We start from the raw sequence: 277383 nt of genomic DNA on the forward strand, positions 1-277383 counted from the left end.
TCTCTCCTGCCCAGGATGATTTGAATGTCATCAGTGGCCAAGAAGAGTGCTTTTTCAGTGCTATGGTTCTTGCTAAATCCTGATTGAGTGTCGTCTAGAAGATGGTGAAGTTCGAGGTGGGTTATGAATTGCTTGTTGATGGCCTTCTCAATCACTTTGGCTGAATAGGGGTGCCGTGAGATGGGTCACAAGTTTCTCAGTGAATTCGGGTCAGAGCTGGACTTCTTGAGGAGGCAGTTGATGTCTGCAAGTTTCCATTTATCACGGAAAGTGTCAGATGTGATAGAGGTGTTGGTGTGGGTCAGGGTGGTGCCGATTGGTGATGTTCCCACGTTGTAGATGCAGTGGTGGCATAGATCCGTTGGGACCACTGAGGAGATGGTCCGCATGATTGCAGCTATCACTTCTGGTGAGGATTATTCATTCAGTCAGGTGGCCATCTTGGTTTGTGGTGGCTATGTTACCAACAAGTTTTCCGTGGTTGGGTTAGTGTGCCAAGTTGCTGTACATATTTGCGAATTTGCTGTGCAAGACGATTTTGCCGTAGAAGAAATATTTAGCACTGATAAAAACCTTCCAATTGCACGTTACATCAACATAATGCATAGCAATTAAACAATTGGCAGCTTGTGTACAGTTGTGAATTCTATTTTTTTTATAACTTGATTTGAAAATGCCTTTCGTTGCAGCAATAAATATAGTCTAGCACAATATGAGCTATATAACACTGTATTTAAATCACATGTGCATTTTCTATTATTAACTGAGATTGCTTTCATTACCTTTGGACACAAACAAAAAAAAAAAAAAAAAAAAAAGAAAAGAGGTTCAAGCGTATTATAAGTTTTAACACTGCTTTGTCTAAAGGCAGTGTCAGGAAAGCCAGAATATGGACAAATACAACTACTTTGCCATAAATCCCTTATAAAATGTGTATATAATTTAGTATTCAAATACATTATATCCCTTTTCCTACAGCATAATTTAGTTACAAGTTGCAACTCAACCTTCCGAGCATCACTGAAAAATTTGTTTTTACAGATTTTATGGACATGTTCAGTACCTCTTTTATTAATTACTCTCCTGACTTCCTGTGCCCACCTTAGATCACTACAATCTCCTTTCTGAAAAGTGTGGCAATTTTATAGTGTACAAAGTTTGCCACCCTTGCACAAAATTGTTATATTTCGGAGCAAGCTAAGCAGACCCAGGCTGTTAAATTAGTTTCCATACTTACAGCTTTGGAAAGGAACATGTTCTTGCTTTTAGAGGCTCGACGTGGTCATTCCACTGCAGGTTCTTACAAAACCATAACCCTAAGTACTTACACATACAGACCTCAACTTCAATATCACAGTTTTGCTACAGTAACCACTGTTGGAGAGCTGACCTCTTCTGTAATTACGAGGGTTTTGAATATTGCAACGCATGTGGTGGGTGAGTTAGTGGCACTTGGAAGCACGCTGGCACCACAAGTTAGCAAATGAGGAAAAACATTAATATTTATATGTACATTTATATATACACTGGAGACAGAGTTTTCACTCGTGAGCAATGGACACTGTTGGGCTGTGACACTGCTTTGGAGGCGGGTGTGGTGGGTAGGTCTGTCAGACTTCTTGTGGCTCGGGCACAGGCTCTCTGGTGGATTTTATCTTAGTGAGGAATCTAAGCAATAGCCACGTGACTCCATGACACACAGGACACTCTTAGCTATTTAGCCAGCACTTAGGATTTTAGGATTTATGGTTACATTTTTAAATTCACAACTATGGGCTAACAAATTCCAGCATGAAAATGGTGGTTGGGTTAAAAAGACAGGAATCCCTCAAATGATCACACATGACTAGGGACACTTGGCAGCTAGGCATTGGCATTGGACACTATTTGACTCCTATGGTTTGGGAGGGTGTCAGCGCTAGAGTGCCTTGGAGGAAACTACTGTACCGCCCGGAAGGAAAGCGCTCTGTTTATGGAAGCTTAGTTCATTTGGTGCATTCAACTCCAGAAAACACTTTTAGCTCCTCAAGGTAGCTTCTCGATATATTCTGTCTTTACTCATGAGCTGCAAGTGCCTTCCAAACATGAATCCACATATGCACACATACAACATTCATGTCTTCAGAAGTACCCCTTTAAACACAACATGCCGTAGGACAATGCTCACCCACTTAGGTACAGTACAGTCTCTTCACAACACCACCATCATTTATCTAGTGATAGTCATCCATTCTGGACTGGAACCTACTGATCTAGTGAGACCTGATTTCACTTCACTCACTACACAATTGCTAACTGACATTAGTGCAGTTTCAGTACCATAAGATGTACTTTGCTGGCCCACCCTCATTTATATTAACAGCATAAATGCGTTAGGGACTGACATCACTATGTACACAACTTTGAAACACATCGCCTTGCTCCTCCACTGTCTATCATAACCCCATTACTTGAGCCACAGCATTTCTGCCGTCTTCATAATTTCCATGCCTGTCTTGCAGTTGCACAGAACTGTTGCATTAAATAACTACTTCATAAGAATCTGACCAGGTGGAGCAGCTATTCCCAGCGGTCCTTGAATCCTCATATGTACTTAAACTAGTTATGCACTGAATTGCTTCCATAGGCCTAACTACTTCCTGCCCTGCACCCTGCATTTTTCCTAACCTGATTTTTTGACACTTTGTTATGTAACCCCTTGAACTGGTCACACCTCTCATCACTCATTGCCTCTGGCAAGCAGCTTGGCAGGGCACAACCTCAGTGATTGCCACCTTCCCTGAACAGATCAAGTGCGGACCTCATGGTGACAGAATCAGCAGAGATCCTGTAAGTTATCAACGTTGAGTGCTTCTCCTTGTTACAAAACAGAGCAGACTTGATACCAATACCACAGACTGATTTACGTGCTTCATACACTGTACGCAGATAACCTCAGTGGTGCACTCCACACCACCACCAATAAGAACTGAACCGTAGTCTCAAACACTTCCAAAAACCAGAGGCTACGTGTGAAAACAGAGCAGCAACACCAGTGCAATTCTAGAACTTCAGGCAAACTGTGATCCTGTATTGTCTTGGTTTGAAACTACAGCTTAACAACAACAAAATGCAACTTTTACAGGAATTGTTACATTCAGTGTAAAATTAACAACTTTTTATTTTTTTATTTTGTCCTCATTTCGCCATCCATGCTTTGGTTAACAGGAAAAAGGCAAAAGCCGAGGCACTTATGGTATGAATCCAGGTGTGCGGTCCACAGCATTGCTGGGCCGCCCCACCTGTTCAATATTTTGCTCTTTTCCCAATCAACTGCCATCAACCAATTCTTACTATTTTCTTCGAGACCTGGTCATAACCAAAGCAGCACCCAAAAAGGTGAGGGGAGTTCTAATCACTGGACTTAAATTCCAGGAGGAGGAGACCAAACAAAGAAACCGCAACGCATGAGTTATATGACTGAGACTACTCCACATATGTAAGCTACTGATAAACATTTTGCCAATCCACCCAAAAATTATCTCTTCTAGTAAGAGGACTACATTGTTCCAATTTACACAATCGATTCACTGATGCTTGCCAATCTTTAACAAGGGGGGGAAATGGATCCACCCATTTACGACATATTTCCCGTCTAGCCAAAAGCATTAATACAAACAACAAGTGCTCCTGTTGTGCTGATAATTTCTGGTGGTCTATGCCCGGGTCACAAACCCCAAACACCACCATAAGAAGGTTTATTCTTAAATTTACATCAAAAATTACATTCAGAGTATTTCCTAAATCTTTCCAATACTTAGTCAACATTGAACATTGCCAAAACATGTGAACATCATCTGCATTGTCTTCCCCACACCGCAGACAATTTTTCTTGAATTTCCCAATAGCTGTTAATCTAGCAGGTGTCCAATAAACCCTATGTAGTGTAAACAAATGGTTTTTCTTCAACCCCGCAGGTTTAGTAGTAAACCATAATTCTGAGAAAGACTTCTGCCACAAAGCTGTAACTTCTAGGGTTGGGAAGATCCTTCCCCATTTCGACAAAGGGAGGGAGGGGGCGTCGTCTACTGATTCCAACAGGGCATGATACCAAAAGGCTACTTCTTTTTTAATATTTATCTGGTTTAATTTCCCTTCCCATGAGCTCCTCCTTAGTTCTCCTGCTCGTCGAGAATTAACCCAACTAGATAACTGAAGATACGTAAAATTAACAACTCTTGTATTTATTCATGGCTGTACTTGCCAAAGCATAGAAAGGGTGATGGAGGGAAGCTTGCAATAAGTCTAACCACTGACAATCATTCAAAGTAGCATTCCAACCCATCATTTCTTTGCACCCTATGCCAGCTCAGATTAGAACCAGTCATCTGCATATCAGTCTTAGTTGTTGGCCAATGGAGTCAGTCCAGCCAGAACTCCTAAGCACTGGAAGGACTGTGCCGTCTTTTCCATCTTAGCAGTGTGCAGGGGCACTTATAACCAAGATCTCCTAGATCAGAAGAGCACACGCTTCCACAATTCTGTGTGGTGGAGTTCTCTCTCTCTCCTTTTTTCCTCTCTTTCCTAGTAAGGGAGGCCACGGAGTAGGTAAGCAGTGTTAAACATGTTAGCAGTCCTCAATGCTTCACTGCTCACTCGCGTACTTGAGGAACATGTTTTTCTGCCCCACTTTTGCACCCTCTCGTAGCAGTCTACGAACATCTTCAGTGAAAAGTCACTCTGCGCCAGGAAGTGAACTCCCTGGTGGCACACAACATTTGTCCCAACATAGCCCCTTGTGAGGCATTGTTGCTTCACAGGTAAGGATTAGGGTCTCTCCATGTATTGTAGATACTGTATTACTGACTCGCTGTAAGGAAATGCCTCCTTGGCATGGTTACCCCCCAATGTTTTGCCTTTTTCTGATGCTAAGTTATGATTTGAAAGTGTGCTGGGACCCTGCTAACCAGGCCCCAGCACCAGTGTCCTTTCCCTAAACTGTACTTTTGTCTCCACAATAGGCACAACCCTGGCACTCAGGTAAGTCCCTTGTAACTGGTACCAAGGGCCCTGATGCCAGGTAAGGTCCCTAAGGGCTGCAGCATGTCTTATGCCACCCTGGGGACCCCTCACTCAGCACATGCACACTGCCTCACAGCTTGTGTGTGCTGGTGGGGAGAAAATGACTAAGTCGACATTGCACTCCCCTCAGAGTGCCATGCCAACCTCACACTGCTTGTGGCATAGGTAAGTCACCCCTCTAGCAGGCCTTACAGCCCTAAGGCAGGGTGCACTATACCACAGGTGAGGGCATATGTGCATGAGCACTATGCCCCTACAGTGTATAAGCAAAACCTTAGACATTGTAAGTGCAGGGTAGCCATAAGAGTATATGGTCTGGGAGTTTGTCAAACATGAACTCCACAGTTCCATAATGGCTACACTGAACACTTGGAAGTTTGGTATCAAACTTCTCAGCATAATAAATGCACACTGATGCCAGTGTGCAATTTATTGTAAAATACACCCAGAGGGCATCTTAGAGATGCCCCCTGAAAACATACCTGACTTCTAGTGTAGGCTGACCAGTTCCTGCCAGCCTCCCACACACCAGACATGTTGCTGGCCACATGGGGAGAGTGCCTTTGTCACTCTGTGGCCAGGAACAAAGCCTGTACTGGGAGAAGGTGCTTCTCACTTCCCCCTGCAGGAACTGTAACACCTGGTGGTGAGCCTCAAAGGCTCACCCCTTTTGTTACAGCACCCCAGGGCATCCCAGCTAGTGGAGATGTCTGCCCCTCTGGCCACTGCCCCCACTTTTGGCGGCAAGGCTGGAGGAGATAATGAGAAAAACAAGGAGGAGTCACCCACCAGTCAGGACAGCCCCTAAGGTATCCTGAGCTGAGGTGACCCCTGCCTTGAGAAATCCTCCATCTTGAGTTTGGAAGATTCACCCAATAGGATTAGGGATGTGCCCCCTTCCCCACAGGGAGGAGGCACAAAGAGGGTGTAGCCACCTTCAAAGACAGTAGCCATTGGCTACTGCCCTCCCAGACCTAAACACACCCCTAAATTCAGTATTTAGGGGCTCCCCAGATCCCAGGAAATCAGATTCCTGCAACCTGAAGAAAGAAGAAGGACTGCTGACCTACAAGCCTGCAGAGAAGGAGGAAGAGGACAACTGATTTGGCCCCAGCCTTACCGGCCTGTCTCCAACTTCGAAAACCTGCTCCAGCGACACATCCGACAGGGACCAGCGACCTCTGAAGCCTCAGAGGACTGCCCTGGACTAAAGGACCAAGAAACTCCATTGATCAGCGGCCCTGTTCAAAACCTGCAACTTCTTTGCAACAAAGAAGCAACTTCCAAAGCCTTCACGTTTCCCACCGGAAGCAAGACTTCACACTCTGCACCCGACGCCCCCGGCTCGACCTGCAGAAAACCAACACCTCAGGGAGGACTCCCCAGCGACTGCAAGCCCGTGAGTAACCAGAGATGACCCCCCCCTGAACCCCCACAGCGAGGCCTACAGAGAGAATCCAGAGGCTCCCCCTGACCGCGACTGCCTGTAACAAGGGACCCGATGCCTGGAACCAACACTGCACCCGCAGCCCCCAGGACCTGAAGGAACCGAACTTCAGTGGAAGAGTGACCCCCAGGCTACCCTCTGCTTAGCCCAGGTGGTGTCTGTCCCGAGAAGCACCCCCTGTGCCTGCCTGCAACGCTAGAGTGACCCCCAGGTCTCTCCATTGTTTTCAACCTAAAACCCAACGCCTGCTTTGCTCACTGCACCCGTCTGCCCCAGTGCCGCTGAGGGTGTGCTTTGTGTGCCTTCTCGTGTCCCCCCCGGTGCTCTACAAAACCCCCCTGGTCTGCCCCCGAGGACGCAAGTACTTACCTGCTGGCAGACTGGAACCGGAGCACCCCTGTTCCCCATAGGCGCCTATGTGTTTTGGGCACCTCTTTGACCTCTGTACCTGACCAGCCCTGAGCTGCTGGTGTGGTAACTTTGGGGTTGCCTTGAACCCCCAACGGTGGGCTGCCTATGCCCCAAACCTGAGATTTGTAAGTGTTTTACTTACCTTCAAAACTAACCTTTACTTACCTCCCCTAGGAACTGTTGATTTTTGCAGTGTCCACTTTGAAAATAGCTTATTGCCATTTTTACAAAGACTGTACATGATATTGTTTTCATTCAAAGTTCCTAAAGTATGTAAGTGAAGTACCTTACATTTAAAGTTTTTCAATATAAGAACGTATTGGCCTGGAGTAAGTCTTTGAGTGTCTGTTCCTCATTTATTGCCTGTGTGTGTACAACAAATGCTTAACACTACCCTCTGATAAGCCTACTGCTCGACCACACTACCACAAAATAGAGCATTAGAATTATCTACTGGTGCCACTATCTTACCTCTAAGGGGAACCCTTGGACTCTGTGCACGCTATTTCTTACTTTGAAATAGTATATACAGAACCAACTTCCTACACCCTATGAACACCACGCAAAGACTGCCTCTGTGGGACCACGGAAAACTGTGTTTTCCAGTTTTTACCCACTTGCTGTTCATGTTATTGAGCCTGAGATGCAAAGTACAGATGATCTCCTGACTTTACATTCACTCTTTACAAAGGTGACAAATTAGTCCTTTGAATCTGTGGAAGCTAACAGTGCCCACAGTGAGTATGCTTTTTTGTTCTGTGCTGCTTTCGTGTAATGCCCAGCCCACCCCCACCATTTGCAGGATTGCAGGGGAAACATGCCAGGCAGGTCCCTGATTCTCACATCTGATTGTTGCACTGCTCACGACCTAGAATACAGATTGGGCTGGAGAAAGGGTGCAGACGGGCACGATCACCAGTGCTCTCACTGGTGTGTGCTCAGTTGTGGGCAGAAAAACTCTGCATTGCATGGGAATCCCACATTTCTTCAGGAGCTAGTGAGTACAGGACTGCTTCCCCCAAAACCTCAGGAGGGTGAGAGCGTGGGCTAAGGTATTCTGTTAACCCGGGAAACCGGCAATTGTAATAAAGCACAGCACTTATGAGTCCATCTGTATCCTACACCAAGCAACACCCCTTCGAGTTACAATTTTAGCAGGAGTTAGGGTTTGTTGCAAGATAGCTGTGTGTTGTACCTTAATCTGAATATGAAAATCATGAAATTGATGATTCTTCTTAAAGTGTCTTTAACAAATAAAAGCAAATAAACTGACCTTTGTCTGGAACAGCAAAAGATATCGAAAGAATTATATAAACATAACTTTTTATCTGTGCTTTTCCATTTTGACTTCATTTTCCAGCTAGTTGTGAAACAGCTTTATTGTTTACATTAAAATGATTTAGTGGAGTCAATCCATTATCATGATTTAGTATAAAAATCTAGGTTATACAACACATCTGGTCAGTTCCAGAGGGAAGCCATGAAACATCTTACCAGAAAGGTCAACAAGTCTATCTGTCAGAAAACTACACAAAATAAGGTCAACGTTGTTTTTACAAGATAGCATGTTACACCGGGTTCTGAATACATACATTTATAAACACTTCACACCAAAAACTAGAACTTGTGAATAGTTGGCCAAGTTCAGAGGTAGAATTGAGATATGGTTGACTTTCCTCTAGCCTGCCTGCCTTAGAAAGAGAAAACCTTGGAAGAATACTCAACCACATGCTGCTTATGTCAAGATTAACTCCCACCATGCAAACATTCAGAGGCAGTCACACATTAAACAAGACTCAAAAAGGCTAGTGCGGGTGGGCATAGTCAACAACCACCAAGATAACCTCTGAAATGTAGACTGGTCGGCTTCGCTTCTGAAATGCCTACAGAGGTGAGATAAAGTCCCAGCCTTACTGCATTATACTCTGAAAATAAAGCATGCAATATTTGTGATTAATACACCTGACTTGTAATAAAATGAAAATGTCACTTACCCAGTGTACATCTGTTCGTGGCATCAGTCGCAGTAGATTCGCATGTTCTGCAATAGCTCGCCATCTGGTGTTGGGCCGGAGTGTTACAAGTTGTTTTTCTTCGAAGAAGTCTTTCGAGTCACGGGACCGAGTGACTCCTCCTTTTGTCTCCATTGCGCATGGGCGTCGACTCCATCTTCGATTGTTTTTCCCCGCAGAGGGTGAGGTAGGAGTTGAATTGTAGTAATAGTGCCCATGCAATGGAGTGACTAAGTATGCACTTATTTAAGGTTGAGATGATACATATATAAATAATTGAAGGTAACTTCCAAACTGCTACAGGCTCCCGGGGAGGCGGGTGGGCACATGCGAATCTACTGCGACTGATGCCACGAACAGATGTACACTGGGTAAGTGACATTTTCAGTTCGATGGCATCTGTCGCTGTAGATACGCATGTTCTGCAATAGACTAGTAAGCAGTTATTTCCCCAAAAGCGGTGGATCAGCCTGTAGGAGTGGAAGTAGTCTGAAATAATGTCCTTAATACAGCTTGACCTACTGTGGCTTGTTGTGCGGATAACACGTCTACACAGTAGTGCTTGGTGAATGTGTGAGGCGTAGACCATGTGGCTGCCTTACATATTTCTTGCATTGGGATGTTTCCTAGAAAGGCCATGGTAGCACCTTTCTTTCTGGTTGAGTGTGCCCTTGGTGTAATGGGCAGCTGTCGTTTAGCTTTAAGGTAGCAGATTTGGATGCATTTAACTATCCATCTGGCTATACCTTGTTTTGAAATTGGGTTTCCTGCATGAGGTTTTTGAAATGCAATAAAGAGTTGTTTAGTCTTTCTGATGTTCTTTGTTCTGTCAATGTAATACATTAATGCTCTTTTGACATCTAATGTATGTAGTGCCCTTTCAGCTACGGTATCTGGCTGTGGAAAGAACACCGGAAGTTCCACTGTTTGATTTAGATGGAACGGTGAAATAACCTTTGGCAAAAATTTAGGATTGGTCCTTAGGACGACTTTATTTTTGTGTAGTTGTATAAAAGGTTCCTGTATAGTAAACGCCTGAATCTCGCTTACTCTTCTCAGGGAAGTAATGGCGATGAAAAATGCCACCTTCCAGGTTAGGAACTGTATGTCGCAGGAGTGCATGGGTTCAAAAGGTGGACCCATAAGTCTAGTTAGGACAACATTTAGGTTCCATGAAGGAACAGGTAGTGTTCTTGGTGGTATAATTCTCCTAAGGCCCTCCATGAATGCTTTAATGACTGGTATTTTATATAGGGAAGTTGAATAGGTAGTCTGCAGGTATGCAGATATTGCTGCAAGGTGAATCTTAATGGAAGAGAAAGCTAGGTTAGATTTTTGTAAGTGAAGCAAGTAACCCACTACATGTTCTGGAGTTGTGTGTAATGGTTGTATTTGATTAATATGGCAGTAGCAAACAAACCTCTTCCATTTACTTGCATAGCAGTGCCTGGTGGATGGCCTTCTTGCTTGTTTTATGACTTCCATACATTCTTGGGTAAGTTGTAAGTGCCCGAATTCTAGGAGTTCAGGAGCCAGATTGCTAGATTCAGCGATGCTGGATCTGGGTGTCTGATCTTTTGGTTGTGCTGTGTCAACAGATCTGGCCTGTTGGGCAATTTGATGCAGGGTACCACTGATAGGTCTAGCAGCGTTGTGTACCAGGGTTGCCTTGCCCAAGTTGGTGCTATCAATATGAGTTTGAGTTTGCTTTGACTGAGTTTGTTTACCAGGTAAGGAAGGAGAGGGAGAGGAGGAAAAGCGTAAGCAAATATCCCTGACCAGTTCATCCATAGGGCATTGCCTTGGGATTGTTTGTGTGGGTATCTGGATGCGAAGTTTTGGCATTTTGCGTTCTCCCTTGTCGCAAACAAGTCTATCTGAGGTGTTCCCCAGAGTTTGAAATAAGTGTTCAGTATTTGGGGGTGAATTTCCCATTCGTGGACCTGTTGGTGATCTCGAGAGAGATTGTCTGCGAGTTGATTTTGTATCCCTGGTATAAACTGTGCAATTAGGCGAATTTGGTTGTGAATTGCCCAATGCCAAATTTTTTGTGCTAACAGGCTTAACTGCGTGGAGTGCGTCCCTCCCTGCTTGTTTAGATAATACATTGTTGTCATGTTGTCTGTTTTGACGAGAATGTATTTGTGAACTATTATTGGTTGGAAAGCTTTTAGTGCTTGAAAAACTGCAAGAAGTTCTAGGTGATTGATATGCAGTTTTGTTTGATGTACGTTCCATTGTCCTTGTATGCTGTGTTGATCGAGGTGTGCTCCCCACCCTGTCATGGAAGCATCTGTTGTTATTACGTATTGTGGCACTGGGTCTTGGAAAGGCCGCCCCTTGTTTAAATTTATGTTGTTCCACCACAGAAGCGAGAGGTAAGTTTGGCGGTCTATTAACACCAGATCTAGAAGGTGACCCTGTGCTTGAGACCACTGTGATGCTAGGCATTGTTGTAAGGGCCTCATGTGCAGTCTTGCGTTTGGGACAATGGCTATGCATGATGACATCATGCCTAGGAGTTGTAATACCATCTTTGCTTGTATTTTTTGTGTTGGATACATGCGTTGTATGATGGTGTTGAAATTTTGAATTCTTTGTGGACTTGGAGTGGCTACTCCTTTTGATGTGTCTATTATGGCTCCCAGGTATTGTTGTACCTTGCGTGGCAGAATTTTTGATTTTGTGAAATTGACGGTGAACCCTAGTTTGAAGAGGGTTTGTATGATATGATTTGTGTGATTTGAGCACTCTATTAACGAATGGGCCTTGATTAGCCAGTCGTCTAGATATGGGAACACATGTATTTGCTGCCTTCTGATGTGTGCAGCGACTACCGCTAGACATTTGGTAAAGACTCTTGGTGCGGTTGTTAATCCGAAAGGCAGTACCTTGAATTGGTAATGTATTCCTTTGAATACAAACCTTAGGTATTTCCTGTGCGATGGGTGTATTGGTATATGGAAATAAGCATCCTTGAGGTCTAAAGTTGCCATGTAGTCGTGCAGCTTTAGCAATGGCAATACTTCTTGTAGTGTGACCATGTGGAAGTGGTCTGATTTGATGAAAGTGTTGACTACTCTGAGGTCTAGGATTGGTCTCAGTGTTTTGTCCTTCTTTGGTATCAGAAAGTACAGTGAGTAAACTCCTGTGTTTATTTGTGTGTTTGGCACTAATTCGATTGCATTCTTTTGCAATAGTGCCTGCACTTCTATCTCTAGGAGATTGGAATGGTGTGTTGTTAAATTTTGTGCTTTTGGTGGTATGTTTGGAGGGAACTGTAGAAATTCTATGCAGTAACCATGTTGGATAATTGCTAGAACCCAAGTGTCTGTAGTGATTTTCTCCCATGCTGTGTAATAATGACCTATTCGTCCCCCCACTGGTGTTGTGTGGAGGGGGTGAGTGACATGTGAGTCACTGTTTAGTAGTAGGGGTTTTGGGGCTTTGGAATCTTCCTCTATTTCTAGGGAATTGCCCTCCTCTATATTGTCCCCGAAAACCTCCTCTATACTGTCCTTGGTAACTGGACGGTGTGGCTTGTGAGGTGCTGGCTTGTGTGCTTTGACCCCGAAACCCCCCTCGAAAGGGCGTTTTACGGAATGAGCTGTAATTCCCTCTGCTCTGCGGGGAGTAGAGTGCGCCCATGGCTTTGGCAGTGTCCGTATCTTTTTTGAGTTTCTCAATCGCTGTGTCCACTTCTGGACCGAACAGTTCTTTTTCATTAAAAGGCATATTGCGAACTGCTTGTTGAATCTCTGGTTTAAATCCAGACGTTCGGAGCCATGCATGCCTTCTGATAGTTACAGATGTATTAATTGTCCGTGCAGCTGTATCTGCAGCGTCCATGGAGGAGCGGATCTGGTTGTTGGAGATGGCCTGTCCCTCCTCAACCACTTGTTTTGCCCTATTTTGGAAGTCTTTGGGCAGATGTTCAATGAGATGTTGCATCTCGTCCCAGTGGGCTCTGTCATAGCGCGCAAGTAGTGCCTGGGAGTTCGCGATGCGCCACTGGTTTGCAGCTTGTGCTGCGACTCGTTTACCAGCTGCATCAAACTTGCGGCTTTCTTTATCTGGGGGTGGTGCATCTCCAGATGTGTGAGAGTTGGCCCTTTTCCTAGCTGCTCCTACAACAACAGAGTCTGGTGGCAGCTGTGTTGTGATGAAAGCCGGGTCCGTAGGAGGCGGCTTATACTTTTTTTCCACCCTTGGTGTGATTGCCCTACTTTTGACCGGGTCCTTAAATATGTCTTTTGCGTGCCGGAGCATACCAGGGAGCATAGGCAGGCTTTGGTAGGAGCTGTGGGTGGAGGAGAGTGTGTTGAACAAGAAATCATCCTCGACCTGTTCTGAGTGGAGGCTTACGTTGTGAAATTGTGCTGCTCTAGCCACCACCTGAGAGTACGCGGTGCTGTCTTCTGGTGGAGATGGTTTTGTAGGGTATGCCTCTGGGCTGTTATCTGACACTGGGGCGTCGTATAGGTCCCATGCGTCCTGGTCTTGGTCACCCTGGCTCATGGTGGTGTGAGCTGGGGAGTGTGATGGCGTTTGTGCTGGTGAAACGTTAATCACGGGCGGAGGAGAGGGTGGTGGTGTAACTCTTTTCACCACTTTTGGTTGTGGTGCTTGTTCCGTCTGGAACTCCAACCTTCTCTTTCTCCTAATGGGGGGAAGGGTGCTTATTTTTCCTGTCCCCTGCTGAATGAAGATACGCTTTTGCGTATGGTCCGCATCAGTTGCTTGTAGCTCTTCCTCAAACCTATGCTTCTGCATTTGGGAGGTTAGCGAGTGCTCTTCTGTATAAGAGCCTGAAGCTGGGTCGCTTGCAGTTTGTTTCGGCATGGAAACTTTGTCTGCGTGTTTTTTCGGCTCCGAGGTGACTTTTTTTCTTTTCGGGGCCGAAACCTCTCGGCGTCGATCTGTTTCGGTGCCGCTGTCTCGGCGTCGAGCCGTGTCCACACCGGCATCTCGGTGTCGAGGCTTGTCTCCAGCACTTTCTCGGTCCCGAGAAGGCTGCGTGCCGGTGTCTCGACCGGAGTCGGACGATCTCGGCACCGTTTGGGCCTTTTTCGGTGCCGACGGTCGGTCACCGATTTTATGGGTTGAGCCATGGCCTGGTGGCAGTGGCGTCCCCTGGGCCTTGTAAATGTTTCTTTGTGTGGTTTTCGACGTCTTACTCACGGTTTGTGTATCGTCGAATCCTTCGGAGTCTGAGTCTTGGATCGAGAAGGTACCTTCCTCTTCCTGTTCCTCGAACTCCCGTCGGGCTGTCGGTGCGGACGCCATTTGAAGTCTTCTGGCTCGACGGTCTCGGAGTGTTTTTCGGGACCGGAACGCACGACAGGCCTCGCAGGTGTCTTCGCTGTGCTCAGGTGACAGGCACAGGTTGCAGACCAAGTGTTGGTCTGTGTAGGGGTATTTATTGTGGCATTTGGGGCAGAAACGGAAAGGGGTCCGTTCCATCGGCGTTCCTCAGCACGCGGTCGGGCCGACCAGGCCCCGACGGAGGATCGAAAAACTACCCCGAAGGGCACCGGAGCTCTTCGATCTTCGATGCGGTGTTGAATGTAAGTACGCCGATCCCGAACGCAACAATACCGACGAAAATCTTCCGAAATTAACTATTTTTTCTGTTCCGAAACTCGGAGCGACAGGAACACGTCCGAACCCGATGGCGGAAAAAAAACAATCGAAGATGGAGTCGACGCCCATGCGCAATGGAGACAAAAGGAGGAGTCACTCGGTCCCGTGACTCGAAAGACTTCTTCGAAGAAAAACAACTTGTAACACTCCGGCCCAACACCAGATGGCGAGCTATTGCAGAACATGCGTATCTACAGCGACAGATGCCATCGAACATATTAATCGCCTAAATAGAAACATTACTCCTACTTAAAAAAAGACAAGATTAGCTAGAGACAGAACGGGTATAGTAGTTTCACCAATTTATACAACACATGGATTTCTTAGACACTTGTCTACTTCTGAAGTCCTGAATTAAATTAGAAAATACGTCCCATTTGATGCTGCTTATTTTTAATACCACTGATGAATATTTATAGACTTGCATAGCACTGAAGTGGTCCTCGGGGTGCTTAAAGAAGCAATTATTATTTAGGAGGTAAACAGTGGCACCAACAGAGATGGTAAGTGAAGACAGAAGAGCAAGGCACATAGGAAAGTGAAAAAGCAGAGGGTTTGTTTTATTTCAATGAAGGGTCAGCCTGCTGGTGTCTCGTGTGTGTCTCCATATGTTTAACAAGAGTCTCTTTTTGGCCGAAACATTTCATGCATGTTGTGCACTGATATGGTCTTTCTCCCGTATGGGTTCTATAATGTCTACGAAGACTGTCCCTCCACGTGAAGGTTCGGTTACATTTGACACACTGAAAAGGTTTCTCTCCAGAATGCGTTCTCTCATGTCCCAAAAGACGATGCCTTTGAGAAAAGCTTTTATCACAGACAGAGCAGTGATATGGTTTCTCACCAGAATGTGTCCTTTCGTGAGAAATAAGATGTCCCTTCGACCTGAAGCATTTCTTACATTCTTTACACTCATAATTACACTTAGGAGATGCATTATGTCCAGAGGTTTTTTCAGCGTTAGGCATATTGTCTCCAAAATATATTATTTGTTTGCAGATTCCTTCGTAGTAACTAGAATGCGTTTTGTTCACAAAGTCACTGTCAGATTTACTAGCTTTCACGTCTCCTAAGTTCCTACTACTTGCAGACCACTTGCCAATCCTGGAGTCGGAAGCTGCCTCGGAGATTAGGACCACTTTCACATTTTCTGATGAATCTTTACGTGGGAGGCTTGTTCCATCATACGTTACAGATTCTTCATTCACGAATGTTCTAGCGTCCTCACCTGTTGCATTAAAATGGGAGTCAAGTCATTAGGTTTTAAATGTGATACAAAGCCCAATATTATCATGTTGTGAGAATAATCTAAGCAATGGTAATTCAGAAGCAAGCTCAATACCATAGTCTATCATTTGATAATAAATATAATTTCCAACAATATTGTAAACAAGCTGCCAGTGAATTCAATAACATTAAATACAGTTATGAAATGCTTGAGGTATTCCCTCTGTTTTCTCATCTCTGTTTAATTAACCAAATGTTCATGGACTCTTGAGAATCCTACTTACTGAGATGGCAGACCAAGCAATGCTGCTTAACTGACTGTTTTCTATTTTCTTTCTCCTCTGTAGGAAGTTGGCTCTGTATGCACTATTTCAAAGTAAGGAATAGTATGCATAGAGTCCAAGGGTTCCCCTTAGAGGTAAGATAGTGGAAAAAATAGATAATTCTAATGCTCTATTTTGTGGTAGTGTGGTCGAGCAGTAGGCTTATCAGAGGAGTAGTGTTAAGCATTTGTTGTACATACACAGGCAATAAATGAGGAACACACACTCAGAGACAATTCCAGGCCAATAGGTTTTTGTATAGAAAAATATATTTTCTTAGTTTATTTTAAGAACCACAGGTTCAAGATTTACAAGTAATACTTCAAATGAAAGGTATTTCAGGTAGGAACTTTATGAACTTTGAATTAGCAAAATAGCATATACAGTTTTCACATAAATGACATATAGCTATTTTAAAACTAGACAGTGCAATTTTCAACAGTTCCTGGGGGAGGTAAGTGTTTGTTAGTTTTTGCAGGTAAGTAAACCACCTACGGGGTTCAGGTTTGGGTCCAAGGTAGCCCACCATTGGGGGTTCAGAGCAACCCCAAAGTTACCACACCAGCAGCTCAGGGCCGGTCAGGTGCAGAGGTCAGAGTGGTGCCCAAAACGCATAGGCTTCAATGAAGAAGGGGGTGCCCCGGTTCCAGTCTGCCAGCATGTAAGTACCCGCGTCTTTGGGGGGCAGACCGGGGGGGGTTTTGTAGGGCACTGGGGGGGAAGGGGACAAGTCAGCACAGAAAGTACACCCTCAGCGGCACGGGGGCGGCCGGGTGCAGTGTGCAAACAAGCGTCTGGTTCGCAATAGGATTCAATGGGAGACCAAGGGGTCTCTTCAGTGATGCAGGCAGGCAAGGGGGTGGGGGGCTCCTCGGGGTAGCCACCACCTGGGCAAGGAAGAGGGCCACCTGGGGGTCGCTCCTGCACTGGAGGTCGGATCCTTCAGGTCCTGGGGGGCTGCGGGTGCAGAGTCTTTACCAGGCGTCGGGTCTTTGAAGCAGGCAGTCGCGGTCAGGGGGAGCCTCGGGATTCCCTCTGCAGGTGTCGCTGTGGGGGCTCAGGGGGGTCAACTCTGGCTACTTGCGGTCTCGTAGTCGCTGGGGAGTCCTCCCTGTGGTGTTTGTTCTCCACAAGTCGAGCCGGGGGTGTTGGGTGCAGAGTGCAAAGTCGCACGCTTCCGGCGGGAAACGTGTGTTGTTTCAAAGTTGCTTCTTTGTTGCAAAGTTGCAGTCTTTGGGGAACAGAGCCGCTGTCCTCGGGAGTTCTTGGTCCTTCTAGATGCAGGGTAGTCCTCTGAGGCTTCAGAGATTGCTGGACCCTGGGAACGCGTCGCTGGAGAAGTGTCTTTAGAAGTGGGGAGACAGGCCGGTAGAGCTGGGGCCAAAGCAGTTGGTGTCTCCGTCTTCTCTACAGGTTTTTCAGTTCAGTAGTCCTCTTCTTCTTAGGTTGCAGGAATCTCTCTTGCTGGGTTCTGGGAGCCCCTAAAAACAGAATTTAGGGGTGTGTTTAGGTCTGGGAGGGCAGTAGCCAATGGCTACTGTCCTTGAGGGTGGTTACACCCTCTTTGTGCCTCCTCCCTGAGGGGAGGGGGGGCACATTCCTATCCCTATTGGGGGAATCCTCCATCTGCAAGATGGAGGATTTCTAAAAGTCAGAGTCACCTCAGCTCAGGACACCTTAGGGGCTGCCCTGACTAGCAAGTGACTCCTTGTTTTTCTCATGATCTCCTCCGGCCTTGCCGCCAAATGTTGGGCCGTGGCTGGAGGGGGCTTGCAACTCCACTAGCTGGAGTGCCCTGGGGTGCTGTTACAAAGGGGGTGAGCCTTTGAGGCTCACCGCCAGGTGTTACAGTTCCTGCAGGGGGAGGTGAGAAGCACCTCCACCCAGTACAGGCTTTGTTACTAGCCACAGAGTGACAAAGGCACTCCCCCATGTGGCCAACAACATGTCTGGTGTGTGGCAGGCTGCTAAAACCAGTCAGCCTACACGGGTAGTCGGTTAAGGTTTCAGGGGGCACCTCTAAGGTGCCCTCTGGGGTGTATGTTACAATAAAATGTACACTGGCATCAGTGTGCATTCATTGTGCTGAGAAGTTTGATACCAAACTTCACAGTTTTCAGTGTAGCCATTATGGTGCTGTGGAGTTCGTGCATGACAGACTCCCAGACCATATACTCTTATGGCTGCCCTGCACTTACAATGTCTAAGGTCTTGCTTAGACACTGTAGGGGCACAGTGCTCATGCACTTATGCCCTCACCTATGGTATAGTGCACCCTGCCTTAGGGCTGTAAGGCCTGCTAGAGGGCTGACTTATCTATACCTATAGGCAGTGTGAGGTTGGCATGGCACCCTGAGGGGAGGGCCATGTCGACTTAGTCTTTTTATCCCCAATAGCACACACAAGCTGGCAAGTGCTGAGTGAGGGGCCCCAGGGTGGCATAAGACATGCTGCAGCCCTTGGAGACCTTCCCTGGCATCAGGGCCCTTGGTACCAGGGGTACCAGTTACTAGGGACTTACCTGGATGCCAGGGTGTGCCAATTGTGGAAACAAAGGTACAGGTCAGGGAAAGAACACTGGTGCTGGGGCCTGATTAGCAGGCCTCAGCACACTTTCAAATCATAACTTGGCATCAGCAAAGGCAAAAAGTCAGGAGGTAACCATGCCAAGGAGGCATTTCCTTACATCCTCTCACTCCGGTTTCTCTTTCTCCTCGCACTCCTCTCTCTCACTCTTGAGCTCCCCCTCTCCCTCACCGCTGCTCCCCCACCTCTCTTTTCTCTCTCTCATGCTGCATTCCCACCGCTGCTGGCCCTGCCCCCTTTTTTTGCATCGTTTTCTGTCTCTGCTCCCGCCTCCCAGCTGTCCTCTCCTCCCTCCTTAACGGCGGCCGCTGCGCAGCGGGCATGCCCAAGGCAAGCCTGTCTGCGGCCATCCATGCCTGGAACGCGCCTAGCGCCAGAACCCCTGGGTTCTGGCTCCCCACACCGCCGTGACACAAGATGCCGCTACGGCGCCATCACCCTCCACGCGCACAACACCGTCCACTCATCCACCTGCCATCAGGCCTCCTCGCACCTCACGCGCGGACCCTTCTCCTGTCGGAACTGCACCTGCAACCCACCCACCCACGAGGCAGGACGCAACCATCTCAGATGCATCCTACTCAACACCCGCTCAGTCCACAAACACGCCATCGAACTCTGGAACCTACGCAACTCAGCCTCCCCTGATGTCGCCTTCCTAACCGAACCTGGATGAACCCCTCCTCAGCGCCCGACATCGCCACAGCCAACCTGGATCCGTAGGGACAGCACCAACAGCCCAGGCGGAGGTGTCACCCTCGTCCACAGGAATACCCTAAGAATCACACCTGCACTTCCAGATCCACACAAATTTAAACACCATCCTCAGAGGGACCCTCGTTTACAGACCCTCCTGACCCCTACAGCAGTTCAGCGACTCCATCTCCGACGTCATCAGCACGCACGTCCTCGCATCCACAGACTACATACTCTTCTGGGACCTGAACTTCCACCTCGAGAACACCAACTACAACAACCCCACCACCCTGCTCGTCTACCTCGCCAACCTCGGCCTCAAGCAGCTCGTCACGACACTCACCCACTCCGCAGGACACACGATCTACCCCATCTTCTCTGCCAGCAAACACGTCTCCTTCAGCCACACCACCGAACTCCACTGGACCAACCACCACTGCATCAACTTCACCTTCGAGAAACCCAACAACGCACCAACAACTGCAGCAAATTCCCCACCACAGATGGAACAAGGTCACAGAAGACCAGCTGATCACCACCCTCTCGCAGAACCCACCAATTGACATCACAGACACAGCCACCACACCCTCAGGCAATGGATCGACGACTGTGCCAACACTCTCGCCCCGATCAAGAAACCTTCAAATAGACGCACCAACAGAAAGGCCTTCTCATTCACCGCCGACCTCCAAGAATCCAAGTAAACATGCCGAAGACTCGAGAAAAAGTGGCGCCAGGAACAGACACCGGAAAACCACACAGCCTTCAAGAACGCCATCCGCAGACACCACCAACTCATCCGAACCGCCAAAAGAACCACCTTCAAAGAACATATCGACAACAACACACACAGCTATAAGGAGCTCTTCAACATTGTGAAGGAACTCTCCAACCCCGGTTCCAACGTCGACATCCCACCATCGCAAGATCTCTGCGACTCCCTAGCCATCTTCTTCTATTGCACGATCCCAGCCATCCATGACAGCTTCAATTCCCAGACCCTCCCCCGTCAACTACCAACACCACAGACTCACCACCCCACAGCCACACCAACCTCTTGCTCTCCTGGACCCACATCAACAACAACGACACCATCAAAATCATGACCACCATCCACTCCGGCTCACCATCCGACCCCTGTCCTCACCACATCTTCAACAAGGCGAGCTCCGTCATCCCAACTTTGGAAGGTCATCAACAGTTCCTTCGAGACCGCAACCTTCCTGGAGAGCTGGAAACACGCGGAGATCAAAACCCTCCTCAAGAAGCCCAAGGCGGACCTAAAGAACTTCTTGCCCATCTCCCTGCGCCCCTTCCCGGCAAAAGTCATAGAGAAATTTGTCAACAAACAACTGACCTGCTTCCTCGAGGAGAACAACACTCTGGACTCGTCCTACTCCGGATTCCGCAGCAACCACTGCACCGAAGCCACCATCATCAGGATCCTACTTGACAACGGTGAAACCGCGGCCCTCATCCTCCAGGACCTCTCGGCTGCCTTCGACACTGGCTGCCACCACACCCTATTCAGACACCTCAACGACGCAGGGATCTGCAACAGAGCCCTGGACTTGATCACCTCCTTCCTCACCGGCATAACCTAGAGAGTCCGCCTCCCTCCATTCCGCTCTGAAGCCACCAAGATAATCTGCGGCGTACCCAGGGGTCGTCCCTCAGCCCGACCCTCTTTAACGTTTACAAGGCTCCACTCACAAACATTGTCCGATCACACAACCTCAACATCGTCTCATACACCGATGACACCCAGCTGATCCTCTCCCTCACCAAGGACCCCCCACTGCCAAAACCAACCTCCACGAGGGAGTGAAGGCCATCGTCGAATGGATGAAGAACAGCTGCCTGAAACTGAATTCTGACAAAACTGAGGTCCTCATCCTAAGCTCCACCCCCTACGCCTGGGACGACTCCTGTCTGGCCTGCCACACTGGGATGTGCACCGACACGAATCGACCACGCACACAACCTGGGGTACATTGTGGACTCATCGCTATCAATGACCCAGCAAGTCATCGCCGCCTCTTCCTCCTGCTTCAACACCCTCTGCATGCTTCGGAAGATCTACAAATGGATCCCCACTGGAAACAGGACGGTCACCTAAGCCCTTGTAAGCAGCAGACTGGACTACGGCAACGCCCTCTATGCAGGAACCACGGCCAAGCTCCAGGAAAGACTGCAACGCATACTGAATGCCTCTGCACGCCTTATTCTGGACATCCCCCGCCACAGCCACATCACAGCCCACCTGAGAGACCTGCACTGGCTCTCAGTCACGTTCAAGCTCCTCACCCATGCTCACAAAGCGCTGCACAACACCAGACCAGAATACCTCAGATGACTCCTTCTACACCCCGACCCGGCAGCTTTGCTCCGCTGACCTTGCCCTCTCTACCATTCCAGGCAATCCACAGAACGACTGCCGGTGGCAGATCGTTCTCCCACCTTGTCGCCAAGACATGGAACACTCTTCCTATCCATCTGGAACAGACACAGGACATGATAACCTTCAAGGGACACCCCAAGACCTGGCTGTTTGAGCAGTAGCAGCCCACCCACCCCCCATAGCGTTGAGACACTCATGGGTGAGTAGTGCGCTTTACAAATGCTATGATTGGTTGTGAGTGGGCTGGGCTGGTAAGTTTAGTCTTGGAATGGTTCCAGACATTTCTGTACTATTGATTCAATGAATATGTACGTGCTCAAACTTCTCCGTTACTTCCAGGTTCCACAACTCTCTGCATTGTCACTGATCCCTTTGGTGGGCATGTGAAGGGATGTTAACTGGCAAGGTAACAGACCTATCACAACCACACATGCCACAGGTGCAAATCTACGCCACTAATATTCGAGCCCTCCTGTGGCTGGGCAATGGCTTAGCCAACTATGGCAGTATAGAACAATGTCTCAAACAGCATTTGCTTTGGACAGAGGTGAACTGCTTTTGGTGATGAGCTTTCTTTTCCTGAATGGATTACAAGCACAAGTTCTTACCCTAGCACTCCCAGTTACCTCACCTAATGCACCATGTGAGGCTCACACTCAAAGTACAAACACAAGTAAAAATGTGTGATTCAGATACTGGCTTTGTTTGAGGGTTGTTTAGAGGACTTCATGTTAAACAAACACGTTTTTTAATCTCCACACTAAAACCCACCAGAAACCTCAAACACAACCTTTCATGTAAGGCACAGTCTAGAGAACAACTTCAAGATCGCACTAATATAACTAAAAATGCACTGCCTTCTATTAGGGCCTTATGACTACTTTTTAGGCAAGTCTTATGATCATATCTCATGTCAATGGCACAGCACACTAAAAAGGTACAGTTAAAAGGCTAACCTGAAAGAGAGCAAAATGTGGTCTAAAAAAAAAAACTACAGAACCAAAAAAAAAGGAATTAGACATTTCAAATAAAAAATCTGTGTGTCCAATGTCAATCCTCCCAGCTGAGAGTGAATAATTCAGAAGAAACTCATTTTGTGTGCCAGAATATGAGATACAAGTCTAGGGTTAGAATGGGTTAAATATATGGACAGTACTACATGAAGTGAACAGACCATTTCAGAAGGGATACTCGTTCAATTAGTCATTGAAATAGTTCTCACTGGGACTGTGCTGTTCTGAAAAAGCTGCCACCTGCATTCAGGCAGAGTCATCCTCTGGTTTAGGTCGTACCCATATCCAGAGGTTATACTCCAACCCTTGTGGAGAGCAGCAGTGGCATTTTATAGCTCATGGAAAAAGATAACTAAAGTTTCAATGTACCCTTCTTCTAATTAAACATTAGGCTCCATCATTCTGATTTACTGTGAAACCACACTCCCAATAAAAGGCAGGAACACACAAGCCTTCCTCGCATCATGTGTTAGTAAGGACAGAAGGGGATAACGCTAAAGCCAAATAGAGATAATGATCCATTACAGCCCCCAACAGGTAGAAATTAAATTGGCTCAGCATTTAAAGACTGTGATGCATTTTATAAATGATGCAAGGATATGGGTGGCAAATGATTCTGACTACTTGATCCACTAAATGTACCATATCAATACGCTGAAACTCTTTCTGACAAAGCAGTTTAATTAACCAGAACTGTGCTTCATAACCTTCTGACTTCTCTGGACCCCACACTCAATAAATACTGTAAGTGTGCTACCACCGCCCACGCAATGTCTACAATTTGCTCTCAAAACAATACACAAAAAATACAGAAACAAATACACAAATCATGAACTTTTTATTTTATTCATAAACAAAAAATAGGCAGGAATTTGAATTTTATGTGGAAAGTTGAAACTTTTTAAAATGCAATTTTATCTCTAAAAGACAAAGCAATGTTCTAGGCTCCAATATATTGCTTTGTCTTTGCTCCTAGCGTGTGTTCTCTTTTAGTTGGCTCATACCAATGCTTCATACATACTAGGTTCAGTTTACGATACCTGCGCTGCTCTCACAAGGAAGAGAAGGTTATGACTTCATTTTTAACCTCCGATTTCAAATTCCTTCAGATTGAAAGCGTTTAGATAAATTCTGCTTTTTTTATCCCCATATACTTTACTAATCTGCTAATATTATCTAACTTTCAAAACAGCCTCCCTCCATCCCCATGTAGGCCTATGGTACCCCAGGTTAATAACCCAGAAAAAGAATGTGCGACTTCAGTCGAAGAAATGTGCTTATGGTGGCTTCATGAACCTAATTCAAAGTAATGCACATGCAGGAGACTTCGGCCCCAGTGAACACCACCTCCCCGAAGGAGAACTGGTCCAGAGACCATGCGGGTAAAGCTAAAATGGCAGGATATAAATTCAGATTACACTGGACAGCATTAATATGGAATGAGAGTGGTAGATGAGTCAACAGCTGAATTTAATAGGTATCAAACTGGGTCTACATGTTAGATTAGAGGGCTAGGTTCTAACCTCTGATGTTTACCTTCTAAAACTGGATATATGAAGTTATTATAATGTGGAAGGAACAGCGTTGGTCAAGGTGTATAACCTACGACACCATCTCAACCAACAAAGATTCCAACAAAGCAAGGTTCTCCTCAAAAGAATCAACTACTGAGTGCATCACAGCTCAGCTGTTCTTTCAGACCACTTGACAGATAAATCCTCATAAATCAAGTTATAAATGAATTATGCACAAACAAGCTGGGTAAAGTCGGAAAGCATATCCTCACTTCAATCAACACCCACTCTTTCAATGGCCTAGCCTACTTTCTCCATCTCTGAAAGATGAAGTCATCCAAACAACCCTTATAAAAAAAGAAGAAAAAAAAAGGTGATTGGCAATGCTCCAACTTTGCTTCTCAACATTAATCCTTCTATTTTCCACATTTCACTCCACTCAGAGCTGGACCAATCCTTCCCTTACAAAAGGAGCCCAACCTGGAGCAGAGGACCTCGCTAATTTATGCCCAGTCACCGTTCCCTTCCACAAGAAAATAAAAATAAAAATGCAGCCACCCATCTAGACAAAAAAATTAAGGGTGCGTGGTAATGTGTGGGCCTCCAGGCTTTGAAAAAACAAAAATGGTACTAGACCTGGAGGATGAGTAACTTGAATAATCCACTCGACAACTGTAATGTACTTGATCTATAAACGGGCCTCAACTTTTGTGATCCTAGGCAAATATTTTAGTTTACAGAGTCACCTTTTTCTCCATCCTCGCGAGTGCACCTTCAAATATATGAGCTCATCATTTCTGCTGTAGAAAAAAAACTCTTTGATTACACAGACTAAATGTTTGCTCCATGTATGCTAAGCAACTAGCCCACACATAGAGGACACATGATCCATGACTTGCCTCTTAGTTTACTAATAGCATTACGATCAGGGCAGGAGTGTTTCTCAGTTTAAATTTAAAGGAGGATTCTTAATATATATATACATATATTATTAATCATGATGTGGTAGCGCACTGTCATTTACACACTGTAAATTTCCAAGAAATGCCCAGAAACCTTCCCACTAACTTGCAGCTTTACTGATCAAACTATATAGGGCCTGATTCTTACCTTGGCGGTCGGCGGAGAGGCGGCGGTCGGACCGCGAACAGACTGGCGGTCCAAAAAATGGCATTCTGACCGCGGCGGTCACCGCCGCGATCGACCGCCACTTCCCCACTCCGACCGCCACGGCGGTCATGACCGACGGGCTGGAGTTCGCACACTCCGGCCCGGCGGTCGACCCAAGACCGCCAACCGTATCATGACCCTGCTTACCGCCGCGGTTTTTGGCGGTCGGGAACCGCCATGCGAACCATGGCGGTAGGCACTATCGGGGCCAGGGAATTCCTTCCCTGGCACTGATAGGGGTCTCCCCCACCCCCCACTGCCCCCCACGAGTCCTCCCCCCACACCCTCCACCCCCCTGCCACCCCCCAGAGGTGGTACGAACCCCCTGCCCCCCCCGACATGCACATACACGCACCCCGACATGCACGCACCCCCAACATGCACATATGCACACCCCCTACACACACACATACACAACGGGGGCACATACCCGCACACATACATGCCGACATGCGCACCCGCCGAACTACACACATTGCCCAAAGGCACAGCAGCACCCCCCGCCCGCATGCACATACACGCACCCCGACATGCACGCACCCCCAACATGCACATATGCACACCCCCTACACACACACATACACAACGGGGGCACATACCCGCACACATACATGCCGACATGCGCACCCGCCGAACTACACACATTGCCCAAAGGCACAGCAGCACCCCCCCGCCCGCATGCACGCACTCACACACCCCCTCTACACACCCCCATGCACGCACACATCACACAACACCCCCCCACCCCCTCCCCTCACGGACGATCAACTTACCTTGTGCGTTGGTCCTCCGGGAGGCGACGGGAGCCATAGGGACGTGACCGCCAACAGAAGACCGCCAACAGAAGACCGCCACACAGAAATGTGGGTCGTAATTCTGGGGGCGGTGTTCTGCTGGCGTGGCGGTGGAGGTTGACCAGTCTCCACTTTCCCGCCGACCGCCAGTGTGGCTGCTGGCGGTATTCCGGCGGAACGCTCCCAGCGGTCCGAATACGCGCAGCGGCATACCGCCGCGGTCGGCGGTCTTTACCGCGGCGGTAACTCTGCGGTCTTGCGAAAAGACCGCCAAGGTCAGAATCAGGCCCATAGTGTATTAACAATAATCTGTGAAAATTGGGTTTCAGAAAAACATTTATCATTTGCACATCACCAAGTAAAGTGTTCTGATTTGTTTTCATCCTATGAATGTATTTTGTGATCACACAAGAGTACAAAAATGAGCTTTCACAACTACTGAAATATATTTTCAAATGTTTGCACAGTTGACTTATACAAATGTGTTAGGAAAACCCTGACACACTGTAGCTATTATTTCACACTCTTTGTAAAGCAGGTCAGAGAACTCTGCAGTTGGAAGGAAAATTAATTGTACGACAAAGTGACTTCTGACCTCTATCTCTGAACACAGAGCAAATGAGACAGGATTGGAACAAGATTAAGGGCCTCTTTATTGCTCCTTTACTTTCTAACTGAACAGAACACAGCACTTGTTCTTTGCTAACTAGCCAGAAGTGTGAGTAGGTCCTGAAAATAGCTCAACCTGATGAAATATCACTTGCCATAGTGCATGAGCGAGTAGCTTTTTCAAGGCCTGGACTCTCCCACAACATCACAAGAATAGAACAAAGAGATGCAAGAAGCAAACTACCAAACAGCACGCCTTCTCCTGACAAACCCTGAGAATGTGATTTGAAACAAGAACCCACCCTATATCTTATAAGCACCTTCTCCTCTTCCGCAGCCAAATGTGGGCCTCTCTTTACAAAGCCTCTCACCACATCAAAATATCTCCACAATGACCACTCTTCTGCACTCCCAGGCCCTCTTAAATCCGCACTGCTGTACTACCACTAGTAGAGGCATCCGTCCTGTAAATCGCCTCCTTTTCATGCCACCTCCTGTTGCTTTCTAGCTAGTGTCCATAAATCCCATACATACTTACTTCACAATGCAGAAGAATTAGTATATAACATGGTAGAAAAGCTATTCCTATGTTTATTACGTAACCAGCAACAATTGTAATAGTAACAACAAAGAGAGCCTCAGTGCACCAATAGTTTAATTATAAACTCAAAGAGTTGTAAAATGATTCCTACAGGAATAATTCTGTCTGAAACATCACAAGCTATTCTTGACTGTGGTGCACAATCCAAGGTTGTGTTTAAATGAGGCATTTGTATGAGCTACACAATGGCAGGGAACAATGGTTTTTGCAAGAATAAAACTGAGATTAAAAAATATATATGTTTGCAATTCTTGCTCTGCTCACATAATCAAACCAATCCTGGGTCTACCCTCGACCTCTTTTGATGCTTCAAGTGATGCAGACAGAATCCAATTTTTGTAAAGTCTCTCCTCAAAGACGTTTACATTCGAAATAGAATGTAATCTTAAAGGCAGGCATCAAAAATGAACTAGGGAAACTCATGATATTACTAAGGTTGTGTAGACAGCAAGACCTATGTAGGAAAAACAATACATATGAAATGCACTGTAGAAACAGGACACCTCTTGTGGTCAGGCACATGCTATATCTTTCATGAGACTGCCCTGAGGCAGAAAACTAGCATAGACGACTTAACAGATAAAACCGTGTTTGACAGAAAATGCACGTCAGTATATTTTCCCAGAACTGATAATGGTCGGAAGAAATGCAAACGTGTGTGCACCTTAATCTGCTAAAGTAGTCTGCAATTTCCTGCATTCTCCCTAATAAAAACATTTCTCAGACATGTATTTTAAGTATCTGAACTCCAAAGCGTGACCTTTTTAAGTGCTGTCTTATGGTACAATGTTGTCTTATGGTACAACAAGTTGTCATTCTGTGCACAAGTGACTAATTAAAGTTGGAGAAATTGTTTGAAACGAGTCACACTGGCCTCCCTTACAAATATATATATTTTTAAATGTATGCCTCCCCACCACGCCTCAGTAAAAGTTCTATTTTATTACCAACTTCAAACTAATTCTAGCTCCCACAAAAATGTTTAATTTTCTAGACAGACATGACTTCAGCTGCCTGACAGGCTGAGAAAAGAGCATTAGAAACATTTAAAAAGTCACAATGGCATTTTGGATATGGCCCCAAATAGTGAAATGTAGAAAGAAGACCAGGGGCATGAAAGCATAGGGATAAAAAAAAAAAGATTACTTGGTTTACAGGGGGAAATTCAATGGCGTGAACTCCTGTTTATGAAGTGCGTGTGTCTTCAGGTGTCTAATAACACCCTCCTTTTGGCTGAAGCACTTCATGCATTTAGTGCACTGGTAAGGCCTTTCTCCTGTATGTGTCCTATAGTGCTTGAGAAGACCGTCCTTCCAAGTAAACCTTTTCAGGCATATGTCACACTGAAAAGGCCTCTCTCCCGAGTGTGTTCTCTCGTGTCCAACGAGCCGATGCTTTTGGGTAAACCTTTTATCACATACAGAACAATGATAAGGCTTCTCGCCAGAATGTACTCTCTCGTGACAGATAAGACTTCCCTTTTGTCGGAAGCCTTTTCCACATACTTTACAGTGATAATTAGGTTTACGAGAAACACTATTTTTTCTTATATGAGGTTCAATAATTCTGATGTGCTGCTTCAGGTCGCCATCACTCCCAGCCACTGTACACGGTTTACCGGTGTTCTCCAAATCTGACTGAGCTGCAAAAATCTGCACATTAAATAGACCCCCATCACGCTCAGAGTGCCCCATGGATAGCATTTCTTTGGGGGTCCAGTGATGTAAACTAGATTGAGTACTGTCATCAAAGTCACTTTCGTGTTTTTCAGATTTCATTTCTCTTTCGCTCCAATCACTTCCTGGCCACACATAGCTTCTAGAGCCTGGATCCTTCTCAGATGCCGGAAACATGTGGATCTTTTCTGATGAAACTTTGTAAGGAAGCTTGTTTTCAGCACCTGCAGCCTCGTGACCTGTTGTATTAAAACAGGAGTCAAGGCATTAACTTTTATGTCCAAGAAAAAGTAATCAATGGCACATTTTATCGTATTCCAATCAATAAAAGCAGAAGGAACTCAAACCCTGTGCAAAGAACACAGTCTGTATGATAATGTAGCATTATAACCCTTCTGCCATGTGATATACTAGTTGGTAAATGCCTTCTGACCTAGTTATAAACCGGAATGGCAGGAAAGGGTCTGTAATCTACAGTGAGGCTCTCAACAACTCGCACTGACCAAGGCAGAAGGGTTATAACGCTACATAAAGATTTAAAGTAAATAGGAACAAAATGCCACACACTGGGATGTTGGAGCACAGGGCCTACAACCAGTTATAAAATGATACTCTGATAGTTATTATCACATGTTATGTCTTCTGCACAGATAATGTTTAACAGGCACAGCCCACGGCAGAAGGCTGGATACATTATTGCCTACAGCTTCACAAAGAAGTCTCCAAAAAGTCAGTGCCAATAATTTTCTATAATGACACCATCATTTGCTCTGGGGACTCGAACTGGCGACTTAGAAAGACGCTAGCTCAGCTGTCCCCAGCAGCAGGGGCAGAGGAACCACGCCGCCACGCCTGGCCACTGCCAACAATTTTGAAGATATTTCCCTAGCTCTATGTGTACTTCAGTTTCTGATTTTAAATAAAAAAATGTTCATTAAGCTTTCCATAGCACCCCCTTGAATATTCTCCCCTCTTCTTTTCGCTCCTTAATTTCATTATATGTATTGTAATTTAGCAAAGCTCCTGGCCAAATCCAGATTAGTTTCTTCTGTCTGGCTTTGATTCCAGTAGTATTCCAATGTTCTTCCATTGTTCTGGGTGCCAGGTTCATACGTACATCAGTGGAGGTACAAGGTGATACCAATTACTTGAAGGGCAGTGAGCAAAGCAGGGAGAGCAATGCCGCAAAGGTGCCACGTTATACTCGCTTCAAGTGTAGCGGGTCGTGCAAATAACGTGGATTGTGGCTCTTCAGGGATAGTAAGAAGACTGGGAGGCCGGCTCTGCAGGCTACACCCCGCGGGAACAGTACAATGACATGAGTGGAGGACAGGGTGTAAGCAGGTGAGGCTTGTCTGGGGGAAAGGCCCAAACCAGCCCCCTGTACAATAAGGGTACAAAGGCACCCTAAGGAAGGTGCCGTACTTCAGAGAGAGACCAGAGCGCCTAAAAAGGTGCATCAGCATTATTCCATTGTCGTCACAATCCGGTAAAGTTAAGAGAAGGAAAACTTTGCAAGTTATTCTTACTAGAAACATAAATCAACAGTAAAATAAAATATTCCAGGCGAGTTGGCCTGTTCAGAAAACATTGACCTCTCTAAAAATAACCCCCAAGAAAGACCCCTTTCCCTAACTATTTATGGTGAAGGTTCTGGAGTGGATTCCCAGCAGCCTTTGACTTTGCAGGCACTGCTCCCTCACTTGCAGCCTTTGACTTTGCAGGCACTGCTCCCTCACTTGCATCCTTTTGTTTGCCCTGACTGTACTAACCTTTGATTTGTTTGCTATAGAAGAGGTGCGAGTGTGGGTCTCCCCGCCCGCCCTGCTCCTCCGGAAGAGAGAACAGATTCATAGCAAGCTCCGAATAGAGGATGACACTACCATAGTTCATTTTCTATACTAGAAGATCTGCCTAACGGAACTTGGCCATGCTGTTATCATAAAAAACGAACATGTCAACATTCTTCGGGAGAGCTGAAATGGGCCCTAGGCCTCTAGAGAACTTTGTTATGGCTACAGAAGCAGCATGTAACCTGAAATCTCCAAGTTACTCCACGGACCTGCACAATCTGGCAATGAGATCTAGAATGAGCACCCATACAAATGACACATTCTAAGAGCCATAGGGAGCGAGATCCAGGAATGGTTAGGTTCATGCCTCTCGTGAATAGGATAGCTGGTGCCTCTGGGCATAGCTCCACTGAGCCCTTGCTTTGTATTCACTGGTCTCCATTATAGCACCGTCACTGGTTTCCAACTAAGTCGGTAACTACCTTCATGGTGATCCAAACGCTGCTCAGCTTGAACCACAAAGCAGATGGTTTCCATATCACATTTTTACAACAGGCAATCACTTTGCTACAATGATGCATCTCACTGCAATGTCAAAGAAGAAAACCAGAATGCAAGGCTATCAATGCGTACACAATTCGACCCACTTATATAAACCTGTTCTTCAAAGAATACCTTGGCTCTCCTTTGGTAACATGGCCTGAGCAAGCAAGGCACCCTAACTGTGCAGCAGCTACTCACACAACAATGGAATAAAAACACTAAACTGGTGTTAGATACAAGAAAAAAATAAACTGTCTCCCATACTGGGAAGAGATGGATAAATACTTTCAAAAAGACATGAAATAACAAATCTAAAATTCAACAATGAAATAATTTGTACCAAAAATTGCTCAAGGTGGCCTCAAAGTAGAGTTCAAATTAAATCAGTGAGTCAAACAACATGGTCTCATTCGCAAAACCAAAGCTGAAACACAGCAAGCTGGCTTGATAGCTAGATGATGCAGGCCGAGGCACTGATGCTCCAGCTGGGAGAGTTGACCTATGTATTTGGGGGTGTTTAATTGCGTGGCAGGAAAAGAAGCACCAAGAACATCTGATGTAGTCAGATCTCAAGACTCAAACTTTTGGCAGTGTCAGTGGTGGTCGAGGCAGGGGTGAACCAGAACCAGGATGAATGCAGCTCAGACTCCTGGAGATGCTGTGCAGATCCTTGGACCACACAGAGGTTACCTCTGACAGGCCTGTCATAATGCAGTTCCAAGGGCACAACTTCAAACTTACTGACAGGCATGACACAGGAATTTAAAAGAATATATACAAAACCGGCACAATAAATCCCTTTGTTCAATCTCACCGAGCATCAGCTCTCTTTCCACAGGACCGCTGGGGCAAGTGCTCCCAGAAGGCAGGTTTCCTCCTTAAGGCAGGCTCTTAAGGCAGGCTCTTAACGCCTCAGCATTCAGGCTTCTGGGAACAACTTCTTCCTGCCGACAGGCCAGGCTCATCTAAGCTCCACAGAATCCAGACGTTTTGAAGAATTATGTTCTAGCTCCATTGTATATAGGCATTTTGAAAAAAAGATCCTCCAGCAGGCAGGTCTTCTGAAGGTTTGTATATCTATGTGGAATCCCAAAGATGCTAACATGGCTCTCCATTTCTGAAGACAATTGCTCGAGGTTAACATTCTAATCAGTGCAGTATCTGTCAGGCAGAGAAGGATTCTTCCCTAGGAAAAAAGGTAGTTCTTCTTTTCCTTTACCGTGAAGCAGTAGTTCAAGTATGGATTTTTGAATGGTAGATCTAGTTTATATCTGACAGAAATCCCCAAACGAATGTTTATTCAGACCTCCCTGCCCGGGACAGTATGATCTATGCTCTCGAAAGTTTCACTGTTACAAAATAAATTCCCAGAACCTCTTGCACATAACATCCTAACACAGTTTTACCATGGCATAACTGTTGTGTGGCCCTATCTTGGACTCCCATATCCCCTTTTGTCCCTCCCAGTTCAGCCCCCTAAGCCACAGAGCAGACACTCTCTCTGCTAGTTCCTAGTCTATGCCTCTCATGAAGGCATGGACGTGAAATGAGAAAAGTGTTACAGGCGCTACTCAGAAACAAATGCCTGCCCTCCAGGGCCAAACAGGAGAGTGACAGAACGTGTGGCACACCGAGGACTCCAAATCAAAATGCGTTTTTAATTTGAATATGCTATACTTCAGCCCAAGGACTTAAATCTCATGTTCCATAACTGCTACAAGTGTTCACCATAATTGGACTATATGTTGAATAGCCATCTTTTCAGACCAGAAATCTATAGATATAAATCAAATTAAAAGTCACTTTATGTTTAGAAAATGCTCCAAATTTACAATAAACTGGTTAATCCAGACATTCTCAAAGGCAATCCAAATGCATATCAAAGAGGCTGAAAAACCTTGAGTTCTTTCAATACAAAATGGCCAAATCTGTGACTCTGGCCAAGTTTGGCCGAAGGGTTACTCTGTAACAAATGTGATGGAAACAAATTTGACAGATGTCCTGTCCGCCATATTACAAGTTCCATGGGCTATAACAGAAATATAGTACGGCGGACAGGATATCGGTCACATTTGTAAACCCCCTCCCCCCCAAAAAACCTAAACCAGGCCATCAGTGTCCAGGGCATTTCTTCAAATCTCTTCTGTAAATGGAGCCATCATTCAGTTTGCTAGCAACTATGGCAATGTGTGTAGTCTTCTACTGGTGGCGAGTGGAGTCACTCATTATGCAACATTTCTGGAACAATGGGAGATGTAGTTATTCGCATGTTTCTTTGCATGTCAATTTTTTCAGTGGATGCTTTATAGATAATGGACCCATTGTGGTTCTGAGATAATGAAGCAACTGTTTGCTGTAGACGCCAAAACAAGTAACTGTATGACGGCTCAATTTACAAAAGAACACTAAAGAAATGCTTACCGCACAGTCCAGCTTGTTTGAATTCTGAGCACCAGGGATGACACATCTGCCCTATTCACTGCCCTTGCCGCAGTAAAAGCTGTGGAGCTGCATTCCGCCCGCATTTAGGAACCACGACTCACACAATAAAAATCTGTCCCTGCTCACTCATGAAGCTGGGTACCCTCTGACTGTAGTGCGCCAACTTCCACAGTGCTTATATGTGGTCGGACACGGGGACACATACCTGCAAATGGGGCCAAGACTTTCCTAGAGAGGAGTCTTTGCCTTAAACTGGATAACTTCTTGTCTTGGCGTGCCATCCAGGACAGGCTCATTAGTCACAACTCGGGGCACAACTTACATGCATGACGATACCATGACCACAAGGCACTCCTGACTTGGGAAAACGGACCACGGCCGCGCGTTTAACATTTTGGGCCTGATTACAACTTTGGAGGAGGTGTATATCCGTGACGGATATACCACCATCCGTATTACGAGTTCCATAGGATATAATGGACTCGTAATACGGCTGGTGGTATATCCGTCACATTTGGGACGGATTAACACCTTCCTCCAAAGTTGTAATCAGGCCCATTGTAATCTTTTTAAACAGGTACTGAATGATTCCAAAGACAATATCAATGCTAAAGTAGATCAGAAATATTGAACAGAATACATGGTTCCCACCTTTCAGTAGATTCTGCCAAAATTATGTGAACAAGGGAAATCAATAACACTGACTGCCACAGGTTAACTGTGGTGGCGGATCACCATGATGTGTCACTGATTTTTGTAGGGTATTTCCCCAGTGTTCATCCATCTCCAGGAAAGGATACCCGGTATGTGTGGTGACATCTTTTGTCTCAAGACTACTGAAAAATAGTGAATAATTGTGTGTACTGTTTTCCCCTTTTCACATATTGTCCTATACTAATTATAGGGTATCGCCATGATGAAGACCTCATTTGAATCCAGTCCCACCTCTCAGGTCGAAACGTGTCTGCATGTCACATATTCATGAGGAGTTTGCACTTACTTGAGTTTCATTCTTAACTGGTTGCCTTCACCAAGGCTCTACATAAAGTGGTCCCAAAAATATTTCTTTCACACTAATCTTAAGATTGTTTTCAGGACGTGACTAAATAAGACGGGTTATTGTTGCATTTTATTGTAATTTTTTTATTTTTTGGGGGTGGAGTTTGACATGTACATTGTCAAATGTATGTAAATGAGTGGTGCTAGGATAAGTGAGGTTAGTATGTGCACTCGTACGTGGTGTTATTGAACACAATGAATTAATTATGTGCATTCACAATACTTAAAACATTACAGTAATTTATGGCTAGTGAAGACTTTGCTCTTTGACTGAAGTTACTGGCTTAGCCAGTGCTTGTTTAGAGTGTATTGTGTTAAGAGCAATGAGGAAGAAGGTGCAACAACATGTGATTGGAAACACCAAATAGTGTAAAGTGAAAAGGGACACGTGCATGGCACTGGTCCAGTCACAACCCTTTTCAATGTCTATACGACATGTTTACTTATTGTTGTACTATGGATTACACAAATAACATACAAAAATGGTTCCTTTTCCCTGTGCGTCTCTACTCTACTTTGATAAAATTGTACTAATTTGGTTAGAAATGATTTTAATCTCCTAGGCAGTCATATTCTGCAGCTGACAGTACCATCACTGAACTTCTTTGTACACTCCAAGGGACAGCCAGGGATCAGAGTTTGAGGGAGGTTGCAAAATGGTCTATTGTTTAGGGCAAGAAAATAGCAGAACTAGGAAACATTACAGTGTTTCTCTTGCGGTGGCCTTTAAGGTTGAATTTTAGTTCATGGAACTATGCAGATTTCAGACATTAATTTATGACCAAAGTTAAAATAGATAAAAGCAGACTATGGGCCTCATTATGAGGCTGTCGGTCTTGAGACCATCAGCCTCATGGTGACGGTCAGACTGCTGTACTAATGGCGGTCCAAACACAACATTATGATGCTGGTGGTTGGACCACCAGGAATATGGTTCCCGATGGACTGATGATCAGCCACGGTGATACCGTGTTGAGCACTGCTGTGCTGATCACGAGTCCCCTTTACGCCAGCCTTTTCAAGGCGGTTTAACCACCATGAAAAGGCTGGCAGAAAAAAATGTTGGGGGCACAAGGGGGCTCCTGCTCTGCCCACGACCATGTCATGGGCAGTTCAGCGCCCCCATACCCAGCACCCTCGGAATGCGAACTGTCTGTTTTGCAGGCAATGCACACCACGGAATGCTTAGCAGACAGTGCGCATTCCGAAGTTGCTGTTGTGCTATGGTATTGGCCTTAGTTCCCTTAAGGGAGCCAAGACAAAAACTGTAGCACTGTTCCAGCCGGGCTGACCAGCGGGAACGTTGTAATGCGATGTGCCTGCCAGTCATCCCAGTGGGAACATCGTGATACAATTGGGGGTGAGGCTGCCGGGCTGACAATGGTCTCATCCCCACAAGTTTGGTGGTCGGCTTGTACGACCGCCAAACTCGGAATCAGGCCCTATAAGTAAGCAGAATGTTCTTTGCTCAGTTTCATAACATTAGACTCTCCATCAAAGTTTAAAAAATTGAAAATTATCTTGCTTCAGAAACCAAAATTCAACAGTTATGAACCCCATAACATAATGGAAACAGGTTTGCAAGACCAGCTATTTCCATTAAACAAAACCATTATGTAAAAGTGTTCGGAAATATGGTCTACATCTATAACTACCAAACAAAGTGCCCCTGATTGCACAAAAAGACGTTGGGTGATGGGTAACGCCTACTGAACTATCTTACTGCTACAGTGAATAAATTATACTTCTAAACAAATGACGGGGGACTTCAGATTTCAGTTATGTAAAACATTTCATGATGGCATACATCAGTGCCTAATACAGCAATAGTTACATCTGTGATGAGGAAAGTTAAATAGAAAAGGATTGTAGGTATGGAAATGTCCTGGTTATTTTCAAACACATAATGCTGCATCCATTCTGCGTTGCTTTATGTAAGGAAATGCCTCCTTGGCGTGGTTACCCCCTGACTTTTTGCCTTTGCTGATGCTATGTTTTGAATTGAAAGTGTGCTGAGGCCTGCTAACCAGGCCCCAGCACCAGTGTTCTTTCCCTAACCTGTACTTTTGTTTTACACAATTGGCACACCCTGGCATCCAGGTAAGTCCCTTGTAACTGGTACCCCTGGTACCAAGGGCCCTGATGCCAGGGAAGGTCTCAAAGGGCTGTAGCATATCTTATGCCACCCTGGGGACCCCTCACTCAGCACAGACACACTGCTTGCCAGCTTGTGTGTGCTGGTGAGGACAAAACGAGTAAGTCGACATGGCACTCCCCTCAGGGTGCCATGCCAACCTCACACTGCCTATGCAGTATAGGTAAGTCACCCCTCTAGCAGGCCTTACAGCCCTAAGGCAGGGTGCACTATACCATAGGTGAGGGCACCAGTGCATGAGCACTGTGCCCCTACAGTGTCTAAGCAAAACCTTAGACATTGTAAGTGCAGGGTAGCCATAAGAGTATATGGTCTGGGAGTCTGTCAAACACGAACTCCACAGCACCATAATGGCTACACTGAAAACTGGGAAGTTTGGTATCAAACTTCTCAGCACAATAAATGCACACTGATGCCAGTGTACATTTTATTGTAAAATACACCCCAGAGGGCACCTTAGAGGTGCCCCCTGAAACGTTAACCAACTACCTGTGTAGGCTGACTGGTTCTAGCAGCCTGCCACACTTGAGACATGTTGCTGGCCCCATGGGGAGAGTGCCTTTGTCACTCTGAGGCCAGTAACAAAGCCTGCACTGGGTGGAGATGCTAACACCTCCCCCAGGCAGGAGCTGTAACACCTGGCGGTGAGCCTCAAAGGCTCACCCCCTTTGTTCCAGCACCGCAGGGCACTCCAGCTAGTGGAGTTGCCCGCCCCCTCCGGCCACGGCCCCACTTTTGGCAGCAAGGCCGGAGGAAATAATGAGAATAACAAGGAGGAGTCACTGGCCAGTCAGGACAGCCCCTAAGGTGTCCTGAGCTGAAGTGACTAACTTTTAGAAATCCTCCATCTTGCAGATGGAGGATTCCCCCAATAGGGATAGGATTGTGACCCCCTCCCCTTGGGAGGAGGCACAAAGAGGGTGTACCCACCCTCAGGGCTAGTAGCCATTGGCTACTAACCCCCCAGACCTAAACACGCCCTTAAATTTAGTATTTAAGGGCTTCCCTGAACCTAAGAATTTAGATTCCTGCAACTTACAAGAAAAAGAGGACTGCTGATCTGAAAACCCCTGCAGAAGAAGAAAGAAGACACCAACTGCTTTGGCTCCAGTCCTACCGGCCTGTCTCCTGCCTTCTAAAGAAACCTGCTCCAGCGATGCTTTCCCAAGGACCAGCGACCCCTGAATACTCAGAGGACTGCCCTGCTTCAAAAGGAACAAGAAACTCCCGAGGACAGCGGCCCTGTTCCAAAAAGACTGCAACTTTGTTTCAGAGGAGCAGATTTAAAGACCCCTGCAATCCCCGCAAGAAGCGTGAGACTTGCAACACTGCACCCGGCGACCCCGACTCGACTGGTGGAGAACCAACACCTCAGGGAGGACCCTCCGGCGACTCCAAGACTGTGAGTAACCAAAGTTGTCCCCCCTGAGCCCCCACAGCGACGCCTGCAGAGGGAATCCCGAGGCTCCCCCTGACCGCGACTGCCTGACTCTAAAATCCCGACGTCTGGAAAAGACCCTGCTCCCGCAGCCCCCAGCACCTGAAGGATCGGAACTCCAGTGCAGGAGTGACCCCCAGGAGGCCCTCTCCCTTGCCCAGGTGGTGGCTACCCCGAGGAGCCCCCCCCCCTTGCCTGCCTGCACCGCTGAAGAGACCCCTTGGTCTCCCATTGACTCCCATTGGAAACCCGACGCTTGTTTGCACACTGCACCCGGCCGCCCCTGCGCTGCTGAGGGTGTACTTTTTGTGTGGACTTGTGTCCCCCCCCGGTGCCCTACAAAACCCCCCTGGTCTGCCCTCCGAAGACGCGGGTACTTACCTGCTGGCAGACTGGAACCGGGGCACCCCCTTCTCTCCATTGAAACCTATGCGTTTTGGGCACCACTTTGAACTCTGCACCTGACCGGCCCTGAGCTGCTGGTGTGGTGACTTTGAGGTTGCTCTGAACCCCCAACGGTGGGCTACCTTGGACCCCAATCTTAACCCCGTAGGTGGTGTACTTACCTGCAAGAACTAACATTACTTTACCTCCCCCAGGAACTGTGAAAATTGCAGTGTCCACTTTTAAAACAGCTAAATGTGTTTTATGTAAAAAGTATATATGCTATTGTGATTATTCAAAGTTCCTAGAGTACTTACCTGCAATACCTTTCAAATGAGATATTACATGTAGAATTTGAACCTGTGGTTCTTAAAAATAAACTAAGAAAATATATTTTTCTATAACAAAAACCTATTGGCCTGGAATTGTCTCTGAGTGTGTGTTCCTCATTTATTGCCTGTGTGTATGTACAACAAATACTTAACACTACTCCTTTGATAAGCCTACTGCTCGACCACACTACCACAAAATAGAGCATTAGTATTATCTCTTTTTGCCACTATCTTACCTCTAAGGGGAACCCTTGGACTCTGTGCATACTATTCCTTACTTTGAGATAGTGCATACAGAGCCAACTTCCTACACTTTATAACAGACTTAACTACATTCATGATTAACTCACTGCAACAGCAGACAATGAGACATTCAAGAGAGATATAACAAAACAAAAAAAAGTCCCAACCAAGGAAGGAAGGCCAGCAAAAAAAAAAAAAAAAAAAAAAGATCTGCTTTTATTGTGAGAGTGACTTGTTCAGGAGGCACAGTGATATCTAGTAGAACCGGTCACCGCGCTGTCCCTATGAACGATTGTTTACGACACAGGGTGCTGCTTGTGCCGAAAAGGCCGACACGTGATACTGCTCTATCAACTGGTATGAAAGACAACAAGCTAAATGATATATGTCCTGATCGAGAGTACAATCAAGGAGCGACTGATGAATGTGACTAACACACAGCACCACACATGAAGGGGAGGTATGGCCCTCCATCCCTTTTTAGGGTCGAGCCTGCGTTGCATGCGCTCGCGCATGCGTTTCGCAGGGAGACTCTTTTGTATTTAGAAAAGGGCTCGGAGCCCTGTCAACTTCACGTCAGTGTTTTTTATTGGTTGGTGGGCTTCCCTAATAAAATCTGCTTGCTTTCATTAGTCGAAGACACACATATGTCATGCCTTTTCCGGTGGCTAGCCCTCCTCCAGCGCAGTGACCAAGTACAGAAAACATGCGAGACTCGCTGTTTTCCATCAGGCTCGTGGACTTTTTTTTCTCTAATTTACTAGCCCGATCTCGCTTGGCAGAAGTCGAGAGCTTTACATACTTGATTTCACTTTTTCGGGTTATGTACATAAATGCACTTTTGCCCGATAGGTGAAAAGTCAGGTTAGGAGTTTACAACGCGATCAGCTTTAACATGAGCAAACGCGAGACCCGATGCATTGTAAATGCTTGTTCTATAGTGTAAATGACAGGGCATTTGTTAAAAATAATTTTGGAAAGGTGTTTCCCCACTAAACATCTTAGAAACAGCATAAAACAAACAAAACATACTAAATAATCTAGTATTAAAGTATCATCTGACAAAATATATAAGGAGGCTATAGTATTTGTCAGATTAAAATAATTTATTTTGTATGTTTTATGTTTGTTGCACAAAATAAACCAAGTGATTTTATTGAAAAACAGCACCTTAGGCATTAAGAATCACAGTATGAATAATCCCTAGTAGCCATAGTAAACTACAGGTAAACAGACCTCTTTTATGGGAAGATTTACTTACATATTTTGTCAGTGTGCTTCAAAACATAGTCGATTTACTCACCTACATAACTGCTAGTGCCTTCACTCTTCCCGTAGTCCTCAATGTCAATGGGGTAGGTCTCTCCTTCTTCATTTATGCCCATTGGTACATATGGCATGGCATCTCCAGGCTCTACAGAGAAAGGAAATAACGTAAGCGTGTGTGCTTGACATATGCACTGTGAACGGAGACAAGTGCTTATGAGTTTGAGGCAAAAGGTTTTGGATGCACAGGCAGCATATGCAACCCTTAAACCAAGGTGGGAAAATAATTCACTGGTAAACAAGCGGATTTTTGAGGCGCTATGCACTGGAATGTAGTAAAATTCATTTTATGTCAGATGCAGGCCATCTTCCAGCACTGACTATTGTTGTCAGATAGATAAAATCCATATCTCAAGTAATTAGAGCAATGCGTGCCGCCAGAGTCGACATCAAAAAAAAAAATGCAAGAAATAGAAGATAAGCCGCCTACTGCTACCACGAACTGTAACAGAAATCTACAAGTATCATGTCTCCTGCACTGCAGATAGGAAACAAAGACCCATCTCTACAAAGAAAGCATCCAATGCTAGAGGTTTATTTGTCTTAAGATAACCAAACCTACTTATGCCTAACCGCTCTACGATATATAGCTCCTCCCAACATATGCACATCCCTATTGCTTTAGAATCAGATACAATCTACAAAATGTAACCTACAGACCTATATACATATGTGGCCAACGAGTGCAAGGCCCTTCTCAAAACTCTACAACAACAGGATCCAAACAAAAAGGAAAAATCAGAACAGGGCCAAACAGCTTGGTGCAGGTAGATGGAATCATCAAGCCAAACACTCCACATTATGTCCAGCCCAACACAACTGTTACGCTTACAGACTGAAGAGTGCTTGACTGGGAGTCACACTCTAGAATACTTACTCCTCAAGCAGGCAAAACTCTCCCATTTGAAGAAAGTTACAAACAAACTAGTTTCATAAACATGCAACTCTTTCTAATGCTGTGATCATTATGCTTTGAAATGATCATAGTCACAACTGTCTGAGCCACACAACTGCCAGGTGCTCATTGTGGGACCTGAGATTAGGGATAAATGGGAGGTTGCAGTGAAAGGGAACCAATGGTCACGATACACATACTTATTGTTAGCAACAAATGAGGATGGATGAACTCAGTTTAGTTAATGAAACGGAGGACAGGAGTTAGCAAGATTTACTCACCGACAGGACTAGAAACATCTTCTTCTCCATAGTCCTGTGTCTCAATGGCATAAGACTCCTCATCGTCTACAACACTGACTGACACAGCTGGCCTCGTAACTTCAGGGCCTGGGATGAAAAGATACAGATGATTTGAATACTCACTTTTGTTTCTTAACTTGCCTTATTGCTGTAAGAAGGATCTATGCACAACCTTATAGAATCTCGTCACAGTTAATGTTATCACACATGATATACCAGAAAGAATCTTCCAAACATCATCTCCCAGATTTTAAAGACTGCAGTTCACCACGGAGTCAGAATTGTACTATAAAATAACATCTGCATTTGTAAATAGAACTTGAACCCCGGGAATATCCCGGCACAGCTATGCAAGTGTCCTCACATGGTTAAACTGCATCACACACATCTGTCACTGATCCCACAGCAAAGTTTCAGAATACAGATCTAGGCTTGGTCTTTCAAGTCTGGCGATGCTATGCTCGCTTCACCCATCCGGCCACTCCCCTTGCCCCACACACGTGTAGTCATTCATCCCACTTTCCTTGCACACTAAGAGACACGAAAGAGAAATAAAGTGTCAGGTCGACATTCAGTAACTGAGCCACACACACTCCATTATGCCACTGGGGAGAACGAGTAGGTGAGTAGATTTCTCACAGTATCCATCAGAAATATGTTGTTCCCAGAAGAAACAAATGATGACCAACAGACGGAAAAGTTACTTACCAGCGATTCTGGTTTCCCTTCAAAGGAATATTTATTGAAGACACAAGTGTGGAATAATCCTGCTCATGTGCGGGATGCCAGAGCAATATATATATCCAAGCAAATATGTGAAGACTAACAAATTAAACAAGTTAGAAGTCCTACTCAAGACTCCATTGGTAGAATTGTTTATTTTTCATTTAAAAAATGTCCAATTATGTCTAAGACTGTCCCAAACAAAATAAATAAATAAATAACAGACAAAAATAATCTTTCACATACCGATTTGAAAAGAAAATGAGACAGAAACAGAGGGTAGGTTAGCTGCTGCAGCTTCTAAAGGGTAAAGAGGACACTACTTTGAGAACACCAGCAGCATCCCCGTTTCTTGCAGTGGCAGTTCAGTTCCTTTTTACAGGGCATCAGGATCCTCCATTGAATTAATAATAATAATACCTCCTGGGAGACCTATCGTGGCTTGTCCCGATAATAAAGATTCCTATGAATTAACACAATCATTTTTCCTTCTCATTCGTAAGATCTTTGACACTTAAAGCACTGAATAGAATAGCCGGCCCAAGCCTTATAGAGTGACAGAACAAACATCTAGATGATCAACCAATAAAGGAGAATTTCTTTTAAGAGGTCCTGCAAGAACGCTGGCCCAGCCCTTGCATTCATTTTGGACGCTGAATTGAAACATTAGTGCCCAGAGAAAGCAGGAACAGATCTCCACATGGTCACCTAACAAATTTTATAACCCAAGTGACATCTTGATGCTATCAACAAAAAAACAGACTATTTCAAATTGTGTAAATCCACTAAAGGGCACGCAGCGAACAAATAGTTGTTTGGATTTCAAAATGTTTTAGTTCTAGCTAGCTAGAAATGCAAAAGTCTTCTTGCGTGTAAGATGTGGAAGGATCGTATGCTGGAGGTGAAGGATTTCGGAAGATGGAGTGTGAATGTACAGCTTGAGGAAAGCATATTATTATGGTGCTGTTGTGCGACATTACCTTGTAATAAACTCGCAAATCCATTCTTGGTCCAGTCTGGCTTGTTTGAAAAACCTTAGCCCAAGCCTTGGTAGCTGTGGCTTTGAGTGGTCAGGCTTTAGCAAAAGAACAGATGCAAAGCATTGAGAAATACCAAAATGGTTGAATAAGAAACACAATACAAAGGATATCCGACACCAATTTATAACAAGAATTTGCAATGCAACAGGTCTCGCATTTGTGAGAGTTGGGGGACTAAATGACAATGTCTTTTACCTATGTGTTTTGTTTTGGAGTGTAGTGGATATATGAACAGATACGCGGCTGTAGCACTGCCTAGAGGACTCAGAATGGACGAGTAACTGACGGAACCAGAGAAGCAGCTGCAGCACTTTCTAGGAGACTAAGAGTGAAGAATTAACACTGGTAACAGAGACACAGCTGTAGACCTGCCTAGAGGACCGAGAACGGGGGAGTTACTGACGGAACCGGAGAAGAAGCTGCAGCACTGCCTAAAGGATTTAGAATGGGGGAGTTACTCACGGGACCAGAGAAGCAGCTAGCGTCACTGCCTAGAGGATTTAGAATAAGGAATTACCAACAAGACCAGAGAAGCAGCTAGCAGCACTTTCTAATGGACTAAAAATGAGGAATTACTACTGAGACCGGAGAAACAGCTGCAGCACTGTCTATAGGACTTAGAATAAAGAATTACCATTAGGACCACAGAAACAGCTGCAGCACTGTCTAGAAGACTTAGAATGAGGAATTACCACTGCTTATTGAGAGAACTCTTTATGGGCTAATTGACGAAATGTACTTTTCCTGACTTACACAAGAACTAGAATAGGGATCAGGTTTATGGGACACCCTTTATGCTATGTTCTGTATTGACTAAATAAAGACTAAAAAAAATACAAAAAATATGTTGAACTAATGACTAATAAAAAGTATTAAAATCAAACTATAACTCTCATTGACTCGAAGAATAGAAAGATTGAAGAGTGCGATGAATACAAATTGTAAACAGCACAGTATTGGTAGCGTTCATATAAAGCACTATCTGTTGGAGAGAAATAGCATTTTACTGGAGTTATGAACATACCAACATAGACATGGTCCCTACAACAACAGTCGTACCATTGGAAGGCTGCTTTAGTTTTTCTTCCCTCTTCAATGTTTATGTTGGGGCTGGAATCCTTCGCTTTTTAGCCCACCTTCCATGTACATGCCAGCAGTGACGTAACTCAGGCTGTCGCCCTGAACGAACGCAAAATGTCTATAAAAACAAGCAGCGAGGAGGGTGTTTGTTTTATGATCTCAGTGTTTGACTGCTTAGCAAATGTGATCAAGATAACAGCATGATTTACTGCCCTGTTTCTTGAAACAGGGTTGCAGCGAAGAATGCTCTGCAAATGAAAGGGGAAGCTTTGCCAAACAAGAGTAGGAAACCAAGAAAAAAAAAGGTTCCCCAAAGAACAGATAAACAAGACAAGGTGTAACTATACAGTACTTAGTCCCAGCTCCCAAAGAGAAAAAAGAGGGACAAAGAGGCATGTCTGACCACTAGCAAGCAAGGATTTTTGAATGACACTGAAACGAACACATGAAATGGCTTTAAACCCACAGAAGTATACCTAAAAGTATACAAGAGGTCGCTTACACTGGACCTAAAAACAGGTCCTATTTTTATGACTTTTTAGATACAAAAATGAACAAAATCCACCAGATGGTTCCAGAGCTAGAAATCATTAAGAAAATAATAAGTCACTGCTTTTCATTCAAATTGCAAACAAGCATTGCCAACTACTGCGGTTAGCTGTTTCTTTGAAAACTTTTGTGTAGCTCCCTGCTAACTCTGGCAGGGAGCGAGTCATAGAGGACAATGAGGCTTGGCAGGACAGTTACTTTTCAGTAAAAGCAGCCTCAAATCCAGTTTCAGGTTCCACGGGCAAACCGCCATAGATTTCATTGAAGTGGTCCTGATGCAAGGGATACAGGATACTGATCCTGTGACAGGGGTCTTCCTGGAGCTACTCCTCGGTCCCGGTCACAGTTGGGGGACTTGGGCAATAGAGATCAAGGTTCAGTCTTGGACGCAGCCTCTCTTTGCAAGGTCCAGGGAACAACTGGACAATTCTTCGGTCCTCTCTTCAGTGCAAACTTGATCTGAGGTCTGGGTGCCAGTTCTATGACCAGAACTTGCCTTTGAAGATGCAGTGACAACTAGCCGCTGGATCACAGGTTCTCCTGCGACCTGATGACGACTTCCTTGGAAGTGTTGCGTCTGGATATCTCAGACTGAAATATTCTGCACACTCCCAAGATTGGCAGGGCCCCCCTCTCTTTGTGTGGAGCTCGGTAGCACACCCTAGAGGTGTGGGTACCTGAGGGCTACATGCCCACAGGAAAATGGGTTTGGGAACATTTGCCCTACTCTCTCTCTGGCGCCAACCTATGTACCTCTCACGTGTTTCCACCATTTGACTTTCAAAGACAGCTTCCCTTCTGAAGCTTACCTTTTGGGCTTAAACTCAGTTTAGCCTTTGAGGCAGGCTAAGGTAACACCTGTTCTGACAGCAGGCCCTTGTGTTCCTTTGTGCCCTGGGAGGGGAGAAGGCTGTCGTGCGGCCAGCAACAGCAAACGGACACTGGAAAACATTGTGTACTAGAGTTTCAACTTTCTAAAGTTGCCTTTTACTTAAAAAGTTATAATAAATTTGGCTTGAACATCAAGTAAGGGCTTAATGTGAAGATTTTTTGATACCTCGAAGCACCAACTTTAGCATTCCCATTAAGAATTGCTGAGTGGTCAGGGTGTAACCTTGTACTCGCCAATTGGCTACTAGACGTTTTACAGAAGAAACAGGTTGGGGTTTTCACTGTTAGAAAATGTAAAAATATGTGTTCCACTTTTTAAAATACAACGCCCTGCCCTGGAGTTTGACAGGCCTGTCGTAGTGGTGAATTCAGATTTTAAAAAAGAAGGTCTAGAGTTTGTCATTACTTTAAATGGCAAAGTCAAGACAGCAGTTTGAAAGCTGCTCTACCAGCAAGGAATGGCAGACTGGGAGTCATCCTCGTGGTGGCACAATAAGTGCCTCTGTCCACGAAAGACACTTTAACTTACAGGCCTTGGTACCACAAACTAGGGACTTGTATGTAAGATGAATGGTTCCAAATGTAGGTGAGCCAGAAACACACATTTTAATGGCCGGAGCACTGGCACTGAGGCCTGTTTGGCAGGACCTGGTGCACTCTCAGCTTTGAAAAACCAGAATGAGTTACATAGACATAAACGTGGGGGTTGAGGTTGTTTGCTATGGTGTTCTGGGGTCTTTCCTAATATAGTTCCGCAAAGTGGACCAAGCACATCCCTTCAGCACTTGATTATTAGGATACTGAGGTGTACTGGGCAACTAGTTTTAGCCAGCCTGTCACCAACAGACATGTTCTGACCCTCAGGCCTCGAATGGTCAGGAACAAAGCCTCCAAGCAGGATGACCTCAAATCTGCATTCCAAGTTGGGGGACTTCAAAGAAGCCCACTGCCCTTGGTATGCAGATCTAGCTTCCCTCAAGCCAAAAGGTATCCACCCCTTCGGTCAATTCCACCCCAAAGGTAAGCTGCCTGATATGGGCACAACATTTAGAAATCTGTCATCTTGGTGATGGCAGAATTAGGAACTCTGGGACAGGGTTATACCCACTTCCCACAGGAAGTGGTCATATCGGGTGCAGTTACCCCAAGGGTAAGTAGCCCCTTTGCTACTGCCCTACATTCTCCTAAACACCCCTAAATTTAGTATTTAGGAGAGCCCTTGGTACCAGAAAATCAGATCCTGTCGATCTGAAGAAGGACACTGAAGAGATGCAAAAGTAAGAACTGAAGACCAGTGACTGACTTGGCATCAACCCTGCTAGTCTGCCTGCTGACTTCAACAATCGTGCAAAAGACGCCAGGTCCTGCAGCTGCCTGTGCCCCCAAAAGCTTGGGAGGGTTGCCTGAAGTGACCCCTAGGTGTGGCCGAGGACCCTGTCCTGTACCCACCTTAAGTCTGGAACATTGGTCCTGTAAGTTGCTGTGGAGTACCCGTTTGCCGTATATGTTTTCTCTCCTATTGGGTAACATTGCAGCGTCAGAAAAATTGCACTGTCGGATTTTTAACCCTGTGATAAATCAATTGCAAAACATACTTACCTGATCGTAATAATTCTGGTACCTAAACATATATAAAGATACCTGTTATTTTTATAAATTGGCGTGGATCTCCTTCTTGAATTGTGTGTCTCATTTACTGACTGTGTGCCTATGGTAAGTGTCTAACACTCCTTTCTGATAAGCCTATGGCTGCTAGACCACCTTATCCCCTAAGAGGGCACCCTTGGATTGCTAGAGCACGCCCCTGTCCAGTAGTAAGAGAGCTCCTGGACTCTTTACACAGTATATCTCATTTTGATATTCTTTGTAAAGAGCCAGGTTTCTACAATAAGAAATTAACCTCAGATCAGTCTGATGTTTAGACCTGCGTTCCCCAAATACGAAGGTGCAGCCTGTGCAACGATAACAGGTGTGTTCATTGGACGTGCCACCTCAGAGGTGGCTTCACAGATGCAGGAGCATGGTGACAGTCTTGTTCTTGGCTTGAACCGCTGGGTGGGTTAGCAGTGTGTCAGGCCTGCTTAACAGGCACTTGCATCAACAGCTCCATTAAGAGGTACTGGGTGTGCTGTACAGCACAATGTTGCTTTAGAGCTTGCCTTCCTTATTTGGTCTGCTACAGGAACCATACTGGAAGACCCCTCACAACAGGGGTCAGCTCTGACTTTGCTACTGATGGCAGTCTATTGCTTCTGGGTGTTACTAATACTGGGAACACAACTGGGATTCTTTTCCTGGGCAGCCTTGCCTCTTGCTGCTTCAGACAAACGCCTTCCCTCTCTAAGGAGACAGTCAGCCTTCTAAGCACTGGACAGCGTCCCAGTTTCTCCACCGATTCACTCAGACTTCAGATGATGTCCCCATATCTCTTGGAGAGTGGCTGTCTCGCTGACACCAGAGCTGGTTACACATTAGTCCTTTGAGTACTCTGTGGTGCACTCCCATCCTTGTTTGAAAAGAAGCTGGAAATAGAACAAAGTGTGATGGTTTGGTTACCACTTTTATACTCATTTTCCAGACAGAGGATGTGGACCCACTATCTAGGATTTTGGGGTGGTCCCTCTTCAAATGTCATTTTCTATCTGTACTCCGGACACAGCCTTTGTGGGAAGTGATGGCTCCCACCGGAGGTAGTAAGAAGACTAGTTACAAGCAGGAGTATTCAAAACAAGGCACAGTTAAGTGTGAGATCATTGTACCTGGCTGTCATCAGCCTCTTTGAAGCAATATTCAGGGGAGGACAAAGGGGAGCCATACCTTGAAATTCCTGGTGTGTGCCATTCTAGATCAGAGGCATACCTAAATGTATTCTACTGGTCCAAACCCTCAGACTTTCACCGTACACAGAAACTGCTTACCTTGCATGTGTTACCTGTTTGCCCAACTTACATGCACTCTACTCAGAATATCAATGCAAGGGTCTGTGCTCACATTAAACTGGAACTTTAAATGGTGGGCCAATAGACCATGCTCATTTCTGACACAGGAAAAGGGTCTGATGAAGATGAATAATTCACAAGTCCCTGGAGGCTGCCACCACAGGTAGATGTGATCAACCCAGGACAAGGTAGTCCCATCTGAGTTATGATGGTGCACATAGTGCACACCTTCAGGTAACTTAACAAGTTGTGGCCCTTGCCATTACCATTAATAGGCCTAGGCCACAGCAAACATGCTAATAAATATGTTAGCGAGGCCAACCAAAAATCAGAGAACCAGTTTCACATGCGGTTGGGTCAATCTGGGCAGGGGAACGAGCCCCTATACCATGGAGGGGACATTCCCATCCCAAAAAGTGCAAAAATAAAGCTTCATAAATAGGTTTCAACAGATTCTGAAAGAACTATATAGGGTTTGAACTGAGCCAAAGGTCTCCTAGAAGAAGGGAAAACACTGATGCTCTGTAAGAACTCCATAACCAAAAAGATTTTGAAAAAAAGGGCTTTGTGAAGAACTTTTAGTTATTATGACAGATATACCTGAATGGGAGAGAACTATAAAACTACTAAGGCCAGGTGCAAAAGATACAGCGACACCACTTTTTGAAATTGAAAGTTTTTATGCAAACAACAAATGCAAAATCTCTTCCATTTCAAACCATGAAAAGCCCTGGTGGGTGGGTCTTTCCCTCTGTGAGAATGTCCACACAATCATGTGGTATTTCTATATGTCCATATTATTACATGATATATGGAGCTGGACTACTAAGCCCAATGAAGGAAGGCTAGGTGGGGAATTTGTATTTCAAGTCTGGAAAACATGTCTGGCTAGCACAGTAACATCACATGTGATCTTTCTGACTTATCAAGAACATTGATGCACCCGTACAGGTGTGGCCACTTTAGAGCAAACAGGATAATCCCTGCTGTGGAAAACATTTAGTGTGATCAGAACAGCTACAAGTAGTGGAAATATATTCATAGATGCAAGGTTTTGGCATTTTCTATAGCAGTAAACAGGTCAAGCTGTGGCAGTTCAGTCCGAGAATCGTTGAGCAGAAGTTTATTGTTTAAGACCAATCATTAGTTTTCTAGGAATGATCGTGAGTGCATCTGCCTTGACACTGTCTAGTCCTGGAAGGTGGACTATTGTTAGTTGGTGATTCATATACACCTCCTAACTCCAAATGATCTTACCCTGTGGAAAATGAACGCTTCATCTGATTCTCACGTGCAGAGATAATACATTGTGACTGTACTGTCTGTACATGTATGCAGTTTCAGCAAATGTTTGTGATACGGGGGAAGTGCCTTGTACCTTCAGGTGCTCCATATGGGTTCCTGAGTTGAATAATGAGGCATCTGTTACTAGTTTTTTTAGATTGGGAGAGACTGAAGAAAAACCACTCCATTGAGAATATTTTTCAAGTAGCACCACCAAGCAAAAAATTTAAATGCTGCTGGGGACAAGGTTAGTTTGTCTTATTAACGGTCTTGAAACTTGTTCCAAAGATTTTCCAGGCTTTGCTATAGTGAACAAATGAAAAGGGCATTTAGCGCAATGGGTTTAACTATGCCATGAAGACCAAAACAGAAGAGAAGACATCTGAGGTAACTTGCGATGGGTCATTCTGTGCAGAGTTTGACAATTCTATTGGATAAAACACTCTTCTCTGTAGGAAACACATTTGCCTGTATTAAACCTGCTTGTCTTTCAGGTGTGCAGAATAGTTCCTATTTGATCGTTGGAACTGAGGTAGATGTGGCCTTGCACCATGCTCGTGCTAATGAGGCGCTAAAGAAGAGATACTGTTGTTCTTAAGTCCTCAAAGGTTTTTTTTTTTAAAGACTGAAAATGCTTCGAGTAGCCAATCATCTAGGCACGTGCAGATGAACATGTAAATGTTTCTCAAATGTGACACTACTATAGCAATACTCTTGAGAAAGCTCTAGAAACTTGTTTGTACTGGTAATGATTGTCATCCACCACAAATCTAAGGAACTTCATGTTTAGGAGCCATTGCAATATGGATATCTGTGTTCTGAAGGTCGATGGTGTACATCCAATCTCCTTGAGGTAACTGCAGTAAAATCTACAATATGGTAGGATGTTTGGAGTGAGAACCTCAATGAATGGCTATTTTGCACAATATTCAACAATCCTGTGTTTGTGATTTTATATGCTCTGGAAGAATTTTTGCAATGTTCCCCCATCCCAGAGTTCACAATGAAACAGGGGAAAGAGAGCGGACATTCCTTTCCGCTGTGCAACCTCATAAAAAAAGAAAACACTTTCAACAGCTGCTGTGCAGCATCGGGGGAAAAAGCAAAGGCACAGCTGCTGTTAGTGTTCAAGCCATTCAGATGGAGCATGCATACGATGTCACAAGTATGCATGCATGTCACCATGCAAGCGTGGGCCTACAGAATGAGGTGGGCGTCATTTTTTTATTTTATTTACCAATCTAATATCATAAACGCCATCTAGATTGGTAACATTTAAAAAAATGAATTTAACATGTGCAAAACTACTTTTCTTGTGGCAGAGTGACTGGCAGAAAATGCAGGTTTTGAGCACTTCCAAAAAAATGCACCCAAAAACTGCACGTAAAAACAAGCATTAGCAAAGCCAATAAGTCTCACCTGCGAGAGTAATTGGCTATGGCAATTATTTTTAGCCATACTGTATACTGTGCAGCACAGCTAAAAATATATTTTTTTAAATGCTATCATTGCTGATATACTTTTTAGTAGGAGGGGCTGGGGAAGCAAGTCAACAACAGAGGGAAAGTGGAAGGCGCTGACTAGACAAGCAGACAAGTGAAGGCGGTCAGAATGAGCTAGGGAAGCAAGCTGACAGCAGGGGTGGACATAAGGGGCTGGAGAAGCACGCTGACAATGGAGGGCGGCTGGCAGGTGTGGGACAACACAAGGACAACAGAGCAGACAGTGGGAAGGGCTGTGGAAGCAATCAGCCAATGGAGGGTGCATGTGCAGGGCTGTGGAAGCATATGGACAACAGAGGATGGTGGGGAAGCAAGAATGGGAAAGGAAAGTGGGTGAGCGAGAGCTGACAATACACACACGTCGAGTGCAGAAGAAAAAGTAGAGCCTGAAAAATGAGAGTGGAAGGACACAAGTAATGCACGCATGCTCCAGGGGAGGGCCAAACAGAAGAAGAGGAAGGAAAGTCAATGGAAGCTGATAAATCAGAAGCAAGCAAAGGAGAGTGACAATGCAGTAAGTAATGGGTGGTCTCCAAGCCACTGATAATATGTCTTGCAACAACCACCGTATGCGCTGTCTTAGGCAAGATTTAAAATATGTAAATGCCAAAGAGGAGTGTGGGAGCAACGGAGCTGTGGGTGAGGAAGCAGCACAAAAAGTTAGTGTGGGCAATGGAATAAATATAATGCTTGGGGTGTGGGGGATAATTATACACAAGGGAGACAGCTACACATAGCACAATGGAGAGGTTTTTTTTTTGGGGGGGGAGGGGAGAAGCATACTAGAGAGAAAACAGAACATGAAGGAGAGGGTAACAAGGAGCACGGAGTGGGTATTTGGCCAGGGAGAAGCAGGTGAGGGAGAGAGCCAGCAACCACATGCACTGTCATGGAGTGCCTGAAGAAAAAAGAAGTTCCATTAATGTTTGTAGTGGAAGGGTACAAGCCATCCAATCAAATGAATGGTAAAATAGCTGTGCTCCAGAGAGAGAATGAACACAATACAGACAAGAAAAGACGTTGAATAAAAAGCTACTAAATAAGACTGATACCAAAAGCAACAAGTGGTAAGCAATGGGTGGGGCCAAAGGCTGGCGTACGTTTTTGATGTAGTACACAATAGGCTTTTAAAAATGAGGTCCTTAAATGTGAGCAGTGGAAGGGCACAAGTTAGCCAATCAAGATCATGGTGAAAGGAGGCTATGCCCGATATGATCACAGGGGAGAGAAAAATAGAAGAGAAAGACAAGCTGCTGAAAAATAAGCATGCAAATAAGTGCGACAAAACAGCGAACCAATGTCCAGCAATGGGAGGGGCCTCTAAACCCACTATACTTTTTTGGTATTGTACGCAAGATGCAAGATCCAAAGAAAAAAATGCAGCAAATGCTGTTGAGTCGTCTTTCAGTACCAGGGAAGGTAGAATGAGTATGAAAAACTGTGTGCCATGGATATTGCTTAGTAGTCCCATGCAACGACAGTGGAAGCAACGTAACATTGTCATTCATCCCATCAATAGTCTGAGAAAGAGAGGAAAATGAAAACATGGCTGTAATTCGGAAGGGGCTGTGAATGATGGGTGGCACCTGCAGGTGGACGCACTTAAAAGGTTAAGAGAACGCTTTTCAACAAGGACATGCCCCATAAGGTTTGTGAGAACTATCTGCTCAAAGACAAACATAGCTTGGTGGCGACCCATCATTGCCTGTCAGTGGGGTACCCGTTACAGCCCCTCATGTGTGTGAAAATGAACGATAGGACCCCTTAGTGACAATTAGGCTTTAACAAAACAATGGTCTCCATTTGCTGTTAAAATGAGAAAAGGCAATGAAGACTGCCAAGACTTAGGCCCTCATTACGACCATGGCGGTTGGCGATATAGTGGTAGTACTGCCAACAGGGCGGTGGTACTAACCGCCACATTATGGCATCAGCGGTTTGGCTGAAGCCAAACTGCCAATGTACCACTCCTACCGACATGGCGTTAACAGCCAACGGGCTGGAGGTATACATCTCCAGACCAGCGGCGGCCATTGTACCGCCGGAGGAATTATGACCCTGCCTACCGCCGGCGGAATTACGACCCTGCCTACCACCACGGTTTTTGTGGATTTTTTACCGCCATGAAAACCACGGCGGTAGGCACTATCAGTGACAGGGAATTCCTTCCCTGTCACAGATAGGGATCTCCCCCTGTCCCCTTTCACTGCTCCCCCCACCCTATACCTCACCAAAGCCCTCCCCACATTCACGCACCTCCTTCACACACACGCATACATCCCCACATGCATCCATCCACACACATCAGCACACTGTCATACAAACATGCAGACACGCATTCACAATATACACGCACTCATACCTCCATACAGGCCCACACATACAAACATACACACACACAACACCCCCCACCCCATCACCTCTCGCAGCACCCACTTACCTGTGTCCAGGGGGTCCTCCAGCAGGAGACGGGACAGGGCGCTGCGGCCACCAGCAGCGCCCGCCAGCAGAACACCGCCAGGCCGTATTATTTGCCATGATACGGCTGGTGGCGGTCTACTGGTGTGTCGGTGTTGGTGGCAGCAGCGCCACCTTACTGCCATCCGCCGGCATGGCCACAGACAGAATTCTGCCATCTTTCTGACGGATATCCGTCTGTGGTCATAATACGGCGGTCGGGTGGTAGCCGCGGCCGATGCCGCAGTGGTAGGCGGTCATTACCGCCAATGTCATGATACAGGCCTTAGTACCATCACTACTGTCCAATACACGTGGAACATTAATTCTGGTAACTAGTGACGAGAAGGAGATACTGTAAATAAAATATGTGGAATGGTCAATTGGCATTATCTCTACAGTTGTAGGGAGGTTTCAAAATAGATTCATATCAGATAAACTAAGGAAAAATTGAGATTTTGAAGCGTTGCCCAATATGATTAATGGCACTACTACGTAATTATTTCCAATTGGGTTGTTTACTACAATCAAGATCTATTCTTACTCACGTGTGGTTCCGGAAGGGCACTTGGTTCCCTGTGGTTGGGAGTAGTCAAGCGTTTCCACATCACATTCTTCTTTAAGACTGGCTGAATCAGTTGGTGCAGTGTCTAAAGATTTTTAAAACAAATTATCAAATTGTGAACAATTAGCTTGGCAGAGACATTTGGTCAGTTTTCCCTTCTGTCAAAATACAGTCATACCTTCTGAAAAGCGAAACAAATATTTTAAATATTTTTCAGTGTTTGGGCAACACATTTTAGGGATGATAAGTATGGAGTTGGGTAAATTGCAAATGGGTTTTTGTTTTAGCTTCAGGTGTCTGCATTAAGTCAGATCGCGTCCAGGGAAGACCTGGCCTGGCAGTTCAGGCTGGACTGTTCCCATGGGGAACAAGGTCAAGACTGATTTGCATATTGCTGGGTCCATACTGGGGTGACATGGTGAGCAAAAGAAGTGATTGATTAAACCCCTTCCATAGACTAAAGCTAAACACTAAACAAAAAAGTTATCCAGAGACTGAAAAAAAAAATTGGTGCAAAATCAGTACTCTTGAAGACCCCACCACACTGAAAGTGACAGACCCATGTATACAGATGTAACCTCACTACAGTCGGACATGTGCTGGAATGCCATAGCACATACCAACCAGACACAAGTGCTAGGCGCATTGAAACTGCATCTACACACTGCAATCCACATCTCATACTCAATTTAAGGTCCACAGACATGAATACCTAATTATTCTCCAAATGCAAGCATTATCCATCAAACACAGAATACCTACAATCTAGTGACAGCACACTTGCGGCTTCCAGGACCACTCTTAAAATCCTGTACTCAATTAGGGCTGTGAGTTATGTGAACTATCTTCATGTAATGCTCTATCCCCTGAAGCAGTTGTTTAAAGTTAAATAGGCAACTCATTACTTGCTATAGACTTTCACTCGCCTTGCTGAAAAATAGGAAGATACTTTTTCTCATGAAGAAGCCTCATCTTAACACAGAACCTTTCCAGTGAGACATTTGCCCTTCATAAGCCATATTCTTGAAAGAACAGCACCAAACACCACCTCGTACAGGGGACTGTTAAGAGTCTCAGTTACGCTTTTTGAATCAAAGACTAGAGAAATGATTTACCTATATTTTCTCCTAGACGCTTTGAAGTGTTTTACAACATACACAGCAAGGTATTTTCAGCAACCTATACTCCTTGATGGGCTCTGAAATGTCAGTACTAAAATGGTTCCTCTCATGTCCCTGTTCGAATCAACATATTGTGCAGATGGAGGCAATCAGGTTTCATCTCAGCCCATGACCTGCGACTTCCACCTCCTTGGCGCTCTGTAGTCCGGCTTGCTAGACTCAGAGCTATCTATCACCTGGCAACTATTTTAAGACAGACAGTCTTATAAGCTAATGATATGTACCTGCAAAATGCGATATGTACCTGCAAAACTGGTTCAAGTGGATCTAAACACGGTTGTCCACAGTCCAAATGAGGATAACCAGCACCAACTCGGATCTTTGCTCCTTGATGGTTGTGCCGTAGAATCCAAAGCCCAATGAAGGCTAGATGAATATCACCAGATGATTTTCTACATCTCTTGCACACTGTGCCTAAACAAGTCATAGGGCTTTTACACCAAAACCCTACTATCCTGTAAAGACCATGTGAACAATAAATAGCTGGTATCCTCGTAACACTTAAGCCTTCTGTGTAATAGCAAGCCACCCCTTTGTGATGCAAACTGTTGTAGCTTTGTTTGGAGACTGATCTCATCTCACACTGATGGTAATCATGTGGCAAATCCTTCTAGACAACAGACCATTCTGCAAGGGCAGTGTACTCGTTTGGCACAAACTTTGGTTCAGGAGAGATATCCTGGATTCCTTAAATTCCCTGTGACTGCTTTGTTTTGGCAGAATCTATATCCTAATAGGTTTGGTATCTCCATTTTCTCAAAACTATTGCACGGAACAGAAGAAGCCCAGTGGGATATAGAAGTCCTAGTTCCAGGAAAGTTAGTGGTGAGTGCCCTCTTGGTCACAAGGAGCAGAGGTTAAGGAGGCTATTCCATCTGGTCTCTCCCTGGTGCTTTTGTCCACTCTGTTGGGCATGGATGTTTATGCGCTAATTAGAGGAGATCAGTTGGACACTCCCTAAACAGCCCCCACAGCTCTCTGATGGTAATCATGCTCTTAGAAGCTCTCCTTGGAAGGCAAAATGCCCATCAAAAACAGAGCATAAGAACCGCTCTGGTTTTCCTGGACGGGCAGCTCAGGAGAGAGTCCAGCTCAAGAAATTGTCAGTTCCTCACACCATTTCTGGTTCACCGCAAATTGTGCAAATCAGTGTCCGTGTATTCAACTGAATATTCAGTTATGTAAGAAGCGGGGGGGGTACTGATCTTACCAGATTTCTATTTTTTTTTTTACTATCAATCTGCCTTTAGAAATTATGATTCTCGTTTATGAACTGATCAATGGTAAAACAGTCAGGGCTTCAGTTCTCCTTCTTCAAAACTCAGAAATGTCCTAAAAAACACTACATATAACATTTTAAAAGAAATGATCTTGGGGAAAATGGTTTAAACTACAAGATATTAGATTGCCACCCATTATTCATTGCACAATTGTTTGTGGTTGCGTGTGCCAGAACATCTAATTAAGCTTTGGAAAATACAGGGGTTTACAACACTATTAGATTTTAGAATCAACATTAAATGGAAGCTGAAGCTACGGCTAGCATTCAAGTATAACGAGAGTGCGGCTGATCCATGGCTTACTTTTGCCCAAATCTCCAGTTGTTTTATGGATTATACCCCTGATGTAGCAGATTTTACTTTTCACCCCCTAAAATTATTATTTAAAAACAATTTGCTAGGGCTTGGTAGTTGGTATAAGGTGCTAAACCAGAGTATTCAGGAGAAAAGAACCTCAAAATGCCTTTACAAAATAACATCTGTAACAGGGTGTTTTATTTATCAGAATTAGTGATTAGATGCTTCTTCCCTTGGGTACAAACTGTTCAGAGCAGAAAACTTTAAAAGAACGCAATTCTTCTAGCTGAATATGGATGTTCTATGACACCCACCCATTTCTACATAAAATGTTTTCCGGTGTTCCTACTAAATGTTTTATACGTAATACATGAGTGGAAGGCGATTGGTCACCTATATTTCTTAGTTGTCCAGTTTTGGAACCTTTTTGGGGCCAGATGTTTTGGTTTATAAGCCAACAGCTCAGAAAAAAAAGGTGATAACAGGTTCATAATTAGCCCTTTTTGGTCTATTGGGTAAGAAGGTGGCATTTTTGAGAAATTAATCAATTAAATGTGTTCAAATGAATTGAAGCGTATTTCATGTTTGAACTGTGTACTAAAATATAGGAGCTACCAACTAACCCTGACTTCACATCAGGCTGAGGTTAGAGAACATGAAAATACTGTACACTCTGTGTCATGTAAAAGATCACTATTTTCCAACCTGTGCTGGACATATCATGGCTTCCCCTTTCATTTGTGACTGGGCTATCCTTTAAATGTTCGCTGGCAATTCTTGTCTTCCTGAATGATGTATTGGAATCACCAGTCGAATTTCCTAAATAAGGATAAAAAATTCATTAAGTATCTCGTTCAGATAGAAATATTTGCATTTGTAAATCTAATTTATTTAATATACCTATACAGTAAAGGCCCAATATACAAAAAAACAGCAACTTATAAATTACCTAGCCTGGCACCCAAAGAAATCATAGAAATCTATGCATAAATTAAACAAAGCTTACAAATTGCTATATATGACAGAAGAAAAACTAAGATGTGTGATGTACAGGAAGAACGGAGCAAATAGTCGTTTGCAGCCAGTAGCTAATAACGTGCAATAAGAAAGAAAGTAACATTTCTAGAAGCTTAAAGAGCAAGAGGCAAGAAGAGTAGGGAGCTGAGAGACATCCACAGTATGGTCATCTACTGACAGTGATCCCAGGGCAAGAAAGCAAAGGGTCATTGACAGCGGTTGTATGTGCTGCAGGAAGATGGATTGTGCTCTTGAGTTCAACTGTCCCAAATAAGAAGGCACAGCCCCTTGAAAGAAGTACCTCAGTGCTTCCTGCATTTTAACTTTGGCAAACTGCTGAGGTAGGGTAGGCCTAAAGTTTGAAGAGGGGATATGCCGTTAATCACAAGGTAGAGAGGTGTGTGTGTGTGTGTGTGTATACACATCTCATGGTATTTATGAGCAAGTCTAACATCATGGTATTTATGAGCAAGTCTAGCATCAGTGTATATGTGGAATATTACCTCCTTTCGCTTATGTGGGCTAATGAATATTGCGTTTCACACTAACCTCTGTAAGTGTTCACATCATGATTCAACTTAATATCCTCCACTTCCAAGTTACACAACTCTTCATGACCCTTAGGTGTCCGTGACAATAGAGAGCTGGCCATCATAGGACCTGCTGTAGAAAGAAAAAAATACACTAGTACTCAACTGACAGGTCCCCGTAAAATGTCAAAATGCAAGAGGTGTAATCAGGGAGGAAGGTGAATATTCATAGAAGCTCTAAAATGAGAATTTAAGATGGACTCCACTGTGCTTACCAGTAATGGACAACAAGCATTTGCAATGCAATAGGTCTCCCATTTGCTTGAGTTAGAGCTTTTAGCGTTATAAATGCATAACTGGACTTTTCCTGCCACATAAATTAGACAATCTCGCTGCATAATTTGGTACTCCGTCACATAATCAAGTGGCCCTGCATATAACTAAAGCACTTCCATTTACCTTCTTCCTCTATCTGCAGCAAAAAAAAAATGAAAATATTGCCATTATGTATTTTTTTTTTTAAGATTATTTTGTCGCCACCCCCCTCCAACTAGTGCAGGGACCCAGACATGACTTAGGCAGAAAGAGCATGTTGTGCTGACTGTTTTTATGGTGGTTACGTTTTCCTAGAACCACCACAAGGTTAGTAATGGGCAAAAATATTTTGTAAAAGGAATGCCCCGTAAAGCATAACGGGCTGAGTTTTCGGGAGCAGCGAATATTGTAGTATCATGACTGTAATGCTCTGAACAGCCCCTTGAGGGCACCACAATAAAAACAGCATTTGTAAGAAACATGGTCACGCAACCATATAGTCAGGCGAGAGCAAACCCACATGAAAACAGAATATGGCAGAATGTAATGCAGTGTAACCATATATTTAGGCCTTAGAGGAAGTTGTGAATTACACATTTTCAGGCCTACTAAAATAATGTTACAAGCAAGGCCCTTAAAACACTAACTATCACCAGCTGTAAAAGAAAAGTTTCAGTCAAGAGAGAACTTAAAGAGACACTGAAAGTTGGGAAGGGTTATTATTTTGGCATGGCAGACATGTGTTTTCACTTAGGGCTTGTGTGGAGCTTGTGATGGCCAATTGTAGTTGTGACTTACATATACTGCATGTAGGTTCTGCAGGCAAGGCACAAAGGATGTTCGCCATGTAGTGTCTTCACGATGGGCGTGCGATGGCAGACAGGTTAAATTTTTGTTTGGGGCCCTTAGGGTGGCATAAGATATGCTGCAACCCTTAGGGACCTAAAATACCCATTCCCTATGTACCAGAGATACAATTTACTAAGGCTTACATGGTGCTGAAGTTTTGTGCCAATTGTGAAACAATCAAAGGTACCTTGTTTTAAAAGGGAAGAGCACTGGCACCGAGGTCTGATTAGCCGGCCTCAGTGCACTGTCAGAGTCAAGAACCAGCGTCTAGTAGTTCTAAAGGGGCCAAAAGTGGGGAGAACATCTGCAAAGAAGTCCAGTTTCCTACAGACTCGATCATCGAATGAATGAAAGGAAAGGTGATCGCAAAACATCTGTGGAAAAGTATGACTGAGTATTTAAACCACCAGCAAATCAAAACTTTGATTCCTCATGTGAACACATGGAGATAGTATCTTTGTTCTCCCTTGCCTAAAGACGTGAAAGAGTTAAGACAACAGACAGGTCTCTACATGCACTAAGGCAATAAAGGTTACTTCATGAAAAAAAATTCCTATCAAACCTAAAACAGGAAGGAACTAAAAACCTCACCTGGGTGCAATAAAAGAGACATCTAAGGAAAAATAGATCATTGAAGAGTATTAGAAGAGATATTTTGAGAGACACCCGGCGAATCCCTTCATTAACTTCAGACTGAGAAGATGGCCATATGCAACATCTTGTACTGTTCATGATTTCACAAGATCCTACATCCAAGTGATGGTAGATTCTGGTGCTACCGGAAATTTAGCTGATTAAAAAATAGCTAAGGACTTACCACTCCGATTACTCAAGAAATCCGCTCCTGTGGCTGTATTTGCTGCTGATGGAAAAGCACTGACTTCAAGAGTCATTACAGCCCATACTAAAGACGTACTTTTATGCTACGTAGGAACCATGAGTTCACATGAGGAATAGATTCCATTGAATGTTATAGACGCTCCTAAACATGGCTTTATCCTTAGATTGCCATGGTTAGTGAAGCATTACCCCATTATACATTGGCATGATCGTACTGTAGAATTTCCTTCTATCTATTGTCGAGGTTATTGGTTGAACCGTACACAGACCCACAATGGGGGAAGGAGGCCCTTTGCCCATAAACTTTCTTATATCTGCTCATATGGTAGCCACAGCAGGATAAAAAGACATACAACTTCCTGAACAGTATGAGCAATTTACAGTGGTTTTCGATGGACTACAAGGCAAAGCTTTACCTCCTCATAAACAATATAAATGTCAAACAGAATACTAGGGAATGATGTTCCCAAGTATAGGAGTTAAGTTCTTACAGAGGTCGATAACTGTCATCTTAGAGCCTAATTGCTCAAATACCTGGCCAATGAGCTCATCCGACCATATAAGTCCCTGCAGCTTCACCACACTGTTTTTTGTACCCAACGGTAACGGAGAGTTATGGGTCTGTATTGACTATTGCACCTGTAATAAAATAATCATAAAAAAACACATACCCTTTTTCGTCCTATATTACTAGCTCAAGAGGAGGCCAAATATACACAAAGTTAAACATAAGAGGGGTACATAAGGGAGACAAGTGGAAGACAGTCTTCTAGACATGTTATATTCTGTTTGAATATCTGGAAATGCCATTTGGGTTGTGCAACGTCCCGCAGCATTCCAATATTTCATTAATAATTTTTTAAGAGACTTCTTAGATCTTCTTTATTGTAGTGCATATCAACGCCATTTTGATATATTACCCAAATCGATATATATATATATATATATATATACACACACCCAGCATTTAGCTGCTCTGGCGGTGCCCTGAGAAAGCACTCTTTTTATCGTAAATTAACAAAATGTGAATTCCATGTACTAGAGGTTGAGTTTTAGGAGTCAATCTCTCTCCCTCTGGTATGGCAGAACAAAATGTACAGGCAGTTCAGATTACCCAACCCCAAATCCATTTGCAATGTGTGGTGTTTTTTAGGATTTGCCAATTTGTACTGCAGATACATTTTCACATTACTTCAATTACAGTTACTAAGGAACGGAACGCCTTTTCATTGGTCTCCAAATGCTGATCAAGCAATCCACTTGCTTAAAAAGACCTTTACCTCTTCCCCCATTCTTCAACATTCCAGATTCTAACCCTGTGGAATCTATAAGTCAGTTCGGCATTTTTTGATTTTGAAACCAATCTACATTGGACACGATAACCCACGTTACATTTGGAGCGTTAAAGGAAGCGATTGTATGTTTCTATTTGTTACAAGAAAACAAGGATTTTCAATATTGGTTTGGTTTGTTAGGAAGAGATAAAGTTAAGCATAAGTGACATTTTGATAAGTATAATACCCTGGAATTCTTTCACCTGCCTTTCAACAACCAGAAGAGAAGAGATTTTGGAGGAACATCTGATCATTTGTGAACTCAGACTGAGTACCAGAGCACAAGCACTAGTAGCAGCAAAACTATCATACATGTTCCTTAGGTCCATCAACTAAGAGTTTAAGCCTTCAGGCGTGTTTGTTACGGTATGTTGTTTGATAGAGGAGGCTTATCATATCAGGCTGAGGTAAGAGAGCGTGTAAATAAATATTTTACACTATTCTGTATCATGTAACAGAGCAATTCTTCCTAACCTGTACTGGGCCTGTCACAGCTTCCCCTTTCATTTGTGTCTGAGATATTCTTTAAATGTTGCTTGGCAAGTCTTGTCTTCCTGGACAATGCATTAGATTCACCAGCTGAATATCCTAAATAAGGATAAAAAAAAACATTAAGTATCTCTTTCAGAGAGATATTTGCATTTACAAATAATCTATTGAACATTCCTATGTAGTAAACACCAAATGTACAAGAAAATAGCAACTAATAAATTACCTATACTGGCACTCAAAAATGGTCATAGCTATTGATGCACAAATCAACCAAAGTTTATAAATTGCTACACATGGCAGAAAAAATGAGATGCGTGGTGTGTGGGAAAAAACAAGAAACAGTGGTTTGCAGCCAACAGTTAAATAATGTGTAACAAGAGAGAAAGCCAACATCTGCAGAGGATAAAAAGCAAGAGGGAAGAAGAGTATGAAGATAAGAGATATCCAGAGTATGGTCATCTATTAACGAACATCTGTAGAGACTTAGAGAGCAAGAGATAGGAAGACTATGAAGATAAGACAGCGACAATACAGTCATCAATTAATAGTGGAACACTGGCCAAGAAAATAAAGGGCCATTGACAGCAGTTTCCTAAGCTGGAGGAGGCTGGGTTCGGCCCTTGAGTTTAGCTGTTCCGAAGAAGGCAGCACTGCACATTGAAAGAAGTAGTTACGTGTTTCCTGTATTTTAACTTTGGCAAACTGTGAAGGTAGGCTATGCCAAACGTTTGAAGAGGGAATATGTTGTTAATCAGTCTATGGAGCCCACGTTAACACGCATGGACATTGCTCATCAAGAATTTCACCTTTTTTTTTTTCTTATTGACTACTGGCTTGATCTACACTGAGGAAAAGTTGAATGGATGAAGCTATGATAGCATATGGACAGGAAACACTCAATATATTGTTCAAAGGCAAGTGACTAATGCATTTGATCTGCGTTTGTGCAGTGGCCGTGGGAGTCTTTTTATGAATGTGTGTATCACAGATAGAATGATTGTGCACAAGGTGTGTGTGTGTGTTTATACACATCTTGTGGTATTTATTTATGCATCAGTGTATTTGTCAAATATTAAGTACTTTCTCACATATGGCAACTAATGAATTTTGCCTTTCACACTAACCTTGGAAAGTTTTCAAGTCACGATTAAACTTCATGTCTTCAAAGTCCATGTCACACAACTCTTCATGTCCCTTGGGGTTTAGTGAAAATACAGAGTTGGCAATCATGGGACCTGTTGTAATAAGAAAAATAATGCACTAGTAATCCACTGACAGCTCCTTGTAAAATTTCAAAACACAACAGCGGTTTAATCAGGGAGAGAAAAGCAAACATTCATTGTGCACTGGACAGAAACTCTAACATTAGAATTTAAGACGGATTCCTCTACGCTTAGTAGTAATGGATAAACCATGCCTTGCGCCATAGTGAAACTAATCTGCAGAAGAAATGGTGAGATTGCACACCATAATTCATGTGTCCACGGAACAGTGCTTCCTTCACAGAAGTTTCTGATTCTTGGTGTCTTGGATTCATTGGAGGCCCTAGAGCAGTGGTTCTTAGCCTTTTGATTTCTGTGAAACCCCAATGAATCATCACTGGAATTCAGGGACCTCAATAGAGCCATTATTAGAAGCTCAGGACCTCCGGCCTAAGCAAGCTGTGTAATTTAAAACGATACAGAAAAATGCATAAACAAGTATATACCAAACAAATGCTAAAATACTTCAAATATTTTGTTTAATTCACAATCAGATGTAGAGAGTGTTTTCAAATCTTCATTGTTGCATCTTTATTTGTATATACTTAATACATTTGAATTAATTAATTGTAATATTAATTTTGTGAAGCAGTTGCAGACCCTCTGAGTAGGACTGATGGACTGCAAGAGGTCTTCAGACAACAGGTTACGAACCACTGCCCTGGAGAATGAGATCACCAATCAGTTGCCAGGGTATTTTCAGTCTCTTCGACTGCATACAACAAGCAGCTGGGTACTAATCAGGATCTCCCTCAGCGGTAATCCTTGGTACCATCCTGAATCCTCAGGTCAAATTTGCTCTAGGGTGATCCTCATTCGTTTAGTGAAATCTGAATTGTAAGTGTCTGTGTGAGTGTGAGAGAGACAGCATAATTTGTCCCCACTATATACATATGAAGGTCTGTACATCTACAACACGCTTTGTCCTTTATTTTACACAGTTCACATTACCGTAGCCATGCAGTTCATCGCTGTTCGTTTTACCGAGATTAAAATTAGGAAGGCTTAGTTGGCTATTATTAAATTCAAACCTATCACAACCAGTTGCCCGGAGATTACTATGGCATGAACACTGACTCACTGAACAGTCTTATCAGCTAGAGCTTCAAACCAAGTGCATCCAATGGCGAGACTGCTCAAGGTTTATTGTAGAGGAATACAAGTTACAGTATTACGTTTTACTTTGTGCTTGAAGAAGGTTGTTTTCATTGGAAAGGTAACTTTTGGAAAAGAGAAAAGTTTTGTTGTACGGCTAAAGCTAATACAGTAGCCCGAACACTTACTAAACAGTCTCTGACTGGTTTTCCTACTGCACGAATTTGTAGGTGTATCACACATTTCAGATGTGCTGTCTTTAGGACAGGTATGCAGAGGGACATTCCTGTGGGTACCTAGGTTGACAATGTGGAACTAGATTTCAATTGCAGGAACATATTCTCACATCCTCGCTTAATTTACATTCTCCGAGCACCACAGGGATCCAAGTAAAATCAAAATCAACTTGCGCTTTGCTTTTGTGGTCTACTTGATGTCACTCAGAACCCCTTGACCTAAAATATCCATGTTACTCAGTTACACATCGATAATTCTATATGTTATGCATGACTTCCATTGGAAGCCTTCAGCGTGAATATAATATTATAAACGTTATTATTTGCTGTTGTGGTATAGAAACAGTGGGAAACAAATGCTATTTCCCACTGTTTCTACCTCTGACTGGGCTCTCTCCTGTTTGTCAGTATAATGCCAAAGACCATACAGTAGAGCTGCAAGCGAAGAAAAGAGAGAAGGCAGAGAGAACCCACATCACCCAGTACTTGATGGACCTGCACTGGCTCCGGATCCAGAAAAGATACCACTTTAAGCTCATGACCCATGCCTACAAAGCCCTCATTAACCAAGGACCCGCCTACCTGAACCACTGCCTTCAACTCCACCAAACAGGAACTTCCGCTTGACACTTATCACCCTCTCTAAGGTACCACGCATATGCTGCTGCCGCACTAGAGGATGCTCCTTCTCCCACCTTGCTGCCAAAGCCTGGAACGCCCCTTCCACCTACGAACGCACCCTCGCTGACCCTCCTCAGAAAGGGACTGAAAACCTGGCTTATCGAACAAACACCTGCAGCAAGCGCCTCCATACCCACTCGGGTGACAAGCTGCGCTATACAAATAACATCTGATTGATTGAAAACAGTGACCAACATGGATGTTTTTCACCTAGGAGTTAAGACTCACATCATAGACTACTCAAGCTTCTATCTTGTTGTCTATCTGAAATCACTTGGAACCCGGCCATGAAAACATTTATTTTATTCATTGCTACCGTCTATAATTCTATATGTTATCATAGTATGGATTTCTGTTTTGCATTACATGAGTAGCTGTGGATATTCCACATGTATTCAAATAATGACGTTAGCAGTGCTTCTGCTGTCGATATCAAGTACCCTGAAATTTGAGGCAAGCTGATAATATATAAGAAAATGTAACAAAAAATAAAGTTTCACCCAGAGAAAGCAAAGCCTGGTGGATGTCCTTCATGACATTCCTGTAAAGTTCCTTCTGCCAATTGTGTAAAAGCTTCCACTCCTCTTCCGAGAAACAGGAAACGACATCAATAAAGGTAACTGGTTCCTGGAACAACATGTTGAATAATACAGATTAAGCACCACTTTAATGTAAAAATGGACTACACATTGAGGATATGTTCGTGTCAAGCATAGTCTCCTTTCATTCCAATGTGGTGTTGCAATGGCAATTTTAAGGTGCCACTGCGGACGACAGGAGAGGAGACTTTTTCTTCTGATTCACATGCAGAGCTTTAAAGATGCACATGTACTCACCAGACCAGGGAACACACATGCACATAAGTAGATTGCTGATACACCTGGACTTGCCAGGCTAGGTAAAACACCTGGGGAACACACCTGCACACAAGTAGATTGCAGATACACCTGGACATACCAGATTAGGTACAACAACCAGGAAACACACCTGCACACAAGTAGATTGCAGATACAGCTGGACTCATCAGGCTAGGTAAACCTGGGGAACACACCTGCACACAAGTAGATTGCAGATACAGCTGGACTCACCAGGCTAGGTAACTGACCTGGGGAACACCTGCACACAAGCAGATTGCAGATGAATGTGGACTCACCAGGCTATATAACACACGTTAGGAACACACCTGCAGACAGGTAGACTGCAGATGCATGTGGGCTGGCCAGACTAGGTAGAACACCTAGGGAGCACACCTGCACACAGGTAGATTGCAGATGCACGCGGACTCACCAGGCTAGGCAACAAACCCAGGGGACAACCCTGCGCACAAGCAGATTTAAAGGGCACCCAGGCCACCTACAAATCTCCCATATTCCCACTGCACCTCCTGGACTCAGGCCGGCCTTGCTGTTTACCAGTCGTTTAGTAGTGATAGCCACGGACACACAGTGCCGGGGGAGGGGCACCACCCTGATGATAAACAGCCCCCCCCCCGGAGCACGTGCCCCCGCAGGCCGCCCTCACCTGCTCCGGCGCACCCTGGGGCGCCGCTCTCCTGTGCTTCATGGTTACCCCGGGGGACGGGCTCCTCCCTGGGGCGGGCGGGCCGCGAGGGCGCCGCGGACTCACAGCTGCCCTTCTACCACCGGCACGGCGAGGCTCCGGGCACGCGCAGGCCGCCCCTCGCAGCTGCCCCGACCCTCTACGGCGCCAGGCCTCGGAGAAGAGCCGCTCACGGGACGAGGCCGGGGACGCCGGGTCTGCTCTCTGCCCCGAAGGCTTCGTGGCTGCCTGGTGTCACTGCGCATGCGCAGAGGACCGGTGCGGCTTTCCTGTGTTACTGCCTAAAGCGCATGCGCAGGGAAACCGCACTGCTCTCAGGGGCTATCTTTACGCACGCGCGCGCCTGATGCGCTTGCACACAGCAACAGTAGTGCTAGCCTTCTGCGCAGGCGTCCTTAAATCGCATGCGCACAGGTACTTCTTTCTAAGTACTACAGCTCTGCGCGGGCGATAGAGACGGATCCAGATTGGTGTTACAGTTCTGCACATGCGTGTTACATGCGCGAGGCCACTGTTTCCCAGTGTTTTACTGTTGCACAAGCGCCTTGGAGAAGCACGCGCCCTGCCACGCCTTCGCTCCTGCTCTTCTGCACATGCGCCTTAGAAACGCACTTGACCACTGCCACACAGCTCCGTGATCCACTCCTGCGCATGTGCCTCAGCGGAGCACGGCTCGAGGGCGCATGCCCAGCTGCGAGGGCGTGCCCAGTACAGAGACCCAACTGATGCTTAAATCCTTGTGCCACATTTACAAAGTGGAGCAATGCATGCAATGCGCCACTTTGTAACCCCTTGAGCTACATTATGCCTGTGCCAGGCATAATGTTTGCAAAGGGGGGCCTTCCCCTGTTGGGAGGAATAAAAAATGGCATAAGGAAAGCTAACAGATTTCCTTGCGTCATTTCTTACGGCACCTTTAACGCCTGCTCAGAGCAGTCGTTAAAAGGGGGCTTCCATTATTTATAATGGGCCCCTATTTACTCTGCAGGAGTGGCACCAACAGGCGCTACTCCTGCAGAGTACATCAATAGCGTCACATTGCATGATGCTATTGGCCCCTACCCTGTGCCATGGTGCGCTGTATTTTAAATACGGTGCACACATGGTAGCGGTAAGGGGGCGATAAAGGGTGCAAGAAAAGTGACACTGCACACAGTGCAGAGCCACTTTTCTTAAATATGCCCCTAAGTGCCTCAATGATTTTACTGGCATTGCCGTAAAAATGCATGCCATGTGGGTAAAATACTAAATAGTGAATTAAATGGGCATTTTAGGGGGAACCTGGTAGTGTCCAGTGGGACACTTACCTTTGGCTGGCTACACCCAATATAGTGACCACTTCCTCTGGGAAGAGTCACTGCCCTAAACGTAATTGGCTATTTTCATTCCTATTAAAATGGAGGAAGATGAAATAGAGGGTCCACCTCGCAGGTAACACGTTAGGGGTGGTGCATGCCTGGTGAAGCCTCTCCTCCTACCCTTTGTTAGGTTTTCTGCCCTTGCTCCTGCCAAAAGTGGGGCTTTGCAAAGGGGGATGCCAGCTGCTACCAGCAGCAGGCTTGGGGGTTGAGTTTCAAGGGCTGTAAGCCCTTTGAAGCTCACCACCTGGACAGTGCACATTTGTGAGAGAAGGGATGTTAGCTCCTCCACCCAGGAAGGGCATTGTCTTACAAACCGGGGAGGTAAGTCTCTCCCCCAAGGTTTGTATATTGACTGTCTGGAGGTGGCAGCTTGATAGAACCAGTTAGCAACCATGCCAGGATAGTTAACTTTTGCAGGGGGACCTCTAAGATGACCCTTGGGTACATTTAGTGATAAGTCCAATACTGGCATCAGTTTCGATTTATCATTCTGAGTTGTTTGATACCAAACAAACCAGGGTTCAGAGTGGTCATCATGTAGCTGGGAAACTCGTGTTGACCGGTGTCCAGCACATGCTCTGTTCACTCACTATGTCCCAGGTTTGGCAAGGACACAGTGGGGGCATATTGCTCATGCAATTATGCCCACATATATAATAGGGAACACCCTGCCTTAGGGCTGTAAGGCCTGCCAGAGGAGTGTGCTACCCATAGTGTAGGAAGTTGGCTCTGTAGATACTATCTCAAAGTGAGAGATAGTGTGCACAGAGTCCAAGGGTTCCCCTTGGAGGTTGATAGTGGCAATAATAGATAATACTAATGCTCTATTTGTGGTAGCGTGGTCGAGCAGTAGGCTTATCAGAGGGTAGTGTTAAGCATTTGTTGTACACACACAGGCAATAAATGGGAACACACACTCAAAGACGTAACTCCATGCCGATAGGTTTTTATATAGACAAATATTATTTTCTTAATTTATTTTAGAACCACAAGATTCAGCATTCAAGTAAGTACATAAATTGTAAAGTACTTGGCATAAGTAAGTTTAGAACCTTGAATGAAAACAGTAAGGTACACAGTTTTGGCAAAAATGGCAATAAGCTATTTTAAAAGTGGACACAGTGCAAAATTCAACAGTTCCTGGGGGAGGTAAGTACAGGTTAGTTTGGTAGGTAAGTAAAGCACTTACAAGTTCAGACTTCAAGGCATAGGCAGCCCGCCAATGGGGGTTCAAGTCAACCCCAAACACCCAGCACCAGCAACACAGTGCCGGTCAGGTGCAGAGGTCAAAGAGGAGCCCAAATAACATAGGCGCCTATGGATACTAGGGGTGCTCCGGTTCCAGTCTCCTAGCAGGTAAGTACCTGCGTCCTTGGGGAGCAAACCAGGGGGGTTTGTAGAGCACTGGAGGGAGGGGCCCCAAACAGGCACACAAAATACACCCTCAGCGGCACAGGAGCAGCTGGGTGCAATGTGCAAAGTAGGTGTCTGGTTTTGAATAGAATCAATGGAGGGACCCTGGGGCCACTCTGTTGATGCAGGCAGGGCACAGGGGAGCTTCTAGGTCCAGCCACCGACTGGGCAAAGATGAGGGACGCCTGTTGGTCACTCCTGCACCAGTAGTTGGTTCCTCTAAGGCCTGGGTGCTGCGAGTGCAGTGCTTCTTCCAGGCACGTGTTCTTTGTTAGCGGGTAGTCGCGGCCAGGGGGAGCCTCTGGATTCCCTCTGCAGGCTTCACCGTGGGGGTATAGGGAGGTTGTCTCAGGGTGGCCACGTCATAGGAGTCCCCTGGGGGTCCTCGCTGTAGTGTTGGTTTCTCTGGACACAAGCCGGGGGCGTTGGGTGCAGAGTGTTGGGGACTCACACTTCAGGAGTGAGGCTGGAGTCCCATTAAAGATGTTTTCTTCTTTGTTGTTTAGACAGAGCTGCTGTCCACGGGAGTTTCTTGGTCCTTTGGGTTGCAGAGCAGTCCTCTGAGTCGGCAGAGGTCGCTGGTCCCGCTGGATGCTGAGTCACTGTTGCAGGTTCTTTGAGTCTGGAAACAGGTCGGTAGGGCTGGGGCCAAGTCAGCTGTCGTATCCGTGTTCTCTGCAGAGCTTTCACGTCAGCAGTCCTTCTTCTTCTTTAGGTCGCCAGGAATCTAAAATCCTGGGTTCAGGGTCACCCCTGAATGCTGAATTTAGGGGTGTGTTAGAGTCACAGGGCAGTAGCCAATGGCTAATGTCCTTGAGGGTGGCTACACCCTCCTTGTGCTCCCTCCCTATGGGGAGGGGAGCACATCCCTATCCCTCTTGGGCTAAATTCTCCAAAACAAGATACAGGATTTTCCAAGGAGGGGGCCACTTCAGCTCTGGTCACCTTAGGGGTGGACGTGGCTGAGGGGGTGACTCTTCCTTGTTTTTCTCATTATCCCTCTGGACTTGTTGCCAAAAGTGGGGGCTTTGTCCGGAGGCTGAGCATCTTCACTGGCTGGAGTGCCCTGGGGGCATTGTAGGACCAGGCTTGAGCCTTTGAGGCTCACTGCTAGGTGTTACAGTTCCTGTGGGGGGGGGGGGTACCTCCACCCAGTGCAGGCTTTGTTTGTGGCCTCAGAGAGCACAAGGGCTTTCACCCCAGGGGGTCAGAAACTCGTCTCTCAGTTGCAGGCTGGCACAGACCAGTCAGTCCTGCACTGAAGGATTGGGTAAAATACAGGGGGCATCTCTAAGATGCCCTCTGTGTGCATTTGGTAATACATCCAGCACTGGCATCAGTGTGGGTTTATTATTCTGAGAAGTTTGGTACCAAACTTCCCAATATTCAGTGTAGCCATTATGGAGCTGTGGAGTTCGTTTTGACAAACTCCCAGACCATATACTTAATAAGGCCACACTGTACTTACAATGTCTAAGAATAGACTCGGACACTGTAGAGACATATTGCTCATGCAGCTATGCCCCCACCTGTGGTATAGTGCACCCTGCATTAGGGCTGTAAGGCCTGCTAGAGGGGTGACTTACCTGTGCCACAGGCAGTATTTTGTGTGCATGGCATCCTGAGGGGGATGCCATGTCGACTTTGTCTTTTTCTCCCCACCAACACACACAGTCTACAATGGCAGTGTGCATGTGTTTGGTGAGGGGTCCCTTAGGGCGGCACAACACATGCTGCAGCCCTTAGGGACCTTGCCTGATCACAATGCCCTTGGTACCACTGGTACCTTTTACAAGGGACTTATCTGTGTGCCAGGGGTGTGCCAACTGTGGAAACAATGGTACATTTTTAGTGAAGGAACACTGGTGCTGGGACCTGGTTAGCAGGGTCCCAGCACACCCTGTCAAGTCAGCATCAATATCAGGCAAAAAGTGTGTGTGTGGGGGGGTAACTACAACAAGGAGCCATTTTCCTACACATAGTAAATGCAGTGTATGGTGGACAGGCACACAGGCAGTGTGCCATGTTGAATTTGTGTTTTAGGTTTGCACCAAGGCACTCAGCCTGCAATGGCAGTTCTGGGTGCATCTGGGTGCAGGGCCCTAGAGGGTGGCACAATCAGTGCTGCTGCCATCAGGGGCCTACCCTTAATAACCCCATGCCCTGGGTATGTGGGTACCCATTTACTAGTGGCTTACAGTGGTAGCTAAGGGTGTCTCCAAATGTACCAATGCATCACAACAGATTTAGGGAAAGAGCTCTGGCCCAGGGAACCTGGTTAGCAGGGGCCAACACACTACAACTTCTAGGCTACATCAAACATCAGGCAAAAAGTGGGGGCTAACCATGTAAAAATGAGGACTGTCATCACAATGTCACGTTAAAAAAACACACAGTAGAAAATATATGTGAAAAATAGTTTTTAAAATAATGACTTTAAAAGCAATATCCTCAAAAATATATTAAAAAAATTCAAAGATAAAATGATGTATAGTAAACTAACTCCAACCAAAAGTTATTAAAAATACACAGAAAGCAATTCAAAGCATAATTTTAATTTAAATCCCAAAAAATAAGGGAAAGTCATCCTCTGGGGTTTATAAAATAGACTGTTCAAACTCATGTCTAATAAACATAGGGGAAAGTGCAGACATTGAGGAGAGAGGAATTAGATGTAGCATTCTAACTCCAGTCTAACAAAAATCGTTGATAATGCATACATGGGGCGAGTGGTAAAATTTAATAGTCTAACTCTAGTGGACTTACTCCGAACATTATGGTCCGCCTGCTGAATTTAAAAGTGGATGGACCATAGCTTGACCACAGCAGAGGCTATTCTGTCTCTGCCGTTACCAAAATGCTCCAACAGCCCGACGAATAAGGGTCTTTGAAGAATTGGTTATATGTCCGTCTGTCCAATTAGGATGTTCAGATATACAGCCGTTTTTACTGCCTGACAGCGCCAGATAAACCCTGGCGGGAACGGTATGTAAAAAACAAGAAGGAGATGACTCTCACTACAGCATGAAAAGCAGAAGGTGCTAGTACTTTCGGGCGCGAGACACACCTCCAGAAATGTTATAGTTCCAACAAGCTCGGAGGTACCTCCTCTGTGACACTGGTCTTAAGGCCAATGTTATCCAAATGAGGTCCATTGAGGTCAGCGTGAGGAACATCAGACATCATCGCATCTCTGTCTTCATCGAGGACTTTTTCCCAGCAGGGATCATTTTTGTGCCAGTGATGCTGATGGCTGTGCTTCCTTATCAGCTCCTTGTACACACCCAGCTCTGGGATTCAGCTGGACAGCTCAGGGGGTTGGTGCCTCAGCTGCTGTGTTTCCAGCACTAACTAGAAAAATTAGTTCACTATCACCAGGCTCAGGTTCAAAAACCACCCTCCTGCCCAAATAACAAACCACAAATGCAGCAGCAAGGGTCCTTCCACTGAAGTCACTGATCCAGTAAAGGACTCTGCCAGTGTGATTTTTTCAGTAGTGACAGAGATAATAGTGGGCAAGCATCCGATATGGCACTTTTTGGAGATATGGTCACTTTAAAAGTCTGTGCCTCGAAAACTACCAGGTCAACATGTTCTAGTGACTGTGCACTCACAGACCAGAGGCACTTACTCAACCGAATTGCAACACGAGTTTTTGTGACTGGGATGGTGTAGGATCAACCACAAATGCAATAGTTGATATAGCTGGAACTACAAGGGCCAGAAGGATGGTTCTAATAGTTCTGCAATCAGGACAGCCTCCCAAAGCCAATATAACAGAACACTTGTGAAGGCTGAAGATCTCCTGGTCTTCTGTGCTGGGAAAAATTCAACAAGGACACCAGAAGAGTGCAGGATTGGTTGGAATTGCTGGTTCACCGGCTCCCCAGAGACAAGCAACGTTGCAGCTATTCAACCCAAAGGATGTCGAGCTTTGCTCTTTCCTTCTTCTGGCCTTCAGAGCTGTGGGGATCATCTGGCTCCCGTGTGACCTTGGTCTCCTGAGATGGCCTCTACAAAGATAACCCCATCAGGTGGGATTTGTGCAGGAATTACTGGGTTTAGGGGCAGACCCTCTCCAGCTTCTCATGCAGCTAAAAACGTCTGTCCCTCCTCAGTTCAAAGCAGCACAAGTTTAGCTCTGAATTAATGTGTCCAGTAGAGTGCCCCATGTGTCCAAATGAGCACTTGTTACAGCTGATGGGGTCTACTGTTTATACCAGGTGACCAAGGTGTGCCCCAGAGCCAACCAAAATGCTGGAGCTTTCAAAGGTTACAGAACTGCACTGGTCTAAGAAAACTTATTCTTCCCTTTGTTGGTTGTGAAGATGAACTTCTTCAGGTTTCAAGTTCCCTGGACACCCTGGAGCATCAGATCACAGTTGGGCCTGGGTAAGATGACGATAGAGACGATCCCAGGTCAGACTACACTGCACAGGCAGAGGTGTAACACAGGCCCCTGTGGTGTGGGGGGCACCGACCCTTCAGAGCCATCCAACCATTCAAGGGGTCCCCATTCAGCCCATCGTCAATATCTGTGGGATATGAGAGGCTCTGGACCTGACCACATCCTGCAGGAGCCCCCTTCCTGTCACTGCCCACAGGTGATAGTGGCCGCAGCCGAAGAGGGGATGGTGGGCTTGAGCTGAACAGGGGAAACATACCCTAAGACATGTGATGGGCTGAAGGCACCGACCAGGAAGGACAGTTTAGTGGAATCGGACGCATAGGCAGGCATGCCACTGTGTGCGTAGCCAGCGGACCCGAAAGACAACCACCACTGTGTACAGTCACACACTATCATTCACTTGGCAGCAATAGCCCACACACCACACACACATACTGTATCCAACTCTCCCGCACATCCCACAGGAGGAGGGCGAAGAAACCAAGGTGTGGGAACTGTCTTTAACTACAGAGGACCAGCAGGCACCCTCCCCAGAGGGGTACACCTGGACTCACCTTCACTGCCACCATCACCAGGGACTGTGGCCGCGGCCACCCTGACCGCGTCACACTTTGTGTGTCTCCCTGTCAGCAGAGCCCAGTTCTCATCAGGAACAGTTGTGAAAGGATGCAACAGTTCCATTGAACCCTCTGCTTAAGGCACAGTGACGCAGTGTTTTTCCCTGCACAAGTTGGTGCCGGACACCTAACCTTTCACCCAGGAGTCAGTCTCTTCGGGTGGCCACTGAGTGGGGAAACCCCCACATCAAGGTGCTGCAGAGGCCCGTGTTACATTTCAGTCAACCTCACTCGGTATTGGGAAGCTCAAAACTTCATTATTCAAGTATTCACTGCGCTGTCCAACTTCCCAGGTGACCCCCCAAGTGCCCCCACCCGCTGAATGCCTGTTCCAGTTTTGTGCAGCCCACAATCGAGGGTTCAACAGGAGTTATTGATTTTCCTAAAGTGTCAGGGGGCCTCTCACGTGCCGACCTGCAGCCTGGGGGTCCCCCAGAGCGGACAGGATGACCCCAGGGCCTCAGGAGAGTCAGACACTTGCTCGTGTGTTGGCATCTCATGGGAGACCATATGTGCAGGAAGTGTCCCTCAGAAAGGACCAGTGACGTGGCAGACTTCTGATGTCTGGCCACTATGATGTCACTGCTCTGCAGCGAGAGGCTCTGGGGAGGGCTGTGCCCAGGCTCCCACTGTGACGTCACTGCTGTGTGACGTCACTGCAGTGAGGGGCTCTTAGTGCTGGGCTGAGGGGTCTCTTTTCCCACCAGAGCCGGGCTGCCATTACCAGCTGGGCAGCAGCAGAGGAAACCGAAGTTAAAGAAGGCATCATAGCCAGAAACAACAGCCAGCAGCCACCGGGAGAGCTCCCCTGGCACCAGAGCAGCCACTGAGGGCCTGCTGGGAACCTGCCTGTCCCTTATTTAGGTGGCTGCCTCCCTCCCCTGGAGTCCGCCTGCTGGGTGGTGCCACTGCACTCCGGCCCCCTCACATCCGAGTGCCTTTCAGCCTGCCAGGAGAGCCCACAGGTAAGCACACCTCCAGCCTGTCACCTGCGTCTTCACTGCTCTTCCAGGGTGGCAGCAAGGCGAGTCTGTGCCTGGGAGCGAACCGCCACAGCCTCTTGGCACTACACATTTAACACTTACCTATGACCATGGCCCGGATTTAAAAAGGCCTAGCGCCACCTTAACGGCACCTTAGCGTCATTTCTTTTTTACGCTAAGTCAGTGCTAAAGTGGCTTTTTACAACCACCATATGGCATAGTTATACTCTGTTTGCGCCGGATTTTCGACATTTCTTTTTACTCAAATCCGGCTCCAACTTAACTCCATATTTATATTTTGGCGCTAGACATGTCTAGCGCCAAAATATTGGAGGTAAAGTCATTTTTTGCCTGCAGAAAAATAAGTTGCGTCAATGAGATGCAAGGTAGGTGTTCCCGGGCAAAACAATTACTCTAAGGCCCTGGCGCCTTATTTAGCCCCTGTGCAAAAATCACGCACGAGAGGATGAGGAACTTAAATAATGGCGCTGAGCCTGCTTAGCGCCATTATTTAACGCCTGGATATGGGCAGGCGTTAGGGGACCTGTGGGCCATTTTCCATGGTCAGAGACCATGGAAACAGCCCACAGGTGCCCTTCCCTGCCCCCAGGGACACCCCCACCCGCACCAACACCTGGAGGACACCATCCCAGGTAAGTCCAGGTAAGTATTTAAAATGTTTTTTCAAAGTGCTATAGGGTGGCCTAACCTGGCCCCCCTATATGGCCATTGGGCTGGGGGGGCATCACTCCTGTCTTAACTGAGACAGGAGTCATGTCCATGGGTTTTTAACGTTAAAAAATGACGCTAGTCTGGTTAGAGGCATTTTTTTGCCTCTGCCCGTACTAGTGTCATCCTGTGACGCTAAACCCCCTGTTCCCCCTATGCCTCCCGCACCCGGCTAGCGTCCTTTTCTAGGACGCTAGCCGGACCTTACTGCCGGGTAGTGTCATACCATAAATATGATGTCCGGCCGGCGTCTTGGTATGGCGCTAGCCGGTGGTAAACGTTTTGACGCTGCACTGCGTTAGCGCAGCTGAGCATAAAAAAATATAAATCAGGGCCCATATTTGCAAAGTGGCGCAATGCATGTATTGTGCCACTTTGTAAACCCTTGCGCCACATTATGCCTGCGCCATGCATAGTGTATGCAAGAGGGGGGCGTTTCCCCATTACGGGGACGGCAAACATAGCGCAGTGGAATAAAAGAGATTCCACTGTGCCATTTTTAGGGGCTATCTTTAACGCCTGCACAGAGCAGGCGTTAAAAGGGGGCATTCCATTGTTTTCAATATGCCCCTATGTACTCTGCAGGATTAGCGTCAACATCTTGGCACCAATCCTGCACAATACAACAATAGCATCAAAAATGTTTACACTATTGCTTCTACCCTGTGCCATGGTGCGCCATATATTAAATATGGCGCACCCATGGTCGCGGTAGGGGGTGCACTAACGGTTACAAGAAAAGTGGCTATGCATTGGATGAAGCACCACTTTTCTTAAATTCGGGCCTATGTGCCCATTCTACACCTACTCTGCGCAGATGCCAATGGGGCGATGGAATAGTGCCCCTTGATATTCAGTGTGTGGTATTGCTGAATACAATCTAGGTAGTGCTTCATAGCCCTGACTAAAGAGCTAACCGTTGCAGTTCATATGGGGTCATGGGCACCCTTTCGGAGTGTCTGGTTGGTAATGCTTGGGTTGTAGTTTAGCCCACATGAAAGTGTTAGGTGAGTGGCGTGAGCTTTAGGTCATGGGTAAGTGAACTGGTTTCAGTGCGTAAGCAAGGGGTGTTGGAGGTATATTAGAATAGGTGCGTTTCTTTTGATGTCAGTCCTTACTGGCAGGAGAGGGTCTCTCTTATGAAGTTTTCGAAGACCCTCTTTCTTGGAGTTAGAGTATATCTTATTGTAGGAAATTCCCATCTTTTGCGTGATGCCACCTAGATCTTTGCCCTATATGCTTTGCTGCTTTAAGACTCTGTTGCACCTTATCTCAGTTACCGGGAACAAAGTGCCTGTGCTCCCACTTTAAAAATGGTTTAATTGGTTTAATCCTGATTGCCACATTTAAATAGCCTGTAAGTCCCTAGTATATATATATATAGAAAATGCATTCAGTTCCTAGAAGTTAAAAGCCACTAGTGGCCTATAAAACCTATTATGCCACCCACTGCAGTGACAGTGTAAACATCGCTGCAGGCCTACCCTGTGTAGCAGGGTTGTTGTAGTGTAAAGCTTGCGATGCGTCCTGTCAAAATAACCCTTTTTAACAGGTAAACACCAACTTTTAATTATTAGTAAGTCACCGCTGTGTAGGCCTTGTAGCCCTAAAGGCAGGGTGCATGGCATTTAAAGGTGGGGCAGGTAGAAAATAAATATTACCATGTCTCTTCAGTGATAAGGCCCAAACGCTGTTTTCACTCTGGCAGCCACAGCTGTCCTGTGTAGAAAACCAGAGAACCAATTAAAATACTAATACTGCCATTGTTGGAATGGGACAAGCTTGAAAAATAGTTAACCCACTAATTTTTAGTTATTTAAAATCCAACTCAATGGAGATGTTGGATTTTTAATAAATATTAAAGAAAATAAACTTTTAGAAAGTTACCCTTATCCTGCTGGAAGCTGCTGGAGGCTAATTTACAGTACTTGACCTGAATGAGGTGTGAAACTCCTTCCAGGAGCTACAGAATAGGTCAGTTTGAAAGGTCGACCACACTGGTCAGGAATAATTCCTCTGACCTCTGGAAAATATTCTGGTTGGGGGCTGTGGGCATCTTGTTGGCACAATGTCAACTCCTGCCTGACAGGTCTGAAGCACAGACAAAACCTTTGCACCCTTAAAGGAATCAAACAGGACAAAAGAACAAATATTTTATATCTCCTGTCTGGGCATTGAGGGACTCTACTTTGTTTCCCTGTACTTCTGTCTCCTGGTTTGTTGTAGGTCCAGGGCCTACTTCAAACTGGTCTTTACTGTTAGATGTGGGTGACACTCCACCAAACTTGTAGTCGTAGACTTTTGCCATTTTGAAACTGCTCTGGCACAATGGCATTCTGGGCCTGTTTTTAACTCTTGGGAAATTGTGTGGAGTTGACCCCGGGAACTTCTACTTTTGGAGTGTCCAGGAGTCACCCCCACCCACTAGCTGGCACCAGGCCCTAAACCTGCCATCCGAGCTTCCATCCCTAGAACACCTTCCGGACCTGTGGGGGATTAGAAGAGGAATGGACCTGCTGTCTGTGACCTTAGAGGAGCCCTGAAGGACTGGCTCTGCTATCCCTTTTACCCAGGGCAAAAGAAGTGGAATGCAAGAATCAGGAGGGTGACCTGTGTTACTGCAGGGACACTGATAGTTTCAAGAAGCGTTTCTCCTAAAGTTCCCACCTGACCAGTGGCAACTGGACTTAAACTAGACTTTGCTGTTGGCCTCAGCCTGATACCATGAGAGTTTCTAAGTAGCCCTGAGAAATGTACCCCTGTTGTTGTTTGGGTCGTAGAAGGAATTTCAGTGTTATTTTTCAGAACGGTGACAAAGGGCCAGAAGTACAAACATTAGGAATACCAATTTCCTAATTGCGATTCTCTCTATATAGCAATTAGGAAATCGGTTATCCTAATGTATAAAACTCATTCAGTTTCATTTAAGCATTCTTTGTAGGTCGTAAATTGGCCTACCTGATTAATATTAATGACCCATCAGGCATCACAGCAATCACAGGGATGGTGGCCAGCTGAGGTCAGCAAACCACCATGTATGTGATTGCTTTTTCATAAAGCATTCTTTTTTTTTAATTCAGCCCATTTCCCCAGGACCACTACCTGCTATTGAAAAATATTATTACTTACGAGTTTTAAACTGGTGTATTACTGTTTTGTGACTGGAATTAGGTCACGCAACAGTAATACATACCAAACTGATTTGGTATTTGGAGGGGACGCCCTAACCCCTTCCAAATACTGAAACGCAAAATGCAGTTTGTTAACAATTGCATTTGTACATTTGAAAAAGCATTTTTTTCGGTCGCAAACGGCCTGATTCTGCGAATAGTGCTGTTTACGAACAGAAAAATGCTTTGTACATCTGGCCCAGTTTCTTTCTCCATTGGGACTTTGAAACTTTCAAACATTTTTACTTCCAGACTTTCACTGGGACCAATCTATTTGTTGTATCTGGCCAGGGTTCCATCACGGCCTGCTTCAAACAGCACCTCAGTCCCAGTCAACCACTTCCATAGACTTCTTTTGCATTTTTTGATGCTATTTCTACTTAAAAGTTTTAAAATTCATATCTCCGGTTCTCCTTCTTGAATATTTGTTATTTTGATTGCATTTTGTTTAAAAAAAATGACTGTATTTTTATTCCCATTGTTTGGTTTTCTGACTGTATTACTGGCTTGGTACTGCATAAATACTTTACACGTTGCCCTAAGCTAAGCCTGTTTGCTCTCTGCCCGAGCTACCAGGGGCTTGATCTCAGGCTAATCCAGTTTCTGTAAGCTTTCACCCTGACAAAAGTTGTGATCATTCCTTGAGGTGGCCAGTCACCCACCTCAAATATTAGTCCAATTTCTTACACTCATTTTATGTTGATAACATTTCTACAGCACCTTTTTACCATTTTCACCATCTTGTAGTACTCTCAGAAATCTGGGTGAACATTTTTGCAGGGTTCTGGAAATTGTCATTGTCTGGAGCTTGGGTCGCCACCCTTTTCTGTAGTGAGAGCTACTTCTGATCAGTGAAAATCATTGTGAGCTACTGAAGGCCAAGGCACTCGTGCAGAGTTATCAGACACCCCATGCCCAGCTTCATTGCCTTTAAGCCTAATGTCCATACAGCCAGATACTGTGGTTTGAAAAAAATACTTTTTGACGAGGTGCCATGTGTGCCAGTGAGAGTGTGGTCTTTGAGAATGTATGAACATGTGTGTAAATAAATGGGATATATGGGTAACTGAGAGCCTGCATCATATGTACTTGTGGCACAAGACATACGTTTCACCATATGTGGCACCCTTACATGTATGGCACAAACATACAACCATTTATTTGAATGGGAGAAATTTAAAGTGCATAATAATGTTCTGCAAAAATATTTATGATATGGAACATTTTTCTGCACTTTAAATTCCTCACACTTAAAAGATGGCTGTATTTTTCAGTAATAAATACTGTACCTTTTCTACCAGCATCTGGGAACAAGGTAGCTTCTGCGTGTAAATGTGACGTTTTGAAGTGCGTCTGTGTATGTAGAGGGGGTGTGTGAGTGCGTGTATGCTTGCGGGTGTGTTGCGTGTGTTGGGAATGAGTGCGTGTATGTCTGTATGGATGTGTGCATGTATGTCTGTATATGGGTGTGCGTGTCTGACTGAGTGTGTGGATGTAGACATGTATGTTGGTGTGTGTGCGTGTATGTGTGTTGGTGGTGCCTGCGTGCGTGTTGTGTGTGTGTGAGTTATGTGATGTTGGGGGTCGGGGTGGGGAGGGGGGCCCTGCCACCTTTGGGGGGTGGCAGGGGTGGTGGGGGGTGTAGGGGAGGGAGTCGGGGTGGGGGTGGGGGGTGGATGAGACCCCTATCAGTGCCAGGGAAGGAATTCCCTGGCACTGATAGGGCTTACCGCCATGGATTTCATGGCGGTTCCTACTGCTGGAAATCCACGGCGGTAAGCCGGGTCGAAATACCGGCTGCGGTATTGTGACGGCCGCCGGGCTATAGACCCAGGTCTCCAGCCCAGCGGGCGGAACGGTGAAGCGGCGGATGACCATGGCGGTAACCGCCATGGTCATTATACAAAAAAAAAAGACCGCCAGCCTGCTGGCAGTCTTACCGCCGCTTTAACACCGTCCGCCAGGGTTGTAATGGCCCCCAGTGTCTTCTGGCCACAGCGACCAGGAGGCCTGCTGTTTGTAAATGTGACTCTTTAAAATGGGAGAAAATTCAAATGAAGAATTAACTTAATCATTAACTTAATTTTTTTTAAAATTTTGGCCCATTTAGAACATTCAGAAAAGTCATGTTGTTCTCACACTAGTAGACAAGGGCTTTTATTTAAGATTTATATACATCAATGCTTCAGTTCTTCACCTTTGTGTCCTCGGGTCATAAATCTCACTGTAGGACACAGCTCATTATTAGGCCCTGATATCTGCAGCCTGAAGATACTATTGTAAAATAAACACATGCTTCCTTTAACATTAAAAGGAAAATGTGACCCTGTGCTTATTAAAAAATGAACTGAAGGCTGGGAGCTACTCTGCAGGTGTCTTCACCATCAACTGGTTGGGTCACCTGGTATGGAGTCTCTGTAGCCTGCTGTTAGATTATTTTGGGGTACTGATAGTCGAAATACTCAGTGTATGTAAAGTGAACACCCCAATTGTCTCAGTGCGGGTGTTGTGGGGCTTGGTGTTTACGTCACTGCACAGGAAGAGTGGGTTATCCATTGCCCTACCAGAAGTGTCTGTGCTGCTAATGCGCCATCCAGGGCCATCTTTAGGGCAGTGCAACTGGCACTGACTTTGGTGGGGGGCGCTGTGTTTAAAGATAACTTTTGGTTTAAAAGCAGATACACTTCCTTATGTGTCCAGCAGTTTTCAGGCAACAGTAAAAATGTCAAGATAGCTCTGGTGATTAATGTTCCTACTGGCAAGAGATACCATTTTGTCTAGTTAGACTCATCACAAAGTAGTGTGGAGGGTTATTGTGCCTGCTGCAAAGAAAGTGTACTATGCAGATCACAGAATTGAATGTGGGTGAACTCTGAGGAGCGCTTAAAAAATGAAATGTATGTCAGAGAGGAGCTATGGAGAGATGAGGGGCACTGCTGGTGATTGCTCGTGAGGGGTTTCATGGAGAAGGAGGTCATGGGGGACTACCAAAGCTAAAGCTGGCCCTGTCATCATCATTCCTGAACTTTGTGACTTTAGTGACGTGTTCTGAAGTAGTATGTCCTGTTGTTTCTTGCAGCAGAGACTCATTGCTTTTGGGGCCTTGTTGTGAGCAGCCAATCGTTGGATACCAGTCCCTGCTGGCAGAAGACTGCCTGCTTGTCAGGCTTCAGTTTTCAGTATTTGAGTGCCCACTTTGTTAGATCTTATTCAGGGACCTTTAGGTACTATGGTGCCCCTTATGGCAAACTTCTGATGCCAGCCTCAGCCAGGGGACTTGAATGTCTTGCGTATTAACACAGATAGAGGCCATCCCTGGATCGCCCTCCTTGATAAAGCATGTAGGACCATTTGTATGAATGCAGTACAAGAACTTTGCATGCATATAGGAGGTTCTGATTACATAAGTACCCCCCTCTTTCCCCCATGAGAGGGCATCTAGAGACAACCCAAAAATATTATGGTAGATATATGCAAAAAGGTAATAATGTGCATCAGTGTCCCTCCCCAAACATCCTCACAATGAGCTGCAGTGAACAAAAAATAGATTTATAACAGATACACCAGTAATCGGTTTCCTGGATATTAACAGTCCCTAACTGATTCCATGTGAGTGTGTAACCAGGCTCCAGAAGCACACGCCTATATGTTGTGTCGTGATAGTGACATTCTTATCGCACGGAGTCTGTCGTTAACATGGCCCCATAGCACCGTCAGCTGTCCGGTTGCCTTTCCACATGACTATAAGGTTTCTGTTGCAGGCCGGAGTTGGAATCACCCTGTGATGATGTTTCCAGCACTGTGTTATGGTCTGCATCTAAGGTTGTGTAGAGTGGCTCCCATTGTGCGAAGCTGGAGACCAAAATGATGTGGAAAGGATCACTAGTGTCACTGGTGGAGAGATGAGGAGCTGTGTCATACCCATAGAGTCCGATAAATGATCTCAGTATCAGAGAGGTGGGGCTGAAAGACTTCACCATTTGCCTGTCCAGCAGTCATGGAGGTGACCTGAGTCACTGTTGCTGCAGTGCTGCATCTGTGAGCTGTCCATGGGTACTTTATCCCTTATAAATATTTTTAATATTCTTAGTCTGATTTCCTACTCTGGTGTTGGCAAGAGGTCATCCAGCTGAGATTCTGTAGATCTGGGGGAGGCAACTGGTGTAGACAAATAGTGAGGGGAGTCGGATCTGCCCTGATAGACTGTGTTACAGTTCTCCTTTATATGATGCCATTAGGAGGCATCAAGTAAAGAGGTTTGACAAGATGCACTGCATAATACTCATCATTTTTATTACTAATATTGTAAGATGTCAGTGTTTAGAGTTCTGAACTATTCAGGACATGCAGGCTGGACTTTGTTACTATTTTTTAAATATCTATTTTATTGAGATAGTACAAAAAAATATATAGGTAAACTATTAAATAGCAATTACGTTTATGAATTACATTAATTCAAATCATGAATCTGCCTACTTTATGATATTTAAAACACGTTATTAATCCTTGAGTCATATAATTCTTACAACCTTTGCATTTTAGCACCCGAGTGTATAAATAAAGAAACGTCCATTGATTTCCAACACTGTAAGATAAGAGAGCACGCAAGGCATATAAATAAGTAGAAATATTATTTTTGCTGACTAACCTAATAGAGAAGTTAACATATCCAAACAGAACAGTACAGATCTGGTGACATGAGAATATTGAGTTTAAGGCTCAGAAATCCAAATATCTTAATCGAGAAGTGTTTGACACCAGGGCAAGGTGCAGTCATATGCAACCAATCTCACATGTCATCTCAGCTTCTAAAGCAGTAGCTTGAGTAAGTTGGAGAAAAAGTATTAATTAATCTAGGAGTATCATACAACAACCATCTAAAAAATAATTCCATCCTCCTTAAATTTGCCCTGCAAAAGGAGATATAGCTTAAATGTGAGATTTTGAACCAATCCTTCATCGAGATTGTCAGTACTGTTTCCGTCTCAATTTTACTGAAATGACAAACTATTTGAGGTTCCTGATTCTCTTTTTAAGAACCCTATACCAACACCCAGTTCCTTCAAGAGACTTTTAAATGGGCATTTTATAAGGGTTAATGCCTTGTTTTCATTAGCTAGAGTAAATGACTGCTGGAATCCTTGATCTATTGAAGACAATGCCAAAACCTCAAAGTATTACCTTGATCTGATATCTGAAGTGGTTTCCATGATTTCCAAGAGGTTTTGAACTTGACATTTTTCACTGTTCTAAACCTGATTTCCTTTCATTGTTTGATGCAACTATCTGCTAGATCCAGACATGAATAACGTCAAATATTTGTGATATTATAATATATTATACTCCTCAAAAAATTCTCTGTGCACAAAAGCCACCTCTTGGGTAGTCATATTGTCATATTCCCTTTAGTGATTTCATGATTCTTTTTTTTAAAAAAGCAGGTAAATCGATAGCTGATTTTGCAATCATTGTAAGAAATAGAAATTGATCAAAAATTGGAAAGTTTGCAATGTTATTAAATTGAGAAAGAATACTGGCCAATGCAGCTTTATAATGTAGCTGGAGATGTGGTGGGCCAGACCTCCTAACTCTTTATAAAGCTGTATACATGCTATCTTTCAATGTGATCGAAGACCTTTCTAAATAAAATCTAAAATCGTTTTGGCTACTCAATGAATAACCTTCTTTGAAATGTTGATAGGCATGTTTAGAAATAAAACTTTGAAGAATGGGAGAACAGACATTACTAAGGATAGGAGGCCAATAACTGAGAAAGGTAGTAGCTTTCGTTTATCAAACAGCCGTTTGACTAAGTCATGGCAGCAATCTAATTTGGAATACTTAATAGTAACATATATCCACAAATATCTTGTAAGGCGTGTTAGAGTGTGACAGAATTGCGATCGCCTATAGATGCATTGAACGACACGATTTTTGTTTTACCTTGGTTTGTTTTCTAACCGCCATTCTTAGTGAATTCATGTATTTTGTATAAAGTATATTTGATATTTCTCTATCAGCCTTCAAATAAAGAATCATGACATTGGCAGTAAGTGTAAGCTTAGCCATTAGTGATGTAGGGGGAAATATGTGATAAGCAATGTGTTTAGAAATAGCAAGTGAATTATTGAACAGGTCGAACAGTACGGGGACAACAGACATCCCTGTCTTGTTCTCTGAGTGACCTCAATTTTCCCTGCTTGTTCTGAATTCATTATACTCGTAGCTGAAGGGTTGGAATATACATTTTTAATTATCATATAAATTTAGCGGAAAGGCAAATGCTTGTAGTATATAAAATATTGCATTTCAATCTACTATGTTTATCAGTGGCAAACATAGTTACAGTAGTTTTATAGTTACGCTGAGAGAAATAGAAAATGGCTTTGATGAAATAATTTGTGATCGCTGCTATAACCGTATCAGCTAAGAAGCCACTTTGTTCTGATGTATAGTTCCAGATTTACTGAAGAAATAGGATTTGATAAAATGCATGTGAATAATTTATAATCAGAATTTAACAAACTAATTGGTCAGTAAGGGTTTGAATCACTTGATTGAATATATTTTTTCAAGATGTTTACCAGTGTTGCTTCAAACAATGATCCTGGAATCCGAACACTTGTCATGACTCCCTTAAATATCTTAAGAAGCTCCGCATACAGGGCTGGATTAGGCGTAACAACAGACCTGGCAAATTGTGCAAGCCCAGCCCCTAAACTGCACGTGGTGAGCAAGTGCGGTGTTCCGCCAGTGGATTGGCAGGGTGTAGGGCCGGTTTCACACTCTCTTCTGACTTCCTGAAAAAAGGTTGCCCCAGAGCTAAGGGCCCACCCAGGAGCAAGGATCAGAGAGAGCAGGGACACTGCAGCGCCTTAAAGAAGAAACAACTCAACAAGAAGACAATCAAACAGACAAGAGGGGAGGGAGCGCGCTACCCGATACTTTAAGCTCATTTAGATGTACTTGCACTGTGGGAGTGGTACAGAAACCTGAGAAGACTGTGGGAAGCATTGCCAGCACCCCTATATTTTAAGTGTTATTGTCTTCTGAAGAAGGACACACATCCCACTGGCTGAGCCAACAATGGTGAATACTAAAGACTTTCAACTAAAGTGAGTGTAATCACGCACTGAATTTACCACAATGCATCTGGGCACATTGAGTGCTGGAATGCCAGACAGTGTGCTCCCTCTCCTCTTTTTTATCTAATAAATTAACTCTGGTGAACACATTAGACAAGACAGTTCACATACATCTGAAAAAGCAAAGATAAGCCTAATATTCTGTTATCATACAAATAGATGCTGCACTAGCAACACACAAGGCCCTCTTAGACAGAGCTCCCTACATCCATCCATTCACTGCATAACAGACACATCATAGAGCACCACCCATTATGAGACAACTGCATACATTGAAACAGCACAAACCAAAAAGGACACAACGCTCCAGGCTACCACTACAAATGGCAATGGACTAAGAAATCCATGGGAGGCTCAATTTTCTCAGTACAAGCTGTTAGGCTCCAAAAGTCTTTGCCAACCATGATTCAAAGCATACAGGAACATTTAAAGTTCAGAAGAGAGCTAACACCCTGGCTGTTCCCAAGACAATGACAAACGGATGAGCCTGGGAACAATAATTTCTCCTATCAGTATAAATATGGTCCAAAGCTATGGAACAGCCCAAACCACCACACCAAGAAGGCAGACATGAGCACCCTACCACAGCCGTGCAATGGACTGGACATACGGACATACAAAGGTTCAGTGCTATTTGTTGGTGACCATGGGATGAAAGAACAGATTTTGTCTAAAGCTATTCAATGTAAAACTTTTTAGGTTGAACATGAATTTGAATTTCAAGTTCGTGCTATCATAACAATTACCACACCTTAGAGATGGGAAGAGTTTAGAAACATGATCAAACCATCCAGCGCCGTCAGTGCAGAGGCCTCCATACTGCAACAGTCTAAGATCAAATATTGTATAAAGGCAGGTTCCAGTTCTCTGCGACAGTGAAAGAAGCCCTGGGTTATTTGAAAGATCTTCAGGGGGGAATTTAGCTGGACTATTGTAGCTGACATTATACGTTATAACCTGGAGATTAGGGTTCATCTATTCATGTTCTCTTTACTGCACAAACATATCAATCAGAAACTGCAGGTATATGTGTGAATCTCTCATTAGCAGTCTGTGAAGTTGTATGAATGTTGTTTGAATGAGTGGGAGTAAAATATAAGTAGTTAAGAGATCCTGGTCCTGATGAATGCCACAGACCCTCTGGGGCCTCCAGGCAGAAACATGTCGACCAGCAGAAAGCAGGAGTAAGTAGCCTAAGCATTGACCACTTTAGTTTTAACCATAGGTACTCACCATAGTAAATGCCACTAAAGGCACCTAGCTGATTTTTGCTTGATTGTGCCGAATCCCCCCTCCTGAATAGCCCCCATGGAGTGCTTCCTACCAAATACAAAGCTTATTAGTAATTATAATAATTCTTGCCAAAGAGGGGGTGCAAGGATGAAGCAAGGCACCTGGGTAGGCACGAGAGAGCTCTCCTTACAATTTTCCAGTTGCCTGTAGGACATCTTTTTCTGGACATCACGCGGTGTACCAACCACTGGATATTTTCCTATGTGCGCCATCAATGTGTATATACATTTCACATCAGGATTGCTTTCTATGTTTTTCACTTGTGACAATCAGGGTGCAGTTCCTGGTGTCCCTGTTCCTTCTCCTTGCTTCTTCCCTCAAGCCAGTGGAGGTAGTTGTTGGATCCATCTTAAGAATGGCTAAATGTATAGCCATGTGCATTGGATTCTGACCAGCACCGGGGCACACCCCTGACATGCAGCTGAAAATGCATTTCCTCTGGACGCTGGTTTAATGTTGGAAAAATAATAATCAATGGAGCATCCTCCTGCCTAATGTGTCTGCTGTAGGATCTTGGCAGTGATGCCAGCTACTGCCCTTGCCTACAGAGCAATTGCGCGTTTCACACTTAGAAAGTAGGTCTTGTCTGACTCTCCAAGATCCCCTGTAGGTGAGAACATTTCTGTGCTATTTTTGTTGAGCTAGCATTAAATTGGCAAAGACTATTGATCACCAATTCTTTCAAAAATTATACAGGGAATAAAGAAAAGCAATAATTGGCAAAGCAAATAGGTCTGGGTTTAAGGCACACTGAAGGAGCTGGCAGGAGCAACAGAGAGGCTACAGTTGTAAAGTAGTCACTCATGCAATACAGTGCAGGCACCCTGTTGGAGTTGAAACAACCAATAGAAATAAGTGAGAGATGAACACTGCACTGAACAACAAGATACTAAGACTAAGACATTGTATATCCCTTTGATTGTGGCCAAGGATGGTACCCAAGGCCTATGTTCCGCATAGCTTCAGCCTGGCCAATGTTTCGAAGATGTCTAAAGATATGCTGTCGGACCCAAAAAATTTCTGGATTCTATATTCGTGATATGCCCCATCTGATCTGGTGAACTGCTCCACATGGAGCTTATCACATATGCGTAAAGCCCCCGTTCTGCCCAGTGGACATATACTCGCCTTTTCGCTTTTCATCTTACTTTCCAAAGTACAGCTCCCTTGCTGGTTCTGGTCCCAACTTGCAAAAAGTAAGTGATGCAGCAATTTACATTAGCATGATGATCCTGAGGCAATCCAGAACGAATGGATCCCCTATAAGGATAATACCAGAAAATTTTGTTTGAAATATTGTGCTACAAAAATATCATAGCCAGAATATCCGGTGGCAAGTGCGTGCATAGGTTTACTCTACCTAACTCCATGTATATTTTTCTTGAAGATATATTTCGTAAGGGCACGTGGATGTGGAATTAAGAATAATAACACTGTTCTTAACTATTGATACTTACCTTCACAATGATTAGTAAAAGGAGTTCCAAATTGGATTGGTCAATTGTCAGAGGTTATTCATTAAAGCGTTAGCCACTGCTGCCCTTTTGGTTACACCAGAGCTCTTATCCTACAGATGCCCGTGCATGTAAGTAGTAAAGGAAAATCATGGTAGACCTAGCCCAGGGTTGTACGGCCGTTGAAGGTGGTTCGGCCAAGCTTGAGGAAGCCACCAGGTCCTTATAACACTTCAAGACAAGTGATTTACTTAGGGCCTGATTTAGATATCGGCGGACAGGTTACTCCGTCACAATGGTGATGAATACACTATCCACAGAGATCGGAAATCCCGTATGAGATTTAGATTTAGATTTCTGAGGATGAGATATCCGTCACCGTTGTGACAAAGTAACCCCTCAGACAAACTCTAAATCAGGGCCATAGTCATTTAAGACAATGCATCTGAGCAATCATAGAACATGCTGCTGACACAACGGGAGCGCCCTCTGGGACCTCACCTGGTGTGATCTAACTGAGGTAAGATTTCAGCACTGGAATGTGGGAAAGTAAGTGGAAATAGCCCCCATTTCTGTACAAGCACCGGCAAAAACAGGATGTTTGCAGACCTACAAATAAAGTTTGCTGTGTGAAGCAGAAGGGGGTCGTCTTGGAGGGCAAGGTCTCATGCTGCGAGCACGTTAAGAGGCACTCTGCCCTCCACAAATACCCCTAAACCCATCCGAAAAAAACAAGAGGCAATTGAGGCTGTCGCCGATGTTCTGGGGTGTTATCACAACCCTCAATGGATATCGGCTGCTTACAGCCTCCAAAGACGAGCTGAAAAGCCACTTTATGGCATTGTCTGCCACCTTGCGATTTCAGCTCTTTACTGGGTGATCATGTTAAGGGACATTGTGTGACACATGGTGGCACCATGTGAGTTGGCAGGTCTGATTTTTGTTAGGGGCAGTATTTGGTAATTGTTGGGTGACTTTGTGTGTGATGATCCCAGTTATTCTAGAAAGAAAAGTGCCCCACGAAACAGCTACATGGGCTACAACAATATAGAGCTTGCAGTAGGCCTTCTTTCCTAAACAGAATGCATTAGCAAAGCTAGTCTATGCACTGAAAGGGAGCCCGAAGATGACATGTTTATAAGTGATGAACCTAAAAGGCATACACAGCAAAATATTGCTCAATACATAATTTCTGACATAGGGGCGGTCTTATTGTTGAATCCTTAAGAAGGCATATGATTACACAAGTGCTTACTTTGTGAACAAAAAAAACCCAGAAAATTGAAGTACCTCTTATCATGAAACCAAAGTAAAACAAATGAGCATGCAAGTGGGATCAGTGAATTGTCCTGTGTCTTTATAATAGGATAATGCATCCAGCAAGCACTTCCTAAATAAAACAGATGGAAAACAGCAAAGTATCCAGAGCCCCATTACCAAAGGTTAATGGGAGCATAAATGAGGCAATGTACCATCCACAAAATGGCTTCTCCTTGATGGGCAGCCCCATAAAACCAGGAAAAAACACATGCAAGCAAATGGCTGTAGAGGGCCAACCCAAAGCCTGATCTTTCTTTATGTTTCTTACTGTACTTTTTTGAAGACCTTATCCCATTAGGTATCCAGACAGCCAAAACGTCCTGCAGCAAGACCTAAAACGGAGACAGAAGAGTGCATGCCATCTAAATATGCATCTCCGTGCTACCAAGACTTCTGGTAAGATGATCTTGAGTTGCCTCCCGGAGTGTCTCAATGAAAACTCTCTTTCCCCTACGTAGCCATGCAGTTGGGAGGAAAGTGGGGTAATTCTTAAGATCACACCGGATCCTATCCAAGAGCCTGATTTGGAGTTTGGCGGACAGGTTATTCCGTCGCAACGTGATGGATATCCCATCCGCTGTATTACGATTCCATTATGTCCTATAGACTTCGTAAAGCGGCATCATGTTTGTGACGGAGAGTAAGCTTATCCGCCAAACTCTAAATCAGGCCCTAAGTGTGGTTTGTGTAAGAAAAGGAAAATGTTTCTCTGGTTAGTGGATCTACACATGTACGTTTTATGAAGTTGATCCGTCGGTCCTCAGGTATACCCACCTTGAGACAGATGTTACTTTGTAGTCGCTTACCACACCCTCAATTCCAAGGGAGGGAAGCACGGCCTGAGAGAAGACTAGAAAACATACAAATACTGTACAGTGATCGGGCATATCCATGCACAGTTTAAAACTTATTGCTCTATAATATTTTCCACAGTTCAACAGATGTGGTGCTTTCATATCAAGAAGAGAATCAATGACATCTTTGTTTCTTTCACTCCAGTAGACACTGTGCTCTCAAAAGAGGTCTCTCAGCCAGTTTCTTTATTATGCGCAGAGTATGATTAGAGCCCTCAGGGCCGTAGGATCCACATCAAAATAGCCACTAGAATAAGCGTATTTGTGTGGCACTAAGCACACTCTAGGAACACGAGTCAGGCCTACTTTCCAGCAGGAGCAGATTCTATAAACTGAAGAAGTGCGCGGAGTACCCAACATTTTCTTCAAGTAATATGTTCAATTATTCTTTAAATGCTGCAGAACAAAAGTACATGGGTTATTATAAAGCTTCAAATGTGATGGTTCAAAAACACAAATTCAGTTAATAATTCTGTTACAAATGGGGTCTTTGGTTGACAGTCAGGTTACCCCCTGTTCAAGCAAGGACCCTCACTCTAGTCAGGGTAAAAGAGAATCACCCTCAGCTAACCCCTGCTTACCCCCTTGGTAGCTTGGCAGAGCAGTAGGCTTAACTTCAGAGTGCTAGGTGTAAAGTATTTGTACCAACACACACAGTAACTTAATGCAAACACTACAAAATGACACAACACAGGTTTAGAAAAATAGGAAATATTTATCTAAACAAAACAAGACCAAAACAACAAAAATCCACCATACACAAGTCAAGTTATCAATTAAAAATCAAAAAGAGTCTTTAAGTAGTTTTAAAAACACACTAGTGCTGCTAGAGTGAAAATGTACCTGGTGTGTGTCAAAAATAACCCCGCACGGGCGGGTGTGAGTCAAAAATAACACTGCACGGCGGTACTTGAGTCAAAAATCCAGCCACACAATGATCTGAAAATCCCGCAGCGCAGGTTGTGATCTCCCAGCCTCCGTCAGCGATGCTGCGCGTCGTTTCTCCTGCTCCGTGCGTCGATTTTTCGTTCGCGTTTCCAGCGAGCGTCGTTTCTCAGCTGCGGAGCCGGCGGCGCGTCGTTTTTTCAGCCGCAGATCGGATTTGCGACAATCTTTCCCCCGCACGGCGCTCTGTGAGTGGATTTTCTTGTCTTTAGGCTGCCAGCTTCTCCTTTCAGGGTCCCAGGAACTGGATGGACACCACAGAGTGGAGTAGGTGTCTCTCCAGAGACTCCAGGTGCTGGCAGAGAGAAGTCTTTGCTGTCCCTGAGACTTCAAACGACAGGAGGCAAGCTCTAAATCAAGCCCTTGGAGATTTCTTCTCAAGATGGAAGGCACACAAAGTCCAGTCTTTGCCCTCTTACTCTGGCAGAAGCAGCAACTGCGGGATAGCTCCACAAAGCACAGTCACAGGCAGGGTAGCTCTTTTTCCTCAGCTATTCAGCTCTTCTCCAGGCAGAGGTTCCTCTTGGTTCCAGAAGTGTTTCTAAAGTCTGTGGTTTTGGGTGCCCTTCTTATACCCAGTTTGTCCTTTGAAGTAGGCCTACTTCAAAGTAAAGTCTCTTTGGAATGTGAAATCCTGCCTTGCCCGGGCCAGGCCCCAGACACTCACCCGGGGATTGGAGACTGCATTGTGTGAGGGCAGGCACAGCCCTTTCAGGTGCGAGTGACCACTCCTCCCCTCCCTCCTAGCACAGATGGCTCATCAGGATATGCAGGCTACACCCCAGCTCCCTTTGTGTCACTGTCTAGTGTGAGGTGCAACCAGCCCAACTGTCAAACTGACCCAGACAGGGAATCCACAAACAGGCAGAGTCACAGAAATGGTATAAGCAAGAAAATGCTCACTTTCTAAAATGGCATTTTCAAACACACAATCTTAAAATCAACTTTACTAAAAGATGTATTTTTAAATTGTGAGCTCAGAGACCCCAAACTCCACATGTCCATCCGCTCCCAAAGGGAATCTACACTTTAATCAGATTTAAAGGTAGCCCCCATGTTAACCTATGAGAGGGACAGGCCTTGCAACAGTGAAAAACGAATTTAGCAATATTTCACTGTCAGGACATATAAAACACATTACTATATGTCCTACCTTAACCATACACTGCACCCTGCCCTTGGGGCTACCTAGGGCCTACCTTAGGGGTGCCTTACATGTAAGAAAAGGGAAGGATTAGGCCTGGCAAGTGGGTACACTTGCCAAGTCGAATTTACAGTTAAAACTGCACACACAGACACTGCAGTGGCAGGTCTGAGAAATGATTACAGACAAACGTATGTGGGTGGCACAACCATTGCTGCAGGCCCACTAGTAGCATTTGATTTACAGGCCCTGGCACCTCCAGTGCACTTTACTAGGGACTTTACTAGTAAATCAAATATGCCAATCATGAATAAACCAATTACATACAATTTTGCACAGAGAGCATATGCACTTTAGCACTGGTTAGCAGTGGTAAAGTGCACAGAGTTCAAAAGCCAACAGCAACAGGTAAGAAAAAATAGGAGGCAGGAGGCAAAAAGATTGGGGATGACCCTGCATAAGCAAAAAAGTCCAACAAATTCCTTTTGCAACATCTCTTGTCCCATATTTCTCAAATCTAGTCTGGTCATTTGTTTGTTTAGTTCTTTTACCTTTGGAAAGGATTTTGCTCCGCCAACGTGTTTTGCCCCATGCATCTAGTTAGCTTGGGGCTTCTTCAAGGCTGAATAGTTTACCTCTGGGATTAATCACATGTGTAGACTTAAGATCTTGGTCCCTTTTGAGTTGAGAATCCTGCTGAAAACTTGACAGTTGATGTAGGGGTCTTTGTGAATTTCAATTTCCTGTACACCGTGTACAAATCCTGGTGCACTTTGTCTTTGCTTTGTAAACAAAGCTAACTCTTAATCAGTTACAATTATGGGTTTATTTTATATTTTGCACATAATCAAATTTTTATTCATGAAGCTAGGTCCCTGTTAGATTCCATGAAGATATTTGTTGGTGGTGGACCAGACACACTGTTGGCGCTAATCCAGATTTTATTGGCACTGGGGCCCTCATTCTGGTAGCCATGGGACTCAAGATGCAGTAATATCATACCACTATTGCCTAGCACAGAATAGGTAATGCACAATGCAGAATTACCACAGTATTCAAGTTTTGCACCTCTGGGTAACAAATGACAGGTGAAACCAGTGTTACTCAGCTGACTTCCACAGGTAACTTCTGAATTCCTCGTCAATATCTGAGGACAAATTCTTTGAAGCTGTGCCTGTCAAAATGAATTCTTGTAAAACTGGGTTTGCCAGGTTTGTATTACCACATTACTTATAATGGTTTGATTACCTACAGGTAATCTTCATTACTCCGAATACCCTTTTCTCGTATCAATACTTACTTAAATGAGGTATTCAACCTCTACCCAGGCACCATATGACCTAGCCAGAACCAATCACAAGTTTTAGCGGTATATGCCCCCCTCCAAGCCCCTCCCTCCAATATGGTGGATAAAAGGGGATGGAGTCCACAACACGTCCTGTACGTCCCCAGGCCAACATGAGGATTCAGGGTGTGGAGAGAGTTCTGGGAGGGAGGGTCATAAGTATTGATACGAGAAAAAGGTATTCAGAGTAATGAAGATTACTGGTAAGTAATCGAACCATTACCTTCTCAATCTTTATCTCGTACCAATACTTACTTAAATGAGGATATACCAAAGCAAGGCCTGCACAACCTGAATCCCAAAGAAACAAAAACAACTCTTAGAAAAACAAAAGAAAGCACTGTAGTCATTTCAAACCAAGAGAGGAGAATAAACAGCAAGCAGAGGTTACAGAGCGGAGCCGCAGCCAGAACCCCTGCCCCCGAACCTAAAGAGACTCCCACCTTCAGACGAAAAGAGGAAAGAAGACAGATCAGAATGTCTAGGAAGCTGCCATGCAAAAGGCACCAATAGAAACATCCGCAGCAGAAGCTCAGGAGGTCGCCAGTCCACGTGTAGAAGTCCCCTGTACCCTGCCAGGCAAGTGCTTGATTTGTGAGGCACAAATAAGAGAAAGCAGAGATCAAATCCATCGACTTAGGGTAAGAGAGGCAGCCTTCAGACCATGACGGAGAACATAAAAACATAGAAACACAGGCTTGTAACGTCCAAAACCCCTTGTACTGGACAAAGTGATACACACCGCCCAAACAGCCAAAAAGAGCCACAGAAGCTTCCCAAGAGTAGGGGGAGCCAGAAAAGTGGAGGTCAAAGTCAGTTCTTGGTGTCGATGAACAGAGGAGACCGTCAAAGGGAGAAACCCCAGGTCCAACCTGAGCAGCAACTGAACATCAAATATTTGTAAATGAGAAACACTCCAAAGGCTCAAGAGGGGAAGAGCGCAATTATCTGAGCACCAGAGAAAGACCCCAGGCAGGAACAGGAAACTGAACGGGAGGCCTGAGCAAAGAAACTCCTTCCAGGAAGTGAGAACCAAAACCAACCATCACCTAGACACCCCAAGGAGCCTCAACAACTTTGAGCAAGACAAACCCTGGAATCCCAGACCTCTTCGAACAGAAGCTATGCTATCAGACAGAACATCCTCCAAGTGTCTGAGGGAAGAAATGGAGACCGGTGCGGGCACGGGCGAGAAGAAAGAACCACTCCCTAGCCAGTGCAAGCAAGTGCAGGAAGGGGAACCAACCCAGGAGAGACCAGAAGGGAGCAATCAGAAAGAGGAGCACAAGTCCCCTCCGCACTTGGGCCAGGAGTCCGGGGCACAAGGGGAAGGGAGGAATGGCACATAAAAAAAGGAAGGCCAGGGTTGCGAGAGTGCATCCACCCCCTTACACCCTGGATTCGGTAACCTGGAGAGAAACACAGGCAGGAGAGCAATGACAGAAGTGGCGAAGCAGAACAGGAAAGGAGGGGCGCAGAAACTGATAAAACAGGGCAAATACATCAGGCACCAGAAAGAATCCTGTGGAAGACGGAAAGAGGTCCTAAATGCGAGTTGACAGAGCTTTTTGCCACAGGAGAAAGCAGAACCATCTGAGTGTAAAAGAGAGGCAAGGGGCACAAGAGTGCTAGAGAAAGCGCGCCCAACTCCTTCCAGTCCGAGGAGCGGAGTAATAAGAGAGGTGACCACAACTCCTGGACAGAGAGCCCATCCAAGGTCGCACCCCACCCTGAAGTACTGGGTTTTTCAGAACCCAGTGGTGTCAGGGAACACACCCTAAGACTTCGAGTCCTTCCTGTTTCAGACTACAGAAACACAGAGTCTTCTTGGTGAAGTCAAAGAGCTTGTTTATTGGCTGCAGCCATTAACAGGTATCCTAGAAGTACAACACGGTGTATATTCTCAGGAGACTGCTTCCCTTGCAAAGCTAACCTTCTCTTTTATACAAAATATTATGCTTTAGGCAAACATCCCTTATTTTACAGTTGACCATTCACATATTTTCACTACAAAGAAATAGCAGGGTTATGATGACAAGCCCATATTTCAGTTTGTCCAGCCCTCAATCAATTACTCGGCAAGGCTCAGTACTTTCATCAGATATCGACGGACCCCCAATATAAACAGGCACCTCCTCCTTGTAAAGCAAGTCATAAAGAAAGAAACAGGGACAGGTGCGTGTAAGATTAGGCATGGTTTGTGTGTGATGAAAGGTTTTATGATGTGTTGTGCCTTGATACTAATCTCATTCGGCCACTGGGAAAGAAACTGGCCGAACAGGTTTGGCTTCATGCAGTGGAGTCAGCTTGCCCAGGTCACAGAGGAGTCAGCAAAGATGTACGTGTCCTTCAGACTCGTTTTCGGCATTAGTCATTGGCCTATGTGAGGGCAATCACAAAATGGCTGTCGTTTAAATGGAACCCGAGGGTTCAGGACGGAAACTCTGATATTCGGGTGATTTCGTCACCCGAATATGAATACAATGCTTGTGCATACTATTCTAATCATTCTCGGTCTGCTGATACCAAAATCGTTGATACGACGATGTTTATAACACGGGTCCAGAATTTTCAGTACCACAACCCCATCATGCAGGCATCCAGAGAGATGACTCTGGATGGGGGGTGGAAGAACCAGAGAAACCCTGTGACCAGAGTCGCCAGAACCAGCCACCACATCGACTGCCAGAAGAAGAGAATAACAGTGAGACCAAGAAGGTGCAACCAAACACATCCAGGCACCACAGGTCTCCATCCCAAGGAAAGCAACAGACTGCACCATAACAGGCCTGTCATGAGAGAGACAGCCTGAGCCGCCAAGGAAGACACCATCACAGAGGAGAAGGAACATCAGAAGAAGGACCACAGATCAGAAAGGCACTCTTAAAAGTAGAATAGTATGTAGGGGTAGATTCAAACCTACGAGAATAGAAACAAGCTGGAGGCAAGGGATAAAATTGTCTCCAAACCCTCACATCAATTTATTACGTCCTTAGAAAGGGTCTAGGTCAAGGTTTAAAACACAGGGAGTGACCAAGGAAATAATGTTCCTGCACTCTACCAGATAAGAGAGGGAAAAGGAGGATTGGTCTTACAACCCTAAATGATGGACCATCATAGACTACATACTATAACGGCATCTCTTCATAAAAGATCTCTGGCAAAGAGTCCCCTTGAGGGGCCCGTCGGACATTGCAGCGCCAGCCCGACGAGGAGCAGACCCTATGAGGAAGCATGACACCCTTTGGGTGTGTGAGGGCTCTGTCTTCTACTTTTAAGAGTCTGATCTGTGGTCCTTCAGTGGAACAGTGCACCTTACTTATTTGTTCTAAAAGAAGGTAGACTGAAGTGCAACGGCAGAAACCAAAGGCTGAAACATATCCATGCATGCAGGGGCCCTGAAGAATGTAAAGAACAAAACTGGCCAGCAGAGCAGACAGCATCTGAATGACCTCAACCCCCAAAGCCATCGTCCCTCCAAGTGGTGACAGCAGGCTCAACTAAGCCACGAGGCAGCAAACTGCGAATGTGCCACGACGGAAACAAACAAAAGAAGGGCTAGCACAGCCCCACATAAACACCACTAGGATCCCTTAGGTGGCCAACCCAGTGGAGAAAAGTGATGGCAGAAACTGTGAAACAGAAAATATGGATGCTGCCAAAACCTGAAGAGCAATGACTGGACTTGAAACCTTGAACTGGGTCAGTCAGCACCATCAGATGCACCAGACCCTGCCACTGAGCCAAAGCACGTCAGCAATAGGAAAACACACAAACCAGATACCAAAAATGTAACAACACACTCAGCCCCAGGTTAATTAGGTGTGGCCAGGGCTACTGGAATCCTGTGGCAGGAGAGGGCCAAACAAACCACGTGGCAAGAAAAAGCCAAGGGTGCGGTACAACGCAGCACAACCTAGAACAGTATTGCATCAGCAGTTCATCATCATAAAAACCTGGGTATTGACCGCAATGCAGCAGACCCATTCCAATCTCCAAAAACAGTAACAAGCCACGGAAGGTGACCACTACAGGCCTGCCAAAGGGCCCGCTATTGTGGGGCATCGTGTTGTGGCGTTCATAGCAACCCTGAACCGCGAGAGGTAGAAATAACAATTTGATTTCTATTTTTTTTATTCAAAATGTCTTCAAACACTCCTGGAATAGAAGCCTCACTTCGAGAGTTTGTGACCTCGACCAATACATCACAGAGGACTCCTTTATGGGAAAAGGATCAGAGGACAGAAATGACTATAAACACAAGTGGAGTAGAACCCCCAACTTCAGGTGAAAGGGTCTGTGACCATAACCATTAGGCTACAGGTGACTCTGTAAGGGCCAAATGCGGCACATCCATAACAATGGGGAAACCGCTGCGGCCGGAGGTGCACAGCTGCAGAAGAGCACCAGCTGCACCCCAGTATGGTGGCCAGGCAGCCATGCACACCCAGCCGCTGCACCAGTCGGCCGCTGAGAAAACCACTTAGGGCAACACAAGCATTTGCAATGCAACGGGTCTCGCGTTTGCTCATGTTAGAGCTGATAGCGCTGTAAACTCCTAACCCAACTTTTCACCTATCGGCAAAAGTGCATTTATGTACGTAACCCGAAAAAGTGCAATTAACTATGAAAAGCGCTCGACTTCTGCCAAGCGAAATCGCGCTAGTAAATTAGAGAAAAAGTAGTCCACGAGCCGGACAGAAAACAGCGAGCCTTGCATGTTTTTTGTACTTGGTTGATGCGCTCGAGTAGGGCTAGCCACCGGAAAAGGCATGACGTATGCATGCCTTCGACTAATGAAAGCAAGCAGATTTCATTAGGCAAGCCCACGAACCAATGAAAAACACTGACGTGACGTCGACAGGGCTCCGAGCCCTTTTCTAAACCCTAAAGCGTCTTGCTGCGATACGCATGCGCGAGCGCATGCAACGCAGGCTCGACCCTAAAAAGGAACCACATGCTCGTAGGTCACATCCCGATGAGCAGATGAAAAAATACAGGACGTGTTGTGGACTCTGTCCCCTTTTATCCACATATTGGTGCGAGGGGCTTGGGGGGGCGTATATTGCTAACACTTGTGATTGGTTCTAGCTAGGTCACATAGGGGGTCATTCTGACCCTGGCGGTCTATGACCGCCAGGGTCGCGGATGACAGAAGCACCGCCAACAGGCTGGCGGTGCTTCATTGCCCATTCTGACCGCGGCGGTAAAGCCGCGGTCAGAAAACCGGGGCCGGCGGTTTCCCGCCGTTTTTGCCCCGGCTGGGCGAATCCGCCATGGCAGCGCTGCAAGCAGCGCTGCCATGGGGATTCTGACCCCCTTACCGCCAGCCTGTTTCTGGCGGTTGTCACCGCCAGGAAGAGGCTGGCGGTAACGGGTGTCTTGGGGCCCCTGGGGGCCCCTGCACCGCCCATGTCACTGGCATGGGCAGTGCAGGGGCCCCCGAACAGGGCCACCGGCGGCTTTTCACTGCCTGCCTAGCAGACAGTGAAAAGCGAGACAGGTGCAACTGCACCCGTCGCACGGCCGCAACACCGCCGGCTCCATTCGGAGCCGGCTTCTGTGTTGCAGGCCTCCTTCCCGCTGGGCCGGCGGGCGCTAACATGGTTAGCGCCCTCCGGCCCAGCGGGAAGGTCGGAATGCCAGCAGCGGTCTTTTGCCCGCATATCGGCCAAATGGCGGTTCCCGCCTGGCGGGCGGCTACAGCCTCCCGCCAGACTTGGAATGACCGCCATAGTGCCTGGGTAGAGGTTGAACACCACATTTAAGTTCGTAGTGATACAAGATAAAGGTTGAGGAGGTAAAAATGATTCAGGTGAAACACCCCTTTTCCCCTCAGCTGCACATTACAACAAAATATAGATCAAGATCTAGGTGCATTGCATGTAACCTGAGTGAAAAAATAAGTGATGTTCTGTGAATATGTTGACTACCCTACAAGTAACACCCATGTTCTTCCCCCAAACCTTGACTTAATGACTTTGAAAACTGCTGTAAATGAAGGTTATTTGCTTAGTAATTGGAATCTGTGGTTTGAAAACTCTAGAGTACCTGATTCAGTATAGCAGAATTTTTAGATTTCTGATAACTAAATCAAGGCACTCAGTAAAGTGCCATGAAGCAGGCCCTTCTCCTTAAGGCACTCTCACTTTAAAGGTGCCTTTTAATTTAAAGGCTGTGCTGATTGTGATATCCCATGATAAATCTATTTTGTCTCCTACAAAGTGACTCCAGTATTAATTCCACTCGACAGACTTTGTTTCCTTCCCTCAGAGAAATTTCATTATGGTTTTGTTTCTGGTTGCCAGGTTGGTGTAACTGTTCCTGTTGAAGAAGCATTCCTTTCCATTACTACAGAGGAAACCATATTACTAGCATGTGTACAAATGGCAGAACCGTGATATTATACCATATCTGTCCTTCAGCTGTGAAAGTATTTCAGCCTGAATGTTCCCAAATATCCAAATTGTTACTTTCTTATAGCATGATTTAGAGTAGTTTTCTTTTTCACTGAAACCTTATCCAAAGTCATACATGCACTGATGACCTTTAGATATGTCACAGAATGTATTTTGCACCTTTGCACATCCCTGATAATGTGCTTCCTGATACCCAGTGTTTGGAGACACAAGTCAATCGTTGCTAAGTGTTAACCACACAACACCCCTGAAGTCCACCTGAACCTTTTATCACATAAATATCCAGAGTTTAGAGTGTTCTCCATCAGCATTCCTGAGGTTCTTGCTTCTTCTTGTTTTGCAGTGGAAGTTTAATGGCGGGATGTGATTGTACCAAGCGAGTGTCGTCCCCGCAGAGGGAATTCGGCACCGATAGGTGTGCAAAGGGCGTTTCAGATCGGCAGCTTGGTATCAGGTCAGTAGAAACATTTATAACGTGACTTTTCTTAGGAATTTAAAGCAAATCATTAGATCCATGATTGTAATTTTATTTAGCGCTTACTATCTCTGACAAGGAGTTGAAGTACTTTGATGGGCTGTATGACACAACCACGCATGCAAAAACAACGCATGCCTGAACAATGTGGTCAGAACCATGACCACGTCTTTACCACTCATGGATTTACCATGCATGCCTTTACAACAAATTTTGTTGTAAAAGCATATGTGGTAAAGTAATATGTGTGGTAAATTCCCCTGCTTCCCTGCACCCTAACACGTCCCTGCACTTAAAACTACACCGCCCTCTCACCCTGAGCCCTAAACCTAACAAAACTACCCCGACCCCCCCTCTCTTAAAACTACCCAAAGGCCTAAATCCACAAAACTTCCCCAACACCCCGCTCCCCCACCCTTAAACCTAACCCGCCCCCCACCGAGCCCTAAAACACACCAGCCATCCACCCCGCCCCTGCCCGTTAAACTACCACAAACCCTGATGCCCTAAGGACCAAATCCACAATACTACCACTACCTTCCCGCCCCCAAACCTATCCCGTTCCCCCCAAGCGCTGAGCCCTAAATTCCAAAAACTATCCTGACCCTCCTGGTCTGAGCCCTAAAACCCCTCATGCACCCCTCAATACCTCCCCAAACTACCCCAACCCGCTACCCTGCCCTGAGGGCTAAAACCCCCATGCACCCCTAAAAACCTCCCCTCCCCAAACTACCCGGATTCCCCTCCCCCGCCCTGAGGCATAAATCCACCAAACTACCCTGACCCCCCAACCCCCCGGCCGCCTACCCTTAAATCTACCCCGACTCCCCCACGGCCCTGAGCCCTAAACCCCCCCCCGCACACCTAAAATAAAATAAAAAATCCCCCAGCACCACTTACCTCGACCAATCCGTCTTCCTGCTCTTTCCTGCTTGCCCGCCCATCCGCACAGGTAGACCGCTGCCTGAACCACGCATATGCGGCTTGCCTTTACCACTCAAATGCGTAGTTAAGACATATGTGTGGTTCAGGCAAGCGTTTTTCAGCTTGCGGCCTTCCAATATGCGTGGCTGTGCCCGCGTAGTTTAGGCTGTTTCCACTTTGATGTCCTGATGCTCTCCTCAACTCCAGTAACATTTCCAGTTAAAACTGGTTCTTCAGTTTCTCAGTAGCGCCACCAGCTTCTATTGTTCACAGGAAAGTTTGTACTCCCAGCAAGAGGTGGGAAGTGATATACAAAAAGAAGGGTGTGAGAAACCGGGGGGGAAAACAGGCGCTCAAGGACTTAGTACGGCATGTATGTACAGACAAAATATCCAACAGCGGTGCACTCACAGGGGAACACCCAGACCCCTAACTGGTTTACCAAGTAAACAGAGAATAAACACAAAAATATGTGAGGCACTCACTGAAATACAGTAAGCTCAATTTTCTTGTAATTAACCAGGAAAAGTTATAGTTACAATCAATTCCCATAAAATAAATCATTGCTGACAGTCCGAAGAAGAAAGAACACGTATACAGTTATCCATGTATTCCTCCAGTCTTTATAATTTATTCACATGGTGCTTTATAGCTTGTATACCGTAGAATGGCAATACTTGTCCAATTGAAGACATAAGAATCTTCCGATGAAGCAAAACAAAGTCTCCAGTTCACAGTTAATAAAGTTCTTCCAACATAGCAAACAGCCAACACGTGTTTCGACTTTAGGGGAATACCCCAACGACTTCCACAGGGCTAATAAACTATCCAAATATTAGAATCCTGAATTCAAAATTGAGTGGACGCGCTACTCTGATTTGTTATGGTATTTTCGTATTTGGAAGATATCTACCATGGTGTTATTTCGTACTCTTTTTAGTTTGGAAACTTCAGGCACGGAGTGTGCTAACCAATAAATACATAACTCACGTGAAACGTCGCACTCGATTTTGAAGCACCATGTGAATAAATTACAAAGACTAGAGAATTACATGGAGAACTGTATACGTGTTCTTTCTTATGTGGACTCTCAGCAATGTTTTATTTTATGTGAATTGATTCTAACTATAACTTTTCCTGGGAAATTACAAGAAAACTGTATTTCAGTGAGTGCCTCACATATTTGTAAGATGAGGAAAGTGTCACATGGGCAGGGAGGAAAATATGTTAGGTTGCAATTGCTCCAGTAACCAGGCACAGTTTCTTTTGCACACAAATCCTTCTGCAATCTCCAAACAGGCGAAGAGTTCCACAGGAAAACAAACAGCATGAGTAGGTGGGCCTGGACCGCTTTGTCCTTGGGGTCACCAAGAGGGCAGTGCACACTACGTCGTGGATCACTCTCTGGCTCCAATATTTCAAGAAAGAGCTGGAGACAACCTTCCCACATTCCTCTGTCTGGACTTCTGAAGCACAGAAGGAAGGAAAGCATTCAATTCTTTCTGTTATAAGAATGTCCTTCTCAGGGATGATTCAAGGACACATGCTTAAATTGGTGGGGGAATCTATGTGACTACAACTACAATTTTTGGTTTGGGAATATGCTATGAAGCATTAAGCTATCCAAGAGACCTTTCCATCACACAAATTGTCATAGCTGATCTTTCCTTTCCTTGTACAGGGCTCCTCAAAATGTAAACTCCACCCTAGGCCAGCTCTCATTTTGCTTTTGGGCTCCAGGAATCTAGGGCTGACCGTCAAACACCATGAGAACCGAGCAGTGAGAGCTGCTTAAAAGCAGGTGTGAGTTGGAAGGCCAGAGGTCTTGTCTCTGATCCACTGAGAGATGTTCCTTTGAAAACACAGTTGCTGGACCTCCCTCCCAGCCAAGGGGGTGGGGATTAGGTGTGAATGACAGGAGGCCAGTAAAGAGTGTGAATTCTTATTTGGTAAGCAATGCAAAAGGCCTTAGTGTAGGAAAATGGCTCCCTGTTGCAGTTACCCCCCACGTTTTGCCTGATACTGATGCTGACTTGACTGAGAAGTGTGCTGGGACCCTGCTAACCAGGCCCCAGCACCAGTGTTCTTTCACTAAAAATGTACCATTGTTTCCACAATTGGCACATCCCTGGCACACAGATAAATCCCTTGTAAAAGGTACCAGTGGTACCAAGGGCCCTGTGACCAGGGAAGGTCTCTAAGGGATGCAGCATGTGTGGTGCCACCCTTAAGGACCCCTCACCTAACACATGCACACTGCCATTGTAGATTGTGTGTGTTGGGGGGGAGAAAAAGGCAAAGCCGACATGGCATCCCCCTCAGGGTGCCATGCACACAAAATACTGCCTGTGCCATAGGTAATTCACCCCTCTAGCAGGCCTTACAGCCCTAAGGCAGGGTGCACTATACAACAGGTGAGGGCATAGCTGCATGAGCAATATGCCCCTTCAGTGTCTAAGTCTATTCTCACACATTGTAAGTACAGTGTGGCCTTATTAAGTATATGGTCTGGGCGTTTGTCAAAAACAAACTCCACAGCTCCATAATGGCCACACTCAATACTGGGAAGTTTGGTATCAAACTTCTCAGAATAACAAACCCACACTGGTGCCAGTGTTGGAGTTATTAAAAGATGCACACAGAGGGCATCTCTAAGATGCCCCCTGTATTTTACCCAATTCTTCAGTGCAGGACTGACTGGTCTGTGCCAGCCTGCTGCTGAGAAACGAGTTTCTGACCCCCTGGATGGGAGCCTTTGTGCTCTATGAGGCCAGAAACAAAAGCCTGCACTGGGCAGAGATGCTCAACACCTCCCCCCTGCAGGAACTGTAACATCTAGCAGTGAGCCTCAAAGGCTCAAGCTTCGTGTTACAATGCCCCAGGGCACTCCAGCTAGTGGAGATGCCCGCCCCCTGGACACAGCCCCCACTTTTGGCAGCAAGTCCAGGGGAGATAATAGAAAAACAAGGAGGAGTCACCCACCAGTCAGGACAGCCCCTAAGGTGTCCTGAGCTGATGTGACCCCTGCCTTTAGAAATCCTCCATCTTGATTTTGGAGGATTCCCCCAATAGGATTAGGGATGTTCCCCCTTCCCCACAGAGAGGAGGCACAAAGAGGGTGTAGCCACCCTCAAGGACAGTAGCCATTGGCTACTGCCCTCCCAGACCTAAACACACCCCTAAATTCAGTATTCAGGGGCACCCCAGAACCCTAGGAAACTAGATTCCTGCAACCTCAAGAAACAAGAAGGTCTGCTGACCTACAAGCCTGCAGAGAAGGAGGAAGACGACAACTGCTTTGGCCCCAGCCCTACCGGCCTGTCTCCAACTTCGAAAACCTGCTCCAGCGACGCATCCGACACGGACCAGCGACCTCTGAAGCCTCAGAGGACTGCCATGGACTAAAGGACCAAGAAACTCCTGTGAACAACGGACCTGTTCAAAACCAGCTACTTCTTTGCAACAAAGAAGCAACTTCCAAAGACTTCACATTTCCCGCCGGAAGCGTGAGACTTCCCACTCTGCACCTGATGCCCCCGGCTCGAGATCCAGAGAACAAACATCTCAGGGAGGACTCCCCGGCGACGGCGAGCCCGTGAGTAGCCAGTGACGACCCCCCTGAACTCCCACAGCGACGCCTGCAGAGAGAATCCAGAGGCTCTCCCTGACCGCGACTGCCTGTAACAAGGGACCCTGTGCCTGGAACCAACACTGCACCCGCAGCCCCAGGACCTGAAGGAACTGAACTTCAATGCAGGAGTGACCCCCAGGCGACCCTCTGCCTAGCCCAGGTGGTGGCTGTCCCGAGAAGCCCCCCCTGTGCCTGCTTGCACTGCTAGAGTGACCCTCGGGTCCCTCCATTGTTTCCTACCTGAAACCCAACACCTGCTTTGCACACTGCACCCGGTCGCCCCTGTGCCGCTCAGGGTGTGTTTTGTGTGCCTACTTGTGTCACCCCCAGTGCTCTACAAAACCCCCCTGGTCTGCCCCCCGGGGACGCAGGTACTTACCTGCTGGCAGGCTGGAACCGGAGCACCCCTGTTCTCCATATGCGCCTATGTGTTTTGGGCACCTCTTTGACCTCTGCACCTGACCGGCCCTGAGATGCTGGTGTGGTAACTTTGGGGTTGCCTTGAACCCCCAACGGTGGGCTGCCTATGCCCCTGAACTGAGACTTGTAAGTGTTTTACTTACCTCCTAATCTAACCTTTACTTACCTCCCCAAGGAACTGTTTATTTTTGCAGTGTCCACTTTGAAAATAGCTTATTGCCATTTTTACAAAGACTGTATATGATATTGCTTGTATTCAAAGTTCCTAAAGTATCTAAGTAAAGTACCTTACATTTAAAGTGTTTAATGTAAATCTTGAAACTGTGGTTTTTAAAATAAACTAAGAAAATATATTTTTCAATATAAAAACCTATTGGCCTGGAGTAAGTCTTTGAGTGTGTGTTCCTCATTTATTGCCTGTGTGTGTACAACAAATGCTTAACACTACCCTCTGATAAGCCTACTGCTCGACCACACTACCACAAAATAGAGCATTAGAATTATCTACTTTTGCCACTATCTTACCTCTAAGGGGGACCCTTGGACTCTGTGCACACTATTTCTTACTTTGAAATAGTACATACAGAGCCAACTTCCTACACTTATGCTGACTACATTCCATGTGCCTGAAATGTATCAAGCACAGTAAGTAACAAAGATCTGACTAATCTAATGACTTGTTGGAAGATTGACCCTGCAGGCCTCACCAACTCTGGGATTAAAAATGTTCATGTTCTTGTGATCATTTGGCGCTATTGGTCTCCTGGAGGCATTCAACGTGTTTCCGAATGTTTCTTGACTGGCATATTTTGCTGTGGTGGGGTGTGGGACTCTCCTGTTTTAACCACTCCTCGTATGAATACTGGACATTGTGGTCAGGAAGATGCCCGTCATATTTTGAATGAAAATAGGTGAAAGGACTTTTTTGCTGAGATGATTGGCCCAAGGTCCTAAGTGGCCTTATTGCTGCAAACATTCAAACACTTTTAGGCAGCACAACTAGACACAAATGATGCATCTATGTACCTATAGACAGAGCTGCTGAAGAGAACATATGAGTGAGACTAACACACCTCCTGGCCTGACCTGGAATATAGGCTGTTGTTTACATATATCTCACCAATAACAGAACTAACATTAGAAAGCTAAACGTGGATTACTGTGCCTTTGGGTCTTGCTTCCACTGTCTCTTCCTTTACTTATCATTTTGGATTCATTTAAGATGCAGTTAAGAGAGGGCTGGTCAAAGTATTCAAACAGTGCAAGGAGGTTTGCACCTTGGATGAGCATGACAGATTTCAATACTTGCATATCAGCCATTGGCTACCAGGGAATAATCAACTTGCGGTACCAAAAGGAATCACATTCACTTTGACCCACATTTTTGTGGGGGATTAATGGGGAGGGGGGTGTTAGCTCTCAAGGGACTTTTCCTAAGATCTGATATACACTGGTTTTCCCTAAGGATGAACCAGCCCATCCCATATTGGAGGTAGAAGGTTAACAATGTACATTATACCATCAGCAAACATATATGCACTGTGAGGAAATCCATCATTTTGTTAAATTCCCCCTATTTCTATCTGAACATCTGATGTTTTTGATCTCAGAGTTCTGTAGCTTGGTTCCAGTGGCACAGTGAGCATGGGACCCTGTCTAGTAAAGTCATCACACTGAGGGTGTGGCACTGAAGAATATAAAACTGTGTGATGGATGCCATGCTTGAACTCATCTCAGCCACGGCTAATTACTCAGGGCTACATGCCAGTCCATCCTTATTTTCCACACCATGACACATGATTTTGGACCGAGACGCATGCAAATCAGTATTGACCTTGCTCCAATAGAACCAGTCCAGCCTGAACTGCTACACTAGGTCAGGTCCTCCCTGACCTGGAACACAAGCAAGCCAAGATCAGTTTCTCCCTTATTGGGGCTCGTCAGTCCAGGGCAGCTTGGTTCTAGTGGTATAGGATCCAAGCTGTTCCACAAAATGGCAAAAAAAGAATAGGAAACCTTTTCCCTTGTTGCCCTCCCCAACAAGGGCTAGCGGGTCACTGTTTACCCATAACCTTTCTCTATATTTTAAAAGATACTTCCAGGGCTGAGGAATGTCCTGCAATGATGGCCGCAATGTTTTCTTCATGTTGGACCCGTCAATCAGATTGCTTTGTCCCGAGAAACTTCCACAGGTCCCACTAATCATAATTCATTTTTTGTTGTTTTTGTTTTGTGTGAATTTCACTGGAGTTCGGCAGGACTCCAGCAGCAACAGATATCTCAAAATTTTGAACTTTAATTTCTTTAACACAACTGAAAAGAATTACACGAAATCCCCAAAAGCATCCTTTGTGAGTAAAGATCTAGCTTTCTGGCAAATTTCATGCAATTCTTTTCCGCTCCTTTGGCTGTACTGTTGCCTGATTTTTCCTTGGAAAATACATGGGGGGAAAAAGCGTTCTGAGGCCCCTATTTTTTTCATCTCCACAGCGGCGATTTCTCCACGCGGGTGGGGGAGCCGCTGTGAGCTGCACATAAAAAAATAAAATGGGAATGAAATTATTTCATTGCCATTTTATTTTTCAGCATTGTGCGTGCCGCAGTGACCGAGCCGAGAGACATGCAGTTGGCAGCATGGGAACAGTGGCTGTCTGGATGCTCCAAAGTGCACGTCAGTTGAGCCAGTTGTCTTGTGACTGCCATCCTGACATGCGCACTTTGAAGCTCTCCGTTCTGACCTGTGCTAGACAGCTGGGTGGAGAGCAAGCCGAGGCCCCCAGGGCCTGAAGGGGCATCCAGCCAATCTGCTCCCTCCAAGCCTGGCGCTTCTCTCATGCTGGTTAATAGCATGAGAGCAGCGTCTGGATTGTTTGATGGAGCTTCACAGCAGACGATGGGCAAGTAGCGTTTAATTTACTTTTATTTATTTTAAATGTTAGTGTAGTTTTATTTTGCCTTTTGAAGGGAGGGGTTGTTTTACTATGGGCCTTTGGAGGGAGTGGTTGTTTTATTATGGGCTTATGGAGAGAGAAGGTGGGTTGTTAGGGCCTTTGGAGGGAGGGGGTGTTTTATTTTGTTTTTTGAGAAGGTGTGGGGCACTTCACTCGCCCCACCACTTTCACAGGTTACTAGCCGCCCCTGCAGCCCCACTTGATGGATCACCCCAAAACTTTTTAGAAGGAGCTGAGGTGGATGAACTTTTTTATGTGAAGATTTGTAAAACAGCACCAAAGTTATTAGCAAAACAAAAAATCCATGGAAACTCTTGACTCATGTATAACTATACAATGACGACCAATACTGTCTAAAGCAATAGCCTGATACTATGTGAAAATTGTATTTAACATATCATTTTTAGTGCCCACACTTACCGTGGCACTCAGAATGAGTCTGTTACGCTATGGCTGTATGTGAATTAATGATGTTGCCAAATTGATTTTCCTCAATTGACTTTTATCACACTGTATTGGTCACATTGCAGGACTATTTTGACAAGCTTAATTAATAAAACTCCCAAAGACCTGGTTTTGGTGGTTGGCACTGGTGTGAGTGCAGCGGCGGCCCCTGGCATAGATGCCCTCAACTGCTTCCGGTGCCTTCTTTTAGCAATCCTCGATGCTGCGGGAAACCTGCAGGTGCTGCATCCAAGAACCATCCGGCTGTACACCAAGAAAGTGAAGAGGGATTCAGACCTGCTGTCCGTGGCGAATGAAATCATCCGAGAATTGTCGCCGGTGAGTATCAGTGCTTGCATGGAGGCGATACAAGGATGGCTTCTGCTAAATTTACTTGAGAAAATGAATATATCACTCTCCTGTGGCAATGTTTTAATCAGTTAGACTGGTACACAAGGGGCCTGATTCACAAAGGTAAGGATAGACTTTTGGTCTAAGTTTCGACCAAAAGTCTATCTTTACTACTTTGCAGTATTAACAAAGGTAAGTTACGAATAGTATCTTTATGTCCACACTCAGAGCAGATTCTCTGCATTTGGGGGTGTGGGGGGAAAGGGTATGTCCGCACTGGGGGTGGAGCTCTGCCCCAGGTTCCACTTCGAGTACGGAGATTCCACTCTGGTTGCGAAGTAGAATCTCTGCACTCGGGCGAATATTCCGCCCTGAGTGCAGACGTAAAGATACTAGTCATAACTTACCTTTGCGAAATATCAAAAGTAGTATGGGGAAATATTGCCCCACCTGAAAAAGAATACTTAGGCAGGGACAGGGATTGATGCTTACTGCTGCTGCAGCCAAAATCTCAGCAATTTTACTCACCAGAATGGTAAAATTGGGACCAGTATTCGGGGTTGGACTGGTAACCCAAAGCAGCCCAGGCAAAAGTTTGTCAGACGGGCCCCCATAAGATGCATAGTGAGAAACCCTGACCCCTACAATGAGGCTTGGGGGGTGGGGGGTTCTCCCCCCATGAACATTTGGGAAAGGATGGCAAAACAGTGCGTTCTACAACACATTCTTCATTATATATTCAAATGTATTTGTTTTTAAAGTATAGTAAATGATGACCTTACAGTGCACCATAATACAGTAGTCTTTATTGGGTCTCTTCAATGATTCCCTCACCATCACACTAGAGCAGTGCCCCTCATCTCTCCATAGCCCCTCCTTCATGTGTTTTATAGCGCTTCTCTTACCAGCACTTTACATCCCACACACATACAGAGACAATGAATCAGACATGTGTAAATCACTGCATAGAAAATGTTACATGAGACAAAGGGGACTACCAGGTGTAGGATTCACATGTTGTAGGAAAGCACCCTTTTTGACATGATTGGCCCCCACGTTTTGCCTGCTGTCTGATGTGGCTTTGACTGTTAATGCACTGGGTCCTTGCTAACCAGGCCCCCAGGGCCAGATCTCTTTCCCCAAAACTGCACAGTTGTTTTGCACAATTGGCAAACATTTTAGCTACCACTGTAAGTCCCTAGTAAATGTTACCCCTTGTACCTAGGGCGTGGTGCACTAAGGAAGGTCTCTAAGGGCTGCAGCACCAGTTGTGCCACCCTCAGCGACCCCTCACCAAACCCACACAGTGCTGCCGTTTCCATCTGCGTGTGTTGGTGCAGGGTTAGAATTGAAAACACGATCTGTCACGCACCCCAGTGTGCCCGGTCCTCTATCACTGCATGTGCCAGGTGTAAGTCACCCCTAAGGCAGACTGCATCAATGCACATATGAGGGCATGTATGCATTGACAGGTAAGCCCCCACTATGTCTCTGTTGATTCTGAGACATAGTAAGTGGACAGGGAAGGCATTTGAAATGCATGTGCTGGACACTGGTCATTACGAGGTCCCCAGCCACCTCATTGCTTGTCTGAATCCTGGGATGTTTGGTATCAAACATCTCAGAATAATAAACCCTCACTGGCTCCAGTGATGGATTTATTACAAAAAAATGCACACAGAGGGCACCTTAGAGGTGCCCCCTGAAAACCTGCCAGCTACTAATGTGCTGACTAACTGACCAGTTCAGCCACCACAGACATGTTTCTGTTCCCAAAAGGTGAGAGCCTGCACTCTCAAGGGTCTGAGACAAAAGCCTGCACTGGGCAGAGGTGTGACCTGCTCTCCTAGGCAGGATGGACACTCCGGAGCAGGGAGCTTCAAAAGCATTACCGCCTTTGTAATGCGATCCGGCTCTCGCCAGATGGTGGAGATGACCAACCCCCATGTCCTGACCCCACTTTTGACAGCAGCACAGGCGGGAAAATTTAGTTAAATTAGGAGGAGTGCCCATGTCATGCCAGTCCTGCTCCTAAGGTGGACGAGCTGAAGTGCTGAAGTGGACACTACTTTTCAAATTCCTCCATCTTGCTTGGAAGGAATTAAGCCACTAGGGTGAGGGGTATGACTACTTCCCAGCTGAAGTGGTCATAAGAAGGGTGTAGTCACCCTAAAGGTAATCAGCCCATTGGCTACTGCCTGGCACTCCCTGTAACACCCCATATTTGAGTATTTAGGTGGCACCCCTGAACCCTAGAACTCAGATTTCAACAACCTAAGAAGACCTGGACAAGAAAAGAGTTGCACCCGCAGAAGAGGAAAAGAAGAGACAGCTGACCTGGAACCAGCCCTTCTGGCCTGCTTGGTGAACTCGAAGGTTCCTGCACAAGAAGCCAACTCATCCTGTCTTCAATAAAGACTCAAGTCTCCCACGGGCAGCATACTTGCCCTGCAAGAAGAAACTCCAAAGAAAAGACTCTGCATCTGCTGGATCCCAGAAACCAGAAGTGACCACTGCATTCCAAGCCCATGACCAGAGGTGAAGCCAACCAGTGGTGCCAATGCGGGTCCCCAGCTGCTCAGAGACAGAGTACAGCGTGGTCTCACCCATCTTGGACTCTCCTGAGATGCCTGCAGCCTCTGCACGCAGACCCCCCTCTCCCACAGGATTGTGGAGAGAGAAAATTAGACATCTCCAGCAACCACTGCATCCGTGACCCCTAACCCAGTTGAGGTGGGTCACTAGCGCCAACACCGTCCTTCAGCTTCTAAGAGCTCGAGTCCACCCTGGGTCCACCCCTGCCAGACTCCTTGATGACGCCTGCAGCCGCAACACACAGGACCCTCTGACTGCGAGTGCTCCTGGACATGAAAATCTGACGCCTAAAGACACCCCTGCAATCATTGCCCCTGGGCACAGGAGAAGAGGACCGAAGGTGCAACTACATCCCCAAGCGCCCCAAGTCTACTACCTACCTGCTTCTTGTCCCTGACTGGCTTACCAGCCAGAGCCTGCAGCCTGCCTTCATGAGAACCTGATCGCCCCAGTGCTGCCGGGTGTGACCTGTTGGCGTGGTTCTGATCAGTGACCACTTCTTACCTTGACTCCCTGAGATTTGCTTCGTAAGTCGTTGTTAACCCTGTGTTTGCTGAACATTCTTTTTCTCCATAGGATACCATTAAGAGAATTTTGAAGATTGCACTTAGTGTCTATTTCTGAAACTGCAAAGTGTTTATGCTTAAAAGTCTACTTATCTGATTACAAAGTTCTTGGGTTTGAAACATATATAAAAAGATTTGTTATTTTTCTAAATTGGTGTTGGATTTATTCTTTGAGTGTGTGTCTCATTTATTGCCTCTGTGAGTACAACAAATGCTTAGCACTACCCCCTGATAAGCCTAACTGTTCGCCCACATTACCACAAAATAGAGCATTAGTCCTATCTACCTTTGCCTCTGCAAAACCAATTGGGGATCCACTGGACTCTCTGCACAGTGTAGTTCTTTTTAGTGCACTATATAGAGAGCCGGCTTCCTACACATGTCACCCATACTGATAGGCATTTTGTGAGAGTGCTTGGTGTGGGGTAGCATAAATTCTGGATTCAGAACATAACACAGTGGGCAGGGTTGACTTTAATAATATTGTATTTCTACCTAAACATCCCCTTTATAGCAAAATTAGTATAATCAAAGACTGGGAAAAATATAGCTTTCTAACCCGTATCATGCAGTTTGCTGTAGCTCTTTGATGGCAGTTCATAGCTGTGCAAGATTATGATTGTAAATTAAGAACCGCACAGTAACAAAAGGATTTCTGTTACAAGAGCAGTGTCCCACGGAGCTATGCACATAAAATACTGTTCTGTGATCTGCACAGTACACATGCTTTGCAGCAGGCACTTTAACCCGTTGCACTGCCTTAGGTGACTCAAAACTGCCACTAGACAAAAACAAATCTCTCTCCAGCAGGTACATTAATCACCAGGTTGTCATGGCACTTTAATGTTTGCCTGAAAAGTATTGGATATACAATGCATTTAAATTTAAACTGCTGCACTGCTACAAGACCGGCGCCCACTAACAAAAGCAGCCGCCACCCTTCCAACCCCCTGAGTAAACACCTGGGTCTCGGTACAGCCGGTCTGGCCTTGCCGCCGCTCCAGAAGCCCTACTCCCATCCAGTCAGGACAGGCGAACTGGCATCCGGCCCAGCGAGACCGCTCCTCGTGACTCGTAACATGGGCTTCAGTGACTTATTATGGGTAGCCCTTAATCCTTTTCCCACACCAGTGCTCGCCTTTTTTTATTTTTTTGGGGCACTTTTCATTTGTGTCCTTTTTCACACAGTTTAAGTACTATAGAGACACCCCTTGTTTGTGGATTCTCCTGGAGTGAACTGAGAATTTAGCCAAAATATAGCAATTTTCTTTTTTTTTTTTTTAAGTAGGAACATACTATAGTGCTGTGCAAGAAAGCGCCTTTTCCCTAACAATTGCATCAATTAAATGTTTGCTAAGCAAAGTTGTAAATTTTTTGTATTTTTCTAAATGGCAGTTGATTTGTTAATTTTTTTGGCGGGGTTGTCAAGCTATGTGCAGTGAAAACAGGTGTGAAACCTGAGGGTGAAGTATACATTTCTAAAAACAGACACACTTCTGAATTCAGAAAAGGGTCTTTCACGTAAGTCTTTCTGGGGTTTCCCAAAGAAACTAAGGGCCGGATTTAAGAAAAGTGGAGCTGCCCCCTGTGCTGCGCCACCTCTCTTGCACCCCTTAGCGCCCCCCCTAACGCCACCATGTGCCCACCATATCTAAGATACGACACACCATGGCGGTAGTTAGGGAACTTGCGTCGGAGCTTTGCAGGATTAGCGTAAAAAATGTAGACGCTAATCCAGCAAAGCCCATTGAGGCCCATTGTAAACAATGGTGTGCCTCCTATTAATGCCTGCTCTGAGCAGGTGTTAAAAGTGGCAAAAAAAATGACGCAAAGAAATCTCCTGGATGTCTTTGTGCCATTTTTTCTCCCCTTGCCCCTAACGGGGGTACGCCCCTTTGCATACATCATGCCTGGGGCAGGCATAATGTAGCGCAAAGGGTTACAAAGTGGCACAATGCATGCATTGCGCCACTTTGTAAATTTGCCACTGCGATTTTGGCCTCGGGCAACATTAGCGTAACAAAATGACTCCAATGTGGGGCAAGGAGGCGCTAGGGGCTCTTAAATATGCCCCTCATTGTGTAAAAAAATAATGAAAATAAGTAGGAAAAAACAGCAATTAGTCACAACGTTTTCATCTGTAATTTTTTACCCTGATGGCCGATTTACAAAAATAATATTCTGTTACATCCGACAGACCCTTGTAGTTGCAGAAATACTTTGGGCCTGATTTAGAGTTTGGCGGAGGGGGTTACCTCGTTACAAGCGTGATGGATATCCCGTCCGAGCATTGCGATCCCATCGTAGTCTCTGGAGATTGTAATACGGCGGATGGGATATCCGTCATGTTTGTGACGGAGTAACCGTCTGCCAAACTCTAAATCAGGGCCATAGTGTTTGTTGGATGTACAAAACAGGCAATAACCAGAACGGGTCATGAAGACATTCATATAGTCAAACCTAATGAATGAAAAATAGCTATACATTTTTTTTATGTGCCCTGGATACAGAGTTGATGAACAGTGGTTATGTCGATAAGCCTGAATTTGCGGTTACCCGTAGTGTTATGTGTTTCGGAGGGCATCTTACAAAATGTGTTCTTGCCTGCTCAATGGATTTCATTTGGAAGCCAACAATGATGTGAAATTTAATTGGTATTAGCAGATGTTGTACTATTCTGTATCCCCACACTTCAGCTGATAAAAACAGTACCCCACCTGTGTAGGTGGGCCCCAAAAAGAAATGTAGATATTTCCCTTTTTCACCATAAAAATTGACCCATTTTGGCCAAGTAGGTAGCTGCTGGTTTTGGGCCTGGGCTCAGCTGCTGCCCAAGGAAGCCTACTAAACCCAGACATTTCTGTAACCTAGACTCTCAGAAGACCATGGGCGGTGTGATTTGAGTGGATCTACATACCTTTTGTTACCAAGAGTGCCCCGCTGACCTCATACTTTGGCTACAACGTACAGTTTTCTCACATTTCCACTTGAAACATGCTGCGGCATGTAGCGTGCCATTAAGGAGTGCCAATGTGGAGCCCGGGGGGCCGTAGTACAGTGTGTGTCCACCATTCTGATGCAAGTGTAAAAGGGCTTGAACAGCAGTTCCAAAGTCGTTTTCTAGAAGAAACTGTTTCACTTTCTTTAGAAGCAGGAGTAGGTACAGGTCATTATTGTTTTTTAGCCACCTGTTCCTTGGGAGTCCGGCTGGTGACCAGGGAGAATCCAAGTGACATGGCATCCAGTGAAAGTTGGGGTTTGAAGCTTTCAAGGTTCATGTCAGTTTACCATGTTTGTCTGTTGTTCTTGGCAAATAACAGGAATTATGTCTTGTTTGGGTTGAGCTTCAGCTCTGGGTGATGCCCAGGCAGTGCTTGAGGAATTGCATGTCTGAAGCAGAGCAGACTTTCAAGTAGATTGTCTGTGATCAGCATATTGGTGAATCTTAATGCAGTAATCTGTGAGTAGAGCACCCAGCAGCTCCAAGTAGAGATTTAAAATGTCAGTATGGAATCCTAGGAGATTCAATCAATCAAACAGGATTTGCAAAGCCCAACTAATAACCCTCTAGGGTATCCAGCCTCTTGCAGGTCTCACCGGCTCATTGGAAAAGCAAGGTCTTAAGGTCATTACGGTAGTCTGAATGAGAGGTGATGGTCCGAAGATCTATGGGGAGGCTGTTCCAGGTTTCTGCTGCTATGTGGGAGAAGACGCGTCCTCCACTTCTGCTTTGGTGGATGCATGGAGTGTGGGAAAACGATAGGGACGCAGAGTGTAGTCTTCTTGATGGTTGGTGGAATTTCAGGTGGTGCTTAATATAGGTGGGTCCTTGGTTGTGTAGAGCTTTGTGTGCATGGGTCAGCTGCTGGAATACACACCTCTTCTGCACAGGAGGCCAGCGGAGTTGCCCGAGGTGTGGTGTGATGTGGGATCGTCGGGGAAGCTTGAGGATGACCCTGGCTGCATAGGAGATCTGGATCGTTTGGGACCTGGAGGTACCCATATAAACAAACTGGTGACAGCTGGAAAGGCAGAAAGAAAACCAGTCCAGCAATGTAAGGAGGCCGGGTGCATCTTCATCTGTGGCCAAGAGGCATCATGTATGATGTGTAAGTAGCGGTCTCTGTGCTCTAGCATTGTCTGAAGCCAGACTAGCTGTTGTGCAGGAGATGGTTAGCATCAATGTTATCTTGGAGTTGAACATAAACCGCTTTTTCAGTGATCTTTCCGAAGAGGGTAAGTTAGTAATGGACCGGTATTTGGCACAACCATGAGGATCTAGTGTAGGCAAGAACTGGCCCGTTTGAGAGCTTCTGGGAAAACACCTTAAGTGAGGGAGATATTGACAATTGTGAGTAGCAGTAAAAGAGCATCCCCAGAGAGAGCGTTAAAAACGGAAAAGGTGAAGACATCTTCAGAAGAAGTGACTTGAGCATGTCAGTGAGATTTACAAGAGGTAGGGCTTTGAAGGATGATCATTATGGAACTCTACAAGAAGGGGTTGGTGTAAGAGGTGACGCAGGCCTGGTGTTGCTGTGATGTTGGATTGTCTATTTTGTTTTACTGAAGAGAGGTTGGTGGCATTGCACTTTTTCTGTGGAGTGAGCAATATGTGGGTCCAGTACAGGGTTTATGCAGTGCTTGGTTGCCTTGAAACCTGTTTTGCTTCTGATGGTGGCTTGATTGATGCTGTTGGTATAGTACTTTGCCTTGGTGGATGCAGTGAACTGTCTGTAAGTTGCATGGACGGGGTCAAGTATCATGAGGTCATCTTGATTTCTGTTTTCCTTTCCTGCCCGTGGATACATTGTTCATCGTCAACAAGGTCTTTAGAGTATCAGGGTGAGGAAGGCTTTAACTTGCACTGCTTTGTTTTAATTTAGGGTTTGAATATGAGAGATGACAGGGAATAATTGAACACTGGTTTAGAGAATGTAGAATGTCAGCATGGCAGATAAGCAAGCTGGTGGTCTTGGTAGAGAAGAGGAAATTAAACCAAATAAATCAAAAGATGTCATGACCTTTCCATGGTTCTGGAGAAAAAAGGATGTTGCCAGTTTGGGATATGAGTGAGTGAGTACACTGGGATCACAAGAGTGGGAGAGGGCCGTTCTACTACCCAAAGATGACACATTCCTGAGGGGCCGTCAAAGCCTGGCATAATCAGACATGTATCCTAGGCTTGTAGTGACCTCTCTTTCACAAGCAGGGCAAGGGCAGTAGGTGCCAATCCAAGGATCGATCAATAATCAATTTACCAATGTTGGATGCCCCAACAAAGTCCTAGTTTATCCTTTTGTTTTCTTAAACATCTTTGAAGTTACCTGGGTGAAATATATTTTTTCATTAAGAAGGGAACTTTTAAACTGTGTTCAAAGTCATTTTAAAGACTATTAATATCTTTCTGCTACAAGTACCCTTTACTAATGCAAACTTATTTTTTCGGTAAGCGCTCTGGCGACTCAAAGCCCAACTTTTACCGTGACTGTTTAATGAGGATATTTTCGAACCTGGAGTACTGCATCACCTGCCCGCAAGTCCTGAATGACGTCATTTCTCTTGTGGAGCAAGGAGCCATGCTTGTCACGACCAACTATGATACCTTCCTGGAGACCTCCGGCAAACACAAGAGCAAGCCCATGAAGTCAATAGACATGAGCGATCCCACTAAGGTACGGTGCGGTCCGGGTACACATACAATGCCAGTAGACATGAGTAATCTCACCAGGGTGCTTCTTCCAGGAGACACATCTAAGGTCAATAGAAGTTACTAATCCCTCTGTGTTATGTTCAATAATTTAAAAGTCAATAGGCAAAAGCAGTCCCTCTGAGGTATGGTGCTGTCAGGAACGACATAAATTCAACAGACATGTTTTCCCACTAAGATATGGTGTTATCAGGAAACTTGAAATGATGTTAATTGACAAACATCATCCCTCTGAGGTAGAGTGCTACCAGGAAACCTAAGAACAAGCATTTGACATCAATGCACGAGTAACAGCACCTGTTTTTAATGCGTTATTAACGTTGATTGTTTGGGGAAGGATAAATGGCACGTGTGATGGGGTTCATTTAATTTTTAGCTTACATTCTTGAATGTTGTGCTTCTAGTCTCACAGCAGGTTAAACACTTACCTACAAACATGAGCCAAAGGCATGCCTACTCCCTCTGGTGACAAGCTGAGCAAAACCTAGCATGAGAGGTCAGTTGCAGCTGGTGGTTTTTGGAAGTGGTTGGTAGGGTGCAATGAGAGAGTGAAGCCAAAGAGTTTGCCTTCTTCAAGGAGATGCAGCAAGATCTAATCCCTGACAACATGTAATCAAATAGTGCATTTTGCACCACAATATTCACACAAATTTGGTAAAGAAACCTACGGACTAGCCACTTGTGAAAATATTGCAGTAGTTTCATGGGTTCTGTGCAAGAATGACTCTCCCCGGGAAAGAAGCAGCTTCTAAAACCCTAAGATAATTGTTGTTAAATGGTGGCAAAAGAATGCATTTTGATGCACAATTTCCATAAAAATGTTGATACATCATTAGGTGTTGGGGGTGCAAGCTGGCCCACTTAGATTTTTGGGAACTCTAGCACAACTCTTTCAAAATAGCCAGTGCTTAATTTGTGAAAGATTGAGTATCCACAATACGTCAGGAATTACCACCATTAGGCTAGGGCCAGCAGTGTACGAAGGACGCAGACCTCCATCCATTGAAGTCAGTCTCAGGCCAGGAGTTACAGCCATAACGTCAGCCCATCATCATGCCAAAGATGGGCAGCTTATGTCAAGCACTCCCACCAGTGTGCGCAGCCAGCGGTATCAGTGGTGGGGCTACCATGCCATGGCTGCCCACAGTATGCCAAGAACTTTCACCAATATGCCAGGCAACCATTCACCCAGGGTGGGCAATATCATACCATTGATATCCCAAGTGTCAAGATGTCAAGATCTACCACCATAATGGTAAGGTCATCATTTTGAAAGAGGTCGACTGCTGGGCACCATCTATCTAGTATTATCTCTGCACATTATATTGTTACAAAATGTCAGGGAGTAGTTAAATAACACAGAAATCACACTACAAAGATAGCAAACCAACTCTGACAGCGGGGATTAAACAGGGAGGTGATAGAACTGGAAGAATGAGTGAGATCAGACAAATAATCACAAACAAGGCATTTGAGGTTAACCAGCATTAGGTTTTTAAAAGACAATACTTGCTTATTTAGTCACCCATGGTGTGATCAGTTTGAGCATTGTTCAGAACCTTTAGATGTTCTAAGGCAGCTAATGTTAATACAGACCATGCATTTCATGCATGGGGCGCTAGCTACAAGGGTCTGGAAGGATCTGCGTCTGTGGTAGTACGCCCTAAATAGGACATTGAGCCAATGAGTTGCAACAAGGTCCAGACAACTACTTTTCTTTTCTTGGGTGCATGCAGGCCACGTCCCAGTCAGCATCCTCAGGTGGTCCTAGCGTCTGCTCCCATGAGGCTTTAAGCCGAAGAAGAGAGCCAGGCATATTGTTAGTCAGCATTTTATTGATGACAGAGATTGCTCTCCTGCAAGCTGTCTGTCAGAATGGTGATAATTCTGGGCCACTTTTCCACTTGTAGTTTTTTTGCACATTTCTTAGGACTCTCTCTAGAGTACTTGTTTCAACAGTTGTGCTCTAGACTCCATGGGGTAGCAGGCGTGTGGTAGGATCAGAGCTATGCTACGAAATGGGAAGGATACAGTGCACCTGTGACTCACTGGAAGATGGAGATGAGGGAACCATGCATGTGTTTTAACTACTCCAAGATGGCGGAGGTTCGCTGTGTAGGGACAAGAGCTCAGACCTATCCATGGCGCCAACCGTTTACCTCATTCAGATCATGTTAGGTAGAGCAGTGTAAGAAGGTTTCACTTCCAAATGGACTTGGGGGCATTATTACAAGCCCCTTGCGCCACTGGAGTGTCACCTTTTGTGACACTTCGGTGGTGCTATGCCGTGCACCATATTTACAAGGTAGCGTTAGGCCACTTTTTGTGGCTTGATGCTGCCTTGTAAATATGGCCCCTGATAGTTTTCTGTGGCAAAGGGGCGTGCAATGAGTGTTGCTGCGGGTGTACCCACGCAACACCCATTGCCTTTTGACACTGCCCCAGATTTAAAAGGAAACGGAAGGCTGAAGCAGCGCCAAAAACTAATGCCACCCCAGTGGTGGCACTGACATAGCGGTCCGAGGAGAAATACTTTTATCCCTCCTCATTTTTTGCTCTTATGATGTGTGCTGCATTCTGCAGCACACATCGAAGGAGCAAATTGGCATTAGTGATTGTTTTTGTGCAGGAAGGTGTCCCCTTAGTTTGGCAACTGTGCATGTTGGTAGGCTCCCTCGCTCTTCGTTCTAGTTTATTTTCCACACCGCTTCTTATCCATTTCACCTTTGTTGTTTTATTGCATTCCTGCTGGTAGTTCTCGTTAGGCAGGAATTATTTTTGCTGTCGCTTTTTACCTGTCACGTTTCCTCACTACACTTCATTCATTCAGGAATCCTGGGATTCACCTTTGTGATAAACCTGTCCCGTAGCCTTGAGGTGGTGAGTTGCATCACAAATGCTGAAGTTCTCACTTTCCGGACATAGCCGGATTGCTCACACCTGTAGAACCTTTTTGAATATGGGTGTGTGATGCCTTTTGATTGTAGGTGGTGACTGGGACTCGGAACATAATTTATTCTAATGTTCTCCCTTCCTTTCTGACCTGTTTCAGAGGGTCTGAATCCAAGTCCTGTGTACCTAAAGCAAATTCCAAGAATCCTAGTCTTCAGGGAGGCCTGGCCCTGTGGGCTTGGATTCCAGTCCATCCGAAGGCTGTGAGGGATTCTAGGCCAACAGATGGATTCAACACTTAATCCTGAGGCTAGCTGACCTAAGTCACAGAGAACAGGCACAGAGAACTAATAACTGCTAAAGCTGAAAGTGTTGCCCCATTGAAGCAGTCGAATCAGTTACAAAGTAGGACCGCTCCTATCCCTCCAGCAACAGTTAGTCATCCATTTGGGACATTTGCTCCATACCCCCCTGAGGAGACGCGGGGCTGCATTTGACAGCTCCTGAAACATATGGGGGTTATCTTGTATCCTCCATTCTTGCGAAGCATTGATTGCGTCTTATGCAGAGGCCCCTGCACTTCTCTACAGATGTAGCTCTCCTCTCGCTATCCTATTTGACTAAGGCGGCCTTGAGTTGGGCCACACCATGGATCGATGTATGAAGCATGGAGCGGAAGCAGATGCCGTGTCTTCGTATCACAGCTTGAGAGGGGACCTCAACAATGCTGTCTCTACGGTCATTACCAGGCCCACTACTGCGGCTGCTCTCCTTCACCTGGTCCTGCATATTGACCAGCAATCAGCGACCATCGGACAGAGACAAGAAACTTTGAGCTCCAATGTTTTCTTTCCTTCTGCCGTATCTGCAGTTCCTCTTCCATCTCCGGTCCGTTTGGGATCAGCAGAAGAACCTATGCAGATCTATACCATCAAAAGGGGGCTAGGTTCTGAGGAAAAGAAATACCAACTGAATTATCTGTCTGTCTCTGTCACGGTCAATTAGGGCATTTTATTCCGCCCTGCCTTCAGCAGCCAGAATTCTCCAACACTCAGCCCTAAACATCAGGCTAGAACAGACTGAAAGATCTGGTCACTTCAATTGAGAGATGATTCTCTCTTTGCCACAGGGACCACTCTCTGCATCTGCCCTTGATGACTCTTGGGGCCACAGGTAATGTTATGGATTACTCATTCACAGAACAGCAGGGTATTATGTTTTTTCAGATACCACAAGTTAAACCTTTTTGAGCACTGGATGGAGCACCCATGATGTCAGAAGACTTGACTCAAGAGACTACAAACATCATCATGGTCTTGCTTGCTGGGCTGAGCGTGTCTTCTCTGCACCATCCTTCAGCATCATACTTGGCACCACCTGGCTTCAGTGAGATAACTCAGCTCAAAGGCAGAGCGACTACTCCTGACCCAGCAACATTACTTTCAAAGGTGGTAATCATGGCTAGTACGGAACCTGCTAAAGATCAAGGCTTCGACTTACCCCCAAACATCTCAAGAACTTGCCAATGTATTTTCTAAGACAGGCGCAGAACAATTACCACATCACAGCGACAGACTCAGGAGCATATTTACAAGGCCCTAGTGCCTCCTTGCACCTCACTAGTGTAATTGTTTTTTACACTAATTCAGTGTCAAAGAAGCCTTTTCCCTGCGCCAGATTTACTAAGTGGCAAAATGCAACCATTGTGCCAATTTGCACCCCCTTGCACCACATTATGCCTGTGCCAGGCAAAATGTATGCAACTGGGGCGTTGCCCCCTTTAGGATGCCCAAAAAAATGGTGCAGTGAAATTTACGAGATTTCACTGCTCTATTTTTCCTGTGATTTTTAATGCCAGTCTGTTTCCAATGGGCCTTCCCACATGCTGTAGCATCAAAAATGTTGATACTATTGTGCTAAAGTGTGCCACGGTGGGGCCGTATTGTAAATACGGCCCCACCATGGTGACGTTAGGTGAGCGCAGGGGGACGCAAGAAAAGTGGAGCATCAGAACTGATGCACCACTTCTTGTAAATATGCCCCTTAGCACCAGGAGCTCAGTTTAGCTATGGCATTTAGCCATTTCAGTGTCACCTGCTGGCTTCCAACACTTTATAAATGGCATCTTGGATTTTTTCTACTTGAATATCCTCATCTTTTCCAACTTCTTTCCAGAGCATAGACGAAAGAAAAAAATGTCCTTCACCAATTCACGCAACATCGTTTATATACTAACTTATTGCAATATCTTTTTGAAGCTCAATTGACAATTTTGGACTATGTAATTTCAACCAATGGCACAGGTATGGATGAGGAGGAATGGGAAGCAGTAACAGGGCCCCAGAATTTGGGCCCCTCTCCAGAATTTCAAAGTAGTACATTGTTTTTTGGATTACCAACTTTAAAAGATATTATCTTAATAGAGGGTTCCTTTTGCTTGGGCAAAAAGGATTCTCAACCCTTGAAATGGCACTAACTTCAGTTCCAGACCTACGTCATCCAAGAATGTCTCTGCAGTTCATTGTGGAAACTGATATTTCCACCTCTGCCTTTGGAGCTGTTCTGTTGCAAAGAGACCCACAGGGAGACCCGCAGAAATTGGAACAAAGTAACTGAAGCCCAGCACACCGCCAGCCTCAATGTAACACCCCCCCCAAGCCGACGACGCCGCCAACACTGCTGCACACAACCTCCACGCATGGATCACCGACTGCGCCAGCACCCTCGCCCCCCTCAAGACACCCCACCACAGAAGCCTAGCCAAGATAGCAAACTGGTTCACCCTGCACTCATAGAATCAAAACAGGTCTGCAGATGTCTGGAGAGGAAGTGGCGCCCCAACAAGACCCCTGCAAATCACAAAACCTTCAAGAACACTGTCATACATCACCACCAGCTCACCACCACCAGCTCATTAGGACCACCAAAAGACTCGCCCTGCAACAACGCATCAATAAAAATGCCCACAACAGCAAGGAACTTTTTTTTGTCATCAAAGAGTTCACCAACCCCAACTCCAACTCCACTGACATCCCCCCGTCGTAAGAACTCTGCGACAACCTCGCCAACTACTCCCATCGCAAGATCGCAGACATTTACGACAGCTTCACCACCCAGGGACCCCCTGACTCTTACCACCATCCCGTCGACCGAAGCTTCACCACACCCCCCCCACCCTCCTCCGCTGGACCATCATCACCGACACAGAGACCCGTGACATCATGGCCACCATCCACTCAGAAGCACCCACTGACCCCTACCCTCACCACATGTGCAACAAAGCCAGCGACATCATCGCACCCCAAAACTCTAGCATACCATCAACCGCTCCTTCGAGACTGCCACCTTCCCAGAGAGTTGGAAACACGCCGAGATCAAACCTCTGCTGAAGAAACCAACTGATGACCCAACAGACCTCAAGAACTACCGGCCCATCTCCCTGCTCCCCTTTCTGACCTAAGTCATTGAGAAGGCAGTCAACAAACAACTGACTGCTTTCCTAGAAACCAACAACATACTGGACCCCGCTCAGTCAGGATTCAGAAGCAACCATGGCACCGAGACTGCCATCCTCGCCGCCACAGATGACATCCCCACCCTCCTTGACTGAGGCGAAACCATCCCCCTCATCCTCCTGGACCTTTCTGCCGCCTTTGACACAGTCTCACACGACACACTAAGCACCCGCCTCCACGATGCCAACATCCGAGACTCAGCACGGAAATGGCTCTCCTCGTTCCTCATCGGCAGAACACAGAGGGTTCGACTCCCCCCCTTTCTCTCAGAAGCCACCAAGATCAACTGCGGCGTCATGCACTCAACATCGTCTCCTACGCCGACGACACCCAACTGATAGTCTCCCTCGGAAACGCCCCCACCTTCACTGACCACGCCCGTAACCTCAGCATCATCTTAGACCCATTGCTCTCAATGGACTGACACGTGAGCGCTGTCTAATCGGGTTGCTTCCACGCCCTGCGCATGCTTCGAAAGATCTACAAATGTATCCCCTCCGAAACCAGAAGGACAGTCACCCAGGCCCTTGTCAGCAGCTGACTCAACTATGGCAATGCTCTCTATGCCGGAACCACCGCCAAGACCCTGAAAAGACTACAACGCATCCAGAACGCCTCGTCAAGAATGCCCCACGACACAGCCACACCTCCGCCCTCCTAATAGACCTACACTGGCTGCCTATCGACAAGAGAATCACCTTTAAGCTCCTGACCCAAGCCTACAAGGCCCTACACGACGCCAGACTAGCCTACCTCAACCACAGACTCTCCTGCCAGACAGCTCTGCTTCGCCAACAAGGCCCTCGCCAAGGTCCCCCGCATCCGGAAAACCACAGCCGGAGGAAGATCTTTCTCCCACATCTCCGCCAAGACCTGGAACACCCTCCCCATCTACCTCAGGCAATCTCCCACCCTGTCTCAGTTCAGGAAGGACCTCAAGACCTGGCTCTTCGACTGATCCTTCCCCCAACTCCTTTCCCTCCCCCAGCACCTTGAGACCCTCACGTTGATTAGCCGCGCTCTACAAATCTCTGATTGATTGATTGAGAGTGCTTACATCCGCTGGCTTTCTATTCTTGAATCCTAACAGACCCTTTTGGCCAATGGAGGCACCACTTAGAAGCTAACCATGAGGCAGAACTTTGGCCAGAGCGCAAGCATCTTGCTTTCCTTATACCATTAGATGTGAGAATCACAGACATGCTCACTGGATGCTGTTCTACTTTTGTTCCACATCTGCAGATGTCTGGAGAGGAAGTGGCGCCCCAACAAAACCCCTGCAAATCACAAAACCTTCAAGAACACTGTCATACATCACCACCAGCTCACCACCACCAGCTCATTAGGACCACCAAAAGACTCGCCCTGCAACAACGCATCAATAAAAATGCCCACAACAGCAAGGAACTTTTTTTTGTCATCAAAGAGTTCACCAACCCCAACTCCAACTCCACTGACATCCTCCCGTCGTAAGAACTCTGCGACAACCTCGCCAACTACTCCCATCGCAAGATCGCAGACATTTACGACAGCTTCACCACCCAGGGCCCCCCCTGACTCTCACCACCATCCCGTCGACCGAAGCTTCACCACACATCCCCACCCTCCTCCGCTGGACCATCATCACCGACACAGAGACCCGTGACATCATGGCCACCATCCACTCAGAAGCACCCACTGACCCCTACCCTCACCACATGTGCAACAAAGCCAGCGACATCATCGCACCCCAAAACTCTAGCATACCATCAACCGCTCCTTCGAGACTGCCACCTTCCCAGAGAGTTGGAAACACGCCGAGATCAAACCTCTGCTGAAGAAACCAACTGATGACCCAACAGACCTCAAGAACTACCGGCCCATCTCCCTGCTCCCCTTTCTGACCTAAGTCATTGAGAAGGCAGTCAACAAACAACTGACTGCTTTCCTAGAAACCAACAACATACTGGACCCCACTCAGTCAGGATTCAGAAGTAACCATGGCACCGAGACCGCCATCCTCACCGCCACAGATGACATCCCCACCCTCCTTGACTGAGGCGAAACCATCCCCCTCATCCTCCTGGACCTTTCTGCCGCCTTTGACACAGTCTCACACAACAAACTAAGCACCCGCCTCCACGATGCCAACATCCGAGACTCAGCACGGAAATGGCTCTCCTCGTTCCTCATCGGCAGAACACAGAGGGTTCGACTCCCCCCCTTTCTCTCAGAAGCCACCAAGATCAACTGCGGCGTCATGCACTCAACATCGTCTCCTACGCCGACGACACCCAACTGATAGTCTCCCTCGGAAACGCCCCCACCTCCACTGACCACGCCCGCAACCTCAGCATCATCTTAGACCCATTGCTCTCAATGGACTGACACGTGAGCGCTGTCTCATCAGGTTGCTTCCACGCCCTGCGCATGCTTCGAAAGATCTACAAATGTATCCCCTCCGAAACCAGAAGGACAGTCACCCAGGCCCTTGTCAGCAGCTGACTCAACTATGGCAATGCTCTCTATGCCGGAACCACCGCCAAGACCCTGAAAAGACTACAACGCATCCAGAACGCCTCGTCAAGAAGGCCCCACGACACAGCCACACCTCCGCCCTCCTAATAGACCTACACTGGCTGCCTATCGACAAGAGAATCACCTTTAAGCTCCTGACCCAAGCCTACAAGGCCCTACACGAAGCCAGACTAGCCTACCTCAACCACAGACTCTCCTGCCAGACAGCTCTGCTTCGCCAACAAGGCCCTCGCCAAGGTCCCCCGCATCCGGAAAACCACAGCCGGAGGAAGATCCTTCTCCCACATCTCCGCCAAGACCTGGAACACCCTCCCCATCTACCTCAGGCAATCTCCCACCCTGTCTCAGTTCAGGAAGGACCTCAAGACCTGGCTCTTCGACTGATCCTTCCCCCAACTCCTTTCCCTCCCCCAGCACCTTGAGACCCTCACGTTGATTAGCCGCGCTCTACAAATCTCTGATTGATTGATTGAGAGTGCTTACATCCGCTGGCTTTCTATTCTTGAATCCTAACAGACCCTTTTGGACAATGGAGGCACCACTTAGAAGCCAACCATGAGGCAGAACTTTGGCCAGAGCGCAAGCATCTTGCTTTTCTTTATACCATGAGATGTGAGAATCACAGACATGCTCACTGGATGCTGTTCTACTTTTGTTCCACATCAACTGCAGATCAGGAAATCAACACAATGAAGCCAGTGCTGAGTTTGTGGTTGCCAATGGGGGCCAAGAGCACTCATTGTTGGGTACCGGCACTTATTTATCTGCATCAGACATTTTCAAGATCAACAGAGGGAAAAACACACACAACGGAAAGCTGGGGGAAGAGAAGGATCTAACAACCTGCACAAAGGGAGAAAACAGGAACCTGTAAGTGGAATAAATTGGTAGGAAGTGTCTAGTGGTTGATTAAGGGGACATGAGGTGGATTTAGGACTACACAGCCTTGATTCAATTACACCAGCCGTAAGCTTCTGAGCAGAGCCCTGGCCACTGGCACTCATTCTTTTACAAGTTAAGCACTAGCTTTCTTCTACAAGCAGTAGCTTTCTTTTACAATTTAAGCACTGGCTAAAACAGATGCTTATCACACAATGGAAACACCATACTCTAATCTTTCCTGTTGTGCATACCAAATCGTTTGCACCATACACCTTGTTTCTGGTCCAGGGAGGACCTGGGCTGGCAGTTCGGACTGGACTGTTTCCATGGGGAGTAGGATCAAGACTGATTTGCATATGGCTGGGTCCAACCTGGGGTGGCGTGGTGAGCAAATGGATTAAACCCAAATGTGTGACTGGGGGTGAATGTTTGCATTGTACAGCATTTTGTTCATCATATGTTATTTTTGCTTTTGTCTCCCAAAGTGGGAAGGGTATGCCCAAATGTGGGTCCTGTGCTTACTGTGCAGCTGGATTAAAGCTCGTCTGGCTGATGAAGAGTGATACCCTGAATCCGGTCCCAGATTGCTAGTCTGGCTGATGAAGGGTGATACTGGCCTGGCAGTTCAGGCTGGACTGTTCCCTAGGGAAGCAGGGTCAAGACTGATCTGCATATGGCTGGGTCCAAACTGAGGTGATGTTGTGAGCAAAAAAAAAAAAAAGAATTAAACCCAAATCTGTGAATGAGGGTGAATGTTTGCATTGTTCAGAATTCCGTCCATCATCTGTTCTTTTTGCCTCTTTCTAAAAGTGGCATTTTCAGAACTGCAAATTTAAAAACCAACTTCACCATAAGCTGTGTCTTAAATTGTGACACCAAATTTGGGGGTCCCATCTCTTCCCAGTTGGAAATTACACTTACAAAGTGTAATTATGTGATCCCAATGTTATCCTATGGAAGAGGTACACCTTGCAGTACTGAAAAGGAAATTTAAGAGTATTTCACTACCAGGGCAAAATTCAAAAATACTTGTCTACTTTTTAAATACACTGCACCCTGCCTATGGGCTGTCCAGGGCCTACCTTAGGGATGCTTTATAGGTATTACAAAGTATTAAAAAGGAAAATTTATGTCTGGCAAGAGGTTTACCTTGCCAGGTCCATATGGCAGTTTAAAACAGCACATACAGGCGCTGCGATGGCAGCCCTGAGAAATGTTTAAAGGGCTACTTAAGTGGGTGCCAAAACCAGTGCTGCAGGCCCACTTAGCAGTATTTAATTTAATGGTCCTGGGCACATGTAGTGCACCTTACGAAGGACATAGAAGTAAAATGAATATGCCAATTGCGGATAAGCCAAATTTATAACATTTTAAGAAAAGAGCACAAGCATGTTACAACTTGTTAGTAGTGGAAATGTGCAGAGTCCTAAAGTCAGAAAAAACAAGGTCAGAAAAAGAGGAGGAGGAAGGTAGAAAGTTTGGGATGACTCTGCAGAAAGGGCCTTGTCCAACAAATGTCATCTATTACCTCCTGGGAGATGGATGCAAGCAAGTATTGACATCTTTACTACTCCAATGTGGCAGAGGATCACTGGATCGGGATCAGAGGTCACATCTATCCAAGATGGTGACCGGGTTCCTCTTCTGGGCAGAGCAGTATAAGAAGGCTGCACTTCCAAATGTACTTCACCTGGCAGCTGTGCATATCGGTGCCCCCCTTGTTCTTTGTTCTAGTTTGCATCTAGCTTTCCTTCTGTTTCACTTTTGTTCGTGCATTCATGCAGGTAGTTCCCCTTACCCGTGATTTGATACTAATGCCTAATGGATCATTTCCATTTGCAAATGGCTGGATTGATCATACCTGTAGACCCTTCTCAAAAACGAATGTTTGATGCCTTTTGAACTGGTATCGGTGGTGAACACAGCTCGGAACATCACGTATTTCAGTGTTTCACATTTTCTGTTCCTCTTTCCCCTGCTTCCCCAACGCCTGATTCCAAGTGCTTGTGCTGCCAAAATTAGTACTAGGAATCCTTGGCTTCAAAGAGGCTTCACATCACATCACCCCCATCCTGATGGAACTCCAGTGGTTCCTCTTCCCAGTCTGCATCATCTTCAAAACCTGTTCCATCATTTACAAAGTCATGATGACCTCAACCGCTGCCTATCTTGCAAACAAGGCGTTCGTCTCTGGTGGTTCTTGACAGAACCTGCAGCCAGGCCCCCATCAGACTGTAAACTAAGTAGTGTCAAAAAGAAAAATTACAAGACAGCAGGCCTTTTTCAAATTTTGCTTCCAGTATCTGAAACAACATCCCTGTATCCACCAGGACTGCCCCCACGCTGCTCCAATTTAGGAAAGAGTTGGACACCTCTCTTTGAGGTATACTCCATCACAGTGCAGTAGTAGGACACTTCTACTCTCAGAATCCAGCCATCTCTCCTGTCCCCTGCCCCTTATTAACTGTATGCTTGCCTTTGACACTACACAATGCTCCTTTGCCTTTTGGTTAGGCTCGCGCCATACAAATTTTGACATCCATACCACAAAAATAGAGGCATGGCATATCTTCTTGAATGCCAATTCTTTCTAAGGCTGTGGCAGCACTGCTACCACAGACAGAGCCCAAACATTAGCAAACAGGATTTTCCCCTCAAGCATGTCAAGTGGAACAGTGACTGACTAATCATTTCCAACTTTTTTGGGGTGAACATATAACTTAGATTTTTAGGCTCTTCCTATAAATAAGCTTGTGCCAGAGTCAAAAAGGAGTTCTTCAAAACCTGCATCAGGAAGGCTGATAACTAAATCAAAGAGTAATTTCATATCTTAAGACAAAATATTTGAATATTAAATCTTCTGGTTCCTTCCAAGAAACCACCAATCCTTCATCAGTGAAATCCAAGCTCTCTGAGAGTGTTTGTCCTTCTTATGCCACTGCTTGAAGAAACCTTCCTATGAGCCCCTCGAGTCTTAGGGCCTGCTTTAGAGTTTGGCGGACGAGTTACACTGTCACAACAGTGATGGATATCCCGCCCACCACAATCTAAATCCCAAAGGATAGAAGGTAATTTGGGTTTCGGCGGACGGGATATCCATCACCGGTTCTTAAGCAGGCCCTCAATCTCTTTGAGTTTACACCTGCTGCAGACAACAAAATAACAAAAACAAATGTGTCCTTCAAAACATCCTCCCCATTTCTGGGACATATGTAACAGCAACGGAGTCAACTTATGCCATCATCACTCCCATAGTAAAGGAAGTTTCAGCTGACCCTGACAATCCTTCCAGATGTTGGTGGCATATTTATGGGAGGCTTGTGCCACTGGATCGCCACGTTTAGTGACTCAACAGGCGACACAAGCCTCTCGACCATATCTATGAGGCCACGCCAAGCCCCTGCGTGCCTTTGAATGGTCTCATCGATATGGAGTAAGACAGCTCAGTGCAAGTCCCTGTGTTGCCTTACTCTGCCCCAGGGAGGCGTTCCTTTGGGTGTTGCGGTGGGTTTTCTCACCCCAGATTTACTGCCCCAGATTACGCTGCCCCAAAACAGGCGTAACAAGAAGTATATTCATTTCTTCTCGTTTTTTTCCCGTTTCTGCAGCACACATAGAAAGAGGAAACACCTCTGGGGTTGTTTCTGTGCAGAAAGGTGTCCCTTCCTGCACAAAAACAATCCTGCATGGAATGCGGGCACCCTTGCACCATGGTGCAAGGGTGCCTGCATCGGCACTAGACTACCGAAATGGCACCCGTGCAGTGAGAAATGACAGGAATGTGCTGTATTGCTTAAATACAGAGCATTCCTGCCCTTTCCCTTTCCCTTTGATGCAGGACAGTGCAGCAAGGTGACTTGCTGTGCTGCCTTGCACCAACATTTCATAAATATGCCCCCTAGTGTGACAACATTAACCCAAGTGATGCAAACCACTCCATGGACAGACTAGTGCTGCAGTGATACCAGAGAGAAAGGAGCAGGCAGTCAACATGTGTTATCAGCCTCCTGGGCAGATGGAAAATTATTCACTGCCCAGACTGTAGGGCCCCTAACTGAAGAATCCCACCTATCATGGGGGGGTGTTTGTCAGTGATTAGGGCCTACATCTGACAAGGCCGGAAAGGCTGTTTAATTATCTTTAGATAAATGAAGGAATGTCACAAGCTGATTCGAACCCAGAGCAAGGAATGCTTCCTTCATACATGTCCCAGAGGTCACCCTTAGCCGGAGGGGACCCCAGCCTGGGAGTAATGTTTACCTTCCCATACGCCACATGTTTCCTACGGACATCATTGAGATCACCTTCCCTGCACATCATCTGAGTAATGTAACCAATTACTAACTTCCAACTAAATACACCTAATTGACATTCTAAGGCGTCTTGCACGCGTGCCACTACTACCAAAGGTGGACACATGGTGGCAGACGAGTTCCAGTTATTGAAGTTATGAAACTGAAAAATACAGAGTTATCTATGCCCATAATAGCAAGTGGTATGTATTTTACCAAATACATGGTGTGTATTCCATGTGTGCAGCATTCTTCAGCACACATAGAAAGAGGAAAACGACTCCATGGATTGTTTTTGTGTAGGAAGTTGTCCCTTCTGGCATGAAAATAATCCTGTCTGCAACCCAGGCGTCCTTGCACCATGGTTCAAGGGTGCCCGCGTTGGCACCAGGATGCCTAAATGGTGTAAATACTGTGCATTTCTCCTCTTTCCCTGGTGTGCAGTGCAGCAATGTCAGTTGCTGCGCTGTCCTGTGCTACTTTGTTGTAAATCTGCCTCTCAGTGTTTTAAATTTGTCAGTCTTGCATCTTCATCATGTTCTCCTCTACGTGCAGAAGGCACTCGTCCTAGGCACCATCCCCAGCCAGCTCTTCCTTCCATGTTTGCCTCACACCCTCTCCATCATGCTGTCCGCCTCCCCTGCTCCTGGGCCCACCTGCCCACAAGACCCTGGAGGTGCAAGGGAATTGGTGGGAGGTGCCACTCTCATCAGTCACCCAGGGTCAAACTACTGAGGGGAGCCACAATATTATTTTTAATGCTGGTTGAAGGTGTGGTGCGGGGACAATCAGTTTGCCAGAGAGTCATGTGATTCAGGGGTCTGCTTGTGATACCCCTGTGTCGCCAACATGGTGCACCATGCTTTCGAGGTATATGTTGTCTCAGTCAGCAGAATCTCTACACAGTGCACTGCGAGGTCCCAGTGCTACACTGATGTCCGTACTGGTGAGGCTCACTGGTCAGCACCGGCTCAAATTAAACCCTGGCTCACAGGCACGTCCTTTTTCATGTCTATCACTATGATTTGTTGAAACTGTTCTTTAGTAAAGATTGCTATCAGGAAAAGAAGATGTGAGTTGTGTGGAATAATATTATGAATCTTTTTTGCAGCTCATCCAGTGGGCGAACGGCCTTGAACCATACGGCGTCCTTCACATACATGGCGTGTATGACTTTCCCTCTGGAATTGCATGGAACCCAAAGGTTCATAAGGAATTATATCATAACACTCAAATCACGGTATGTTCTTGGCGTAAAGCTCCCTCCTTCATTCATTAACGTAGACATGAAACAGAAGTGGTTTATTTTACTGTGCTTCTTTACCAATTGCGTTTGTGCTGCTGGGACCAGTGTGGCTGACTGAGTCTATCTAAGTAGGCAGATGAAACAAAGCAAGAGAATCAGTATTACAATCATGGTAAGGAAGATAAAAAATCCTACCATGGTGAATATGGCTCTACACAGTCTACAGGTTCCTATCTAACACTAAGTTTACACTGAGAGTATAGTGGGTGTACCCTTCTGCCTGGCACGATGTAAGGGATTAGCCCCAACGCCATACCTGGAGACAGTTTCAGGAGTCGGTCTGTGGTGTAGAAGGCAATCCTCTTGGGGCCGCGCAGATTAGTGCTAGCAGAGCTGTATCAACATAGCATTTGCCCCAGGGTGGTTGTGGGTGGAAAGTCCACTGCCCCTTCTGGGTCAGTGCATCATTTATATAATAAACCATACTATGTTGGAAGTACAGACCTGATACAATGCTGTGTCTAGGTGTAAGAAGCTGTCTCCTGAACGGGCAACACAAATGTGCATATCGTGTACAGTGTTCTTAGCCTTAGACAGAAAGTACTGATTACATGTTGTGTGAAGGGTAACTCAACAGCAACTCGTACCACGGATTCCTAGAAACCTATAATGCCGGAAATGTGTGTACATGTCTTCTCTAAAAGCAGCTTAACTACAATGAATAAAATATAAAAATGTAAAACAAAGCTAAAACAGGGGTGACCAATGAGGGTCCAAGAGGTCCTCACGACACTAAATGGTATTTTACACAACTAAAAGAAAGGGGCCTGATTTGGCGTTGATCAGAGTTGATTACTGATGGAAGCAGTGTTTCTGTCAGTGTTTTACCAGCAGTAGAATTACCTCCAGCTGAATAGTATGAGAGATAAAATCCACAAGCAATAATGCCCCAATTGATTGACTGCATCTGCTGGAAATTAGCAAATTTCACATTATCTCCACTACCCCGAGAGTCTACCATCTACCAGACTTACAGATGACCACCAGCCTAGCGGTCATCTCTGTTGATTAAAAGGAACCCCTGTTATGGTGGTCCTTTTAAATGTACAAAATGCTTGACAGACATCCACTGTTGGCTTTCTTGGCCAATCACAAAAGTGGGAGTTTCTTTCTGAAAAACAAAAGACTGATGTCCCCATCTCCTGGGAGTTTTCTCCCACGGTGTAAGAGCCATTATTTTTTTTCCAGTCCTCACTGGCAAGTTTTTCCTGACAGTGATAGACTATACAAAATGCACTGCCCACTCTAAATATGCAGAGCCTTGTAATGTCGTTCCCCGGATGGCCCCCACACCCTCAGAGGAAGTACTTTGTTGATACAGGCAATGGAGTTTCTATTGAAGGAATACCAAAGATCTGCCTGTGCAGACCAAGGGCTTTGAGGGCTTTGAAGGCTACGTTGCATTTGAGTAGCCTTCCCATCAAACAACAATTCGGGCTCTTCACCAATGAGAAAGTCCAAGACGTGTGAATACATTTAATATTGGTACATTTCAGAAAATTCTAATGTATTGAAAATGTTCAAAGGCATCACTAGCATAAAAAGTGGACGTAGGCATGATCCAGGAAATTGTGGCTCAGTCAGAGTTCACTGAGAGTTGAGAAGCACCATGATTCAGGCTTCTGCAGGTGAACTGTAAGGCTGCAGGGATCACACACTGCTCCTATGTCGAAACCCTTCTTGTGCTTGGAGGGGTGTAGAGCAGATGGTAAGCTGTGGTCATGTTCAAAATCAGGACAACTCTACACAATACATCCCTCAAGGAAGAACACTACCTAGTTTGGGGTTGCTGGCCCTTTCGAAGTCTTCAGTGCTAATTCTGCAAGAAGAGTTCAGCTATCACTTGCAGGTAACTCTCTTCACTATATAGACTATGGGCCACTGGAAAAGTGATATGTAAACACATGAATCTGACTGTTGCAAACTCTATGATGCTCACTCCTGCTCAGCCCCAGGAAATAAGCAAAACCCCCAGCAAGGTTAAAAATGTCATAGTGATGGTAATCACATTTTTATGTAGTTGCCTGATTCTTCAAATATGAGTGGCTGTCACATGGAGTATGTCATAGGTAAACTGTTTAAGAAGAATTGCTCATTCTCAGCCCTCCAGAAGATGAATGTCTACACTTTAGAAAACTTAACTAAAACATCAAAACACTTTTTAGGCAGCGTTTTTCCAAACTTCTTTGGACTGTTGGAAAGGGACACCAGATAAGGTGATCCAGTCTCCTGTCTCTGGGCCAGTGGAGTGGGTGGGAGCCACTTCTAAATATGTCATCAGTAGTACGAACAGACTGGAAAGGGAAACGCGCACACTTTAACTGTAAGATAACCTGCCCTTATTTAAAAAGGTTTGTATTTTGAATGAGTTCTAAGCTCAAATATTCCTTTGACTTTGCAAGTCATGCATATAACCTGGCAATTGCTTTTGCTTGTGTTTATTGTGTCTGTGCTCACTCGCTGAAAAAGGGGGCGAATGAGTGGGGTACTTGTGTATCTTCATGGAGGGTAGCAAACTATCCAGGACCTGCTCTGCACAATTGTCTAGTAGTCTTTTCCCGCCATTATCTGGACATTGGGTTTCCTACCAGGCGTCCATATATCTCAATACTTTACTCATTGGTCACTATATAATGTTTCCCTCCTTTTGGCAGGCCGCTCTGCAGAACCTGTACAACTCGAAGACCTTTGTGTTCCTTGGCTGCGGGGAGGTCCTTCGCGAGCACGTCTTCCAAGCGCTCTTTTGGTACCCGATAAAGAAGAAGCGTGAGGTGGAGCACTACATGCTGGTCCTGAAGAAGGACACCGACCGCTTTTTTAAACTTCAGAGGGAAATGCTGCTTCTTGGCATCAAATTAATATCCTATGGAGACAACTGCGCTCAGTTCCCAGGCTTCCTCAGAGAGCTGACAGAGTTACTTCGCAAAGAGAAGCCAACAGGTAATGTTTCCAAATTCGCGCTGATCTGACTGCGTTTGCATGGTCAGGTGCCGCCAAGTGTTCACCTGGTTTCTTGGGTAGCGGCTTCAAACTAGAATGGCATGGAAAGCAACAAAAACAGATGGATTAAACCCAGATCTGTGACTGGGGGTGAATGTTTGATTTGTTCTGCATTCCCTCCATCATCTGTTGTTTTTGAATGGAAGACTAGGGCAGCTTGAACTTTTTCTTGGATCAAATTGAAGTGGGTGACTGTTGATGAGGCTTGCAAGAAAAAAAGAACCTGTAAAACAGGTAATAACAGTTCTAGGTGCAATTGTAGCGCATTATCGTAGGTGCTGTGCTGAAACTGCAAATGATGGTGAATTTAAGAGGATTCAATGCACACTTCTAGGGCAAAAACACTTTTCTTAATGGTAAGGTAAGGATAGAGAGAAGTTTAGCTTTTAGTAAGAGTTCATGTCATTAACACAAAAATAAAAAACTGGTAAAGCTGTTGGTCAGACTACTTCAACCATTGGTTGCTTTAGTGAGCCTCCTTCAACCACTGGTTGCTTTGAGGGACCCCAGTGCAATCATTGGTTGCTTTCACTGAGCCTCCTTCTACAGTTGGTTGCTTTGATTGAGCCCCATTCAACCACTGGTTGCTTTGAGGAAGCCTCCTTCAATCACTGGTTCCTTTGAGCGAGCCTCCTTCAACCATTGGTTCAAGTGTCTCCAACCAGTCAATCGTGAGCTACCGTTAGTTCCAAGATTCCTTCAGAGTAGCTCCCAGCCTTGAGTTAATTTTTAAATAAGCACAGGGTCACATTTCCTTTTTAACATAAATGGAAGGCTGTGTTTATTTTACAATATTATCTCCAGGCTGCCAATAGCAAGGCCTGATAAGGAGCAGTGCTGGCGTTAGATTTATGAACCAGGGCACAGAGGTGAAGAACAGAAGCACGAGGCATTTAACAGTCAGTGTCTAATAGTGCAAGAACAAAATGATGTTTCTGAATGTTTTTAAATGGGAGAAAATTAAAATGAAATGTTAAATTGATCAAGTTAACTTTTCATTTTAATTTTCTCCCATTTCAAAGAGTCACATTTACAAAAAGCAGACCTCTTGCTCCCAGTCGCCTGTAGATACTGTGCTAAATTTATAGCTGAAAAGTATAGTCATTTTTTTTCACAATCAGAGAAATTTAAAGTGAAGACAAATATGTATATGAAATATTGAGTGAATTATGTCTTAATATTTTGTGAGGCATGTTTCTTCCCTCTAAATTCCTCCCATTTAAATAAATTCCTGTATTTTTCATTTATAAATGTGGCACCCTCTCTACAGGCCATCGGGTGCAGGATGCCTGATGTTTGTAAATGCGACACCTGGACATTTTTAAAGTGTTTAAATGTTCCATATTAGACATATTTTTGCCGAACATTATTATGCACTTTAAGATTTTCCCTTTTAAAAAAATGGCTGTATGTTTGTGTTACACATATAACAGTTCCACATATGGGGAACGGTGTATCCTGTGCAACAAGTACATATGACACAGGCTCTTTTTCACCTATTCACATATATCCAGTTCGTATGCACACAAGACCACACTCTCACTGACACACGTCAGCCCTGTCATAGGCCCCTAGCCAAAACATATTTTGTTCAAACCACAATTTCTCGCTGTATGGTCATAAGACTTAGGGGGTTATTCTAACTTTGGAGGAGTGTTAATCCGTCCCAAAAGTGACGGTAAAGTGACGGATATACCACCAGCCGTATTACGAGTTCCATAGGATATAATGGACTCGTAATACGGCTGGTGGTAAATCCGTCACTTTTCCGTCACTTTTGGGACGGATTAACACCTCCTCCAAAGTTAGAATAACCCCCTTAGTCAGTGAGCTGGGCGGGGATTGTCTAGTAGCACTGCGTGAGTGCCTTGACCTTCAGTAGCTCACAATGATTTTCACTGATCAGAAGTAGCTCTCACTACAGAAAAGGTTGGAGACCCCTGCATTTGTTGCTTTGACTGAGCTTCTTTCAACCATTGGTTGCTTTGACTTAGCCTCTTTCAACCACTGGATGCTTTGAGTGAGCCCCCTTCCGTCACTGGTTGCTTTGAGTAAGCCCCCTTTAACCATTGGTTGCTTTGAATGAGCCTCCTTCAACTGTGGATGCTTTGAGCAATCCTCCGTCAACCATTGGTTGCTTTGAGCAAGCCTCCTTCAACCACTGGTTGCTTTGAAAGACCCTCCTTCAACCACTGCTTGATTTAAACATCTTTCACATTTTGGTTCGACCAAGAGGACTCGAGAACAGGTTTGCACTTTCCATTAGTGGTTGTCAGAGGAATGCATCTCCTGCATTGCAGCTGATGAGGCACTGCTAAGGCACTAGAGGATGGCAGGAATGGATAAAATACTAGCGCTGAAGTCCTCTACTCAACTGCACGGACCCAGCAGGGGAGCTGGCTATCAGCAGGGCCAGCCATATGCTTGTGTGAGTCATAAAATAATACTAGAGTGCTGACAAATGTGAGATAAAACCCTCAGATAGGACCGTCAATATATCTTAGATCAGGGATTCCCATCAGAATGACACCTGTCCACCACTGCAAGCGGCCTCCTCCCTTACACAGTCTGAGCGGCGCCCTGAGGATGATGATGTTCCATCAGTGGGCAAAGTCATTTGTCCAGCTGCAGGCCTGGGTGGGAGTGAAGGAACTCCCAAATCTAGCAGACCACAGTTCTCTGCTGAGTAGCAAAACAAGTTCTGATCCACTCATGGTTATGTAGTTTCAGGGCCTCTGGTGAGAAAAACTCACTGAGATCTAGAGGGAAATTGAAAATATTGAGGCAAGTGCTACTGATCTGCTCAGAACAAGCATACCTAACTTAAGATGTCCAAACTGAACCCACCTCTCACAAACCAGGAACAGGCTTTAGGTGCAGATTATAAACGTTAACACAATGTAGTCAGGTGAGAGGAGACCTTTTTTTGCATGGTTAGCCCCCACTTTTTGTCTGATGTTGATGTGTTCTAGAATTTGATAGCGCCCAGGGCCCCTGCTAACCAGGTTCCCTGGGCCAGAGCTCTTTCCCTAAATCTGTTGTAATTCTTGGCATAATTGGATACACTCTTACATATCCCTGTAAGACCCTAGTAATTGGATACTCCAGTACTCTACTCAGGGCATGAGATACTAGGAGTAGGCCCCCTTATGGCAGCAGCACTGATTGTGCTGCCCTCTAGGGCCCTGCACCCAGATACCCCCAGCACTGCCAGTGCAGGCTGAGTGTACTGGGGCACACCTAAAAAATGGCAAACTCGACATGGCACACTCCCTGTGTGCCCTGTCCACCCTACGCTGCATATGGTATGGATAAGTCACCCCTTTAGTAGGCCTTACAGCCCTAATGCACGGTGCATCATATTATGTGTGAGGGCATAATTGCATGAGCAATATGCCCCCACTGTGTCCTTGCCAGACCTGGGACATAGTGAGTGAACAGAGCAGCCATTTTAAGTACATGTACTGGACACTGATCAAACACGGGTTCCCCGGCTACAGGATGGCCACTCTGTACCCTGGGTTGTTTGGTATCAAACAACTCAGAATATTAAATCCAAACTGGTACCAGTGTTGGATTTAACCCTAAATGTACCCAGGGGTCACCTTAGAGGTGCCCCCTGCAAAAGCTACCCTAACTGACACAGTTGCTGACTGGTTCCATCCAGCCCGCCACACCAGATGGCCAATATACAAACCTGGGGGAGAGCTATGGCTCTCTGCTTTGTAAGACAATGCCCTTCCTAGGTGGAGGAGCTAACACTCCCTCCCTCAGGAATGTGCAACACCCTGGCGGTGAGCTTCAAAGGGCTACTGCCCCTGAAACTCAAGCCCACAGGCCTGCTTCTAGCAGCAGATACCTCCCCCCCTTTGCTAATCCCCACCTTTGGTGGGAGCAAAGGTGGGAAACCAGACAAAGGGTAGGGGGAGTGGCCTCATTGAGCATGCACCACCCCTAGGGGCTTGCAGGCGTAGTGGACACTCCATCTCATTTTCCTCCATGTTGGATGGCAGGAAAATATCCAATAGGGTTTAGGGAAGTGCCCCTTCCCACAGGAAGTGGTCACTGTAGAGGGTGTAGCCACCCAAGGGTAAGTGTCCCATTGGACACTACCAGGTTCCCCCTAAAACGCCCACTAAATTCAGTATTTAGTGGGCTCCCGTAGACCAAGAAATTAGATTCATCTGGAAGAAAAGAAGACAGCACCAAAGAGCCCGACAGGACGAGAACAGAGGACCTGCTTCACCAGAAGAGGCTTCAAGACCCCTGCTTGCTGCACCAGAGTTCCCGACAATCGCCGCTGCGGAGGAGCTGACCACTGGACCAACCTCAAAAGACCCCGAGGACATCCAGGCTTCACAAATAGCCAGAGAACTCCCTCCTGAGTGGCACCACTCAAGAAACCACAGGAACTTGCAAGGAACCTGCAAACCGGTGAGGGACACTTCACCGACCGGACGATATCTCTGCAACCCGGAAGTTGCAGCTGGACCCAACAACTCACCAATGACAGCTCAGATGAGACCTGCGAGTGTGCCAAGTTTGGTGGACCAGCACCCCTCTGTGGCCGAGTTGTGGCAATACCCCAGGTACTTACTAGTGCACGTCGGACATCATCAAAAACAGGTCCCCCAGAGCTGCAACTGGACCAAGAGGAAGCCCCAGTCAAGGGACTTCAGTGACACCAACTCTAGACCTCCCACCAGAGCACCTGCAACATCCTGCAGGATCTCAAGAAGAAGACTTACCTTCAACTCCAAAGGGTCCCTTTGCGCACAGCATCCAAGACCTTCAAAGCACCCTGCACCTGACCGCCCTGAGCCTTGCATCATGGGATCTGCTGTGTGCCCCGGTCCCGAGCCCCTTGCGACCCCAAAAGCTCAAGGGGACCCCCATGCACCAACTTTAAATCTGCAAACTAGCTCCTTTTCCAAGTGGCCCATCCAGGTGACCCTGTGCCTGTGCCAAGAGGTTTTCCAATGCTGCTCCCGCTAGAACCGGGAGCGGCTTGAGGCTCTTCAGCTGGCACAGTGTGCCCACCGACCACTCCGGCCACCCTGCAAGAGAAGAGACTGGTAACCCAACTGTACGATTTTGAATGCATTTTTAAAAGTCACTGTGCATTGATTCCAATGGTGAGTAATTACGCACAGAAAGACTAACTTTATTAAAACTTCAAAAAGTCATAACTCAAAAAGTCATTAACGTATCTTAAAGATCCTGGTCTTAAAATGTATATAAAAGTCTGAAGTATTTTTTATAAATTCTGGTCTTCAGTTATTCTTTGAGTGTGTGTGGTGCATGATTGTGTTTGTGAGCACAGCAAATACTTGGCACATCTCTTGGATTAGCCTAACTTCTCGACCACCTACCTTACTAATTGGAGCATTAGGTGGTCTGATTTTTACCTCCGGAAACCAACGTGTGGTTGCCTGGACCCCTTGCACATTGTACCTCATTTTGCCCACAACATAGAGGGCCAGCTTCCTACAATCCCCATGAGTTAAGAAGGCATTGCCTTAACATGTATTAAAAACCACACTCAAGATTATTTGCACATCTCCAGTGAGTGATATGCAGACAGTCAAAGCACACAAACAGTGGTTGCAAACCACTGTTTTAGAAACCTCACTCTCCGCAGTGAAACACAGTTTGCAGCTTCTGGACTGAGACTTCCAAAGCAGCAGTTTTCAGCCACTGATGTTTAAATTTCCTTTTGTAATTTCATACTGATAGCAATATACTACTTTACTTGACTAATCTGCAAACAACTTATTCTGATGGATGCTTCTAACCACAGATTTCTCACCCTAGATTAGTCCTCAAGTGCCCGACTGAATCACAATCTTTCTCAGCAAAGCTGTGCACTGCTAGGTGGCCGTATGTGGCTCCGCGCTGACTCTGCACCACCCCAGAAGTGGAGCCAAATATAAGTGCCAACCCTCTTTACTAATGTCAGTTCCTTTCTTTCTGCACCTTCTGACATACATCCACGGCTCCTCTCCCACATTTGTTGACCCCCAATGATTTCTTAAATTTAAAAAACCATAGAGCTAGGGAATGATTTGCCCTCCTAAAATGCAAAGCTTTAAGTGATTCCATGATTGCAGAAAATATGTCACTCACAAGAGGGCTGTCTTTGGTGATTGGGTTTGGTACATAACTCAACTTAAACTTGTATGACAAGTGTAGTCTCATACACTGAAGGCAATCTGGAAACAGAAGGTGAAGCTGTACATTGCCAGACATGACAAAGTCAAAACTTTAATGTAAGTTCCACTCCACATCACCAGCTGTCCTTTTCTTACCAACGGGGCTGTTCTTACAAGAGGTCTGCCTCACGGTTCAAGTGCTCTGGTAAGTTCAAATTGAAGTCTGAATACAAACATAAAAAGCGAAGCAGAACTTGATCCCCCCTGCGTCTCCTTGTCCAAGGAGAAGGCGCAAGGGCATCAACTCATCAGTTGGTTTCCACTGGGACGCCAGAGTTGATCTTGATATGCCTCTAGTTTCCGGGGCCAACAGTGATACTGCAGCGAATTCAAAGAGGCCAAGCTGCAGATCTTTGGTATGTTTCTGGTTCCTGCTAGTGCGGCCTCTCGCACCAAGGATCGGCTGGGGCCTTCAGTCGGGTTACTGCCAACAGGGCCTTTCCCAGCAGCAAGCAACCCTTTTAAACCAGGTCTACCTAGGTCTGCATCCAGTACCACCTTTGGTGCAGACGCCTACTCTGATGCCTGGACTTACACTAGGCCATCACACGTTGATGCTGGGACCGACATCACCGGCTGTCCTTTGGTCCTGCAGGACTTGTTGGTCTGAGTCTAATCCAGGGACCCTCCATCTTGGGGAGATTCTGCTTTGGCGTCTTTTCTAGGATGAGGAATCTACAGTTAGAAGGAAAAGTTAACTTACCTTAGGAAATGCTCTTTCAGGTTAATACTTTGTCCAACCGCAGATTCCTCACCACCCTCCCACCTCCCTGTACTGTGAAGTGGTCTCTTATTCACATCTATAAAGATTGCAAGTTAGGAATTGCCACACTGGTACTAACGATAGTTTTCACACCCTTCTTTTGAGGGCACAGAAAGAATCAAGAAAGAAACTGCTGTCAGCACACAGGGGTGGCAATTATATGCAGCTCTACTTTGTCACTTTCTGGGTGGTATGGAGCCAGCACAGATCCACACTGCACCACCTAGCGAGGTGACGAGTGTTTCTGAAAACATTTTCGAAAAACGTTTTGAATGCAGTCTGACATCTGGGGAGTATTCTAAGGTGAAGGATTTATGGGGGGGATGGCTTGCCACGAATGGCGTAGGACGCACACCTGACAGCTCCAGCAGTCCAGGCCCCATCCATCCTCTATCCTGCATAATATTGGCCCCCAATGTACTAACGACCTAAAAAAGTCTGGGGGAGCCAGACGGAGGGCGACAACTGTTGATTTGCAGCGACCCAAGGGGAAAAATACACTTTTGCTGAGGTGGCAACGATCCTCCCAAAATGGCAGCTGCATGGAGCGGGGGCAGCAACAGACTGGCGGGACCCTCTGGGTTGAATGGAGCAGCGTGACTTGTGCTTGCTGTTGCCACCCACCGTCCCGGGAGGCAGGCTCGACCCGAATCGGCGCAGTGCAGCTCAGTTCCGCAGACGGAGGAGACCGGGAGGCGGCTTCATACGGCCAGGCCGGATGGCCGAGGGCTGGCAGCCGCCCACGAGAACAGAGACCGCTGGAGGAGTACACCCGCTGGCGCCGGAGCGGTGAGTGACATGAACCTGAATATGGCCAACAGAAGGGTGAAGGCAGTGCGGCGATAGCAGAGACCCCAGCAGCGAGGGCGAAGCTCCATCCGGGATGAGTGGCCAGGACGATGGGAGCAGAACGCAAGGGCCTGGCGAGGAGGCGCAGCTGAATTTGTGAACCCTCATGTGAAGGGGGTTACCTGAGCAGCTATTGGGGTAAATACTTAAGCCCCGGGAGGGTTCAGAAGTGATGCAGCGGCACTGGACCTGCTACACAGAAGCATTAGAGCTATCTTGCAGAGCGCGAGACACAGACTGACCACAATCCAGCTGTGGGAATCACTAGAAGCCGAGCAGGCTCACCCTCACACCTAGAGGCCTAGACGGGCTAGCGGCTGCCCACGAGAACAGAGACCGTTGGTGGAGAACACTCGCTGGCACCGGAGCGCTGAGTGACATGAACCAGGATACAGCTAACAGAAGGGCGAAGGCTGAGTGGCAGTAGCAAAGACCCCAGCAGCGAGGGCATTGCTCTATTCGGCTTGGGTGGCCAGGTCAAGGTGAGCGCAGCTAAATTTGAGGATCCGCATGTGAGGAGGGATACCTGAGCAGCTACTGGGGTAAATAATAAAGTCCTGGGATGGATGAGGGGCGAAAATGCAGCACTGAATTTACTACTCAGATACATTAGAGCTGTTTGGCAGCACGGGAGACACAGACTGTGCCACAATACAGCCGTGGGTGTCACTTGATGCTGAGCCACACGCACCTACAGGCCTAGACCATATCAGGGTGAAGCACACTGGCGTCCCACCCTGAACCTTGCCAGCTGTGAGGCAAAGGAAAGCGGTTAAGGTGACCGCAAGAGTCCTGATAACCACAAGCGAGTTCACCGGAGGCTTGTGGACAGCGTAGGAAAGTACCTTCTTTTTGGCATGTTACCTCCAATTTCTGCCTGATGTCCGTGTGTTTGACTGTGTCACTGGTATCCTGCTAACCAGGACCCCAGCGCTTATGCTCTCTCTCCTAAATTTTGTCACTGCATACTGGTAACCCAGTATTTCATCCCAAATTGGCATACTGGTTACCCCTTATCAGTCCCTAGTATATGGTACTTAGGTACCCAGGGCATGGGGGCTCCAGGGGATCCCTATGGGATGCAGCATTTCTTTTGCCATCCATAGGGAGCCCATACCAAGGCTTCTATAGGACTGCCATTGCAGCCTGTGTGAAATGGTGCATGCACCCTTTCACTGCCATTTACACTGCACCAGGTCACTTATAAGTCACCCATATACCAGGCCTTCCAACTATGAAGGATGGGAGCAGAGTAGCTGTTTGTGAGGGCACCCACGCACTAGCAGAGGTGCCCCCATGTTGTCCAAGACCATTATCCCGGACTTCGTGCGTGCGGGGACGCCATTTTGCGCGTGCACTGTACATAGGTCACTGCCTATGTACAGCTTCACAATGGTAACTCCGAATATGGCCATGTTTGGTATCAAACATGTTGGAATCATACCCCATGGGTTGTATGGCTCCATGCACTCTGGGGGCTCCTTAGAGGACCCCCAGTATTGCCATTACAGCCCTCTGAGGTTTTCCAGGCATCCTCAGCTGCTGCCACCTCACAGACAGGCTTCTGCCTTCCTGGGCCTTGAGCAGCTCAAGCCCAGGAAGACAGAACAAATCATTTCCTTTGGGAGAGGGGTGTTACACCTTCTCCCCTTGGAAATAGGTGTTACAGGCTTGGGAGGGGTAGCCTCCCCCAGCCTCTGGAAATGCTCTGAAGGACACAGATTGTGACCTCCTTGCTTAATCCAGTCTACACCGGTTCAGGGATGCCAGTCCCTGCTCTGGCGCTAAACTGGACAAAGGAAAGATGAGTGACCACTCCCCTATCCATCACCACTCCAGGGGTGGTGCCCAGAGCTCCTCCAGAGCGTCCCTGGGTTTTGCCATCTTGGATTGGATTCCAAGGTGGTGGGGCACTCTGGGAGCATCTGAGTGGCCAGTGCCAGCAGGTGACGTCAGAGCCCTCCCCTGATAGGTGCTTACCTGCTAGCTGACCAAAGCCCCTTTCAGGGCTATTCAGGGTCTCTCTCTTGGGTGGTTCTTCAGATTCGGATCGCAAGACTCCAGCAGGAATCCTCTGCATCCTTTACTTCACCTTCTACCGATGAAACTGCACCTGGACCCTCCAGGAACTCTACAAACTGCAACAAAGAAGCAAAGACGACTTCTGCAACATTGTAACTTCAGCTTCTGCCAGCAACTGCAACTGTTTCCAGGTCATGCATCCTTCGAGGACTGCCTGTCTTCAGCCTGCACCAGAAGAACGAAGGAATCTCTCTTGGGGTGAAGAAGTCACTCCTCAGCTTCAGCAGGCACCCCTCTTCAGCGATGACCGGTGGCTTGGGTCCCCTCTCCTGAAGACGTGCGTGGATCCAGCAACACGGATGGTGGACTGAAGTGGTCCCCATGGTCCTGAAGTCTAGCTGTACAACTTTTGGTTGTGCAGACAGTGAAAAGCAGTGTGGGGCTGTGCCTGGGGGCCCCGCAACTCCCCTTTCCGCCAGCCTTTCCATGGCGGTCTTTACCGCCATGGACAGGCTGGCGGGAAGGGGACTCATAATCCCCTGGGCAGCGTTGCAAGCAGCGCTGCCCTGGAGGATTAAAACCGCTGAGACAGCCATGGCGGTAAACCGCCGGTCCCAGCGGTGTGACCGCAGCGCTTCCGTCACAGTCGTAGTAGGCAAGATTGCACCGCCAGCCTGTTGGCGGTGCATTCGCCAAAACAGCCCTGGCGGTCTTTGACCGCCAGAGTTGTACGGGGGCCCATAATGTACTATTTGGCAGGACATCTGATTAACAGCAGATATTTGGTACTAATAGGCCAGCAGCAGGATAAATAGCTATGAATGCTCAGCCACTGTGAGCCAAATCAAGTGAAACCAATCTATGGGGCCTGATTTAGAGTTTGGCGAAGGGTTTACTCTGTCACAAAGGTGAAGGGTATCCAGTCCTCCGTATTACCAGGGTATTTTATCCAGTGTCACTTGTAGTACAGTGGACAGGATATCCATTGCGTTTGTGATGGAGTAACCCACCCGCTGAACCCTAAATCAGATACTATATTACAGGGGCCCCTCCACGTGGGCGGAAGAGTGTTGCCCGCCAAAAATATGCCCCCAGAACAGAAAATAAAATGGTAATAAACTTTGTTTAGTACCATTTTTTGTCAGCACCTCGTCTTGAACAGAGTGTCAGGACAGGGTGGGGCAACTGCTGCCGAGTGGCAGCCGGGAGGTGTGCACTTGTTTAAAGTGTGCATGTCCCTTTGGCCGGCCGTCTTTTGACAGCCAGCCTGACATGCGCACTTTAACCTTATCTAGGGAAAGCACAGACCTCCAGCACTCGGTGAGCGCTGAGAGAGGCCGCTCCAACCAATCCTGACGCTGGTTTCATGCTGGTTACCAGCATGAAACCAGCGTCAGGATTGACTTGTGCAATTTCCTGGGTCCCGTGACCATCGCGCTTCGGAGCTGGGAGAGATGGCAAGAGGAGAGAAGATCGTCATCAGGTAAGTGCCTTTTTAAAAAATGTTATTCTTATTGTATCCCCCTTCCCACCCCCCCATTGTAAATACGAGACAGCCGCCACTGCTATATTACCAGTTTGTAAACAACCCAAGGTTCACGGTCTGCAGATCTTTTTCATGCCAATAGTGTCTTGTAAGAAAATTAAGGACATCTTCCTTTAAATTTGTCTGTTTCTGTTGAGGCCACTATGCAAGTGGACGGATTAATACTGACACACATCCTGATAGTCCTTTACTCAAAGCCAAGAGCTCTTGCATCTATTTCTAAGACCTGCCCTGTCAGTCACCACATTCACTGGCCCTTCGCCAGCCAGTCATCCAGGTAAGGGAAGGCATGGACCCTGTGCCTACACAGGTTTGCTGCCTCCGGCACTTTGTGATCACCATGACCGCACGCTGCACTCCAAAGAAAAGAACGTTCTACTGCCAGTGCCCTTGGCTGAAATGGACCCTGAGGACTCTCTGGTGTTTCCTGTGGAAGTGCGTGTTTTCAAGGTCCCACAATGACGTTCAGTCATGCCGCATTAGGTAAGACACAAACTCTTCCACCATTTTGAAGGAGTTCTTCTGGTTCTATCCATTGGCAGACCACAGGCCAATGATGGGCTGTTGGCGCTTGCCTTTTTCCTCCACAGGACAAACCTGGAGTAATTCCAAGGCTACCTTTTGTGATCGGTTTGTTTGCCCCCAGCAGAGTAGAAAGGGGACTCCTGCTCCCATCAGGGTGAGACAGACCTCCGACTCTCCTCGACTAAGATGGGAACGAGCGGTGGTTTCTCCATGAACGCCAGTGTGTGGCTGGACTTAAGAACCTCTTGCACCCACTCGCTGAAGTGAGTTTGTCCCTGTGGGACTTGTACCCATCCCTTGGTGGGCTGGGCGGGGTTTACTGATTACCTGGGCTGGGGTTTCGGATTGGCTCCAGAGGCCTGTGATCCATCCGTCTTTGGCTGTCGAGGGGATTTGTCTCTGGCTGGCCAGGCTGATAGTGATGCTGATGGTGTCCTTGCAGCAGGGCCTGGAATGGAGGCGCCGGACGTAGGGGCGCGGAAGGTGCAGTAGCACCCCCAAGAAAACCGTTCAGATGTCCAGAATGGGAATGAGCAATAATGAGTCCCTGAAGTTTAGTTTTTATCTTGTCGCATTTATTGTCCTTTCAAAGACAGTAGTCAAGCATCATTCAGCGCCTCCTGATAAACTGCAGCTTGTTTAACATGAAGATTAATGTCTCCTTTCTCCTTCCTCTGCACAAGGAGGGAACTGTAGTGTGAACCAAGAGCCAACCTTGCTGGGGTCCAGGATGCATAAAAGAAAAGGTTGCAGGATGCCAAATGTTTTCTAACACACAACAACATTTAAATACTTGTAAATGAAATTCACAAATATTCAAAAATATATCAGCAGTAAGAAACCCTCAAATGAGGCGTGTAGTATTTTTTGTAATTTTGAGGTGTGAGGGACCTAGACTAAACACATTGCTTGTGTAAGACACAAATTATATCTATCTATATATATATATATATATATATATATATATATAGACATATAAAGTCCGAACCACCACAGACATTTAGCAGTAAAGCTGTATGACTGGTACAGACTTAGTGGTCATTTCAAGGGTCTATGTAAAGGCAGTCCCCAAGCACACCATGCTTCATTCATTTATTTAGGACAATGTGTTTCAAAATGCACCACTTGGACACACGCAACATTCGCCAACCATTCTTCAGCCAAATGGGCATAGAACATTTGCAACATTTTGTGTAACTCTTGGATTTTTCACGATCCCTATGACTTCACTGACATGATATTGATGGCAGCACCCCACCACTGCCCTGGCCTTGAAGGGCAGGTGGACGTCGGATGGACAATGCTGCAGACCTTCACTTGAAGGTCTGCAGTGCCTTGACCACTCTTTGCCAAATAGCTCTTCACCAGGCAATGGCCTGTCCATCACTCTAAACCAGCGACTGGATACAACTCGGGTGATAAGCACCCACTAAAAATCCTTATAACATATCATAACATAACCTGGACTTCGTGGCGACACCCTGATCAGTTTACTTAGGTCTTCAGGAGGACCTGTTGATGGCACGTGGGGCGGGCACATGGGGCGGGCACGTGTGGTGGGCACTTGATTCCTCAATGTCTCAGAGCGTCTTCATGGCGTGCTTGGAGACCACTTGACCTCCCTCACTGTGGCACTTGCCTCCTGGTGCTTGTTGTCTGAGATGATAAGGACTGTACTCTTCTTCCACATTTGAGGGCGCTACTGAGGTCCTTCCCTGTGTGTTCGAGGGAGAGATTCTTGGGTCTCCCTCTCCAGCACAAACTCAGCCCATGAAGTCCTTGTGTGACACTGAATTCCCGGAAAAAGGCTGGATGTGAATTTCAGAAGAGCTTTAGAGGACACATACTCATTTCATGTGATAATTTCTCCATTCCATCATAGCAAACGTAAGGTAGTGATAACTTTGTACGGAAAGCACTGTCATTCATCTCACTGTTGACCCCAAATAACAGCACAATTTTCCATTTACTTATAATCTAAGGCAGTGGTTCCCAACCTATGTTCTGGGGACCTCTGGGGTCTACGAAGTCTCCTCAGGGAGTCTGAGACTGCTGTGAAAATTAATTATTATTAATTGATTAGGTCCCCAGCTTTCAGTAATGACTCAGTGGTGGGGTTCCCAGATTCCAATAATGATTCAGTGGGGGTCCCTGCGTTCCAGTATTGATAAAGTGGGGGTCCACAGAAGTCAAAAGGTTGGGAACCACTGCTCTAAGGCACTGATGTATAAAGTTCTCAGAAGCGCTTGAGCGATGTAGTGCAGTTTACAACTGGGGCATGGATGTAATTTAGGGGTTGCAGCTGCAACCCCTGGGTTGCCCCTTGCGACCCCTGGCACTGCTTGTGCGACCCCTGGTCTCAGAGGTGGCAAAATCAGTGCCAGGAACAAGAGGGGCAGCTGGTTTTGGAGCCACACTTTTTGTTTTCTGTCAGGTTTGTTTATTACACTAATAGTGAATTATTTTACTTTATTCACTATTAGTGTAATAAAACACGGAGTACAGTTAGCTGGAATGTGACCTTCCCTGGCAGCTCAAATAAGTAAAAAATGCTTTCAACTGTATATTGTGTGCTTGCTTGCAGGTAAGTGTGTGTTTATGAGAGGGTCTGTGTAAGTGTGAAGGTGTTTGTATGTGCAAGTATGTGTGTGTGAGTCGAACAGTGTAAGGTTAGATGCAGTTAACACTCAAACAGCACACTAGGTTGTCCATTCGGTCCCATGCCTTAAAACAACATTAGGGTTTTTACTCACCCTTAAGGAGTGACAGTGCACACATTATAAGTGACATCAGAAGCAGCGGCTTGCCTCTAAGTGTACCCACGGCCTGGCTGTGTGTCTGTTTTGGGAATTAATATAGGACTATATTTATGACCTGGTTTGTATCGCCTTTGCACCATGCACTGTGGTACATTTGCGACACAAACCTTAGGTGAGATTTATGAAGCCACACAAGGCCACCTTGCATGGCCCTGAGTGTCTCCATAAATCTCCAGTATGCAGAGCAGCGGAAATCACTGCATAGTCTTACTCTGTGCCAGGGTTGCGTTTCCATGTGTGTTGCATGGGTGTTCCTGTGTAACATCTGTGGATTTTGACGCATTCCCAGGCTTACCAGAAGGTGTAGTCCTGGGAATGTGCCAAAAACCTACACTTCCCCAGGTGAGGCATAATGAGATGTATCTTTATTTGTCCTCGTTTTTTCCTCTTTCCATGTGCGCTGCATTCCTCTGAACACATAGAAAAGCCTCTGGGGATTGTTTTTGTGCAGGAAGGTGGCCCTTCCTGTGTGTAATATAGGCACGCTGGTGCAAGAGTGCCTGTGTTGGCATCAGCGCAGGGGAAGGGACAGGAATGTCCCTTTCCCAGTGACGCAGCACAGGTAAGTGATTTGCTGTGCTGTGCTGTGCTGTGCTGCACCTCTATTTCATAAATACTCCTCTGAGAATGTTCTGTGAGAGCCTTGCTCAGTTTGGCACAGCCATGCCAGTTACCTCCGAGGGCCCCTGTGGGTTGATTTGCCTCTCAGAGAGGGTGACCCAACTGGAGTTTTCTCTCTGTTTATGCTTCTAACAGTTGGCGGCGTGCAGTGTTATGTTTGCTTTCTAATAAATCATATTTGCAGAAGACTAACACGTCCTATCTGTTTTTTCCACAGAAGGAGGGGACCTGGACGACTCCGGTGAGTGGAACAGCACAGGGGACAATCATTGGGAATTATATTAATGTCCAGCTGTGGCGATGTCAGTTTTCTCTCTGTAACATTCCCAGTGAAAAGTACAGGGTTAACATAACATATTGAAACATTTCCCCTCGCGTGACCACCTCCTCCACCCCGGTCTGTCCGTCTTTATTTTTTTATGCAAAAGAGAACATGCAACACACCTCCTGCAGAAGAAAACACTGCGAGATCTGGTACAATTCATCAAAAAGACAATTTAGAACAAGCATTTGCAATGTGATAGGTCTCACATTTGCTTGAGTTAGAGCTATTTGGTGTTGTAAATGCATAACTGGAATTTTCTTGCCACATAAATGGGTCAACCCTGCTGCATAATTTGGTCCTCTCTGCCACATAATTCCAGTGGCCCTGCATATATCTAAAGCAGTGGTTCCCAACCTTTTGACTCCTGAGGACCCCCAATGAATCATTACTGGAAGCCGGGGACCCGCAGCAATTTGTACGATTTAAATTTCAAACATTAAAACAATAATTAGCAAAAAATATAACAAATACACACCAAACAAATACTCAAATTACTAAAGATGTAATTCTTTTATATTGAAAAAAATATGCAAATATCAAAACATTTTATTGGGAAGGTTGGCGCCGCATCTCAGCGACTACCTTTTAATTGTTTGGTTTTATTTAGGAAAGGTGAATCCTCAAGTCAGATTCTACATTTCCGGAGCAATTTCTGTTTTGATATTTTTTTAGCCATGTAAGATCTGAGAAAGCTTTTTCACATAAATGAGTGATCGGGAAAGGAAGTAAACCATAGGGGCCTCTCACCTCTCCATAGCCTCTCCGTCACATGCACTTCATTTGTTTTAAAGCACCTCTCATACAACTGCAAGGTGTCAGGGCACTTCAGGGGACTCAAGGTGTAGGTTTCACATGTCATCCACACTGGTAGGCATTTTCTAAGCGTGCTTGGTCTGGAGAAGCACAAACTTAGGATTGAGAACACAGCACAGTGATTAGCGAGGACATTAGTAATAAGAATGTATTTCTACACAAGCAAACCTTTTTTAGCAGCATAAGGAAAATGAAAGACTAGGGAAAAAACAACTTTCTAATTTGTGCCATGCGGTTTGCATGTAGCTCTTTAACGGCAGTTCATAGCTCACTGTGCTAGATTATTATAATGAACTGCACAGTTACAAAAGAATCTCTGTGACAAAAGCAGTAACCCACTGTGCCATGCACATAAAATACTGTTCTTCGCATGATACACGTTCTTTGCACCAGGCATATTACCAATTTGCTCTACCTTTGAGTCAAAACTGCCACTGCCCAAAACTCTCATTCCTCTCCAGCAGGTACATGAATCAATAGAGTTCTTGTGACACTTTTATTTTTGTTGTACAGGAGCTTTGCAGTGTTTTTAAAAGTGCTGAACAAAGGAAGTAATAAATATAAAAACACGACGCACAAGTTTGTGAGAGGCCCCACTGGAGAAGGGCCTTTCTCCTAGCCCAGGCCTGCGGACATCCTGGGAAATGTGTCACGGACCCCTGGGGGTCCAGGGACCACAGGTTGGGAACCACTGATCTAAAGCACTTGGCTTAAAAGCTGAAGCTGATTGGCCTCTTTTCCCAGTTCTAGCTTTCAAATGGACAGTACTGGGGCTTGAAATTGTGCCTCCAACATTATAAGAGCTCAGACAGCACAGAATGCAAAGTGCTAGGGATTCCCACTATCATCAAAATGACGGGACATTTTGCAAACATCAAACAATGACTAGAATTTGGCATCAACTGATTTAATTAATTAATTGCCAGCCCTCATTAACTTAGACACACAGACAATTAAGCACTACGAAGTAATTAAATGCAGCGCTCACACACGTATTATTATCTGACAGTTTAATTGCTCTCTGGTAAAGGCTGGTTTCTCTTCTGCTACATAAGTATACTCCCCTGTGTGCGTAGTCGACCATCTCTAAAAACAGGGATGGGCCATATTTATCTACTGAAATTTGCTAGGACAGGTGATAGCACACATCAAAGCCGGGGTGCCTAGTGTTATTCGCCAAGTATGTAGAAATATGGGAAAGTGTCACACTTTGAAATGTGACCACTTGACTGCTATGAAGGCTACAGTGGTAAGCTACCCTAGGAAGAAGTGAAGTCAAGTTACTTACCTTCGGTAACAATATATCTGGTAGAGACATATTCTAGTTACAGTTTCCTTACCTTAGAATTTCCCCCCAGGTGTCAGACTGCATCCGTAGATTTTTTTTTCGAGCAATACTCTTGCACGTCGGTAGGTGGCGTCGGACGTCTCCGCTGGCTGGCATAGTCGCCGTAATGACGTCGGGAGTAGTACATAGACCAGTGGCGGCCGGCAGCTTTAGGAGGGAGAGGGTGGGTGGGAAGCACACACATACTCATTCTTTCACACACGCATGCATGCACGCACGCACATCCATTAACAACACTTATAACATTCAAACATACATGCACGCACCAAACATTCATTTTAAAAGATCACACACACACACTCTTTCTTTTACACACACACGCACGCACATCCATTAACAACACTCATAACATTCAAACATGCACGCACTCACCAAAAATTCATTCTAAAAGATCACACACACACTTACCTTCAGCCTCGGAGGTCTCAGGAGGGTTGGGACTGCTGCCTTCCCTCATTGGTCAGCCAATGAGGGAAGGCAGCAGTCCCAGCCTCGTCACAGCCTCGTCACAGTCCCAGCCTCGTCACAGAATGGGATGGGGTCAGTGAGACTGCTGACCCCACCCCACTCTGTGACGAAGTGTCACTGATTGACACTCGCCCTGGGCGCTTCAGGGCTTAAACCTGAAGCGCCCAGGTCAAAGTCAATGGGTGACGCTTTCCTCGTCACCCAGCGGAGGACCTCGAGGCACCTTTGCTGAGCCGAGCCGGTCACGCCCATAGGAGCTGTGACCTCTTCAGCCCAGCAAAGTTCAGCTCAGGCAGCCAGGAGTCTGCGCAAATTGCGCATGTCTGCTCCTGGCTGCCTTACCTGAACATGAAGAGTCTCTGCCAGGCTGACCTTTGTTCAACATGACCGGCACTCTTCATGAGGGGCAAAAGGTGGGGGGGGCATGGCCCCTGCACCCTAAAGGACGGGCCGCGCCTGACATAGACGCTGCCTCAGCGCAGTGACGTCAGTTTCTTTTCATTACTTTTTTTCACACCAAAGGGCAGAGCCGCAAAGAACACTGAAATTGGTGCGCTAGAGCTAAGGCCCTGAACGGGGAAGCACTGTCCCAAGAAAACAGTTCGCAAGCTGGAAGAATGGGTGGGTCTGTAAGGAATCTGCAACTAGAATATGTCTCTACCAGATATATCGTTACCGAAGGTAAGTAACTTGTACATCTGATAGAGACTTCTATTTGCAGATTCCTTACCTTAGAATAGATACCCAAGCAATGCCACCCTCGGAGGTGGACTACGAACCAAGATCATACTAGAAAGTCCTGTAGGACCGAATGACCAAAGTAGCCGTCCCAACGAAGCTGACTGTCCAGGCAGTAATGTTTAGTAAACGTGAGCAAGGATGCCCACGTAGCTGCCTGGCAGATATCCAGGACAGGAACTCCGCTTGCTAATGCAATGGAAGCAGCAGTTGCTATGGTGGAATGAGCGCACACCCTCAGGGGGTTGCTTCTTTGCCAAAGCATAGCACAGCTTGATGCAAAGAAGTACCCATCGAGAGATGGTACGTTTTTGCACTGCCTTCCCTTTCTTTGTACCCACATATACAACAAAGAGTTGATCGTCCACCCGGAAATCATTAGTATGATTGAGATTGAACGCCAACGCTTTTTTTGGATCCAGACGGTGGAGTCTCTCCTCCTCATGAGAAGGATGTGGGGGTGCGTAAAAAGAAGGTGAGGTGATGGACTCACCTACATGAAAAGGTGTAAGGACTTTGTGAAAGAAGGAAGCCTTAGTGCGTAACACCACTTTGTCAGGGTGCACAAACAAGTATGGGGGCTTAGAAGAAAGAACCTGAAGCTCACTCACTCTGCAAGCAGAAGAGATGGCAACAAGAAAAAGTCTTGAACGTAAGGAGCCATAATGGACTATTGTGCATCAGCTCAAAGGGAGTACACATTAAGAAAGCAAAAGATTGAGGTCCCACTGAGGCATGATAAATGGAGTGGGAGGAAACAAATGGGTGCGACCCTTAAGGAATCGACTAACAATTGGAGACTTAAAGAGTGAAGACTGATCAGGCAACCTAAGAAAGGCTGAAATAGCCGATAAATAACCTTTAAGGGTGCCCAAACCAGAGCCCTGCAGGGCTAAAAAAGATTGAACAAAAGAACCTCAGAAAGAGGAGCAGAGAGGGGATCAACAGATTTGTTGGTACACCATGCCACAAATTTATGCCAATGACAGGCGTATACCGTTTTGATGGAGGGACGCCTGGCTGCCAAGATAACATCGCAGACTTTGGGTGAAAGGTCAAAAGCTGTCAACTGCTGCCGCTCAATCTCCACGCATGATGGTGGAGATTGGACAGGTTCAGGTGGAGAACCGTCCCCTGCTGCTGCAACAGAAGATCCGCCTGAAGAGGCAGTCTGAGTGGAGGATCGGTGGCCATGCTCAATAGCTCTGGATACCATACTCTCTGTGCCCAGTCTGGAGCCACCAGGATCACTTGGGCCTGGTTGTTCTTGATCTTCTTGAAAACTCTGGGCAGAAGTGGTATAGGCGGAAAGGCGGAAAGGAGGCTGGAGTTCCACTCAAGACGAAAATCATCTCTTAGTGAGTGCCGCATCGGAAACTCCAACACACAAAACAGCTGACATTCCTTGTTCTCTGCGGAGGCCAACAGATCTAACCAAGGCTCTCCAAATTGCTGAAAGAGACCTTGCACCACCTCTGGATGGAGACGCCATTTGTGATCAGCTATGCATCGACGGCTGAGTTCATCTGCTCTGGCGTTCAGAGAATCTGCCATGTGTTGAACCACCAGGGTAATGTCCTGATGTGCCAGCGATGTCCAGAGGCGTAGTGCCTCCTGTAAAAGGGTCCAGGACCCTACTCTGCCCTGTTTGTTGCATTACCACATGACGGTAGTGTTGTACGTGAACACTTGCACTACTTTCTCTTTGAGAGAGGGAAGAAATGCTTTCAACGCAAGCCTGATCGCCCGGAGCTCCAGAAGATTGAAATGGAGCCCAGACTCTGCCGGAAACCAGAGGCCTCTGATCTCCAGCTTTCCCATGTGGCCGCCCCATCCCAGAAGTGACGCGTCAGTCACTATGGATAGATCTGCCCGGGGAAGGGAGAGGGATCTGCCGTTGATCCAATGCAGGTTCGAAAGCCACCACTGCAGGTCTTTCACAGTTCCCTCCGAGATCTGGACCATGTCAGAGAGATTTCCCTGATGCTGTCCCCACTGGAACTTCAAGTCCCACTGCAAAGCCTGCATATGCCATCTGGCATGTGTCACTAGAAGGATCCAGGAGGCCCTGAGGCCCAGCAGCCTCAGAGTCAGTCTCACCGAAACCCAAGATAGAGGCTGAAAGATCGGAATCATACCTGAATATCCTGGACTCGCTTTTCGGGAGGATAGGCCGGAAACTGTACTGTATCCAGAACAGCTCAGATGAAAGGGAGCATCTGAGAGGGAGTCAGGTGTGACTTTGACACGTTTATAGTGAACCCCAGCATGTGCAGGAGGTTTGCCATAGACTGAAGGTGGAAGACAACTTTCTGGTGCGAGTCCGCCTTCAACAGCCAGTTTTCAAGGTAGGGGAAGACTGAAACCCCCAACCTGCGCAGATGAGCCGCAACCACCACCATCACTTTCGTGAACACCAGAGGGGCGCTGGTAAGGCTGAGGGGGAGCACGGTAAATTGAAAGTGCTCGTGACCTACCACGAATGGCAGGTAACATCTGTGGGCAGGAAGGATGGGAATATGGAAATAAGCGTCCTGCAAGTCCAACGCTACCATCCAGACTCCTGGGACCAAGGCAGACAGGACCTGAGCCAGGGTGAGAATTTTGAATTTCTCCTTCTTGAGGAAAAGATTGAGGTACAGAAGGTCTAGGATAGGACAAAAGCCCTTATCTTTTTTGGGCACCAGATAGCAGCGGGAATAACAACCACCACCTACTTCTGGCACTGGGACACTCTCAATGGCTCCCTTGGCCAAGAGAGCCCCAACTTCCTTGCGGAGAAGTGACAAATGATCCTCGGGAATACAGCTGACAGATGGAGGCATGGCTGGTGGAGCAGATTCGAAAGGGATGGAGTAGCCCCTTCGAACAATCTGCAAAACCCACCTGTCTGTAGTGATGGTTTCCCAGTGGGGCAGGTGATGGCGAATCCAGCCGCCAACTGGACCAGGGTGAGAGGACGGATTAGGAGGGTTTGGAGGCTGCAGCAAGGGCAGGGGTGGATTGGGCAGACCTCTAGTTCCCTGTCCCACGTCTATGTGGGATTCCGCATCCCCGGCCCGCAGCAGCTGAACAGCATGGGTGGCACAGTGGCTAGGATTGGGATGCGACAGGGAGCCCCTTCCGTGGCCACAAAAGGGGGCGAAAGGCAGATTGTTGGAGATGAGGGGCAGTGGAAAGGCCGAGGGACAGAGCCGTAGGCCGGGAGTCCTTGAACCTCTCCAAAATTACCCGGTGTCCAGAGCGCTGAAGGAGAAGCTGTGGTGTGCTGTGCTAATCCATTAAAAGGTGTGCAGTGGTGAAACATGAAATCGGTGCCGTGACAGGACTTACAGGCTTGTTTTCACTTGCGCTTGAACCAGAAAGGCCTGGGGGGTGGGGGGAGAGATGCAGCTGTGCACAATGAGAGCCTTCCCCTGGAAGAGGGAGGAAAGTCTAAGAATTCACAGCAAACGTGACCAGATAAGATTAAGCTCTACAGCCCTGTTTACAGCAGAGTTCAGAAAGACGAGCACTCCTCTCCAGTGGTCCAGATGAAAGATCAAACTAATCCCTGAATACATCTTAAAATGGTGAGCAGTGTATTTAGACAGTAGTTGTTCCGACCTCCTGGGAGGAAACAAAAATGAAAAAAGGTGGGACAAAGACTAAGATTACCCAGTAGCAAGCAAGGATTTTTAATGGACACTGATATACACAAATCACAATGACTGGGTGGAACTGAACCTCGCAAACCATCTTAAAACAGGTTGCTAAGCTCGACCTCAAAAGGTGAATGTATTATTTATTGTTTTGTAATTTAATAATAACAAAACGGCTGCCTAGGGCGCCTCATCACAAGTGGCCTGATTTGTACATTTTTTGTGCACCTTAATGGTACGTAGAAACATACAGATCATTATATCCTCAAACCTTCCTTCCTTCCTAACTGAGGGGTATCCACCTCCTCCCAGACATCACGTTACCTAACAAAGTCATAACTGGCCTCACCCCTCCCTTCAGGCTCCTCCTCTCACAAGGACCATGAAGGCGGCGGAACCCCGGATCTTCCTGTAATGCCCAAGCACTGAGGAGCGAGGTATGTTCATAGGAGGAAAGTGGGCCGTAAGCACAGGGGCAAGGCTGGGTAATCAGAGCATTACCTCTAACGCTTCCTTGACCCAATACTTACTAATTGACGATAGACTGAGGCAATAATCTCACACCCAACCCACTACCAGCTACATTTCCACACAATAGTATCACCAACTGTAAGATCAGAAGGGACACGAGTTGTAGATCCCAAAAGATAGAGAGATCACTGCATAGTCTCTTCACAACAGGTTCAATTGGACAGAATCCCATCCTGACTGAGCCAAACCAGTGATACCACCAGTCCCATAATCTGAGATGTGAAACGAAAGCCCAGAACAACAAGCCGAAGACTGGAACTGAACGGAGGGTCCGTACGAGTCAAGCAAAAACCAGGGACGTAGCTTGGTCATTAAGACTGGGGGGTGTGAGCTTCAGATTTCCCAGCAATCACTTGGGATAAGCAGGGCAGGAGGGGGTCTTAAAAAAGAGCAGTAGGAAGGGAGAGAAGTGCGGATTGTGAGGGGTACTTATAACTATATTTTGTAAAATCATTTTTAAGACCTTGTGTGTGTGTTTATGGTTGCATGTGTATGTAAAACTCCCAAGTGAAATCCAACAAACACTCCACCATACCAGACTTAAAGCACCTGTAACCAACTATTTACTACAGAATACATTTATTAGAGGGGTGTAACATCCTAAACACCCCCTCCGCCAAAGCTACTTCCCCGGCAAAAACTATTATAAGAAAGAATTTGTATCAAACATCTTGGTACGAAGCCAGAGATACTTAAGGGAACTATGGGCAAATCCCAGATCATTTAAAAAAAAGGCCAAACATCCCAGGAATAGGAAGTCAATATTACATAAACACCAGGGAACATCGATCAAGGAGCCAAAGGGCTACCAAGGGGGTAATCTCACAGTATAGCAGTGGCTCAACCCCAGCGAGACAGAATTAAGCAAATGATGTATGAAACAAACCGTAAAATGACAGCCAAGCACAAGGCAAAATTAGTCAGACATCACTCCTCTGTGGTGAACCCTTCAGAGGAATAAAGAAGCAAGGGCAGTACAAGAATGAGAATAAAAAAACTAAAAAGTATGACCAGAACCAATTAACTCGGGAACCTTACCCAGCATGAAAACCTAATCAGCAAATTCTGGAAAGTAAAACACAAAGACAACACATTACAATGGATGAAGAACCAATTCACATATGGCGATACAGACCACACGTGGAAAATCGAGGAGTTAAAGGTCTAATTCATGATCTCAAAACCAAAATCTTGCCCACAAGCTCCAAACGTAGTATGGAGTTTAGGAAGGGGTTGTACCAGTCCAGGCCAAATCACAATCTTTAACCTTACTGGTAGCACAAAAGAAAAAAACTGAAAAACCTTGTTCCCCAAATTCTAATTGGGGAGTATTTAAGGATCCCAGAGTTTCTGAGGCCTGATATCACAAACTCCCTACCCATCAGGGAGTAGAAAAGAAGTTAAACAAAGGTGAATTACCATCTTCATCCCCAAGACTAACATGGATCAGAAAGGTGCATACAGGTACATCAGAGTGCCTAAAACTGAAGCCCACTCTCCAAGTAAGCAGGGATCACACTCATAATTGAGACTGGCCGTGTTCTAGTACATCACACACTCAACCCAACAGGGAGTCCAAAAGGGAGACAAATGACCAGGCTCCAATAATTCAAGTCCAATAGGAATAAAAAACTATTGTGACCAAGTCATGATACAGAAGCTCCCGACCCAACAAGCAGTAGACACAGCCCAAGGCTTGACCTCATATACAACATGCCCAGCATGGAAGACAAAGCCATGACATTCAGGTTCAAACATGTCAGGCTCCTAGCCCAGCAGGGAGTAGAAGAGGAGATTTAGGTTGACCAAGGATTAATCCACAGGGCCCTGACTCTGCATTAGTCACTCACAGAAACCAGAGTGACTGTAGCCAAACACTCCAGCTTCCTTGCCACTGAATGCCAAAAGCAACCCTGGCCAGTTGTAATACCTCAAGCCCCAAGCCCAAGAGGAAGCATATAGGGGAACCTGAGTGACCAAGGATTGTAACTAATCATGTTGTGCGTGGAAGAACGTTCCTGTCCTCCCTTTTCCTTTTGCTGTCCCTGACTTGGAACCCAAGAAGAGATGATTCGGGCTGTGAAGGTGATGGGCAGTTGAGACTGATCAAGGCAGTTGTGTGACTTAAGAAAGGAAGATATCTGAAGACAATTTCAAGGATTTTAGAAGGGTGAGGTAGGATGGATTTAGGGTGATAGTGAGAATGCTAGGATCAGCAGAGGGTTTCCTACGAACTGGGGCATCTAGGTGGATTTCAAGATCCAGGGCACTGTTGTGGGCAAGTGGATGCAGAGGGCATTGAGATTAGGGGTGACCGAGGTAATAGAAATTGATTTAAGGATGATGGGAGTAAGCATCAGAAGTTGATCCTCATTTTATTATGGGGAGCAGTTTGGCCATAAAGTCTGTTTTAAGCAATGAAAATTCAGAGAGAGTAAGAACGTTAATTAGTGGGTGGGGAGTGGTACAAGGTGGATCAAAATTATTGGCAATGGTCACCGTTTTCTCATGAAATAAGTGAAAAAGGACATTGCAATTTCAGAGGGTGTGGCAATGGATAGACTTATGCAAGGGGGCACAAAGAGTTTCTGGCCTGTTTTAAAACTTCAAAAGATGAGTTGCTAGCCATATTGATTCCAGCACTGCAATATGTGGAACATAATTTTGAGAATTTTTTAAAGAAGTAATGTAACAAAGATGATCTTCTGTAGAGTAGATATAGAAGCCCTTTCAAGTGACTTATTATGGCTTTTGGCTAAGGTCAGGTCATGTCAGCTGTGTACCAGGGTGCAGAGGGGCACGGATGGACCACAGTGTGATAGTGCTGACACCAGTGAGATAACACCTCTTTATACGCTCATTCCACCGGATACCCACACTTCCAGGTTACAGAGGGAGGTGTCGGCTTGCAGCTCGCTGAGGGAAGAAGACTTGTTCTCGAACAAAGGATAGGCTGGATCTACCATTTACCACCCCTGTCTTCACCACCGGACATTGCTAATGATCTTACTACAGCATGGTCTCTTCCACCACCTCCTGTCCTGATGCAGGCTTCACCCATCTCCAACGTGGGCTCACCCAAGTGGTGAGATGAAGTCTCCTTTGGAGACACAGACCAGGCTGAAGGTCACATGCCCAGACCTTACCAAACACAGTTCTTAGCAGATGCATGATTGTTCACCACACATTATATCCTAATGTTGCTAATTTTACTCTTTACCATTTTAGGTTTATGTTAAAGAATCATGGGTGCCATCTGATTGTAATGGTTGGATATGCAGTCATGTTGAAGCAAACTGCTGATCTGTCTTGCTAGGGGAAAAAGGAGTAATGTTGCTACATGGGACGTGTGTCTGCCAGCATTAGGAAGCACTGGTGTTCCTGCTGCCCCTCCTCCTCTGATGCATTGGTCAGGCTGTATTTAGAGGCTGAGTTAAGTTATGGTTCTTGAAATATTGATGGTATGCATCCCTAGAATATTGATTATCCCGACACAGGAGGTAATATTGGCATCATATAGCCCACCCCTGCATACTGTTCGCTCTAGCATAATGGCTTTCCTTGATAAAGCTAGAGGCTTTATGAGAAAAAATGTAATGCAATCGCAACTTCCTTCAGATCTGTTGCAACACGATGCACTACACCCTAGATCCATTTCTTCCCTGGATTTACGTGTACGTGTGGCTGGAATGTGGCTTGCTTTGTGTTTGCTGCTCTCACTACTTCTTTTGAGCCTCTGGCGCTGGATTTGGTGCTGATAACTGAGGCAAGCTCTTCAGAATCCACTGACTACCCTCAGGGGCTTCTCCTCGGGCCTCTCTCACTGCCCACTTTGATCATACGTCATGGTCCAGGCAAATATATTCTTTCGACTAAAACCAAGAAATGTTGCTCTTGTGTATTTATGCCTCCTGCTTGGTGATTTCATAATCAGCCTTCTTTATCTCCTTTGCCACTGTCACACTATCAACCTAACATCTGACCTGCACCTATTTAACCCACCTCCTCCTCACATGCAAGCACAGATGTGGATCTCATGACTGCATTTTCTGATCCCTATTTTTGTATTTAGCCTGGACATGGTATCTACCTCTTGTGACCATTTCCTGATCCACCCTCATCTTTCTGTCCTTATCCTCCCTCCATCTAAACCAATCCCTCATACACAAAATATTTTGTGGCAGGATTTCATTCTGCATCTAACACATTTCTGGTGTCCATTGATCACACCACACCTTTTAGTGACCAGAGGACATAAAAGCTGAAGAAACGGAAGAGATCTGTTTTTGTTTCTGGAAATGGCGTCATGGACAGCTGCCCCACCCCAGGACACATCCCAAGTGTCTATGATGTGTAGTTGTGGCCTCTTCTCAAACAATGAGATGGTTGGTGTATAGTGTCGTATTTACATGCAGCTATGCACGATCTGTTTCTGTCCCCATAAAATTTGCAGCTTCCAAGGGTCTGCATGCGAATTCATGTCACTCAGGGAAGAAGGGCAAAGTCTGACACTCTAGAGGTCAGTGCATCTTTATCGTATGTCCTCTTCTTGTTTCCTCTTGTGTGTAGGCTTTTGGTCAAAGTAAGGAGAGAAATGGTGCCTCTTGGATTTGTGGTCCACTCTTATTGTACACATGCGGTAACCTTGGGTTGAAAGCTTCTATACGGTCCTCTCAAGTCTCTTTAGACACCGCCCTAACATTGTCACTGACAAGTGACCCAGGGGAATAGGGAATTGATTTAATGGGCCTACATAGGCCGGGACAGTCCAGAGTATTGGCCACGACAGTGCGGCAGTCAGTGAGAGTGGCTACATTTTAGTAAGGTTGTGTTCAAAGATTTCTCGCCTTCGTGATTTTTCAGCTTCAGTATGTGAATTTCAAAAAGTTTAAAAAAGTTGTTAAATCTTTTCAAAAGAAGTTTGGGAATATCTGGAAAGCAGCCACCTGGATAAAATAGCTCTTACAAATCCCACAGGATACAGTGTACCTCTGGGGTAAAAGGTCAGAGCAGGAAGGGCATGAAATGCAACACTGCCATCTTTTGGATATGGGTTACATTTTCCGGGGGGACGTCTTGGTAGAACTCATCTTCCTGCAGGAGGTCAAGGAGGGTCAACAAGAAAGATCCCTGAACCCTTGCAGAGGAGCAAACTGTTCCCTTGATCAGTATTGTCGAGGCGATGTTATGGGCGTGTCCTCGTGCTTTTGCCTGTCACTATTGTCTTTTGGTACTCTAGTTCTGCAACAGGAGAGTTCCCACACATCCAAAGCTCAGCCTAATCACATAGTCACACATACTTGTTCCTGAGGGTCCCTTTACTTTGAAGCTTTCCTTTTGTTTGCAGATGCCCTCTGCCGACCACTGATGTGGGGCAGAAGCACACAAACTGCTTGTAGTTCATGCCTGGGCAGGCTGATGGATCTGCTTCCAATAAAGAATTGTGAAGCCCAGATCATTCAGCTCAGGGTAGGGGTGTGTGGTAACCCAGGTGAAGAACAGAGTCAATTTTGAGCTTCAAACTCCACCTCATATCTGAAAAATGAGATCCAGCTATTCCAGAGATGTCAAATCTAACACAAGAGGCCCCATGATGGATTTCTTGAATAACCACTGACTGCATTTAGCGTAAGTGTATGGAAATGTATTATACACAGGTATCCTGAATCTAGCATGGCTCAGGCACTGCTGGACATGGTTGTAGACCCCTGAACTACACCAAACATCTACATTCCAGAAACTCACTCCTGTGAGTTGTTCCTTAGATGAAAGGGTCACCCGCCTGTGGCTGCAGACTGTCTCTATGTGGACATGTATAACGCGAACCCAGCTACAAAGCAACAGAGAGATGAACAAGTAGGATTGCAGATAATCAAGGCAACTTGGGGGCTCTCCAGGTCTTGTTACTCCATTGAAGAAAAATAAAAAAAGGTGGAGACCTCAGTGGCATTCAGAAAAGCCATCAAAACCTTTCTTCTCCTTATTATTAATTGTACTACTGAAGCGCAACGATTCTCTGGAAGACGTCCTGGTGTTAAAACATCCTAATACGGTCAGTCATGCTGTACCCTCCATTATCCAGTAAAATGTTTTAAGAGATTTCCTGAACTGACCACGATCAGGTGATTTAAGCAGGGTCCCTGGTAGCCACCTGCTCCTGCCCAGAAACGTCTGTATTTTCTCTAAGCCAGGAGACCTGTTTCTGTTGATCTTATTCACCGACCTGGATAGTAATTCCTGAGCTTAGTTCTCAAGTAAACAGGACCCATCATGTGTGTAGCCTTAGAAGCAATACGAGTGATTTAAAGGGAATCCTCTTTCCTACAGGTAACCACTACAGCTTTTTAAGTGCCAAAAACCCCAAGGACATTCTTGGGAGATCCAAGGCTAACTGAGGTACTGCATTTTGGATCAATCAATCAGGATTTATAGAGCGCAGCTAATCACTCATCAAGGTATGCAGGCACTGAGGGACTTGCTGCTTTGCGTGCACCTGGCATGCTGATAAACGGATGGATGCTGGACAGTCATTCAATCAGCATGTCAAGTGCACCTTAGAGCAATGCATTACCGTAGAATGGCCGTTTGAACAATACGAACTCCATGTTCTGCCGGAAAAAAATGTTAATAATTTCCTTAACACTTTTAGGGCAGCAAAACAGGCTGAAAATAAGCTATTGACATGAGAGGTCAATGAAAGACCATTGTCAGAAAAGACTAAAAGGTTTCGGACCTCTGAAGGGCTCTGAGTCGCAATCACTGCCGGCAAAGCTGCTTAAGAGAGAGACATTCCGGGGGTTGATCATCCCCGGGCTCGTCCTCTAGGATCGTTTCTCCAGACCCTCCTGGGGGGGGCTTGGAGTGGGAGTCTCTTGAGCAAAGACACATTTTGCGTGACTACTTTGCTGTTCCTCCTCTCCGTCAACATGGTGCCTTTCACAGCCACTACTGTCCATGGGTCTTTCTCGAAAGGCAGGGGGAACTTACTGCCTGGTTGGCGATCTTCAACTAACACACAGTCTCCTATTCAGACAGTGTTTGGTTTGACCCTCCTCTTTTTGGAAGCGTAGTCATTGGTGCCTCGTTGACTGTATTGGAGAGTTTGTGGATGTCTGCTCCACCCAGGTGGAGGAGTAGCAGGCGTTTTTTCTCATCACTTGCCTCAATGGCTTTGAAGTAGGTTTTGAGGCATTCAACCCTTGCCCTCCATTGGGCAGCTTGGATGGGAAGGGCTCCCATTACTGCAAAGGTGTGTATGGCAGGAATGTTGGCCATCTCGGGGAAGGTGGACAGGTGGTGGTCGCAAACAAGGCTGTAGACGGTCGAACAGATTTCCACCTTGGGGTGTGTAATGTCCAGTGGAAGCCGTCTTATGTACGGCCTGCTAAACGACAGCTAACTTTGTCCTTTTCTGCTAGGTCTTGACTGGTGCTCCAATTTCTATCCTCACAGGCTTGGTGGACTGTATATTATGTATGTGGAATGTATCCTTTATTATTATTTTTGTTTATTTTCCAGGCTGGAACTGGGAGTGGTGAATCTTCTGAAGAGGGAGGGGTAGATAGACTTACTCCGCATCCCTCGGGCCGGATGGCATCTGGGAGTGCTGTGTGCTGGTTGGGAGGTGAGACGCTGCTCCTCAGGCACTGTTACATCGGTGGGGTGTAACCGAGGCTGCAGACATGGGTACGTTCCTGGACGAGGCAGTGCGGTTGCCGCACGCTCTATAGGAGCCTCAGGGGATAAGGGCGCCTCGTGGAGCAGGCCGCTGATCGCGTGGCTGGCACTCCGCACTGTGTGGGCGAGGTGGAGCGTGCTGTGGGACAAACGCGTCCCCCATCGTGGCGAATGTAGAGCAGGCCTTAAAGGACAACTCAGTCATTGCAGTGTAGTTAACAGGTCGTTCGTTATTCTATTCTCTACTACGCACACTCAGTCCCCGCCTGTATCCGTGCGTCATCTTTACACTCCCCATGACGTGTCCCTTCGGCCGGCACTATCAAGGGAGAGCCACAAAGGGGTTTAATGGGTTACCCCCCTGCGCATGGTGCCGTCCTCCGGTGACGACATTACAAGACCATTCGTTTAAATTTCCGTTCTGCCAGCTGAGATCAGAAACACAGGTGACTTCAGTTGGCAACTACTCAGGGTACAATGAGAAGTTTTGAACATTTCTCACAGTTGAGGAAAAAGTTTCCAAAGCATGAGGCTGGAATGAGGAGGATGGCAGGCGTGCCCGGGGACCAGGAAAAGGAGTGCAACACTTGGGAACCTTTGGTTACAGGTAATTTGTCTCATTGGGTCCATAACACAGTTTCACATGTTTTGCCTCACATTTACTCCAGGCACAGTAAACAGTCTGGGATTTTGTGTTCACCTTCCGCCATTTTGCAAATTACAGCTCCCTGCAATGTCTTCAGCATGTCCAGTGGTGTCCACACATGACCTGTCTGAGTGTTTGCAGGTTATGAAACTTTTAAAAAGTTAATTCCTTGTTTTTTTCCCCTCTGCAGATGAAGAGAGTTCCACTGTTGGAAGTAAGACAGGTAAGCTTGATGCTTTGGTTGTCTAACAAGTCGAGCTTTAGTACCCTGCAATTGTCATGTGTGTCATGTCACGATCCAGTGCTGTTAAGCTGCATGGAACAGCACCGCCTGCCTGAGAGGTGAGGCAGGATGGAGAGGGCAAACAGCAGCCCCTCACACAAAACCAGACTGCTGTCTACAGGCCACAGCCACATGCACCTGATTAACACAGGACTTTTCCTGGCTGAAAACAGACAGATTTACATCCTAGAAAAGGGATCATTTGTGCTTGCATAAACTACACCGTAGCTATGAAGTTATAGAACATGTATGTGTCTTAGGAACATGTGTGGGTAACTTACTTAAATGTGTATAACAGCGCTCCCAAGGGATTGTACCACGAATATCGAACACAGAAATATTGCGATGTAAGAATTTTGTGGCTATACTATTCGAAACTTCTTCATTTATGTACCTTGAGGATATATATATCATTAAGGCACTTTGGGGCCGATTTAAGAGCCCCCAGCGCCTCCTTGCACCACATGAGCTTCATTTCCTTTACTCTAATGTGGCCCAATGAGGCCAAAATCGCCGCACCAATGCATACATTGCGCCACTTCGTAACCCTTTGCACTACATTATGCCTGCACCAGACATAAAGTATGCAAAGGGGGCGTTCCCCCTTTAGGGGGGCTGAACGAATGGCACAAAGAAATCTAAGAGATTTCTTTGCATCATTTCTTTTGGCACTTTTAACACTTGCTCAGAGCAGGCGTTAATAGAAGGCTCCAATTGTTTACAATGTGCCTTGCAGGATTAACGTCAACAATTTCTGACTCTTATCCTGTGAAGCTCCGAACTAGCAACAAAAATGTTGGCGCTAGTTTCCTAACTACCTCCATGGTGCGCCGTATCTTTGATACGGCACGCATGTGGCGTTAGGGGGTCGCTAAGGGCGCAAGAACAGTCACGCTACACTGGGTGCAGTGCCACCTTTCTTGAATCAGGCCCTTAACTTTTAATTTGGGATAGAAAATCTATACTTACCTTCTATTAATTTGGTTTAGATATTTATTCCTCGATGTTTCCATGTCACAATATTCTGTATTCGATATTTGTCAGGCACACCTTCCCTGGGGCGTGTCAGTAGTAAATTCATGGTACTCCTCAGATGTGGTGGACACTGACTGAGGCCCTCATTACCAGTTAGAAGGGAGATAGCCACAGCGTGGAGATGATTTGCCACCCTGACTGATTCTGCATAGTCTAGTGTTCCTACACTTGAAATTATTGGGTATGAGAATACCAAGCCAACTTTCACTGTGTGTGAGGCAGAGCACAGCTGTGGGGCTGGAACCGGCTTCACCAAGCCTCTGCTTGAACCCACACCAAACCTCCCGCAGCCCGACACTTGCCTAATGCCGGTCTCCTCGACGCCCCACCTTACGCACAGTCTCCCACAGTTAGTCCCACTGACATTTACCAACTGCTCAGAACAAGTGGTGGATCTGAATGGACAAGACCTCAAAATCGAGCAAACTAGCAGAGAAGGACTTGGTATTTGCTGGGATCAGCAGTTTATTCCCATTAAACCCACAGTCACCGCATATAGGTGGGAAGTACAGTCCAGAATCTCTAATTCTGACGCATGTATCTCCCCACTTTACATCCGACAACTTGTAATGATGGCGCAAGGTGTGGTCCAGGAGGCGATCCCCAACATTTGTTCACGTGTATGGAACATATTTTAAGTTGAGAAAAGGACTGCTGAATTTAAATTGAAAATCCTTGAATTTTCCCATTAAACACATGTACATTTTAAGCAACGTCTAAAATATGTAAAAGTGAGACTAGAAAAACAAGTTCAAAATGGATGTTTTTTTAAATACCACACGCCTTCTGTTCATACCTTACACCCGTAGAAACATTTAGTGAATATGCCACGAAGGAGTAACTTTGAATCAGACGAGATCAGGCGCTTTCAGAGTGGTATGGCACTAACAGGTGTAACTTTGAATCAAAGGAGATCAGGCACATTCAGGGTGGTATGGCCGTAGGCAGGTATAACTTTGAGTCAGACGAGAACAGGCGCTTTCAGGGTGGTAGGGCAGTAGGCAGATGTAACTTAGAATCAGATGAGAACAGGCACATCCAGGGTGGTATGGCCGTAGGCAGGTGTAACTTTGAATTGGGGGTACTCATGAGTCAAAACTGGTGTTTTGTAGGACTGTTTAGGTAAATTGTGCGACTGAAATTTTGTATTCATTTTATCTCATTTTCCTTTCTTTTGGCTCATCCCTGAAAATATATTAATAAAAAAACAGGCCAGTGATTTTCTCAAAATGTTCTCAAACTTAAACTGCTTCTCCTAAGATTATACATGTGACGTCATCAAATCAGTGGCCCATTGCACATCAATGGAACATTGCACATCAGTGGAGCATTGGTACAGCTTTACTTTTATTAAGATGACCATGGACAACAGCCCCCCACGCCCAAAGAGCTGATACAAACCAGCTACATAGATACCCCTACATACTGGCAAATGATGTCTGTTTTACTACTGCAAAGAATAATACAAATTAATTGTTGACATTGAAAATGGTGGATAATGTTTGAAATATTAGGTATTATTTTTGTAGAAGCGCAGCAATAAAGTTGCAGAGCAGGAAACTGTCAGTTTGTGTGCATACAGCATATTTTACACAATTCAGGCCCAGATTTATGGGGATTTTGCGCAGGGCAGCAAAGTAAGTCACCCTGCTGCACTGCCCTGGGTCAAAGTGAAAAGGCAGGAATATGCTGTATCTATGGCATATCGCGCATTCCTGTCCCTTCCCCCTGCGCTGGCGCAGTTTCAGCAGCCTAGCACCAATGCAGCGTTGTATGCAGGATTGTTTTTGCGTAGGAAATTGTGTGCTGCTGAATAACCAATAGTAAAACATCACTCCTAATAACCAACAGTAGAACTTCATGCAATAACCAACATTAAAACATCAAATTAACCAACACTAAAACATTACACTACCTAATAATCAACAGTAAAGCGTTATGCTATAACCACATTAAATCAATCAATCAATCAAACAAATTTCTTAAGTGCACTACTCACCCAGTAGGGTCTCAAGGCGGGGGGTTACTACTTGAAACGCCATGTTTTGTGGTGCTTTCTGAAGGTTAGGAGGTCCTGGGTCTTGCGTAGGTTGGTGGGGAGGGAGTTCCAGGTTTTGGCTGCGAGGTGGGAGAAGGATCTGCCGCCAAAGGTGGTGCGTTGGATGCCGGGGACTGTAGTGAGGGCGGCAGAACAGAGCTGTCGAGTTGGTTTGTGGAAGTTAATGCGTTCGTTGAGGTAGGCCGGTCTGGTGTCGTGGAGGGCTTTGTGAGCATGGACAAGGATTTTTTAAATGATCCTTTTGTTGATGGGCAGCCAGTGTAGGGATCTGAGCTGGGCAGAGATGTGTTTGTGGTGAGGGAGGTTGAGGATGAGACGTGCGGCTGCGTTCTGGATTCGCTGGAGTTTTCTCTGAAGCTTGGCTGTGGTCCCTGCGTGGAGGGCGTGGCCGTAGTCCAGTCTGCTGCTTATGAGGGCGTGGGTGACCGTTCTTCTTGTTTCTAAAGGAATCCATTTGAAGGTCTTACTTAGCATGCGAAGGGTGTTGAAGCAGGAGGATGATATGGCATTGATTAGCTGAGTCATGGTGAGAGATGAGTCCACTATGGTGCCAAGATTGGGTGCGTGGATGGTGGGTGTTGGGGGTGGTCCAAGGTTGGTGGGCCACCAGGAGTCGTTCCATGCTGTCTTGTTGGGACCGAAGATGATGATCTCAGTTTTTTCTGAGTTCAGTTTGAGGTGGCTTGCTGTAATCCAGTTAGCGATGGCGAGGAGTCCAGCGTGTAGGTTATTCTTGCCGGTAGATGGGTTCCTCGTGAGGGAGATGGGTCGTCAGCGTATGAAATGATGGTGAGGCCGTGGGGGCGGATGAATTTGGCGAGAGGATACATGTAGATATTGAAAAGGGTGGGGCTGAGGGAGGATCCTTGGGGGATGGTCTTGGTGGCTGTAGACCAGAAAGGAGGGAGGCAAACTCTTTGGGTTCTTTCGGAGAAGAAGGAGGTGAGCCAGTCCAGGGCTTTGTGGCGAATTCTGGCGTCGAAGAGGCGTGTGCGGAGGGTTTGGTGGCATACTGTGTCAAAAGCTGTGGAGAGGTCTAGGAGGATGAGAGCGACGGTTTCACCCCTGTCCAATCTGGTCCTGATGTTGTCTGTACAGGCGATGACGGCAGTCTCGGTGCTGTGGTTTTTGCGGAATCCAGACTGGGAGACGTTGAGTATGTTGTTGTCTTCTAGGAAGCGAGACAGTTGTATGTTTACTATCTTCTCAATTACCTTTGCGGGGAAGGGGAGTGGAGAGATGGGTCAGTAGTTTGTGAGGTCTTCAGGGTCTGCTTTGGGTTTTTTGAGAAGAGCGTTGACTTCAGCGTGTTTCCAAATATCTGGGAAGGTTTCAGTCTCAAAGGAACTGTTGATGATGGCCCGGAGCTGGGGAGCGATGATTTGGCTGGCCTTGTTGAAGATGTGGTGGGGGCAAGGGTCTGTTGGGGAGCCTGAGTGGATGGAGCTCATGGTTTTGCTGATTTCTTCGTCATTGGTGGGGGTCCAGGTGTTCAGTAGGTTGGTGCGGCAGGGTGCTGTGGTGTTGGTTGTGTCGGCGATGGTGATGGTGGGTGATGACGATGTGAAGCTGTTGTGTATATCTGCGATCTTGTGGTGGAAGTAGTTGGAGAGGGAGTTGCAGAGGTCTTGGGAGTGTGGAGGGTCGATGGTGCAGGATTTGAGTTTGGTGAGTTCTTTGATGATGGCAAAGAGTTCTTTGCTGTTGTGTGTGTTGTTGTCTATCCGTTCTTTGTAGAAGGATCATTTGGTGGTCTGAATAAGTTGGTGATGTTTGTGCATGGCTGATTTGAGGACGGAGAAGTTGCTTAAAACATCAAACTACCTAGCAACTAACAGTTAAACGTCACATTACCGAATAACCAACAATAAAACATATTTTAATAACCTACACTAAAACAGCAAACTACCTAAAAACCAAAAGTGAAACATCACATTACCTAATAACCAACAGTAAAACGCCATGCATTAACCAACACTAAGACAGAAAACTACTGAATAACCAACAGTGAAACATCACACTACCTAATAACCAACAGTAAAACGTCAGCGATGACCAACACTAAAACAGCAAACTACCTAATAACCAACCACAAAACATCACACTGTCTAATAACCAACAGTGAAATGTCATGCTACTGATTAACCAACAGTAAAATGTCACACTACCCAATAACCAACAGTGAAATGTCATGCAATAACCACCAGTAAAACATCACACTATCTAATAACCAAGAATAAAAAGTCACACTAGCTAATAACCAAAAGTAAAACGTCATGCTATAGCCACATGAAAACATCAAACTACCTATCAACCAACAGTTAAACGTCACATTACCTAATAACCATCAGTAAAACGTCTTTCAATAACCAACAATAAACTACCTTAAAACCAACTGTGAAACATCACACTACCTACTAACCAACAGTAAAACGCCATGCAATAAATAACACTAAAACAGCACACTACCTAATAACCAACAGTGAAAAGTCATGCTACTGATTAGCCCACATTAAAAAGTCACACTACCTAATAACCAACAGTAAAACGTTAAGCAATAACCAACACTAAAACAGCAAACTACCTAATAACCAGCAGTGAAACATCACACTATCCAATAACCAACAATAAAATGTCATGCAATAACCAACAGTAAAACATCACACTACCTAATAACCAACAGTAAAAAGCCATGGAATAAATAACACTAAAACAGCACACTACCTAATAACCAACAGTGAAATGTCATGCTACTGATTACCCAACAATAAATGTCAAACTACCTAATAACCAACAGTAAAACGTCATGCAATAACCAACACTAAAACAGCAAACTACCTAATAACCAGCAGTGAAACATCACACTACCGAATAACCAACAGTAAAACATCATGCAATAACCAACAGTAAAACATCACACTACCTAATAACCAACAGTAAAATGTCACACTAGCTAATAACTAACAGTAAAACATCCCATAACCTAATAACCAGCAGTAAAACATCACACTAGTTAATAACCAAAAGTAAAACGTCACACTAGCGAATAACCAACAGTAAAACGTCACACTAGCTATTAACCACCAGAAAAAAGCCATGCAATAACCAACAGTAAAACATGACACTACCTAATAACCAACAGCAAAATGTCGCACTAGCTAAAAACCAGAAGCAAAACATCACACTACCTAATACCCAACAGTAAAACGTCATGCAATAACCAACAGTAAAACATCACACTACCTAATAACCAAGAGTAAAATGTCACACTAGCTAACAACCAACAGTAAAACATCACATAACCTAATAACCAACAGTAAACATCACACTACCTAATAACCAACAGTGAAACGTCACACTAGCTAATAACCAAAAGTAGAACATCACACTAGCGAATAACCAACAGTAAAATATCACACTACCTAATGACCAACAGTAAAACGTCACACTAGCTAATAACCAAAAGTAAATGTCACACTAGTGAATAACCAACAGTAAAATATCACATATCCTAATAGCCAAAAGTAAAACGTCACACTAGCTAATAACCATCAGTAAAACATCACACCAGCTAATAACCATCAGTAAAACGTCACACCAGCTAATAACCATCAGTAAAACGTCACACTAGCGAATAACCAACAGTAAACTGTCACAATACCTAATAACCAACTGTAAAACATCACATAACCTAATAACCAGCAGTAAAACATCACACTAGTTAATAACCAACAGTAACACTTCACACTACCTTATATCCAGCATAATAAAACTAAACTCTACCTTTTGATCTACTGTAAGATGTCCCTCTACTTAATACCGAACAATAAAACGTCACACTACATAAGCAAGAGCAATAAAAGGTCACACCTTCCAATAACCAACTGCACAAGATCCCACTGCCTTGCTTGTACGTTCGTAGACAGACCTTGCTGTGCACTTACTGTCAGCCGGTGATGAGCGAGCATAGCTAGTCTCCATGCTTGACCACAAGAGACCGGAAAAGGCAGAGGAAAGTAGGTTTGAGGGAAGATGAAAATCCCTGATTAGCTCCTCATGTAACTAACTGCTTTGTTTCAGCACCTTGGCGGCCAGAATGTGCTATAAGGAAGACAATCAAAACTGAGGAAATCCACCAGTGCCTGACAGAAGACGGTAAAGGAACTCTTTTGCACTACCAATATTTAGAAAGTTTGTGTTGCACTGTGTGGAGTGTGGTGGGATAGCAGTGTGTCTGTTTTCAAGGGGACAAGTATGTCTAACAAAGAGTGATTGAGGGGGTGTAAGACTGGCAAAGCATAATTCAGTTCTTTCACATCAAACTTGTAAAGTCAGTGTTTCAAAATGTGTTAACTTAGTAATTTATTTTAAGCTTTGTATAGCATTACTGACATCAAATAAGGACTCAGTGTGTCTTAAAAATATTAGTAACATTTGGGTGCGTGTGGCTGATGTCCTCAGCTCATGAAGCTCATTCCCTTGCTAAGCGAGGAACCAGGTCAGCATGCTGGTGTGCTCAGAAATCAGGAACTTCACACAAGAGAGCTCTATACACCCCAAGATAAGACTTAAAGGAAACTGTCCCAGAACAAAAGGTCCTGTTTCTTCAGTGAAGGCATCGGTCCTTTTAAGTGTAGCACACTGTATGAAGATTGTCTGGATTGAGGTCAGTGTGGACTCTGGGAGGGTTATAGTGACGGCTCTGGTGGTTGGGCACCATGGGACCCCCCTGAGTTCATCACTGCATGAATGGACACCAAGAAGATGCTTTCATGTTGGTACGCACTTCTGGGTATACATCAGTGGCGTAACAAAAGACCCCGCAACTCCTCTGGTGCGTGGAGGTGCCCCAAGCTCCAAGGGGCCCCGTCAGCACAGCACTCTGGCCTGAGAGTGAGTGAGTATGTAAGTGGGGCCCTCAATGATCTTTGCAGGGGGCCCCCTCAAAGTTCATTACGCCATTGGTGTAGATACAGACCCGCTGTCACTCAACACTAATGTCCATCAACTTCAAACCAAAATGTTTGCAGTGCATGCACACTGAGATCTTTGGGCCAGATGTAGGAAGCCTTTTGCGCCTCGCAAACGGTGAAAAACGCAGTTTGCGAGGCGCAAAAGGCCTCACGCGATGCCCATCCCCAAATTGCGAGTCGGTACCGACTCGCAATTTGGGGATGCGACTTGCAAATAGGAAGGGGTGTTCCCTTCCTATTTGCGACCGCATCGCCATGCAGAGTTGCTTTGGGACCGCGAATGCGGTTGCAAACCAACTCGCAGTTACCATCCACTTGAAGTGGATGGTAACTCATTCGCAAAAGGGAAGGGGTCCCCATGGGACCCCTTCCCCTTTCTGAATGACCAAAAGAAAACATTTCAGAGCAGGCAGTGGTCCTATGGACCACTGCCTACTCTGAAAAAAACGAAACCAAATGGTTTTCGGAATTTTTTCTTTTTGCAGCTCGTTTTCCTTTATTCAAAAAGCAGTACCATGGATACCATGCAGAGGATAGGCACATAGATAAGAACAGCCAGAAGTTACCTTGGTGAGTTGACAAAACCATCCCAAACTACCAGAGCTGGACTCTAAGCTGATGCCTTGGGGATATGTGGAGCATCTGCGGACAGGTGGGATTTTGGAGCTGATTACTGTAATGTCGTGGGTCCATTATAATCTTGTTTGGGCACGTTTATTGTAGCTTACCTGAGACCTGCGGCCTCTGCCCTTTTTCCTAGATACACTCTTCTGTTTTCAGTTAATCATTTTAAGGATGGCCTGCTTTACAGCGGTGATGTTTTATTTTCATTATCACTTGTCATTTAGCAAAAACGTTTTTTATTATTGTTATGCATGGCAGTTTCCATCATGATAATGCTTGGTATTGCTGCCACAAGACTGCATAACCAATCTACTACTTAGGCACATGTTCACGTCATCCTTAATTTGCAGAACAAAACATGTTTACCTATATAAAAATCATGTGGTCCAAGAGTCGTTAGAGGGGTCCTTCCGGTCAGGAATTTCCATCTATGCTGCAAGCTGTTTTGCAGATTACCTCAGCCTTGTCTCTACAGCCAGATCAGGAGATGGACGGCAGACCCTTGTGCCAAGGTAACGGGGGTTGGTGCATCTCTCATGGACTCTGAATGGACAGATTGGGCTAACACTGCCATACTCTCGCTATAGGATAGAGATTAGGCGTTAGGCAGGAATCATTTATCCATGTTTGTTGCAATATGTTAGGATTGTTTATTTTCACATCGCTGCTATTCACAAAACTAGTTCTGTTATGTGTCATTATCCTCATTATTGTAACTCATACATTTTATCATAGATTGCAGACTTTTCAATAAATCTATTGAAAACCATTCTGCATCTCCTTCTTTGCCTGTGTGTGTACAAGACTTATTGCTGATGAGAGAAAAAGATATGGCTCATACACCACAACTCCCTTGAGTAGTCACTAGAGTGTCATGCACTAGACTACCACAAACCACCTCCACTCCTTGGTTTCTGGATGAGCTGGATGTTAGGCCGACAGTTGCTAAACCGGTGTGGGAAAGACTCATTCACCCGCAAGCGGTGGTGCTTTCGCCCTCAGTCCTGCAGTCTTGTGGAATCACAAGAGTCACACGACAGTAACACCACCAACAGAGTGATCATAGCACATCCTGCATCTATAAGATGAAGGACCAGCCAGAACCGTAGGAGGAGAAGGTGACATTGATCTCAGACGAGATGTGCAGAAGGAAGGAGCGATTTTCCACATGTGGACAAACTGGACTAGCAAGGAGTATATGGGTCCACCAGGGCAGCAGTGGAAGGGCTTTATCGACACAGCAGCCATCTCACTGGAATAGAGCACTCCCTAGCCCAGGAAGCTGGCAGAACAACAACACCATCAAGGACAGATAGGGGCACACCAGCACTGCAGATCTAAGTGCCACTGCATGAGTCCCAGGATGTACAAAACAGCTTTCAGTGTTCACTCTTCTGATGGGAAGTCACAACTAATAGCACCAAATGCCACCAACATGCTGCCTATAAGCCATACACCGTGCAATCCATGTCCGGCTTCTAGTAATCAACAGAATTGCAAACATTCATGACTTAAATCAAAAGCAGCATATAGTTCAAAGAATGGGGAGATATGTATTTAGGCAAATAACTCCTGCATCCTAACAAAGTGGAATTCTATTATGAAAGTAACAACAAGAACCCAAGGAAGAGATTATCTGGATTAAGGGAAACTGGCTAACACCTGTAAAGTGGTTAGGAGCATTATGTAAATCCAAGTAAGTGGCAGTCCCAGTCTACGTATCAACCAAAGACCTTCCTTTGTATCACACTCTCAGCTCAGATCAATTTAATTCTGAAGTTGGTGGTGTGATGATTTGCACTGATGCTGGCCTTGCGTCGATGCTAGATGTGAGCGATCTCCTCATACAGCACACGATGTGTGGCGGTAAACAAATGTGCACAGGAACTGATCTAAGGTATTTGTGTGAGCATTTGATGGAGCCTTGGACCATATCTCTATTTCTGGGGTTGGGTGAACCTTTTATTCTCAGTTCCGAGAAGTAGAGAGTAACAGCTATCAACTCATTTAAACAATTTCTGTACAACCCTAATGTCACACAATAACATTCGGAGTCAAGATTCATAGGGGCTTTAGTGCAGATTCAAAGTCAACGTTACATAAATGAGTCTCAAAATTGTAGTATAGATATCTAAAATCACCAAAGGAGAACTAAAGTGTCGTACAATATTGAACTTAGCATATTCAAGACCAAGACTTTAATTGTCACAATAAATAAAATCAGAAAAAACATGTAGTTATTTGTCACCAGGACCAAGTTCTTCTGCCTACCCATTTAAACTAAACCCTTACCTATTCTAATTCTATTTAAAATAGTTGAGAAATGTCAGCAAATAAAAATTCTGTAGATTATTCAGATTAGAGAGGTGCCTGTGGCATGAAGTCACATAAAATCAAAGTGAGAGGTCTATACCTCTAAAGGGCCCGTTCAGCTCTAAGGGTGGAAAAGGATATGATCTGTCACTAACTAAATCTTCTTTAAATCAGTTTCCCAAGACGATGACATCATAGTCGAAGCTTCTGGATTGAACCCACAAAATAATTTTTAATTAGAAGTTGCAACTTTCAGAGATCTCGCACATCCGATTTTGATACTCTTTGGTCTCTGCTAAATCAAAAGGTTACAGCTGCCAACTTCCTGAATACTCCTCTTCGTCCTTGCATAGCTTGCCTCAGGCTTTCTTATCTCTCACCACAATAAGCTTCTTGTTAACTCTGTCTCAGCTCCTAAAACCTGCATCTGGGAGAGAAAACATTTATGAAACCAAATTCCACACTGAAAGTTAACTGTGAAAAGAAAAATATGTGTGTAGGCCTTTTCTCCAGTCAAGTTATTAAAACACAAAAATACTTTCAGATTAAATAAATTGTAAGCATTAGATGTGAGAATATACAAAATGATTATGCTGAATAAGACTTTCAAAGAGTTAGTTTCAAATAGATAAACATGAAATATTACTTAAATGCTATATCCAAGAGTGCACTCCACTCATTCACTTTGCAGTGCAGTAAATATATAAAAACACTTCATCTTGTTATTCAAAATGTGACCACCAAATTGTGACCACTAGAAAGTGATCACCCTTCGCATTCTTATTTCGGAGACGTAGTGGCACAGCCAAGCCACACTCCTTCACATGCGTTCACTCCATGATCAGCATCTCAGAATGTGCTGGTCTTTGTTCTCAGTGCATGTGAGTATGAAAAGCCCGTACAGAGAGGATCTCTACTGCCACAGGTCAGGTCAGAACTTTGGCAAAAACTGGCAACAAGAGAAGGAAAGAGATTGATGCCCAGGGTCCCAAAAAGTTGAGCCCTACAAGCACCACACTATGGGGCTGATGTACAAAGCTTTTTTCTGTGTGCAAACAGCCTGATTTGCAGAATCTTGTGCACAGAAAAAGCATTTTGGTATTTTAAAAGGGTTGTGAGTCGCAATTAGGAAGGGGTGTGCCAAGGGCACCCCTTCCTAATTGCCAGTCGCAGGGGGATGTATGATTGTATTGCAACTGGGAATGCGGTTGCAAAACAATCGCAGTTAACACCAATTTCAAATTGGTGCTAACCCATTCGCAAATGGGAAGGGGTCGCCAAGGGACCCCTTTCCCTTTGTGAATGATGGTGCAAACATTTTTTCAGAGCAGGCAGTGGACCCACGGACCACTGCCTACCCTGGAAAAATGAAACTGAAACGTTTAATTTTTATTTTTGAAATGCATCCTGTTTTCGTTTAAGGAAACCGGACTGCATTAAAAAAAAGAAAATGCTTTATTTAAAAAGCAATCACAGACATGGTGGTCTGCTGATCCCAGCAGGCCACCATCCCTGTGAGTGTGGCCATTCCCAAATGGGTCGCAATTTGAGACCTGCTTTATGAATATTATTGAGACAGGTCCCTTGCGACCCACTTGGGAATCGCTAACAAGTGTCTGAGACACTGTTGTACATCAGGTTTTGCTACTTGCAAATTGCGAGTCGCAAAACCTGACATTTGTACATGTGGCCCTAAATCCACTTCCATCATTCATCAAACTTGCTGCCCCTAGATGAAAAATCTGGGTTTGCTATCTCAAACAAAAAATCCCTGTGGAATATGGAGTACAAGATATCATGGCACAATAGTATTGTAGACATAATATCGAGGGACAAAATATCGAAAGTTAAGCGCATGTAGAGAAGTATAGATTTACCATTTTTAGCTCCACATCTATGTACACATTTATGTACCTTGAAGATATATAGATCGTCTAGGCATAGTGTGTGGTGTTGGATATTGAAAAGCTATACATACTTACCTTTGGATATATAGTCTATGTTTAGTCTACAATATTAGTGTCCCATGATATTCTGTATTAGATATTTAGGATCCGCACCCAGGAAAAGAGACTCGCAACTCCAGATTTACAAGACCTTGTAAACCTGAGGATGCAGCAAAACCTTACGCCTCCCCAGGGGGGTGCAATAAGGAGAAATATCTTTATTTCTCCTTGGTTTTTCCACATTCTATATATGCTGCTGTCTGCCGCACACATAGAAAGAGCAAATGCCAATCAGGATTGGTTTTGTGCAGGAAGGTGTCCCTTCCTGTACAAAAACAATCCTGGATGCAAAGCAGGCTCCCTTGAACCATGGTGCAAGGATGCCTGCATTGGCACTGGCAGCCAAAATGGCGCTAGCGCTGGGGGAAAGGACAGGAATGCTCTGTGTGCCATATATACAGTGCATTCATACCTTTCCCTTTGACACACGGCAGAGCAGCAAGGTGAATTATTGCACTGCTCTACGCCAAAATCCCATAAATATGGACCACAGTCTTCAGTCAGGGGAAGCCAACCCAAGGCAAAATCTTCTACATTAAACGAGCACTACCAGCACAAAATGCACTCAGGATCTCAGCATTTTAGGTGTGGCACATTTTGCAGCCATTTCATTCTCAACCAAACCACAATCCTAGAGTCTCTAAAGGAACTAACATAGAACAAGATGCAGTGGACTTGGTCAGAGTGGCATGGAAAGGCCCTACAAGCAACGAAAAACAACCAATTGATCATGAGAGAGTCTCGGAGCTGGTGGTGGATGATATGCTCCTGCAAGAACAGCAGACAGGTGTGTGAGCCCCACTACCTCTGCCAGTCCACAGGTAGAGCGCTTTATGTGCAAAGCGAAGAAAACAATGCAATTACAGGAGAAGCAATAACCAGCATCGAATGGATAATCACACAGATAACACCCCTCACTAAGCCAATAACTGCACATCTGTCTCCATGCTGTTTGAGATGGTGGTGAGGTACACCCTTCCCACCACCACCACATAGTCCCCACCACCATATCCATAGAGGGACTGAGCGGAGATGACACCCCAACAGTGACCATGCCAACTGTGGTAGAGGTGCTCCAGCATGGCCCTGGGGATCAGCAATAAGGATCTTGTGTACAATTGGCATTCAGGAGGCAGGATTGTCATACCGTAATAGTCTTTATCCTGGGCAGTCACCAAAGGAACTGCACAGTGGTCATCTCAGAGAGAGATGGGCACAGGTGACCAGACACATGTCAATGTTTAAGAGAAGGAGAGACGCTTCAGACGTGTCATTAATGGCCCACTCACTCCATGAAGTCCTGCTGGTAACCACAGTGAGCTATTGGCCAGTCCAGAAATCTTTGGACCTGAACCAAAGAGTAAAGCTAACTGCACCACTAATATTCTTTCTCTAGGGTGCCAGACCAGTCACTTTCATCTGTGGCTAATGTGAACAGAAGAGGCACTAGCCTTAGTTCCTCAACTTGAAGCTCAAACCCAAGTTAAGTGCCATAAATAAACTCCCAGAAATAAAAGTACAAGAGAAGAAAAGAAGCAGACCTATCAGTAGTACAAGTAGAATCTGTCTTTGCCCCACTCTCAGCAGCCTCCTGAGCTGACAGTAGTTACATTCAGACAAGGCGGGTGGCTGCGGTTTGCCCCCCTGTGGGTCTCATTCCATATCACATGGAACCCTGTGTGCACATGCATGCTTGTTGTGTGTGCTGAGCCAAAAACAGCAGAAACTCTATGGTGAATTCAAGGTAAGAGTCCAGGCTCTCCAGAGTCAAGCGGGGACCTTTCCACCTCAGCACCGAGTCAGTCTGGAGATTGTACAGACCAGCCAGTGCCCCTACAGTGGTATGTTATGTAAGTGGGCCCACACTTGGTTCTGATAAGTCAAGGACTGCAGCAATGGTTTACCTAGACATCTATAGTACGCACCTATTGCAGTGATAGGAAAGGCATTAGGAGAGGCACAAAGATTGTACAACAAGGAGTCTAGCAGAATCATACATTATGTTTGGCTTGTATGAGAGTAACATCCAGTCCAGCATAGACTTTGTAAACAACGGGTCGCCAACAGTTTGGATGTGGGCTACCGGTACCTCGCAGGCTACTACAGAGTAGCTTGCAGGCTGCCACTGAGTAACTTGCAGGCTGCCACTGAGTGGGTCACATGCTGCTACTGAGTAGCTTGCATGTGCTGCCACTAAGTAGCTCACAGGCTACCACTGAGCAGCTTGCAGGCTGCCACTGATTAGCTCGCAGGCTGCCATGAGTAGCTCACATGCTGCCACTATGTAGCTTGCAGGCTGCCACTGAGTAGCTCGCAGGCAGCCACTTAGGCTGCTACTAAGTAGCTCGCAGGCTGCCACTGAATAGCTTGCATGCTGCCACTGAGTAGCTCACATGCTACCACTGAGTAGCATGCAGGCTGCCACTGATTAGCTCGCATGCTGCCATTGATTAGCTCGCATGCTGCCACTGAGTAACGTGCATGCTGTCACTAAATAGCTCGCAGGGCTGCCACTGAGTAGCTCACAGGCTGCCACTGATGAGCTCGCATGCTGCCACTGATTAGCTCACATGCTGCCACTATGTAGCTCGCAGGCTGCCACTGAGTAGCTCGCAGGCAGCCACTGAGGCTGCCACTAAGTAGCTCACATGCTGCCACTAAGTAGCTTGCATGCTGCCACTGATTATCTCGCATGTTGCCACGGAGTAGCTCACAGGCTGCCACTGAGTAGCTCACAGGCTGCCACTGATTAGCTCGCATACTGCCACTGATTAGCTCGCAGGCTGTCACTAAATAGCTCGCAGGCTTCCACTGAGTAGCTCGCACATGATAATTGCCTGTCATAAGGCTGGAGTATAAACAGCTTCCCACTTGATAAGCAGCTTTTGAAAACAATGGGAACCGCCATTTGGCCGCTACGCGGCCAAAAGACCGCTGCCAGCATTCCAACCTTCCTGCTGGGCCGGCGGGCGCTAACCATGTTAGCGCCTGCCCGCCCAGCGGGAAGGAGGCCTGCAACACAGAAGCCGGCTCCGAATGGAGCCGGCGGTGTTGCGGGTGTGCGATGGGTGCAGTTGCACCCGTCGCGCTTTTCACTGTCTGCTAGGCAGACAGTGAAAAGCTTCATGGGGCCCCGTTAGGGGGCCCCAGGACACCCGTTACCGCCAGCCTCTTCCTGGTGGTGAAAACCGCCAGAAACAGGCTGGCGGTAAGGGGGTCAGAATCCCCATGGCAGCGCTGCTTGCAGCGCTGCCATGGCGGATTCGCCCAGCCGGGGCTAAAACGGCGGGAAACCGCCGGCCCCGGTTTTCTGACCGCGGCTTTACCGCCGCGGTCAGAATGGGCTTGGAAGCACCGCCAGCCTGTTGGCGGTGCTTCCGTCATTCGCGACCCTGGCGGTCAGAATGACCCCCAATGTGTCCGTTTCTGTGAGGGCTCCAAAGCTGAAAATGCAGGATGAAGCAGCCTCCGGCCTTCTGAAAAATTATTACTTTACTTCTTTTCCACCTTTCTTTCTGCCTCTCTTTCCTTGTCTTTCATCATTGCTCTCATGTCATTCTTTCCTTTTGCAATTTATTGTATCCACTCTTTCTTGCTTTTCCCCTTTCCCCTTCTTACTCTCTTACTTTATCTCTTTTTACACTAATTTGTTCCCTAATTCTTTCTTTTCCTACTTAATTCGGCATTTATTTTCACTTTCTTTATTTTTCTTGTCTTTATTCTTCTATTTCTATCTACTTTTTCTTTGTTCTCTTATTGCTACCCCTACTTTTCTCCCCTTCTTTCTTACTTTTTTCTTTCTTTTTCTCTTTTATTCTTTTTCCTCTTTTCCATGCTTCTTACTTTGCCCCTCATTTTGTCATTCTTTCTTTACTGTCTCTTTCTCTTTTTTCTCTCTTCCTTTTTTCTAATGTTCTCTTTTTGATTTTCTCCTCCTCACTGTGCACAGCACTAAACTGATCCTCAGGCACCCCAATTGTAATCCTTTCCTGATACATCTCCCGTGCCATTAATACTGGATGCTCCCTGTGGCCGGATTTGGGTACTCTGGGGGCAATGTTAACTTATTTGACCTCTGTATACAATTATCAAATCAAACTGAGTACTAAGCATAAGCTCCTGAGGGATTCGGTGATCAGAAGTAGCTCTCACTACAGGAGAGACTGGGATCCGCTGTCCTAAACTGTCCTCTGCAAGCACAGGCTTGACCTTGTACAAATGGAGGTGGGTGGACAGGGGACTCCTACCTCATCCCGACCTTGGCCTGTCCCCTACATACCACCCTCCTCTCAGTCTATGAGCCTAAACATGGGCTGTTTACACTACATCACACTACAAAGAAGTATACATTCAGTAGTAGGAAATTAAAACATGTGAGCATTGAAAATGTCTTTCTCCGGAAGTTTGCAGGAGTTAGAGGTGAGAATTGTAGACATGAAGGGTACAGCACAAGCAGAGATTTCTGTTTCCCCAATCTGCCTTCAGTGGCCACTGCTGAAGAAAGTGTGAAGTTCAATAGTTATTGATCAAAACACATACAAACACTGTAGAGCTCCAAGCTTCTATCACATGAATGAATGAATCAATGAATGGAGGGAGCTATAGGGCGCATGGCTGCTCAGAGAGTGTACCGGCGCTGAGTAGGGATTATTATAAGGTAATAATGAAAAAAAAAAACATAATATATGAACATACTTGCGGGGGGGCAATGGTCATTGGTCAAAACCCTGAAAATATGCAACAGAAAAGAATGTCCTCAGTGGGATGGACACAAAGAAGTTTCCTCAATGGGTGGGGGCGGAGCTTAAACTTAATAACTTGTGGGATGTTGTTGATGTGTTTTTAATTTCTATTATCTAGTGCTATATATGTTACAGCCACTTTGAGGCACTTTACCACTGGATTCCCCGCAGGACTTTGGGTACATTCTTGCAATACTAAAGTGCACTTTTCCCTTTTCAGAAACTTGCCGGCCAGAATGCGCCAAAAAGAAGGTGTCGATATTGGACTGGGATGAAAAGAAGAAACCGACACAAGGCAACGATGGTAAATAGATTCGTCAAAGCCATTAATGTGAAGATTGCTTATGAGAATTTACAAGAGATGTTCTGACCTCGCTCATAGGACAAGAAGGTAGTGTCAATGCTGACCGATGTGGTGAGGCTGGGCGGGTATCAATTTCTTTCTTCCTCCCCCTTCCTTCTTCTGTGCCCTGGTCCCTCACGCGGATGGTAGGCCGTCGGTGTCGGAGCCCCATGGTGGAGTTGGTGCACGCTGAAGTTGGTGGAGGGTGGTCTAGGCTCAGCTCCAGATTGGTGGGGTGTTGTAGGGTTGGTGGACCCTGAGGGTGTGGCGGTCCGGCTTGTGAGCAGCATCTGCTGCCGGTGGTAACATTCTACAGTGAGATTGTAGTAATGCCTCCTTCTATAGAGGTGCCCCTTGAACGGTAAAGAGGATCTCAGCGGGTAAGTGTATCAGCTTAGGAGCCCTGGTATAAGCAGGTGCCAGTGATTCTGCCTGCACAGTTAGTTCGCAGGCTCAGTTGGCAGGTGGTTGTCTGGGTTTTTTAGGAAGGTCCTGGTCATGACTGCAGCCATTTTGAAGTACAATTGATAACTTGACAGTTACTGGAGGTCTAAGCCAAGTAAAGTAAATGTTATTTGCTCCCGCTCTGCTGGCTTTTTCCATCCCACTGTAGGGGCTATTGCTTCAGAGGAGTGTCCCTTAGTCAAAGGCTGGAATCAGCTAGCTTCTAGCCAAGAGTTGATGTATATTTTTCCACAGTAAAGAAGTTGGGAGTCACTAGGCAGCTAGGGCGGGAGGAGGCAGCCTTTTTTAAGCTCACTGATTATATGTATTGCTGGATTTGGTGGGCCCCTCTGGTCTCCAGCACAAGGACAATTGCCCACCACTGTCAGCTTCATTCAGAATTTTGTTAACTAACATTTTAAAATACCGGATTCTCCTAAGGGAATGTTTGCAAAAAAGTTATTTGTTAATCCTATGGCCACAGGCTTAGAACCTACAATAAGTACAGTTGTGACTGAGCCAACACTATGGCCCAGATTCACTAAATTCTCACGCAGCAGCCAAATATGCTGTGGTGCATTGTGTGACAGAGAGGGGGCAGAAGAGAGCCATATCTACAGAGATATGTTACTGCCCTCCCCTCCCCCTAGCGCCGGCGCACAGTTAGCAGCTGTGCACCATGCTCACACCTTGGCACCACAGTGCAAGCGTGTCTGCGTGAGTCTCACATAGGTTTTGTACTGGAAAGATATCCTTCCACTACAAAATACTATTGTTAGACTAACTTTAGAACTTTTTCCTCTTTATATGTGTGCTGCACAGTGCAGCAAACATGCATCATCAGAAAAGAAAGGGGAAATAAAAGCATTTCTCCATGACAGTGCCTATTGGAGATGGGTGCTATGTTTTGACGCAAAACCCTGTCTTCTGGCTTTAGTAAACAGGGTTTTGCGTCAAGAACCTTGGGTGGTAGCATGGGAGCACCCATGCACCACCCATGGAACGCCATCTTGGTGCTAAGTAATGCAAAACAGCGCTATGGGCCGCTTTGCGTTACTTACAAGTGATTTTCCACCACAAAACAAATTTTGTTTTAACCCCCAACTATTTAGTTTTTTTATTTCAGATTTCCTATGGTTTTTATCAAAGACAAACCCTTTTCTCGTAAATTAGGCGTAGGTCATACACCATGCCTTATGCTCACAGTTGACCTATTCCTTCTCGACTATACTCCAATGGGTTTAGAGAGGAAACTCCATGCCCTTATTGAATGTGGTGAAACTAACAAATTGACAATAAATATAGAGAAAAATAAGACGCTGGTCTTTTCGAAGCGGGCAAAGAAATTTGCCTGGTTTCTTATTAATGTTCGGCTTGGACCGGTCAGCGCCTATAAATATCTTGGTCTTCATTTTGGAGGTAACACCTAACAGTTGTACAAACATTTACTCTCCACAGTTAATGTCCGTAAGAGATTCGACGCTGGTTTTAAAAGGCCATACTTCGTAAATTAATACCTCAGGCCCTTTATGGGGGGGAAATTATTGGACCATGACCAAAGAGGCAATTGGAGCATCTTGAGAGTCTGACTTCAAAAAGACTCTTGGCAGTCAGGGCCAACTCAGTGATCCAGGCTTTACGGTTAGAGTTGGGCCTGCCTTCTGGGGACCTCTTAGCACAATCTCATGCCCTAAGGTTCCTGTCTTCATTGATGAAGAGTATGAGCAGAGAAAAACTCTGAGTAGCAACCGTAAGGGACATACTAAAAGGCTCAGATTAGCTATCTTCTTCAGTTTTAAAGAGTTGATCATTTCCAATATTTAAGTTCCCTTCCACTAGCTAAAACAAAAAGACTCTTCTATAAAAATGTATGTAATGCATTCCTTTGAAACCTTAGTGACTAAGGGATTTTCCCTTATCTATTTCAAATTCCTGATAAACATATTTGAAATCAAATATTAGGATTTCAGATTGGGTTTGGCACATACCTGGTCTTAGGTGGGTGATGGGTTCAAATACTGTATGTGTGACTTGAAAGTTACAGACAGTGCAAGCCATCTACTGCTAGACTGTTTGCTTTTTGTGATCACTCCCCTGTCCAGGGGTGATGCTCAGAGCTCCTCCAGAGGGTCCCTGGGTTCTGCCATCTTGTTTCCAAGGTTGGCAGGGAACTCTGGGAGCATCTGAGTGGCCAGTGCCAGCAGGTGACGTCAGAGCCCCCTCCTGATGGGTGGTCACCCAGCTAGGTGACCAATACCCTTTTCAGGGCTATTTAGGGACTCTCTCTTGGGTGGTTTCTAAAATTCGAATTGGAAGACTTCAGCAGGAATCCTCTGAAACCTCCACTTCGGCTTCTGACCGAAGAAACTGCATCTGGACCCCCCAGGAACTCTACAAACTGCAACAAAGAAGCAAGACGCCTTCTGCAACATTGTATCTCTGGCTCCTGTCAGCAACTGCAACATTTCCTCGGTTGTGCATCCTCTCAGGACAGCCCATATTCAGCCTGCACCAGAAGAAAAAAGGATTCTTCCATGGGTTGAAGGAGTAACTCCCCTGCTTCTGCAGGCACTAACTGCGATGACGACTGGTTTCGTGGATCCCCTCTCCTGCTGAGTTGCATGGAACTGAAGTGGTCCGGATGGTCCTCTCTTCCAGCTGTCCAACCAGTCGCGGCTGGCGACTCGGCATGGTGGCGGGGCTGGGGGAGGCCAAAAAAATCTATATATATTTTTAAGAAAATCAAAATTACTTACCTCATCACCTCGCCACCGTCGCACTCTAGGCACAGGCTCCCTGCCTGCCCTGCGCCAATCATAATGCTGCTCAAAGCAGCGTCATGATTGGCTGCCGAACCCCGGCTGGGCGCTCCTGCGGAGACTGGGAGCCTGTGCAGGCTCTCTTCAACTCGGAACCACAGTGCCGGGTTGGAGAGAGCCCTTGTGCGCATGTATGTTTGCCCATCGCGAGACAGACAGCCAAAAGTACATGCGCACTGAGGGAAGTGCTCTGTGCAGTCACCTCCATGCTCGTGACCCCCATGGCCCGCCCCTTTAGAAACAAAAGACAATAAGGATAAGTTACTTACCTGTAAATCCTAGTTCTCTTCCAGGGGTATCCTCATCAAAGTCATAAACATTGAATATTCCCGCCCTTGTGCGGGGACCCCGGAGCATATATATATAAAATACATACATATTATCATGTGTAAAACAGCAATGCAGGCTATAATCATAAATAGGCTAAAATGCTTTATTTCTATGCAAGTTTTTTTTTTTTTTTTTTTTTTTTTTTTATATTATAAAATCACAATAGATCATAAATATCTACCTAAGCCCCCAAAAACTGGACTTAGGGAAGTAAACAGCAGTAAATAGCAGAGAAAAATAGAAAAAACTACATTGAAAAACAATGAAGCATTCTTAGCCAATAGGCTGCATGCAGGTTAACACAGGAGAACCATAAAAAATTTGGCACCGTGCCTTTAAGACCCTGAGCACCTCCAGTATCCCACCATGCCTCAGGGGTGAAGGGAAGGTGACAGTTGGTTCACAGTTAGGTCAGTACTTTTTTACGGTGACAATCTGTGTAACTGATTAGAAAAATAATCTGTCCTGCACTTCTAGGAGACTTGAGTCCGGGGAGGAGGGTGGGTTGTTTATGACTTTGATGAGCATACCCCTGGAAGAGAACTAGGATTTACAGGTAAGTAACTTATCCTTCTCTTCCAGGGGATCCTCATCAATAGTCATAAACATTGAATAGATTAGCAAGCCCATCCCTAAACTCTGCGGACTGTCTGAAAGAAGTGCAGGAAAGAATATATATTCATGTAAATAGATTTCTAAGAGAGGCCTGCCCCACCTGGGCATCCGCTCTTGCATCCGAGTCTAAACAGTAATGCTTAGTAAAGGTATGCACAGACTTCCATGTAGCAGCCTTACAAATCTCGGAAATTGGTACATTGTTAAGGAGAGCAGCAGTAGCCGCTTTTCCCCTTGTGGAATGCGCTTTTGGCCTAGCCAGTAATCGCTTATTAGCCAGTTGGTAAGAGTTAACAATACAAGACACAATCCATCTTGATATCATTCGTTTAGACGCTGCCTCTCTTGTTCTTAAATGACCATAATTTAGAAACAAATGGTTAGAATGTCTAATCGGTTTTGTTTTGTCCAAATAGAATTTCAGCACTCTTTTCAAGTCTAAAGAATGCAATGCTTTCTCAGCCGGAGTCTCCGGATTGGGAAAGAAAGTCGGTAAAGATATAGTCTGATTGATATGGAATTCTGACACCACCTTCGGAAGGAAAGATGGGTGAGTTCGCAGAACCACTCTATTATCGTGAAAAACCGTGTACGGTTCTCTGCAAGACAGAGCCTGAATTTCGCTGACCCTCCTCGCTGAAGTAATGGCCACCAAAAAAGCCGTCTTCCACGTAAGGTGCTGTAAAGAGGCCTTGTGGATAGGTTCAAAGGGAGGGCCCATAAGCTTTGACAGGACTACATTCAGTTCCCATGGAGGAGAAGGTCTCCGAATGGGAGGAAAAACCTTTTTCAAGCCTTCTAAAAAATCCTTGACTACAGGTATCGTAAAGAAGGATTCCTGAGAAGGCGACTTACGATACGCTGTAATTGCAGACAAATGAACCTTAATAGAAGATACCTGCAGACCAGACTTCGCCAGATGAAGCAAATAGGACAGTATGACGTCCTCCTGAGCTCGTATGGGATTTATACCTTGTTGAGAGCACCAAATGTAAAATCTCTTCCACTTAAAAGCGTAAGAACGCCGCGTGGAAGGTCGTTTTGACTCTTTCAAGATGTTCATGCACTCCTGTGAGAGCCCTAGGTGCCCATACTGTAGGAATTCAGGAGCCATGCTGTCAAGCTCAGAGAGGGAAGGTTGGGATGTAGGATTCTGCCTTCCATTCTGCTCAGGAGATCCGGTCTGCACGGCAACCTCCTGTGAGGTTTTTCCGATAAGTTGAGTAGGTCCGTGTACCAGAATTGGCGGGGCCATTGTGGCGCTATCAGAATCATTCTGGTTCTGGAGTTGTAAAATTTGTTGATTACTGCCGGTATGAGGGGAATCGGTGGAAAGGCGTAGAGAAATGTCCCTGACCAGTTGATCAACAGGGCATTCCCTTGAGATCCCGGACGGCAGAACCTGGATGCGAAGTCTGGGCATTTCTTGTTTGTTTCGTCTGCAAAGAGATCCAACTGGGGTCGACCCCATTGACCGAAGATGTCCTCGACGACTTCGTCGTGTAGGACCCAGTCGTGCGCGTCTTCTAGATGTCTGCTCAGGAAATCTGCCTCTACGTTTTGCTGACCTGGCAGGTGTACCGCTGTGATAGACATTCCCCTGGCCAGGAGCCAATGCCATATCGTTTGGGATTCTCGAGACAGAGGTAGTGATCTTGTTCCTCCCTGTTTGTTCAGGTAATACATTGTGGTTGTATTGTCTGTCTGAATTAGGAGAGATTTCCCCTGAACCAATGGAGAGAAAGATTTGAGAGCCAGATGGACTGCTCTGAGCTCCAGTAGATTTATGTGATAGTTCTTTTCCTTGTCGGACCACAGACCCTGAGCTTGGAAGGAACCCAGATGAGCACCCCAACCCTGAAGAGACGCATCCGTTACCAGAATGTCGGCTGGAATTGTCTGGTGAAACGGAGAACCTATCGACAGGTGAGGTCTGTGCATCCACCATTGTAGTGATTGAAAAGCCACTGCTGGTAGTCGAACTCTGTCCTCCCAGTGACCCGTCTTTTGGCTCCAATTGTTCTCTAATGCCTCCTGAAGGGGCCTCATGCGTAGCCTGGCATTCGGGACAATGAAGATGCATGAAGCCATGGAGCCCAGAAGCGATGTCACCTGACGAGCAGTAGGTGCATCGGCTGTTAATAGTTGTTGACACTTCCTGTGGATTGATAAAAGTCGTTCCTCCGAAGGATACACTCTTTGGAGCTCTGTGTTTAGTATCGCTCCCAGGTAGTGGAGGTTTTGTGTTGGAATCAGGGTTGACTTGTTGTGGTTGATTTGAAGACCTAGAGACTCGAAAGTTCTTAGTACGATGTCTCGATGTTTTCCCGCCTGATCCGGAGAGGAGGCCTTCACTAGCCAGTCGTCCAGGTAGGGGTAGACGAATATTTTTTGTCTTCGAAGATGTGCCGCTACCACTGCTACACATTTTGAAAAGACTCGGGGTGCAGACTTCAGGCCGAATGGAAGGACTCTGAATTGGTAGTGCTGTGACGCTATCTGGAAACGTAAACATTTCCGATGTTTGGATGCTATTGGGATGTGAAAATATGCATCCTGTAGGTCGATGGAGCACATCCAGTCTCCCTGATGCAGTTGCGGGACAATCTGGTGAAGGGCTAGCATCCTGAACTTCTGTTTTCTTATGTACTTGTTCAGGAGCCGTAAGTCCAGAATTGGCCTGAAGAGGCCCTGTTGACCTTTTTTCGCCACCAGAAAGTAACGGGAGTACACCCCTTTTCCTTTTTGTGCCGGAGGAACCTTTTCTACAGCTTTCTTTTGTAGGAGTGCGAGAACTTCCTTGCGTAGCAGGCTGAGATGAGAAGGAAAACCTCTTGCTGGCGGCAAGTGTGGAGGAGGTTTTTTGAAAAGGAGAGAATAGCCATGTTCGACAATATTGAGCACCCATTTGTCTTTTGTGATGGAGTGCCACTCGTGAAGATGATGCGTAACACTTCCCCCCACCGGAGTGGTGCACAGTGCTGAGGGAAGCAATGCCTCATTGCTTTGTTGGTGTCTTTGCTGTAGACTGTTGAGGTCTACTTGACCCTCGGTCTCTTGTGGGTCTACGTGCCTGAAACAGGGGACGTCCCTGTCGTTGTTGTGGCCTCTGAGACCAGTGAGGGGTTTGAACCCTCTGCTGGAATGGTCGTCTGTCGTACGGCCTGTACCTCCGCCTGAAGTCTTTCTTACGTTCCAGGCCCACTGCCCTCATCGTGTCCACTTCCGTTTTCATTCGGGCCATCTCTTCATCCGCGTGGGTACCGAACAACGAATTGCCGCTGAATGGGAGGTTTAAAATGCGTTGCTGTGCTTCCTGTTTCAGACCCGTGAGCCGTAGCCAGGAAGACCTCCTAGCGCAGATTCCGTGCGCATACCCATGCGCAGCCAAATCCGCCCCGTCCGCCGCCGCGCTGATGACCTGGTTAGATACTAGGCCCCCTTCCTGCAAGATTTCCTGGAAGTCCTGTCTATCTTCCCTGGGCAACTTTTCTGTAAATCTGTGGAGTGAGTCCCACAGAGAGCGGTCATATCTGCCCAGAAGTGCTGAGGCGCTGGAGACCTTCATAGCAGATGCCGCCGTACCGCACATCTTTCTCCCCAGGGAGTCTAGGTGTCTGCTCTCCTTATCCGGGGGGACTGTGGAAGATGATGCCACAGAGTGTGTTTTTCTGGCTGCGGCTAAGATCACAGAGTCCGGTGGCGGATCCTTCCGCAGGAATAAAGGATCTTGCTCCGGAGCTTTGTATTTCTTTTGAATCCTAGCCGGGGCAGACTTGAGAGTGGCTGGAGACAGAAAAGTGTCCATAGTAGGTTGCAGCAAACCCGGTACTAGTGGCAGCAGTTTTCTCGAGACTGATCTGTGTTGTAGGGTCTCAAAGATAACCGAGGATGAGGTGGCCGGTTCCGGTACCTCAATATTTAGCTTCTGCGCTCCCCTTAGAAGAACCTCATTAAAAGTGGTGATATCATCCACCGGGGAAATCCTAGCAGGTGGAGAATCTGTGAGTGTGGGGGAGTAGCGCCCAACAGACGATCCTGAAGAAGACCAAGAAGGTGATCTTCTGCGTGGTGTTCGTGACCTGGTTCTCCTTCGGGAACGGGACCTGCTCTGAGAGGCTGTAGCAGAGTGTGCAGGTCTTGTGGTCGGCTGACGAGAAGCAGAACGAGCCCGTCCTGCTCTAGCTGTAGGCGATGGCGTTCTCGGTAATGAGGCAGTAGGAGAATACATCCTAGAGTATTGGGAATCCGGGGATGCTGCCGGTCTATTCAGGCTCTCTAACCATCTGGGTGATAGAGTGATGGGAGAAACATGCCCCGATGAGCCCGCTCTGGAATGGGATGATGCACTCCTTATAGAGACCACCGGTGAGGGAGCTTTGTCCGCTGGCTCTACTGCCTGTGACACAGCTGAAGGTTGTGTCGACGTCGATTGTATCCTCGACGTCGAAGGTTGCGATGGCTGGTCTGTTCTCGACGTCGAAGGTCTTGACGTCGAAGGCCTTGACGTTGAATGTCTTGACGCCGATCGCCTATCGCGGGACCTGGACCTACTCGCCGTCGTGTGTCTCGACGTTGAGTGACGAGTGGTCGACGGCGGATGTTCATGCCGTCGTGGTGGTTTTGGTGTAGTGTCCTTCGACGCCAAGGGGTGAGACGTTCTCGACGGCGAACGGGAGCGCCGGAGATGGCTCGACGCCGAACGGCGGCCCGCCGTCGACGGAGATGTACCCCTGTGTCCATGCTTCGACGCTTTGTCCTTCGACGTCGATCGGGCCATTCCTTCTGTTGTAGGTCTGGGAAGTGAAGAGGATGTTGACTTTTTCCTCTCCTGAAGCCCATGCAGCCTGATCTTCTCTCTGTCTTTGAGAGTCCTCCTTGACATGTTCTTACAATACTTGCAGGTGTCAGGACAGTGACTCTGTGGCAGGCAGACAATACACAGAGAGTGTGGGTCTGACTGGGCTTTCTTCTTCCCACAAGAAGGACATTTTACAAAAAGAGATGGCATTTTCTGTCAAAAAAACTTCCAAACTCAGACAAAAGATGTTATCTGTCGAGTAAACAGGAAAAACACTATTTTTTAAGGATTTTTCTGAAGAAAAACTCAGAAAAACTGAGAGCTCAATGCTCCAGGATCCTCTCAGAAGAAGCCGGAAAAAAGAACTGACCTAACTGTGAACCAACTGTCACCTTCCCTTCACCCCTGAGGCATGGTGGGATACTGGAGGTGCTCAGGGTCTTAAAGGCACGGTGCCAAAGTTTTTATGGTTCTCCTGTGTTAACCTGCATGCAGCCTATTGGCTAAGAATGCTTCATTGTTTTTCAATGTAGTTTTTTCTATTTTTCTCTGCTATTTACTGCTGTTTAGTTCCCTAAGTCCAGTTTTTGGGGGCTTAGGTAGATATTTATGATCTATTGTGATTTTATAATATAAAAAAAAAAAAAAAAACTTGCATAGAAATAAAGCATTTTAGCCTATTTATGATTATAGCCTGCATTGCTGTTTTACACATGATAATATGTATGTATTTTATATATATATGCTCCGGGGTCCCCGCACAAGGGCGGGAATATTCAATGTTTATGACTATTGATGAGGATCCCCTGGAAGAGAAACAGTGTTTATTGTCATTTTGTTTCTAATGGTTGCAGCTCCTGCTGCTGCTGCTGGGGGAGCAACGCTCCTCCGCCCTGACGGAGGAGCCACCCCTGTGTCCAACTTTGGTGGAGGTAAGCCCTTGCCTTCCCACACTGGGCAGTACCACTGTGCACTGTGTACTTTGCAGCTGCCAAGGCTTGTTGGCATCCTGTCCACAAGATCTTCAGGCATCCTGAAGATCCAGCTCCCAGCACACCTTCCTGCGACGCACAGCTCCCTGAGTGGTTCTCCGGCGGCGCGGGAGTCTTTCTTGTAGTGCTGTGTGGGCCTCTTCTGCAACTTTCTTGTCCCTGCCCTGTGGGACTCCTGTGAGCTCTGCCAGGGCATTCTGTGGGCTCTCTGTGTCGCTGAGTTCCCCCTCTGACTACCCCTCCTGGGTAGAGTCCATCTGGTCCTTCCTGGTACCCGGCAGCTCCACTTTCCGCTCACTGCGAGTTTTGCGTCTAGAAAAAATTGTTGGCAGAACCCAAAGACACAAACCAAACTGCAATCCTCCTTCCAGCGTGGGACATCACCTGCATCCTCCAGGAACCTGACTTCGTCTTCTTGGGTGCAGTGCTGACTCTTCTTCTTTACCGGTGGTTCCCTTCTTTCACCTTCATCCTGGTAGTTAGGGGCTCCTGCCCTCCCTGGACTCTGCTGTGCTTCTTGGACTTAGTCCCCTTCTTCCACAGGTCCTCTTGACCAGGAATCCACTGTTGGTGTCTCGCAGTCTCTTCTGGACTTTGTATGATTCTTCTTCTCTTCTCTATGTGTATTTTGAGGATTTACAGTGATTTACTCCTCCTTTCCTGGTCAGTAGGGTGGGTTGTGGTACTTACCTTTGGGCTTTCCTAGTAATCCCAGCTCCCCTCTACACACTACACATAACTAGGTGAGGGATGACTTTCATATTCCATTTATTTTGTATATAGTTGTGCTCCCCGTAGACCGATTTCTTTCTATTGTGATTTTCACTAATTGCACTGTTTTCTAACTGTTTTTATACCTATTTCTGCATACTGGTGTATATAATTTGGGTATTACTTACCTCCTAAGGGAGTATAGCCTCTATGATATTTTTGGAAATTGTGTCACCAAAATAAAGTACCTTTATTTTTGTAACAGTGAGTGTTTTGTTTAGTGTGTAAGTACTAAGGCCCTCATTATGATCTCGGCGGTCAATAGATGACCGCCACTGCAACTACCCCCTGCCGGCCATATAATGTTTTCCCTGCAGTGTTTCCGCCCGCCTGCCCAGCGGGGAAAAGGGCCGTAACATTGACAGCGGCTCCAAACGGAGCCGCCGCCAATGTTGGTGTGCGGCGGGTGCAGCTGCACCCGTCGCGCAGACGACTGCCCGTAAATCGGGCAGTGACCTGTGCGATGGGGAACTGCACAGGGACCAGTGCACTGCCCATGCCAAGTGCATGGGCAGTGCAGGGGCCCCCAAATCGCCCCAAGATACCCATTCCGGCAGCCTTTCCCTGGCAGTGTGAACCGCTGGGAAAAGGCTGGCGGAATGGGTATCATTATCCGGAGCAGCGCTGCCCTGTCGGATTGGAATACACCGCCCCCGACAGCGTTTCCGCTGGTGGTGGTGGTGTATTTCGCCGTGGGGTTTAGGGCAGGTCATTATATGGCTGTCTGGGCCGCCATGCCGGATGGCGGTATTTACCGCCACTGCCGGCATGGCGGCCCAGACCGCCAGGATCATAATGAGGGCCTAAGTGTTACTACAGTGGTAGTGCATGAGCTTTGCATGCCTCCTCGATAAGCCTTAGCTGCTCATCCACAGCTACCTCTAGAGGGCCTGGCTTCTAGGCACTGCCTACATTTCACTGATAGGGGATACCTGGACCTGGTATAAGGTGTAAGTACCATGGGTTCCCACAACACACCAGGCCAGCCTCCTACAATAAAATACATGCCTTTCTTATGGATCGGCCTAGCGAGTGTGCTACGCTAATTGTGTTTTAAAAATGTAATGTGTAGTGTTTGAATGTCTAATTTAAGATCTGTGGCACACCAATTTATTGGAATATCACATTTTATGATGATTACGTTTAGAATGAAATATTACTTATGCATTGAATAATATTTAAAATGTTTTATATTTATGTAAAATTGCTTCTTGAAAATAAAAATTGCCATCACCATAATATGTGAACCTGGTTAGGGGCTGGGGGCCAAGGGTTATAGGACAAAAACCTGAAAATCTGTAGCAGTCCAGTGAAATGGACACACAGAAATGTCCTAAATGGGTGGAAGACGGATCTTAAAGTTGGTAACCTGTGGGGTGCTGTTAAAGTGTTTATTTCATTTCCATTGTATAGCTCCAAATAGGTTGCCTTACAGCCACCTCAGAGCGCTTTACCATGGGATTCGCTGCAGGACGTTGGTTATTTTCTTACATCACTAAGCTGCACTTTTTCTTTTTCAGACTTCTGCCGGCAAGAATGCGCCAAGAGAAAGGTGTCCATATTGGAATGGGACGGGAAAAAGAAGCAAAAACAGGGCAATGAGGGTAAACACATACATTAGAGCTATTAATGTGAGAGTCGCTTGTGAGAATTTGCGAGAGACGTGTTTATTCTCTCATCGGGCAAGAAGGTAGAGTAAAAAGCAGACATTGCCAGGTGTTCCCGGGAGGTGTAGTAGACAGTTCCTAATAGTGTATGACAAGTAAGAGGCAGCTTGTTTCAGGTCTCAAATTCCCCACTCAGGGACTGATTACTAGTCAACCAGAGTGGTACCTCCGGGTGGAATACCTCTGTACCTGATCACAACAGGTCAGGTGGTCCCGCACCTGGTTTTTCTAGGTGCAGGAACACTGGACAGTGCTTAATTTGTGCTGGTGTTTTTGGTGCTCAGCACAGGTACTTATTTGAAAACACTGGCACATTTTCATCAGAAATCACCACATGATAGTGCTGTGTGTCTATTTTTAACCAACGTTCATTAGTGAAGCATTAAACTATTTAATGTAGTTTAAAAAAAATGATAAAACTTAAACCTGCGAATAAAAAGAGACATGGGTTGTGCCAGCTGCAGTGGACCAGTGAGTAATACCGTTGCCCTGGCACTTTTTTTTTTGTTTGTTTTACAAACTAAGCACAGACTGGACACAATTTTAGTGGCTGATAAAATCGAATCAGCCATGGCTGCAACAATAGGCAAGCCTTGTCCCCTCCCAGTCCACCCCAGTGTGGAGCATTAAATGCTATCATCTGCCAGTTGTAGCCTTCTCCTCCGCTCCCCTACCCATGGTGTTACCGCACATACTGGTCATTACATGTGCGGTGTTTGCACCTGCCAGTACCATGCAACCTGTAATCAAGACATTAGTGTAATGATGATCCCACAGGAAATGACTTCATGTGACGTTAGGGCAGATAATAGCGTCACAAGCCATCTCATCGCATCATATTAGACTAGATCAGGGGAAATATCTTCCTGCCCCTTCCCCCGCTGAGAGGTTGTCTTCCACCTCTGGTGAGGTTCAGTCCGCACCTTCCCAAAAACTCCAAGAAATCTGCAGAATAGAGTTTTGTACAAAAACTTAATGGACCTATTAGATCACTGTTTAGGGAGTGCTATCTTTAGGACTTTGGGGTCCACCAGCAAAAACCAGTTAAAAGCAGTATGACTTTTTAGGCATATCTGGCCTTTGGGTTTAGGCAAAACATTAGATTTTCAAGCCAAGGTCAGGACCACATTGATTGTATTGGATAGAGCACCAATGCTTGTGCTGTAGACAATGTTGCAAATGTTGGCTTTGCACTGATCATTCTGTGCAAATCATATTTTTCACTGGTCAGTCAAACAAATGTCGGTTTTGCATTGACCGTTTGGTGCAAATATAACTTTTTGTGCTGGTCAGTCAACGCGTGTCACTTTTGCATTGGTCAGTTGGTGCAAACTTCTAATACCGCCTGAAATGGAATTATTACTACTGCAATGAAAAATAAATTGCACCTGAGGGGGCAAAGGCGTAACAGCAAAAGGGTTAAAACAGCACAAAAGAAAATCATCTACATCATTGTCTGTTTCAACTTATTATCACAAGTACAAAAATGTAGTTTATCATGTAAAATCAAAGGTGTAGGAATGAGAGAGAGTGGTGCATGGTGTGGGCATCTTGCATGGACTGTCCCCCGGACTCTGGCTCCATAAGTGGCCACTGACATTTACTGCTATAAATAATTTTATTAGCGCTTATTGGCTTCTTACCCATCTTTCTTGTTTTAAATAATCTTTTTTATTCTATTTTCCATCATTAAAGCCAATACAGATATAAAACGTTTCAACACATCCTTAGAAAAGAAAGATCACTGTCATTTCTGTGCAACTGACATGTAGCATAAACAAATATCTGAAATCATGGACCAACAGTTGTTACCCATATGTCTCCCAGAGAAGGATGCCCGTGCACTCCTCTCCTGTCGTGTGGGTCCCAACCCTACCATCCTGCGTATTCATCCCTCTTCATCCTGTTTCTTCCCGCATCTCTCTTTCTCTTCCCTCAAACCTCATCAATGTCTCCCAGACCTGCAGTTCTTGTAGCACCCTGTCACCTCGCCTACATCTTCTTAGGCGGACTTCTCTGCCACCATCCATTCTGTCACATCCCTTTTACATCCGTCCACGCTTGGGTCCATGTAATTGCCACCCTCCGTTTCACTAAGAATAGAGTTCAGTGACTGACTCTATATTCCATCTTCCTGCCTTTGTGTGGGTGTATGGCCCCTAGTAAGCATACTAGTGGTTCATATGGTATATTAATGCCACGGACTTCCGTCAGCTGTAGCATCACAGAATCCCAGAGCGCCCCCTAAGGGCCGAGTCTATTTCAGAAAACCTACAGTAGTCACCATAGTTTGCAGACACCCCTTCGCCCCTCCTTCTGTTACTCTACCGGACCTCCCACGCAATTCAGAGCAATTGCCCCATCACCACATAGAGTAGACACATATTGTAACACACTAGTGTCACACTCACGTCTTACTCCTGTACTAGGCAGGCATCCCTAGTGGAGCATCAGTCTCAAAGCGAAGGTCCTCATGGTGACATCAAAGTGGGAAGTGGAAGATAGGAGGGATATTCTGATTCTCAGATCCCAGTATCCAGGATGATATCCTCAGAACCCCCCAATGAGTCTGATTCCTCCTCGTTGTCAGAGTTTGGGCCTCCAAGAGTCTCCACTATCGACTGCAGATCAGCAGGCTGCTCCATCATTGTACCATCTTCATGTATGACTACTCGGCCCGAACCCCCTGTCTCTGTGCAAACTTTCTTGTTAGGGTGTTTACATCATGACCCCCTCTGTTTCCCGCTACTGTGGAAAACTTCTGTTTCCGCAAGGGAACATCTCTGGGAGGCCCCGCCATGTCCAGCCAGGACCAAACTACCTGCGGTCTTTTAAAAAAGGATTTCTTTCCTGCATCTATAACTCAGTTTGATGGGATAGAGTAGCATATATTGGAGCCCCATAGATTGTAGTCACTTTTTCACCTCCATAAACGTTTTGCAACATTCCTGCACCTTTTGTGTGTAGTCAGGGTATATTGTGTCCCTCAAACTATGGTGTCGAAGTCTTCAGTATCTCATCCTTAGCTCTATAGTTCAACCAGTGGGCTATAATAGCCCTAGGCAGGGCACCCGGAGGAGGCATGGCTGTCAGTCCCCTGTGCGCACGTTCAATGACAAAATGTTTGGATAATCCTTTCTGCATCAGTTGTTCTGTCAGCCATTGTTCTAGGAAGCGTTCCATCAACTGACCTTCCTCGTGCTTCGGGAACCCCAACAGCCGAATATTATTTCTTCTTGAGCGGCCCTCTGCATCTTCTGCTCGGTCTTCAAGCATAGTCTTGGTCGCAATCAGGCACGACACTTGTTTAAGCTGCTGCACATCACCTTGTGGAGTTGTGATGTTGGGCTCTGCAGTGTCCACTTTGTCAGCTATATTCCGTCCACGTGCCTGAGACTTACTTCTGTCAACACCAGCAATCTGACCCTCCAATGCCAGCTTCGAATGGTTTCCGCAGGGCAAACAGTCACAGCACTGTGGCCCCCAGATAGGTTCCGGTCATTACCAGTCCAGTGATACTGTTGGCTTCTCCTTTCACATATGGTACCTGCCGCCCAGGCAGAACCAGGAAAGTAGTTTTCCCCGCCGCTGTGCCCGCAGGGGCGCTCAAGACTAATGGGTCAGTGTGATCCTCTGTAGCCACCTGCATCCAAGCGCTTAGGCAGGGCATAGGTCCAGCCAGTCCTGATGTCTTTTGGGAAAGAAGTCTGTGTCGTTAGGGCAATTTCTTCGCCAGCAATGACAGGATTATGCAGGATAGTGTGGTCAGGCCCCCGTGCTTCTTACCCATCTTTGAAATAAGATGGAAATATAAACTGGAGTCTTCTATAAGATGACAGACTGGCTTACTTAGATGTATTGTCAAAGCAGACACCGGAGTATGAAAAACGGGCAACTTTGTTCACTGTTCAGGTTTTTATTTTACTTAATCTGGGTTTCTAAGTTAATGTGTGCAGTGTAATTACTGCTGTGCGAGGCAATATTACAGCATTGTCTGCATACAGCAACACAGGGTTAGATTTACAGTCTAACCTATGTGTATCCTGGATGCTTACATAATAACTAAGTTGATTCGTATGTAAATTAAAAAGCAGTGGGGCCAGGACTCAACCTGATCGAACTCCCCTGCTCAGATGTATATCAGTAACTTTTCCAGGTGTACCATACCTAACATTGGCTGTTAGATCCCAATGTATTCAGCATTTCAGGAGTCAAAGCTCATCTCATAAAGAACTGGCCATCATTTTAACCTACTGACCTTGTCAAATTGAAGATTGAGGTCCATAAACGCAAGGTGGAGAGAACCACCTTATGCGTAAACAAATTTGCTGGTCATTAAATACAAATGTAAACATTGCTCCTTTGTGTTTAATCCAGACCTGTAGCCACAGTGGACCTCTACAAGAATCCCATCACCATCAGCCCAGCTCTGTGTTCGGCTTAGAAGTATACTGCCTATGTTTTTCAGACTCTGAGCGAGATGGGTCTTTTGCATTTGGGGTCGGTTCTTTTTCCTTTTTTAAACACAGGTGAATAGCAGGGAGACTCCAGGATGAGGGAATAGATGATGACCAGGCATTATTAGGTGCTCGGAGATCAGGGACGGATTTAAAGACAGGCAGCGGGACACCACCAGGGCCTTGTGCTTTACTGGAGGAGCTGTTCGGAAGTCACACTTGTACTCCTGCGAGAGTAAAATCTAGGGCTTGATAATTATATGTAGGAACATCAATGTGATGAGGAAGAAATGTGCTATCCATTGCACAGGGGCCATACATACCTCCAAGCTCACGGTTCCATCATTGCTGATTAATCACTTACCAAAAAGCAAATTATCAGAAAGAGAGGCTGCTGGTAATTTATATCAAGCCACATCCCGAGGTGTGACTTACGCTGCTATAGAGATCTTTTATGACGGCAAAACACAAAATGATGGTATGGTGGGAGGGATTATGCTGTCTTTGGGCAATAACCTACTACCCTAGGTGGCCAGATAGGCAAAATATCTTGGATGAGTAAGTATCCCCCACAATGTGTGCCATGCTTCATCATCGGCCACCTCATCCCACACAAGATGATGCTGTCAGGACAGACTCCATCCTCAGTGCGACGGGGTCCTTAGTAAGAGATGCACTGGATAAATGGCAGAATCCGGATCATTCCAAAAAATACCATGAGGTAAACCCAAGGAAATACCTTTATTTGTGGGTTTCTCTAGAACGGTTAAAAGAGGATTATATGAATCGATGACCATAGCATATAGTGACCATCCATCGGTTATTATGCCAACTTGTTTCAGCCCAAGTGTGTGCCATTATATGGCTAAGGGCTTTCCTCAAGGCTAAAGAGATCCCTGCTCCTAATGATACTGAAGGCATCTATGTGGGGAAAAAGAATTTCCTACCTCCACTGTGAAGTGTGAAATACCCTTTGTAAGGGTTGCTAAGGCATCCTGGTCCCGGCGAAGGGGGAGCCCTTTGTAGTCACTCAGTCATTAATAGGAGGTCGATCAGTTTTGCTGCACAGCCCTCCCTCACCTGTAATGGTCTGGTTCTTTTATGTGACTGCAGACATCTCTTGGGCTCTCGTCTTCTGGCTCTTTTATGTGACTGCAGACATCTCTTGGACTCTCATCTTCTGGCTCTTTTATGTGACTGCAGACATCTCTTGGGCTCTCGTCTTCTGGCTCTTTTATGTGACTGCAGACATCTCTTGGGCTCTCGTCTTCTGGCTCTTTTATGTGACTGCAGACATCTCTTGGGCTCTCGTCTTCTGGCTCTTTTATGTGACTGCAGACATCTCTTGGGCTCTCGTCTTCTGGCTCTTTTATGTGACTGCAGACATCTCTTGGGCTCTCGTTTAGGGCTCCCCTTAGTTTACGGTTGTGTTCACTAGAACTAGAATCAAGACAGCGAATCAGAGGAGGATGGAGTGAATGCGGTACAGATGATGGTTACTACAGATTCATACGAACTAACACTACCAGGCTCAGCCCGGTATCAGACGTGGCCTTATACATATCTTTTGTGTAAAATCAAAAGGTTTTAGCTGACCCCAAACCAAGAAAAAAAAATGTCTAAAAGCAAAAACATGTCTCGTCTCAAAAAGCACAGCAGGCTGTATCATCACTGGCACTGAGGGAACTACTTTGTGTGTGGATTACAGTGAACTGGCATTTGCTGTTCTTGCTTTCTTTTGGCGGTCTCTTTCCACTCTGCCTTTATTTTCAGTTCTTCTGTCAGCAGGAGGGCCCTCAGGTATGTGTGTGTGCACACTGTGGCCCCATGTGTGATGGAAAGTCACACCTTGACGGCCGCCCAGGTGTGCATCTCCCTGTCTGCACAAGACATACCTGATGGTGACCTATGTGCTTAAGAACTTTGCTTTGAGGGGCATGGTGGGTTGTTCAATAACAGTTGCATCCTTGCAGATTAGTGCATCAGATATTTTCTTGTTTCTTTAGATATGTGGCCTAAAACTACCATTAATTAAAAAGAAATACTGCATGAAAAAAATACAGGTAGATGGGCTGTGGCTCAGCCCCCTCCAGGCAGTGACAGAACAGACATATGGAGGCATTGCTGTGTTATCAGTGTTATGATCTGAACCCTGGACAGCCATTCGGCGTTGATAGTGGCAGTCAGCTTGAGTGACGGCATTTATCATATTTACATCCGAGCCACCGTCACACTGGGAAGGGAGAACCGAAAGTCCAAGGCCACCTCCGTCACTGAGAGAACTGGGTCAAAGCCAGACTGTTGTTCATTGTCAGGAGCACCACTTGATTGTGAGGGCCATCCTTTCATGTATGATGGCTACAGTGTCATGATGGGGATACAGTGTCTGTCTCAGAGAAGGAGATGGCCTCACAATCCAATCAGGCTCACCAACTGGGCCTTATCAGGTATCGTCGGCCAGTAGGCTTGTGGCAGCATCAGTGGTGAAACAGAGGCCATTTATTCAAAGAGTTTATGGGCGACTGTTTACTCTTACAGCAGTTGCAGTCACAAATACCACCCAGCCTGTGAACCCTTCATGAGACTTGTTTGCACTTCAGACTCATTCAGCATTTTACCTAAGTTATCATCTGGAGGGCAAAATGGTGTTGGGAAGGCTGTAGATGCTGGTTCCAGGGCTAGACTTGGTCAGCGAGGAAGGCTGCTACCAGTTCATCAGTGAGGAAGAATATCCCCCCCTCTTCCTTCCTCTCACAACATAGGCCTCTGGCACAAGCAGATCACAGACTTTAAATCTCACTCATTATGAGTGAGACTCACGGATTTGGAGATCACGTTCAGCTCTCACTTAACAGAAGGCTAAATGTCACACAAGTCAAGAAGGGCTAGAACCTGAAGTTCATTCAGTGCTCTGCTGTGTACAGACCTAGAATCTGGAGCGATGGGGGCTTCAGGAAGCCACTTAGCTACAAGTGGGTCTTCCTTTGGACCCCTTCAGTTAATTGGAGAAGCTGCCTTAAACACCCCAAAGTATTGATCTGCTACTCTTGTGTGCACGAGAATACTACATTGAGGTTCGGGTGTTATTTTACGTTTCTTTGAATTTAACACTATGTTACACGTATCATTTTAATGACGCAATTTTACTGAAGGTTGTATGACATCACTTCCTATGATGTCAGCAGATATGTTCAGTACTTCTCTCTCCTAGGAATTTAGTGGTGGGTGACAGCCAACACTTGTCACAGCTGCCGACACAGAGCCTGTGCCAGGCCCCGTGGCCACGGAGCCGACTTTACCACAAGAAGGCAGGACGCAACATGTGAATAAACAATATTGTATGCACTAATCCCACCCGCGCATAACGAGGAGCTATAGTTGTGGCACTTCCAACCATAGAAAGGTAAAGGCTTTAACTGGTTTGGCATGCTTAAGGGTGGGTCATGCTTAAGATGCCTGTAATGAGTGTGACGAGCTCATGGTTGCTTTCTCACTACAAAACAGTTTATGTGAAAACAAGATAGAAAACTAGCGCATAAAAGCACCAAAAAGTTTCTACTAGTGCGAAAGGTGTGCATGCATGTGACAAACGCCCTTAAAACACCTCTCAGTCACTTAACATTACCAATGTGCCCTGGTTCTCATCAATGGGGCCTGCGTGGAGGCACCAGTTGTGCACAACCAACACTCTCTGAGTGGTAATTCCACACCCTTATTTGTACAGGTTATATCCGTTCAAGCAGGACTCTACTTTGGACACCATTTCATCCCAATAGGGTTTTTTATATTTTGGATAGGGGCAAGGTGAGCCGGCAACTCGTGCACTCTCCTTGTGGGCGGAGGAGGGTGTGGCATTAGACCGGGTTCCAATTCACAGGGCCAAAGCCAACTTTGGGCCTGATTCTAACTTTGGAGGACGGTGTTAAACCGTCCCAAAAGTGGCGGATATACCACCTACCGTATTACGAGTCCATTATATCCTATGGAACTCGTAATACGGTAGGTGGTATATCCGCCACTTTTGGGACGGTTTAACACCGTCCTCCAAAGTTAGAATCAGGCCCTTTGTGTTTTAAGACTATGGCGTGGTAGGGGTATTGATTCTCTGCCAAGCTGCATGCCCTCTGAACAGCTGTGCCTAGACCGGACTGGCTCCACCCTTAATGCCTATCTCTCAGCATGTGTTGGCTGTGTACCTGCACCTGGCAGCCACGGCTGAGTGGCACATGGCACTCACAGCCTGTGTGAGCTACAAAAGCCTCCTGGCTCAGCCTGAATGCCTTTGTACACAAACGTCCTAGAGGTTTGTCCTAAATTGGCAACAGAGATCACAAGTGAAGTCCTCGGCTTTGAGCAGCTTGAAGGTGTCTTTAGAGCTTTATTTCTGTGTGTTTTCATTTTTTATAAGAGCAGCTGGACAAGATTGCAGAATTAAGCCGGGGGGCACATGGACAAGGGCAGGTTGTGGTTATAGCAACTAAGTGAGCTGTGATTGGGAAGGTGGGATGAGCAACACTTCAGGCAGCCCAGAGCCTGTTCTATTTAACCATTTCACGCACTGCCTCTTCTGCTCTTATCCTCTGCTTCCTGCCTCGTCGTCTCGCTTCTCCTGCTCTTATCCACTGCTTCCTGCCTCTTTATCTCGCTTCTCCTACTCTTATCCTCTGCTTCCTGCCTCTTCCTCTCACTTCTACTCTTACCCTCTGCTTCCTGTCTCTTCTTCTCACTTCTGCTCTTACCCTCTGCTTCCTGCCTCTTCTTCTCACTTCTGCTCTTATCCTCTGCTTCCTGCCTCTTCCTCTCACTTCTCCTGCTCTTATCCTCTGCTTCCTGCCTCTTCCTCTCACTTCTGCTCTTATCCTCCACTTCCTGCCTCTTCTTCTCACTTCTGCTCTTACCCTCTGCTTCCTGCCTCTTCCTCTCACTTCTGCTCTTATTCTCTGCTTCCTGCCTCTTCCTCTCACTTCTGCTCTTATCCTCCGCTTCCTGCCTCTTCTTCTCACTTCTGCTCTTATCCATTGCTTCCTGCCTCTTCCTCTCACTTTTCCTGCTCTTATCCTCTGCTTCCTGCCTCTTCTTCTCACTTCTGCACTTATCCTCTGCTTCCTGCCTCTTCCTCTCACTTCTCTTACCCTCTGGTTCCTGCCTCTTCCTCTCACTTCTGCTCTTATCCTCCACTTCCTGCCTCTTCTTCTCACTTCTGCTCTTACCCTCTGCTTCCTGCCTCTTCCTCTCACTTCTGCTCTTATTCTCTGCTTCCTGCCTCTTCCTCTCACTTCTGCTCTTATCCTCCGCTTCCTGCCTCTTCTTCTCACTTCTGCTCTTATCCTTTGCTTCCTGCCTCTTCTTCTCACTTTTCCTGCTCTTATCCTCTGCTTCCTGCCTCTTCTTCTCACTTCTGCACTTATCCTCTGCTTCCTGCCTCTTCCTCTCACTTCTCTTACCCTCTGGTTCCTGCCTCTTCCTCTCACTTCTCCTGCTCTTATTCTCTGCTTCTTGCCTCTTCCTCTCACTTCTCTTACTCTCTGCTTCCTGCCTCTTCTCCTCACTTCTCCTGCTCTTATCCTCGACTTCCTGCCTCTTCCTCTCACTTCTGTTCTTATCCTCTGCTTCCTGCCCCTTCCTCTCACTTCTGCTGCTCTTCCTTTGTGCTTCCTGTCTTTTCCTATCCCTTCTCCTGCTCTTATTCTCTGCTTCCTGCCTCTTCCTCTCACTTCTCTTACTCTCTGCTTCCTGCCTCTTCTTCTCACTTCTCCTGCTCTTATCCTCGACTTCCTGCCTCTTCCTCTCACTTCTGTTCTTATCCTCTGCTTTCTGCCCCTTCCTCTCACTTCTGCTGCTCTTCCTTTCTGCTTCCTGTCTTTTCCTATCCCTTCTCCTGCTCTTATTCTCTGCTTCCTGCCTCTTCCTCTCACTTCTCTTACTCTCTGCTTCCTGCCTCTTCCTCTCACTTCTCCTTCTCATATTCTCTGCTTCCTGGCTCTTCCTCTGACTTCTCCTTCTCTTATTCTCTGCTTCCTGCCTCTTCTTCTCACTTCTTCTCTTATCCTCTGCTTCCTGCCTCTTCTTCTCACTTCTGCTCTTATCCTCTGCTTCCTGCCTCTTCCTCTCACTTCTCTTACCCTCTGGTTCCTGCCTCTTCCTCTCACTTCTCCTGCTCGTATTCTCTGCTTCTTGCCTCTTCCTCTCACTTCTACTCTTACCCTCTGCTTCCTGTCTCTTCTTCTCACTTCTGCTCTTACCCTCTGCTTCCTGCCTCTTCTTCTCACTTCTGCTCTTATCCTCTGCTTCCTGCCTCTTCCTCTCACTTCTCCTGCTCTTATCCTCTGCTTCCTGCCTCTTCCTCTCACTTTTCCTGCTCTTATCCTCTGCTTCCTGCCTCTTCTTCTCACTTCTGCTCTTATCCTCTGCTTCCTGCCTCTTCCTCTCACTTCTCTTACCCTCTGGTTCCTGCCTCTTCCTCTCACTTCTCCTGCTCGTATTCTCTGCTTCTTGCCTCTTCCTCTCACTTCTACTCTTACCCTCTGCTTCCTGTCTCTTCTTCTCACTTCTGCTCTTACCCTCTGCTTCCTGCCTCTTCTTCTCACTTCTGCTCTTATCCTCTGCTTCCTGCCTCTTCCTCTCACTTCTCCTGCTCTTATCCTCTGCTTCCTGCCTCTTCCTCTCACTTCTCCTGCTCTTATCCTCGACTTCCTGCCTCTTCCTCTCACTTCTGTTCTTATCCGCTGCTTCCTGCCCCTTCCTCTCACTTCTGCTGCTCTTCCTTTCTGCTTCCTGTCTTTTCCTATCCCTTCTCCTGCTCTTATTCTCTGCTTCCTGCCTCTTCCTCTCACTTCTCTTACTCTCTGCTTCCTGCCTCTTCTTCTCACTTCTCCTGCTCTTATCCTCGACTTCCTGCCTCTTCCTCTCACTTCTGTTCTTATCCTCTGCTTCCTGCCCCTTCCTCTCACTTCTGCTGCTCTTCCTTTCTGCTTCCTGTCTTTTCCTATCCCTTCTCCTGCTCTTATTCTCTGCTTCCTGCCTCTTCCTCTCACTTCTCTTACTCTCTGCTTCCTGCCTCTTCCTCTGACTTCTCCTTCTCATATTCTCTGCTTCCTGGCTCTTCCTCTGACGTCTCCTTCTCTTATTCTCTGCTTCCTGCCTCTTCTTCTCACTTCTGCTCTTATCCTCTGCTTCCTGCCTATTCTTCTCACTTCTTCTCTTATCCTCTGCTTCCTGCCTCTTCCTCTCACTTTTCCTGCTCTTATCCTCTGCTTCCTGCCTCTTCTTCTCACTTCTGCTCTTATCCTCTGCTTCCTGCCTCTTCCTCTCACTTCTCTTACCCTCTGGTTCCTGCCTCTTCCTCTCACTTCTCCTGCTCTTATTCTCTGCTTCTTGCCTCTTCCTCTCACTTCTCTTACTCTCTGCTTCCTGACTCTTCTCCTCACTTCTCCTGCTCTTATCCTCGACTTCCTGCCTCTTCCTCTCACTTCTGTTCTTATCCTCTGCTTCCTGCCCCTTCCTCTCACTTCTGCTGCTCTTCCTTCCTTTCTGCTTCCTGTCTTTTCCTATCCCTTCTCCTGCTCTTATTCTCTGCTTCCTGCCTCTTCCTCTCACTTCTCTTACTCTCTGCTTCCTGCCTCTTCTTCTCACTTCTCCTGCTCTTATCCTCTGCTTCCTGCTTCTTCCTCTCAATTCTGCTCTTATTCTCTGCTTCCTGCCTCTTCTTCTCACTTCTGCTCTTATTCTCTGCTTCCTGCCTCTTCTTCTCACTTCTGCTCTTATCCTCTGCTTCCTGCCTCTTCCTCTCACTTCTACTCTTATCCTATGCTTCCAGCCTCTTCCATCTCACTTCTGCTGCTCTTCCTCTCTGCTTCCTGTCTTTTCCTCTCTCTTCTCCTGTTTTTACCCTCTGCTTCCTGCCCTGTATCACTATGTGCTTCCTGCCTCTTTCTCTCTCCTTCCTGCCTCTTCTTTTCACTTCTGCTCTTATTTTCTACTTCCTGCCTCTCCCTCTCAATTCTGCTGTTTCTTTTGCTTCCTCCCTCTTCCTCGCACTTCTCCTGCTCTTATCTTCTGCTTCTTCCCTTTTCCTCTTACTTCTCCTTCTCTTATTCTCTCCTTCCTGCCTCGTCATCTCAATCCTCCTGCTCTTATTCTCTGCTTCCTGGCTCTTCCTCTCACTTCTCCTTCTCATATTCTCTGCTTCCTGGCTCTTCCTCTCACTTCTCCTTCTCTTATTCTCTGCTTCCTGCCTCTTCTTCTCACTTCTGCTCTTATCCTCTGCTTCCTGCCTCTTCTTCTCACTTCTGCTCTTATCCTCTGCTTCCTGCCTCTTCCTCTCACTTCTGCTCTGATCCTCTGCTTCCTGCCTCTTCTTCTCACTTCTACTCTTATCCTCTGCTTCCTGCCTCTTCTTCTCACTTCTGCTCTTATCCTCGCTTCCTGTCTGTTCCTCTCACTTCTCCTCTTATCCTCTGCTTCCTGCCTCTTCTTCTCACTTCTGCTCTTATCCTCCGCTTCCTGTCTGTTCCTCTCACTTCTGCACTTATCCTCTGCTTCCTGCCTCTTCTTCTCACTTCTGCTCTTATCCTCCGCTTCCTGTCTGTTCTTCTCACTTCTGCTCTTATCCTCTGTCTGCTTCCTCTCACTTCCCTTACCCTCTGGTTCTTGCCTCTTCCCCTCCCTTCTCCTGCTCTTATTCTCTGCTTCCTGCCTCTTCCTCTCATTTCTCTTACTCTCTGCTTCCTGCCTCTTCCCCTCACTTCTCCTGCTCTTATTCTCTGCTTCCTGTCTCTTCCTCTCACTTCTCCTTCTCATATTCTCTGCTTCCTGGCTCTTCCTCTGACTTCTCCTTCTCTTATTCTCTGCTTCCTGCCTCTTCTTCTCACTTCTGCTCTTATCCTCTGCTTCCTGCCTCTTCTTCTCACTTCTGCTCTTATCCTCTGCTTCCTGCTCCTTCCTCTCAATTCTGCTCTTATTCTCTGCTTCCTGCCTCTTCTTCTCACTTCTGTTCTTATCCTCTGCTTCCTGCCTCTTCCTCTCACTTCTACTCTTATCCTATGCTTCCAGCCTCTTCCTCTCACTTCTGCTGCTCTTCCTCTCTGCTTCCTGTCTTTTCCTCTCTCTTCTCCTGCTCTTATCCTCTGCTTCCTGCCTCCTCTTCTCAATTCTCCTGCCCCTATTCTCTGCTTCCTGCCTCTTCCTCTCACTTCTCCTGCCGCATTCTCTGCTTCCTGACTCGTCGTGTCACTTCTCCTGCTCTTATCCTCTGCTTCCTGCCTCTTCTCTCACTTCTCCTTCTCTTACTCTCTGCTTCCTGCCTCTTCCTCTCACATCTCCTGCTCTTCCTCTCTGCCTCTTCTTCTCACTTCTGCTCTTATCCTCTGCTTCCTGCTTCTTCCTCACACTTCTCCTGCTCTTACTCTCTGCTTCCTGCCTCGTCCTCTCACTTCTGCTCTTATCCTCTGCTTCCTGCCTCTTCTCTCACTTCTCCTTCTCTTACTCTCTGCTTCCTGCCTCTTCCTCTCACATCTCCTGCTCTTCCTCTCTGCCTCTTCTTCTCACTTCTGCTCTTATCCTCTGCTTCCTGCTTCTTCCTCACACTTCTCCTGCTCTTACTCTCTGCTTCCTGCCTCTTCCTCTCACTTCTGCTCTTATCTTTTGCTTCCTGCCTCTTCCTCTCACGTCTGCTCTTATCCTTTGCTTCCTGCCTCTTCCTCTCACTTCTCCTGCTCTTATCCACTGCTCCCTGCCTCTTCTTCTCACTTCTCCTGCTCTTATCCTCTGCTTCCTGCCTCTACCTCTCACTTCTACTCTTACCCTCCGCTTCCTGCCTCTTCCTCTCCCTTCTCCTGCTCTTATCCTCTGCTTCCTGCCTCTTCTCACTTCTGCTCTTATCCTCCGCTTCCTGCCTCTTCTTCTCACTTCTGCTCTTATCCTCCGCTTCCTGCCTCTTCTTCTCACTTCTGCTCTTATCCTTTGCTTCCTGCCTCTTCCTCTCACTTCTCCTGCTCCTATCCTCTGCTTCCTGCCTCTTCTACTCACTTCTGCTCTTAGCCTTTGCTTCCTGCCTCTTCTTCTCACTTCTGCTCTTATCCTCTGCTTCCTGCCTCTTCCTCTCACTTCTCCTGCTCTTATCCTCTGCTTCCTGCCTCTTCCTCTCACTTCTGCTCTTATCCTCCACTTCCTGCCTCTTCTTCTCACTTCTGCTCTTACCCTCTGCTTCCTGCCTCTTCCTCTCACTTCTGCTCTTATTCTCTGTTTCCTGCCTCTTCCTCTCACTTCTCCTGCTCTTATCCTCTGCTTCCTGCCTCTTCCTCTCACTTCTGCTCTTATCCTCCGCTTCCTGCCTCTACTTCTCACTTCTGCTCTTATCCTTTGCTTCCTGCCTCTTCCTCTCACTTTTCCTGCTCTTATCCTCTGCTTCCTGCCTCTTCTTCTCACTTCTGCTCTTATCCTCAGCTTCCTGCCTCTTCCTCTCACTTCTCTTACCCTCTGGTTCCTGCCTCTTCCTCTCACTTCTCCTGCTCTTATTCTCTGCTTCTTGCCTCTTCCTCTCACTTCTCTTACTCTCTGCTTCCTGCCTCTTCTCCTCACTTCTCCTGCTCTTATCCTCGACTTCCTGCCTCTTCCTCTCACTTCTGTTCTTATCCTCTGCTTCCTGCCCCTTCCTCTCACTTCTGCTGCTCTTCCTTTCTACTTCCTGTCTTTTCCTATCCCTTCTCCTGCTCTTATTCTGTGCTTCCTGCCTCTTCCTCTCACTTCTCTTACTCTCTGCTTCCTGCCTCTTCTTCTCACTTCTCCTGCTCTTATCCTCTGCTTCCTGCTTCTTCCTCTCAACTCTGCTCTTATTCTCTGCTTCCTGCCTCTTCTTCTCACTTCTGCTCTTATTCTCTGCTTCGTGCCTCTTCTTCTCACTTCTGCTCTTATCCTCTGCTTCCTGCCTCTTCCTCTAACTTCTACTCTTATCCTCCGCTTCCTGCCTCTTCTTCTCACTTCTGCTCTTATCCTTTGCTTCCTGCCTCTTCCTCTCACTTTTCCTGCTCTTATCCTCTGCTTCCTGCCTCTTCTTCTCACTTCTGCTCTTATCCTCTGCTTCCTGCCTCTTCCTCTCACTTCTCTTACCCTCTGGTTCCTGCCTCTTCCTCTCACTTCTCCTGCTCCTATTCTCTGCTTCTTGCCTCTTCCTCTCACTTCTCTTAATCTCTGCTTCCTGCCTCTTCTCCTCACTTCTCCTGCTCTTATCCTCGACTTCCTGCCTCTTCCTCTCACTTCTGTTCTTATCCTCTGCTTCCTGCCCCTTCCTCTCACTTCTGCTGCTGGTCTTCCTTTCTACTTCCTGTCTTTTCCTATCCCTTCTCCTGCTCTTATTCTCTGCTTCCTGCCTCTTCCTCTCACTTCTCTTACTCTCTGCTTCCTGCCTCTTCTTCTCACTTCTGCTGCTCTTATCCTCTGCTTCCTGCTTCTTCCTCTCAACTCTGCTCTTATTCTCTGCTTCCTGCCACTTCTTCTCACTTCTGCTCTTATTCTCTGCTTCGTGCCTCTTCTTCTCACTTCTGCTCTTATCCTCTGCTTCCTGCCTCTTCCTCTCACTTCTACTCTTATCCTATGCTTCCAGCCTCTTCCTCTCACTTCTGCTGCTCTTCCTCTCTGCTTCCTGTCTTTTCCTCTCTTCTCCTGCTTTTACCCTCTGCTTCCTGCCCCGTATCACTATGTGCTTCCTGCCTCTTTCTCTCTCCTTCCTGCCTCTTCTTTTCACTTCTGCTCTTATTTTCTACTTCCTGCCTCTCCCTCTCAAGTCTGCTGTTTCTTTTGCTTCCTCCCTTTTCCTCCTACTTCTCCTTCTCTTATTCTCTCCTTCCTGCCTCGTCATCTCAACCCTCCTGCTCTTATTCTCTGCTTCCTGTCTCTTCCTCTCACTTCTCCTTCTCATATTCTCTGCTTCCTGGCTCTTCCTCTGACTTCTCCTTCTCTTATTCTCTGCTTCCTGCCTCTTCTTCTCACTTCTGCTCTTATCTTCTGCTTCCTGCCTCTTCTTCTCACTTCTGCTCTTATCCTCTGCTTCCTGCCTCTTCCTCTCACTTCTGCTCTTATCCTCTGCTTCCTGACTCTTCTTCTCACTTCTGCTCTTACTCTCTGCTTCCTGCCTCTTCTTCGCACTTCTGCTCTTATCCTCCTCTTCCTGTCTGTTCCTCTCACTTCTGCTCTTATCCTCTGCTTCCTGCCTCTTCTTCTCACTTCTGCTCTTATCCTCCGCTTCCTGTCTGTTCCTCTCACTTCTGCACTTATCCTCTGCTTCCTGCCTCTTCTTCTCACTTCTGCTCTTATCCTCCGCTTCCTGTCTGTTCCTCTCACTTCTGCTCTTATCCTCTGCTTCCTCTCACTTCTCTTACCCTCTGGTTCTTGCCTCTTCCCCTCACTTCTCCTTCTCTTATTCTCTGCTTCCTGCCTCTTCCTCTCACTTCTCTTACTCTCTGCTTCCTGCCTCTTCTTCTCACTTCTCCTGCTCTTATCCTCTGCTTCTTGCTTCTTCCTCTCAATTCTGCTCTTATTCTCTGGTTCCTTCCTCTTCTTCTCACTTCTGCTCTTATCCTCTACTTCCTGCCTCTTCCTCTCACTTCTACTCTTATCCTATGCTTCCAGCCTCTTCCTCTCACTTCTGCTGCTCTTCCTCTCTGCTTCCTGTCTTTTCCTCTCTCTTCTCCTGCTCTTATCCTCTGCTTCCTGCCTCTTCTTCTCAATTCTCCTGCCCCTATTCTCTGCTTCCTGCCTCTTCCTCTCACTTCTCCTTGCCGCATTCTCTGCTTCCTGACTCGTCGTGTCACTTCTCCTGCTCTTATCCTCTGCTTCCTGCCTCTTCTCTCACTTCTCCTTCTCTTACTCTCTGCTTCCTGCCTCTTCCTCTCACATCTCCTGCTCTTCCTCTCTGCCTCTTCTTCTCACTTCTGCTCTTATCCTCTGCTTCCTGCCTCTTATTCTCACTTCTGCTTTTATCCTCTGCTTCCTGCCTCTTCCTCTTACTTCTCCTGCTTTTATCCTCTGCTTCTCGCCTTTTCCTCTCACTTCTGCTCTTATCCTTTGCTTCCTGCCTCTAGCTCTCACTTCTACTCTTATCCTTTGCTTTCTGCCTCTTCCTCTCACTTGTCCTGCTCTTATCCTCTGCTTCCTGCTTCTTCCTCACACTTCTCCTGCTCTTACTCTCTGCTTCCTGCCTCTTCCTCTCACTTCCCCTGCTCTTATCCACTGCTCCCTGCCTCTTCTTCTCACTTCTACTGCTCTTATCCTCTGCTTCCTGCCTCTTCCTCTCACTTCTACTCTTACCCTCTGCTTCCTGCCTCTTCCTCTCCCTTCTCCTGCTCTTATCCTCTGCTTCCTGCCTCTTCTCACTTCTGCTCTTATCCTCCGCTTCCTGACTCTTCTTCTCACTTCTGCTCTTATCCTCTGCTTCCTGCCTCTTCCTCTCACTTCTCCTGCTCTTATCCTCTGCTTCCTGCCTCTTCCTCTCACTTCTGCTCTTATCCTCCACTTCCTGCCTCTTCTACTCACTTCTGCTCTTAGCCTCTGCTTCCTGCTTCTTCCTCTCACTTCTCCTGCTCTTACTCTTTGCTTCCTGCCTCTTCCTCTCACTTCTGCTCTTATCTTTTGCTTCCTGCCTCTTCCTCTCACTTCTGCTCTTTTCCTTTGCTTCCTGCCTCTTCCTCTCACTTCTCCTGCTCTTATCCACTGCTCCCTGCCTCTTCCTCTCACTTCTCCTGCTCTTATCTCTGCTATCTGCATCTTCCTTTCACTTCTCCTGCTCTTATCCTCTGCTTCCTGCCTCTTCCTCTCACTTCTGCTCCTAACCTCTGCTTCCTGCCTCTTCCCCTCACTTCTACTCCTATCCTCTGCTTCCTGCCTGTTCTTCTCACTTCTGCTCTTATTGTTAGCGAGACCGGACCCTTGTGGTTTGCTCCTGTTCCCAATATGTCCACCTTTTGGCAGCTCCAAACTCTGCTAGCTAGCATAGCACAGAATTAAAGAATGGCTAAGTGGGGGATGGGCTTTAGGTTGGGAACAGCGAGGAAGGAGACCTGTGGAAGCAGGAGTTAAGAACACAGTAGCAAGGTCATTCACATTAATATTCATGAACTTTGTTTTAATTCTTTATGCTCTAATAAAATGAGAGATCAAGAACTTTTCAATAACGTAACCTTCTTATATTCATATGCTCTGAACATTGAACTCTCTCAAATTAATCCTTAGCATAGCAATTACATCACAACAAGAATCAATGAGTACATTTGTTCCCAAATAATTAACTGCTATAGGATTCATGAATAAAACTGTAGCATAGGCAAACTGGCTAAACTTGTTTTGTCTAGAAAGATCATACTCTGTTTGATCTAAGTTTTAAGATTCAATTGCCCAGAAGTTATTGCGCACCTTCTTGCCAGACTGCGCATCAAGACTCAAGTGCCTGGAATGATCGCGTGCTCTGCCGATCTGAACTGCAAAGGTTAATTGCCAAGAATGAATCGCGCACACTGTTGCCGATTCAACCATCAAGATTCAAATGCCTTAAAATGATCGCGTACTCTGCCGATCCGAACTGGAAGGGTTAATTGCCAAGAATGAATCGCGCATACTGTTGCCGATTCAACCATCGAGATTCAAATGCCTTGAAATGATCGCACAGTCTTCCGATCCGAACTGCAAGGGTTAATTGCCAAGAATGAACCGCGCACACTGTTGCCGATTCAACCATCAAGATTCAAGTTACTTGAAATGACCGCGCACTCTGCCGATCCGAACTGCAAGGGTTAATTGCCAAGAATGAATCACGCACACTGTTGCTGATTCAACCATCAAGATTCAAATGCCTTGAAATGATTGGGCACTCTGCCGATCCGAACTGCAAGGGTTAATTGCCAAGAAAGAATTGCGCACTCTGTTGCCGATTCATCCATCAAGATTCAAATGCCTTGAAATGATCGCGCACTCTGCCCATCCGAACTGCAAGGGTTAAGTGCCAAGAATAAATCGCACACACTGTAAATCACAAAGCCAAAAACTCAAATGTTTCTAGAAACGGAGTCGAGGAAATTTCCCCGAACTCCGCCTTACCGCCCTGCTTGAAGATCAGCAAGATAATGAGGACAGGGCCAGGAAATGTCCAAGTAGGCCTCCAGAACCAGAACCCAGGAAAATGCTGCTGCTCTGCACCGGGACCTCTGAATAGTGAGCACGTGGAGCTGGGCTGGGTTCCTTAAATAGACCCAAGCTCCGCCCACATGCCACACCCAGCCAGGCTGCAGGAAAGGCTTGAAAATGAACAAGCTTGAAAATTAACAATACATTCCAAACAGCATTAATGACATTTCAAGATAAATACCTGCAATGCAAAAAGTTCATATGCAATATCAGCACACAATGCATGAATTATTACATTGCATAGGGTTTGTCATTTTGCATTATGTTGCCCGTAGAGCGACCACTGTCCTGGTGTTGACAGTACCCCCCCCTCCCGAACGCGCTCTAGGGCCTGGTTTGTCTGGGTTTAGGCAGTGAAAACGCCACATTAGTAGTTGAGCATGAATGGCAGATACTGAGACCCATGAGTCGTTCTCTGGACCGTACCCTTTCCAAGATATTAGATACCAGAGGGTACGACCTCTAAATTTTGAATCGAGAACCTGTTTTACTTCGTATTCCAGTTCTCCTTGTACCAGTACTGGAGTTGGTCGAGAGAGAGTTTTCTGGAAAGCTCTTTTCAGGGGAGAAGTATGAAACACTGGATGAATATGTAGTGATTTTAGTAACTGTAGTTTGTAGGATACTGGATTGATCTGTTGAAGAATTGTGTAAGGACCTATATATTTGGGATTAAACATATGTCTTTTCTTGAAGTCAATGTGACGTTTGGAAAGCCACACTCTATCTCCTGGCTTATATTGTGGTCCCTCACAATGTTTTTTGTCATAATGTTTTTTATACTTTTGCTTTGCTTTGTTCAGATGTTGCTTGATTTGTTTCTGGGTTTGATGGAGTTGACGTATTGTTTCTGACACTGCCGGTGTAAGTGAACTTTCTTTTGGAATTGTGATTGGCAAAGTATCTGGGTGATAATCAAATAGACCGAAAAAGTGTGTCGCTCCAGTAGAAGTATGATACGAGTTATTGTAGGCCAGTTCAGCTAACCAAAGCATTGATACCCAAGAATGGAGTGCTTTTTCAGCGTAAGCACGCAAATATTGTTTCAATGTTTGATTGAGTCTCTCAGTTTGGCCATCTGTTTGAGGATGATGACTGGTAGATAATATAGATGTAACTTGTAGCGTTTTGCACCATGTTTTCCACAAGTTAGAGGCAAATTATGACCCTCGATCAGAAATAATTATTTTTGGTAATCCATGATAACGGACCACTCGATTTAAAAGTATTGTTGCCAATTCACTGGAGGTAGGCAATTTCCTGCAAGCAATGAAATGTGCATATTTTGTGAGACTATCTACCACTACAAGGATTACTGAGTAATGTTGAACAACTGGCAGTCCTGTAATAAAGTCTATTGATATGTGTTCCCAAGGTCGGAGTGGAGTTGGGAGAGGATGTAACAGTCCTTTTGGTTTTGAATGACTTGTCTTGGTACGGGTACAAACTTCACAGTTAGTTACCATTTGCTTGACGTCTTTTGTCTAAGTAGGCCACCAAAAATATCGTTGGATTAGTTCAAGTGTTTTAGGAATACCTGGATGACCTGCCGTAGGTATAACGTGCAACCAATGAAACACTAATTTGCGCAACTTGGTAGTAGGAACAAATAAATATGCATCATGAAAAGGTAGACCTTGTTTGATTGATCTTTTGGGGTCTGCTTGAGCCCATTTCTGCCATTTTTCGATGGTGAAAGAATTACGAATATTTTGAAAAAAATCTTCAGTTTTGAGGATACAAAGGATTTTGTCTGGAGCAATGATAGCTTGTAGGGGCTGGATTGTGGGTAACATGGTAGAGTCTTGTCTGGACAAGGCATCCGCTTTGCGATTGTCTTTGCCAGGACGAAAGGTTACCACAAAATCAAACTCGGCAAAAAACAGCATCCAACGTAATTGTCGAGGAGTCAAAAGTCTAGCTGAACTCATGAACTGGAGATTACGATGATCTGTGTATACTGTAATAGTGTATCTGGCACCTAGTAAATAGTGTCTCCACTCTTCAAAGGCATCACGGATTGCTAGAAGTTCTTTCTCAGCAATGACATTATTTTGTTCCGCTTTGTTTAGTTTTCTGGACATGTAAGCTACAGGGTGTAGCTGACCAGTATCTTTGTTGCGTTGTGATAACACTGTACCGATTGCCACATCTGAAGCATCTGCTTCTACTATGAATGGACATTCAGTATCTGGGTGAGTCAAGACTGGGGCGGTGGAGAAGGTATAGTTTCTTACCTGTAACTCCAGATCTCTCGTAAGGGTATTTCCATGATAGTCATAAGCGTTGAAATATTCCCCGCCCACCTGCGGGGACCCCAGAGCACTTTTTCCAATATAACTTCTTAAGTGTCCATGTTCGCCTTACTTCGGAAAGGCCTGCCAAGTCACCTAAGAATGTTCCTATGCAGCCTATAGGAAAGGCTACTGTGTTCAAACTTCTTCATCCAGTTTGTCCTTGAGGTAAATGCATTTAAATGCCTGAACAAATGAATATATTTTTCAGAAAAATTCCTTCACAAGCCTTTTTTATATCAGAAAACCCCTATGAAGGAGTGCAGAACAGTGTAGCCCATAGGCTGCCATTAGTAATGAAGAAAAAGGAGACTATGCCTTTAAGAACAGCCAGTCCTCCAGTATCCCATCATGCCTAGAGAGAGGCATGCAGACAGTTTTTAGCTGATAATAATGATTAACCTAATTAAGCAATCTTTCTTCTCCCCCAGGGAGGTGGGAGGGTTGCTTATGACTATCATGGAAATACCCCTACGAGAGAACAGGAGTTACAGGTAAGAAACTATACCTTCTCTCTTAGGGGATTTCCATGTATAGTCATAAGTGTTGAATAGAATAGCAAGCCCATCCCATAACACGCAGAGGAGCAGATAGAATACTCAGAAAACACTCTCTCAAGCAAAGAGGTTCCTAAGAGAAGCCTGTCCTACTTGAGCATCTGCCCTAGCATCGGAATCAAGGCAATAATGTTTGGTAAAGGTGTGAACAGATCTCCAAGTCGCAGCTCTACAAACGTCTGCTAATGGAACATTCCTCAATAAAGCAGTCATTGCCCACTTGCCTCTGGTGGAATGCGCTTTTGGTTTACCCTGTAGAGTTTTCTTAGCTAGTTGATAGCAAAATAAAGTACAGGAGACTATCCATCTCGATATTGGCTGTTTGGAGGTGGCTAAACCAGTAATGACCGTACTATAATTAACGAACAGTTGTGAAGTTCTCCGAAGGGAATTAGTCTTATCTAGATAAACATTTAACACCATTTTAACATCTAGAGAATGGAGAGCTCTCTCTGCTGGGGTAGAAGGGTTTGGAAAGAAAGTAGGTAAGGAAATCGACTGGTTGATGTGAAAGTCGGATATAACCTTGGGCAGAAATTTAGGATGCGTTCGCAGCACTACTTTGGAGGAGTGAAATACTGTGTAAGGCTCGTGGGTACAGAGGGCCTGGATCTCGCTAACCCTTCATGTTGATGTGATTGCCACTAGAAAGGCCATCTTCCAAGTTAGGTGTTGGAGAGATGCATTGTGGATGGGTTTGAATGGATGTTGCATTAGACGTGAAAGGACCACATTAAGTTCCCATGGTGGAGAAGGGCGCCTAACTGGAGGAAAAACCTTCTTTATGGATCAAATCTGTTTATTGGGTTTAACATAGAAACAAATATATACAACACATCACAGCTTGACAGATAAAATACCCCGCCCCAGTAAAGAAGCACCATAACAGCATACTAAGGCCCTCCCAGAAATCCCTGAGCTCCGCCAAGAATGACAGCACCTATGGCCTCTTGCCTGCTATCCAATGAACAGTTGCCTGGCGGACAAAAATCTTTAAGCTGCGAAATCCATACTTGACAAACCAAACATACAAGTAACTGATAACACACCAACAGTGCTTCCCTTCCAGAGTCCATATCCTCCCATCGTATCTCCACTCCCTACCCGCCACTCTCATACAGCCCCGGTACTCCCGGGAATCTCTCTCAGCAGGAGCCCCGTCCAGTGTTTAAGTCAGCCCAAGAACTCTTAAATAAGTCAGACATGTCAGCTCTGCAAATTCTGTGGAAAGGATCTGCAAGAACGGCCTCCACAACTTGCCCATCTCACCCACTCGCTGCTGAGAGGCCAGTGTAAGCTTTTCCATAACCAAGATAAACCACAGCTTTTGCAACCATGACAAATGTGACGGAACCCTATCTGTGCCCCACAGTGCTAGGAGCAACTGCAACGCCGCATTGAGAGCTAGGGCCATCTGCCTCCCCTTCATCGATCGCAGGGGAAAGGTGAGGGCGTTGGGCAAACCCAACAAGATATACGCTGGAAATCTAGGTATCTTAGTATGGAAGGCCATGTCGATATCATCTATAATGCTCTCCCAGTATTGCTTAAGCTTGGGGCAATGCCAAAGTAAGTGCACGAGCATACCCGTGGCACCACACCCCCTCCAACAGAGGCTCGACTTATTGAGGTCCTGTGTATGTATCCTTGCTGGGGCATAATACCAGTAGGAGGCCACCTTATAGGGTGTCTCCGTCCCTGCTACATTGTAGGCCATATGATGTATTCTATAAAATATACTTTCCCACTCCTCATCTGAAAGTTCCCTCTCCAGCTCCCGCTCCCATCTCAGCTGCCCCTTGGACTTGGGCGGGCGCCCCTCCCCCTGCAAAAGCCGGTAGAGCTCTGAAATTACTCGCTTATCATCCTTCTTCAGCAGCAGCCACTTCTCAAACGGCGTAAGAGGCCTATCTATCAATACTCTATTAGCCGTCAACAAGGCCCAGTGCCGAATCTGATAGTACATCAGCCGATACGCCTCAGTCAAACCATATGCCTCCTCCATCTGATCAAAGGACATCACCCCGTGCTCATCAAAGAGGCATCCTACCCTCTTGCACCCCCCCCTCGTACCATCATCTCAAACCGTCGTCCACACGAAGTCCAGGTTCAAAGTCAGGATTCGCGCCTATGGGGGTCATTGGAGACGGAAAGGACGTGAGCCCAGACCTACAAACCACCGCATCCCAAATGCGTAATGTTATGCCCGTGATCGGGGAAGAGTAGAGCCCGATCACGGCACGTCCCTGTGCCAACGTCGTAGCCAGGGCTCCTTCCATATATGGGAGCCCGCTACCGCCTGATCCATAAAGCACCAATGTTTCTCCGTAAGTGGACGGCTCCACTCCAGCAAAAAACGCAACTGCGTCGCCTGAAAGTATCGCAAAAGGCAGGGAATCGCCAGTCCCCCTCCCCCTTAGGGCGATATAAAACCCGTCGTGGAGGACGCGCTCACCGGCCTTCCAAAACAAATCTCAGAATCGCCCATTGTAAAGTTGCTATCGTCCTAGGCGGCGGAGTCAAAGGAAGTGCCTGGAACACGTACAGTACACGCGGCAAGACAGTCATTTTCACCGCAGCCACCCTACCCAGCCAGGATAGTTTATGTCGCCCCCACGACTCCAGGTCTCGCTGCACATCACAAACTAACTTCGAGTAATTCAAACTCGCCGTCTTTGCTGCAGTAGGCGCCAAGTCCACCCCCAGATAGGAAAGCCGTGAAGATGACCAAAGAAAGGGGTATCTAGCTCTCAAATCCTCCTCATGTTCCAAGCTTACAGACACGCCAAGAACCTGGGACTTCTGCATATTCACCCGAAATCCAGAAGCCTGTCCAAACTCAGCAAGTATCTCCATGAGCACAGGGAACGAAGTTGCGGGCTCCGCCAGGGTAAGGATCACATCATCCGCATACAAGGTAATAAGATGTTGGTCCCCAGCGAACTTCACACCAGAAACCCGAGGGCTATCCCGCAGACGCTGCGCCAGAGGTTCCATGTAGAGCGCAAACAATAGGGGGGAGAGCTGACAACCCTGCCGAGTATCCCACCCGACAGGAAACGGCAAAGAAAGTGTGCCATTAACCCGGACCGCCGCCCTAGGATAACGATAAATACATCGGATCCAAGATCTAAAAACAGGGCCCAGTCCGAAGCGCTCCAGGACCCAGAAAAGATAAGGCCAATGAACCCTGTCGAAAGCCTTCTCCGCATCTATAGAGAGGAAAAGTGCCTCCCTGCGGGATCGATCTGTTTTGTCTAACAGATGTAGAAGCCGCTTCATATTGTCACCGCATTGCCAGTGCGGAATAAAACCCGACTGATCTGGATCGACGAGACCCGGCATATAAGGTTTAAGGCGATGGGCAAGAATTCCGGTGAATAGTTTAGCGTCTATGTTCAGGAGCGAGATCGGTCTATATGAGGCACACTCCTCCGGGTCCTTCCCCGGCTTATGAATAACAACAATGGTAGCGTCCAACATACTAGGCGTCAAGGTCCCCGAAGTCCGAAAGGAGTTGAAGAGCCGCACCAAGAGCGGCGCGAGTTCTATACAAAAGGTCTTATAAAAAAGTGCTGTGAAACCATCAGGACCGGGGGACTTCCCACCCTTAAGGCAAGTAATCGCTGATATGACCTCTTCCGATCTTATCGATTGGTCCCGGAAAGACACCTCCCTTTCCCCCAAAGGTGATAGCTATACCCTCCAGAAAAGAGTCCAGAGCCACGCCATCCTGCTCATCGGCCGTGTATAGCCCCGATAAAACTTCACAAACGCCTCTGCAATCTGATCACTCGTACACACCTCCCTTCCGGAAGGGGAACAAACCAATTTTATCATCGACGCTGCGCGCTGCGCTCGCAGCGGTGCGCTAAAAGCTTCCCACATCTATTGCTCCCAACGTAATATTTATGTTTGAGCCTCGCTGCCGCATACTCTGCCCTATCCCAGTCTAACTGCTTCAACTGCTGTCTCACCTTCTCCAGTTCCCGCCAGATTCTAGGTGCCCCGGTGGATTTATGGGAACGCTCCAATACAGCAACCCTCTGCTCCAACTCTTCCCTTATCTCTCTCCTTGCCTTATTATCTTTAGCGGACAGCGCCATCACCTCGCCCCTCACCACAGCCTTCAGGGCCTCCCACACAGTCTCCTGACTAGTGCTCCCATCATCATTAAAACTGAGATAGTCTGTGATCGCACGCTGGATCGCCTCCACCGTTGCCCCATTCTGAAGCAAGGAGTCCCTAAAGCGCCAGCCTGGAGTACCCACCCGGCCCATATCCATGGAGAGTTCTACAGTAATGGGAGCATGGTCAGTCAAGGCTCGGGGCTCAATCGAGGCCTCCCTAACCCGGGGAACAAACTCCTGCGAGGCCAGAAAAAAGTCAAGCCGTGCATACGTCTTGGTCGCCGCTGAATAAAAGGAGTAATCCCGGAGCGTGGGATGTGCCTTCCTCCATACATCCTCCAAGCCACATTCAGCCAGCCACTGATGCCCCGCCGCCGACAACGCCCCAGTCTGCCCAAATCATTGACCCGAGCGATAGAGCTCGTTATGCATCACCAAGTTAAAATCTCCTCCCACCAATAGGGCGCCATCTGGTGAATTAAGCATCAGGGAAACGGCCTGCCTCAGAAAGGTCTCCTGCTGGGTATTAGGAGCGTACAGGGAGGCTATAGTAAAGGAGAAGGCCGCGGCTCTCATTCTAATAGCCAGAAACCTGCCTTGCACCTCGTGTATTTTACCCACCACATCCCCAGAGAAGGTCCTAGAAAGCAATATTGCCACCCCGGCGTGCTTTGTAGTAGCAGAAGACCAGAACTGTCTGGGAAACCATCTTGAACGCATGCGGAATGTGTCCTTGTGCAATAAGTGTGTCTCTTGTAACAGACAGATATGGCTCCCTGACTTCTCAAGACCCGACAGGATCGCCAGCCGCTTGGTCGGGCTGTTGAGACCACGGACATTCAAGCTTAGACACTTAACTGCCATACGTCACAAAGGAAGAAGCACTCAGGTGGGGGGAGCCCCACGGGGGGACCGGACCCCACACAGCGCCTCAGCCCCGTCAAACCACAGGGCCAATCCGCCAATAACACTCATAAACCGGACTCCCAGGGAAGCACATCAACACACAACCATTGCGCACAACAGGTGCTCACAACAAAAAAGTCCTCTTGCACTCATCTCCAAAGAGGAAAAAGTCTCAACTGGGCGATAAAACCCCCTCGAGTTCACCAACCAGGCCCCTCTCAGACAGCCCATAGGCCTGCGAAAATGCGACCCGATGCTGACCAGCCGCCCTCGTGCGTCCCACTTTTAAGTACTGGTCCCAGCTGCCACGTTGCTCACTGCCGACTGCCGTTCCGACAACTGCTCCGACGCGGTAGGTCGCCGCCGCTTCCTCCTTCTCTCCTTTCTCCTCCAGCGCGGACGGTCCGCACCACCCGGGCCCAGCTTCGCACCCATGTCCTGGCCACCCTCCACCAGGCCCAGGATCTGGTTCGCCTCCGATATTGACTTCACTTGGCGAAGCTGCGCTTCCCAGCGGAAGATAAGGCGGAACGGGTGACCCCAAGAGTATGATACATCATGTGCTCGCAAGTGTTCCGTAATAGGCTTGAATTCACGCCGCCGCTGCAAAGTCCGTGCCGAGAGGTCCTGAAATAATTGGAGCTGGTGCCCTCTAAATTGGATCTGCGGCAGATTGCGTGCCCGTTGCAATATACTGTCTTTGAGCCCGTAGTTATGGACACATGCCAGAATATCCGACAGACGATCCCCATCACCTCCAGCCCGGCCCACCTGATGCACTCTATCAAGCGTAATCTCTCGGGACTCCTCCAGGCCCAGAACTGAACGGAACAGCTCCACCACAAATTCTCCGATATCCTCCTTCTCAGCCCCAGACAGCACCCCTCTGATGCGGATGTTATGCCTGCGTGACTGGTTCTCTTAGTCCTCCACCGCAAGCTGAAGGAGATCCTGTTGCTCCCGCAAGCGAATGCATTCTTGTTGGAGATCTGCCACCTCCTCCCCACAGGAGATCTCACCATCCTCAACCTGCGCCACTCGCTCGCCCAGGGAGGTGACCTCCACTCGCAATTCTTTTACCTCGTGAGATATGTCCCTTCGTAGCTCTTGAAAATCACTCCGGAGCGAGTCGAACAGGGAGGTAAGGAAGCCCTTTGTAACCAGAGCCCCCTCATCCTCCTCCATCTCGCCCCTAGCTTCCAGCGACCTCGCAGCCAGCGGCCTCTCAGGAGCCCCACCCGGCACTGGGCGAGCCCCGGTAAGCATGTCTCTGACAGTCCGTTCCCGCTTGGTTTTAGCGGCTGCCATCGCTCCAGCTCTCCAACTGCATTGCGCATCCAACTCAGTCGGAGCCTCCTCACGTGTACGCCCAGGGGTCGCGCCACCCGGGGCCCACCGATCTCATCAGGAGCCACTGACCTCTCCACTCACGGGCAGTGCGCGTCACCTCTCCACCACTCCACGTGCCTCGTCTCCAACTAGGCCCACCACTGGCCGTCTGCACCACCGATCAGTGGTCCCAGGGCCCCCGCTTTGTCAAGGGCCGCACCACGCCCGGGCCAGTCCGCCCAACAGCACACCGGCCCACTCGTCTCCCCGTCCAGGGGGCCCAAGCCTCAGCAGCTCTCAGGGCTCCGGCGGTCAGCTCACATCAGGGCCACAGCGCAGCCCCCGCTGCACACCAGTAGCGCGGCACCCTCCCTGGTCGCCGCTGCACTACTGCTCGCGGCCGCCAGGCCCAAGGCCCGACACGTGGCCCCAACCACCGCAAGCCGTGCCTGCCTGCCACAGGAGCCGGCACCAGTCGCGCAGCACCGCTCCTTTGCTCGGCGCTGCCGCAGGCATCCTGGGCTCCCTTGGAACATCTTGCAGTCCGCGGCGCCGGGCGCGATCGCAGGGCACCCCAGAAGCTCCCAAACTGGGGTTGCAAGGTGATATCGAAGGCCTAGACGGCAGAGCACGGACCAACGCGTCCGCTCACGCCGCCATCTTGGCCACACCCCGAAAAACCTTCTTTAACCCCTGTAGGAGATCTTTGATAACTGGAATCCTAAAGAAAGAGGTTTGCGAAGGAGTTTTCCCATAAGCAGTCAAAGCTGCCAAATGAACTTTTATTGAAGAAAGTTGCAGGCCAGATCGTGCCAATTGTAACAAGTATGGGAGAATGACATCTTCCTTGCAAGATGTAGGGTCTATCCCCTTAGAAGAACACCAGATGCAGAATCTTTTCCACTTTAAGTAGTATGCCGAACGAGTAGATGGACGCTTCGCCTCCTTTAGGATTTCCATGCAATCCTGTGGAAGGTTTAGATGTCCATACTGGACTAACTCAGGAGCCATGCTGCCAAATTCAAGGAGGAGAGATTGGAATGTCTCATTTGTCCTCCGAACTTCGTCAGGAGGTCCGGTCTGCAGGATAGCCTGAGATGTGGACGGAATGATCGGTGAAGGAGATCCAGGAACCACCACTGTCTCGCCCACTCTGGTGCAATGAGGATCATTGTGGCTGACATCATTAAGAGTTTGAGGAGGACTGCTGGGAACAGTGGAATTGGTGGAAAGGCGTACAGAAATTTGTTGGACCAGTCTATCCACAGAGCATTCCCCAGCGATTCTGGGTGGTAAAATCTGGCGGTGAAGGTGCAGCATTTCCTGTTTTCTTCTGTGGCGAAGAGGTCGATAGAAGGTGTGCTCCACAAACGGAAAATGTCTCGAGTAACGTCTTCGTTGAGCACCCACTCGTGGTTCTCTTCTAGAACTGTGCTGAGGGTATCCGCTTGCATACTCTGAACCCCTGGAAGGTGGGTTGCCACTATGCTCAATTTCCTGGCTAGGAGCCAGTGCCATATTGTCTGGGACTCTTGAGACAAGACTCTGGATCTGGTGCCCCCTTGCTTGTTCAGATAGTACATGGTGGTGGTATTGTCTGTCTGTACCAGCAAGTTGTCGGTGGTGATTGAGGGGAGAAATGCCTTGAGAGCTAGGTGTACCGCCCGTAGCTCTAGGAGATTGATGTGGTATAATGATTCCTTGGGAGACCATCGACCTTGTATTTGCAGATGATCCATATGAGCTCCCCATCCGAGGAGAGAGGCATCTGTCACAATAGTCTGTGTTGGAGGCTGTGTACGGAATGGCATCCCCTTTAGTAGATTGGCTGGAGAACACCACAAAGTTAGAGATCTGATTGCATGGGTGGACAGACGAATTCGGTCTTCTCAGTTCCCTGACAGATTGATTCCATTGGTCCTCCAGGCATTCCTGAAGCGGTCGCATGTGGAGGCGAGCGTTGGGTGTCAGAAAGATCCAGGAGGCCATGGAGCCGAGAAGTGAGGAGACTGTCCGCACTGTTGGGTGACGCATCGATCGGAGAGCCCGACACTTCTGGAGAATGGATAAGCCTCTTTCCTCCGAAGGACACACTTTTGCCTGTAGTGTGTCTATGGTAGCTCCTTAGTAGTGTAACTTCTGTACAGGAACTGTTGTTGACTTGTGAATGTTGACATGAAGGCCTAGCCGATACAGGAGATCGCAGGTCATCTGGAAATGCAGTTTGGCTTCTGCATAGGTGGATGCTTTGATTAGCCAGTCGTCCAGATATGGGTATATGAAAATCTGATTTTTTCTGAGATGTGCTGCAACCACTGGCATGCACTTGGAAAAGGTTCTGGGTGCTGACCTGAGACCGAATGGTAGGACAGTGTATTGGAAGTGATCTTGACCCACAACAAACCTCAGTAATTTCCGATGCTTCTTCGCAATGGGAATGTGAAAATACGCATCGTGTAGATCCACTGAGCAAAGCCGGTCCCCTTGCTGAATCTAAGGATATATCTGGTGTAAGGATAGCATCCTGAACTTTTCCTTTCGGACCCATTTGTTGGCAATTTTGAGGTCTGGAATGGGTCCGAATTCCCTCTTGTCCTTCTTTGGGATGAGAAAGTATTTGGAGTAAATGCCCTTCTCCCGTTAGTTGAGGGGAACCGATTCCACTGCTCTCTTTTCGAGGAAGATGGAAACTTCCACCTTTAAGAGGTCGAAGTGCACGGTTGAGGGTTTTGGCGGAATGGTTGGAGGCGGTGTGGAAAACCTGGGACAATATCCATTCTGTACAATGTTTAAGACCAAAGCGTCTGTTGTAATTCTTTGCCACTCTACCAGGCAATTGGTGACGCTTCCCCCCACCGGAGTGGTTAACGAAGTTGGGGGGAGGAAATTCTCAGGGTTTTTAAGTTGTAGGTTGTCGGGAACCCTAAATGGGCTGATGGGTCGATCGTCCTCTCTGTGCCTTACGCTGAGGCTGATAGGATCGTTGGTACTGCTGGTGAGATCTTGTAGGGGCCCATTGAGGGGTTTGAACCCTCTGCCTGGTGTAGCGGCGTTGGAAAGGTCGGAATGACCTTCGTTGTTCCTTAGGTTTGTCAAGAACCACTGCTTTCAATGTGTCCACCTCAGCCATCATCCTTGCCATTTCATCATCTGCATGGGATCCGAATAGAGTGGAGCCTGAAAATGGCAGATCTATAATGCGTTGCTGAGCATCCGACTTCAATGAAGTAAGCCGCAGCCATGAATGTCTCCTCAGTGTCACCCCATGGCAATATGAATGCGCTGAGAGTAAAGACGCGTCCGCCGCTGTACTGATGATCTGATTGGAGACCATAGCACCCTCCTTGGCTATTTCTAAGAAATCCTCTCTGTGATCTCTCGGGAGATGCTCTGCAAACTGTAATATGGAATCCCACAAGGACCTATCGTATCTGCCCAAAAGGGCTGTGGCGCTTGCAACCTTCATGGATTATGCAGCCGAACTGCAGACTTTACAGCCTGTTGAATCTAGTCTTTTACTCTCTTTATCCGGGGGAGAGGTGGAAGACGGAGAGGTAGCGTGAGCTTTGCGAGCCGCCAATATAACCACTGAATCCGGTGGAGGGTCGGAATGCAAAAACACAGGATCTTGTTCAGGAGGACGATACTTTTTCTGCAGTCTAGATGGTGCAGGTCTTGTTGTAGCCGGCGTGAGGAAGACTTCCATAGCAGGCTCTAAGAGGCCAGGTACTAGAGGAAGCAAAGGTCTGGTGGCTGTATGCTGTTGGAGAGTCTCAAATATGACCGACGTAGATGGTGTAGGGGCAACCATCGGAATGTTAAGTTTTGACGCACCTCGGACCAGCACTTCATGAAAGGTGTTAATACCATCAACCGGCGAGGACCGAGGTGGGGGTGAATCCGATAAGGTGGGGGAGTAGTCTCTGGTAGAAGACCAAGAATCTCTCTCACGACCCCTTGAGCTTGATCTACGTCGATCTGCGGTGAGATCTTGAGCAGGATGAATCATGGCCATGACGTGAACGGTGGCGCGATGTAGAGCGCGGTCTTGCTGGGACACTAATCGGCACTTGAGGCACTGGAAGTGGTGCAGGTGCCGGTAAATCCTGATCCGTAGGCCGCGGTGTCTGTGACTGAGGTGAAGTTGGTGGCAAATCTGGTGGAGGAGATGCATGAGGAGATGCGCGAGTAGAAGGCGACGAGGGAAGGAGCACTACCAAAGAAGAGCGCTCTGAGGAAGAATAAATTCTTCTTGGCTTGTGTCTCCTCGACGTCGATGCTCTCCTTGACGTCAATGGGCTCCTCGACCTTCCTCAACGTCTCGACGTTGACGCTGTGCGGACGTCGACGTCGACACATGACGTCTATGTTTCCTTCTCGATGTCGATTCCAACAACGTCGATCTGCCCCTCGATGTTGTGTGTTGTGGAGTCTTCGACGTTGCGCGGTGCCTTGACGTCGAATGGTGACTCCTATACGACATCGAGCCGGACTTCGACGGCGAGCATGTCGGCACCGTACCTCCTCTCGACGTCGATCTTCTCGACGTCGACCGGGACCGAAAGCGTTTTCAACCTGAAGAACGCCTCTCAGACCTTCCACGTCCACTGGAAGCTGAGGTATGAGCTCTGGTGGAAGACTGACCTACCCTCACTCAGAAGTCCCACTGGTTCCTTGGCGTCTTCTCTCTGCTCTCCCTTGAAGGCGAATCTTCTCTCTGTCACGCAATGTGCGCCTGGAAAATGTCTTGCAGATTTTACAGGAGGCAGGCCTGTGTGAAGATGGCAGACAAATGATGCAGACCTCGTGAGGGTCTGTTTTGGCCTTTTTTTCTGCCACATTTTGGACATTTGTCGAATAAGGAAGGCATTTTTTGTGTAAAAATGCCTTAAATCTTGTCAGAAATTTTCAAAATCCAAGAGAGAAAGTCAAAAGATGTAGAGTGAAGTTGTTTCTCTCAAAGTTTTTCTATTTTTTAGAAGAAAAAAACCTAAATAGGTCGAGCTCAATGCTCCAGGGTCCTGTCAGCAGGTGCCGGAAAAAAGAACTGAGGTAACTACCTCTCTCTAGGCATGATGGGATACTGGAGGACTGGCTGTTCTTAAAGGCATAGTCTCTTTTTTCTGCATTACTAATGGCAGCCTATGGGCTACACTGCTCTGCGCTCCTTCATAGGGGTTTTCTGATATAAAAAAGGTTTGTGAAGGAATTTTTCTGAAAAATATATTCATTTGTTCAGGCATTTAAATGCATTTACCTCAAGGACAAACTGGATGAAGAAGTTTGAACACTGTAGCCTTTTCTATAGGCTGCATAGGAACATTCTTAAGTGACTAGGCAGGCCTTTCTGAAGTAAGGCGAACATGGACACTTAAGAAGTTATATTGGAAAAAGTGCTCTGGGGTCCCCGCAGGCGGGCGGGGAATATTTCAACGCTTATGACTATACATGGAAATCCCCTACGAGAGAAGGCTTCTTTTAAGATTGAAAAACCCTTGTTAGCTTCTGGAGACCATACGAATGGTTCTTTCTTTCGTAGTAACTTGGTGATTGGTGCCACTGTCTGCGAGAAGTGGTCTATGAACCTGCAATAGAAATTTGCAAAACCAAGGAAAGCACTGAACATCTCGAACTGTTTTTGGGATTGGCCAGCCGGATACTGCTTGCACTTTTCTTTCTGCCATGACCATGCCTTGGGGGGTAAGGATGACCCCTAAAAAAACAACTGTGGTAACATGAAATTCACATTTGCTCAATTTGCAATATAAATGATGTTTCCGAAGGGCTGTGAGAATTTTTTGGACATGTTGTACATGTTCGACTTCGTTATCAGAATAGATTAGAATATCATCAATATAAACTATATCAAATAGATCTAGATATTCTATAAGGACATAATTCAGAAAGAATTGGAATGCTGCTGGAGCATTACAAAGTTCAAAGGGCATGACTGTGTATTCAAATAGACCATATCTAGTTTTAAAGGCGGTTTTCCACTTGTCGCCTTCTCTCATCCTGACTAGGTGGTAAGCTCCTCTGAAGTCTAACTTGGTGTAAATTTTGGGTTTTTTAACTTGATCCAACAGGACAGGGATCAAGGGTAATGGGTATTTATTCTTTATTGTGATTTTATTTAACCCTCTATAGTCTATACAAATCCTAAGATCCCCATTAGCCTTGGGCACAAAAAAAAGAGGAGATGCTGCAGGAGACTTGGAAGGGCGGATAAATCCATTAGCTAGAAATTGGTCTAAATAGTTTCTTAGATATTGATTTTCGTGTTCAGACAGGGCATACGCACGACAACTAGGGTGTATAGCACCAGGAGTCAGATCAATTTGACAGTCAAAGGGTCTCTGAGGTGGCAAGGTTCCTGCTTCGTTTTCATCAAAAACATCAAGAAAGGATGAATACTGCAAAGGCAGTGTTACATCTTTTTCAGCGGCTGTGGCTATGTGGGGTTTGTGGGAATCTGACACTTGATGTTTGGAGACATTTTTCTTTACACAGAAATGAAGAAAACATGATTTTCCTTTCTTGCCAGTTTATTAAAGGATTATAGTAACTTAACCACGGCATTTCTAGAATAATTCCATACTGAGGAGCATGGATTACATCAAAGATTATTTTTTCTACATGTTTGGTCTCTTGATTTCCCCCTTTATAGATCACAGACAAGGGGAAGGTCTGCAGAGTCACCGGACCTCCAGCTAGGAGTTTTCCATCTACAGCTTGTATTATTTCTGGTGTTTTCTTCTTCTTACATGGGATCCCCCATGTTTGAATCAATTGTGCATCGATAAAATTACCAGTAGCTCCAGAATCTACTAAGGCTTTCTTTAGATAAGTCTTTTGTTTTACCAGTACTTCTAGATCTAATTTTAAAAGTCTTGAATCGAGTAAAACCTTTTTATTATCTTGTGAAGGGTCCACGGTTACACCCAAGAGCAACCCTTCCTTACCTCTTTGGTGTTCTAGTTTTCCTGATTGATCTGTGCATTTGCTACAACCTTCTTGGTAGGGGTTTGTTTACTTTTTGGTTTTGCTGGACATTCTTGAGCGAAATGGCCCTTTTGACCACAATACAGACATTGTCCGTTCTTTCTACGTAGATCTTTCTCTTCTTTTGTTAAGGGCCGCCTGATCGTTCCTATTTCCATTGGTTCATGATTGTGGTCTCCCTGAACTTGTGATTCTCTATGCTCATGAACACGCCAGGAATTTTTCTCAGTCTTTTTACGTGTTCCACGTCGTTTTGCAAGACGATGGTCTAATCTTAAAACAAGATTTATCAGATCTTGACAATCCGTGGGTTGAGGATCAATCTGTGCAAGAATGTCTTTTAACTCATCTTTGAGTCCTTGATAGAACAGGGTTGATCTCTTTTCCTCAGGCCAGGCCGTTTTTGCTACCAGACGATTAAAGTTAGCCAAGTAAGAGACAAGATCCTTATTTCCTTGTCGCAGTTCTAACAGCTCTCGGTCTGCGGACAGAGTAACTGTTCTTCAATCAAAAACACTTTCAAATTCTCTGACAAAGTCTCTCCAGTTATAAAGCAAAGGATTATCTCGAAGCACGAGAGGGATTGCCCAGGTGGCCGCGTCCCCAGTCACAAAAGAAATCAAGAAGGCCACCCTGGATTGGGGATCAGGGAAGGTGTTTGGTCTACAGGTGAAATGCAATTCTACTTGAGTCAAAAAGGATTGTACCTTCTGAGGATCACCTGAAAACCTTTCTGGGAGAGCCAAGGGAATGGGTGTGGGAACTGTGAGTGATATAGTTGGAGGATTCCCTCCTGAACTTTGAGGAGGAGGATTAAGCCAGAGGACCTTGCCCCTTCTTTTCCACTTTGTCATGTAACTGATCCACCCTTTCTGCTAGATTGGTTGCTAAGTTTTTAGATTCAAGTACATCCAATTGAAGCTGCGTAATTACCTTAAGTAACTCATCCAATGTGGCCATGTTGAAAACCTAGCACAAACCAGGAGGATAATAATTTGTGGGCTCACTATTCTGTCAGCGAGACCGGTTTCTCGGGGTTTGCGCCTGTTCCCAATATATCCACCTCTTGGCAGCTCCAAACTCTGGTAGCTAGCAAAGCACAGAATTAAAGAATGGCCAAGTGGGGGATGGGTTTTAGGTTGGGAACAGCGGGGAGGGAGACCTGTGGAAGCAAGAGTTAAGAACACAATAGCAAGGTCATTCACATTAATCTTCGTGAACTTTGTTTTAATTCTTTATGCTCCAATAACATGAGAGATCAAGAACTTTTCAATAACGTGACCTTTTTATATTCATATGCTCTGAACATTGAACTCTCTCTGACTAAACTTGTCACACTCTGTTTGATCTAAGTTTCAAGATTCAATTGCCCAGAAGTTATTGCGCACCTTATTGCCAGACTCAAGTATCTAGAATGATTGCGCGCTCTGCCGGTCTGAACTGCAAAGGTTAATTGCCAAGAATGAATCGCGCACACTGTTGCTGATTCAACCATCAAGATTCAAATGCCTTGAAATGATCGCGCACTCTGCCGATCCGAACTGCAAGGGTTAATTGCCAAGAATGAATTGCGCACACTGTTGCCGATTCATCCATCAAGATTCAAATGCCTTGAAATGAACACTCACTCTACCGATCCGAACTGCAAAGGTTAAGTGCCAAGAATAAATCGGACACACTGTAAATTACAAAGCCAAAAAATCAAATGTATCTAGAAACGGAGTCGAGGAAATTTCCCCGAACTCCGCCTTACCGCCCTGCTTGAAGATCAGCAAGATAATGAGGACAGGGCCAGGAAATGTCCAAGTAGGCCTCCGGAACCAGAGCCCAGGAAAATGCTGCTGCTCTGCACCAGGACCTCTGAATAGTGAGTACATGGAACTGGGCTGGGTTCCTTAAATAGACCCAAGCCCCGCCCACATGCCACACCCAGCGAGGCTGCAGGAAAGGGTTGAAAATGAACAAGCTTGAAAATGAACAATACATCACAAACAGCATTAATGCCATTTCGAGATAAATACCTGCAATGCAAAAAGTTAATATGCAATATCAGCACACAATGCGTGAATTATTACATTGCATAAGGTTTGTCATTTCGCATTATGTTGCCCGTAGAGCACGCACTGTCCTGGTGTTGACACTTATCCTCTGCTTCCTGCCTTTTCCTCTCACTTCTCATGCTCTTCCTCTCTGCCTCTTTTCACTTCTGCTCTTATCCTCTACTTCCTGCCTCTTCCTCTCACTTCTAATCCTATCCTCTGCTTCCTGCCTCTTCTTCTCACTTCTGCTCTTATCCTCTGCTTCCTGCCTCTACCTCTCACCTCTGCTCTTATCCTCTGCTTCCTGCCTCTTCCTCTCACTTCTACTCTTATCCACTGCTTCCTGCCTTTTCCTCTCACTTCTCCTGCTCTTATCCTCTGCTTCCTGCCTCTTCCTCTCACTTCTGCTCCTATCCTCTGCTTCCTGCCTCTTCTACTCACTTCTGCTCTTAGCCTCTGCTTCCTGCCTCTTCCTCTCACTTCTGCTCTTATCCTCTGCTTCCTGCCTCTTCCTCTCACTTCTGCTGCTCTTCCTCTCTGCTTCCTGTCTTTTCCTCTCCCTTCTCCTGCTCTTACCCTCTGCTTCCTGCCTCTTCCTCTTTCTTCTGCTGCTCTTATCCTCTGCTTCCTGCCTCGTCTCACTTCTGCTCTTATCCACTGCACCCTGCCTCTTCCTCTCACTTCTCCTGCTCTTATTCTCTGCTTCCTGCCTCTTCCTCTCACGTCTCATGCTTTTCCTCTCTGCCTCTTGCTCTCACTTCTCTTACGCACTGCTTCTTGCCTTGTTGTCTCACTTCTTCTGCTCCTACTCTCTGCTTTCTGCCTCTTCCTCTCACTTCTGCTTTTATCCTCTGCTTCCTGCTTCTTCCTCTCACTTCTGCTCTTATCTTCTGCTTCCGCTTCTTCCTCTCACTTCTGCTCTTATTCTCTGCTTCCTGCCTCTTCGCTCACTTCTCCTTCTCTTACTCTCTGCTTCCTGCCTCTTCCTCTCTCTTCTCATGCTCTTCCTCTCACTACTTCTCTTACCCAATGCTTCCTGCCTCGTCGTCTCACTTCTTCTGCACTTATCCTCTGCTTCCTGCCTCTTCCTCTCACGTCTCATGCTTTTCCTCTCTGCCTCTTGCTCTCACTTCTCTTACGCACTGCTTCCTGCCTTTTTGTCTCACTTCTTCTGCTCCTACTCTCTGCTTTCTGCCTCTTCCTCTCACTTCTGCTTTTATCCTCTGCCTCCTGCTTCTTCCTCACACTTCTGCTCTTATCCTCTGCTTCCTGCTTCTTCCTCTCACTTCTGCTCTTATCTTCTGCTTCCTGCCTCTTCCTCTCACTTCTCCTGCTCTTATTCTCTACTTCCTGCCTCTTCCTCTCACTTCTCTTTGTTGCATTCTCTGCTTCCTGACTCGTCATCTCACTTTTCCTGCTCTTATCCTCTGCTCCTGCCTCTTCCATTCACTTCTGCTCGTATTCTCTGCTTCCTGCCTCTTCCCCTCAATTCTGCTGTTTTTCTGCTTCCTCCCTCTTCCTCTCACTTCTCATTCTCTTATTCTCTGCTTCCTGTCTCTTCCTCTCACTTCCCCTTCTCTTATTCTCTGCTTCCTGGCTCATCCTCTCACTTCTGCTCTTTTCCTCTGCGTTCTGCCTCTTCCTCTCACATCTGCTGTTATCCTCTGCTTCCTGCCTCTTCCTCTCATTGCTACTCTTACTCTCTGCTTTCTGTCTCTTCCTCTCACTTCTCTTATTATCTGCTTCCTGCCTCTTCCTCTCACTTCTCATGCTTATTCTCTGCTTCCTGTCTCTTCCTGTCACTTCTTCTCTTATTCTTAGCTTCCTACCTCTTCCTCTAACTTCTCTTTCTCTTCCTCTCTGATTCCTGACTCGTCGTCTCACTTCTTCTGCTCTTATCCTCTGCTTCCTGCCTCTTCCTCTCACTATCACTTCTGCTCTTATTCTCTGCTTCCTGCCTCTTCCTCTCACTTCCCCTGCTCTTTTCCCCAGCTTCCTGCCTCTTCCTCTTACGTATGGTGTTATCTCTGGCTTCCTGCCTCTTCCTCTCACCTCTTCCCTTATTCTTATCTTCCTACCTCTTCCTCTAACTTCTCTTTCTCTTCCTCTGATTCCTGCCTCGTCGTCTCACTTATTCTGCTCCTATCCTCTGCTTCCTGTCTCTCTCTCTCCCTTCTTCTGCTCTTAAGTTCTGCTTTCTGCCTCTTCCTCTAACTTCTGCTCTTATTTTCTGGTTCCTACCTCTTCCTCTCACTACTCTTGCTCTCATCCTATGCTTCCTGCCTCTTCCTCTCACTTCTTCTGCTCTTATCCTCCGCTTTGTGCCTCTTCCTCTCACTTCTTCGGCTCTTACTCTCTGCTTTCTGCCTCTTCCTCTCATATCTGCTCTTATCCTCTGCTTCTTGCCTCTACCTCTCACTTCTGCTCTTAGCCTTTGCTTCCTGCCTCTTCCTCTCAATTCTGCTCTTATTCTCTGCTTCCGGCCTCTTCCTCTCATTTCTTCTTCTCTTATTCTCTGCTTCCTGCTTCATCATCTCGCTTCTCCTACTCGTATCCTCTGCTTCCTGCCTCCTCCTTTAACTTCTGCTCTTATTCTCTGCTTCCTGCTTCATCATCTCGCTTCTCCTACTCGTATCCCCTGCTTCCTGCCTCCTCCTTTAACTTCTGCTCTTATTCTCTCCTTCCTGTCTCTTCCTGTCACTTTTGCTTTTATCCACTGCTTCCTGTCTTTTCCTCTCACTTCTGCTCTTATCCTCTGCTTCCTGCCTCTTCCTCTCAATTCTCCTGCTCTTATTCTCTGCTTCCTGCCTCTTCCTCTCACTTCTCTTTCTCTTTCTCTCTGATTTATGCCTCTTCCTCTCACTGCTGCTGTTATCCTCAGCTTCCTGCCTCTTCCTCTGACGTCTGCTGTTATCCTCTGCTTCCTGTCTCTTCCTCTCACCTTTGCTCTTCTTCCCAGCTTTCTGCCTCTTCCTCTCAATTCTCCTGCTCTTATTCTCTGCTTCCTGCCTCTTCCTCTCACTTCTCTTTCTCTTACTCTCTGGTTTATGCTTCTTCCTCTCACTGCTGCTGTTATCCTCAGCTTCCTGCCTCTTCCTCTCACCTCTGCTCTTCTTCCCTGCGTTCTGCCTCTCCCTCTCACCTCTGCTCTTATTTTCTGATTCCAGCCTCTTCCTCTCACTTCTCTTATTCGCTGGTTCCTGCCTCACCGTCTCACCTCTGCTGCTCTTATCCTCTGCTTGCTGCCTCTTCCTCTCACTTCTCCTGCTCTTACTCTCTACTTCCTGCCTTTTCTTCTCACACGCTTAACCTCTGCTTCCTGCCTCTTCCTCTCATTTCTCCTTCTCTTATCCTATGCTTCCTACCTCATCCTCTCACTCCTCCGGCTTGTATCCTCTGTTTCCTGCCGCTCCCTCTCACTTCTGCTGCTCTTTCTCTCTTCTTTCTGCCTCTTCCTTTCACTTCTGCTCTTATTCTCTGCATCCTGCCTCTTCATTTGTCACTTCTCCTGCTTTCATCATCTGCATCCTGTCTCTTCCTCTCACTCCCGCTGTTTTTTCTCTGCTTTCTGCCTCTTCCTCTCATTTCTTCCTTTCTTCTTCTCTGCTTCCTGCTTCGTCGTCTCACTTCTCCTGCTCTTATCCTCTGCTTCTTGTCTCTTCTCTTATTCCCTGCTCCGTCGTCTCACTTCTCCTTCTCTTATTCTCTGCTTCCTGCCTCGTCGTCTCACTTCTTCTGCTCTTATACTCTGCTTCCTGCCTCTTCCTCTCACTTCTCATGCTCATCCTCTCTGCCTCTTCCTTTCACTTCTGCTCTTATCCTCTGCCTCCTGTCTCTTCCTCTCACTTCTCATGCTCTTCCTCTCTGCCTCTTCCTTTCACTTCTGCTCTTATCCTCTGCCTCCTGTCTCTTCCTCTCACTTCTGCTCGTATTATCTGCTTCCTGGCTCTTCCTCTCAGTTCTCCTGCTCTTATCCTCTGCTTCCTGACTCTTCCTCTCATTTCTCCTGCTCTTATCCTCTGCTTCCTGTCACTTCCTCTCACTTCTTCCGCTTTCTCTCCTTTCTGTCTCTTCGTTTCACTTCTGCTCTCATCCTATGCTTCCCGCCTCTTCCTCTCACTTCTCCTGCTCTTATCCTCTGCCTCCTGCCTCTTCCTCTTACTTCTCCTGCTTTTCTTCTCTCCTTTCTGTCTCTTCCTTTCACTGCTGGATCCAGGGTTACGGGTGGTGGACTCAAGTGGTCCCGATGGTCCAGATGTCCAACTTTGGTGGAGGTAAGGGCTTGCCTCCCCACGCAAGACAGTACCCCCGTGCACCACGGGTTTTGCAGTTGCCAAGGCTTGTTGCAATCCTTCCATGAAGTTCCCTCAGCACTCTATCCTGCGATGCTCAGCTTCCTGCATGGTTCTGCGGCAGCATGGGATCCCTTTGCGTACTGCTGCGTGGGCCTCCTTTTGCACCTTCTTTGTCCCCGTGCTGTGGGACTTCTGTGCGTGTTGCCTGGTCTTCTGAGGGCTCTCTGAGTTGCTGAGAGCCCCCTCTGGCTCCCCTCCTGGGTAGAGTCCACCAGGCCCCTCCTGGTCCCAGGCAGTGCCATTTTCTGCTAACCTCGAGCTTTGCGTGTCCCAAGGCTTGTTGGCGGAATCCAGCGACGCAAACCAGACTGCAATCTTCCATCCGGCGTGGGACATCATCTGCTCCAACCAGGAACCTCATCCGTCTTCTTGGGTGCAGTACTGACTGTTGTTCTTCACCAGTGGTTCTTCTTTTGCACCTTCATCCAGGTTAGCAGGGTCTCCTGCTCTCCCTGGACTCTTCAGTGCTACTTGGACTTGGTCCTCCTCTTCCACAGGACTTCAGGTCAAATAATCCATCGTTGGTGTCTTGCAGTCTCTTCTGGTTCTTGCAAAATCTTCTATCATGTGTTCTTGTGTGTTTTAGGAAAGTTACTGTGATTTACTCCTGCTTTCCTGGGCTCTGGGGTGGGTTCTATTACTTACCTTTTGTGTTTTCTAATACTCCCAGCACCCTCTACACAATACACTTGGCTAGGTGGGAACCTGACTGTCGCATTCCACTATTTTAGTATATGGTTTGTGTTCCCCCTAGGCCCATTCCTAACTATTGTGATTTTCACTATTTGCACTGTTTTCTTACTGTTTTTTACAGCTATTTCTGCAACCTAGTGTATATACTGTGTATATTACCTACCTCCTAATGGATTATAGTCTCTAAGGTATTTTTCGCATTTGTGCCACCAAAATAAAGTAACTTTATTTTTGTAACACTGAGTATTTTCTTTTCATGTGTGTGACTACAGTAGTATTGCATGAGCTTTGCATGCCTCCTATTTAGGCTTTGGCTGCTCATCCACACTACCCCCAGAGAGCCTGGCTTCTAGACACTGTCTACATTTCACTAATAAAGGATAACTGGACCTGGTATAAGGGGTATGTACCTTAGGTACCCAGCACACACCAGGCCAGCCTCCTACATCTCCTGCTTTTCCTCTCTTCTTGCTGCCTCTTCCTCTCACTTCTCCTACCCTTATCCTCTGCTTCCTGCCTCTTCCTCTCACTTCTGCTGCTCTTACTCTCTGCTTCCTGCCTCTTCCTCTCACTTCTCTTGCTCTTATCCTCTGCTTCCGCCTCTTCCTCTCACTTCGGCTCTTATTCTCTCCTTCCTGCCTCTTCCTCTCACTTCTCTTGATCTTATCCTCTGCTTCCGCCTCTTCCTCTCACTTCTGCTCTTATTCTCTGCTTCCTGCCTCTTCCTCTCACTTCTCTTGCTCTTATCCTCTCCTTCCTGCCTCTTTCTCACAATTCCGCTCTTATTCTCTGCTTCCTTCCTCTTACATGTGCTGTGCAGTGAGCTCCAGAAGTAAACAAATCACTTTTCACTGTGACTCTGATGAGCTCCTAAACATCACTTGTGTCCTGGACTCTGGTGTTATCTTCTTCTCCTTTCTCATGGTATCCCAATGTGTTTCTGTCAAAACCAGGTTGATACTCAGGTGCCTGATAACGTCTCTGAATGTTTCTACTAGTTATTTTGCATGTAGCTCAGTATCTTTGCTTTAAACCACGACAAAGGCTGCTCCTCTTATCAAAGGTACCTTGGTTGTCCAGAGAGCTACTGATAAATGCGACCTTCCTAAACCAGGCATTAATTGTTGTTCCTTTCCTCTTTTGCAGAAAACTCTGAGGACATCTGCCATCTTTAAATAAAGACGGATGCTTCAGCTGCCAAAGCAGTAGTTCCGCCTCTGTGTTGTTCTTTTACCCCTCATGTGACAGTAGAACCCTCCTGACCTCACCCACATGGGACCTTCCTGTTCACATGCAAAGAACCACAGTAAACACCTCCCTACAGCCCAACACTGAATCGTGGACATTGCCAAAATCGTCAAAATTCAGAAAAATGTCCAATGAATGAAGTGTGGGACCATGGGCAAGGTGAATAATGGAGATGGGCAACGGACAGTACCACAGCTGGCCCCTCGCTGCTAAAGTGAAGCACCATGGGAAAGGTGAACCATGGTGATGGACTGTATGGCTACTGGCACCTCAATGCTCAAGTGTAGAACTGTGGGCAAGGTAAACCATGGTCATGGGTGGTAGAGAGCTAGCACCTCGCCACTGAAGTGCAGCACCATGTGAAAAGTGAACCATAGTGATGGGTGTTGGATAGCTGGCACCTCGCTGCTGAGTTTACTAACAGCTCTAGAGTGAGGACAAACGAGAATCCCTTCACAAGAATGTGCTTTGGGAGCACTATTTTCTGCATGACTCATTGCTCAGTCTTGTGAAAGGACTGTGGAGAAAATCCACATTACCCTTTACTAACAAGATTTTTATTTGACAATTGGTTGCAATGTTGTATTGTACAGATAGTGTCTCTCGCTCCCGGAGGGATCTACGGTGAAGCATCTACTGGTGAAAGACCATCATGTGAATGGGTGACCTTATACGGACTATAGACAATACGAAAGGTTGTGGGTGAGACTGAAGGCACATGTCGGGTCACAGCATAATAATAAGTAGTATCATGCAATGTCTTCAGGCAACTACTTTAGTCAGAGGCCTCCTTTCCATATTTTCAATTGAGCCAGAAAATAAAATGGGTCCAGGAACTGCCCTGCGGAGAACATCTGACAAGAGAGTCCTCCAAACTGAGCGTACAGAGTAGAGGACTGTGTCAGCAGGACACGTATGTGTGAGTTTCAGGTTGTCTGGTACATGGACATAATTGTCTTCCTTCTCAGGCCATCATGTTATGTTATGTGTATTTCTAAAGCGCACTATCACCCTCAAGAGTATCCTGTTCCTGTTTGTTGAAGTGATGCATCTCATTAGTGAAGTAAGTCTTCAGGTTGGGACCCTTGAACCTGATCCTGCTGTATCTATCAGAACCAACTGAAGAGGCAATAGAGCATCCCCTGGGAGGAGACCCCAAGAACAACGTGTCCACATGTCCATCCATTGTGGTCAACTCTGCTGCAGCTTCACACAGCGGTTCCATATCAAGGGATCAGCCCCAGATTCATAATATTAGAATGATTCCCCAGCCTTAGGCTGGACTTTGGAAGGCTGCCCAAAAAACGTAAACAACTTTTTTCCACTCTTGCACAAAAAAGAGCAAAACTGAAAAGGCTATGGTGGAGCACAGCACTAAAGGAATGCCTGTCACTGTAAGGCTTTTATCTACAGGCAGTAGGGCTTACTTTAGGACAGGAGACTAGACTCACTCGGCCATTTTTCCTGAGGTGCCTCTTCCAACTCAGCAAAGCTTTATCACATTTTGCCTTCTTCGGGTTTTTATATATGTTGTCAGTTCAATTCATTTTTTGAGATGGGGTTGATTTTCGGTTATCTCTCTGGGGAATCTTTTAAGTACTGCATCCAATGTGATCCGGAGATGTCTAGTAAAAACCACTCCAGTTGCCTTTCCTGTTGGCCACCTGGACATGACTTTTTGACATGTATTATTGCTTTCAAATGAAGGCTAAACTATCAAAAGTGGCAATTGAAGTATTTTCTCTTCAAATACTAAGGGCCCTGTGCACTCAAAATCAGCCATCACTAAGCCGTCAAGGTCTCACTTGAGGCCTAGGAGGGATTCCCCTTCTAAGAAAGCTCCTTGGAGGACACATGCTCCTTTCTCTGGCACTTTGTCTGTGGCCTCCTCACTGTCTATAGAGGTGCCTGTTGAGCTTTCCACCCATTCTGTTCTTGCTCTTCACCTGGTGGTCTCTTTAAGTGCGGAGGCTCCCTTCAGTACTGAGTTTGGCAACATCTTTGGCACCTATGCGACTTACCCAGGGAACTGTCAGTACCAATAAATTTGTTGACAATAAGTAACGAGTATTTCCCCTCAGCACCACAAGTGTCAGTAATGAGTGGCTTGGCACTGACAGGTCAAACCTTCAGTTAGCCACCTCAGGAGAGAGAACCTACACAGTCCACCTCCTTTGGGCACTTAAGTTTGGATTAGTTAAGGGCTCTCCTACCTGCTTCTACAGGTGGTACTAAGAAGAGGATGATGGCCATCTGGATTATGATGGTGATATGCCGAAGACTAGCAGCATTCCAAGGATATGCAGAAGGAGAATCCCTTTCCATCTACCTTTCTCTGACCTGAAACCTGGGTATGCAGCTGTGCTATCAGGCAATCCATGACTAGAGAAACGGGTGAGGAGCTGCCTCATTCCTTACCAATTCCCAGAGCACTGATGGACTCCAGCATCACTTCTTGCACCCCGGTGGAGTACACGTTGCAATTGTCTCTTCCTTGATGGGAAGAAACCACAAAAAAATCTGGATCTTGGAGGCTGCAGCCTGTGAGCAGAGCCTCTTGCTTTTGCAGTTTCCTCTTGGTATACCACCGTACAAGGCCTTTTAGTTGCGAGAAATCAATTTTTTCCGCAGCAGGAGATGGCCTATCTTCTTCAGAAAGAAGTGGTGGAGAAGGTTCGTATCTCTCAGCACAGAATGGGGGATGTACTCCAGATATTAACTATAGTGATGCCAGTTGGCTGTGAGTGAAGTGGCACCCCAGCCTTCTGTGGTTGTTCTTTGCACCTCCAATCTGAATTTTGTGTAGTCAGGTCTTGCCCAGAACAAACGCTTGGATTTACCATCACAACCAGATCTTACTCAATGTGAGTCTGACACCTGGGGCCCCATAAAATGGGCATTTATATTTTCTTAAGGAATGTCCAAATATCTTAGAAGAAGCCCCTCGACCTACCATGTTGTGTTATTCTAAGATGTCAGGAAGGCTTTGCATGTGCTGCACCTCTCACTGGCATCATCCTTTGTGGAGACCTGAGGAAATTGTAGCACCAGTGTAGCTTCTCCCACCATGTCACTGGGCTTCTCTGGTATGTCATAGAACATTGGTTCCCAACCTGTGGTCCGTGCGCCCCTGGGGGTCCCCAAAGCTTCCTCAGGGGGTCCTCGACTGCTTAGAAAATTAAGTAATATTAACAGATTAGGTCCTCAGCTTTCAGTAATGACTCTGCTGGGGGTCCCCAGATTCCAATAATTATTCGCTGGGGGTCCCCGGGTTCCAGTAATGAAAAAGTGGGGGTCAACAGAAGTCAAAAGGTTGGGAGCCACTGTCATAGAAGTTTCGTGAGATAGAGGTCAGAATTTGTTGTTGAACTTTCAGTGTTTTTCATCAAAACAAGGTATGTGTCTGGACTCACCCATCTTCCCTGCCAAACATATGTTTTGATTTCTAGTTAAACCAGGCCATTTCTTTCCTTCTTTTCTTTCATACTTTCTGTAGGAAGCCGGCCTGGTGTGTGGTAGGTAGCTAAGGCACTTACACCTTATACCAGGTCCAGGTATCCCCTACTAGTGTGGTGTAGGCAGTGTCTAGAAGCCAGGCTCTCTACAGGTAGCTGTGGATGAGCAGCCAAGGCTTATTTAGGAGACATGCAAAGCTCATGCAATATCACTGTAGTCACACAGCACTTACACACATGAAAGAATACCCTAAGGGGTAACATAAATAAAGGTACTTTATTATGGTAACACAACACCAAAAATACGATAGAGGCAGTACTCCCTAGGGATGTAAGAAGTACACAAGTTATATACACTAGTTGTCAGAAATAGGCATAAGAATAGTTAGAAAACTGTGAAAATTGTATAAAACACAATAGAGAATAGTGGTCCTAGGGGGAGCACAAACCATATACTAGAAAAATGGAATGTGAGAGTGTCACCCTCACCTAGGTAAGTGGACTGTGTAGAGGGGCGCTGTGGTTACGTTACCAGGAAAGCACAAAGATAAGTACCACAACACCCCCCAGCAGCCAGGAAAGCAGGAGTAAATTACCTGTGGAAAGAGGGGACCAAGTCCAGAAGACACAGCAGAGTCCAGTGGGGGCAGGAGCCCCTACACACCAAGCTGAGGATAGCAGGAGTTGGTCGACGTGAGGAAGAAAAGTCAGCACTGCAGCCCTGGAGTCGGGGTCGAGTTCCTGGAGGATGCAGCTGATATCCCATGCCAGAAGAAAGATTGCACTCAGGTTTGCGTGTCTGGACTCCACCAAAAAGCCTTGGCACAGGCAGAACTTGCTGTTGGTGGAAAGTGGTGCTGCCAGGACCAGTAAGGCCCAGGAGGACTCAACCCAGGAGGGGGAGTCATAGGGGGTCCTCAGCATTGTAGAGAGACCACAGAAGCACAGGAAGCACGCACCAGAGTCCCATAGGATGGGGACACAGGAATTGCAAAAGGATCCAATGCAGCACTACGAAAAAGGAGTCCCACAGCGCAGGAGACCCACTCAGGATGCTGTGCGTCACATGAAGGGGTGCTGGGAGCTGGAGCTACAGGATGCCTGAAGACCCCTTGGAAGAAGTGCCAACAAGCTTTGGCAGCTGCAAAGGACGCAGTGCATGGGAGTAGTGTCCTGCGTGGGAAGGTAAGGGCTTACCTCCACCAAAGTTGGACAGCTGGGAGAGGACCATCTGGACCACTTCCGACCACCACCTGTGTTGCAGGATCCACACAGCTCAGAACGAGAGGGGATCCATGCAGCTGGTCGTCATTGCTGTTGGTGCCTGCAGATGCAGGGGAGTGACTCCTTCATTCCAAGGGAGATTCCTTCTTCTTTCCTGTGCAGACTGAAGACGGGCTGTCCTCAGAGAGACATGTTACAGAAGCTGGAAGGGGCAGTGGAAACAATGTTGCAGGCAAAGTCTTCGTCTTTACTGCAGATTGTAGGGTCCTGTGGAGTACAGATGCAGTCTCTTTGGTCAGAAGTCGAAGTAAGGGATGCAGAGTAATCCTGCTGGAATCTTGCAAACCGAATCTGAAGAACCACCCAAAAGAGAGACCCTAAATAGCCCTGAAAGGGGACTGGTCACATAGCTGGGTGACCACCTATCAGGAGGGGGCTCTTATGTCACCTGCCTGACCTGGCCACTCAGAAGCTCCCAGAGTTCCCAGCCAACCTTGGATTCAAGATGGCAAAACCCAGGGACCCTCTGGAGGAGCTCTGTGCGCCACCCCTGGGGTGGTGATGGACAGGAGAGTGGTCACTCCCCTTTCCATTGTCCAGTTTTGCGCCAGGGAGGGACTGGAGAACCCTGAACCGGTGTAGACTGGTTTATGTACAGAGGGCTCCAAAGGCCAGATGTATCAAAGTCCCGGTTTGGATTTCTTAATTAACGAATTTTAAGAAATCGCTATTTGAGAAAGGCAAAATGGGATGTAAGTAAATAGTGAATCCCTAATAGCGATTTCTTAAAATTCGTAATCGCTATTAGGGAATCGCTATTAGGGAATAGGACTCCATTCATCCCTATGGGCCTGAAGGCCCATAGGTGCGAATGGTTTTACATTTCCCAATTTGGTAATTCTTGTTGAGAATTCACAAATTAGGTATTGCAAATCCAAGGGTGCTGGGGGCCTAACCCCCCTTTGATGCACCCGCCTAAAGAATTTGTGCACATGTAAAGCACACATATGCCCTAGGGGCATGTGCGTGCTACAAGCCACTTTTAAAAATGCATTTTTAAAATAGCAGACAGTTACCATCAAATTTGAATTTGTGGTAATTGCATTTCCTAAATGCCCAGTTCGCATTTAGGAAATGGATGATACATGTGCTTTGGAAATTGCAAATAGGAATTCCCTATTTGCGATTTCCTATTTAGGGAATCACAATGTGCGATTCCCTATTCAAAGTCACAATTTTAGGGAATCGCTAAAAATTGCAATTTCCTAAAACTGCACTGCACTGCCTTTCATACATCAGGAAAGGTGATTTTGCTTTCACAAACGATGGACTTTATCGATTCGCACTGTTGCAAATGCAAAATCCTTTAATGCATCTGGCCCCAAATGTGCCCTTCAAAGCAAAGCAATGGCTTGGGGAGGCTACCCTTCCCAAGCCACGTAACACCTAATTCCAAAGGGAGAGGCTGTAACACCCCTCTCCCAAAGGAAATCCTTTGTTCTGCTTTCTTGGGCTTCAGCTGCTCAAGCAACAGGAGGGCAGAAACCTGTCTGTGAGGTGGCAGCAGCTTGGGCTGCCTGGAAAACCTCAGAAGGCTGTAGAAGCAATGCTGGGGGTCCTCTAAGGAGCCCCAAGAGTGCATGGAATCATACAACCAATACTTGCAAAATTATTGGGGTAGGATTCCAACATGTTTGATGCCAAACATGCCTAGGTTTGGAGTTACCATTATGTAGCTGGACATAGGTAGTGACCTATGTCCAGTACACGTGTAAAATGGCGTCCCGCACTCACAAAGTCCAGGAAAGTGGGTCTGGTGTTTGTGAGGGCACCTCCGCTAGTGCAGGGGTGCCCTCACACACAGGTACCTGCACCCTGCCCTCTGGGTTGAGAGGGCCTACCATAGGGGTGACTTATAGTGACCTAATGCAGTGACCTATAGTGAAAACGGGTGCATGCACCCGGCTCACGCAGTCTGCAATGGCAGTCCTGCAGAACGCTTTGCATGGGCTCCCTATGGGTGGCAGAATAACTGCTGCAGCCCACAGGGATCCCCTGCGACCCCAATGTCCTGGGTATCTGGGTACCATATACCAGGGGCTTAAATTGGGGCACCAGTATGCCAATTGTGGGATGAACTACAGAGTTGTGGGAGAGAGAGCATAATCATTGGGGTCCTGGTTAGCAGGATCCCAGTGAACACAGTCAAACACACTGACATCAGGCAGAAAAAGGGGGTAACCATACCAAGAAAGAGGGTACTTTCCTACACTTTCTCTCTGACTCCATATACGCTGGGGGATCATGGTCATCACACTTCACTTTAGGTGCTGGAAGGACTTTGGACTCTTACATCAAAAGGACACAGTCTTTCAGACTAATCTGACTGTTATTGGCCCCATGTGCCCTGGGTCATTTGGTAAACTGGGAACTAAACAATGCATTTGGATAGTAGAATGTACTCAGCTGGGTTATGCTAAAGTGGTCTGTTCACTTCCGTGTTGTCCCAGGGCATGCTAGACTAGAGGTAAAGCAGCCTCAGCAGTGCTGTAGAAAAACTGGAAGACAGTGCACACTTTCTTATTTTAATTACTAATTGGATTCCAAATATCATGGTTGAAGCCCAGGTGGAGTAAATGCCTCTCAGAATACTGCAGGGAGGAACACTAACCTGTGATTCAGGGTCGTGTCCTGGTTCTGCAGGAGTGATGTGGATTCTCCACGTCCTATTCTATCTAGTCCTGCCTCTGGAACTAAAACATTCCAAGGTATCAGAGATCCCTGTTTCCTAGGCACTGCAAAGCATTCTGCACTGTTTAAAGAAGGGAAAGGAAGATGGAATGGTTCAAGAGACAAATCAGGAACCAGTGTCGGCCCCTAGAGCCAGTCCATGCCCTGGGGTGGTTTTCTGAGAACTGCATCAGGTGCTCTATAACCTGGGTCTAGGGAAGGGCTGCTGTTGGTATCCCGGGGCGAAGACCAGATTGGGTGCTGTGGGGCCCTGAGGACTGAGGACTCAGTGCTGAGGGGTCCCTGGTGAAGCCACTGTTGGGCTATGTGTGTAAGTTGCAGGCTGTGGCCACCCTAGATTTGGTGTGCTGTGTCTGGGGCCCTAGCTAGGTAGAATCATAACACAAGAATCTTTTTGCCTTATTAATTTGTCCTTTTCCCCCCCTCACAGCTTTGTATTGAGTTCTGATTTTAGGGAAGATCCCATGCTTGAGAAGGAAAAGTTACTTACCTGTAACAATTGTTCTCAGTGAGAGATCCTCCCTAGATTCTTAACCACCCTCTGGTACTCCCCTGTTGAAGGTTCCTGTGCTGCATCTGTCTCTAGGAAGAGGAACTGAGATAAAATGGCTGACTAAGGGCTGATCTCCTGTTCTGAGGCACGCCTTACTAACTGTGGATAGAAATGGTAAAGTGACAGGCCAGTGGCATAGCAAGACCTTAGATGCCCACATGCGTGGCATGATGAAGGGGCCTCACCAGATCTGGCCTCTATATGGTCTCCTAAATCCTGCCTTGATGAGTCCTCATGGGTACGAGCTATCCCACAGATACCAGGGCTAATCTTCATGTGCATTACATCAAACACACAAAAGGTGATGGAAGGATGCTTTCAATAAGTCTAACCGTTGGCAATCGCTTCAGGAAGCCATCCAACCCGTAGTTCTTTTACCCATAGTTACACCTCAGGTTGGACCCAGCAGTATCCAATTCAGTCTTGACCCTGCACCATTAGGAACAGTCCAACCCGAACTGCCAGTCCAGGCGCACCCTGAAACGTAACACAAACAACCCAGGACCCGTTTTGCACCCAATTGACAAACCCCAGTCAGGACGAAACAGGTCTTCGGTTGCTTGTGTTCTGGTTCCGAGAGGACCTGACTTGGCAGTTCGAGACGGACTGTTCCCACTGAGCCTTAATGCAGTTTCAGTCCCCACTCAGGGACATCTTTTATTCCCTATTGCTTTCCTCTCGTCTCTAAAAACAGCTTGACTCTCTTCCATGGCTCTACACACATTTCTTATGCCCCTGTAACAGTATAGTGAAAGCATTACTACTGGGGGATGCTGTTACATCCACTGCCATAGACTGATTTTTTTTATAATTATTTATCTTAAGTATTTCTAGAGCACATGTAGCAAAGTGCTTCTTTTTGACATGGTCACCCACACCTTTTGCCTATTATTCAATGCAATTTTGACTGAAAGTGCACTGGGTTCCTGCTAACCAGGTCCCTTTTGCAAGATCTCTTTCCCTAAAACTGTGCAATTGTTCCTCAATTGGCAATATATTTGCCCCCCGTAAGTCCCTAGTAAATTGTACCCCAGGTGCCTAGGGCATGGGTACCAAAGAGGGTTTCAAAGGGCTGCAGCATGTATTGTGCCACCCTCAGGGACCCCTCACCTAGGACATGCAGACTGCCATTGCAGGCTGCATATCTAAGTGTAGCAAAAAGTGACAAAATAAGACTGCACACAGCTGTGTGCTCAGTCTCCTAACACTGCACGCCATATATGGAAGTCACCCCAACAGCAGGCCTTACAGCCCTAAGGTAGGGTGCATTATATTGCATGTGAGGATATATCGGCATGAACAGATATGCCCCTGACATAGTGAGTGAACAGGGAAGCCATTTTAAGTACTTGTGCTGGACACTGATCACTACAAGTTCTCCAGCTACATGATGGATTCACTGAAACAGGATGTTTAGTATCAAACATCTTGTATTAATAAACCCTCACTAATGCCAGTGATGGATTTATTAATACATGCACCAAAGGTCACCTCAGAGGTGCCCCCTGAAAACCTACCAGCTACCTGTGTGAAAACTGACTAGTTTTAGCAAGCCTGCCACCAACAGACAAGAGTCTAACCTCTAAGTGATAGCCTTTGCTCTCTGGAGGTCAAACACAAAGCCTACTCTTGGAGAGGTCATTTATACACTCCACCCAACAGGATGATCTGCAAACCTGAATTCCGAGGCAGGGTGCTTCCAAGAAGCTCACTGTCCATGGTATGCAGATCTGGCTTCACTCACAGGTGAGATGCCAAGCCTCCTGCCCTAGGGTCAATTTGGCACCTGTGGGGTGAGAAAGTTTGTATTCAGGGAAGTATGTCCACCCCTCAGGTCAGCCTTAAGGTGCGCTGCCTCATGTGGATACAACTTTTAGAAATCTGCCATCTTGGAATTGGCAGATTTAGGAACTCCGGGACAGAGTTATGCCCACTTCTCACAGGAAGTGGCCATATAGGGGGTGTAGTGACCCAGGGGAAATGAGCCCATTGGCTACTACCCTGTAATCCCTGAAACACTCTACTCTGCAACACTGCACTCTCTGCTACTGAACTCTACACCACTCTACGCTGCACTACACCACTCTGTGCCCCTGTCATCTATGGCACTATAATCTACTCTGTCATGCTGTATGCTACTATACTCTGCACCACTCTCTGCAACTTGACTCAGCTCTTCACTCCACGCCACTGCACTCTGTTACTCAACTCTACTCTGATCCCCTGCCCTCTGCACCACTCAAATCTGTCACTCTACTCTGCATCACTCTACTCTACTCCACTGCACTCTACGCCACTATATCTATGCCACTGCACTGCATGCAACTTTATTGTACTCTGCGCCACGCCACTCTACTCTGTGCCACTCCTCTATGCACCTCTGCAATATACTTTGCACCACTCTAATCTATGGCACTGCATTGTAAACCATGGAGTTCAATGCCACCACACTCTTCAGCACTATACACTGCAATACTCTACGCCTGTGCACACTATACCAGTCCACTCTACTCTGTGCCACTCCACGCAACTCCACACTATGCCACTCCAATACACAGCACTCTCCACAAAGCCGTTGGAAAGCAACGAGCGGAATGCATTCTTAGGTCAACTTTCGGAAAGTCCACAAGATGTATTTAGCAAACCAGACTGCTGCGCTGTCTGGTAGGCTGCGACCTAAAAATGGCAGTGGCATAGGTCAAAAGAGCTCTTACCATACATGGCAACATCTTGAAACAAGAAAGAGGGAGATAGTGATAAAATAATAGCAGGAATGTATTTCCCCCACTAACATTGAAATAGAGACAATTTTAAGTTGGAGACAACTAAAAGAAAGCCATTTTTAGCTTTAAGAATCAGGAGTTTCCCAACTTTTTTTTTGATCTGTATGTCTTAGAATTTCGATAATTGCAAAGTGGGCAAATTTCAGAATAAACAGGATTCTCCTTAACATTTTTACTTAACGGAAGCAAGTAACATATAGTTTATCAACGTGAGGGGAGTGTCAGGAATAAGGCTGTGTGCGGTCCAGGTCCCACCCGAAACTCCGCTGAGCAGATTTGCGGCACTTTATGCACCACTTGTCATCCCTGCTCGTTCCAAAAGTGGCCATCAGCGTTGTCGGCCCTGTGGTAAAGCTCATGTAGCTGCAGGTTCAGGACATTGGTGGACAAGATGCACTTATCAGTGCTATCCTATGAAGGGACTACAATTCCCATGTTTTTAGAGGCAGCAGCCATCTTGGGGTGTGGCAGGCCTATAAAGCCCAGCCACACCCAAGCATGTTGCTCACTATTTTAAAGACTTTGATGCAGTCAGACCTCGTGGGGTTTCCTCTGAAGAACAGCAGAATTCCTGCAGAGCAGATTGGCAATAACTCGGAGTATCCTTGTTTCCATGGTGAATTCAGATGCAAGTAGGTCGTACTTGTAGCGGTAAGGTCTTGATGAGCCCAATCTAGAAGGGAGTTATTACTTCCAAAGGTAAAGCGCCCCCTTAGCATAACGAGCAAAGTGTTTCAGGCCACATTGGTAAAGTGCCCCGGGCACGACATTCAAAGCGCTTCAGTTCACAGGAGTAAAGCGCTCTTGGCTCAATATTCAAAGCGCACTTGCCTCGATATTTAAAGCGCTTCAGTTCACAGGAGTAAAGTGCTCTTGGGTCGATATTCAAAGCGCTTCAGTTCACAGGAGTCAAGCGCACTTGCCTCGATATTCAAAGCGCTTCAGTTCACAGGAGTAAAGTGCTCTTGGGTCGATATTCAAAGCGCTTCAGTTCACAGGAGTCAAGCGCACTTGCCTCAATATTCAAAGCGCTTCAGTTCACAGGAGTAAAGCACTCTTGCCTCGATATTCAAAGCGCTTCAGTTCACAGGAGTAAAGCGCACTTGCCTCGGTATTCAAATCGCTTCAGTTCACAGGAAGTAAAGCGCCCTTGGCACGAAAAGCAAAGCGCTTCAGTTCACGAGTAAGGCACCCTCTGCACAGCATTCAAAGCGCTTCAGTTCACAGGAAGTAAAGCGCCTTTGGCACAGCAATCAAAGCGCTTTAGTTCACATGAGTAAAGCGCCCGTGACACAGCATTCGAAGCACTTCAGTTCACAGAAAGTAAAGCGCCCTTGGCACAGTAATCAAAGCGCTTCAGTTCACATGAGTAAAGCGCTCTTGGTCAAACAATCAAAGCACTTCAGTTTACATGAGTAAAACTTTCAGGCCTAGATGGCAATTGTGAAAATGTTTCAAAGATAAGCAAATCATAGTTTCATTGTTTTTGAAAGTATAGTATGTGAGATACATATTTAAATCTTTGACGATATGTGAGATACATATTTAAGTCTTTGTGAATTTCTTGACTGAGATCAAACGTTTTATGTTTATGACTGCATAGTAGTTGCATGATTGATATTCAGAGAATGTCCATAGTCCAAGGCTCTTGCCTTCTCAAGGTTCAGAGGTCCCAGTTCATTCTTGTTTCATGATTCAAAGAAGGGGCTATGCCCAATTCATACAGGGTCTCCATCTGATATTACGGAGACGCCTTTATTCAAGAATCTTTTGGTGTGTTACACTGTTATGAATGAGTATATGCATATTTGTTTTAACCTTTTCCTTTCAGATCTCTCTCCCTGCACTTCCCTACCCTAATTCCCTTCCCCCGCCTGGGTTCATCATAACTCTGTGCTATAATAGCTCTCTGAGTTGGTGACGCCGGGAGGTCGGCCTTTTTGTTTGGCAACATTGTAGGAGGCTGGCCTGGCTTGTAGTGGGTACCAGAGGTACTTACACCTTGTGCCAGGTCCAGTTATCCCTTATTAGTGTAGAAGGTGTGTTTCTAGCAGCTTAGACTGATAGAAGGTAGCTATGGCAAAGCAGCTTAGGCTGAACTAGGAGACATGTAAAGCTCCTACTATACCACTGGTGTCATATGCACAATATCATGAGAAAACACAATACACAGAGTTACTAAAAATAAAGGTGCTTTATTTTTATGACAATATGCCAAAAGTATCTTAGTGAGTACCCTCAGTATGAGGATAAGATATATACACAAGATATATGTACACAAACCAAAATTAGGTAAGTAATAGCAAGAAAAGTAATGCAAACAGTGTAGAATTACAATAGATTGCAATAGGAGCACATAGGTATAGGGGCAACATAAACCATATACTCCAAAAGTGGAATGTGAACCACGAATGGACCCCAAACCTATGTGAGCTTGTAGAGGGTCGCTGGGACTGTAAGAAAACAGTGAGGGTTAGAAAAATAGCCCACCCCAAGACCCTGAAAGGTAGGTGTAAAGTGCACCTACTACCCCCAGAGAGCACAGAAGTCGTGATGGGGGATTCTGCAGGAAGAACAAACACCAGCAATGCAACAACAGTGGTTTTCCGGACCTGAGTACCTGTAAGACAAGGGGACCAAGTCCAGTAGCCGCGACAGTGTCGAGAGTGGGCAGGAGCCCAGGAAATGCCAGCTGAGGGTGCAAGGAAGCTGCCACTGGTTGGAAGAAGCTTGGAGTTCTGCAAGAAAGAAGAGGACTAGGAACTTCTCCTTTGGAGGATGGATGTCCCACGTCGCGATGAAGCTTGCAGAGGTGTCCCCACGCAGAAAGACCGCAAACAAGGCTTGTTAGCTGCAAGGGTCGAGGTAGAGGTTTTTGGGTGCTGCTGTGGCCCAGGAGGGACCAGGATGTCGCCACTTGGAGGAGGAGACAGAGGGGGCGCCCAGCAACTCAGGGAGCCCTCACAGAAGCAGGCAGCACCCGCAAAAGTACCTGAACAGGCACTTGGAAGGAAAGTGAACCGGAGTCCACGCGAAGTCACAAAAGGGAGTCCCACGACGCCGGAGGACAACTCAGAAGGTTGTGCACTGCAGGATAGAGTGCCGGGGACCCAGGCTTGGCTGTGCACGAAGAAAATCCTGGAAGAGTGCACAGGAGCCGGAGCAGCTGCAAATCACACGGTACCCAGCAATGCAGTCTAGAGTGGGGAGGCAAGGACTTACCTCCACCAAACTTGGACTGAAGAGTCACTGGACTCTGGGAGTCACTTGGACAGAGTTGCTGAGTTCCAGGGACCACGCTCGTCAGGATGAGAGGGGACCCAGAGGACCAGTGATGCAGACTTTTGGTGCCTGCGTGAGCAGGAGGAAGATTCAGTCGACCCACGGGAGAATTATTCAGAGCTCCTGGTGCAGGGTGAAGGCAGGCTACCCCCGGAGCATGCAACACCTGGAAACAGAGGAGAAAGCCGGCAGGATGAGGGCGATACAAGGTTGCTAGTAGTCGTCTTGCTACTTTGTTGCAGTTTTGCAGGCGTCCTGAGCAGTCAGCGGTCGATCCTTTGGTAGAAGGTGAAGAGGGAGATGCAGAGGAACTCTGGTGAGCTCTTGCATTCGTTATCTAAAGAATTCCCCAAAGCAGAGACCCTAAATAGCCAGAAAGGAATGGTTTCTTACCTGTAACTCCAGTTCTCTCGTAGGGGTATTTCCATGATAGTCATAAGCACTGAATAGTTCCGCGCGCCTGCGGGGACCCCGGAGCACTGTTGTGTAGTATATTCTTAAGTGCAATCATCAGCTCCTTGACAAAAAAGGTCTGTGAAAAACACTTAAGAATAACAATGTGCAGCCTATGTGAACAGCTACACAGGCCAAATTGTTAGAAGAAAAAACAGTTGTAGTGTAAATTCACGTTTAAACCTCTATTTATTCTATAAATACATAAATAAATACATTCTCATATTTTATTTACACCTCTCATGAGAATAAAACAATGTAGGGCAGTGTAGCCCATAGGCTGCCATTATACAGAATGAAAATAGAGCTGTGCCTTTAAGAAAGTAAAGTCTTCCTGTTTCCCATCATGCACAGCAAAAGGCAGTTGCCTCAGTTCTTTTTTGGAGGCTATTAACCTGACATGAGGAAAACAAAACATTTGTTGGAGTACCAACCTCAATAATATTCATGTTCTATGTCAACTCCACCGGGGAGGAGGGAGGGTTGCTTATGACTATCATGGAAATACCCCTACGAGAGAACTGGAGTTACAATAGAGTAGCAAGCCCATCCCCATAACCGCGGTGGAGTAGATATAAGAATACTGAGAAAACATGAATCATGCAAACAAATTCTTGAGCAAAGCCTGTCCAACCTGAGCATCTGCCCTAGCGTCTGTATCAAGGCAGTAATGCTTAGTAAAGGTATGGACCGACCTCCAAGTGGCAGCCTTGCATATTTCTGCCAAAGGGACATTTCTCATCAAGGCTACAGTAGCTGCTTTCCCTCTGGTAGAGTGGGCTTTTGGCCTACCACCAAGGGATTTGTTTGCTAACTGATAACATAACATTATACACGAAACAATCCACCTGGATAAAGATTGTTTAGATGTGCCCAAACCTGTTCTGATTGGGCCATAGTTAATAAAAAGCTGTTGTGATTTTCGTAAGCTTTTTGTCCTGTCCAAGTAAAATTTCAAGACTCTCTTTACATCCAGAGAGTGCAGAGTTCTCTCAGCAGGAGTAGCTGGATTCTGAAAGAAAGTCGGTATTGAAATTGTTTGGTTCACATGGAAGTCGGAGACTACCGTAGGTAAAATTTTTGGATGAGTTCTCATTACCACTTTTGCAGAATGAAAAACCGTGTAGGGTTCCTGAGCGCAAAGGGCCTGGATTTCACTGACCCTACGCGCCAAAGTGATTGCCACCAGAAAAGCAGCTTTCCATGTGAGATGTTGCAGCGATGCCTTATGTATCGGCTCGAATGGGGGCAGCATCAGACGTGATAAGACAACGTTCAGTTCCCATGGAGGAGAAGGCTTTCTAATGGGAGGAAAAACCTTCTTTAAACCTTCTAGGAAATCCTTAATAATCGGAATCCGAAAAAAGGAAGTTTGTGAAGGACTCTTCCTGTATGCCGTGACAGCCGCCAAGTGAACTTTTATTGACGACAGTTGTAAGCCCGATTTTGCCAAACTTAACAAGTATGGTAGGATAGATTGTTCTCCACAGGAAACCGGGTCAATGTTGTTGTGTAAACACCAAATGCAGAATCTCTTCCACTTGCTTGCATAGGCTGATCGTCTGGAAGGGCGCTTTGCTTCCTTCAGAATTTCCATACAGTCCTGAGGTAGGTTCAAGTGTCCATATTGCACTAGCTCAGGAGCCATGCTGCCAAACTCAACGATGAGGGGTTGGGATGAGATATCTGCCCTCTGAACTTCGTGAGCAGGTCCGGACGATATGGTAGCCTGATGTGTGGTTTGAGTGACCGGTGAAGAAGGTCTGGGAACCACCACTGGCGTGGCCACTCCGGAGCAATTAGGATCATTTTGGTCTGAGCATTGGACAGCTTCTGGAGGACCGCCGGAATCAGGGGAAGCGGTGGAAAGGCGTAAAGAAATGCTCCTGACCAGCTTATCCATAGGGCATTCCCCAATGTCCCTGGATGGTAATATCTGGAGGCGAAGTTTTGGCATTTTTTGTTGTCTGGGGTTGCGAAAAGGTCTGTAGAGGGGGTACCCCAGAGTGCGAAAATGGAATGAACGACGTCGTCGTGTAGTACCCATTCGTGGTTCTCGTCCATTACCCGACTGAGGGCATCCGCTTGAACATTCTGGATGCCGGGCAGGTGAGTTGCCACTAGCGACAGGTTCCTGGCTAGAAGCCAATGCCAGATTGTCTGAGCCTCTCTGGATAAAATTCTGGACCTGGTGCCTCCTTGTTTGTTCACGTAGTACATAGTGGCCACGTTGTCTGTCTGGAGAAGGAGAGTTTCCGTTCTCAGAGAGGGAAGGAAGGCTTTGAGCGCAAGGTGGACTGCGCGAAGTTCCAGCAGGTTGATGTGATAAAGACTCTCCCTCTGTGACCACTCTCCTTGGACTCGAAGATGTTCCATGTGCGCCCCCCATCCGAGCAGTGACGCATCTGTTACTATGGTTTGAGATGGAGGCCGTTGTTGGAACGGAATCCCCACCAAGAGATTGCTGGGTAAACACCACCACTTGAGGGATTGTAGGGTGTGAGGAGAAAGAAGGACTTTGTTCTCCCAATTGTCCCTCAGTTGACACCACTGATCCTCCAGATTTTCCTGCAATGGTCTCATATGGAGGCGAGCATTGGGAACCAGATGGATACAAGACGCCATCGAGCCCAGTAGAGAAGCTATTATTCTTGCAGTGGCTTGAGGTCCTTCCTGCAGTTGTTTGCACTTTTGGAGAATCGATAACCGTCGTTCCTCCGAAGGAAACACCTTTCCTAGCCTGGTATCTACAATGGCCCCTAAGTAATGCAACCTCTGAACAGGTGTTGCTGTAGATTTCAGGAGATTGACTTGAAGACCAAGTTTTTGCAGCAGTTGTAGAGTCCATTCGAAATGCTGTTGTGCCTCGAGACAACTGGAGGCCTTTATGAGCCAATCGTCTAGATAGGGGTAGACGAATATTCGCTGTTTCCTCAAGTGGGCGGCTACTACCGCCATGCATTTGGAAAAAGTTCTCGGCGCTGATTTTAGGCCGAAAGGTAGAACTGCAAATTGGTAATGGCGTTTTCCGACGGTGAACCTTAGGAATTTCCGATGTTTCTTGGTTATTGGGATATGAAAGTAAGCGTCGCAAAGACCTATTGCACAGAGCCAGTCACCCTGACGTAGATGTGGGTAAATTTGGTGTAAGGCTAACATCCTGAATTTTTCTTTGCGAATCCATTTGTTTGCTGTCCTCAGATCTAAAATGGGACGAAACTCTTGTTTGTCTTTTTTCGGTACAAGGAAATATCTCGAATAAATCCCCTTCCCTTGCTGGCTGATGGGAACGGGTTCTATGGCTCTTTTTTGCAATAGAATATTGACCTCTAACTGAAGAGCTTCGAGATGGCGGTTGGCTGTTTTGGGTGGAACAGATGGTGGAGAACTGGTGAATCTGAGAGCGTAACCATGTCTCACAATATTCAATACCCAGGCGTCTGTTGTGATGCGTAGCCACTCGTCCAGATGATTTGAGATACTTCCCCCTACCGGAGTGGATAACGGAGGAGGGGGAAGCAAAGATTCAGGGCTTAGACGTGGGAGCCTGTCGAGTCGCCTGAGTTTGAGGTGTTGAACGACCCCTTGTCGACCTTCGCTGAGTGGAGAAACCCCTTTGATGCTGCTGTTGTTGTTGCTGCTGGGGGCGCGAAGACATCCAGTGTGGCGACTGATACCGGTGTGTGAAAAGTCGTCGTTGATATGGCCGGAAAACCTTTCTTTGTTCTTTCGGTCTTTCCATGCCTACCGCTTTCAGGGTATCTAGTTCAGCCTTCATTCTAGCCATCTCGTCATTGGCATGAGAACCGAACAAGGTGGAGTCCGAGAAAGGCAAGTTTTGTATTCGCTGCTGCGCTTCAGGTTTGAGTGATGTAAGTCTCAACCATGCATGCCTTCTGAGCGCTATCCCGTGTGCATAATTGTGTGCGGATAGCACCGAAGAGTCAGCTGCAGCACTTATAATTTGGTTAGAAACCATGGCTCCCTCACCCACGACCTCCAGGAAATCTTCCCTTTTATCCTTAGGAAGATGTTCTGCAAACTGCATTAAAGAGTCCCAGAGGGCACGGTCGTATCGCCCTAATAACGCAGTAGCGCTGGCTGCCTTCATCGTGACGGCTGCAGTAGAACATACTTTTCGTGCTGCAGCATCTATCTTCCTGCTCTCTTTATCTGGAGGCGAAGAAGAAGAAGGTGAGGTTGAATGCAGTTTCTTTGCCGCTACTATGACCACCGAATCAGGTACTGGGTCCGACCTCAAGAATAGAGGATCTTGTTCTGGTGGACGATATTTTTTAATAAGTCTGGAAGGAGCAGACTTTGTTGCGGCCGGTGCAAGGAAAATATCCATTGCTGGTTCGAGGAGACCTGGAACCAGTGGAAGCAAAGGTCTGGAAGATGTCCTGTGATGCAAGGTCTCGAAGATCACTGACGTCGATGGGGCAGGTACCGCCAGCGGGATGTTCAGCTTGGTCGCCCCTCGTACTAAGACCTCCTGGAACGTATTCACATCATCTATGGGGGACACTCTCGGGGACGGTGAGTCCGATAGGGTTGGAGAGTAGTCCCGTGTAGACGAAGAAGAACGCCTGTGATGTGAATGCTGAGATCTCTGTGATTCATGACGGTGCCGAGAGGAAGAAGAGCGTCTAGAGGAATGTCCAGAACGTCTTACAGACCGCGTTGGAGTCCTCAAAACAGACTCTGAAGGAGGAGCCGGAAGAGGTGCCGTAGGTGTTACCGGCGTCTGTGGCAATGGTGATTGTCGAGGAGAGCGTTGTGGAGACGCTGGAAGGAGGATGAGTGAGGCCGAGGATTCTGAGGTTGTATAAACCCTTCTAGGTCTTTTTGCTTGTCTCGACGTCGACACACTCCTCGACGTCGAAGTACGGTGACGGCGAGTGCCCTTCGACGTCGATTCTTCTCGCCGTTGAGAATCTCTCGACGACGACCCTCGACGTCGCCGTGATGACGGTGAACGCCTACGACGTCGAGCACCCCTCGACGTTGAACGCTCTCGCCGTGTCGACGGCGAGCCGGATTCAGATCTCCTCGACGTGGAACGTCCTCGCCGTGTCGACGGCGACCCAGATTTCGACGGCGAAAGTCCACGCCGTCTCGACGGCAAAATCGTCGTCGACGGCGAGCGATGTCTCTTTCTCGCCGGCGAACCACTCCTCGACGGCGAGCATGTTGGCGCCGTACCTTGCCTCGACGTCGACGCCCTCGACGTCGTCGGAGACCTGTGCCGTTTTTGAGCCGGTCTGGTCGGAGTTATAGAGGAAACAGTGTGAGCCCTGGTAGAAGACTGACCTTCTCCTCGCTCTGTGGTAGAATGACCACTTTTCCTCCTGTCCTCTTTCGCCTGGAGTCGGATCTTCTCCCTGTCCCGAAGGGTCCTTCTGGAGAAGGTTTTGCAGATGTCACACGACTCCGGTTTGTGGCTGGAAGGAAGGCAAATTATGCAGACCCGATGTGGATCTGTTTTGGCCTTTTTTCTGCCACAAGAAGGGCATTTGTCAAACAGTGAAGGCATTTCTGAAGTAGAAAAACCTCAAAATTCTGTCAGAATCTAACAGAAAAAAATAGAAAATGATCACTCAATGTTAAAAACGTCGAGTGAAATTGAAATTCAAAAGATTTTAAATGAATTTCTGTCACAAAAGGATTTTGTGAGGTAGAGCTCAATGCTTCAGGGTCCTGTCAGAAAGGAGCCGGAAAAAAGAACTGAGGCAACTGCCTTTTGCTGTGCATGATGGGAAACAGGAAGACTTTACTTTCTTAAAGGCACAGCTCTATTTTCATTCTGTATAATGGCAGCCTATGGGCTACACTGCCCTACATTGTTTTATTCTCATGAGAGGTGTAAATAAAATATGAGAATGTATTTATTTATGTATTTATAGAATAAATAGAGGTTTAAACGTGAATTTACACTACAACTGTTTTTTCTTCTAACAATTTGGCCTGTGTAGCTGTTCACATAGGCTGCACATTGTTATTCTTAAGTGTTTTTCACAGACCTTTTTTGTCAAGGAGCTGATGATTGCACTTAAGAATATACTACACAACAGTGCTCCGGGGTCCCCGCAGGCGCGCGGAACTATTCAGTGCTTATGACTATACATGGAAATCCCCTACGAGAGAAAGGAGGTTTGGCTACCTAGGAAGGAGGATTGGCTACCAAGAGAGGTAAGAGCCTATCAGAAGGAGCCTCTGACGTCACCTGCTGGCACTGGCCACTCAGAGCAGTCCAGTGTACCCTCAACGCCTCTGTTTCCAAGATGGCAGAGGTCTGGGACACATTGGATGAGCTCTGGGCACCTCCCCTGGGAGGTGCAGGTCAGTGGAGTGGTCACTCCCCTTTCCTTTGTCCAGTTTTGCGCCAGAGCAGAGCTGGGGGATCCCTGAACCGGTGTAGACTGGCTTATGTAGAGATGGCCACCATCTGTACCCATCAAAGCATTTCCAGAGGCTGGGGGAGGCTACTCCTCCCCAGCCCTCACACCTATTTCCAAAGGGAGAGGGTGTTACATCCTCTCTCAGAGGAAGTCCTTTGTTCTGCCTTCCTGGGCCAGGGCTGCCTGGAACCCAGAAGGGCAGAAACCTGTCTGAGGGGTTGGCAGCAGCTGCAGTGGAGACCCCGGAAAGGCAGTTTGGCAGTGCCTGGGTACTATGCTAGAGACCCGGGGGATCATGGAATTGTCTACCCAATGCCAGAATGGCATTGGGGGGGACCATTCCGTGATCTTAGACATGTTACATGGCCATGTTCGGAGTTACCATTGTGACGCTATACATAGGTAGTGACCCACACACTAAGTAACTTTGCATCCAACCTTCACCAGGTGAAGGTTAGACATATAGGTGACTTATAAGTTACTTAAGTGCAGTGGTAAATGGCTGTGAAATAACATGAACGTTATTTCACTCAGGCTGCACTGGCAGGCCTGTGTAAGAATTGTCAGAGCTCCCTTTGGGTGGCAAAAGAAATGCTGCAGCCCATAGGGATCTCCTGGAACCCCAATACCCTGGGTACCTCAGTACCATATACTAGGGAATTATATGGGTGTACCAGTATGCCAATGTGAATTGGTAAATTTAGTCACTAGCCTGTTAGTGACAAATTTGGAAAGCAGAGAGAGCATAACCACTGAGGTTCTGGTTAGCAGAGCCTCAGTGAGACAGTTAGGCATCACACAGGGAAAACATACAGGGCACATACTTATGAGCACTGGGGCCCTGTCTGGCAGGGTCCCAGTGACACATAGACTAAAACAACATATATACAGTGAAATATGGGGGTAACATGCCAGGCAAGATGGTACTTTCCTACAAACGTGCAGATCCCGAGGAAAGGGCACCGTGACAGGGAGATGGAAAGATTCTCACCAAAGCTTTGAACAACCAGTCTCAGAATGATTTCAGTGTCACATTGTGGATCAGGTTTGACAACCAATTGAAAGTGCAGGGTGCAAAGAAGATTCCTGTGGCTGTCTGGGAGAGACCGTTTTGGTACAGGACCTTAATGGTGGCATGCTGACTGTTTGACTCTCACCTCTCAGAAAAGAGCACAACCTCGCCAGTGGAATTCAACATCCCCAACACTCACCCACTTGTCTATCAGAACAGAGTGGCCATCAATGTCGAAGGTAATTTCACAATCACACAAACACACACATACACCTGTCTCTTTCAAAACATCTCTCTCACACACACACACCTGTCTCTTTCAAAACATCTCTCTCTCTCACACACACAAAAACAACCTGTCACTTCCTCTTTACAATGCCGCTCTCTGTAGGAGTAATTCCCCTGCCATTCTACCTTCTCCTACAGATTCCTCCTGGTCCCCTCTCCACTTTTTGCTCAATTCATGGGCTCTCTGTCAGCGAATCACTGGAGTGCCTTTACCCTCGGGCCAATCTGCACCAACAGCACAAGGTACAATTTAACTATTTTTGTTTTTGCTCCTGGGGAGCTTCTCATTTCTTGAACAGTAGGTCATAGTGAGACAGCAACTGCTGTTCTGTATTTGGAATTGCTTTGACCATCTCGCAGTGGCACTCAGGCTTCAGAGGGGCCTCAGGGGCCCCCATCCAGTATGGGAAACCTAAGGGTCACCCCACACCTCAGGGTTTGTGGGGGCCTCCGTTATACCACTGTCTTATCAGCCCATCTCCTTCCTGAGATGTCCCCAGGCCCCTTTGAACACTGACCTCTTTTAGAATCAAAGAGCCTCAATTGAAGTGTCCTGGTAAGTCTGGCTCTGCTTTCCTCCAGTGTTTGTCTCACCCAGCTTTCAGGGATGCAGCAATCTATAAATCTGTCTGGGGGATCCTCTACCACCACATGCTCTTCCAGCAAGACCTGGGGCTCCCAGTCTGGACTCACAGGCTTCATGCACTGTACCACTCACAGGCATTCATGCATACTTAATGCTGCACACAAACCCGTGTGTAGCTTACCATGCACTGGTACCACAGTACACCTACATAACGGCACAATGTGTAAAGACACATGCGCAGGCCTCCATGCACTGCTGCCACAGGCACACATATGTAATAGTGTACTGTGTCACCGTGTAATGACATGTGTGCAGGCTTCCCTGTACTGCTGTCCGGGCACACATACATAACAGCGTGCCATATACCAACATATGCTTTTCTGGCATTTCATCTAGCCTGATGTAGGCAAAGAGCAAGCTAAGCATACAACAGCGGAACTTCAATTAAGTGGGGCAGTAGCCTCCACTCCCATGACACAGGTAAACCAGCCTGGCGAGCATGTTAATTACCTTGGAATTTCCCCCAGGCGTCAAACTGAATCCGAAGATTTTTCTTTGAGCAGTACACTTGCGCGCTGCCTGGTGGCGTCAGTCGACTCCGTGTCTGTCATCGGCAGCGTGGTCGCCGTGATGACGTTGCGGTCATACAAAGGCACCACCCAGGCATGCTGACGTCAGTTTCTTTTCACAACTTTCCACGCCAGCAGCGCGGAGCATTGAAGAACACTGAAATTGCTGCGTCAGAGCTAAGGCCCCAAACGGGAAAATCCCTGTCCCTAGAAATCAGTTCGCAAACAGGGAGGATGGGGGGGTCGGTAAGCAATCTGCAACTAGAATATGTCTCTACCAGATAAATCATTAACAAAGGTAAGTAACTTGTTCATCTGATGGAGACTTCTAGTTGCATATTCCTTACTTTAGAAAAGATACCCAAGCAATACCATCCTCGGTGGCGGGCTGCGAACCAAGGACTAAAAAGTCCTGCAGAACTGAACGACCTAAGTAGCCGCCTCTGCATATCTGACTGTCTAGGCAGTAATGACTTGTTAATGTGTGTAAGGATGCCCACATTGCTGCCTGACAGATGTCCAGGACAGGAGCTCTTTGTGCTAATGCTGTGGTAGCATCAGTTGCTCTGGTGGAGTGAGCATGCAAGCCCTCAGGGGGTTGCTTCTTTGCCAAAGCGTAGCATGCAAAGCAATACCCATTGTGAGATGGTATGCTTCTGCACCGCCTTCCCTTTCTTTGCACCCACATATCCAACAAAAAGTTGATTGTCTTGGTTTCAAGAATGCAGAATCAGGTGGCCACCTGGAGGAGCTCTGGGGACCACCACTGGGGTGGTGATGGACAGGGGAGTGGACACTCCTCTTTTCTTTGTCCAGTTTTCTGCCAGAGCAGGGGCTGGGGTGCCTGGACTGGTGCAAACCAGTTTATGCAAGAAGGGTGCCAATTGTGCCGTGAAAGCATACCGGTGGCTTGGGGAAGCTACCCCTACGATACCATGTAACACCTGTTTTGAAGGGAGAGGGTGTTTCCTCCCTCTCCCACAGGAAATCCTTTGTTCTGCCTTCCCCTGCTTGAGCTGGTCAAGCAGCAGGCGGGTAGAAACCTGTCTGAGGGATGGCAGAAGCGGGCTGCCTAGAAAACCCTGTAAGACTGGTAGGATCAATACTGGGGGGTCCTCTAAGGAGTCCCCAAAGTGTATGGAATCATAAACCAATACTGACAACAGTATTGGGGTATGATTCTGACCCAGGTTCGGGGTTTCCATTATGTAGCTGGACACAGGTAGTGACCTGTGTCTGGTACACGGGTAAAATGGTTTCCCCGCACTTACGATGTCCAGTGCAATGGAGCTGGAGTTCGTAGGGGCACCTCTGCTCATGCAGGAGTGCCCTCACACACAGGGACATGCACCCTGCCCTCTGGGATAGGAGGGCCTACCATAAGGGTGACTTAAAGTGACCTGGTGTAGTGATCTGTGGTGAAAGGGTGCATGCACCTTTTCACACAGGCTGCTATGGCAGGCCTGCAGACACATTTTGCATGGGCTCCAATCGGTGGCATAATACATGCTGCAGCCCATGGGCGGCGTCCCTGGTGTCCCAATGCCCATATACTAGGGTCTTTTAAGGGGACACCAGTATGCCAATTGTGGAGTGCACAAAGGTCCTAATCAACCAAATTTAGAGGGAGAGAGCACAATCAATGGGGTTCTGGTTAGCAGGATCCCAGTGGAAACAGTCCAAGCATACTGATATCAGGCAACAAGTGGGGGTAACCATGCCAAAAAGAGGGTATTTTCCTACAAGGACCTGAGCCAGAGTGAGCATTTTGAACTTCTCCTTCTTGAGGAAGAGATTCAGGGCCTGAAGATCTAGGCTAGGGCGCAGGCCCTTGTCCTTTTTGGGCACTAGAAAATAACGTGAGTAACAACCACAACCTACGTATTGCGCAGGGACCCTCTCTATGGCTCCCTTGGCCAAGACAGCCACGACTTCCTCACCGACAAGTGCCAAATGATCCGCCGGTAAGTGGCTGTAGGATGGAGGGATGGCCGGAGGAACAGTCTCGAAGGGGAGGTATAGCCCCTTCGTACGTTTTGCAAAACCAACCTGTCTGTCGTGATGGATTACCAGTAGGGCAAGTGATGGTGAATCCTGTCTCCAACTTGTCTGAGATGGTGGGACTGACTAGGAGGGTGTGGAGGCTGCTGCAGATGCGTGGGTGGACTGGGCAGACCTCTGGTTCCCTGTCCCACAAGCCTGTGGGATTCTGCATCCCAGGCCTACACGGCTTGGTGGCTGGCAGGGAAAGGATGCAACAGGGAGCCCCTTCCATGACCACGAAAGGGGCGAAAAGCTGACTGTGTTGGGCGAGGGGTAGCCGTGAGGCTAAGGGACCAAGCCATAGCCTGGGACTCCTTGAACCTCTCGAGCGCTGAGTCTGATTTGTCCCCAAAGAGATGGGTGCCATCAAAGGGCATGTCCATGAGAGTCTGTTGGACATCCACATCAAAAAAACAGATGTCCTCAACCAGGCATGGTGCCTCAAGTCCACCACTGACGCAACCGATCTGCACAGTGAGTCGGTTGTGTCCAGCGCACAATGAATTGTGAACTTAGCTGCATCCCTCCCATCAGCAACTGCTTGGGAGATGATGGCCCGGGCCTCCTCCGGGATCTGTGGCAACACTTACATGACCGTATCCGACAAGGAATGGGTGAAGCGGCCCAAGAGGCATGCAGTGTTCACACTCTGCAATGTCAGACTGGAGGAAGAAAAGATCTTTTTCCCAAGTTGATCCAGTCTCTTTGATTCCCTATCTGGGGGAGCGGATGGGAATGCGCCACAAGAGGAAGAAGCCTGGATGACAAGGCTCTTAGGCGTTGGGTGATGGGACAGGAATTCAGGGTTCTTCGGGGTGAGCTGTTGGCGGCAGGTGATTGTCCTATTCACAGGAGCACCTGTGCTGGGTCTGGACCAAGTACCCAGAAGGACATCTGTGAGGGCCTCATCAAAAGGAAGGAGAGGCTCCAAAGTGGAAGCCCCAGACTGAAGCACCTCTGTCAGGAGGTTAGTCCTGACTGTTACAGAGGGAAGCTCGAGGCCAAAGACCTCAGCCGCCATACTGACCACCATGGAGTAAGACACTCCCTCGTCCGTAGCCACTGTAGGAGGAGACAGCATGCCAGCATCTGGAGAAGTATCCAGACCACTAGCCTCACCCTATTCCTGTGCCCAGTCTATGTCAGGGTTATCAAGCTAGCATTCCAAAGGGTCCAATGACCCCTTGTAGGAAAGTTGCCTCTTTCTATCGTGGTTACCCCCACTTTTGGCCTGTTTGTCAGTGTGTTTGACTGTGTCTACTGGGATCCTGCTAATCAGGACCCCAGTAGTTATGCTCTCTCCTCCCTTAAATTATGGTTATTGCATACTGGTAATCCAGTATTTCACCCACAATTGGCATACTGGTGCCCCTTATAAGCCCCTAGTATATGGTACTAAGGTACCCAGGACATTGGGGATCCCTATGGGCTGCAGCATATCTTTTGCCACCCATGGGGAGCCCAGGCAAAGGCTTCTGCAGGACTGCCATGGCAAACTGCGTGGAAAGGTGCATGCACCCTTTCACTGCCATTTACACTGCACCAGGTCACTTAAAAGTCATCCCTATAGCAGGCCCTCCAGCCCTGAGGGCAGGGTGCAGAGTACCTGTGTGTGAGGGAACCCCTGCACTAGCAGAGGTGCCCCCACGACCTCCAGGACAATTGTCCTGGACTTCGTGAGTGCGGGGACGCCATTTTACGCGTGTACGGGACATAGGTCACTACCTATGTCCAGCTACATAATGGTAACTCTGAACATAGTCATGTTGGGTATCAAACATGTAGGAATCATAATCCCATGCTTTTGCAAGCATTGGTTGTATGATTCCATGCACTCTGGAGGCTCCTTAGAGGACTCCCAGTACTGCCATAACAGCCTTCTGAGGTCTTCCAGGCAGCCCCAGCTGCTGCCACCTCTCATACAGGTTTCTGTCCTCCTATTGCTCAAGCAGTTCAAACTCAGGATGGCAGAATAAAGCATTTCCTTTAGGAAAACGGCGTTACACCCTCTCCCTTTGGGAATAGGTGTTACAGGTTTGGGATAGCCACCCCAAGCCACTGGAAATGCTTTGAAGGGCACATTTGGTGCCCTTCTTGCATAATCCAGTCTACAGCACTTCAGGGACCCCCCAGTCCATGCTCTGGCACGAAACTGGACAAAGGAAAGGTGGGTGTCAGCTCAGAGCTCCTCCAGAGGGTCCCTGGGTTTTGCCATCTTGGATTCCAAGTTGGCAGGGAACTCTGGGAGCATCTGAGTGGCCAGTGCCAGCAGGTGACGTCAGAGCCCTGCCCTTATAGGTGCTTACCTGTATAGCTGACCAAGCCCCCTTTCAGGACTATTTAGGGTCTCTCTCTTGGGTGGTTCTTCAGATTCAGATTGCAAGACTCCAGCAGGAATCCTCTGCATCCTTTACTTCACCTTCTTACCGAAGACACTGCATCTGGACCCTCCAGAAACTCTACAAACTGCAACAAAGAAGCAAAGACGACTTCTGCAACACTGTACCTTCAGCTCCTGCCAGTAATTGCAACTGTTTCCAGGTCGTACATCCTCAGAGGACAGCCTGTCTTCAGCCTGCACCAGAAGAATGAAGGAATCTCCCTTGGAGTGAAGGAGTCACTCCCCTGCTTCAGCAGGCACCCCTCTGTAGTGACACCCAGTGGTGTGGGTCCCCTCTCCAGACAAGTTGCGTGGATCCAGCATCACAGGTGGCAGACTGAAGTGGTCCCAACGGTCCTGACGTCCTACTGTCCAACTTTGGTGGAGGTAAGAGCTTGCTTCCCTACTCAAGACAGTACCCCCGTGCACAGTGTTTTGAAGTGCCAAGGCTTGTTGGCATCCTTCCACAAAGTTCTTCATGCACTGTGCAGCTCTGGCCCCCCCAGCACTCTATCCTGCGACGCACAGCTTCCTGAGTGGTTCTCCGGCGGCGTGGGATCCCTTGTTGTAGTGCTGCGTGGGCCTCCTTTTGCACCTCCTTTGTCCCTGTGCTGTGGGACTCCTTTGCATGCTGCCTGATCTCCTGAGGGCTCTCCGAGTTGCTGAGAGCCCCCTCTGATTCCCCCTTCTGGGTAGAGTCCACCAGGCCCCTCCAGGTCCAGGTGGTTCCTCTTTTGCACCTTCATTCGGGTTAGCAGGGGCTCCTGTTCTCCCTGGACTCTTCTGAGCTACTTGGACTTGGGCCCCTTCTTCCACAAGTCTTCAGGTCCAGGAATCTACTGTTGGTGTGTTGCAGTCTCTTCTGGTTCTTGAATAATCTTCTTTCTTGTTTTCTTGTGTGTTGTAGGAAAGTTACTGTGATTTACTCCTACTTTCCTGGGCTCTGGGGTGGGTTCTATTACTTACCTTTGGTGTTTTCTGACACTTCCAGCGCCCCTCTACACAATACACTTACCTAGGTGGGAATCCAACATTCGCATTCCACTTTCTTAGTGTATGGTTTGTGTTTGCCCACGCCCATTTCTTTCACTATTTGCACTGTTTTCTAACTGTTTTACAGCTATTTCAGCATACTAGTACATATAATTTTTGTAGTACGTACCTCCTAAAGGAGTATAGTCTTTATGGTATTTTTGGCATTTGTGTCACCAAAATAAAGTACCTTTTATTTTTGTAACACTGAGTATTTTCTTTCATGTGTGTGAGTACTGTGTTACTACAGTGGTATTGCATGAGATTTGCATGTCTCCTAGTTAGGCCTTGGCTACTCATCCACACTACTCGTAAAGATCCTGGCTTCAAAGACACTGACTACATTTCACTAATAAGGGATAACTAGACATGGTATAAGGTGTAAGTACCTTTGGTACCCACTACAAACCAGGCCAGACGCCTACAGTCCTGCCATGAATTGCTGAGCACCACAATATCATCCTGGTAAGCCACAAAGAACTCTCCTAGCCTTAGGGAGACCATGATTTCACAGGCGCTGAAAAGTAGCAGAACCGTTGTTCGACCCAAAGGGCATCATCTTAAACTGATAAAGCCCATTCTACTTAGAAAATGCAGGGTTCCCCTTGGCACTTGATGCTAATGTGATCTGCCAGTAGCCACTGGTCAGATAAAAGGTGCTCAAGTATTTTGCAGCACCTAAATGATCCATGTGCTCTTTCGCTCCTGGGATTAGATGGACATTGGTCTTTGTCACTTCATTGTAGGCTCATTAGTCCACACAGAACCGCAAGTCAGTAGATGTTTTCTTTAGCACTAGTACCACAGGATTACACCACACACTAACGAGATCACTCAATGCCCCCCAGGTCCAACATTTTGGCAAGTTCCACCTTAATGCATCCCTGAACCCGGTCAGACATTTTGTACGTTCTACCCTTCACTGGCAGACTGCCTCCTGTATCTATGGCATGCACGAAAACAATTGTCAGCCCTGGAGCCAGCAAGAAGAGGTTGGAAAACCATCCCAACACACTGTCTGCTGCTTAGGCATTAACTCAGGGACTCACTGAACCCCTTCCACAGTGCTGTCCCTATGCAACAAGTCAGGAGGGGGCTCACTGTCCTCCTCAACTTCCTCTGCCTTAGCCGTGATATTCAGTGTGCAATCTCCCTGGAAGGAAGGCTTCAGCCTTTTGACACAGAACACCCACTTAGCCAAAATCTAGCTCTGTCTCTGCACATTCTTGTCCATTAGAACAGAGGGTCCAAACTATCCTGGGATTTTCTAATATCCAAGTGTCCTGTTAAGGTCACTTCGTCGGTCAGAGAGGACAGGAAATTCCTGTGCACCAACATAACCACAAGCCTCCTGTTATAACCTGACTCCTCCCAGCCAACATGGTGTTTCCCAACCACTCCATTGCTGACATGTGCCTGGACTTCTTTTTGAAGTCCCACAAGTGTAGGGTACTCTTCTTGTTCGTTGCATAAATCTTCCCTAGTAGGCCCCCCAAGCAGCTAACAAACCCTGCAGCTCTGGAAGTGACCAAGACTCCAACACCAGGTCCGCTTGAGGAGCCTCATCCTTCCCTCTCCCTGGAACAGATGCAATTTTCTCCAAGGCCAGTGTCTTATCACAGTCTGTCCTTTCCTGCAAACTACCCTTTTCTGGTTCCTGCAAATCAGGATTGGCTCCACTCACCTCCAGAGACTGACGTGTGGCCTGTACTCTGGTCAACACAGCTGACGTGGTTCAAGCCATAAAGGCTTCTGTCCCTGGCACCAAGAGACAACCAGCATCTTCCTCTACTCTTACACTAACATTGACCATGGCCACCCTACCATTAAACTCTGTCTCAACCAGGGCAAGCAGGTAACCCATGCCCTCTACACTGGCTGCCACCCCTGCATCCTTGGTACCTGTAAGAATCTTCTTAGGCTTAAGGCACTTCCTCACAAAATTGTGTAGAAGGCTCCTGTTAATCTCAGGAGCCGTACTTCCCTCATATTCATACTATGTGGCATATTTATCATTGTGTTACGTCACCCTTACGCCACACAAGAGGGTACAAGGGTGACACAACAACAAAGTCAGATTTATGAAGGAAAGACCACCTTGAGAAATCTGGAGCAATGCAAGGCAGCCCAAATTGCTGACATGAGTTACTCTGGCCCAGGTAGGAGTTCCATGGGTGTAGAGTGGATCTTCCCATCCATCTACCCATGGATTTTGGCAAATTTGCAGAGTTACCAACAGTGGTAAACATGGAAATGCGTCTAAATACTACACCTTCCCAGGGAAGGCACAACGAGAAGAAATATCTTTATTTCTCCTTCTTGTTTCCTCTTTCTAAGTGTGCTGCATTGTGCAGCGCATTTAGAAAGATGAAAATGCCTCACAGGATTGTTTTTGTGCACGAAGGTGTTCTCTCATAAAGAAAAACGACCCTGCCTCCAGTGCATGGTGCAAGGTGCTTGCATTCGCGCAAGGCAGCACATTGAGCAGCAATGCAAAGAAAGGAAAGGAAGGGGCTTCATAATTTTAATACAGCACATTTCTGCCATTTCTCTTTCATGCAGCACAGCACATCAAGGTGGCTTTCGGCTCTGTGTGAAATGGTAGGCGATGAACTTGAAATCCATTGGGGTCTCCCCACGAAGGTTCAAATCACGCCGCCTACATACTACTTCACCTTTGGTGATATTTTATGCTTCATATTAAATAGCATCTGCACAAGCAGGCCGAATATAGCTATCAGTCTCAATAGCGCTAAGGAAAGCGAAACACTGGGCAGGGAATGGGATCAAAAGAGTGGCTGGAGAACGCATGAGACTACCTGTCTGGCACTACTGCTACTTGTGCACCCCAGCCGTCAAGAAGACA

At 46.5% G+C, this 277383-nt stretch overlaps 4 protein-coding genes across 5 annotated transcripts; 1 reads left to right on the plus strand and 3 right to left on the minus strand.

Annotated features, from left to right (window-relative positions):
• Positions 1-15690: 15690 nt before the first annotated feature.
• Positions 15691-68336, minus strand: LOC138303546 (zinc finger protein 674-like). 2 transcript variants are annotated; one of them, XM_069242788.1, is made up of 11 exons: positions 68057-68234; positions 67036-67162; positions 64386-64496; positions 63244-63357; positions 59451-59564; positions 58590-58703; positions 55110-55211; positions 42076-42183; positions 40877-40987; positions 28655-29423; positions 15691-15802 (listed from the first exon to the last, which is right to left on the minus strand). In XM_069242788.1, the coding sequence occupies exons 1-10, from the start codon at positions 68096-68098 to the stop codon at positions 28660-28662; spliced, it is 1707 nt and encodes a 568-aa protein (XP_069098889.1). In that variant the 5' UTR covers positions 68099-68234; the 3' UTR covers positions 15691-15802; positions 28655-28659. The 2 variants fall into 2 exon arrangements, with proteins under 2 accessions (XP_069098889.1, XP_069098888.1); XM_069242787.1 differs by lacking the exon at positions 15691-15802 and having other exon boundaries at positions 26932-29423; positions 68057-68336.
• On the plus strand, positions 68097-201478 carry LOC138246709 (protein FAM118A-like). The gene is made up of 11 exons (XM_069201479.1): positions 68097-68509; positions 111627-111879; positions 120503-120724; positions 135969-136097; positions 138818-139103; positions 154738-154761; positions 158635-158687; positions 169903-170008; positions 170898-170930; positions 188963-189046; positions 201378-201478. The coding sequence occupies exons 1-11, from the start codon at positions 68097-68099 to the stop codon at positions 201476-201478; spliced, it is 1704 nt and encodes a 567-aa protein (XP_069057580.1).
• A 3037-nt stretch (positions 201479-204515) lies between these two features.
• LOC138246711 (trichohyalin-like) lies at positions 204516-214157 on the minus strand. Its single transcript, XM_069201480.1, has 7 exons — positions 213961-214157; positions 212422-213785; positions 211754-212307; positions 211553-211714; positions 210537-211513; positions 207062-207421; positions 204516-204927 (listed from the first exon to the last, which is right to left on the minus strand). Exons 1-7 carry the CDS (start codon positions 214155-214157, stop codon positions 204516-204518), a joined length of 4026 nt encoding a protein of 1341 aa, XP_069057581.1.
• Positions 214158-216314: 2157 nt separating this feature from the next.
• On the minus strand, positions 216315-226023 carry LOC138246712 (golgin subfamily A member 6-like protein 22). Its single transcript, XM_069201481.1, has 5 exons — positions 225744-226023; positions 219509-219733; positions 217741-218332; positions 216959-217557; positions 216315-216856 (listed from the first exon to the last, which is right to left on the minus strand). The coding sequence occupies exons 1-5, from the start codon at positions 226021-226023 to the stop codon at positions 216315-216317; spliced, it is 2238 nt and encodes a 745-aa protein (XP_069057582.1).
• Positions 226024-277383: the final 51360 nt, after the last annotated feature.

Source organism: Pleurodeles waltl, chromosome 7 (assembly GCF_031143425.1).
Source record: "Pleurodeles waltl isolate 20211129_DDA chromosome 7, aPleWal1.hap1.20221129, whole genome shotgun sequence".
NCBI lineage: Eukaryota > Metazoa > Chordata > Amphibia > Caudata > Salamandridae > Pleurodeles > Pleurodeles waltl.

Excerpts from the sequence above, each read along its gene's own strand:
- LOC138246711 (XM_069201480.1), bottom strand. The coding sequence starts at position 214,157 with ATGAGAAGGAGAAGTGAGAGGAAGAGCCAGGAAGCAGAGAATAAGAGC. Across the intron at positions 211,715-211,753 it reads GTGAGAGGAAGAGGCAGGAA|GAAGCAGAGAGTAAGAGAAG; the intron begins GTCGAGGATAAG and ends AAGAAGAGGCAG. Across the intron at positions 204,928-207,061 it reads AAAGAACCAGACCATTACAG|AAGTAAGTCTCAGGCACGTG; the intron begins GTGAGGGAGGGC and ends TGGTGTTGACAG.
- LOC138246709 (XM_069201479.1), top strand. The coding sequence starts at position 68,097 with ATGGTTACCCCGGGGGACGGGCTCCTCCCTGGGGCGGGCGGGCCGCGA. Across the intron at positions 68,510-111,626 it reads CTTAAATCGCATGCGCACAG|GACTATTTTGACAAGCTTAA; the intron begins GTACTTCTTTCT and ends GTCACATTGCAG. Across the intron at positions 189,047-201,377 it reads ACCGACACAAGGCAACGATG|ACTTCTGCCGGCAAGAATGC; the intron begins GTAAATAGATTC and ends TTTCTTTTTCAG.
- LOC138303546 (XM_069242788.1), bottom strand. The coding sequence starts at position 68,098 with ATGAAGCACAGGAGAGCGGCGCCCCAGGGTGCGCCGGAGCAG. Across the intron at positions 63,358-64,385 it reads TGACTTGAAAACTTTCCAAG|GATATTCAGCTGGTGAATCT; the intron begins GTTAGTGTGAAA and ends ATCCTTATTTAG. Across the intron at positions 42,184-55,109 it reads GTGCCCTTCCGGAACCACAC|GCCCTGAAGTTACGAGGCCA; the intron begins GTGAGTAAGAAT and ends TTTTCATCCCAG.
- LOC138246712 (XM_069201481.1), bottom strand. The coding sequence starts at position 226,023 with ATGTCCTTTGATCAGATGGAGGAGGCATATGGTTTGACTGAGGCGTAT. Across the intron at positions 219,734-225,743 it reads TTCAGATGAGGAGTGGGAAA|ATAGCAGAGATAAGAGCAGG; the intron begins GTATATTTTATA and ends AGGAAGATGCAG. Across the intron at positions 218,333-219,508 it reads AGCAGAGGCTAAGAGCAGAA|AGGATAAGAGCAGAAGTGAG; the intron begins GTGAGTAGAAGA and ends GAGAGGAAGCAG.